The sequence below is a fragment of the Zootoca vivipara genome, chromosome 4 (assembly GCF_965207765.1).
Source record: "Zootoca vivipara chromosome 4, rZooViv2.hap1.1, whole genome shotgun sequence".
NCBI classification, from domain to species: Eukaryota; Metazoa; Chordata; class Lepidosauria; order Squamata; family Lacertidae; genus Zootoca; species Zootoca vivipara.
This window is the reverse complement of record NC_142587.1, coordinates 4761341-5049698: the sequence shown is the minus strand read 5'-3', so window position 1 is coordinate 5049698 and position 288358 is coordinate 4761341. Positions and strand designations below refer to the sequence as shown.

The 288358-nt window shown below is 41.7% G+C and overlaps 2 protein-coding genes across 8 annotated transcripts; one reads left to right on the top strand and one right to left on the bottom strand.

Moving 5' to 3' along the window:
• Window positions 1-35447: 35447 nt before the first annotated feature.
• On the bottom strand, window positions 35448-97318 carry TDRD3 (tudor domain containing 3). Of its 7 annotated transcripts, XM_035114761.3 has the most exons (15): window positions 96934-97271; window positions 95773-95837; window positions 86743-86827; window positions 84066-84131; window positions 82487-82647; window positions 78977-79118; window positions 76316-76387; window positions 74336-74485; window positions 73411-73545; window positions 71051-71207; window positions 68612-68737; window positions 60428-61251; window positions 59359-59484; window positions 39785-39910; window positions 35448-35668 (listed from the first exon to the last, which is right to left on the bottom strand). In XM_035114761.3, the coding sequence occupies exons 5-14, from the start codon at window positions 82558-82560 to the stop codon at window positions 39791-39793; spliced, it is 1926 nt and encodes a 641-aa protein (XP_034970652.2). In that variant the 5' UTR covers window positions 82561-82647; window positions 84066-84131; window positions 86743-86827; window positions 95773-95837; window positions 96934-97271; the 3' UTR covers window positions 35448-35668; window positions 39785-39790. The 7 variants fall into 7 exon arrangements, with proteins under 7 accessions (XP_034970652.2, XP_034970655.2, XP_088523587.1 ...); XM_035114764.3 differs by lacking the exon at window positions 95773-95837 and having other exon boundaries at window positions 97248-97318; XM_088667461.1 differs by lacking the exon at window positions 95773-95837 and having other exon boundaries at window positions 84066-84127; window positions 97248-97276.
• Window positions 97319-122889: 25571 nt separating this feature from the next.
• On the top strand, window positions 122890-239612 carry DIAPH3 (diaphanous related formin 3). Its single transcript, XM_088667458.1, has 28 exons — window positions 122890-123149; window positions 125426-125458; window positions 127423-127599; window positions 128828-128932; window positions 130120-130250; window positions 132571-132645; window positions 134218-134287; window positions 137031-137167; window positions 138307-138412; window positions 141851-141961; window positions 142351-142469; window positions 142811-142927; window positions 145442-145560; window positions 146000-146064; window positions 147319-147423; window positions 148400-148699; window positions 150438-150552; window positions 151685-151774; window positions 154129-154223; window positions 156427-156528; window positions 157666-157905; window positions 159102-159231; window positions 162151-162276; window positions 167722-167885; window positions 169060-169195; window positions 171282-171374; window positions 171586-171651; window positions 238128-239612. The coding sequence occupies exons 1-28, from the start codon at window positions 123018-123020 to the stop codon at window positions 238385-238387; spliced, it is 3519 nt and encodes a 1172-aa protein (XP_088523584.1). The 5' UTR covers window positions 122890-123017; the 3' UTR covers window positions 238388-239612.
• Window positions 239613-288358: the final 48746 nt, after the last annotated feature.

Here is a 288358-nt window from a genome sequence, read left to right as displayed (position 1 = left end):
TGAGAAGAGAAGACTCCCTGGAAAAGACCCTGATGTTGGGAAAGATTGAGGGCACAAGGAAAAAGGGACGAAAGAGGATGAGATGGTTGGACAGTGTTCTCGAAGTTACCAAAATGAGTTTGACAAAACTGTGGGAGGCAGTGTAAGACAGGAGTGCCTTGCGTGCTATGGTCCATGGGGTCATGAAGAGTTGGACACAACTAAACGACTAAACAGCAACAACAAATGTCTCATGATGTCTAAGAATGCTGATAAGGTAGCAACAAGTCTCACAAACAAGAAATGAAAGTACCTAAATGATGTGACAGGTAGATCACATTAACAATCTTATATTTATTTTGCAAGTATCTATTGTGCTGTGTGGAGCCCAGTTTCCTATTATCTGCCATTTTCATATCAGTGATATTAAACTTCACTGACTTGAGTGATCTCAATCTGAGTTGAAGCTATGGAGAGAACTTGTCAGTAACATTGTTTGCTAAGATCTTGAAACCTTGTTTCAAGTAAATAAAATAGTGTTTCTCAACCTGGATTTGTGAAGCTTGGCTTCTGCATTGGTTAACTGGTGAAAGCAACTGCTTCAACCCTTGTGCTCTTCTAGGAAGATTTGTTTTCTTGCTATGGAAACTGAAAATCAAAATATAAAACTTAAAAATAAATACAAGACAGTCACTCAGCTAAAGAAATCTTAGTTTAGCAGATTGATATTGATTATCCATATTTGTTGATTAATCAAGCAATTACATTTGCATATGCCTGAAACCATATGGTGTAAGCCATAAACTGAATAAACTAAATACAAATCTTTACATCACAATCTGAGAAGAAACCTTCACTAAGGATTCAAGCCGAATTTGGAATTATAGTACTTATAAACCAGTTTTTGTTCTCCTGATAAGAGCTGTTAGTTTATCATGGAATCTTGATTAACACAGACTTCAATAATTCAAAAGAAATTATAGATCTCTTTGTTATTTGCCAAGTTTAATTAATGGATTCATGGCTAGCATAATCTACTGGGCCTCCTGTAGTTATCAGAGCCAGTCTGCAGCTACATTGGGGAAATCAGATCACAACAACAATGCATACTAATGAGGCTGTGTGATTTGATATGCGACACCAGTGTGGAGGGTGGGGGATGACAGGAGGAAGGACGAGGCAGGATGGTCAAAGGATGTGTCGTTCCTTTAATTGTATAGGTTATTTGGAAATGTGTAGAATTGTTGCTCCTTGTATTTTCGTGGTCAGCAGCACAAACAAGAGCAAGCTCAGGCTCTAATCTGATGCAACTTTAATCAGTTTGCATTGACAGAAAGCCAAAGACTCCCAAGTTGTTTACACTTTCCTCTGATTTATGTACCTTAGTTATATTTTTCTTTGAGCTTCCTCCTCTGCAAATGCAGCTGGGCGTACTCTAAGCTGCTGCCACAGGGTAAGCATTGGAATAACAATGATAACAATAAAAGAAGAGACCGCTTTGAAGCACAACATACCCACTGAAGCAGCGAAACAAGGTAGATACCAGGACAGACACACAGTGCTTCCTCTAAAACGATCTGAGGATGGATTTAGGAGCTGACAATGAAATGATTCGTTTATACTACCCGATAGCTGCATTTCTTACGGAGCTCCGGGTGCACTTTCTCCGCTGACGTTTTGATATAAATGAAAGGTGGCATTTTGTTTGTGATGTATCAAGTACCCCCAAGAGAAGGGGGTGGGGGAACCTGTTTCTAAACATCTTCACCAAAACGAAACAAGAACCCCAAGCACATCGAGTTTTCAGCTGCAAACAAATCAGTAGGAAGCATCTTGAAACGGCGAGAGATTCAACACGTCCATTTCTTTTCTGCTAGAAGAAAGTTTCTTAGAATGGCAGCTTGCCTTCATTTGTATCTTACTTTGTATTAGTCTCCATTTATTATATAAATGCAGCTTCCATGCCACCTGCATCGACCACATGAGGCACAGCTGGTAGACCACGAACTACAACCAAGAAGAACTCCAGAAGGGAAGATAATTGGCCCTATTTTACAGAGCAACAGACTATGTGGGATCTGATGCCTTATCAGACTAAAAGACAACGGTCATGGTTATCATGTTATAAAGACCTTGCTAAGCTACCCACATCAACCAGGCTAATGATGTCACAGTGGATACTGGGATTTTGGGCAGCTGCTTACTGGCCATTCCTCCTGTCTCCCTCTCCCTAGGCCCCCTAGCTGCTCCTTTCCTCCTGAGGGATGCCTTGTTGCTGACCTGGGCCCTTTGGCTGCCTGTCTCCCCTAGTTGTCTGTTCCCAGTGCATCACAACACCACTGAAAAAGGCCCATGACTGAGCAAGCAGGGAGAGAGGCAGTTCATCCAGGCCATGTGCTCCAGAAGGACATGTGTCCCTCTGCTTACATGATGCACACAGAGGCCACCATCCTGCACTGCCCCTTTTGTTTGCCTAGTCAGTACCAGGCAGGCTGGTGAGTTAGTGGCAGGGAGGTGTCAGAAAGCAGAGCTGTGCAGGGCTGGCCCATCCATGAGGCAAGATGAGGCAGCCACATCAGGTGGCAGGATCCACAGGGGCAGCTGATCCTGAGGTAGATCTTTATTCCCCGCTTGTTCCTGATGTGGATCTTCACTCACCCTTTCTTCCCTGGTGGAGAGGGAGACACCATTTTGTGGTTTTCCTCAGGTGCCGACCCTACAGTTATGTGTGCCACAAGGCCTGCTCTGCACCTTCTTCTTCTTTTAAAATAATTCTTTTTGAATTTTCAAATTATAACAACAAATTTTCCACAAATCTTAATTGAATAATTTATATAATCATATTTCTTCCCTTCCCCCTCTTTGGCTTCCCCCGTATTTCCATATTGGTTTATTAAACAAATTCTATACCCTGCCGATTTTGCAATTTAATCAAAACCTGCCAATGAGTCCAAATCTTTATACTGTCTTTTTATATAGTTTATAAATGGTTCCCACTCTTTTTAGAAATCGATGTTGTCTCTCTCATGTACATAGCTGCCAAGTTCCAGATTGAAAAATCCAGGACCAGCAGCGGCGCGGCACCGGAAGTCACTCCTACGCGACTTCCGGACATGCGTAGAAGCGACTTCTGGCACCGCTGTGCCCATTTCCAAAATGTCTGCAGCACCAGAAGTCGCTTCTACGCAGTTCCAGACATGCGTAGAAGTGACTTCCGATGCCGCCGGCGCCTGATTTCTGGTGCCCATACATGGGCAGAGCGGCACCAGAAACATGGCCGCCGGCAGGAGCTGCTTTCCGGGGGATTTACGGGATATAAATCCATTCGGGAGACCAGCGGGAAACGGTAAGAAAATATGGGGCTTTCCCGGGAAAAACGGGGTACTTGGCAGCTATGCTCATGTATCCTCTCTGTCAGCTTAGTCAGCTAAGCTGCTCTGCACCTTCTAAGCTGCCCTCAGTGGCAGCAGAGAACACTGTCCAATGGCCAGCGCAGCAAGTATAAAATCACAATAAGCATACGCAATACACAATAAAATATAACAGCAGAAAACATCATAAAGAGTTGGCTAATCACATAAAATGTTTTAGGTCAATCAATATTCCTGTCCTCCACTCACATACAAAGTTCAAAAAGCCATGTGTGTATATGTTTAATCTATGGGTTTTGATTTTAACAAGCTTAAATTCTGCATTTTGACAACCTAGATTCTGTGACAGGAAAAAGCTGGATCATTTTCTCTATATTGGGCATGGATTCAGAAATGAAGGGATGAGCCGCAAATTGTTCAATAGTCTAATGGCTACTCTTTCATTAAGCATTTCAATGCTCTGCAATGAGATTCTCCCTATTCTAATTAATTATCTAATTCAAGATCCCAGTGTGGGTCCCTGTCCCTTTTGGGATGATTCAGCCTTCATCCACCTTATCCCACCATCAGAATCTGTCCTGACTCAGAGCCACAAAGCAATTGCAAGTCCCTATTTTGTCTCCTACCGTAATGTACACATATCCCAAACAGCTACTGAGGGAAGCCTGACTGATAAGCCATGGGCTAGGTCAGATAGTGTGTGTGTGTGTGTGTTTTCCAGTCCCCAGTTCTTTTCCGGCCCAGTGGCCCTGAGAAAATGATCTAAAGAAACCCTCTTCACCAGTCAAGATATGTTCCATGCGCTTATCAGCATGGTTGACATATTCTTTCCACCAGCAGTGGCCATGCAGCCATGACCTGTTGAAAGCCCAAGTTAAGAGTTTCTCAATCAACCCAAAGCACAAAGGATATTGTAACACAGAAGAAACAAAAAATATTTGTTTTCATGGCTGGTCAGTTAATACTTTATTTGTTGGGGGGAGGGGCCTCAAAAAACAAATATTTAAAATGGGAAAATAAAACCCAAGCGAGAATGTCTAACACCAATCCAAGATGTTCTAATACACATCAGAATGTAAGTCAAACGCATTGGCATCATTCTTGACATAATGATTCTATACCCAGTGATCAGCTTGACAGGATAGAGCAGTAGATGTAGCATACTTGAATGTTTCTCAACTGCCACCACATACAAAACTGTCTTATAAGTAACACATTTATCAACATCAGCCAGGAAATAAATATTCCTGTCAAAATATGTCTTCCTGTCAGAAAAATGTCTAACCAATTCCTGGAAGTATCTCTTGTAGGATCCTCATAAAGTGACAGTACAGAAGCTGGCACACAAGTTCTTCCCTGATAGTTTTCTAGGCCGTACATTAAGAATAAGAATTAGAATGAGAATAAGAATTTCAATTTATATACTGCCCTTTATTAAAAGATCCCAGGTATGTATATGTAAGGGGAAAAGAATACAGGGATCCTCCTCCCATCATCAAGAGCAGCTCCTCCAATAGCAGCAATGCCAGCGGGGAGGGGGAGGAGTCCAGTGAGGAAGGAGGAAGAGGGATGCAGGCCTCCGGCAACACAGAAGAGCCCCTGCTACACGTGAGGGAGGAAGAGAGAGGGGGGAAAGGGGGGAGAAGGAAAACATGGAGCGTAGACCCTTTTTTCCCCTTACGCAGGAGAAGGAGGGGAAGGAGGTTTGCCGTCCCGAGACTCTTATGCTGGAAGAAGTCGAGGGGCGGTCCATTGCCGGATTCTGCATCAGACTAAGCAGACATGTTCTACACACCAGTTCCACTGTAAATAGACTGCACTAAATAAAACTGTCTAAAGATAAGAATGGGGAGCGTCGTTACTCTAGAGTAGTTGCAACAGCACCTCTGACAGTATACAACATTAAGACATAGCTGCCAAGTTTTCCCTTTTCTCACGAGGAAGCCTATTCAGCATAAGGGAATTTCCCTTTAATAAAAGGGATAACTTGGCAGCTATGCATTAAGAACAGATTTTACGGAGCATGAATAATAAAACTTAATAAAAAACATAGTAGCAGATAGCATAATAATAAAATAAACATAACAACAGTCTTCACCCCAGCTTTAACAGGCCATCCATTATTTAATGGCCAAAGGCCTGGGTAAAGAAGAATGTTTTTGCCTGGTGCCTAAAGACATGTTATGATGGCACTAGGCAGCTGTGGAGCTAGCCACGCAGGTGCTCGGAGCAGCGCACGCACCCTGCAGCCGGGGGCAGAGCAAGCCACCTATGGCAGACATTTGGTGTGCCATCCACCCGCGACTCCCAAGCCTCCACTAATCTGTCAAAACGAAGGGGGAATGGGGGAATGTCACCGGCAAAGCGCCATGATGGCTCTGGGTATGCTTGGGAGTCATGGGCAAGTGGTGTGCCGAATGTCACCCCTCTCCATAATGACACCTGGGGGGACCGCCTCTACGCTGCTGGCACCAGGGAAGCATCTCTGGGGAGAGCATTCCACAAATGGGGAGCCACCACAGAAAAGGCCCGTTCTCATGTTTCCACCTCTGGACCTCATGTGGAGGAGGCACACAAAGATGGGCCTCAGGGGATTAATGGAGAGTCCGGGTTAGTTTATATGGGGTTAGGCAGTCCTTAAAGCAGTGGTTTTCAACCAGTGTGCTGTGGCACCCTGGGATGCCTTGAATGATGGTCAGGTGTGCCGTGGGCAACATTGGCCTCCATCTCTCTTTCCTTCCCTCCCTCATCTGATGCCCTCTTGCATCTCTGCCTCCCAAAGGCTTGCACAGCTGTTTGTTGCAGCGGCCCTGGCTACAAGCTTCCCAGGCAAATGGAGCCTCTGGGGCTGGCTAGGGGGTGCTGGTTGCCAGGTTCATCTAGTGTAATCATCCACCAGTATGAGGTAGAATTTGGCCTTTCCTATACTTAAACTCAGTGTTGGCCATCAGTGTTCTTGAAGCCACCAACATGAGTCTGACCAAACTGTGGAAGGCAGTGGAAGACAGGAGTGCCTGGCGTGCTCTGGTCCATGGGGTCACGAAGAGTCGGACACAACTAAACGACTAAACAACAACAATACTTAAACTAAATGGACCTGCAAGGATGGCTTCTGTAAATCTGGGGCTGTCCCTGGAAAATAGGGACACTTGGAGGATCTACTGAAAATGACTGGGGTACTGGGTAATTCATATTCAAGTTGAAGAAGGTGGAGGATTATGTGGTTTATTACTGTATAAGAGCCACTAGGTTGGGAAGACCCAGGCTGAAATCTCTATTTGGTGGGCAACTTTTGGATAGGCACTACCATACTAACCTCACAGGGTTCTTTGGAGAGGAGAATGAGGGTGTGGGGAAAGAACCATGTGTTCTGCTTTGAGCTCCTGGGAAGAATGGTAATAAACAATGTGAGGGGAAATGAAGCAAATTAAGATCTGTTAAATATATTGCAGAATCTTCTAAATTCATTCAGCTTATGAATAAAGTTAAAGATGTGTAAACATTTGAGAAACAAACAAGTGCAGGAAGTGTTGCCTCAGGATAAATGACAATGAAAGCAAGAACTTTTTCTTTTTCTTTTTCCAAACTTCTCTCTCATTTCCACCTGTACCTGGCCTGATATGATCCCACTGCTATACTGAGTGCCACATAACCCAGAAAAACTGTCTGCGGACAAACGCCGGCTCCCTCGGCCAATAAAGCGAGATGAGTGTCGCAACCCCAGAGTCGTTCACAACTGGACTTAATTGTCAGGAGTCACTTTACCTTTTAAGCATAACTTAACATCAGCTTTAATATTATGTAGCACAAATTTATGTACTATTGCTAGCATTTAAAGAAAAAAATAGTTCAATTAGAGGAAAATATTGAATTAAATATACACTCGCCCCAAGAGGAACAATTAGCATAAAACACAAGATGACAGCCCCAGTCTCCAAGGTTTATTTTGTTTTGTTTTTGCATTGCTGAGAACCGCCTGTGCTGTGTGTCATTAGTACAATCCCTGCCTGTGGCTTTGAGTAAAGAAACATTGAAAAAAATCCTGGCATGTCCTGGTTTTTGGATGTAAAAATGGCATTTTCTCAGCAAAGCATCTGTGAAAACCCAGATGTATAGCAATGCAATGGAAAAAGCAGAGGAAACAGCTCAAAAAGCTTTGAGGTGGTTTTTGAAGGTGGTTTCCCCAAAAAAGCTCAACAGCTTTGCAGGTGTCAGGCAACCCTAATTTAAATATGGCAACCCTAATTGAGTTAAAACCTTGATTCCATCTAATAATGTCTTTAGGAGGATTACAAGATCCATATGGATGGAGGCATCATTAATTGTTTTATTAATTGCTGATGAAATTAATCTATAATTGAAGCTGTCCTCTGTGCAATGGTTCTCAGAGGTGGGACATTGTTAAAGATCTGGGGTTACAGAGTTTGGGAGTGCCAGGGTACCCATAGCTGCTAGCGGTAGTGGGTGGTAGAAATTAATAAAGGGGTGGGATTTAGTTGATATTTGGAGTATTGAAGGGAAGACGCCAGGCCAAGGTCTCACCAGGAAGAGAAGTTTCTAAGAATGACAAAAGATGCTTGAAACAAGTCATTAACAAGTCATGGAAACTGTCATCAGGGCAAGAGATTCTCTGCCAGGAAGGGGGGGGGGGTTCCTGCTTGAGTGCCTGCAAAGCCCTGGAATCTTGCTACTGCTTGGCAGAGATTGGGGGTAGCTGCATCCTTAGAAACAATATCTTTGTAAGCATCCTATGACCTTGATACCTCAAATAGAAGCTGCTCAATTTCATCCTGCTTTTCTAAAGAGAATGTTTGTTTGTTTTTTAAAGTGCAAAAGTAGCATTACAAAGAAATGCAATAATATTTCCATATAGCCTAAAAACCAATTTAGGAAGAAGATTAACTCCTTCTCTGCTGCCCACATCTTTTGCTTGGTGGGTATAGACACACAGGTGCTCAGTCACAGTCGTGTTAACATTTTGGCTTTTGATCTGTTCAGAAAACTGCCTGAATGGGTGTGTAAGTGGATGAGTGTAGATGTTGTGCACTTGTGTGGATGTGCACGAGTGTGCATGTGTGTCTGTGTGTCCGCATGAGAGAGGCTGGTGGCCCCACTGACTTTTGACATTGGTCACAGACCCCACTCATGCAGCAACAGAACCTTGCTTATAAGGAAATGTGGCATTTAAACGGCTGGCTATCCCTACTGTAATTAAAATTACCAAGCAACAACTGAGTATTCTGCCTTTAAAGAGCACTATGTCTTTAAATCCTTCATCAAGAATTCCACCCTTCCTTCTTGGGGCAAACCTTCATTTTTTGACAGAGTACTGGAAATCATGGGACTCTTACTTTTCATGATATGTGGTCCTTAATTACCAACTGGCTCCATATCCTCAAACTTTTTTTTAATTCCTATTAAATCGAAGAACACTTTAGGATATTTCCCAGTGTTGTTTGAAAGTTTAAATACTCTTTTTCTTTATGCATTATTCACAACAGCCAGATGCTTTGGGGAGTTTGGCTGCCTTTGGAAGGGATCTTTGGAAGGGATCTTGCATTTCCAATTTAGTGTTGTAATTTAAACTGAAATATCTAGGTCTGTGCATGCTTGCTTTCCATTCCCTGGCTCAAAGAGTCAAACTTACCCTTCCAGTGCTAGCTTGCTGCTCCCATTTTTTTGAATCTTATGTGCTGTATTTCTTAAAGCATATATATAAAAAGCATTTTCTAGAGTACATTCAAACTTCAAAGGCATAGTAATATTATTTATTTTTAGCTGCTCTATTGCAAAGAAGCCCCCTGAGTTGTTGTTGTTTCATTCCAATGCAGTAAAGGGAGGCATGGCTGGGGGAGCAAAGTGTGCAGGCACCAACGATGCTAAAATTCTCTGAGCTCCTCTTCCTTTTCCAGTGCCCATCCTCCTGCCCTAAATGCAGCGTGTGTTTCAAATCAAATCTTTTATTGCGGCCATAGGCCCATATTTAGAGGTCAACACACAATAATGTACATCATACAGCAGAATAAAATAGAACAAAATTAAAATAAAATGAATTGAATTAATTCCATTCATGTAAATCCTATCCCTATAAATATCATAAATTGCAATTACAAGGTAAGAACAACATATCACTTAGTTCATCTGGTCACCACTATAAATCAAACACTTGGACAAAATATCATTAAGCGTGTGTTTCTGGTTGTCTTCTGGGGCCAAGTAGGATTTTAATGTCCATCAGCATATTGGCCAACCTGACTTGGCCTTCTCCCCAGCCCTAGGCTGAAGTGTGGGTCACATGGTGGGTGGCAGCTGTTTGATAGGTTCATTTGGTCACATTTGGCAGGTAGGCATGGAATGTCATTAAGATTTTGTGAGTACCCTCAGGCATCTTCAAGGTGAGAGGTGTCATTCTGAGACTTTCCTTCTTGAAATATAGCAACCCTGAGACTTTTCTGCAGGGGAGGGGAAGGAGCACCTTTGAGGACAACCTGTAGTACCTGCTTGGGGTTGTGAGGATGGATCAGAATGGCAACTTACAGGGGGTGATATGATCACATAGGTCAGGGAGTGATTTCTCCCAGGGAATCCAGCACAGGGCCAAAAGAACTGAACAAGGGCCCATCAAGTCCCATCAACGCGCTACTTCCAATTGCAGCTAGACCAGGCTTCCTCAAACTTGGCCCTCTAGATGTTTTTGGCTTACAACTCCCATGATCCCTAGCTAGCAGGACCAGTGGTGGTCAGGGATGATGGGAATTGTAGTCTCAAAACATCTGGAGGGCTGAGTTTGAGGAAGCCTGAGCTAAACTGAGTGCTCTGTCAAGCTGAGTTGTTCAGCTGATACAATGGGGGAGGGGGCACCTGAACATGGAGATAGCATTTAAGTATCATGGGTGACAGCTGTTAAGAGAGCCATCTACCATGAATATATTTCATTGATTTTAATATTTCATTGATTTTAAAGATTTTAAAGCCAGGTGGCGCTGTGGTTAAACCACTGAGCCTAGGGCTTGCTGATCAGAAGGTCGGCAGTTCGAATCCCTGTGACGGGGTGAGCTCCCGTTGCTTGGTCCCAGCTCCTGCCAACCTAGCAGTTCGAAAGCACGTCAAAAATGCAAGTAGATAAATAGGAACCGCTACAGCGGGAATATAAACGGTGTTTCCATGTGCTGCTCTGGTTTGCCAGAAGCGGCTTTGTCATGCTGGCCACATGACCTGGAAGCTGTACGCCGGCTCTCTCGGCCAATAATGCGAGATGAGCGCGCAACCCCAGAGTCGGTCACGACTGGACCTAATGGTCAGGGGTCCCTTTACCTTTACCTTTTAACTTTGTGACAAATAATCTCATCTATTGTGTATGGTATACATATATACCGTAATCTCCACACCCCAGACAAAAAACCCACAAAGCATATTTAATTGTATTTTACCTACTAGGCATCAGACAGTTTTAGTGATCAAAGTTGTCTAGTCTTCATAGTTCATAGTTACAGAGAGAAAGAAAATTAAAATGAGCATAATGTATCAGTAAAAATTTGAGAAGTACAACCTTACCTAGATCCATTAAATTTTGATTGCTGTTATAGGAAATTCTGCTGTTCTGAGTAGCTACTGTAAATAACTTTCATTCAGTGACTTCGAGTTTATTATTTACAAGATTTACAAGATAAAGAGATAACATTTTCACTATCTGAACATTCACAATATGACCATATATTTAAAGCACATGGCTTTCCCCAAAGAATCTTGAAAACCATAGTTGATCCTCATAGAGTACAGTTCCCAGCACCTTTTACAAACTACAAGATTTTTTGAGGGAATTGATGTGCTTTAAATGTATGGTGAAGATGTGATTGGGCTTCCTGTTCTGTCATGTCTGATATGTCAGGGTAGTTCTTGCCATAGCTGCCAAGTTATCCCTTATTTTAAGGGATTTTCCCTTATGCTGAATAGGCTTCCTCACGAGAAAAGGGAAAACTTGGCAGCTATGATTCTTGCCTGCTTTTCTGTACACATGGTTTTGCATGGCCATCTGTACAGTGTATCCTTCTCTACCTTTGTCAGGATTGAAGTCCTCCTCTGTGCTTGCATGTTGCAGCAAGTGTTTGAAAAATAACCACATGGGGAAGTTATAGTTAATAGGTACTTCCTTTCCACTGCTAAGAACCAATCAAGATGTGCAATATTGGGAAAAGGAAAACACCAGGGAGCATTGCCTCAAATCCTGTGCATGGGACTGTTTCAAGGGATTGATACTTCTTTCTTTAACAGAACTGTGCTATAATTCTCTTTGTTTGATGAGGAGGATGCTAGGCATTTTGCAGATGTCATAATGATTTTTTCATTGCATCATGAAGAAGTTTAATAACTTAGGAAAGTAGAGCTTATAGTTTTTAAAGGCACAAGCTCCCTTGCTAGGCAATCCTGAATGACGCAGGCAAAATGGCATACTCAATAAGTCATAGCCATTCGCAAAGAACTGTGAAAACATAAGGTGGATTTATAATGTATCTGTCACTCACTTAAGCCATTAAAAAATGCACAACCCCCAGAACTTCCAATGTCACTGGGCAAGAGCAGGGAGCCTGCTTTTTCTTCACTGTCTTTCTGACTCATCCTTTTCTTTCCCTTTCTGTTTCTTACACCTCTCCCTCTGCATCCAGTGTGCTGTCATAGGAAGGTCAGATCACTCAGGCCAGAGGTCACTGGCAGAGGCTTTCTACCACTCCATTTGTGTTGCATGGGCGTAGGCAGGGGGCAGGAGGGGGCAGCTGCCCCCCCAGAAGCAAAAAATTAATGTATTTTACAGACCATAACCAGCACTTTCCCCCTCCAAAAACTGAAGTGGAAAGGGCTTTGCTTTAGAGAGAGCAGCTCGGTCTCCGCTTGCTGGGGGGGGGGCGGGAACACAGCTGTAACAAAAACACATCAAATAAATAAAGCAAAGTGGTTACCAGTAGTTAAGCAGTTAAGACAATGGAGTAGATATCCCCAGGCAAGATTCGATAGCTGACCACTTCACCCTATTGTTCTTCAGTGGGAGTTGTTAATGAGCATTCAGGAATCGCATTAAGAGTTCTATTGGCGATTTAACGAGGGTGCAGAGGATTCAATTTGACTAAGGTGGGTCTGCAAGGCTAAAAGGAAGTGAAAAAGAAAAGGGGGGGCTGTAGCTGTGACAGACACAGTGATGTTTATAAAAAGCAGTGGTGTTCCAGTCTGCCCCTCCTCCTGCATCTGTATACTGTAAATCAGGGGTGGCCACCTCCCAAGAGACTCTGATCTACTCACAGAGTTTAAAACTGGGAGTGATCTACCCCCTTGTGGGGGGTTCAGGTCAAAGCTGTTGAGTTTTTTTAAGGAAGGGAAGCCCTGTTTTGGGGGGGTTAGGTCAAACTTGTTGAGCTTCTTTTAGGAGGGAGGGAGGCCAAATTTTGTTTAGGGCTTCAGGTCATAGTTCAACTTTTTTTAGGGAGCAGGAAAATTTTGGGTGACCTTTTTTTTAGGGGTGCCAGTGACCTACCAGTGATCTACCTGTTGGACGTGCCTGCTGTAAATCAAGCAGAGAGAAAGCTGCTTACAAGGCTCCTGTACAGGCGTACCGGTATCTTCCTCTTGCTGCAGAGTTCCAGCATCACAGTGTCACCCAGAGGCACCCACAAATATGAGTTATCCCTCTCTCTATTTCTTCCTTCCTTCCCTCCCAATTCAAGAAAGCAGAATGATGCATATGCTATGGTAATATATCAATAGAATCATAGAATTGTAGTCGGAAAGGACCACAAGGGTCATCTAGTCCAACCCCCTGCAATGCAGGAATTGTTTCCTAAGGTTTGAATCCACGACATGGTTGAAATATTATGCTGATATGCAGCAACACCTCGGAACCGTCATGGCTGCGGCCGTGCCTTGCCTCGCCCTCGCCCGCCCTGCCCCCCCTCGCCTGCCCGACCCTCCCGTCCTCTCCAGCCAATCAGGGTAGCCGCCAACGCTGTCAGCCCCAGAAGCACAAGGTGGCCGCCGCCACCACCGCCACGATGTTGTCGGGCCCGCTGGCCCTGTAGCCCCACCCACATTCCCACTTTGTGGCCCCTCCCCTCCCATGCCTTGGCCCCGCCCCTGAATGACCATGGCTTGCCCCCCCCCTAGTTTTGATCCTGGCTACGCCCCTGCTACTGGTGTTAAACAGGGATGCATTTTGGCCTCTTTCTTGTTTAATTTTTATATTAATGACATAGTTAAAGAACTGGAGGGCCTACAGTTTGCCCCTGCCACAATTCTTGATCAGAAACTCTCTGTTTTAATGTACACCAACGACCTAGTACTTGTATCTAGAACCCAGTTGGGCCTGAGGCGATTGCTTGCAAAATAAGCTCATATTTCACGAGGAATGCCTTATCCATAAATTATGATAAAACGCCGTTCATTGTATTTGGGAAGCACCCTAAAAAGCATGTTTGGCACCTGGACAAATACATCATAAACCAAGTAAAGACGTTCAAATACCTGGGACTGGTTTATTCAGAAATGGCATCTTGGAATGCACAGCTGCCCAATATTAAATTGCAATCCTTTAAATCGGTAAAAGCTATTTTGAAATTTGCTGCTTGCAATGGGGGAAACCTAGTCAATCCAGCTCTATCGGTGTACAAAGCAAAATCAATGGCTCAGATTTTATATGGTGAAGAGGTTTGGGGCACTTCAAATGTTTCTGGTCTGGAATCCCTACAGAACTATTTTTTATTATTTAATGTTTCAACTGGTATATTAAAGTGTTTCCATAGCTTTGTGCTGATTAGGTCATGTTTTGATAATGTAAATGTCCTATGTTTTTTACCAAATTTGTATATATTTTACTGAATTACATTGTATACATTGCAGCAGCCTTTGGCTATAAGCAATAAACTTGATACCTACAGCAACCATTGGAGGGGCCGGCACAGCCAATCCTGGCCCCTCCACCAACCAATTTATTAACCAATGCCTAACTGCAACCTTACAAGTTGTGACAAATTGTAGGCGCAGTAGGCGAAAACCAAGTGGCACCAGCCAATCAGCCAAATGGAAAAATTCCTACCAGGCCCCTGCCCCAAAAGCAGACGACCCCATGGCAGGCATAGCAAGGTCAAACGCAACAGCTTAAATAAAAACCCAGAGCTGGAGCAAGAAGGCATCTTCAAATATTAAATAAAGGCAAGGAGTGAGTTCCCAGGAATTGGAAGCCCCCTGGTGATGAATCAACCATATATTGAATAAATGCAAGGAGTGAAACACCATTTTCAGAACCAAGGTGTCCGTGATTTAAAATCGCTTTTGAGTCTAGAGGTCTCCAAAACACCCCCCCCCCCAATAAATCACACTTCACACAGAAATGTAAGTTTGAGGTTTTTGGCATAATTTTGGCCACAACTTTATTTAAAATACTTTATTTAAAAAACAAAATGTGAGTGGTTGCTTAGGAAATGTAGATGGCTTTCCGGTATATCCACGATGCAGGATTCATTTTGAATGTCAAGATCTTCTGCCTGGCTTTCCGGTATATCCACGATGCAGGATTTGTTTTGAGTGTCAAGATCTTCTGCCTGTCTTTCCTGGATATCCACGATGCAGGATTGGTTTCGAGTGTCCATCCCAACCAATGCTGCACTCAGCAGCTGGAAAGCTGCAGCGATATAGCCAACATAAATTGCAGGTCCAATATGCTGCTCGCTGGAAATTGGAGGCAATTCAAAAGTTTCTGGGAAGTCAATTTTCCCATTCTGCAACACAGAAGACATGTTCCATATCACAGAAATCAGGACAAGGATCCCTGCAGGTATGTTCAGAAACGCTCCAAGCCTAAAAAAGGTTAAGAGGAAATCCTCGTGTTTTCCGGGTTCGAACACATTGCACAAGGCAAATGATATTAATACTAGGGCGGCTGAACTCATAGTGGAAGCTAAGGCCATTAAGTCCTGAGCAATAAAAATTTCCCTTGGGAGGGTTGGATATCGCTCAGTGAGACCTTCACAATGCCAAAAAGAGTTGCTGTCATCAGAAGGGTTTCTCCAAAAACAGACATTCCAGATTCCAATCCAGATGTTTCCAGAGCCGCTCTCTCCACGCCACACTCTCCAGTTGACACTGGCTGTGGTTGCAATGCACAGAATGCAGGCCAAAATACTCATCAAGAACCCACAGAACTGGAGGCAAGAAACTACGCTCAGCAATCTCCCCACCAGGGAGCCTCCTCTCACCCGCAGGGGGGGTTTGGAGAATAGAGGACCCAGGGAGACTTTGGCAGACATCCTGGAAACAAAAGAGAAGACAACAGACAGTGAGGGAGGGAATAACAAGCATGTCTAGTCATTGAAGGACATCCTCCCTCCTGGCCAGAAAGAAGCAGCAAAAGAAAGAGTTCCCCTGCTCTCTCCCACCCCCTGCTTAGGTATAGACATCTGATCCAGAGAAGCCGACACACATACTGTACTTCCTTCCAGCACACTGCTCCTGATTGAATATACTGTTGCATTGTTCCTGTGAAAATGGCCCTAACCACAGCAACCTGTTGTGGATGGGAATCTGCTCATGATTTCGCTGTTTTGCTATCTGCTACTGCAGCTATCCTTTCCCACAGAGCAGAAACACACCTGATGGCATAGTGAGGAATGTTTAATCCCTACACTTACGTGAAATGCGTTCCTCAGCTAGAGTCTAGCGGGCCAGGAATAGAGCAGGTATTTGCTATGTGCTCCTGAGCCTCAAAAAGACTCAGCTGCTGGCCACTGGGCTGACGTTCAGCTGAGCAGCCGGCCACAGCAGCAACTGCTCTGCAGAATTCTTAGGTCAGTTACAGTCCAGTTAGAATCCTGACAGCAAGACAAATCATAACTCCAGGGTACTGGTCATTTGGAACAGCAGGAAAGTGGGAAATGGGAGGGAACTCAGTTCCCTTCTTTCCGAATGCAGAGTGTCTATTCCAGGACACTGTGCAGTTCAAACACGTTCCTCCTGAAGTCAGATTCAGAGCAGTTCCAGGAGTAAAAATGGTGATTGGTGTATCTCAGTACAGATTTGCTTGATGGTCCTGCATGCATTTCATAAAGGATCTCCATTTACAAGAGAGGCTAATAGCATTAGGCCCTGAACAATCAGAATTTCCTTGGCAAAATTATTGAAGACTCCTATCATTCTTCTTGGCTGTCACAACTTGTTTTGGCCACAACTTTATTTCAAATACAAAATGTGAGTGGTTGCTTAGGCATTGGTTACGACTATCTGACATCCGCCCGCCTGTGGAAGTCAGGGCGAGGAATAGAAATTGAGGAGAGAATGGAGACGGGGGTCAGAGACTCTCCGCTCCTCAACTGCTCCCAGGGGCTCTTCCATGGCCCTAGCCCCTTGGAGGGGGTACGGACGAAAGCATGGCCAGCCCCAGAATTCCTTTAACGGAATTCCCCGCGCAGCAGCAGCATTGTAGGGTCAGGCACGGCCAACCATTTCCCCTACAGCAACCATTGGAGGGGCAGGCACAGCCAATCCTGATCCCTCCACCAACCAATTTATTAACCAATGCTTAACCGCAACCTTACAAGTTGTCACGAATTGCTACTTGGTAGGCGAAAAGCAAATGGCTCCAGCCAATCAGCCAAATGGGAAAATTCCTACCAGGCCCCTCCCCAAAAGCAGACGACCCCATGGCAAGCATAGCAAGGTCAAGTGCAACAGCTTAAATAAAGGGAGGGTGGGAGGGTGATCCGAAGCTCGCAGGGAAAGAGAAAGCCCACTTTGCGAGCCTTGAATATAAAGCCAGTAGGCTGTCAATCAAAAATAGCAAGATAGAAATCTCCCCAACAACCCAAAATCTCCAATTACACTTGTGGCCATCCAAACGATCCCGCCCAACAGCAAGAGGAGGGGGTTTTGCTAGCGCCCACCGCATGAAGGAGAACACGCTTTCTAAGACGCTTCAGTCAAAATATTTGTGTTGCTTTCTTTCTGTTCCTTTCTGTGTTGATGCTCTGAATGTGAGCTGCTCAGCCTCTGAAGTGTGTGTGTGTGTGGTTAACATTTGGCCAAGCAATGGGCCTAAATCCATCTCTTTCACCTGAAATAACTTGGGAGCCAGCTTTTAAAAATCTAAAGTAGATATCAAATTCAGAGGACTTAAAAGCTGTCATCTTTTGGACTATTTGAAACACCTTAGAACATACGCAAATGGAGCATTGGAACCATCCATTCACCTCAGGACTTGTGACCATTGATAAGATGAAGCACTTTCACATCCACATGGCAGGCTGCAGTGCTTTTCAAAGGGTAAAAGTAAAGGACCCCTGACAGTTAAGCCCAGTCGCGAACGACTCTGGGGTTGCGTGCTCATCTTGCTTTACTGGCCGAGGGAGCCGGCGTTTGTCCGCAGACAGTTTTTCCGGGTCATGTGGCCAGCAGGACTAAGCCGCTTCTGGCGAAACCAGAGCAGCGCACGGAAACGCCGTTTACTGTCCTGCACCTTGACGTGATTTCGAACTGCTAGGTTGGCAGGAGCAGGGACCGAGCAATGGGAGCTCACCCCGTCAAATACGCAAGTTGGATAACGTCAGATTTTTGCTGAAATTGTGACCCCGCGGGTTAGGGAGTTTTTCAAAAAAATATTTACTTGCAGGTTAAGGCGTCGAGGGTTTATTCCCACCCCCTATGATGAAACGTGACTTTTGCAGCACCAAACCTTGCAGGGGAGAATATGCAACTGTTTGGCACCATTTTTCAGTGAATTGGATCACATCAGATTTTTGGTGAAATTGTGACCCTACAGGTTAGGGATTTTTTCTAAAAAATGTTTTTTTCGTGGGTTAAGGCGTCAAGGGCTGATTTGGGGGGGGCCTATGATAAAACGTGCCTTTTGCACCACCAAACCATGCATTGGAGAATTTGGCACCATTTTTGAGTGAATTGGATAACATCAGATTTTGGGTGAAATTGTATAGCCATGGGTTAGGGATTTTTTCAAAAAAAAAAATGTTTTCCTGCGCATTAAGACACCAATGGTTTTTTGTTTTTTTGGTTTTTTTTTGCCTCTGATAAAAATCCTTCTGTTTCCAGTGCCAAACCTGCAGGAGAGAATTTGCAACTGTTTGGCACCATTTTTTAGTGAAATGGATAACGTCAGATTTTTGGTGAAACTGTGACCCCATGGGTTAGGGATTTTTTTTATAAAAAAAATCCCCGTGTGTTAAGACACCAAGGGTTAATTTTTGGGGGTCTATGATTTTAAAAACCCCTTTTTTTTCACCAGCAAACCTTGAAGGGGAATATTTGCAATGTTTGGCACAATTTTTGAGTGAATTGGATAACATCAGATTTTGCGTGAAATTGTGACCCCGTGGGTTTGCGATTTTTTCTTGTATAAAGAATAAAAACACAAAAAACCCAGAGCTGGAACAAGAAGGCATCTTCAGAGGCTTCCGGTCCGTCGCGCTGGTGGAAAAAGGACGCAGGGACTTCGCGCTCTGAAGTCCCTGGCTCTGTGGAGGGGGGGGGGAAGTCCGCAGAGCGAGCGGACTCCCCCAAAAAACATCGGGTAGAGAGTCCCGGTGACATAGTGCCCAGCTGTTTGCTCCGGACGCGATTCCTCTGCTGCCCGAGAGCTCCATAGAGCGATCGAGAGCCAGCGGAGTGGAGTCGCGGGAGCCATTTTTGGGTTTCATCTTACTTCCTTGAAGTGAAGCTCCGAGTCCTCAGCCTGCAAGCGGCGGATTCTTCCAAGAAAATAAAAGACTTTTACAAAGTAAGTCAAATCTCTATTTGGACTTTAAAAAATTTCAATTCTGAAGATAGGAAGAGATTTTAAAACAACGGAAGCCGATCTCTTCCAAATGGTCAATCGGGAGGCGCATTAAATATCCTCAAGCCAAAAGGGGAAGTTTTTTTCTAGATTGTGGACCCGAGAGAAAGAAAGACTTTACAAAACCTTCCCAGCCCCCGGTGTCGATACCCCTTGAGGTTCAGCAGTAACAAGGGGGAGGACGTTTTGACAGCTGTCAAAAGCTGTCAAATTGTTAAAAGGATTAAGAAAATCGATTTTATTGTTGTGGATTATAAAAACTGATTGAAGAGGACTCAGAAGTAATTCAAAGGGAATTTAAATTTGAACTGTGATGAAGTTAAAGACAAAGGAGAAGATCAGCCAAGATGGAGCCGGCAACGTGGTAGAGAGGAATTTTCCAGTATCCTTCAGCCCTTATCTCTGGTCTGCCTGTGGTTAAGTTAAGTATGAAAACAAAGTTTTCTCGAGCCTTCCAGGAGGCTGTGCTGAACTATTTTCAAATATGGGAAGATATTTATAAGGAACGGCAATGTTTGAATCCAACAGCAATGAAGAATGAGGTGCAAGATCAAGATTTAGAGGACAATTTTGAGACTGAGACTGTGTGTGAGGAGCAACAATTTGATAACTTGGAGACTGATTTGGACCAAAAAAAAAAATGTGTTGGATGAGGAAAAACAAAGATTTGAACAAGGAGACGAGGCCGACAAGGAGAAGCAAAGTGAAGAGAAGATTGATGGAAATGAAAATCCTGGAGGGACTGAATGTGGAGTGGAGTTAGTGAGGGGGGGGGATAGGCAGGAAGAGGGGGGAGCAAAGGACTGGAAGTGGAAGTGGGAAAGAATTGGTGTGGGGTGAAAACTTTAGTTTAAGGTTACTTTTTTGGTTGAGGAATGACGGTTTCTGAATCTTGGCCTGTTAAAGGATATGCTGATCCAATTGGGGGAAGGGACATTGGGAGGGGGGAAGGAGAGAGTTTTAAAAGTTTAGGGTTAAGAGTTTTCTGGAGGGAGCAGAAGAATGGCTGAGGAAATATGTTAGAGTTTATTTTTAATATTTTTAGTGATCAGACAGGTGTTTGGGTAGAGAACTGCCTGTCTCCCTCTCTTTACTCTTTGCATCCAGTGGCAGGGGGTGTTTGGAGGGGAGGGGGAGGGGTGGAAGGAAACCCAGACAATAAAATGGAACCTTTTGACTGCTGAACCCCTCGGGTCACCCTAGTGGCAGGAGGGGACTCGGAGGGGGGCAGCATGAAGAAGGAGGAGGATTAAGTCAATATGATAAGAATAAGATTTTGAATTAGAAAAGAAAACCCGCCATAATTAATTGAAGAAGTTAGGAATTCCAGGAGGAAGAGAACCGGGGAAGCCACAAACAAACTGTTAAGAGAATAAGACTTAGAATTTATATTTTTTTCTTTTTTCTTTTTCTTTTTCTTTTTTCCTGTTTTTTCCTTTTTTCTTTTTTTTCCCTTGTTGTCAATTAAAGTGTTATATTGGAGAATTAGCTGGGGGACAAACCAAACCCCAGAGATCCTCTGCCCCTGTCCTCTCAGTGGCAGGGGGGGTGAGGGGGGAGGAGGGAGGGGGGAGGTCAAACCCAGCTTAAAATGGACCCCTTTGTTTCCCAATGCCCATAGGTATCACTGGTGGCAGAAGTGGTCTTGTGGGTGGAGGGCAAATGAAGGGACTGAGCTTATTTTGTATGTTTTGTATGTTTTGTTTCTTTAAAAATCAATAAAAATTATTATAAAAAAAACAAGAAGGCATCTTCAAATATTAAACAAAGGCAAGGAGTGAGTTCGCAGGAATTGCAAGCCCCCTGGTGATGAATCAACCATATATTGAATAAATGCAAGGAGTGAAACACCATTTTCAGAACCAAGGTGTCCGTGATTTAAAATCGCTTTTGAGTCTAGAGGGCTCCAAAACACCCCCCCCCCCAATAAATCACACTTCACACAGAAATGTAAGTTTGAGGTTTTTGGCATAATTTTGGCCACAACTTTATTTAAAATACTTTATTTAAAATAGAAAATGTGAGCGGGCTTGGAGATGCACAGCTTTCCTCTATATCCACGACGCAGGATACGTTTCGAATGTCAAGATCTTGTAGATGGCTTTCCGGTATATCCACGATGCAGGATTCGTTTTGAATGTCAAGATCTTCTGCCTGCCTTTCCGGTATCTCTACGATGCAGGATTGGTTTCGAGTGTCCATCCCAACCAATGCTCCACTCAGCAGCTGGAAAACCGCAGCGATATAGCCAAGATAAATAGATGGTCCAATATGCTGCTCGCTGGGAATTGGAGGCAATTCAAAAGTTTCTGGGAAGTCAATTTTCCCATTCTGCAACACAGAAGACATGTTCCATATCACAGAAATGAGGACAAGGATCCCTGCAGGTATGTTCAGAAACGCTCCAAGCCTAAAAAAGGTTAAGAGGAAATCCTCGTGTTTTCCGGGCTCGAACACATTGCACAAGGCAAATGCTATTAATACTAGGGCGGCTGAACTCATAGTGGAAGCTAAGGCCATTAAGTCCTGAGCAATAAAAATTTCCCTTGGGAGGGTTGGATATCGCTCAGTGAGACCTTCACAATGCCAAAAAGAGTTGCCGCCGTCAGAAGGGTTTCTCCAAAAACAGACATTCCAGATTCCAATCCAGATGTTTCCAGAGCCGCTCTCTCCACGCCACACTCTCCAGTTGACACTGGCTGTGGTTGCAATGCACAGAATGCAGGCCAAAATACTCATCAAGAACCCACAGAACTGGAGGCAAGAAACTACGCTCAGCAATCTCCCCACCAGGGAGCCTCCTCTCACCCGCAGGGGGGGTTTGGAGAATAGAGGACCCAGGGAGACTTTGGCAGACATCCTGGAAACAAAAGAGAAGACAACAGACAGTGAGGGAGGGAATAACAAGCATGTCTAGTCATTGAAGGACATCCTCCCTCCTGGCCAGAAAGAAGCAGCAAAAGAAAGAGTTCCCCTGCTCTCTCCCACCCCCTGCTTAGGTATAGACATCTGATCCAGAGAAGCCGACACACATACTGTACTTCCTTCCAGCACACTGCTCCTGATTGAATATACTGTTGCATTGTTCCTGTGAAAATGGCCCTAACCACAGCAACCTGTTGTGGATGGGAATCTGCTCATGATTTCGCTGTTTTGCTATCTGCTACTGCAGCTATCCTTTCCCACAGAGCAGAAACACACCTGATGGCATAGTGAGGAATGTTTAATCCCTACACTTACGTGAAATGCGTTCCTCAGCTAGAGTCTAGCGGGCCAGGAATAGAGCAGGTATTTGCTATGTGCTCCTGAGCCTCAAAAAGACTCAGCTGCTGGCCACTGGGCTGACGTTCAGCTGAGCAGCCGGCCACAGCAGCAACTGCTCTGCAGAATTCTTAGGTCAGTTACAGTCCAGTTAGAATCCTGACAGCAAGACAAATCATAACTCCAGGGTACTGGTCATTTGGAACAGCAGGAAAGTGGGAAATGGGAGGGAACTCAGTTCCCTTCTTTCCGAATGCAGAGTGTCTATTCCAGGACACTGTGCAGTTCAAACACGTTCCTCCTGAAGTCAGATTCAGAGCAGTTCCAGGAGTAAAAATGGTGATTGGTGTATCTCAGTACAGATTTGCTTGATGGTCCTGCATGCATTTCATAAAGGATCTCCATTTACAAGAGAGGCTAATAGCATTAGGCCCTGAACAATCAGAATTTCCTTGGCAAAATTATTGAAGACTCCTTACAAACCAATCATTCTTCTTGGCTGTCACAACTTGTTTGGACATTATAGTAAGGGATAAGATCTTTGCTCTTTTCCTTTGCACTGGGGCCACATGAAATTTGTGCCATGGGACCCCATCAGTCACACCAATCCAGGCAACACCATTTTCAGAACCAAGGTGTCCGTGATTTAAAATCGATTTTGCGTGTAGAGGTCTCCAAAACACCCCCCAATAAATCCCACTTCACACAGAAATTTAAGTTTGAGGGTTTTGGCATAATTTTGGCCACAACTTTATTTCAAATACAAAATGTGAGTGGTTGCTTAGGCATTGGTTACGACTATCTGACATCCGCCCGCCTGCGGAAGTCAGGGCGAGGAATAGAAATTGAGGAGAGAATGGAGATGGGGGTCAGAGACTCTCCTCTCCTCAACTGCTCCCAGGGGCTCTTCCGTGGCCCTAGCCCCTTGTAGGGGGTACAGACGAAAGCATGGCGAGCCCCTGAATTCCTTTAATGGAATTCCCCGCACAGCAGCAGCATTGTAGGGTCAGGCACGGCCAACCATTTCCCCTACAGCAACCATTGGAGGGGCAGGCACAGCCAATCCTGATCCCTCCACCAACCAATTTATTAACCAATGCTTAACCGCAACCTTACAAGTTGTGACGAATTGCTACTTGGCAGGTGAAAAGCAAATGGCTCCAGCCAATCAGCCAAATGGGAACATTCCTACCAGGCCCCTCCCCAAAAGCAGACGACCCCATGGCAGGCGTAGCAAGGTCAATTGCAACAGCTTAAATAAAGGGAGGGTGGGCGGGTGATCCGAAGCTCGCAGAGAAAGAGAAAGCCCACTCTGAGAGCCTTGAATATAAAGCCAGTAGGCTGTCAATCAAAAACAGCAAGATAGAAATCTCCCCAACAACCCAAAATCTCCAATTACACTTGTGGCCATCCAAACGATCCCGCCCAACAGCAAGAGGAGGGGTTTTTGCTAGCGCCCACCGCATGAAGGAGAACACGCTTTCTAAGACACTTTAGTCAAAATATTTGTGTTGCTTTCTTTCTGTTCCTTTCTGTGTTGATGCTCTGAATGTGAGCTGCTCAGCCTCTGAAGTGTGTGTGTGTGTGGTTAACATTTGGCCAAGCAATGGGCCTAAATCCATCTCTTTCACCTGAAATAAGCATGGCCAGCCCCAGAATTCATTTAACGGAATTACCCGCGCAGCAGCAGCATTGTAGAGTCAGGCACGGCCAACCATTTCCCCTATAGCAACCGAGACACCTTTAGGATAAATCCCAGAGCTGAAAGTGGCCACTTCCCACTTGAGTTATCTCTGATATCATTCGTTTCTCCTGCTTTTCCTAAATTATTGGATGAAACGGAATATCTGATACCTGGAAATAAGAGGTAAAAATGGCATGCACAGGTCCAAGAAAAAACGATTCAGATCCTTAATTCCCATGAATTTGTTTCATTAAAGGGGGAATTGTTCTTGGAAACAGAAAACGTAATTGGTCTGTATGAGAACATAATTAACAGAATGCGCCCATTGATGACCACAACTAGTATGACAAAAAATAAAAAGTTTAAAAGACATACCTGGTTTGATAAGGAGTGTCAGAATACTAAAAAAAAAGTTAAAACATGATAAGCACAATCTTGTTATACAAGCTGAGGTAGCCCAATTACGTTATGATTATAAATTACTACTTACAAGCAAGAAACAAATATATTATGAGCAACAGCGGAAAGAATTGGGAGATGCAGCACTTCAAAAGTATTCACGGAAATTTGGGCATCTGGTCGCCCAAGGTACAAATGGGCTGGGCTACTCGCTAGAAGCAGCAGTCCAAGGAAAGGATTGGGTTACATATTTTACAGGAATATATGGCCCCCGAACCGACTCACCCTCACAAGTTGACCACATTCAGTTATCAGAACTGCCAGAATGGCCAGACGTCACGCCCAACCAGATTAAGAGGCTAATCATAAACCAACTAGCCAATAAAGCCCCAGGAGAAGACATGATCCCAGCGGAGATTTATAAGATAAGACTGGATTTCGTGCCACCCATTTTTGCAAAACTGTTCTCCTATATTAACAGCTCAGGTCGCATACCAGAAGGGTGGAAGCTGAGCATAATTGTCCCAATATATAAAAAGGGTGATAAGAAAATTCCCGCTAATTATAGACCTATTAGTTTGCTAGATGTAGCCTCTAAATTATATGCCAGACTCCTCCTTGGGAGACTGGAAGAATGGGCAGATACAAATAAGGTGATATCTGAAGCCCAGGCAGGTTTCCAAAGAGGGAAATCCACATTGGACCAGTGCTTTGTGATGAACTTTCTGCTATGTAAATACATCCATAATTTGAAGCAAAAACTGTATGCTGCTTTTATTGATCTAAAATCAGCTTTTGATACGATTCCGAGACACGCATTGTGGCAGAAATTGGGGAAGACAAATATAGATCGCCGTCTATTATTTCTTATCAGAACATTGTATACTGATACATCGATACAAGTAAAGGTGGATCTTGCCGGCCATCTCACTACAAGAATTAAGACCACTACTAGTCATGGGCGTAGGCAGGAGGGGCAGGAGGGGGCAGCTCCCCCCCCAGAAGCAAAAAATTAATGTATTTTACAGACCATAACCAGCACTTTTCCCCTCCAAAAACTGAAGTGGAAAGGGCTTTGCTTTAGCAAGAGCAGCTAAGTCTCCGCTTGCTGGGGGGGGGGGGACACACAGCTGTAACAAAAAAAAACACATCAAATAAATAAAGCAAAGTGGCTACCAGTAGTTAAGCAGTTAAGACAATGGAGCAGAATATCCCCAGGCAAGATTCGATAGCTGACCACTTCACCCTATTGTTCTTCAGTGGGAGTTGTTAATGAGTTAATTAAGAGTTCTATTGGCGATTTAATGAGGGTGCAGAGGATTCAATTTGACTAAGGTGGCTCTGCAAGGCTAAAAGGAAGTGGATAAGAAAGAGGGGGTTGTAGCTTTGACAGACACAGTGATGTTTATAAAAAGCAGTGGTGTTCCAGTCTGCCCCCCCTCCTGCATCTGTATACTGTAAATCAGGGGTGGCCACCTCCCAAGAGACTCTGATCTACTCACAGAGTTTAAAACTGGGAGTGATCTACCCCCTTGTGGGGGGGGGGGGTCAGGTCAAAGCTGTTGAGTTTTTTTAAGGAAGGGAAGCCCTGTTTTGGGGGGGTTAGGTCAAACCTGTTGAGCTTCTTTTAGGAGGGAGGGAGGCCCATTTTTGTTTAGGGCTTCAGGTCATAGTTCAACTTTTTTTAGGGAGGAGAAAAATTTTGGGTGAGCTTTTTTTAGGGGTGCCAGTGACCTACCAGTGATCTACCACAGACATCCAGTGATCTACTGGTAGATCACAATCTACCTGTTGGACGTGCCTGCTGTAAATCAAGCAGAGAGAAAGCTGGTTACAAGGCTCCTGTACAGGTGTACCGGTATCTTCCTCTTGCTGCAGAGTTCCAGCATCACAGCGTCACCCAGAGGCACCCACAAATATGAGTTATCCCTCTCTCTATTTCTTCATTCCTTCCCTCCCTCTTCCATCTTTAATAAAATACTGGGGGGGGGGGCAGATAAGCCCCACATAGAAAGCCCATCAACATGGGGGGGGTGACTCTTCCAAATATGGTATTTACCAGTAAATGGGGGGGGAGGCACCTAGGCCTCTAGGAGTTGGCTGCTATGCCTAGGAGTAGGACAATTCAAGAAAGCAGAATGATGCATATGCTATGGTAATATTTCAATAGAATCATAGAATTGTAGTCGGAAGGGACCACAAGGGTCATCTAGTCCAACCCCCTGCAATGCAGGAATTTTTTCCTAAGGTGGGGCTTGAACCCACGACATGGTTGAAATATTATGCTGATATGCAGCAACACCTCGGAGCCGTCGTGGCTGCGGCCGTGCCTTGCCTCGCCCTTGCCCGCCCTGCCACCCCCTCTCACTTGCCCGACCCTCCCGTCCTCTCCAGCCAAGCTGGGTATCCACCGACGCTGCCAGCCCCAGAGGCACAAGGTGGCCGCCGCCACCACGATGTCCTCGGGCCCGCTGGCCCTGTAGCCCCGCCCACATCCCCACTTTGTGGCCCCTCCCCTTCCATGCCTTGGCCCCGCCCCTGGATGACCATGGCTTCCCCCCCTCTAGTTTTGATCCTGGCTACGCCCCTGCTGCGTTGGGTTGTTGTCACTCATTTTCTCCTCCCATCCGTCTTCTCTAGAGTTTGAAAACCCCACAAGCAAACATCTGGTTCCAGCAGGACTCTTGATCAGACTCAAGTTTGTCAGGAAAATCGAATGTTACAATACTAGGCAATGCTTACTTAGTGGGATCACATTGACATTCATTCCTTCACATCTGCAGAGCACACCCACCCATTCTTGCTGAGCAAGTGAAAAAGACTGAGGATATATATGCTGTAGTTCTGGTAGGTACATCTTTTTGGTGCCTGCCATTGCTCAGTTGGTGGAGCATGAGGCTCTTAACCTCAAGGTCATGGGTTCAAGCCTCACGTTGGGCAGAAGATCCCTGCATTGCAGGGGGTTGGACTAGATGGCCCTTGTGGTCCCTTCCAACTCTACTACTCTATGCTTCTATGCCCCCTTCCCATCACAGCCTCCTCACCTGTCCAGCCCCTCTACCAATTTTACTCTCTCACAATGATTCTTTTCATTACCTCCTTAGTGTGTCTGAATAACCCCTACAGTTCCCAACTCCTCACCACCTGAGTTCCCTTCCCATGCATCTCTGCTTGCCTGCAAAAATGCTCCCACCCACCCCTAAATAGCTACTGCGATCACATATACTCACCATCCTGTTATCCATTGTCTCCATATCAACATCAACAGTAGCAATTCCATGGTGGAATCTACACACATATAAAAAACACTGAGAAAATGTTTTTTTAAAAAAAAAACCATTTTGAAAAATATATTGAAATTGCCATAGTTCACCATCGCTATCTAGTGTCACTTTTGTATATTGTACTTTACAAGACACTTAAAACATTTTATTTGCAGCTGTATAGTTGAGTCCCATGTCTTCCTGTAAAGCAGGGAGAGGGATTCTGTTGCCCTCCAGATGATCAAGTCCCAGCAACCCCAACCATGGCCAACAGACAGGAATGATGGGAGGTGTAGTCCTACAAAATTTGGATGATCACAGCTTCCCCAATGCTGTTGTAAATGCTAGCAATTTGCAAAATTCCATGCTTTGTTTCAGTGTTCAGTTCCATATATTTGCTATACTCACATACTGCTAATTTGTAAAGAGGAAGAAACAAAATAAATGGCACTGTTGTTGAAGAGTAATCAGGTCCTCCCTCAAATAGGGCAAGTGTTGCAGTGAGACCTGGAGACCGACACCCTGTGTTGTGGGTGGGTAAGATTGGTCAGCCACAACACCCGATTAGAAGGTCCCTCGATGTTGGGTTCAATCTGGTCAATGGGGCGCAGTCCAATCGAATCAAGGGACCTATATATACTCATGCACGTGACCCAGAGCTTCCTCTTTTGGTTCATGCATTCGGAACAGCAACAGCGTGTCCTTTGTGCAACTGAGAGAGAGAGAGCGATTTACCTTCGATGGATCGTCCTGGTGATCTTTTTCCTTTATTCCCCTTTCCCCCCTTGTTTCTCCCAGTAGTTATTCTTCGCTCCTTGGTTAATTCCCTTCCTTTCCTTGCCTTTCCCTTCCCCCTAGAAGGGCTTTGGCCCCACGGTGCTTCGGCCCCTAGAGCACACCTGGGGGACATCTGGGTGGTGGACATAGCCTGTTCCTGGCTTTCCACCTATCCAGGTGTTCATCCTTGGCTGACCTATGCTTGTGCCCTGGGTCAGTGCTACCTGCAACGGTGCAGAAAGCTGGTCGAAGCAGAGCGTATGCAACCACTCACTTTTCTGTAATCAATAAAGTTGTGGCCTAAATTCTGCCAAAAACCAAACCAAAATTTGAGTCAAGTCTGAATTTATTTAGGAGGGAGGTCTCTGGGTCTGATCCTGCCAACCTAGCAGTTTGAAAGCACGTCAAAATGCAAGTAGATAAATAGGAACCGCTACAGGGGGAAGGTAAACGGCATTTCCATGTGCTGCTCTGGTTTGCCAGAAGCGGCTTTGTCATGCTGGCCACATGACCTGGAAGCTATACGCCGGCTCCCTCGGCCAATAATGCAAAATGAGCACGCAACCCCAGAGTCGGTCACAACTGGACCTAATGGTCAGGGGTCCCTTTACCTTTACCTCTGGGTCTGAACACGCAAAACCCCTTTACAACTAAGGTATATATTTTCATTAGCTCTGAAGATTAGCTCAAGCACTTGCTTACAGTGTAGATGATGTGCTATGAACCTTCTTAGGCACAGAAGACAATTTGTGGAAGCAGCAAAATGACTAACCTACCCCTTCCTCCATAGTGAAGGCCCTGCACATCCTGAAAAATCCCCCCAATGTGAAATAAGGAATGAGGGGAGTGTGCACACTTTGGCACTGCTCTTCAAAAGCCATAACCCCATCACAACTTCTGCTATTGAGGAGGGGCACCCTGGGAAGAGGGCTCACCCATCTTTTATGCAATAAACAGCAGAGCCAGGAACTACACCTGGAGAATGGCACCAGGAGAGGTATCCCTCTGGTCAAAGTTCCACCAGGCCCAAGCAGAAAGGTGGGGGGGTAGTGGGGGAGGAGCTTACCCCCCGCCATAGCAGAGGCCACAAGAGGCCTCAGACAGGCAGCCAATTGCCAGAGCAGCACATCAACTTCACTTGCACCTGCAGAGAGTAGAGACTCTGTCTGAGATTCTTGTGGTTCCTGCATCGCAGGGAGTTGGCCTAGATGACCCTTGGGGTTCTTTCCAACTCTATTGTTCTATTATTCTATGATGGCTTCATCTGGAGAGTGAATCTGCAGAAATTGGTTCCAGTCGTGACCGACTCTGAGGTTGCGGCGCTCATCTCGCATTATTGGCCGAGGGAGCCGCCGTACAGCTTCCAGTTCATGTGGCCAGCATGACTAAGCCGCTTCTGGCGAACCAGAGCAGCACATGGAAACGCCATTTACCTTCCCGTCGCAGCGGTACCTATTTATCTACTTGCACTTTGACGTGCTTTTGAACTGCTAGGTTGGCAGGAGCTGGGACCGAGCAACGGGAGCTCACCCCGTCGCAGGGATTCGAACCGCAGGGATTTGAACTGCTCTGACCTTCTGATCGGCAAGCCCTAGGCTCTGTGGTTTAACATTTATGGTAGGATCCCCTTTAAATCAGCCCAGTGAAAGCAGCAGCACTTCACACCATGCACATAGGAGAGTCTTGCTGGATCATGACCTTTATTTTGTTCTTCACACATAATTTACTTTAAGTACATAACATTTTGTAAACGCACACTTCTGGATCTTTTGAAAACATGAACTTAGCAACCTACACAGAAAGCAGGTGGCATTCATCTTACTAATTGGGATGTCAAAGACCATTGGTTTTGATTAAATCTCTGCACTTCACATTATGTAAATGTTTCACAGCTCAGAAAAATAAATGCAGAGTTACCGGTGGCAGCAGCAGGAAAGCAGACAAAACCAGCAAACACATTAGGGGCTGCCTGGTTCTTTAATTTACGTACTTTACTTATACTTGAGTCTTTGCGTAACAGCATTTAGTTCTTGTTGGTTTCACGGGAGTTTGCATTTAGCCAGCTCTTCAAGATGCATCACACAGAGCTGTTGTGTTATTAAGACTTAATTTCCTTCTTCTGAATTTCATCAGTTAAATTTTGTCTAATTACTCTGTGCTTACCTCCCACAAAGTCATACCTCAAAACCACACAAAATGCATCATCTTGAAATAATTAAAGCACGTTGTCCCAAAATCTGCAATAGTGTCAGACTAAGAATACATTAATACATGGATCTCAAATGCTGCTGGCAGCCTGACTGACCTAACAGATCGATGAATGAGAGACTTGAAAACGAACTTGGTACACTGAAAGGTTATAGGAATTGAGTATTTGGAAGTGAACAAGTGGCAAAGTCCATTGTAAGGCAAGCAAAGTTTAATCCGTTGTATCCATCTTATACCATAGACCTTGATACATTGATTGAAAGCTGGAAGAGCAAAGGGGAAAGGAAGAACTATTTGTGGTGATATGGGAGCAGGACCTTCCCCTCCTCGATTCTCATCGGTGCATGTACCTAAACATGTCAGTTATGTCTTCACAGAGCACTACATCACACACACAACCCCTGAAAGCCCCCAAAACCCAGGCCATTTCTGGCACCTATTTTTCTAGAAAAATAGCACTGTGTATGACTCTGTTTACCCAGACTGTCCACTGAATAGATTATGTAGGTTGCACACAATGTCGCCTGTTTGTAACTTGCAGAAACTCATTGGAATGTCAATGCCAGATGTAAATTCTGCCTGGAAAGGTATAAGGCTTGTAAATTCCAAATGCTTTGATTGACATGGGCAATTTTGACCTGCCTCACCTGCTGTAACCCCTCCCAATTTTGTGATGTCTCTTTGGCATTTGCCTACGTTTCACTGACACTTGTGGGGTGGGATTTTTTTTTTTTTTACTGTTTTGCACCAAATGTTTAAAAGGCCAAAACCCCTTTGTCTCAGGGTTCTCCTTTCTTTGCTTTTAGAGAGGTTGAATCTTTGTCACGACAAATAAAAAAAGAAAGGCTGAGCAGCCCGCTGTGCTTTTGGATTTTTGCCTGGTTGTGTTCTCTTTATTTTTTACTCTGACCCAGGAACCTAACTTTTGCGAAGTACCTCAGGTAAGGGGTTCAGCCCTAAAGTGAGCACCAATTTCATGAATCAAAGGGGAAATATCTGCTACCCCCTTGGAGCATTCATGCCCATAGGGACAACTTTATAGTGTTCTATTTGAAGCATACACTAAAAGGATTTTTTCATTCTCTTATCAAAGTTTTCCCAAAAAAATACAGCCATCATGAAATAATAAATCCTTTTTCAGATTAGCACAATAGCACTTTTATCTCGTTCCCTAAATGTACTTATCTTGTATTAAGTGACTGGAACTTTTTTCTTTCTTGTTTGCTTGCCTGTTATCTGACATTATTCCAGACTAAACAGAATTTTCCAAAACAAAAAGAAACAGTTCTCATAATGCAAGTAATAAAGAGTTATGCAGCTTGAGGTTGTGGATTGGAAATGGCGACCCTTGACATTAATGATAACAACGGTGCCTTTCTGATAGCCCCATGTTTAGACTGTCATGATGGAGTCATGGTGCTCATCCACACTTGCACTTTCTCTATTGCTTTCCCCTGGGAAAGCACTGAATCAGAACAAATGGCAATCGGGTTGTTCACGGAGTGCCATTTGTTCAGGTTTAGCACTAAAGAGCAGGTTTTCCAGGGGAAAGTGTCAGAGCTAAGGCAAAGCTGCTTGGACCCATGCTTTCTAAGAATAGGAGAAGCTGTGGATAATCCCATAGTTGCTAGCTTGTTGCTTCTCACTATGCTTCATTTAAGACATGAACAGGTCACCAAGGAGTGCTCAAATCCAGCTTTCATCAGCCCCAGCCCAATGTGCAACAACATGTAGAGGTCCCCCATTCCTGAGCTAAATAGTCTCTTTCAACTAATTTCTTGATGTCTTGTTCCTTCTGCGACAACAGGCAGATACAGTGGTACCTCGGGTTGAGTACTCAATCCATTCCAGGGTGCCGTTCGCACCCCGAAAAGTACTCAACCTGAGCGGCCATAGCATGCGTGTGCTGATAGAGCGCTTCTGCACACACGCAAAGCGCACAGAACGCTTCTGCGCATGCGCACGCGGCAGAACCCAAAAGTAAACACTTCTGGGTCTGCCGAGTACGCAGCTTGAAAGGACGCAACCCACAGCGTATTTAACCCGAGGTATGACTGTAAATGTAAACCATTGTACTGCACCTTAAATTCCAGCAGAAATAGCTCCTCAACAGATGGCAGTACAGTCCTATGCATGTCTACTCAGAAAAGCAACTCACATTTAGTTTAATGTGCTAACGGCTATGTTAGTGTGTATAGAATCAGGGGTGTAGCATCCCCAGTCAATGCCTGGGGCGGGCACACACACCTGCATGGGGGGGGCAGCATGCTGGGGGGGGGGGCCGCCGGGTGGCACACTCAGCCACCAGAGCCTGCCACTTCCACCCCTTGGTCAGACACGATTGTGAGAGGGCATGGAGCTGCCAGGCCAGCATTGGAGAGGGGCCATGCCGCTTCTCAAATGTTCCGTCCCTGGGTCAAGCTGGACCCGGGAGCGGAGCTGCAGCCAGGGGCACACACAGCCCAGCTGAGGAGAGGGGGGGCCATGCTGGTCACTTTCCTGCACTCCCCTCCTGCTCCCCAGCATCTTCCTCACATGCTGGAGCCAGACTCCAATGAGGGAGTCTGTCATGGGGGGCACCTGGTCTCACCCCCTTCCGAAAATGTGCCTGAGGCCACTGCCCCCTCACCCCCCCATGCCACTGTATGGAATACATACAAATTTGCATAAGATTCGAAGCCTAAGAATGACTTGAGTTTATGAAGAAATTTGGTGACAAACATCTTTTCCTGGAAATATATGAAATATAAACTCTTGTATGACAGTTTCCCTTACTAAGATATGTATATAATGCAATTACCTGGCATATGTGTACAGTATCTCAGCCTTTGTTGTATTTTGAAAAGAATGGATAATGTGCTTCATTACAATCTAAAAACCAAAATAGCGTTTTTTTAAGAAAAAAAGTGGCCCAAGGGAATACCCAAAAGCAGGAGAACACTAAAATCCATTGACTTTGGCACATAAGAGCAATAATTCCTGTTTAATCCCCTTAAGGGAGCCGGGGACTGGAGCTGCTTCTTGTCCAGACGCAATGCAGTGCATGTCATGCGGTGAACCTGACCCTGGTCAACCCCTTCTATCCATCAACCATGCCTACACCAAAACCCGTTTACATCTGTAATCAATCCAATATCCTGATTTGGGCAAACTTCCAGAGAACAGGATTGCATGTTGGTGGAACAATACACCTTTGCCATGCGCATCTGGCACAAAGATTGAGCCGCCAACTCATTGTGTCCCCCAAAGCAGCAACCTAGTAGCCCATGAGTCTGTGATCAGAGTGATTCAATGCTTAGACCATTAAGAGAAATTGAATGAGAGCATGGGGAAAGAGTGTTTCAGTGGTTATCATGTCATCTTTGGGTCCCAATGTGTGTTGAAGAAGTGCTTGTGGCACAATTCAGGAAGCAGCGCTGTCAAGCTATTGTTCCATTCACATCAGCATTGCCTGGTAGCACCTCTCCGGGGGTTTAAAGAAGTCTTTCTGAGTCATCCCTGGAGATTGAGCCTGGTGCCATCTGCATATAAAGCATCGGCTGTAAAATTGATATGGAAGACTTAGAATGTGATCTCTAGTGTTTTTAGAAATACAATTACAAAGCATAATACATATTTCATATGTGCTTCAAGTGGTTTGGAACTTCTGTGCTACTTTATGTATTAGAGTTTCACAAATCTAATTTTAGTTCTCTCCATGCCTTGACTGCAGAAATCACAGTGAGACAATCCAGGCTGTGTTGTGGAAATGCAGCATTATGAGTCAGAATGAAAGGCCTACTGAGTCTCTAATCTCATCTGTAGTAGTAAACCTTTGGTTCAGTCCCCTAGCTCCTATGCACTACTGCAAGTAAGCCTGTAACTAAACCTAACCACAAGCAATTGAAACATTTACAATTTTATTTCCCATTTACCCCTGCCTCATCTCCCTCCCCTGTGTCAAATTTTAGACTGTAAGCTCCTTTTGTCCTTTAAAATAGTGTTCTATGCTGGGTTGCCAGTGCAATGAAATTGATTTTTAGCAGAGGAAGGTGTCTCCAATTGGGTGGGTGTTTTTTAAAGTATTTGATTGTCCAGTAGAGGCGGGTGTTGTTAATTGGATTTCTGAGTAGGAGGGTATGACTGGGCTGGCAAGTTGCCAGACCTCCCCCCCCCCCCAGTTATTATAAATATCCTGTTGGATGACACACTTTTTAGACTGCTACTTCCAGGACCTGCTTTGTGATGCACTTCAAATGCTACCTCCTAGACTTGCTGTTTGACTTTCTTTGGAACGCTATCTGTCTGCTAAACACTTCATATGCCATCTCTTTGTGGTACTTTCGTGACAGCCAGGTCATGTCACCAAGCTGAACAGGTGTAAGAACCAGCCTAAGTCTTTCTTCTCTGGTCATTTTACACCATCCGGGGCTCAGCCAGCTGAGCTAGGGAGAGTAAATGACTCTGGGGCACATTCAGCTGAACAGCGTTGGGAATTTAACACCAGCTGGGTCTGCCTAAGCTCAGCCATCCTAAACGGCTCATCTTGCCATAGGATTGCCTAATAAATGTACCCACCACAGAAAATAATGTCCTCTTCAGATGCTAAAATACGGGGAATTAGGATTGCACTCAATGATAATCTGTGCATTAAAAATGGTTGATTCCAGCCAAGTTTATAAAAAAACCACAAAGCAAGGACAGGGTAGATCATGGTGGCTTTTATTGATGGCAATATTAACAATGGTTTTATTTCAAATGTAAAAAGTTTAGCTTCATGGAACTTTAAAAAAAATGTCTCTGATGAATACATCCTATACGTTCTCCCTGCTTGTATCAGCCTTCTTGATCAAGTGCCATCGATGAGGCAAAGTGAGACATCTTGAGCACCAAGGAGAACACTGAGAACGTTTGCCACAACAAATACCTGAAATGCAGAGAAGAGGAAAAAGGTAACATGGAGATCTCATTGCCATTTGCATTCCATCTCCCATTGTTAATCAACAAAATTAGCAGATGTTGTATAAAAACAGGCTTCAACTCGAATAACTGTTTTATTTTTTGAGGTAAAGCTGTTTTGACATTATGAGGTAAGGTGCACTGTTGATGGAATTTAAAGCACTTTTTAGGATAAAAGAAAGAACAAAATACTGTAATAGGTTAGGTATTAACTTAATGAGTGTTCCTCATTAAGTTCAATGGCCAGGTTGCTCACCAGGGCAAGACAATCTGAGCATATTACACTGACTACCAATTAGTTTCCAGGCCCAATTCAAAGTGCTGGCTTTTACCTATAAAGCCTTAAACGGCTCAGGACCACAATACCTCAAGGACCGCCTCTTCCCATATGAAGCTACCCAGACCCTGAGATCATCTTCTGAGGCCCTCCTTTGTGTGCCTCCTCCTCGAGGTCTGGAGGGTGGAAACAAGAGAACGGATCCTTTCTGCAGTGGCTCCCCATCTGTGGAATGCTCTTCCCAGGGAAGTTTGCCCGGCGCCTTCATTATACACCTTTAGGCGCCAGGCAAAAATGTTCCTTTTAAACCAGGCCTTTGGTTCACTAACGTTCAATGCCCTTTTAAAATGTGCTTTTGTGGGGGAGGGGGGTTGTTCTTTTTTGTTTTGATTATGTATTCTGTGTTTTTATATCATGATTTTATCCTGAGACCTGAGACCTGGGGGTATAGGGCAGTATACTAAGCAAACAAACAAACAAAACAAATAAATAAATAAAGCAAAAATCACCACCCACATTCATGCTAGCAATAAACTCCAAAACGGAAAAGTGGATCCACAATTTTGTGATTTGTGTTTTTCCAGCTTGGCCCCATCCCAGGTACTTCTGATATTGACAGGAGCAAACGTTGCCCAGCTCCCATACTTTGCATCCCAGTAAAGCTGGGCATGTAAAGGTGGCAACTGCGGTCTCTAAGCAGCCAAACAGGCTACAGCTCTGAAGAGGAAACATGTCATGAAAGAAAACACATCAAACAGTGTATTTTCAGTACACTAAGTATCCAATATGAAAAAAGAGAAGGGCAGTTTATAACTTTGGAAGATAAATAGATACAAAGGGGACCCATAAGAAAATGTTACCATATGGATTGCTCCTGTTAAGTCCAAGTTCCAAGCCAGCCATGTTCTTTTTGTGGCTATTCCACAATTCCGCTCCCTCTCACCCTGACCCATTTTATCCCATTGAAGAACAATAGGGTGAATAGGGTGAACCTTGCCTGAAGGGATATTCTGCTCCATTGTCTTAACTGCTTAAGTACCGGTAGCCACTTTGCTTTATTTATTTGATGTGTTTTGTTACAGCTGTGTTCCCACCCCACCCCCACCCCCACCCCCAGCAAGTGGAGAGCTGCTCTTGCTAAAGGAAAGCCCTTTCCACTTCAGTTTTTGGAGGGGGAAAGTGCTGGTTATGGTCTGTAAAATACAATGTTTTTTTGCTTCTGGGGGGGGCAGCTGCCCCCTCCTGCCCCCCGTCTACGCCCATGCACCCCTCTCTTCCTCCCTCATCCTCAAAAGCCACTTGGCATTCTGTGCTGTTTGGGTGAGGGCTGTGGCCACGTGTTTCTCCAGTGGTGGGAGCTTCTGGTTGAGGACATGTGACGCCATTGTCCAAACAGCTCCACTGGCTGCCCGTCTGCCACCAAGACAGGCTCAGGGGTCGCCTGATACTCCAGCTCCATCACTGAGACCATTTTGCGTCTTTGGTCTTTGGTCGTTCCCTGAGTTGGTGAGACTCGTTTGACAACAAGAAGAAATCAAGCCTTCAGTCATCGGCCCAATCCTGTGGAACAGCCTGCCTTTTAAAAATGTACTGGGAAATCTTCTATCATCACTGGAGTTAGTGGGAAATTTACTGGTATTAATTTTCCTTTATATTTTGCCCATATCTCAATGATGTTTCTTAATAAGGGATTTTCAATATTCTGCCACCGTTGCCTATTTGGTTTGATGAAAAATGTATTCACTATCTTCTCCCTCATTTCCTGTGTACCACTCTCGAACCATTCTAACTCTCCTTGTTCTGTTATCTCGTCTATTATCTATCTTAACTTATTTGCTATATAATATAACTTTATGTTGGGAAGACCCAGTCCACCTATTTTCTGGGGTTTATACCCCATCTTCCTTTATTAATTCTGGGTTTCTTATCCCCATTACAGATTTATTAATCATACTTTGCTAACCCTTTATCTCCGTCTCCAATATCTTAATTGGTAACATAATAAATAAATAAAATTATTCTAGACAAATTATCACTATTTTAATTATCACTATTTTTCCAAACCATGAAAGCTTAATTTTCTAATATTCCTTCAGCTTTTCCTTAATTTTAGTCTTTAATTTGTTAAAATTCTCTTGTTCTAAATTTTCTAAGTTTCTTGTTTTATTTATTCCCAAATACTTTATTACATTTCTTAATTTTATATCTATTTTATTTTCCTTCCAAAAAATGTTTTTCATCTTCACCATAATTAAATATCATCTCTGATTTGGACCAATTAATTCGCAACTCTGTTATTTCTCCATTTTTTTCCGAATGTGCTTCTATTACCTGCATATTTCCCAACGGATTTTTGATTGTTAGCAAGGTGTCATCTGCAAATAAGCTTATCTTCTCCTTTCCTTTACTGCTTATTCCTTTCATATTTCCATCTTCTCTAATTACATTGGCCAGAGTTTCAATGACCAATACAAATAATATTGGGAAATGTTTGTCTTGTACCTCAGGCTGGAGTTATTTGTTCTGTTATACCATCGTTCACTATGACATATGCCTTGTTCCTCAAGTCTAAGTCTAATCCTTTAAATCGTTCTCCAAATCCTAAACTTTCTATAATCATTTTTAACACTGGCCATTCTACACAGTCCTATTAAACTAGACATCTGTCTTCCTGCTACAAAGCCACATTGGTTTTTATTTGTACATGAAAATATTCATCCCTTTTGCCGTTATTGTTGACAATATTTTAGCATGTCATTAGGGAAATTGGACTATATGATTCTGGGTCTTTCAAATCTTTTCCTGGTTTCGGAATTAAAATAATTATTGATTGTTCTCACAATGGTGAGATCCTGTTGCCCTCTATTATTGAGTTATATAATACTTTTAATTTAGGAAACAGTATTTTTTTTTTTTAAAAAAATACCTTATAATATTCCATTCCCATATTCTTGGGGCTTCCCTCCTTTTAGTTTCCCTATAATTTCTGCTGTGATTTATTTTCAAGAAACAGAGATATATAAATATTTTAAATAAATAATAAATAAATAAACTGCAACCAATTGACACTAGCATAGATTTATACTGTTAATTAATATAAAGTCCTAAACCAATCCATTCCATGGTTGCCACATACTGGCTTTAGTCACATTTTTTTATCCACAGACCCAGTGGTGGGTAATGTTTTTGGCAAGTATTTCTCGAATCTAGTATCTCACCATTGATACTGAGCCGCTCTGTGATTTGGTATGGTTTTTAGCATCTACTGAACAGAGAGGAAGCCAGGCATGATCATGCTTCGCCTGGCGCCTTCACTATACACCTTTAGGCACCAGGCAAAAACCTTCCTTTTCAACCAGGCCTTTGCTGCCTTTATCTAAATCCTATACCCTTTTTTAAAAAAGGATGGCTCTTTTGGGGTTTTTTATTGGGTTGTTGGTTTTGTTTTGATTTTATGTATTTGATATTTTATGTGAACCACCCCAAGACCTTCGAGTACAGGGCGGTATAGTAAATAAATAAATAAATTGCTTTAGCGAGGTCCACCACATTTGCCTCGGATACCCATTCCTTTTCAGAGATTATCTCCATGACTAGTAATTTTTAGCTGACTCAAAACAGTAGCCCCATCAGTGCAAATTTCTAGACAGCCCCGCCCACAGCATCAGCTAAGTTCCAACAGAACGTCAGTGAGTTATTTTCTTATTCCAGGAAGTGATAAATGTTTGCACAACCAAACATTAAAAGGTTTTGTGCACTACTCCTGCCGCTGCCCCCTCGCCCTGCATGACCCTCATCAGTATTTACCCATTATCAGTTCCTAGCTCTTGGAGGTTGATAAAACTGTTGAGTAGGCCGTGTTGACCGCCGGGGCTGTCCATCACCTCCTCTTCGGAATTCTAAAGTTTGTTCATAAGCCAACTCTTCCTCTTCCTGCAGGCAAACAACATGATTTAAAAGTGTACACTGACAGAATTATACAGAAAGAAGTTCCCTTTCTAGGCAAAAAGATCTTTAGCTAAAATGGCCCTTACAAGAATGACTGGACCAGATCACACTAATGTTTTCTTAAGGACAGAAGCCTGAGAAGTGAAATCTGGATACTGGAAACAGCAGGGAGAGGCTGTATGTGTAGCAAGGAATCGTATAGATAGAACATCTTTCCCCCCAAAAGTCTACACAAACTAACCTGCAAAAAAGGGCCAGAAAAGTGACTAGCGGAACTTTTAATGATTAAAAACATGGCACTGGAGTGACAACTATTTAATGTGCAAAATCCAACACAGGAACACCATCAAACATGAAATTAAAATGTGAAGCAGACAAATGTTACTACTCTTTCAGTAGGAATCCTATCTGTGAGATAATGTCTGTAATGAATTCAGTATCATATAAACAGGCTCTGAAAACTATGGTTATATGTATGTCCCACACTAGTTTGAGGCTGGTTCAGAGTGATTAGCTAGCATGGTGCACAAGTTAATGACACATTGGAACTGGGGAGACTCCCTTCTGTGAGCTCAGATCAGCCACACATTCTTACCCTAGCCTACCTCACAGAGTTGTGAAAATAAATGGAGTGGGGACAGGGGGCAACCATATATGTTGCTTTGAGCTCTTCGGAGGAAAGGTGGAATACACATAATCATTGAATCATAGAATTGTAAAGTTGGAAGGGACCTGAGGGTCATCTAGTCCAACACCCTGCAAAGCAGGAATCTCCACTAAATCATACGTGACAGAAGGCCATTCAACAGCAAGCACTTAAAAATCTGATACTATAGCTTTTCGGCTGTAAATTGTTGCTCCTTACTGAATTGGAAGTTCACCATGACAATTCCCATAGTCATGCCCCCAAAAGAATCCCCAAATCCAAGCTGTTCTGTTGATGCATTAATAGACAGATGATACATACAGAGATATGTAGAATGTAGATATAGATAGATAAGGTGCTTTTTTCTGGGGGGACGCAGGGGTCACATACCCCTAAACATTTTGTGAATCTAAGTTTGGCCTCATTGAGGGGCAGTATTTCAATATGAGTAGGAAAATGAGAGTACCCCTAAACATTTTTTAAGGAAAAAAGCACTGGATAGATATAGATAAATGATAGATAGATGATAGATAGATAGATAGATGATAGATAGATAGATAGATGATAGATAGACAGATAGACAGATAGACAGATAGACAGATAGAGATAAGAACACACAAGAGTACATAGCATAATACCTATTTTTGAGGCTCAGAATGACTGCAATCCTATGTAGTTTCTGGAGGAAATTCCATTGAACACTTGGGTGCTTACTGCTCACTGCAAGTGTAAAACACTGGCTTGTATGACACACTAAGCCTTGCCTTAGCAAGGCCATGCAAGCATGTGGGTTCCCAAAGAAGATAAATTCTGCAGGGATTAGCTGCACTACAGACTTCCGAGTTGTCAACTCCCTGCTGCAGCCTTGCTCCCAGCAGGTAGACAAGGATATGGTGCTGACAGCACAGCCTCCTTGTCAAGCCCTGCTGGGAACTCTGTAGAGCATCTGATCCTTGCCCAAAGCAGGGCTTGCTGTAAATGCCAATCAGCCAAAGGTCACAGTGCCTCAAGAGATTGACACAAAATGGGGGTGGGAGTTGGTGGAGCTCAGGATGTGGTCTCCTGGTTGGATCTTGTTTCCCCACCTGTGACATAGACAGTGTATTAGATTGAGGTATCACAAGTCAACTGAAGTCTGGTCCAGAATACTGTTTTTCCAGAATACTGTGTTTCCTTTTCACAATCTGTGCAAATTTCTCACTCCAGCAGCACTAGGTGAAGGTTAAGATTGTAAGGGGGAAAAGGTGCAGTAGGCATTTCTATCAGTGTTTTTTTGTACAAACTCACATGTTTTCCTATAATATTAGAGAGACGTCTTGTTCACATCATTTATAGAAAGAACTAGCAGGGATAAATGGAACAAGGATTGAACAGCATGGGGGAAAATAGGAACACCTGGTCCTATTTTTATTTCAAAGCCAGTTCAGTTCTCCTAGTATAAAGGGGGGGGGAACATATTAAGTAGAAGATTTCTCACCTTTAAACTTCTGATACCTTTTAAAACTGTCAGCAGCTCTTTCAACAGATGTTACATATAACAACTGCATTAGCTATCACCACTGAGCATGAATTTAAATTTAAACTTGAATTTTTGGCCTCCCATCTGCTTCCCCACCTCTTATTTTGAATTATAGTACAACCTCCTGTCAGAAAGATTAAAAACAAAAAAAGAGGAGGAAATTAGTAAGTGACCTAAAAAGCTAGCTCATCGTTGCTAGAATAAGGCTTCCCATTATTCTAAATGCAGATTAAAATGCAGCTCTATCCTTTTCTTGCTGTGCTTAAAGCACATGTGTATGTTTTAGTCTACACGGTTTCCCAAGTGGTTCAAACCTTTTGGGTATGATTGGGTGTGGAACTGCATTTGGCCTGTGGGAGAGCACCCTGACATTCCTCTGCAGCAGAGCAAACTGAGCTACAAAGGAAAAGCCAAGCAAGGCTTGAAGCTCAAGTCCTGGTTTGGCAAGGCATAGCTGTGCTATGAATTCCCTATGGGGGACTCTCTAATGCAGCTGGTGCTGGTGCCTTTGCTCTCACTACAAGGGTGACAGCAAGCCTGCACTGCCCATAAACCCCCAAGTGCACACGATATGGCTCACGACTGTGTACTAACAGCAACGTCCCTACCTGTCCCATATCTGACATCACATATGATGGGAGGTGTTGGGCAGGTATGTGCGGTTTCACGGAACTGGTTAGCAGACCCGATTAGGCCCACAACCCAGACGTTCCCCAGCCCTGGCATAGGTGTTGCCCCGCACCTCGCTTCAGATATTTGAAAGAGAATTTGATGTGCTGCACTCTCAGATAAGGTTAACAAGAGACTTTGGGACCATGCTAAATCAAGTGGGGGTTGGCAGTGGAGCTGGTCTGCTGTCATACCTCATTTCTGACCAAACATAGTACTAGTTACAGGTAGGTAGCCTGTTGGTCTGCTGTAGTCGAAACAAAATTTTAAAAAATCCTTCCAGTAGCACCTTAGAGACCAACTAAGTTTGTCATTGGTATGAGCTTTCGTGTGCATGCACACTTCTTCAGATAGTACTGTTATTCAAGTTGTTTATGACCGGATGTGCTTCAAATAAAGTAGCCCTGAGTGCACTTGTCAAATGCCCTCTCAGCATCCACCAAATACTATCAGCAGCAAAAGTGTATTCCCCACAGTTGCTATTAAACCATGTGAATGCTTTGCCAAGACAATGGTTAAGAATGAGCTTAGGACACAGATTTCAGCCTGCCTTTGTAAATCAGATCAGACATTAGCTTGAGCAGAAAAACTTGGTTTCCTCACATCGGAATGACTGGGGCAGGTCTCTTGTATCTTGCATGGTGCTCTAGGCCCATGGGGAGCATCACTACAATCTCAGGTGTTTAATTCAGGCATCCCCGAACTTTGGCCCTCCAGATGTTTTGGACTACGATTCCCATCTTCCCTGACCACTGGTCCTGTTAGCTAGGGATCATGGGAGTTGTAGACCAAAACATCGGGAGGGCCGCAGTTTGGGGGTGCCTGGTTTAATTCACCACAGAACTATTTAACCAGTGTGGGTTTTTGTCATCTCAGATGTTGCCTATTGTTTTTGTGATGGTCTTGGAATCTGCCTGGTTTGCAAAGTGGCATCACAATTTCTATTGGTCACCTTAACTGCTTGTCCAAGCAGACAAGCATTAGGTATGTGGGGTAAGTACAGCTTTCTTGGCAGATGTTTGTTGATTGATACACCAAAGTAAACTAAGCTGCACAATAGTTCAATGTATTGGCTATTTGGCAAAACACAGTAACACAAACCACAAAGGTTACCATTTTGGTTTTAATATCAAGCCCACGATAATTATCTAAATCCGTACTGGGAAGCCACGATAGGTAAGTGATAAAATGCCATTTGCTGTGGCTTTTTTAAGGGCCGGAAAGCAGGAAGTGCGAAAGCTGCCTAAGACTCTGAAGAGCTGTATGACGAGCCCTTGAAACTCTGTTGATGTGCCCCAAACCTTTTCCCAAATCTACGTTGTCCAGTGAAGCAGATAAGTTTCTGGCACAGTGGCAGCTAGACCATTTTGTGGCACATACCATGTCCATCTAGTGAGTGAAAAGTTTCTTACCACACTGACCACCAAAGTTCTATGCCAGTTCACAGCTACATTCTTGGGGCTCTCATTGCAGATGAAAAGAGGAAGCTCATACTGGACTAGGCCATAATTGCCTGGGTAATTATGGCCATGGCCTCCCACAACTGGCTTGTTCGTGGCAGATTAGCTCAGATTCAAAAAGTGTTGAGTTTAAGGAAGCACAGTCAGTCTTTCTGTAGGAGATCACTTGTTCAGTTGTTTTACCAGCGCGAATTGAATGGAGAATGCAGAGAACTCTGATTAACAACAAACTTGGAGAGTGAATAGGTGGAGCTTGATCCTTTTTCAGTCTGCAACCTTTGCAGCCTACCAGAGAACTGAGAAAGGTTTCTCCTAACTGGGGAAGTTCAGGCTAACAGTGTAAATGCTAACAATTCTTTGTCAGATTGTTTCCATTTCTAATTAAAGACTAAAGGTTGCATTTCAGTAGGCTTTTTAAAGCTCAATATGTTTTGCCAGTTAACCTACATGTTCAGAAGCAGCACAGAGCTCAAAGGAGCTTACCCCCAAGTTAAGTATAGAAACAACTGCAGTTGTGCCATAATTCTTTTTAGTTTAATGGAATAAAAATCCTAAATAGTTGAAAGGGTGGGGGAATGTCAAAAACTGTGGAATTAATACCAGCTGTCAAATAAATCACATGAATGATTCATATGCTCATCAATCTACGTAACTGGCAACACAATCACATTAAGATTCTTGCTGTTTAGTCAGAATTAAGCCCCAGGGAGCCAGCAGCCAATGGGCCAGAACCAGCCTCCTCAATAGGTCCAAACGGGATGTTTTGGACCACTGCTCTCCTAGGGGCTTGAAACTACTTGGGAAAGGCAAAGGACAAGGACAAGGGAAGGTATCCAGAGCACATTCAAGTGGTTGTTCCCAGTGGGGGTTCTGCATCCCTTGCCGTTTCTGTCACAAAAGGTGAGGGGAGCCGGATATGCTGGGATCTACCACCTCAAGGTTCCTGGAACACCATGAAGCTGTGGATCTCAAAGGACCAGCAGCCTCTTTTATTGTGGGGAGGGGAAAACTAGGAGGCCCTGGATATCTCATTCTGTCCCATTGCTGCCCTTGTGATTGGGAACAGCTGAACAGCCACACCTACCTTTGTCTTGGCCAAGACTACCACTTGAGTACGGTCCCTAGCACCAAGACAGAAGAAAGGTTACCCACCCCTAAATCACAAACTGAGTTATGTAACTGCCATCAGGTAATATCTGTGCTGGTAATTGTATAAATATTGTCGCACTTTCATGATGTGGCTATATGTTACAGCTGACTAGTAGAATGTGGTTCTTAAGGCCAGCGCTAATTTGTTGACCCATCACTAGTTATTCAAGAGGAACACCACCAGACGTCTCCTGTACATGCCCTTCTGGCTGCAGAACTATCAGCACTACCTGTTGGTGAAGGTGGCAAAAACCTCTACTTGCAGCATCTCCTAGTAGTGGAATAGGTAGTGGAAAGCACAAGGGTCCACCTGCCAGAGTAATGAAGTGTGGTTCAGGTGGTCTGCTGGGTCAGTTTCTTTCACATCAATATGAATCACCACAGGAATGGCAACATTAGGTACACACCAGTTCCTCAACTCCAGTGTAAGGGCAGGGGAATCCTTAAACCAGTGCCAGTTTGCTTGTTTATGTAGAACACTGTCAGAGGCCACTTGGATGGTATGGCTCCAAAAGGAGAACCTGAAGACTCTGGTGATGGCCAGCAGTTCAGGGGAATGTATGAGAAGCCTTGATTCTACTCAGGAACACATAGCCTTGACCATAAGTCCCACAATGTGCCCCCAACCCACGCAAAAGTGAGTGTTTGCGGCAACGACAGCAATCAAGGACTGAGGGGTGAAAGAGCAGTACAAGGCGATCATCTGCATTCACCACAATGAGCACTGAACTCCCAAAGGTGGAAGAAGACACTTGGCATGGGAGTCCACCCCCTGCTGGAACACATCCAGGAGCCAATGCTAAAGAAGGTGCCTCTTCAAACAGATGAAGAGGTGACACGGTTGAAGTCACTGATCCTAGGCACTTTGGCAGCTGCCTGTGGGAGCAGGTCCAGCAACCACACTGGTAGCCAATACAATAAGGTTTTGAGGTATGCTAGAAGCCAGATGTGCAGGACCATCTAAATAGCATGCGGGAAGAAGTCACACATTCTATGAGTACTCTGGGGGGCATGGCCAGTAGAAATGGGAGGAGTTGGAAGCAATGGTCTTCCTGAGCAAAGTGTAGGGTGTGATGTTTGTGTCAGATCACTATGTGGCTGTACATATATTCAAGTCTATGGGTACAAACAAATTCCCAACATAAACGAATGGAAGGATGCTGGCAATCCTGAATTTCATTGGTCTCATGAAGGAATTATGTCAAGAAGGTCTACAACTGTCTAGAGGCATCTACCTTTCTCAGGATAGTGAAACACTTTGAACAGAAGCCTTGAAGTGTCTGTCTCCTTTCAGAGGAGGGTTCTGATCCATCTCTCTTAAGAGGAGACAAAGGTTTTGAACAGGAAATGTCATCTCCAGGAGGCAAGAAAAACGCAACTACATATTGCATGTGAACCATGGTGACAGTATGCCACACCAAGCAGACGTGCCAGAGTCTGGTCCCAAACACTGGTGGTTATAGCTCCCAACTATGACATGTCACAAGTCAAAACAGATGATTGGGATATCTGCTGCCCTGGGATGGTTAGATAACTGAACTTCACAGATGGGAACAACCTCTTGGATCAAAGTGAAGATGACTAACAGGAGAATTGTGCCTCTGTTGACTGAGATGCAGGACATCTGGAGAAACCTTCATGACAAGGGCAAATGGAACACTGTGGGCCTAGGTACAGAAGCTTCGGTACAGAATGTCATTAGTTTTAGAACTGATGAGTCCCTTCCCACTGAAAGGCAGGCCTTCAGTGTGGGATCAGGCATCCTGGTTATGCCGCACTTAGTTTAGCAAAGTATGCAAGCAGAGGGCAACAGCACCTGCCATGGCCCGCAATCCACCCTATGTTTGGAGGCATAGATTTGTCAGACAACAGATCTCGTATTGAAAGATTTATATTAACTCCCTGTGGCCCAAAGGATATCTGCTCCTGTAATGATATTATGGTGCTAAGTGTCCCCATCCCTGACAAAAAAATGGTTCATGCCTTGGATGTATCTACAAAAATCCACTGATGAGCTGCAGTGTTAATGGTATGGCAGGGAGCAAGAGTACTGATACCAATGGGACTTCTTGATTATGGGATCCCACAGATACTTTCTCAAGTATTATAGTGACTGTAAATAGTCTCTGGATGTTTGATCCCAGAAAGCTACAAGCAAAATGTGGTATACAACTATGCCAAAGAGAGAGCAAACACCAATCTCAAATACAAGAGAGTCAGAATGACAAGAGAGTATCGTTCTGTCTGGGGGTTATATAATCCCTGATCCCCCTTTCGTACATCAACCTGATGACCTAGACTTCAACTGAGTCCTTATAATGCAACATGTATATGACTGGGGACCAAACAAGGCCAGATCAGACTTAGCCTATCTAGGACTGGCTGAGAGGAAAATGAAATTTGGGGTTCTTGCATAGACTTAGATAGAAATATTCCTGAGATGCAAACTTATCCCTTTATCTTCTTTCTTAGGTTCTGAAGCACCAGAACAGTAGCTTTGGATTTCTACTGCTGATGAACCAGGTCAAGACCCCATTTGATGTTGAGGAACCAAATGTGTGGTATTTTCCACACCCACCATCAGTACTGAAGTAGTAACTGCCATGCTCAAATTTGAGAGTGGGTCAAGTCCCTAAGGTGTGGTGTTGTAGCCATATCAGAGGAAACTAGTTGTTCCAGTGACCTCTTAGTCTGAAAAGACAGTCTGCTGTCAACAACAAAATGAATGGAACCAAAGTAGAGAAAAGCCAAAGTTTGTGATGGTTGGAAATCTTGGCGTCAGTATCAAGCACCAAGGAGGCTTGCTCTCACAATGTCACTTGGTAGATGGCATGAGTGGTTTTGGTGTGCCTGGTGGAAATGCTGGCAATGGTTGGATACATGTATGTCCATTCTATGTCCCTCAACAAGACATTCATGCCCATCAGTGGGGGGGTGGAATGCTACCAAAAGCAAACATAACCAGATCATAGGCTCTGCTGGAGGGCAGCGAAGGTGTCAATCAGTGCAGAATGGACCAAAATAAAATAACACAAATTTACAGAGAAAATTAGAAGAGGAAGTAAATGAAGGAAGAGATGCCGTTTCCTGCTGCAATGAGGCATTTTAAATTTTAAAAAATCTGCTCTTCTTGCTCTTCCTTTGTTGTTTTAGTGCTGTAAGATTGGGTTTTCCAAGTTTCCAAGACATTGATGTCAAAGTATGTATGTTACATTAGTAGATTGTTTTTCCTTTTTTAAAACAACATCATTTTCCTGTTTAAAAATTGAAGCCTTTCTTTGGGTAATTAAAAGAGGAGGAACAAAAAAGACTCAAAATCTTGGTGTAAGTCACAGATTGATGGAGGATTAATTTTTAATGAATAAAATTATTTGAGGATGTAACCAATGAGAACCAGATTTAAAACGATTTTTTTTATTTTAGGGGAAGGGCCTTCTTCTCTCTCTTGGCCTTTATCTTACAAATTCTAGTTCACATGGGATTTTCCTCCAGTGACATTTTCCTCTCCAAACCCACCTTCTATGAAGGCAGGAACAGTGGTTTGGTTTTTTTGGAGAAATGAAGAATCAATCTATGCTTTTATTGGGCACACTTGTTTGTTTGCTATGAGGAGACCTGGACTCCTTCCAGGTCAGGTCTCAAAGAGGCTAGTTTTCTTCAGTTTTTTCCCTTTTTTCTGTTTCCTTTTTAATTCTTACTGATCCTCGGGGACTACATTTGCTCAGGAATCTTCTAATGGAAAACAGTAGACCTCACCCAAGAAAGTCTATTAGATAAGGATGTTTTGATTAATATTTTCTCAATTTCCAATAATTTATTTACTCATTGTTCCACAGAGTCTTTACATCTATCTCCTACATGTCATTTTAATCTTAACTTAATCAGTTAATGCAACTAGCTATATATTTTCCCCTATTTAATGTTTGTAGTAGCCCCACTGAAATTGTTTCATCTATTATATTGCATTCATTATCTATTTAATTTAGTGTTTACTTTGCATCATGTTTGCAATGAATATTTCCAAATTTTTGCCACTTGTCAGTTGTTTTTCTTTTTGGTGTGGTTCTGGTCTTTGCTCACTATCCATATGCTCACTAGAGCAAACTAATGTAGACTGATTTGAGAACCGTTTTTTCAAAGATAGGTTTGGAGCCTAATGAATTCTTCTGGCAGGGGTTGGAGGTCATGTCCATTAACATTTCAATTATTCTATTGGCTCTGAAACATGACGTTTTCATATTTAAATCATTCTAGCAGTCAGAATGAGAATATGAAATATCAAGGCTCTCATGAAGAAAGGATAACAATTGTTTGCAAGTGATTGGTTAGAAATCCAACTATTGTTCATCTGGCACAGTTCGTAAGTGCCAAAACAATTTGTTTTTCCAAAACAATTTGTTCACTTTGACAAAACATTTAGGGGTTTAAGTATTGTTTTTGCAAAAGTAATGTACTGCTGCCCACATACCCATAATACCAATAAATTGTCACATTTCAGCAAAAATATGAATGCTGCCTCATACTCCTCTCACACACTTGCAACATGCAACATGGTTTTCACTGGCCATTCCTATGCCCCACGCAGGGAACAATATTTTTCTCCACAACAGTTCTTTTGACCTGAATAATATCAAGTCGCCAAGATACTGGGCTGCATTTGAATGTCATGCTAAACCAGAGTTTAACACACTGTGAAAGGGCTTAGCCTCCTCCTAAATTGACCTGCTCCTCTTGCCTTCCCTTCTCCTTCCTACAAGGCTGAGATTTGTTTGAAAGCTCCTGCTTTCGGTTTTTGTTAGGTGAGGTCTCCCATGTCTTCCATACAGGGAACTTTAATTGAAATTGGCTTATTTTTTGCACAAGAAACTGTGATAGCCTAAAGAAAAAGCAGAAGTTTTGGAATTTCTCCTCTTGAATGTATAGGATGATAGGAGAGAAGAGTGCAAATGCTGTATAAATCTATAAATTCACCACATGCTAAAACACAGTTCAGCCTGACATCCAAATGTGGTTCAGTTATTATGTAGTCAACAAGTCAGAAAAGGCTCCAATTCAAAATTCAATAAACTCTTCTCCCAATGTCTTAGATTAAAACAAGTATGCTTTCAAAAGCATAAAGTTACTGAATTTTTTTAGATCTCTCTGAAAAGAAAACAGAACTGAAAGCTAGAAAGGATGTATAATTTATACCTGAAGGAATTCAATCAAATAAACCATCTTGTTTTGCTTGCTAGACTAATTCTGACTTCAGGGTGTTCACAGCATATGCCTATACCAAGTGTTATTTGACAAGATTGGGAGTCTATGCTCATAACAGACTCCAAAATTAAACAGCTTTCAGAATGGAATACCTTCCACCTGAAAAAAATGAACCCTTTTTGAATCAATGTGTCAGGTCCCAACAGCCAGCCTATATAACATTGGATAATATGCCTTTGTACTGGGGAGTGTTGTGGGATGAAGTGAAGCACAAATACGGAAAATAATGAGATATTTTGTTCAAATTCCTTTATTTATATGCTGCACTGCTACATCTCTCACCCCCTAACTGCTGCCTAGTAGAGAAGGCCCAGAAAAATATATAGAATATGTGTTCATGCACAACAACATGTACTGCACATGTGTTTTGTGCATTAAGAGTGTGTGGTTGGTAAATCTGGGTAAACATTGAAAAAAATATGTGATGAAACGTTTTCTAATTTTTAAAGCAAGCAAAGTTTTTTTTAAAAAAATACTGCTATTAATTGCTGATTATGCCCCCAAAATGTTTTCTAGTCACCATTTAAGACAATCTATAAGGCAATCTATTCCATTTACTCTAGTGGTGTTAAATTCAAATCTTGTCAACCTTCATATTCCTATTGTCACACGAAACAAATAGCTGTTTCAAAATATGCATACACTGTACCATTTTAAAAGAAAAAAACAAGCTAACATGCATAACAAAAAGCTTTTTTCAGCCTCAGTAAATATTCACTTTCCTTAGGTTCATGAAGATAAAAATGCAAGTCCAGAATCAGAAGCTATTGATCTTTCAGAAATACTCTGAGAGAGAAACTTGTGCTTTTAGTTTTTAAATTGACCTGAGTTTCTTGTGGCTAACTGTTTAGTTACTGTGGAATTGTATAATGATGATACATTGCCGAGTACTTCAGTATCATCAAGCTAACTCAAGTGTCTAGATGTACTAATGGTCCTTAATAATGTGATCAGTTGAGGCCAGGGAACAGACTTTTCCAAAGTAATTTCAACCCTCTGTGGGGGAAAAAGTGCTTATGGTGTATGTGGCTAGATCACTGTTGCCTCCAGTTAACAGGTTTCATTTCTTCTGTTTCTGGGTCATGAAGGGAGCCTGTTCCTAAGCCAAGATGACATTAAGGCCTTTTATTTCAACTCTATTTTTACTATATTCTCAACTGGCAAAACTGAAATAGGCCTGACTACCTTCAGTGCAGCTGCCGCTTGCTCCATCTCCAATACTGGAAATCCTTTAAATTACTAATTTTTAATTTTCAAGTATTTTCCTAACAGTATCACTTTATGTGCAAAGCTAAGGAAAACTGTTTCTCTCTTTATCACTCTAAGTTTAGAGATGGCAAGTGAGCACCAACAAAACCTTACAGTGTTGTCCCACCCCCCAATGGTAAAATTCCTGTGCTAAGTCTCTAGACAGCATGGGATTAGGTCTGTGGAGCTGTTTGCAGAACACCTTAAGCTCACCTTCAGACCAGTTCTTGCCCCATCTGTTTTGATTTTAAAAATAGATGTGGCTCAGCTGCAGTCAACTGCAGCGTAATTTCTAGACTTACAGTCTACCAAGCTGGTGCCAAACATACAGTATTGCTCCACTTTCCTCTAGGCCACATCAGTGAGGCTGAAAGGGGCGGGGTCCTGTCTGGGCAGCCCAGAACCTCCTTACACACTGCCCAGGCTTGTGCCCCAGGGATGTCACTTCCGTGCTGCACTTCATTGCCTCTTGAGACAGACAGATGCCAACAACAAAGACCCTTACAATTCCATAGGCTAGGGGAACCACTTCCATTGGATAGGCCAGATCAAAATGCAGCCCTCCACATTTGACAGGTGGGTGGGGCTGTCCAACTATCAGTCAACTTTTATAAGGCAGCTGTGGTTGTATTCAATGCCAAATGTAAACTGCAGCCAGGGCTGCAACAAAACAACCGAGAACCACTCTAAGGCTTCTGATTGTTCCTTTGCAACCATGACTTTAGCTGTTCCATTCCTGATGTATTGTAAGCAGATGAATAGCAGGCAACTGTGGCTATGTGAACATGGCCTGGTGGGTCTAATTTGGGCATTTGGCAGAAGTTCCTCACTGTCAACTGTAGGTCCTGGAAACTCTCTCAAATCGTAGTAGAAGAAACTCACAAGGAAATGATAAAAAAGCATAGTAAATATTCCAGTTTCTCCCAAAAATTATCTTTCATTCTCTCTACCCGCCCACCCAAATGGGAGAGGAAACATTTTGTTCCTCTGTGACACTGAAGTTGATGGAAATTTTACTTTTCTAAGCGTCCGAAATCCTGCATATTCCCATAATTTGCCCAAGCCTGCCTGCTTACAAAATACTGGTTTGGCAGAATTCAATGACTATTCAGTGCAAAAATCCAGATTGTTGGTTCCATAGTTTGCCCTTAATTTTTGATAATCGTCATGTCATGTCTTCATCATGTTTTCTTCCAGCCTTCCCCTAAGCCTCCATTTCAGATGCAGCAATAAAAAAACAAGGGTTGTATCTGACAATGTTGTTCCACTAATGCAATAACTTCTGCCTGCAGAATGGGACTTCCTCTCCTGTCCCAAAATGTCTTCCCTCCCCTCCACATTTTGTTCTGAGGGTTCTGCCAACATTCTACAGCAGATGGGAGAGACACAAGAAGTGAAGTCCCACTGCGCGCAGGCTAACACCCTTGCACTAATGGGATGTCTTAGCTGAATATAAGTGGTGGTTGTTTTACCACCACTGATGTGGTTTCAATGCATCTCTGCCCCAGTTACATTCAGAAGAAACATAGGAGCACACATAGGGATTTTCATCAAGTGCAAATTAAACAAAAAGCCACAGCAAATCACATATTTCTGACAAGTGTAGCTATATATCTTCACTCACAAATGTTGTTGTTGTTGTTTTGGTTCCACACTATACACTTTCAAGCATACACATAAAAAAATGGTGTATCTGAGTCCCAAGGACTCCTTCCACTATGAAAGAAGCACATGATAGACTGGGGTGGAGCATCTCCAGCCTGAGGCTTAACTGGCTCCAAGCCATGACCAAACCATGCCCATAAACTCTGCACCTGGCATCACATATGACATCAGGTGTGGGGCAGATAAAGGCATGGCTACACTGCCAATCAGCTGATCACCAGGGGTTACAAAGCACTGGGTGAAGAGCTCTGCCATCCATGATAATCTGATGATTGCACAAGCAAAAATAGGTCACTGTATGTCATTGTGATAAACTTGGTCCATGGGGTCTATATGGATTCAGCCCACTGGCCAGATCTAGTTCCCCACCTCTGTGACAGACCAACAGGTGGGCTGCAGCCATGCTAATCTCTTTCAGAATGCTGTGTGAGTGCTGCTTCCATTCAGCTATTCACTTCAAAGTTATAAATGCTAAGATGTACAAGCAGCACTTTACAAGACATAACACAAGTACTGGCCCATATAAAACTAATGAACTGATGTCACATAATCCATAAAGTCATCCCTGAATGGCACAGGAGTGCATCTGACTTCATCAAACCAGATGATTTCACCAATAACTGCTGCTTATCATTTGTGATTATTGCTATTAAGACTTCTGAAAAGTCAATCCTATTTTAATTATCTGAAGCCTTTCCACAAATCCCACAAAGTTACAGCACATGGATAGAAAAAGCCAGACCAAATGGCTTAACTGGAAAGAAATATGCTGTTTTCTGGAGTTGTGAGGTAAAGAAGTCTGCTCCTAATATATACAGTGTATGCATGCATGCATGTGTGAGAAAAATTAATCCTGTCTCCAGCAGCATTGAGGAGAAATGGGCCTCCCTCTCCTACCAAGGCTACTGGATGATATCATGATCAAAAAAGAGACTGGATACTGTTTACCCAATAATATTTTTGACTTCATGGAATATTTGACTTCAATCAAATATAGGTGGTGTGTTGACCAGCCAGTAGATCAGCATCCCAAATGAATATATATTTTTATGTCAACCGTTCTTAGTGAGAAGTAGGTTTTTATTATTCAAAAATCATATATACCCTTCTGTCACTTTGTATGGTTTTCACCCATGGCACTAGTTTCATTGCAGTAAAATCAACAGAAAACGGGTTTTTAGAACTGTTTCAAAGTCACTTTTCAGAGCTACTATGGAAACTACTTGTAAATGAAGGCAAGAATCACATTTCACTGCTAATACAGGAAGTACATTTAAATCAAAGAAAGTTTTATTAGTTTATGCTAAAAGCCTTTTCCCCATCCACCTCTAAACTGACGTGTAGCACTTGTTAAGAAACTTCAAGAGCAGCATGTAAACAGCAGTATAGGCCCCTATAACAGCTCACTACTTATTTGATAACAAGGTTTCTAACCCAATTTGAGTTCATGACATGGAGAGTGATTTTCCTGTGTGTGTGAGAGAGAGATTCAAAACACAACACAAAGGTTGGGCACTGTGTTCCTGCTAACCAGCACACAGCAATTGCATATGCACTGTTTTCCAATGTTTCACTTTCTTCCTATTACAAATAGGAGCCTTACAGATGATCATCTTACTACACATAATCTTCACCTTGTGGGTAGCAAAATTCTCCTTACCCCTCCCTCTCTAGTGTAACACAGATGGTCCAGATACCCTGATAAGAAAAGTCACTCTCAGATTGGTCACCTTTGTGGGATGGATACAGAAGCACTTATCCTTATATACATAGAGTACAGCTTTGCTCATGTGGACAAGGCTATGTGCCATTACCTAGAGCATTCATGCCAATTCACTGTCTTATTTTACTGGTGGTTGCCAGCATACTACCAATAAGCTAAAACTAAAGTGTGTGAATTTGGAAAGAGCCTTCAGATATGCAGTAGTATTACTTAATATTCAGATTTCTATGATGACTAAAAGGCTGACAACAGAACAAATGTCTGGAGGAAACATAACTAACTTTCAAATGTTTGGTGTACAGTCATACCTCGGTTTGAGTATTTTCAGTTTAAGTACTCCGCGGACCTGTCTGGAACGGATTAATCCACCTTTACATTACTTTCAATGGGAAAGTTCACTTCAGGTTAAGTACGGACTTCCAGAACCAATTACACTCATACCTCGGGTTAAGTACGCTTCAGATTGAGTACTCCGCAGACCCGTCTGGAACAGATTAATCCACTTTCCATTACTTTCAATGGGAAAGTTTGCTTCAGGTTAAGTACGCTTCAGGTTAAGTACAGACTTCTGGAACCGAGGTACCACTGTATTTGTTCTAAGGCACACTCAGCTCATCAGGCCTAACCAGTGCCTCTTGTGAAGTTCGTGTGCAACCAAAAATTTGCTTGAGAATCCTCTGCAATGCACAAGAGCGCCTTGGCAGACATGTTGAAGTGAAGTGTTCTGTGAAGATGAAAAGTTTCAAAATTGCTGACTGATTCAAGAGGTACTTGTTTGAAAAGATGTGCTCCATTATTGAAGCACTGTCACTCGAAAGTACCTCATTATTTCTGTCGGGCTACTGTAGGGTTAAGAGTACTCTTAGACAGCAACCATGAACACCTATATTATAACCAGATGCTTAAGTTCTACTTCCAGAAATAAAGCCAAATGCTACGGATTACTGAGAAGGTACACAAACGTATGAGAGTAAGAAGAAAAACTAGTACTGATAATGAAATTAGATGCTGACAAGTGCATAATCATTTGTAACCAATATATTCCTGAAATCTGAGAAAAACATAACACTTTAGGTTTAAGTTATCTTGTGTTTATTTTACATTTCTACAGAACAGACTTAATTTAGCCTGAAGTCTCTGAACAATGCATGCTTTTCAAATTTATTTTAAATGTTGCAAAATAAAAAGTTTATTGTTATGATGGCATTTAATTTTGGGCTCTTTTTTTGCAAACATATACCTTTATTTTGTGATCACTGCTACATTTAGCACAACAGTGGATTGCATATATAAGGGTACATATCTATAGCCAAGTTCAACGTTCAAACAATACTTGAGCGATGGAAAGTGCAAGTTTCTTCATCTACATTTTCTATTGAAAGACCTGTATGTCTGCTTGAAAAGAACTCATTCAAAATCTCACATTTATTGCTTTAGGAAATATACAGAATTCATATAGCCCTTTCTTTTACTTTTAATATAACTGAAATGCATTTATTACAGTAACATTGCTTCCCCGTATTCCTTATCAGATACTTTAGTATTAGTCAATCTATGCTATTTTTCTTCGCCAGGACTCAAACAATATTGTGAAGGGCTTAAGAGGTAGAACCATAACAGGATTGAACCTGTAAAAGACTATCCATTTTTGCTTATTTTCAACAAAATGGAAATTACTCAATTCCATGGTAAGGAAGCAAAAATTAAAAAATGCCATTTCTAGGTACACCTCCAGATGCAGGATCCAAACAAAACAAGGGACAGCTCTCCTACTGGCTGCTGTTTGGAGATTAGGCTGGATGCCGTCTGCAACCAGAGCATCATTCACAAGCACTCTCCAAATCGACCAACTCCTAAGGGTGCATTGTTTATGTTGCTTTGTTGTCAGTTTTAAGTGTGTGTATTATGAGTATCTTCATTATATAAAATTTGAGGCAAGACAATTAGAAAAGGCTACCACGAGGTGTGGGTGGGTGTGGCACACACACCTGTCCTTCAACAGACTGCCTCCAACTCACTGAGCCTCTTCTCTCTTTTCTCTGTCCTTGTATTTTCACCTGCTACTTGCAGCAGCAGCAGCTGCTGCTATTTAAGCCCTGCCTACCAGTTTTCCTCCTGATGCTATAGACCAGGCATCCCCAAACTGCGGCCCTCCAGATGTTTTGGCCTACAACTCCCATGATCCCTAGCTAACAGGACCAGTGGTTGGGGAAGATGGGAATTGTAGTTCAAAACATCTGGAGGGTAGAAGTTTGGGGATGCCTGCTATAGACTGTGCATGACCATAGTATCATAATGAAGCACGCTGGCTGGAACTGGTATGTCTGCAGCCACCACAAGCGACAAGAGCACAGTGCAGGTGATGTCCCTCAGATCATGCAACAGGCTGACCAAGCCCATAATTAGACGAACACTGAACTAGCATAACTCATCTTTAGCAAGGCATCAATACAAATGAGAGCTTTGGGTGGATTCTCTTATTTCATCCTGAAATGACCCGAATTCTTTGCTGGATATCCACAGGACATCTGAAAACTAAACAGATTCTGAATGATGAGTGTATTGGGTCTCTAGGCCACGAAAACAGGTATGACAAAAGTTGGGTTTTCCAGTGGCTGCCAATATGGCCTGGAGCTTTCTCTGCCAACCGAGGCTCTGAATGTTGCACAAGGACCAAGGTGCATAATGCTCCTGGGTCCTATCTCGAGATCCTGCAGAGATGTGTGGCAGCACTGATGGCTTCTAAACCTACTTCAATGTCGTCTGGAAATCTGGGAGTCGTGCAAGAAGAACTGCATGGGGACCCACAACAGGGACTGTGACAGTACATGATACATTTCAGATTGGGCTGGATGCCAGAGAATCTGAGAGCTAATTAATCCAATGGGACGGAAAAGAGCAGGAGACTCTAGACATCCGTCGACTGTCCCCATCCTGAATTACAGAACAGACCTCTTTGCTAGAAGAAACTAGTACTAAGAGAATGCAGAAGCTTGTATAGAAAGAAAAACAAGGTCCTCCACTTTACATAAAGTTCGCAGCTATATGAAAGAGAATAAAATGTGAGGAATTATCAGCAGCATGAAAAAATGTAGCACAAGTTCTGGTAATTACTACTTGAACTGCTGTGTTAAGTCATAAAATTTATAAAAAACCATAATGGATTTTTAATTTTTCTACTGGGTTGTCAAAAATCCATGAAAAAACTCAGAAAGAGAACACAGAAAGGATTGAAAATGTAAAAGCCAATTCAAGCACTCACTCTTCTGTGTACCATTAACAGGATTGTTATAAAGTGTCATCATAGCCAATTATGCAGACAGCCCTAGTAAAACCGAGTTCAAAGCAGTGGGTGTTAACCAATGCTGCACTCATGGCAAGGATGCTTCTATAGGATCAGGGGTGGGGAGCAGTGTGAGTGGGAAACTGAGAACTAAATTGGCTGGGATACGACCCAATTGTTCTTGAATAAACGTGCACTAAACAAAAGGGTTTTTAAAACTAGAGTTTTACCTAAATAGAGCTTTCCATGAACATGATGTATAAGACCTTTTAGAATGGCATATTTTATGAAGCACTTTAGGTCTTTATGGTTATTGTACCTATCTAATATACTTAAGTAGCATTTTTCAAAATAATGAGCACAATTAAAACAATGGTGGAAGCAGCTCTAATTTTACCTGTACATACAGATAGATTAAAAAACCCTTTGGAATTTAAGACTTATGAATTTATCATCTCCTAAACTAAAACAGAACCATATGGAAGCTGTCAGTCAGAAACCTTAATTTGACAGAGCAAATTTAAAAAGCATTCTGTTAATTTTTCATATAAATATTATTTTGCTAGTGACTCAAGAGTATATTGCCCGAACAATTTACATTTTATTACATGAGTGTAAGACCACATGCAGATTCTTTAAGGCATTGTTATGGATGGATATGTAATAAAGAAGGTCTTAAACCAGTTCTAGAATTCTCTTCTTCAGGCTTTTACTTCAAACTCTCTGCACGATTACCAGTCATCTGTTTATGGCTTCATTGTTCGTATGAACTATGTACTTTATCTCTTTGTATACAATTTATTATCACGTACCCAGGTGTCAGCTTGAATGGGTCTGATGTTGCTTAGTAACACCTCTTCATAGTTTCCATAATCACAGAACTTAACAACTGCCGTTGTCCCAGAGGAATGAAGAGCTTCAATTTCTGCTCGATAAAACTGGAAAAGACATTTAAAACAGAGGTTCACATATTTTAGCTGCAAAAGCAACAATATATGCACAAACCATGTGATAAAAACCAATCTGTAATAGGATTAGGAAAAAAGTATAAGAAACAGCAGATAGTAACTTTATCCATTTTTCTTTTCAAACATTCCTAGTGCAAGATTTAAATCTGCAATTTAATCAACCAATAGTTTAGCTGATTAAATGATAGGGGGACAATTTAATTAGTGAGGTTTGAGTTGGCAAACTGCATTACATACTAGAGAATAATAATTAAAAATTAAAAGATGACCAATCACCCTAAAAATGAATGGTTGATTTTGTTTATCAGTTGTAAATATTTTTCCATATCCTTGATTCTTAAAAAGGCACCTGCAGTCCAAGTTTAGAGGTTTTACTATATATGCAAATATAATCTACAATTGTTTAAAAATTAAAATATCCTAAAATTGCTTAAGTGCCTTGCATTTTACACACTTTGTACAGAGGAAACAAACAAGGCTGCACATATGTCTCTTTGTGATCACTTATTCAGAGAAAACTCACTCTTAAGAGTCCCACTTTCTGTTTCACACTTATTACCCAGGATTACTTAAAGCCTACTGCTTTTAAGGAAATATCCTCTGAACACCTATTACTACAGATATGACAAAAAAATTCTTAGTTCCACACAACACAACAGAGTGCCACCAAGGACAGGAAGCTATTCTTATTTATTATTGTTTATTAAATTTGTATATAGCCCTATACCCATAGATCTCAGGGTGGTTCACAACACAAAATCACAATATAAAAAACACAAAATACATAATAAACAGGGATATTTTATCAATTGTCCCTTTCCCCAAAACAATAGCCAGAGTTTGATAGTACAAAGACGCCTCTTGCACTTAAAACAGAAGCAATACAATTTGACTTGATTTGAGTAGGGCATACCTTGTTATCTTCCCAGTAAAGGGCAAAACATTCATCCCCTGGTTGCCAGCTTTTCCCATACTCTCTTGAAGTAGATGGTTCCACCATTTTTTCTGGTTTGATGGGCCCAGATCTCTTTTTGGGCCCAGTATCATAGTACATTTTTACATCAAATGTTGTGGCCATGTTGGGTGCAGGCAGTTTAATAGGTCCAACTCTCCTTCCTTTCTGAAAATGTTCCACATCGCCATTTGGTACAGAACTAAAACGATCAGTTCTAACAGGGTTTTGATAATCTACGTTCATACCAAAGTGCTGCTCATTTTTTAAGCCACTTAAAGTTTCATTTGTTAGCATTAGTGTTTTCCTATCATAGAAATTGTCAGGATGGTGTATCTGGTTTTCCCTACTTCCCTGTTTCTGATTATTGTTGTCAGGCGCATCTTGAGCAGCAGAGTTCTCTTTCATTTCCATGGGTGATGAAACTTTTCCTTGTCTGCTTTGCGCTGGGATGTCCCGCTTGAAATGAAAGTCACCAGGGTGAATAGCTGTGGGATAAGCAGTATCCTTTCGAGCATAAAGTCTATCACACCTATTTCTCTCTTCAATCCATTGTTCAGGGCCCGAAGGATTTTGCCTTTCGGAAGCTCTGGTTCTCATTAATACACTCCCGTCCATGACGTGCCTCAAATTTTGACTGTCTCGCTGAAAACGAGGTGGCTTCTCATTCCTTGGCTGCCTAGTGTCATTTCGAGGAACATGCCTTTGCTGACTATAGACTTTTACGCCATTTTGCTCAGTATTCATCACTCTGTGCTGCCCCTGATGCGTCTGTAACTTTGGTTCTACAAAAGAAAAACAACAGTTGTTAGTGACGCAGCTAGTCAGTATCAAACCATTTTAATTCCTAAAGACAGTTTAGATATTTGGCAACCAATATGTAGTTGATCATCTGGTGTATAAATAATACATGGAGTCTAAGGTCACATTGTCACTCTCAACCTATATTTATTTTTAGTTATATGCTGCCTCTCAGCAAAGATTCTAGGGTGCCAAAATTACACATCAAAGTCAAGAATTCACATGAAATTAAAAAGGGAGTTAAAAATAATAATAAAATCACAACCTAATAAAACTTCATAGAACATTCTCATACAACTTTTCTATAAGGTGCAATCAAGAAGCATGTCAATAATATATGTTAGCAAGACACGTGGGAAAGTGTTCATATGTTGTAGCTGGTATTAACCTGAATGACGTTTTCACAAGCTACAGGAGTTAAACAATGGAGGAATGAGCCACCTAAAGATAAGCACTTTGAAGCTCTTGATTTTGAAGCTGTTAATAGAGCAAACTATGGCTACCGCTAATCAACAACTGCTACCAAACCATGCTTTGAAGGGTTCGTGGTTTGGGATGTTTCTTATTTTGCAGGTAACCATAGTCCGCTCAACTCAGATGTCTGGGAAATCGAGTAAGGAAGAATGAAAACAATGCCTCAGAGGAATGTATTTCATGGAATGACCACAACCTCTAAACTATGGAATGGCTGTAACTTCTTAACTCCATCAAGGAGAAAGGAAAGGGCCACAAACCTAAAAGTAGTTTAAATCCAGGGGGCCGAGGGGTGAAATGGCCAGGAAAGAGACTATAAACAATCCACAGGCTTCATCTTGTGCTGGTCTAGCTTAAATAGTAAGGGAAGCAAACCCCAATCTTCATTGTTGAGCAGAGAGTATAAAAGCAGAAGTCATAAACTTTTGCTTCTTTGTTGTGTCATAAACACTTGCTTTAAATGAAAGAAATTAATATATTAGTGCTCCCAGTAAGATAAAAAGGTAAAGGGACCCCTGACCGTTAGGTCCATTCGTGGACAACTCTGGGGTTGCAGCGCTCATCTCGCTTTACTGGCCGAGGGAGCCAGTGTACAGTTTTGGGGTCATGTGGCCAGCATGACTAAGCCGTTTCTGGTGAACCAGAAGCGCACGTAAACACAGCTTATGTTCCTGCCAGAGGGGTACCTATTTATCTACTTGCACTTTGACATGCTTTTGAACTGCTAGGTTGGCAACGGGAACTCACCCAGTCGCGGGGATTCGAACTGCCGACCTTCTGATTGGCAAGCTCTAGGCTCTGTGGTTTAGACACACAAACACTATGTTAAATCCTAATATAAATCTGAAGGTGCATGCTTTGCTTTGGATAATATTAGTTTCCCCCCCTTCTCAAATCAATTGTTTATATTGCTTAATTAATTCTGTCCGAAATGTGTGCTGGATTTCTTGAGTGTACAAGGTATCTAATTTGGTTGATCTCCCTAGCAAATTTTACTAATTCAGGCTGAACATAGACGAAAAACATTCATTACAACTGCTTCAGTCAGAGTCCACCTTGAGTCAGGTAAGTCAGTGGACTGGTGTAATTTTGCTACCCTGTCCCTTCAGACTATTTGTATTTGACAGTAATTTTGGACTTTGAAAGCCACTCTCCATTAAAAAAAGCACTGATTTTATTAACCATCACAGCAGATGTTTCCAACCCAATGAATTTCTGTAGCTTCCTGCAAAGGGAAAGAGGTTAGTCTGGCATGATTTTTTCAAGGTCACAGATTTATGGGAACCTAAGTGAATAAAATGATTGACTGACAACTTAAAAGGGAAATGCTTGTCATCTTAAAACTACCTAGTATAAGACAAAAGCTTTCCTGTCTTGCAATTAAGGCAAAGACTGAACCATTTTCCAAGCTATTTTCCCCAATTTCATTTTACCATAATAGCTGAAGAGCTGTCTAGCTGTGTGACAAAACAGCATGTCCTGCTCTTAAGTGTCAAATTAGGTTTGTTACTACTGTCCAGCGAAAGCATATACGCAATTTGAGAGTTTGGGCTAATGGCTCACTGGAGAAGGAATACCAGAGGAAATGGCGGGGGGGGGGGGGGAGTTCCTGTCAGTTTCCTTTGTGCTACGAAAATGAACTGCTGATAAGCTTCTAGGAGTGTTGGACCTGAGGCGAGCCCCATAATTGTGCAACAATCCTCAAGTTTTTAGCTTAAAGCAGAGATGGGGATCTCATACCCATCTTCCTAGGTCACTGGTCATCTTACCTTCCAAGTCCCGGACTGCAGAATCAGGAACCGGCAGCCGTGTGACACCGGAAGTTGCGTCGATGCAACTTCCGGTGTCGCTTTGCCCTTCTATGGGCACCAAAAATGGCCGCCGCCATCTTCGAAAGTCGCTTGTACGCATGTCAGGAAGTGCGTCGACGCAACTTCCGGTGTCGCTCCGCCCATCTATGGGCACCAAAAATGGCCGCCGCCGACATTCGCGTCTTATGCACTTCCGGACATGCGTTGATGCGACTTTTGAAGCCGGCGGCGGCCATTTTTTGTGCCCATAGAAGGGCAAATCGGAAAGAAAAAAATGGCCACCGGCAGGAGAAAATAACAGAGAAAAACGGGAAACGAAGTGATACGGGGGACCACCGGGAAAAGGTAAGTAAAAACTGGGGGTTTCCCAGGGAAAACGGGGTACTTGGCAGCTATGCTGGTCATGCTGGCTGGGATGAATGGGAGTTGGAGTCCAACATCATCTGGAGGTCCCACCATCCCTGGATTAAAGTTCTCTGCAAAACTGCCTGCAGAAGAAAAGTCTGTTTTTGCACCAGGTCAGTGTTGTTGTTGCTTATTAAATTTTTATACTGTCCTTCATTTATAGATTTATAGATCTTCATTTATAGATTTATAGATCTTCATTTATAGATTTATAGAAGTTTGGGGATGCCTGGTATAGTGCATAACATGCTCGGAATAAAACTTGTGCTTTGTTTTTTAACTTAAAGGAAGAGATAGCTCTTAGCCCCTTGGTCTTCCAACTGCACACTATATACCAAACTTTCTCTGTTTATCCCACTATCTGGAACTATGCAACTATCAGATATTAGAGTATAATTTCTAATGCAAAACATCACACCCCTGTTATACCAGTAACAACCCTCACAGTAGCTTCAGGGTTAATGTCACATGCTTACTGTTTCACTTCATATAAAATAGTTGGGGAGTCAACATAGGAACCATGTGAACTGACGTGGACCCTGCAATCCTCATGAGGCCCTTCATCCTTTGCCTCCTCCACAAGAGGTCCAGTGTCAACACGAAAATGGGCCTTTTCTGCAGTAGCTCCCACTTGTGGAATGCTCTCCACAAGCAGGCTCACCTTCATTACATTATCTTTAGGCACCAGGCAAAACTGTTTCTCTATAACTAGACTTTTGGCTGATTAACATTATTTGGTCTTTTAAACAAAGGGCGGGATACTTGTTTCTTACTATGGGATGTGTTTTTGTGTTTTTATGTTGTAAACCACCCCGTGATTCTCGGATGAAGGGTGGTATAGAAATTTAAGAAATAATAATATACAGACATTTCAGAACAACTTCAAGCTACATATTCTTACACTGGAAAATCTCAATATTATCTGACAGCATTAAATAAAAATTGAAAACACAAAGGAAAGGAACACAAAATTAATATGTTCACTTGTGTAACATAATAGGTACCAGTGGTTTTTCAGTTATGATAAATTGTCCACAGTAGTATTATTCCTGCAATGCGTGTATATATCTGTATCTGTATCTATATCTATTTACATTATAATTTACATTTTGGTAAATATTTACTAATATAAGATTTATTTTATTCCCTCAGTTTCAAAATGACATCCTATTGAAAGACACACCTCAGATATACTTTCAAAAGTGCATTACCATTGTCTTCACAGGGCTAACATACCTGCTATAAGAGCAAGGTATGTAAGAATTTAAGAAGAGCCTGCTGGATCAGGATAGTGGCCCTTCTAGTCCAGCACCCTGTTTTTTCTCAGCACTCTCCCTACTTGGAATTCCCAGCAAACGGAATTCAGATGCACATTGCCTCCGACAGTGCAGACAGAACATAGCCAATGTGGTTTGTAGCCATTTTTAACAAGGGAAAAATATACTCCATCAATTTGTCTTATCCTTTTTTAAAAAACAAAACCATCCTAGTTAGAGGCTGTTAGGGGGCCTCCCTACAGAGAGCCTGCCCCCATCATCCTGACCAGCACTTCACCCAGCGAGAGCAGCAGTAGTGGGTCAGGGGGAGGAAATGAGGATGGGAGCGGAGTGGAGGAGGCACGGCTCAGCGATGTGTCAGAGCCCCTGCACCACTCCAGCCAACAAGGAGGAGAGGGAGCACAGCCGCTTCCGGCGCCCGAATTGAGGCACGCGCCTAAATGCAAGGTTAGGGGGCGGCGTTTCGGGGTGCCCAAGCTATTATGCTGGCCCCGGAGCAGAAGGGCGCCATTGCCGGATTCTACGAGTGACTAGGAGGTCGTTTCCGCTATCTCTGCACTGTAAATACTATGCACAATAAAACCGTTAAAGACAGGATGGACTTGGGCGTGTTTACTCGGGAGTAGCTGCAACAATCCCCTGAGAGAGGCCATTACTACTTCTGTGGGAGGCTGGCTGGAGAGGGTATTAGGCTTTAGACCTCAACCAAAACCATCATAGAGAACCAGACTTTCTGGCACCACGGAATTAAATGAGTCCGAGTGTTCTGGTATATCCTATGAGCCGAGTCCCTTTGGGCTGCCAGTAGAGTGTAAAGTACTCCAGAAGAATATCCCAGAGCCTCCTAGCCCTGAACTTTGAGCCTCTACAGTAAAGCTGGAGCAAGTCCAGTCTAAAATAAAGGAAGGGCTATTGGCTAAGCATGTTTGGGCAGACCGTACAATGCAACAGTCTGAGCTATAACGAACACGGGCAAACTATACACAACCTGGCCAGAAAGAAGTCTCCAAGGTGACCAATATGCGTTTTCTGCTTTGATCTTGGTTAATATTCTGGGCCCATGAGTGGGAAAGACAAGGCAGCATACCAATGGTCCCACTAGGACTGGTCTTGGAGAAAAAAACATTCTGGCCTTTTCACTGGATGAGCCAAGTGTAAGCCAACTCATGGATAACCCATTTGCTGGGATTAAAATGTTATCTGTTCAACCAGTCGCTTTTAAAGTTTCCCTCTTTGCTGCCTTGATGGATTACACCAGAGGCTCCCAAACTTATTTGGCCTACTGCCCCCTTTTCAGAAAAAAAATACTCAGCGCCCGCCTGGAAATCAACCTTCCTTAAGTGAACAAAGAGAAAGATGCAGTGACAAGTTTGCATTCTTTTATGTATCTATATTTCTACCTATGTCCTAAAGAAAAATGTTGTAAATAAGACACCTTGAAACTTGAAATGAAATTATTTATTAAAATCAACCATAGTAACATTTGCATTACACACAGAAAATGAAGATAACGAAGGATAGTATTAAAATAAAAATGACAAATAACATTAAAAATAATCCTAATGAGAAGGATGAACCTAGTGCGCTGCCTTCAATTTATTAATGTTCAGCTCTATGAGGTGAACTAGGCCCCAGGATTAAAAACCCATGGGCCATACCAGAGTGAAGCTGGCCGGCCGGCTCAGTCCAATCCGCCCCAGTGGTGGGGCTGGCGCCATAGCCCACCTGCCATTGGCCAAATAGGCAGGCAAGCTGCAATCTACTTCTTGAGCCTGGGTGAAGCTGAAAATGGCTCACTCAGGTCTGCAGAAACCCCTGACCTCCAGCATGACTGCTGGAGCTAGGGGAGATGTTGTCGCTTCCACGGGCTCCTCAGCTTTATTCAACACCCACCAATTGTACCGGGATCTTTGCAGCGCCTTCCCATTTTGGGAAACACTAGATTAGTTCTACTGTTCTGCCACTCTGAAGAACAGTGAAGTGCAAGTGACCGGGTCCCACACTGCTTGCTGATGTATGAAAAGGGTTGAGCCGTCGTTGGTATGAATCATGCTACTTCCTCTGGAAAAATAACTGGATGTGAATTCATGCCAGGCAGATGGCTCTTAGCTTGAGGAGATAAATCTGGACTTTGGTCTTATGAGAGAATAAAAAAGCCGAGTCATTGCACTTTTGTGCCAAGTTCCTCATCCTGGAGTAGCTGATTCCAGCAGTGGAACTCTGTGGCTTGAAGTATAGGACTATGGCAACCATAAAACAATGCTCTGAGTTCCAGGGAGACCGGGACAGAGCAATCCCCCTACCCCTTTGTGAAGTGGTGTTGGAGAAACTTAAGATGGGGTTGCCATATTCCGAAAAGCTGTCGGGGGGAGGGTTGTGGGAGCACGCGTGCACTGGGCACACCATCAGCATGCCACCTACATCATACAACTAACCTTCTATATTCAACTAAAAAGCCATGAACAAAAACAATAATAAATGAACTCCCCCCCCCCCAACTCTCACCGCCACCCCTCATCCGCCTCACCACTGGAACCGGGGACAGAGGAGGCATGCGAGTCTGGCATCGTCCTCCTCAACATCTGTCCTCAGTGTTGCTGGTGGTGCCAACGCAGGCTGCAGACCTCACTCCAGACCCCACTCCAGACCCAAACCTGGACATTTCGTATAAAATGCAAAAATCCTCCTGGATGGATATATTGCCCCCCCAAAGAGGACATGTCCAGGAAAACTCAGACATATGGCAACCCTAACTTAAGAGGACAGCTATAAATGTTCAAGGTGATGCCTGCTCCACAATACTAGGTCTATACAGTACAAAGGAATGCCCAGAGGTCAGGGTGGGAGGAGGAACCACTCTGCAGGGGCCCTAATCACCTGAATCAACATGGTATAGAGATTCCATTTGCTCCAGCACTTTGTCCTACCCAGTCAATTATTACCCTAGATCAAGCTTAGCCAATGGGGTGACCTGTTTTGAACTACAACGTCCATGAACCCCAGCCAGTGTGGCAATGGTCCATATCCTGCTATCAGGGAGAAGGATGCCAAGAGTCATATTTCACTTACAGGGTGATTCAGAGTGAGACCAAGGAACAGTCCAGTTTGGTCAACAGGAATTCCAGTTAACAGTCTAAGATCATATACTGTACACACAGGCTCACAGCAAAGAGAGCAAATAAGTCAAGGAGATAAGAGTTCCAGCATCTTTCTATAAGGACTGAAGACTTATGCAGGAGGTTTTCTAAGCCCCACCCTAGGCACAGCAGTTGGGAACTTGTGAACTAGCCAAGGAGCTGGATCTACTCATATGGATGGTGGATCTACTCATGGTGTCGTGCAAAAAGCTGCAAACAACTCCCACCCTGTCTACATACCTTCTACTGCAAGAGTACCCATTTTAGACTCCAGGAAGTCAAACAGTGTGCTTGGAGCCGATGGCCTGGCATTTCCTAGTTCTTCCTCATCTTCAGGTCGTATTCGGCCTCTGCCTTTCCCCTTCCCTAGAAATAAACCATATAACCTATTCAGTTATGGTCAAATGAACTTAGCTTGAAAGATAAAGCAATTCAAAGTATTTTAAAGTTAGGTATACAGAGAAACCTTAAAGGAATGTAGTAACTTATCAACTGGATTAGCTTCCACCAATCTTGTGTTCCCCGAAGTTCTTGGGAGAACAACTCCATCACCCCTAGCCAGCATGGCAAATGCTCTTCAACAACATTTGGGACACAAGGTTGGGGAAGGCTGAACTAGATGGCTATGTATCTTTTCCATTTTTTTGTTGACAATATTTTACACCTATCATGTTAAGGTGTATTAAAGTAGGATATATAGTTCAGAGAAAATCTTTGCACCTGGATGCAAGGCAAGTTTTTCATGCTCTGGCAAATTCCAAATACAAATAGGGTTCTAATTCTACAGGGAGCTCCCACAATTCAGCATGGTTCCATTATAAACATTCACCCTCCAAAGCAGAGAGGAGAGCTAGGTTGGGAACCAAGCTAGTTATCAAGCTCCTTTTCTCCCTCTCATCATGTGAGATGATCACCTGACCAGGGAATGCATGAACCCTTTACCTTATGTCCACTCAAACTGATTTATCTGAGACTTTTTTTAAAAAATTATGTATACAACAGTCTGTAACAACACTATTCTTATTTGACCAAAACAACAAGTTTGCCTTGCCTCTTCAATGCATGACAAAAAAGTCACTGAACCTGACCACTATAGAAAGAAGGTCCAGTGGGAATTAACTGCGATTATTACAGGAAGAATCCATGAGCTAAATGAGGTGGGATGGGGAGCCAGAATATAAAAGAAAGTGGAATAGCCAAAAACCTTCTGTGGGATCCACGTTTTGGGGTAGAATAAGACACAGAAGCTGGTAATTGAGCATATGCTACTTTTACCACATAGCAGTGATAGTAAGGAAAGAATTGGTAAAATTAAGTTGTTTACAAGATCCTGCCCAAATTAAAAAGTGTGCTGATCACAGTGATGGAGTGTTCATCTCCACTGTGGATAAAAATTAACTCATCCTTTTCTGACCCCTCATTCCCAGTTAGTGCTACTGTAAATAAGTATAAAGGACCCCTGACCATTAGGTCCAGTAGTGGACAACTCTGGGGTTGCAGTGCACATCTCGCTTTACTGGCCAAGGGAGCCAGCGTACAGCTTCTGGGTCATGTGGCCAGCATGACTAAGCCGCTTCTGGCGAATCAGAGCAGTGCACAGAAACGCTGTTTACCTTCCCACTATTTATGTACTTGCACTTTGACGTGCTTTCGAACTGCTAGGTTGGCAGGAGCAGGGACCGAGCAACGGGAGCTCACTGCATCGCGAGGATTTGAACCGCCGGCCTTCTGATCGGCAAGCCCTAGGCTGTGTGGTTTAACCCACAGTGCCACCCGCGTCCCTTGTAAATAAGCATATGTGAAAAATAAACCAAGTGGAAGAAATTCCAAGAGGTTCTGTTTAAACTGCTTTTTGGCATAATTCTAATATAAACCAATCTGGACTCTTTGATCATCATGAGGCCCTTCTTCGTGTGCCTCTTCCACGAGAGGTCCAAAGGGTGGCAACACAAGAACAGGCCTTTTCTGCAGGGCCTCCCTGTTTGTGGAATGCTCTCTCCAGGGAGGTCTGTTTGGAGACCTCATTATATGCCTTTAGGTGCTGAGTGAAAGTGTTCCTCTTCAACCAGGCCTTGGGCTGATTACAGTAATTTTCTATGGCCCTTTAAAAGTGTTTGTGGCAGAGTGGGGGTACTGCTCTGTTTTTGTTCTAACTATTTATTTTGTGCTTTTATCCTGTATTTTTACCCTGAGATCTTAGGATGAAGTATATAAATTTAATGGAAAAAAAGGAGAAGAAACTTCACCCTTAAGGTTCCTAGACCCGTGCACCTCAGTGCACACTCTTTCCTAGTTTTCCTGCTCCTTTTCACCATTCAACAGTATCACTCCCTTCTTCCAAACAACTTTTTCCCAGTTCCTTGTGCTAAGTCATTTCCTGGGCTCATGTGCCCCCTTTGGCCTTGCTGTCTACCTTGGTGACATTAAGGCAGGTTAGACATTCGTTGAAAGAAGCTTTACAGCACCACAACTACAGAATCCCTTGGGGTGTTGTATTATAAATCCATTATGTACTGTATTACAATAGCCTCACACTCTACACATCACCAGCAATGTTAACTGGGAAGTAATTAGAGGTGGTGGCTTCACAGAAACCACCCAAAACCTTTGGTTGTAGTTCAGAAGTAAATTATTCCTATTCAAATGCTTTTCTGTAAGATGCAGCCTTTAAAGTTGTACCTCTAGGAGGTGGCCCTTGTACAGTCATTTGTTTATTGCTGTTTAGAAGGATGTTCAATGCAGCTTCAAGGTTGTTGCTGTTATCCATAAGCGCTTGCCTTGCTGCTTCCTTACTGAAACCCATTTCTGTTATGTGTTTGAGAGCCTTTTCATCAACCTGCAATAGAAGACATGAATAAATGGATACAATGTACCCCATAAAACTGTTTACTTTTAAAGTGAACATTTATATTAAATTAAAACACAAATTAGTATTTCACGTACACACAAGACAAGACACACAAGATCACAAGACAAGTCTGTTTTGCTAAATTTAGAGTAATTTCTTACAAAGTCATAATTTCATACAAACCATAGACAAAAGGAATATCAAAATATGCCCTATATTTATTGCCTTTGGTTAAACGTCTCCATTTCTATGTTTCCTGGATTATCTCCAAGGAGGGCAGGAGTAGGTAGAGGATGCTTCCACCTAATTGTGAGCCCTATGCCTCCCACTAATTTGGAGCTCTTCCCATACCACTACAGTCCATGTACCACATTTCAGGATTTGCTCACCACTCAAGGGAGTCTTTTAAGGAGGTTCAGAAAACTGCAATGGATTGGAGTAGGCAGGAAAGCCTGGGATGAGTACACTTCTATCCCCACATCATTCAATGCAACCTGGGAATCGTGAACTGTTGCACTACGATGGAAAAAGACCCGTCTTATATGCAGCAATCACACTGCAAGTTTCACAGCCCTCTCACTGTCAGGGCTGCGCACAGATCCAGCAGCTACTACCTGCCTTGAACGAATTCAAAAGAAGGCACTTTTCAGCCTGGCTGAGTGACCCAGTATCCATCTGGGTTCTTGCATTTGAAAGTGCTTTCCAACCAATTTCAAGAGGGATAGTCGTGCACAGGTAACCTCAAACATTTAAATTCCTCTTGAATAGCTAACCTCCACGCCAAACTGCTTTTGAAAGCTCCTTCAGTTTCAGAAGCAGCTCACATTATAGCACAGGGAACTGCTGTTCAATAAAGACACAAGGTTTGCACATGATACTAGGTTTGCATTTCTCTGGATCCTGGCCACAGCTTGCAAGAACAGTTCAACTTGCACACTGCTGCCACAATGACCTTTTAAATAATCACTAGCAAGGTTGATGTCAAACTACAGATTTGGCAAAAGAACAACATTTTAAACCAGTTTTAGTGGGGGACAGGAGGCGGGCAGGTGTGGGGACTCCCTGGTCATGAATGAGGCAACTGTGCCCCTAAAGGACCAGGTGTGCAGCCTGGGAGTCATTTTGGACTCACAGCTGTCCATGGAGGCGCAGGTCAATTCTGTGTCCAGGGCAGCTGTCTATCAGCTCCATCTGGTACGTAGGCTGAGACCCTATCTGCCCATGGACTGTCTCACCAGAGTGGTGCATGCTCTGGTTATCTCCCGCTTGGACTACTGCAATGCACCATACATAGGGCTACCTTTGAAGGTGACCCGGAAACTGCAATTAATCCAGAATGCGGCAGCTAGACTGGTGACTGGGAGCAGCTGCCAAGACCACATAACACCAGTCTTGAAAGACCTACATTGGCTCCTAGTACATTTCCGAACACAATTCAAAGTGTTGGTGCTGACCTTTAAAGCCCTAAACGGCCTCGGTCCTGTATACCAGAAGGAGTGTCTCCACCCCCCATCATTCAACCTGGATGCTGGGGTCCAGCACTGAGGGTCTTCTGGCGGTTCCCTCCCTGTGAGAAACGAGGTTACAGGGAACCAGGCAGAGGGCCTTCTCGGTAGTGGCGCCTACCCTCTGGAACCCCCTCCCATCAGATGTCAAGGAAATAAAGAACTAAATGACATTTGGAAGATATCTGAAGACAGCCATGTTTAGGGAAATTTTAATGATTGATGTTTTAATGTATTTTTAATCTTTTGTTAGAAGCCGCCCAGAGTGGCTGGGGAAACCCAGCCAGATGAGCAGGGAATGAATGAATGGTAATTGATAGCCACTAAAATCCAGCAATATTTTCATAGTTGAAAAGTTCAACATCAATCTGTATATTTTTTTGGGAGGGGGGTAAATCTGGATTATAAACAACATATCTGCAAAGATGTTACCTTTTAGCCATGACAATTGGTTTTCAATTTTCTTGCACTTTAACATTTTACTTTAATCAAATATTGAGTTAGGCTGCAATCCTAACTGAAGTACCCTTCAGTAAGCTCCACTGAATATAACACATAGGAATTGTACTGGTAGTCAAGATGTCTGCATACCTTGCACAAAGACATCCCTCCCCCTCCCCCCGAACATCCTTTACACTTCATATAAAATACTGATGTTTGAAGGCTTGCTGAGATTCCAGCCTTACCAGTTCTCGATAGACACCTTCATTTTTCCCCTCAGGCTTCATCTTCTCTTTTTGGAACACTTCCCTGATTCGATTCCCTCCTGCACTCACACTGAGATTGCTTCTAGTACTGCCACCTCCTCCAAATGTTTTAGTCTTTAGAGAAGAGATCAGGAAAATAATGTTTTAGTAACACCAGCACTAACTTTCTTTATATAACTACTATAGAAAGGCAGTCTGAAGACACTCATTTTTAGCAATCCTGCAAACAAAATTTTGATTTCTACTCTCTAGAAATCACAAAATACAATGTTAAAAGGTTTTAAGAAGCATAATTGGGGGTTATTATTATTACTATCAAATTTATTACCCAACCTATACATAACAAAATGTTTTGACTCCAAAACATTCTATGTACAAAATAAACCAGTCAAAACATCTACCTGAAGTCTGACATATTTATGTGATTCACTATACATATTCATTTTAATCCTTGGCTAGTGTGATATCTGAACCATCAACTCCCCCCCCCCTCCCTGTATTTCTGGCCTTCCCAAAAAAAGCAAACAAACAAACAAACAAACACCTGGGTACTGAGATAAGTTACACTGAAACACATTTTTCAATATCTATATCTATCTATCTATCTTTCATACTCAAGTTTTCTAATTAGCCTAAATGACTATAAGTGAATATAGAACAGTGCATGCTTCCAAACTGATTGGGTGATTTTCTCTTCAGCAGTACTCCATGCCAAATTCCTTTAGAACCCCCTTTCTCCCCATTGGATAATTTCTGTTGTAGGAATACAGCAAATACCTTCATATTCATTTCTCCATACAATACCAATAAGAGAACGCACAGACATTATAGTACCTCTACAAGTTACAAATTGATTGTAATAAATAATAAATAATAGTACTATACTGCAGACATTCTTTCTAACCTCTTTGCTTTTCGCTACTTCTGCAATAGCAGCTGTTCGTTGTTTTTCAAACTCATCATTGTCCCCGACAGGTTTCGCTGTGCTTGTCACTTGCAGAGTTTTTCTCCGGTCAAGCTCCCTGCTGTCCACTTGCAGCTGAGATACACACTTCTGGCAATGTAAAAGGATATTTAAAAAGCAGCTCCATCTCCCATATATTTCATTTTTAATATAATAGAATAGAATCAAATCACAATATAGCCACATGCCAGATTCTAGTTTCTCTACTACACAGGAAACAAAGACAGATAAATTATAAGAGAGCAATTGTGTTACTCTAACAGCCCAGCATGATCCCGTCTCTTCCTCTCTCTTAAAGGTCTTTTGGGACTGTGCAGATGTCAGGGGACTATCAGGGGTCAGCAGAGAGTCCAGACTCCAGGAAGTTGGGACCAGGGCTCTCTGATGGAGACGGAGCCCGGGATGCTAGCGTCTCACAACATCCTTCAGAATGTGGTACTGAGGCTCAGGAAGCGGTGCCTTGGGGACACAGAGAGTGCAAGGTTCCCAGAGGGAAGGTTTGAAGGGCCGGACCAGAGCACACCAGGCCTCAGTCCTGTATACCTGAAGGAGCATCTCCACCCCCATCGTTTAGCCCGGACACTGAGGTCCAGCGCTGAGGGCCTTCTGGTGGTTCCCTCATTGCGAGAAGCAAAGCTATAGGTAACCAGGCAGAGGGCTTTTTCGGTAGTGGCGCCCGCCTTGTGGAACGCCCTCCCACCCAAGGTCAAGGAGATAAACAATTACCTGACATTTAGAAAACACCTAAAGGCAGCCCAGTTTAGGGAAGTTTTTAATCTGTGATATTTTAATGTAGTTTGCTATTTGTTGGAAGCCGCCCAGAGTGGTGGGGGAAACCTAGCCGCCCAGAGTGGTGGGGGGGGGGGTATAAATAATAATAATAATAATAATAATAATAATAATAATAATAATAATAGGAGAGGCTCCAGAGAAGACAGCACCAGCTCCTCAGCTGAGCAGCTCGAGTGGGGAGGGCTCTCCGCTAGCCCCATCACCCCAACAGCGGAGGGGGGGGGGAAAGAGGCAGGAGCAGAGGAGATTCAAGGTGCCAATGGCATTCTGTTGGCGGAAGTCCTGACGGTCGGTGCTTCCGGATTCTGATTCGGAACAGTCATGGATTTTGATGCTCTGTCTTGTACATATGTTTATAATAAAACTCTGTAAAAACCAGCCAGAGTTTGGAGCCGCTTACTCATGAGGAAGCAACCAGCACCATTACAGCAGGTTCCAAGAAGTGGACAAGATGCACCAGGGGAAGCCTCCCAGTGCAGCCCCACGCAGGTCTTGCTTTGATTAAAGAATCCTCTCCACTGGATGAAGAATGCTCCATTTCTAGACAACTGGTTGGTACCAAATAGCGAAAATTTAAACTTTCTACCCCACAGACCAAGCTGCTTTTAGAATATAGTCTCATTGACATAGGTACGTGCACAAGAAACTGCACTCTAAAAACAAACCAGTACTGATGGCCCATGCACACACAGCAAGTACAAAGCAGGGGCAAAACTTAAAATGAAAAAGATATTCAACCAGACATTTAACTGCCAAATAGAAAGTATCATGTAGCTGATGTTCCTTGTGGCACTTGAAAGAACGGACTGGGAAAGCACTTGGCTGCCGCTTGAAAGTTCTCAAACATGTAGAAAAGTGTTATGTTCAAACTACAGTAGTTTCCTACAGTTATATTAATTTGTAAATTAATGCTTAAATATCTTTTTCCTGCACCATATCCTGTTAAACACTAGAATCTAAAGAACACAATGCCAAAGTACTGGGGGGGGAAGTCCTATATGCAGCTTTTTTAAAATAAAGCGTCCGCTTATAGGGCGGTATATAAATTCAATAAAAAGTAAGAAATATTCTAAGATACAACAGTCGCTTCTGTTTCAAAGTTAAATCTATTTTAAAAGCACGTCATACCTGCCCAAAAGGCACAAAGGGAGGAGGTCCACCTTCCGTTCCTATGTTACTTCTGTTGTGTTTCGATAAGCTCTGTGAAATTAAGCAACATTAGCATTAACTGGTATTGCCACAGCAAGAAGTATGGCATTCTACCCGTCATGCCCTGTATCTACCAACTTACTGATCAAGCTTACTAGAAGCACAGGTGTCATGAGAAGAGTGTCAAGGCACAGGAAAGCTTGAAGCAGACAAAGAGGGAATGCAAACTTTCTAAGCAAGCAAATCAACCACTCAATTTGAACTGGGCATTAAGAAATACATATGCAGGTCTTTTTTACTGAGGAACAGGAAGTTCTATGGATTCAAAGAAATGTAGGGCAGAAACATGCTACAGAAAACCACAGAACTTCGTGTTTTACACACTGTGTCTTCAACCAACGCTAGATATCAATTTATTAGGCCAGGGGTTCCCAACAAAATTTTCTCGAGGACCCCTCATCAAGCCGCTATTGTGACAAGGACCCCCATTAATTCCTAATCCTAAAATTAAAAAGTGAGAGCCAAATTAAGAGTCTTTTTATATTTTATATTTATACGTTTTTTACAGTTACAGAGTACTCCATCAGTATACAGTTAGTTTTAATTTTCAGTTCCTAATGAGATGAGTTAAATCTGTCCTTTGAATCCATTATTTCTGAAATATTAGGTTCCAAACTTGAAACTTTCACTCTGAAATCCGACCGCATGTCGAGCTGATTCCTATATTTGTTTTTCATGAAACACATGGAAGAAAATGCTTGCTTTGTTTACAAACACTACTGTTTTGCAAAGGGGCAGCGCGCGCCAGGGAGGAGGGAGGGGAATGGAGAAGGGAGGGTACCTGCGCAGTAGCGCACAAATGAAGCCAACGTGCGCAAAGCATCTTGGGGAGGTGAGCGTTAGTCGAATGCGCGCGCTGCCTCTTTGCAAAACAGTAGTGTTTGTAAAGCGCCACCTAACGGCATACAGCAGAACTACTGCCTCTATCTAATTCTAGTTTTGCGCTAGACTCTGCTCATGCAGGAAGCGGCCAAAACAAAAAATCGGTTATCATACGAAATATATTTAATATATTTTTTATTCTAATAGCATCTTGCGGACCCCTCTGGCATAGCTCGCGGACCCCTGGGGGTCCCCGGACCACCTGTTGGGAACCACTGTATTAGGCAGGAAAAAGACCACCTTAGAGACTGCTCCAGAGGGACTATGCCCTCCCACACCCCAAGATCTTTTACTACAACTGCCTTCTGGGAAGGATCCTGCTTAATGTTTTAATAGCGTGGTTGCAGTTTTATTAACAGTTTTGTTACTCTGTAAGCTGCCTTGGAAAGATTGCCATCATGAAAAGCAGGTTATACATTATTGCAATAAATACATACAATCAGACATAAACCACCATTCAAGAGATATACAAGGAGTTTTTGCTAAGTTCTTTCTGAAGTGCCTCAGGAAGGAGACAGGTTTTCCCATAAAGTGAAGAGGCAAAAAGTAGAAAGCCTCAGCAGAGAAATCAGAGAGCTTTAGGACATTTACAGTACCACACTGACACTGGAGAGAAGGCTGGTATAGAAACTGCCCATCTCCAATGGGAAACTTTTGCCAGCCCATTTTTCTCTGAAACCTCAGAATGCTAACGAAATGCTAAATTTTCTGGGTTTAAATCAGGGATGGAGAATCCCTTCGTGGGCAACTTGACAGCAGTGTTTAGGACCAGAGGCAAACATGGGCAGAGCAATGGATGCTCTACTTTCCTCTGTACTCTCCTACATTCTGCCCCATAGACACCAGACGTTTCTACACCCACCCACCATGCATCTCTCCATCCAGGCAACCAAGAAGCATCAGCACGAAGACACATTCCAGGCAGGAAAATAACTTGAGGAGAGTGTGGAGCAGGAATGGTGAAGGCTGTGGTCTGAGGGCATGGTCTTGGGAGCCCCAGGGGCCAGGTATGGCCCCCAAGCCTAAGATTCCCCATCCCCAGCTTAAATGCTGACCTTTCCATAAAAACATTTTTAATGCACATTACAATGTAAGTTAACTAAATGTGCTTTGTAACACAATCACAATGCCTTCATTTTCATATACCTAAAAAATAATTTGAAGTTTAACTAATATACCTGATGGAGCGTCACCCCCATCGTTCAGCCCCAACACTGAGGTCCTTCTCTGAGGCTCTTCTGCTGGTTCCCTCACTGGAGAAAGCAAAGTTACAGGGAACCAGGCAGAGAGCCTTCAGTAGTGGCATCCTCCCTGGGGAACACCCTCCCTTCAGATGTCAAAGAGATAAAGAATTACACAACTTTTAGAAGACACCTGAAGGCAGCCCTGTATCAGGTGGTTTTTAATGCTTGATATTTTTATTTTGTTTTTAGATATGCTGTAAACCAGGCATGCCCAGACTTCGACCCTCCAGATGTTTTGGACTACAATTCCCATCTCCCCCGGCCACTGGTCCTGTTAGCTAGGGAACATGGGAGTTGTAGGCCAAAACATCTGGAGGGCCACAGTTTGGGGGTGCCTGCTGTAAACTGCCCAGAGTGGCTGGGGAAACCCAGCTAGATGGATGGGGGTATAAATAAAATTATTGTTGTTGTTGTTGTTGTTCAGTTTAAGGTAGGGGAAAGCATGTTACCTCACCCTTTGCAACTCCCACTTTTCTATAAGATGGTCCACTTCACCGCCAAGAATCACTGTGTTGCTGTCATCCAGAAGGAGGATGCCATTTTTCACTTCCACAATTCCCAGCAGTTTAATCTTCGTTCCAGGAGGAGTGTTCAGACTAAACACAAGAACAAGAGGAACTCCACAAGTATTGACGAAAGTATTATTTCAGTATTTTGTTGTGAATCACCATTACACTGAATCAGTTTTAAGTTATTTATTATGTGATACATGTTAAATAATTTGGTAGTGTGAACTACAGTGCATTCTGTTTTAATGCTAAATAGCCATGTGTGACTTATTAAAGTATCACTAGAAAGGACTCACTGCACAAGAAAATATCTGCATTTGAAGATGTAGTCATGAGAAAACACATGACCCAGCACTATCACCTTATGCAGGAAGCAGAGTAAGAATCCCTCTCCATATTGCTTCTGGCAGCACTCACGGAAAACGTGTTTTACTGTACGTTTTTTTCAAGTGCCTCCAATATTCAGTGTCAAAATAGGTAAACAAAAAACACACTTTCAATGCTGCAGCATCTATAGAACATCAATCATTACAATGGAAGTTTTCAACTGTTCATTCATCTGTCAAATTGACAGAATAAATTAAGAAAATCAGCTGTCAATCACTTCAGAAACTGAGCTCTGACTAGGGATACTTAGGTGAGAACGAAAATAGAACAGCGCACAAAGGAGATATGAGATTCAGGTATCTGAATATGGGGAATCTCATGACTGAGACACCTTTACAGTAGCATGTGAGAATTCACAGCCTTGCTACTGGGACCTTGAGGATCCAAAGCATTCAGCCCTCCCAATGAAGCAAAGGGCCTCAGACATTGGCCAAGCAGCAGAGAAAGGAGATAGAGACCCATCACATATCTGTAATCCACCAACAGCATCAAGACACCTCTAGTACGAAGTGTCATGAGAAATTCCAAATCCCTGTCAAGCATTACTGAATGAAAAAAGATGTTCATTCTACTTTCGCCATCTTCATTATACTGCTGGCTACATACAGACCCTTTTGCATTCTGTGCTGGCCACAGAAGGAAGGAGCCAAACTGTGATGTTTGGTCTTCCATATTCCTAGTCTAGCATCCCATCAGATGGGCTGGTGGTCTAGACATTGCTTAGTCCTGCCCTTTGCCAACAGCTCTATTAAGACAGTTGAAGTGATGTGAATTACTTCCAGATCTCCATGAATACTACAATCATAGTTTATTAACAAACATAATATGTGACAACTTCCATCCTTAAGATAAAGAGTGCTGAAACAAAGTCAGCAGGCTCCTTCTGCAGAACTGCCATTTTGTTCTAGTTCAAAAACTACAAATGGTACAAAGGTGGTCAGAGCATGTTGCTGTAATACATTGTTTGTATCCAGGCTCAGTTTAAAGTGTTCTATTAATCCTCAAAATGGGTAAGCAGTCCAGAACCAGGTTACCTCCAGGACTGCCCAAGATCAGCATCTGAGAATCTAAACTCCTGCCAGTCATTAGCAAAATTTTGATCACTGGCACTGCAATCACAGAATTCTCCACTTGAAGAAACTAGAGAACCCCCCCCCCTCTTTTTGGACAGATGCTGAAAATGTTTTAAACTTTAAATTTTGTAGATGATTTTTGCTAAAATCTTTTTTAAAAAATAAAAATGCTAAGCTTTTATTGTCACTCTACTTTGTTTTCTTTCTGGAAGCTGCTTTGAAAAAAATATTTTGACAAGCAAATAAACAAACTTTATTCTTCACTTAGGCTTTATTTAAAGGACAACTTTTTCCAGAAAGGAACCTGTTTCTTTTAAAGAACTAAGATGAGAAAACCAGCATTTGACATTTTCAGAAACAAAAATGTGTCTTTGAAACTATTTAATTAAATAGTATACAATTATCTTCAAATATAAAATTGAAGGTTTGTCCTGTAGGATCTTGCAAAGCTGGACCGATCTTTTGGTACTGGAGTACAGCTTCACACTTATTTTTGGATGCCTAACAGGCTTTCATCTACAGATAATGAGAAAATGGGCACATGAGCTTTGGGAGAAATATGGGCAGTTAAAGTGAAGCCACAGTAGTTCTTGAATACTTTTATACTAAAGTAGTTCTAAAGGATACATACAACTATGAAACCAAATTCCTAATCCTGGCCCCACACTACCTCCAGTGCTGTCTTGTTGCAAGATTTAAAGCAACTGTGTAGATAACATAGGATAAAACAGGAGCATACCCCCTCGACCAACATGGAAAAGGACAGAATATCTAATATGGAAGCTGTGTTCCATTTGTACTGTGGCCTCTAAAGGTGTGGGGAGAAGTTGTGTAAAGACAACAAGTCTTATGATTAATCACAAACTAGCACTGGGGTAAATGTATCTGGGTGAAACCTTGCATATCTTGCATATCCCTATGTGGTGTAGCAATGAATGTGCAGGGGGCGGCAGTTTTCTGTTAGAGAAGCTTCAGGAATGTTGCAGGGCAGTTTTAAATTGGTGCTGGCAGGGGTGCCAACTTGAATAAAATATGGGGGGCAGGTAAGTCCCATCCCCCCCCCCGATGCAGTGCCTGCACACCATTTGAATGGCAACGTCCATCAACTTTGAGGGCCCCAGCACCCTCAAATATTTTATTTGGGGAAGAAGCCCCCTCAGCCCCTAGAAGTTGGCTCCTACCCAGAGGAAGGCTTTTTTATAAAGTTAAGATACAGTGGTACCTCTGGTTGAAATTTGGCACTTCTGCGCATGCGCCGAACCTGGAAGTAACCCGTTCTGGGACTTCCGGGTTCGGTGCGTCCGTAACCTGAAAAGATGTAACCCGCAGCAGACATAACATGAGGTATGACTGTATTCTTGATTTTGCTCACCAAGTAATTTCTTAGTGCACAAAGTGCTCTGCGATCTCTTTATGGCTTACCACACCTGTAAAGCCAATGAGCTTTGCATATGGCTTCTCATCAAGTCACTAATTCATATGTAGTCTAATCCGGTATACCTATTAAGCAATTCATTAGCATTTTTAGTAATGAAATTCAACTCATTTTATGTACACAACTGATCAGCTTGCCAGATGGCCTTTCAGCTGTTATCACCCTATGTCAAACTCCAGCCTATTACTTGAATGGGTATCATATAGGCACACAATTGCCCAAAGAATCCAAAGGACAGCTTTAACTATAGCCGTGCATAATATGCAATTCATTTCTTATACATGTTTTACTTTTACAGTGTACTTCTGTGTTTTCAGCTATTGTAAACCAAGGACCACTGTGAGAGATTAGCAGTGAATTTATTCTTGGAGGAATAAACCACAAACAGAAAAATATATGAAGGATTTCTTCATGTAGGATTATTATTTCACTTCTGGAACAAACTTTTTCTCCTTCAAAAGATATTGTAAACTCAGACATTCTATATACTGAAATGCCTTTGAGAGTTCTAAAATGTAATGTGCTTTCAGTCAGTATGGAGCAAAATAAGTATTGTTTACCTTATTTTGGACATATAATTATATTCTATTGCAGTGCAGCTTGTGTGTCCATCAGTCATCTGCAAACGCAGCATTCTTGGAGCAGCCTGAGATTCTTCATTATCCTTTGGTGCAGCTATATTGCGTACTTTCTGGACTTGTAGAACACATGGACCTTCTAGCTGTGAAGACCAACGACAAAATTATTTTAATTAGCTTTGTTCTATTTTGTGTAACTACTGCACTATAGGAAATGGTTCTGGTAGGTATTAGGTTACCTAAAAAAACATTTTTAATTATGCTTCATTATTATTGTTGCCAGAGCACTGCCATCATTTCTACGGACACTACGGTTGGGCAATATCTGGTTTTCAACATTGTGATATATCACCAGCTAAACATTGCAATATTTCAATATATCACGATATCTGAAATAAGGCTGGAGCTATGTAGAGGTGAACATGGTAATTTCCTGACAACTGCTACTACTTATGAGTCTAATTACTTGAACATTTTGTTACAACTGCTATGTTATAGTGGTACTGTACCAATAATTTTTACACCCATTAAACAAATAAATTTAATTACAGAGCTAAGGCTTCTGAAAGAATTCACTTAAACACCCAGCACTTAAAAGACAAGAGAAGATCTAGTCTCACCATCAGCATAACAATATATTAAAAAGATCCCTACTTTTGATTTATATAACCAAACAGATATTAAAAATATTTGCTGAGAAGACCAAGACTGCTAACCTAAATTGATTTCAGCACTTAAATATAATATTCCAACAATAATTTGGAAAAAATGCTAACTGCGCATAGTTTGGATTAGCTCTAAATTTGTTCAAACCCTTCATACACTGAGAAGTATCAGATTTCCTGTTTAAATACAATAGTCATGATATTAAACACCATTTAACTCTACTCACGATAAGGCACGCTGTTACATTATCTGTCACATATGCTGAAGTTCAACATTTTTTCTCCAAATTTAATCTAACACAGCCATCTTGTGGCTGAAGCTTGCATATCATGATTCTAAGTTCCATGAAACTGTACTGTTACACCCTAGTTATCGTTGTTCCAGCAGGGGTGGGGGTGTGTTTTGGGCTGTTTCCCCCACTTGCCCGCATGTGACATCATATGTGATGTCAGGTGTGGGGGTGGGTAGAGAAGTGGCTGGATTGGACACTCAATCACAGCAGAAATAAAGTTACTACCCGGCTGAAAGGGAGTGAGTTCACCTTGCTGGATTAGCTGTGCCACCAAGTTCCCTGTGGGGAACTAGATCACACAGCTGATCCATGCAGCATGCAGCGCTGTCATCCTGGTGCCCAGGGCTTGCACCATGCTCTCCAAGTGCCTAAAAGCTAGCTCTGTCCCCAAGCACTTGACAATCAGCTTGCTCCCAGGCACCTGAGAAAACCTTGCAAGAGACTTTGACAACCCACACCTTAATCACCTGACACCAGTAGCCCCTGCAGGGATGATGCCCAGTAAATGGAGAAGGGAGAAGAAGAGAGACAAGTACAGCTGGAAAAGCTGAAGGAATACAAGTACTGTATGAACAGAGGTACTGCAAAAGCCAGCAGTTTTACCTTTTCCACCTTTCCGCCATTGATGTCACTTGGGAGGAACTTCTTCCCAATAGCTCTTAAATCTGTCTGAAGTCAAAACAGAAATTAAGTGTGAGTACTGTTTTCCAAAATAGATACCAGAAAGAAAGAAAAAGTAACCATTTATAAGAAATAATTTATAGTAAGAAGTAAAAACAGTATTTCACAGTCATGCATACTGGTAAATATGCATACCCATGAACAAAGTAAATATTATCAAACTCATGATTCTCATACACAGCTCTTAAACAAAGTAATATTTTATGTAACTTAATCCAAGTCTTAAAAAATGAATAATCCCTACTTAAGAAGAGTCAAATAATGTTATAAAAAACTTGTTGCCTTTTTATAGAAATTACAGTTCAGACCTCTAGCAGCTATGTATGCTTGGTTCCCTTCATATTTCCTAATGGTTTCTAAGATCCAGCTGTTTCAGTCTACATTTATTTGAAGCAGGTTTTGTATGTCATATCCTTTAGCTATCGGTTACTGATATTTCGATTTTCATTTGGAATGGGTGTTTTTTTTTTTAGTTAATTGTTTTCTACACAGACATACACACTATTTCACAGTACTGTATATGTTTTTATTGTGTAAAGCACATTGAGATTTTCACTTTTAAACGTATACAGGATTTTTTTAAAATGAATTTTAGTACCCAAAACACTGCAACACTCGGATTACATTTTTTTCCTATAAACAAGCAGATGCACAATAGAATTAAATGATTTATGCTTCAAATTTTTGTTTTAAGTCTGAACTAAACATTTATAGTATTTTTCCAATAGCTGACCCAATGCAAGAGACACCGCTCATGATGGAAATCATTAAATCTTTGTAGTTTAAATGTTGGTTCTTTACGTGCACACCCTTTACAATTAGGATTTACATAAACTTCATTAGTTATTTCATAGAATCATAGAGTTGGAAGAGACCACAAGGGCCATCCAGTCCAACCCCCTGCCAAGCAGGAAACACCATCAAAGCATTCTTGACATATGGCTGTCAAGCCTCTGCTTAAAGACCTCCAGAGGAGGAGACTCCACCACACTCCTTGTCAGCAAATTCCACTGCCAAACAGCTCTTACTGTCAGGAAGTTCTTCCTAATGTTTAGGTGGAATCTTCTTTCTTGAAGTTTGAATTCATTGCTCCGTGTCCGCTTCTCTGAGCAATTTACATAACACTATTTTGTTCATCCACTGTATTAAGCAAGTTTCTATTATGCATGGCTGCAAAAACTCATGTGGGATCATCATGTAGGTGGTACCGCTATTATTGAATGAAATCTAAAGCATCCTGAAAGCAAGTAGAAATGACAAAGAAGTTGTGCACATGGGTGCTAGACAATTTTCCTGCTGGCTGCAGCCCCTTGTGCTATCCCTCTAGAACAGTTTTGCAAGATGTATGAGACGCACCAGCAGAATATGGGTGAGGAAACCCAAAGGGAATATAACGAACACTATAAAAGACTAAAAATATATTTATTTATTTTTTTTAAAAAAAATAGCACCTTAGAGACCAACTAAGTTTGTTCTTAGTATAAGTTTCATGTGCATGCACACTTTTTCAGATACCTTTGTCAGATACTATAAGAGACTAATTCTAATAATTGAATTGAAATACTTTATTGTCACGTGTACAACTTGTACACAAGGACAGAAAGAAAGAAGGCATGACAGGGTCTTTAGTCTTCCATTCTGTTTCCTTAAATGTCTGCTCATAGGTTCTGACTATCTGCTGGTTAATGATAACATATGCTTAGTCTTTTACCTGAATATCCAACATAGACAATACAGTACACTAGCACAATTTTTGTTGGTATAAAAAAATCTGCTGTACTGAAGAGGTAATTTTAAATAAAGGCAAGAACCAGAAAAACTATTGAACAGGCTTGCATAGTGTAGAAGCATGAACAGAAGCCCACAGTTTTCAGAGAAGACAAATTATACTATACTGATCTACTATACAGTACAGAATTATTCTTAAGAAATACTAAGAGAATTGTATGAAGCACTAACAAAACTTAGAAAAAATGCTTATATAACACGGATGCAGTCAACACTGATAGTTCTACCTTGTTCCCTTTGGGGATAAGCTGGAGAAATAGTGATTTCAAAGAATGAACCATATCACTATTGTTTTCTATTTAACAATATTATGGCAGAAGAAATTGCCTCCAGTTAAATCCCCAGGTAATAGACAAAAGAATGCCTATACTTCTATAACAAAATAGTATTTCTAACTTAATTTATCCAACATACTTAAGACCAAAACATAAAAAACAAGGTAGAATATATACATAAAACGGCTTCAATCAACTTCTATTACAGATAGAAACCTGTTCTTTAAACCCAGCAATTAAAAATAAATTGCAAAACTGTATTTCCAGAACTCAGAATGGAAGTTAAATCTAGCAATTGTTATTCCTTTTAAGACAACAACTCAAGTCACCCACCCTAAATAATTACTAGGCAAAACTTTAATTTGTATAATATTATTCTAACCTATTTTGGGGTTTTCTAGTAATTATTTTACAATAATAGGACCTTGAAGAGCTATAGTATTTCATTTTGTATTATATCAACCAACACATAAGCTAATGATCACAACAAGTGACAATTTACAAGACAATTATGAAAGTTCACATATGCTACCTACATTAAGTGCAATCAGAATAATGTCGTTTATGTTGACTTTGTCAGATGAATTTGTGCAGGCTTCAATTCCTTCATCTGACAGGTACCTATTAAAAGAAATGAAAAATGTTGATTTAGTATACGGATATCTCAAATTAAAACATCCCAAATCCTTAATCTATCCATGAAAACATTTTAATGCATTTTAAGTTGTATAGCAAGTTACGATTTCACTGAAGCAATTATGGGATGTTAAACTGTTGTACAGTAAGCCTCCAAAATACTAGATGATGGGGAGAACAAAGGAGAAGAACTTTTGTCCTCATAGTTTGCTTGTGAGCTTCTATGGAATGACTAGTTGGGTCACAAATAGAAGTCTTGGGTGAAAGTCAATGTAGCAATGTGGCCTCTCTCCCTCCCATGAGCCCCCCAAGTGGTCTCCAAAGATCTGCTTTGGAGGCTTATGGGACTCTATGAAACAGATTTTAGTGGCCTGGGGAGGTTCTGAATGAGGGAGAAAAGGAACCAAGTCCTGTTGCAGAAGCACATAGACATCTCTAAATGTTGCTCATTATGCTGGACATTGTCCTGAAATAACAAAACCATTCTTATTTTCTAAGGAATTCAACCAAACATTGTAGCAGCTGAAGCTAATTCCTTTGCTTTCAAAACAGCTTGGTTGTAAGTAACTTTGATCTGATTGTTCCAAGATATTCAAGAGCAACACCCTCAATTAATATGAACTTGATTATGTTTTGTAAGGCAAGCTTGATGCTTTTACCTTTTTTGCCAGGTTATCAAAATATTGAAGGTGTTCCTCAGCAAATTCTGATGCCTCAACAATACCCTTACCGTTCCATATACAATATTCCCAAATACTTATTTTCAACCCCTCCTCCTATTTTCCTGTTTTGAAGAGGAAACAATAGGGTGGATCAAATGGCTTTACGATAATGGTAAAGACCAAACAGCCATGTCAAAAATTCTACTGATGTCGCAGGGGTTTTCAGTTCAAGCTCTTGAAATTCCTGAAAAGATACTCCTTAAAAATCAGGAGACCCTCCATGTCAGGAAGGGCTACAGCTGGACAGCAAACATTGGGTGGTACACAATTAAGTTTTACTCAATGTAGATGTACTGAAATTAACGGTCCTAACTTTTGGATACCACCCATTACTTCTCCATGCAAACATGAACCTATTGGGTTCACAAACACCATTGCTTGTTTTTAAACCATGCCTTTATTGAAAAGGAAAGCATTTTCATCCAACTTTGTCAGAAATAATAATAATATTAATTAAAAAATAAAGCTGAAACCTGATAGGAAACTTGTTTTCTACATTCACACATTACACTAAACGACAGGTGAGGAAATGGATCCAGCCACTATGAGCCGCACGTCAGGTGACTCAGCTCAAGGGAAGAATCGGAAGTGCACTCTGGATTATTTTTAATTTTTACAGTCTCAGCTTACATCAAGTCACAGTTGCAAATATTCCTGCTGAAAACAGAGAAGGGATTCAATCCCAAAAGCATGCTCTGCTTTGGGTGGGGATCAGTTTAACTCAGAAACTCTGGAGCGAAGCCAATCCCAGCAGGGTGTACAACTAGTGCTAAATTTAAAAGGTGCTGAATTCAAGCTCTGCTTGCATAAGATCAATCAAGAGCGCACTCTAAGAGTAACACTACATCCAAACCAGTAGCTGCAAAAAGAATCTCATTCCCCCCCAAAGCTATCTTCACCACTCTACTGAATTCTCCACCACACACACACACACACACACCCTTATATCAATTAAGTAGGTTCAGAAGACAATCAGAACATGGCTTGTTATTTTGAAGTTTGCAAGAACCTCCTTCTATACTTCAAGCTATCAGTTATATAGCCACTAGACCAGGTATCCCCAAACTTTGGCCCTCCAGATGTTTTGGACTACAATTCCCATCTTCCCCGACCACTGGTCCTGCTAGCTAGGGATCATGGGAGTTGTAGGCCAAAACATCTGGAGGGCCGAAGTTTGGGGATGCCTGCACTAGAGATTTAACAGCTACACAAAGGAGTCAAAAACTTGATTTTGCTGCCTGCCACTGCAGAGCAAGGGGTTGCTAAGCAGGCTTTAGCACATGGGAGATGAGCAGTGTTTGGTTTAGTTGGTCACAACTTGAGCAGGCTTATCAGCTTTAGATCAGCGTTAAGTACATCCTCTACCTACAAAAAATATTTATTTACTATATTTATAAAGTTAAACAACTTTAGTGCAAGAAAGTGCACTAAAAACAAAGAATCAAAATAAATATTAAAAATATTATACAAAACAATAAAAGGAGTATGTTTAATCTGAGGTCCTAACTCTTTTAATGTGGAAAAAAAATATTTATCTGATGCTGAAAAAACTATAAAGATGGTGCCAGGTAAGCCTCTTGCCAGAATCGACTCCATAAATTGCTGTCACCAAGATAGGCCTCCTTAGATGTCGCCTACCTCACTTCATCTGGTGGGGCACTTAGAGCAGGACCTTCAATAAAGATTTTAAGGAGATACATATACATACACGCACACACACGGTGAAAAAAAGTATCACAAAGTCTTGGCTTTTCTGAAGCAAAGCTCTCCATCCTGCTTTCTAAAGCAAAATCCAAACCAATGTAATCTTTGTTGTTGTTTTAAAAACACCTCAAAGCAGTGTGCACCAATGAAAGAAAATAAAGTAAAATAATAATAATACTTGCAACAATAATTTATAATGCTACTCAAAAGTATTTTTGTTAATGTTTTGAAGTAGGAACTGAACCAAAACTAAAATATGGAATAATGTAATTGAGGATGTCACTGAAATATTGTAATATACTGTTTAGTAAATAATAATAACATACAATATCCTGTGCTTACATCTTACTTTCAACCTGGAAGCAAATTATACTTAAACAAAGCAAACAGAATTTTCTTGTCTAGAAATGTACAACTATGGAATCACCACTTGGTGGAACTATTGCTGCATTTCAAGTCCTTGTTCCTAAAAAATAAACTAGTGTTTTAAAATTGGGGAAGAATTTCCAAGTATAAATAATTACCAGTTTTAGATTTAACACTAGTTTTATAGAGTTGCATGTTTGAGACTTCCACGTAAGCAGCAACTTTACAGAGCTGTTTAGCTTGGTTTTCTTAAAGCAAAAGAGCGCAGCTAGAATATGTATGAAAAAAAAAGAAAATACACAACAGAATATAAACCTGTGGAAAAAGAATGAGATAATACAGTGTATAATCTATGTAGCTTATGCAACAGGCTCAAAAGGGATGTGTTCATTTGCATTTATGCCCAAAGTCTGTGCATTTATCATTTAAGCCATGTTTTCTTTCCTAATAATTATTTTATTAAAGAGTTCCGTGTGGATGTTAAATAGAATAGGGCAGTGGTTTTCAACCAGTGTGCTGTGGTACCCTGGGGTGCCTTGAATGATAGGTGTAGGGTGGGCAACACTGGCCTCCATCTCTCTTTCCTTCCCTCCCTCCTCTGGTGCCCTCTTGCATCTCTGCCTCCCAAAGGCTTGCATGGCTGTTGGTTGCAGCAGCCCTGGCTACAAGCTGTGCAGGCGAATGGTGCCTCTGGGGCTGGCCAGTGTTGAAGCAATGATTCTTCAACATCAACATCAACTTCGTTGGACTGGTCATGTTGTGCGGATGCCTGATGATCGTCATCCAAAGCAACTACTCTCTTCCGAACTTAAAAATGGAAAGTGTAATGCTGGTGGTCAACAAAAGAGGTTTAAAGACTGTCTCAAGGCAAATCTTAAAAAATGTAGTGTAAACACTGACAACTGGGAAACACTGGCCTGCGAGCGCTCCAGTTGGAGAACAGCCTTTACCAAAGGTGCCGTGGGCTTTGAAGAAACTCGATCTCAGGACACAAGGGTGAAACGTGCTAAGAGGAAGGCACACTTGGCAAATCCACACCGTGATCAACTCCCGCCTGGAAACCAATGTCCCCACTGTGGAAGGACGTGTGGATCCAGAATTGGCCTCCACAGTCATTTACAGACCCATTGTTAAAATCGTGTTTATGGAAGACAATCTTACTCGGCTATGAGTGATCGCCAAAGAAGAAGCTGGTTGCCAGGAGCTGAGGCAGCCTCGGGGGAAGCAAGCGAGTGGGTGAGGGAGTCCAGCCCACCAGCCCTTGCTGTTGGAAATGTACAGACAAGTGGGAGGCTGGGCAAGCAGGTGCCACACTGGCCTTTTTTGTGCTTGTTGTATGCAGTGCCTGTCTGGGAGCTGAGTACCCAGCACTGAAGGGCTGCTTTTCTGCCATGCAGGCCCAGTGATGCCCACTGCTGTCACTCAAGGTGAGTAAGATGATGGCCTCACATTCACTTTCAGCTAAGGCTGGGGACATCCTTTTCTGAGGCCCCTGTAGGGTAGTATGAGGCACCTCTTTTGGGAAGGTGGCTCAGAGACCAGGGGTGGTGGTGGCTGCCTGGAATACACCCAAAAGAGGGGAGAGGAGACTGAAGGAACACTCCACAAGGGAAGGTGTTTGAAAAAGGCTGAGAGGCTACGGGCAAGGGGTGTCATAACTGGGCTCCTGAGCCCCACAGGGGTGCCGCACAAAGATTGCAGTCGGTCAAGGGAGCCATGGGCTCAAAAAGGTTAAAAACCAGTGAATTATGTGTTGCATGAAAAATGACTTTCTTTTATCTGTCCTGAATCTTTCAATGTTCAGCTTCATTGAATGTCCAGGAGTTCTAACATTATGAGAAAAAAAATTTCTCCAGCCACTTTCTCCATGCCAGACATAATTTTTATAAACTTTTATAATGACACCTCTTATTCCCCTTTTCTCTAAACAAAGTTCTGAACACTGCAACCTTTCCTCATAGAGGATTCACTCCACCCCCATGATTATTTTGGTTACCCTTTTCTGAACCAATTATACAATATTCATTTTGAGGGGAGGTGACCCCAACTGTACACAGTATTCCAAATGATGCCAAACCATAGGTGTGTACAATGGGGTTAGGAAACTGGTGGTTTTATTGTCAATTCCTTTCCTAAAAATCCCCAGCATGAGATTTGTGTTTTTCACAGCTACTACACACTGAGTATACACACTGGTATTTACTTAATTTTTGTTGTTGTTTAGTCGTTTAGTCGTGTCCGACTCTTCGTGACCCCATGAATTAATTACTTAATTTTAAGGCATGCTAAAAACAGATTATTGTTATTATGTCTTCATATGTAAAACCACAGAATTCAAAGAGGCTGCACTTTCTTTTCCCCATGACTGTAAACAATCTCAGCAAGCGATAAGCAAATTAATATTAATAATTATTTATTTATATTCCGCCCATCTGGCTGGGTTTCCCCAGACACTCTGGTCGGCTTCCAAAGATTAAAAACACATGTTGGGGGAAACTCAGGTGTATGGCAGCCATATCAGAACTGTTGATTTTTGGCAATTTTCAAAAAAACATGATAAAAGCTTCAGGGGGCAGGGAGGGTTGCAAAAGAACCAACCAACTCAACATCTTTGTCATTTTTCAGGGGACTGAGCCAGTGTGGCGTAGTGGTTAAGAGCGGTAGACTCTTAATCTGGGGAACCAGGTTCGCGTCTCCACTCCTCCACATGCAGCTGCTAGTCACACTTCTCTGAAGTCTCTTAGCCCCACCCACCTCACAGAGTGTCTGTTGTGGGGGAGGAAGGGAAAGGAGATTGTTAGCCGCTTTGAAAATCCTTCAGATAGTGATAAAACAGGATATCAAATCCAAACTTTTCTTCTTCTTCTTCTTATGCAATATATATCTTATCAAATAAGAAGACTGTATAGTCATACCTCTGGTTACGTTTGCTGCGAGTTACGTACATCACGGGATACGAACGCGGCGAACCCGAAAGTACCGGAACGAGTTACAGTACTTCCGGGTTCAGCAATTCACGCATGAGCTGAAGTGCCAAATGACATCACACGCATGCGCAGAATCGCGCGGCAAGCATGTGCCGATTCGGCGCTTCAGGTTGCGCACTGGTCAGGTTGCGAACCGGGCTCCGGAAGGGATCCCATTCGCATCCAGAGGTACCACTGTATACCAAATTTTATTTTAAAAATCAAAGCATTTACAGCAAACACACACATACGCTTGGCAAATCCACACAGTGATCAACTCCTGCGTGGAAACCAATGTCCCCACTGTGGAAGGATGTGCAAATCCAGAATTGGCCTCCACAGTCACTTACGGACTCACTGTTAAAACCATGTTAATGGAAGACAATCTTACTCAGCTACGAGTGATCGTCAAAGAAGAAGAAGAAGATATAAGAATTTGAAATATCACTATACTATAGAAAGTTTTTCTTAGTTATCTACATAAACCTGGCAGCAAAGAAAAGTTTTCAGCAAACACTTAAAGATTAATATAAAAAACGCCTATGACTCAAAAAGCTTGATTCCATGTCAGTATCACATGGGCCTCACCAACTTTGTGGACAACCAGTGACATTTCTACAGAGATGTCGAGCTTGGGTGAAAGGGTTCTGGCCTAAGGTACCCTCAAGTTCAAAACTAGGGTTCTGTCCCTAAGGTGCCCTCAAGTTCAAAACTAGACTTATACTGCCATTGTTTGCTCACTTGCTTTTAATGGAGAATCCAGGCAAATTGTACTGAATTCCAGTGTTCCCATACACCAGCGTAATTCTATGTATCTGAAAACAAGTTGCCATATATGACCATACACTGCTCTAGCACTGTGAAAGCTTTTCAAGCACCCATACATTAACATGAACTAGAGATTTAGAAGCCGTCAGTATGCAACAACCCACGCCCCAGGAAATGGCTTCAACTAGCTGGCTAAACCAGGTGAGGGTAGCCAAAGGGTCTCAAACCCTCAGTGATTTAGGGACTTCCCCTGCCTGTGAAGACAGGCTCCGGCAGATTGAGCCAATGTGACCAATAGTGGGTCCAACGGTCAAGAAGGCGGTTAGTTACTGTTGTAGAGAGAAATGAGAGGCAGATTGGCTCATCTACCTCAGAAGGTAGCCCATCTAGGAGAAAAAGAACTCTTATCTTAAAAGTTCTACTGTCTTGTGGGATATCTTTGGGAGAAGAAAAGGCTAAGGATTAAAAACTACACAAATCCAGAGTGGAATCCCCAAGGCAGTTGGATGGCACTTTGTATGCTTGTTTCCGGCAACTCCTGCAGCTGGTGCCAAACGTATTGCTGTGCTTTCCTTTGGACTGCATCAGTGAAGCTAAGAGGGGGATCTTGTCATCTGGACAGTCCAGGACCTCCACACACACTGCCCAGGCTTGCGTGACAGGGAGGTCACTTTGGTACTAACACAGCAGTCCGAGTTCACCCCTGGAGGAACACTCTATTCTCTCTGAAGATGGGCACCAACCAACACACACAGCATTAAGAGAAGTACTGAATTAGTAACATAATGCATGAATGTATATAATGCAAGTAAATATCAATTGTAATGTAACTGTTCCCAGATAACTATAGCCCTCTTTTAAAGTTTTCATTTTCTATCCATATGTTCTATCCATACATGGTGGGCACCTAGACTTGTTGGCCCCTCATCTCTGTTTGTTTAACAAAAAGTCAGAATAGGCTGTCCTCCTTTTGAGTGTGTGATCATGATCAAGAACCCTGGTCTGCACAGGGACTCCAAATTACCTGAGTATAGCTATATACACAAAACCTATCTTCAGCTACTGCCTAAAACATAGAACATGAGGACAGTACTCTCTTTGCACCTGCTGACCAAAAGTGATGGGGAAAGTAAACAGTATTTATTCATAGATATACAGTATATAACAGGCATCCCCAAACTGTGGCCCTCCAGATGTTTTGGCCTACAACTCCCATGATCCCTAGCTAAGAGGACCAGTGGTCAGGGATGATGGGAATTGTAGTCCAAAACATCTGGAGGGCCGAAGTTTGGGGATGCCTGGTATACAGATTTCCTAATGCCAGTTAGCTCAGTTGGTTAGAGCATGGTGCTGATAATGCCAAAGTTATGGGTTCGATCCCCATATGGGCCACCTGAGATTCATGCACTCCAGGGGGCTGGACCAGAATTTCCTTGGGATGCCTTCCATCTATGATTCTAATGCACAGCTCAATGCTATAGTAGGTGGGAGCCAGATTGTTGTGAATGGAAGGGCTCCTTCCACTCCTGGAAGGCACTGAGATCCAGCAAAGGCTTCCCACTGGTGTAAGAGGGAAAGGGAAGCTTCTTAAAAAGACTCTTCCATCTTGTGTCAGAGGTTCTCTCAAACCTCCAAATCAGATTTTGGGGAAGCACAGTGGGTTGAAGCGGGAAGACCTGGTGAAATCTGCCTCTCAATCCTCTTCAACCAATGTACATGTCTTCTCCAATAAAAAATAAATTTCCAAACAAAACTTTAAATGCTTTAGTCATATTATTTTACACATTTGGCTACCGGGGGGAAATTGGTATACTTATACAGTACTGTACTGTACATAAAATTAGCAGGGAATATGTTTTGTGCATTAATACAAGTTAAACAAACACGTTGCTGGCTACATGCCTGCCAGGTACATCATGCTTTCACTGCAACTTGCAAAATTATTTTAGAGTATATATCTAATGAAGAAGTACTGAAGGTAAACTTAACAGCAATACAAAGAATTTCTAAATTTTCACTCCAGTACGATCACTTTTTCTTTGTCTATTCTACTGGTCCCTGAACTACTGGAGGGCTGGAAGTGAGTGGGTGAATAGTTTGCCTATCATCTCCCTCACTCCAAATAATTAGCAACATTGCTTCACATCAGTGACCAAATATGTTTTCATACTGTTGTGAACTTGTTAACCAAAGCCATCAACCTCGTGGTTAGGCCCAAGTACTCCTTTAAAATATTAGCTTTGCTAGAATACTTCAGCATTCAGCTTTTTACATTCTTCAGCTTTCTCTACCAAAACTGTTAAATATGAAACTAGAAAATGGTTTGTTACAACAGTACATATACTGCAAGCAATGTAATTATTAGTTATCAACATAGCATTGAACAACAACAAATGAAATATACCTTGCAAAGCTCTTCAAGTGTACTTTCACTAATCTCTTAACTGTCAAGCTAACTTCAGCACATACCTGATTAAAAGTAAAGGGGGAGGACAGATTTTCACAGCAAGGACTAAAAAAAATGCAAGCACAAATGCAAAAACCTTTAAATAGTGCCACATTGATTTTCAATTGCACAGCAGCTAGTTACAGCAGCTAGTTTAATCATTTCTGGCCTAATCTTAACAAGCTGACAGCATATCTTTAGGTGAAAGAGTGTACTGAGTGGGGAATAACAGAAGCCTAGGTTCAAAAGCTGGGACAGCAGTTAAAAGACTGACATGATGGAAATGCCTCAAACTTCAACTTCAAACTTGTTTCAACTTCAAACTTTGACTCATTAGGTGAACTTAAGCAAATCTCTTTTCTTAGTCACTATATCTACAGTATAGGAGATTGCATAACTGATTTGCCATACACAGTTGTAAGGTATACTAAAATAAAGTATAGGAAATTCAATATAGTAGGCACCAAATGGCTAATAAGAATATTTTCGGACTGTATGCTAGAACAGTATGTGAGCTAACGACAAGGCAACCCTAACAGTGTGTACTCGAAAGTCACTCCTATTTTAATTCAATGAGATCCACCCCTCCCCACACACCCCAGATAAGTGGGGTTAGGAATGCACCCCAAGTTCTGCAAACTTCCGAAAAGCAGCCCAGGTGCAAACCGGTGCTACCTTTGCAAATACACCACCCCTGCTGTCAAAACCTGAGTGGCAGAAATCCCTAATTTTCTCGCCCTCCCCCCAACCCCGCTTGGCATGAAAGACGCGGCGCCACGGACGTCCCGAGGCTGCCCTGCAAAGCGTGCGAAGCCGGAAGGGCGTCCTAGTCCCACCCAACTTGGGAAAGTTTCCTTCGCGACCAGCCTCTCTCTCAGCCTTTCCCCCGACACACAGGCAGGTTCAAATCCCGTGAGCGGCTCATGAGGATAACTTGATGAACAAACAAGTCAATAAATAAATAAATAGCTAGCGGTGATAAAAAGAAGGACCCGCTCGGGAGGCCTGCAGGGAAAGGCTGCAGCCAAGGAGGCCGGGTCACACAGGTGAGCCGCGAAAAGGGGGCGAGAAACCCGAGAAGTGGCTGCCGTTCTCCTCCTTCCCCGCCGCTTCACTCACCAGCCGGACTCCGGGAGCGCCGAGGCGCCTCGGTCAGCCATGGCTCCTCTTCCTCCCACACCAAGTCCCTCCTCGCGCGGAGGGGAAGGAGCGGGGCCTGGCGCCCTCCGCCCCCCACGGGCGAAAGGGTGGGCAGGCGAAGCGGGGAGGCCTCGGCCCCGCCTCAGGCCTCGCCGCACACGCGCAGAGACGCCCGAGGGAAAACACACCAAACCAAGGGAGGGGCAAGGAATAAATACGGGAAAGAGGCAGAAACCCCTTCCTGCCCCCCCCTCAGCCCGCCCCTCCCGCAGCGCCGCTTCGCCCACTCTCACGCTGCCGGAAGTCGGGGAGTCCCCGGCGCCGCCAGCTCCGCGCTTCCGCTTCCGCAGCTGCTTCCGCTTCCGGGCCGGGAGGCGGGCCTTTCCGGCGAGCGGGCCGGGTCTTCCCTTCGGGGCAAAGGCTCTCGTGTCGGGCGGGGGGCAGAACCAGGCAGCGCAACGCTGTGATTCCTCCGCTTATGCGGAAGGGAAAGTGCTCAGCCTCAGGAAGGGGCCCCCACTGGATACGGAATTAGCCTTGGGCTGAAGCGGGGAGGGTGCTATTGTTTTATTTGTTTCCAGGTACAGTAATGTATTTTTGTGGTTTTATACTGTAAACTGCCCTGTGATCCTCGGGTGAAGGGCAGTATAGAACAATAATAATAATAATATAACTACATAAATAAATTTAGTCCTGCACTGTGTTCCCCACCGTTCTTAAAAAGAGAGGAAAAAGTGGCTTATGGTCCTGCAGTGTTAATGTGCTGTTAATCTAACAAGGTTAAAAGATGGGGCTGAAATTGGGTGCAGAACACCCTTCCTCCAAGTCTGCTTGAACCCTTTCAGACTCCTTAGCGCCGGTCTGTGTGTCAGTTCCGCTTTTTCCACCACTGATTGCTGCACCAAGAAAGTGGATGGACTCAGCCATAAAGACCACAGGTTTGGGAGGCAGTAAGACCACAATCGGTGACTGCTGCAGTGGGGATGGAGGGGATCTTGATCTCTTTTTTGTTTCTGATTTTAATCATTTCGAAAAGTGATGTTTGAGGGATGTCTAAAGAAACAATTTAGAAAAAGTTATAATCAAAGCATGAATTTATACCATCCATCATCCACACAGCAAAGGCCTTGTGTTTCAGGAGCTAAGTTCTTATTAAGTAAATAGTGTCTAAAGGAGCTGAATCCTAGAGTGCTAACTCTGGAGAATCTACTCTAGCAAAGCAGTTTTGAGGGACCACAGTAAATTGCAACCCAAAACCTAGATTATTTAGTGCAATTCCAACCATATCTACTCAAAACTAAGTCCTGTTGAATTCAGTGGAGCATAAGGGAGCATAGTCCTATGCAGAAGAAGCTGGCCCGCGTAAATTAAACCAGCAGATGCAAACTGTTGAGTAGCAGGGCTGTTGCTGCTGCTCTGCCTAACCCTGGCACAGTGAATATTTTATTTAATTACTGGTAATTTTATCCCACCTTTCCCCCAGGGAGCTCATAGTGATATACATGTTTTATCGCTCCCCATTTTATCCTCACAACAACCACCCTGCAAGGTAGGTTAGGCCGAGGGGCAGGGACTGGCCCAAGGTCACCCAGGGAGCTTCATGCCTAAGTGGGGATCAGAACCTTGGTTTCCCAGGTCCTAGTCCAACAATATTAACCATTACACCACACTGGAATACAAGCTGCCATGTCCATTGTGCGCACAGCCCAGGAGGGGAAAACATATACAATTGGTAGAGACGTTCTCAGTAGTGCCCAACAATCAGTGACTGCCAGTGATGATGCCCATATTACCACTCATACATGAAGGGAGACAATGAATTCATAGTGACAGGGATATGTCACCAGCACATACCGTGTTTCCCCCTTTTTAAGGCGTAGTCATAAAATAAGCCATAGCAGCATTTCTAAGCATTTGAGAAATATAAACCGTACCCCGAAAATAAGCCATAGTGATAGGCGCTGTGCGGAAGAGATCACTGAGCTCCCCGAGTCAGCAGCAGCAACGCCGGCCGCAGCAGTGTTTGCTGAGTCCTTTCTTGCTTTTGGGACTTGGTTACTGTGCTGGCTTGGGATGGTGTGTGTGCAATTGCTGTTGCTGCTTCGTGTTTTTCAGCTGGATTCTCTGGGTTCTAAGCACTTTCCCCCGTTTGTTTGTGAAGCAGCACTCGGCTGCAGCCCCTGCCTCTCCCGACGGCTGCATGAATGCGAGGCTGGATTTGATCGCTATCTCCTTTTCCATTTCTTTTGTCTTTGAGCACCCGGCCCCGCCCCCTCTCCCCTTCGTGGAATGAAGAACGGAGTTTTAGCAGCATTTCCTCATTATAAAAAAAAGGTCAGGAACTTTTACTTTAACCTCAAAAATGGGATATTTCCTCTCTCTAAAAACAACTCTGACCTGAACACCAATATAACGGGGGTAGATCACCTCCAGTTTATAAATCCGCAAGTAGATCGCAGTCTCCTAGAAGTTGGGCTCTATACTTTGGCTGATTGCAAGCCTTTGCATCTTTAAAAAACAAAAACCATGCGCTTCTCAGTCTTAATTTTCCTTTAATTCATCCCCCTATACCCTCCTCCAACCATTGCCTCCTTCCATTCCTTACCCCCCTCCCTCTCTCCCCACTTCCCTCACTCCTGTGCGATCTCATTTAGTCATATACTTGCTTTTTCTGTTGTGTTGTCTATTTTATATTTAATATTATTACCCTTTATGATGTTATTTTTCCCCTTGCGATAATTATTTATTTTTTATCTTTAACTAACTTTCCTTTCCATATTTTTCCATATATAACTCAACACTTTCCCATTCCTTCTTAACTCTTTGGATAGAGTGCCCCCCCATTATTGTTGTTAATTTTACAATTCCTGGATTTTTTATGGAACCGAACAGCTCGGGTGCTTCAGAATGTGCCTTCTGTTGCTACAGGGCTATGGGGCTTCACTATTTGACCCCCCCCCCAGGTTGGGATTTTTAAAGTAGTTCTGTGGGTCCCAGGGCACAGAATCACCCCCGATCCTTTCCTTTGTCTAAACAGACCTATTCCCCCCTGACTTTGGAAGGCTGTGCTTCAAGGGTGATACCAGGGGTTTTTTAAGACCTGCGCCTCTTAAGGATTGTTACAGTCCATAACTTCCATTGCTTTCTACAGGGTTGGGGGTTTAAAGCACTGCCACCCCCACCCCACCCTGCAGGCGCTCGGAACTGGCAGCGCCAACAACGCGCCCAGCAATGTGCAGAAGAGAGCACCGAGCATCCTGAGCCAGTGGGTCCCAGTTGTACCAGCACTTTTTTTAAAAAAAAAAGACACCCCCTGAAAATAAGCCACTGTGTGTTTTTTTGAGGGAAAAAAGTTATAAGACGGTGTCTTAAAAAAGGGGAAACACGGTACCTTTGCACACAACATGCAAGACAATACCTCTGTGCTGCCAATCTTATCAGTCTCAGTTGCACAGCTAGCAACAAATGCACTGCTGCAAATCATTTATTTATGTTTAATTATTTTATTATATCCTTTTTTAATTTTTTAAAAAATATTCCATTAAAGTCAGTGGGAGAAAAAAAAATCCATGTACCAGGTTTGGAACAGGAGAAAATTTGCACCATCAATAAGGCCATAGCCGTGGATTGAAGGGATATAGCAGTAGTGGGCAACCTCCAGCCTGTGGGCCTAATCAGGCTTCCCCATTTGACCCATGAGGCCATTACAGTGAAACCACACCCACTGCAACTTATTGGAGTCAATTATATGTGAATTTCACACTCATTTGCCAAATTCTCTACTATTGTGTGTGTCTTTCCCGCCCAATCATGGTTCTGGTATCTCAGTACCCAACAAGCGCCGCCTATGCAAGTTTAGAGTATATGAAGAGGGATTTTGAAATCAGTGGGTTTTTTCCCATGAAAATGCATTTTGAGTTAGAACTCCAGCATAAGAGCATTCATTGTCAGGTATCATTTAACAGTTCATTCATAAATAGCAGTTCATTCATAAATGGAACATTAAGTACCACTGACAGCATTGCTGTAGATCATTTATGCACACCATCTATATCTGCCAATTTGTTTGGGTTGGCTTGCCAAAGAGCCAGTCTGTTAAATCAGGATAAACTGTTAGTAGCCTGAAACTATCACCTGCATGAGATAATTGATTAATGTATTTAATAATAATAAATTAAATTGTATCACATAACTGACAGATTGCCTTTTTAACTGATTAATTTTTAAAAATTTAATCATATACCAAACTTAAATATGTGTCTTTTTGAGACATTGAAAGAAGCGTAAAGCAATGTAATTTCCAAAAGCTACCACTCATTGCAGTAACAAACTAGAAGCAACATAGCTTCAGAAACCAATGTAGTTATGGGCCCCTTGAATGGTGTTAAAAACAACAGATGCTGCAACATTGCTGGAGATAAGCAGGTACAGGTTGCTTCAACATTACAGGCCTTTAGTGCTGAGGCCTTGCTTTTCATAATGAGCTGAACTGGAATTAAAACAGAGCACTTAATATAATGCTACATAACCCGACATAGCCCTTTTCCCATGGCCAAGATCTTTCTATAATGTCACAACAAAGTCCAGTTCAACAAAGGTCCGCTCCAATGTCTTTTTTTTAAGTAATAATTTTTATTAAATTTGCAGTTTTGCATCTTAAAGTCAACGTTTTACATACTGTTAGATATCCCATGACTTCCTTCCTTCTCTTTCCTTGGTTCATTTTATTTATCTTTCATTCCTGCACATTTTTTTGCTGTAACCATTTCAGTCAGTTCACTTTTACATCACTCAAACATAAATTACAGTTTATTTTATCTTAATGCTGCCAGCATTTTCAGCTGTGTACAGTTATTTTCCATATACTCAATAGATATTTTCCACTCTTATTTGAATATATGTTCTCCTTGCTCTCTTATTCTAAATGTTAAACCTGCAAACACTGCTTATTCTACCATCTTAAGTTGGAATCCTCTTTACTTGGGACCTCCATCACTTTCCATTTTAGGTCTAACAAAACTTAGGCCACCATTGTTGCATACATAAATAAATTTTGTTGACACTTAGGGACTTGTGTCTGAATTATTCCAAACAAAAATGACTCTGGTTTTTTGGGAAAGTTATTTTAAACATTTTTTTCCAACTCATTATAAATCATTTCCCAATATTATTTCCCCTTTTTACATGTCCACCACATATGAAAAAATGTTCCCTTCATTTCTTTACATTTCCATCATTTCCATTTTATTTCTTCTTGTTTACCACAGTGATTAATAATAGCCCTTAATTGCCACAGTGATAGTTTCTGTGTTTTTGGCAGGGGAAGGTATTGTCTGTGGTGTACAAAATAGTCCTTTGCATCAATTACACGGGAGCAGGAGGAGATGATACAAAAGAGCAACAAAAAGGAACACAACTTTGTGGAGTATAGTCTTCAGTGATCCTATGATCACTGGTTCCAAATCCCGCCCCCCTAAATAAAACATTCTACAGTAGAGAAAACATTTCAGATCTACAATGGCAGTATATGTACATAATATTTGTGCTTTTCTTGCAATATTTCTTATTAGTCAGATGTGCCAAGATGAACATGCTACCTAAAACCTTGGCTCTAAAACTCGCTTGCTCATCTGGGCTAACATTACTTTTGCGCACCCAAACTTCTATTTTAAGAAGCAAATATTTAGCCTACAGTCAAGCAATGACATTTGTAAAATAATGAGTCTGTAATTGCTAGGTCGTGCTCTATGGCCCTTCTTGTAAAAATATATACATAATCAAAGCAGTAACTCTCCACCACACAAAAGGAAAAAACTGATAGCATCAAAATGTTTAAGAATCAAAGGAACCCACCATTCCATGTTTTTGTGTGATTCTATAAAAAAAATAATGCAAGAAATTCTCAAATAATTCATTTTTGGCCAAATAACCAATTAAGTCTTTTACCTTCATGTCAATTGCAAGATGTCATCTAAATTTCATGCAATCAGTATGAACTACAGAGGTCTGAACTACTTTATTGAATGTGTAATAAAATATTACTCCTAGAACTATTTTGGAGATGTATACTCAACTTGCATAATACAGCTGAATCCAAATAATGAAGCAATTATTTCAACAGGAGTTGTCCATTTTTGCATTTTCCAGGTCTACAGAATTTCCTTTGAAATGCAAGAATGAAATGATAAGAATTGTGCGTGGCATTCAAAGTGCGGCTGCACCATATAATTGTATTAAGACATAATAACGTTGACAACTTTCCTAATGACCCTTCACACAGAGTATGCTTTTTTCACAGCTGCTGTTCACTGGGTCGATATTCCATTGAGCTCCATCATAACTCCTAGATTTGTTTGCTTGGATATTACAGCTTTTCAAATCTGCATCCATAATTTTTAGACAGGTTAAAATATAAAACTAAAGATTATAATAAATGTTCATAGATAACATGTCAAACAAGTACTAAACCATCAAATAAAAATAATGATGTTTCAACTGGCACTGCTTAGAATTTGAGACTTTATGTGTAATCAAAACCCATAACAAACAAATCATAGCAAGCAAATGTGGAGACAGCTTGTGGGCCAAAAGCAGTCTTCCAGTGAAGCATTTGCTGCCTGCTGGTTACTTGGATGTTTGGAAAGAATCCTGGATAATGTAGACCTTGGTCTGATTCAGAAAAACACTTTTTTTTTATTGTATTGATTTATTTTATTAAAGATTTTCTTAGGTTACAAAGATAGTGCAATGTCTCTTTTTTTTCCATGCATCATTTTTACAGTACCTTTACCGCTGAAAGTATGGAGAAAAGTCACACAGTCCTTTTATTAGCCATCATAGGTGTTTCGATTGGGCAGGCTTGACCATGACCTTCTGCACTCCAGTTGTATCACTGCAACTATTTCCCTTGTTTTGAATGACACTGGAGAAGTGTGATGGGCTGGACTTAGGAAACTTGGATTCAACTGGTCACCCAGACATGAAGCTCACTAGGGTTTTTTGGCAGATCAATCACAGCAGCATAAAATCAATCACAGCAGCACAAAATCCAGCCAAGGGTGAAAAACAGTTCAAAGCCTAAACATCAATAGAACCATAATTGCCTTAACCAGGTTTCAAAAAGTTCATAATGTAGGTCCTGGGCGAGCTTCTCTGGGGAGAGTGTTCCATAAAATGGGTGCCAGAGCTGCAAAGACACATAAGAACAGTCTACCGAAACCACAAAGCATTGTTAGCACTCCATCTCTTTTTTTATCAGTTCTATTTATTTTTTAAAAAACTTTCTTACATTTATATTCTCGGTTGGCACTGGCTACCATCCCAAGCTCAGCACTGCCGCTGCTTCTCACTGGCACCAAGAGGAAAGCTGGCCCTGGGCAAGGGGAAGGCATGCAGGGCCAGCCCAGTGCCCTTGAATAGAGGAATTTGAGTCTCATGCATGCACAGCCATCCACCTGCCCAGCCGCTTTTCTTCCTCCAGGCCCCTGTTCTCTCCCGTCCTCATTACTCTCCCTACAAGAGCTGACTCATTGCAGTGTCCCCCCTCTGTGCCTGGCTGAATTGCTCCTCAAAGTGGCAGCAAGCATGCCCTTCTACCGGTAGTCATTCTTTCTGCTTGCAGCTTAAGCGGTGGCTCACGGCAAGGTGGCTGACTCCCGAAGGCCTCTTCTTTTTAGGCCTGCTTGGAAGGAAGCCTTTTGATCTGCAGTCCAGAAGCTTTACACTTTGTCAGTAGAAAATATTAAGCAAGTGGACAGGCAGTACACCAAGCTTAGCTCTTATGGAAGAGGTTAAATTGCATTACTGCTGCTTAGGAGCAGGGAGACACATAAACATTAATTTTGGCCTCTTAAACCACTGGCTTCGTAGGTAGCTGAAGGTATTCTGTTGCTGAATTTGTGCCAGCTTCTGTGGATGACTTTGCTTCTCTAAAGTGAGCAGCTTTACCCTCAAAGCAGAGATTCTTTTGGTTTGGGTTTCTTGCCTTGCTCTTCATTTCCCCTCATAATCTTTTTGCAGGCCTGAAGGTTGGAGGAATAAAGGTTTGCCTGCTCTATTTGAAACAGGCTCTCTTGGTAGGCTGTCCTACCCTACTACCCCGAGAAGATACAGTCTAAGGGTTAATAACTGGGTCTTCTGTAATGTAGAGTCTTTTTGTTCCTTTAAAAAAATCCACCATTTATTGATGCTACTGGATCAAACTTACGTGAGATATAATTACTGGTTATGTGCTGTTTGCCTTTCTTGAACCCCAGCCTGTACTACACCGTGCTTTCTCTTCCCAGCTCCACCATCAAAAGAAAAAAACAAAAAAAAACAGCCTTACTAGAAATTTCACAAGTCCATTTCCCCTATTCATCAATTTTGGCAGTGAGGATTTGGCAGATGCCAATATATATACCCTATGAAACTGCATTTTGCTCAGTCAAGCCACCTAGCCCCACACTGTCTAGTCTCTGAATTACGGCCGCTCCTCAGTTCCGCTTTTAAACTTGTTCACCAATTATCTGGAGTTAGGGGTGAGCAGTGAAGTGGCCAAGCTTGCTGATTATGACACCAGATTGCTCAGGGCAGTTAAAACTAAAGGAGAACGTGAGGAACTCTCAGGGATCTCTCCAAACTTGGTGAATAGGCATTGAAATGGGAAATCTGGTTCAATGTATTCTAGTGTAAAGTAATCACATTGGGACAAAATACGCACATATACGCTAATGGGATCTGAACTGGTGATGAGTGACCAAGAACAAAAATTTGGGGTTGTAGTGGATAGCACAATTAAGATGGCAGCTGTGAAAAGGTATAATTCTATGTTAGCAATAATGAGAAAAGGGGTTGAAAATAAGGCTTACACAAGGCTATGTTTCACCAACACTTGAAATACTGCATACAGTTCTGGTTGCCACAATTCTTCAAGGATATTGTACTGCTGGCAAATATCTAGAAAGGAGCATAAAAACCTAACTCTGTCACTCTTGAATCTCACGTTCCCGGAAGGCCTGGGTGGCAGAGGCCAAGACTTGCCATATGAAGCTGCCTTTTGCCGAGTTAATAATAATACCTTTCTTTAATAATAACCAAGTCCCTGAAAGGGAGCCAGCAGGCTTGGTAGGTTGGAATTGGCTCCACTTGATGTTTGAATTCCTCTGATACCATCCAGAACAAATAGTGGTCTTAAAATTGATTTGCTTTGTTGTGATGCTCATTACTATACAGTTCTTGTTTACTTTTCATATTTGCGCCCATTACAAAAGCATGCATTATCACCAGTTACAGGAAAATTCAGTAGCACGTTGCTGTGATTCACAGCTGCAATATTGTTTTATTTTCAGTTTTATTGCTTATATTGTTTGTGTGTACATATGTACGGTATATTTCATTCTTACAAGGCAGTAATTTAAACATGAAACTGTGTTTTATGTATTTACTCAAAACTCTGTAAAAATTAAAGTTAAAAAGTAAAATAAAGTTAAAAAGGGGCAGGTGAAAGCGCGAGAGAAGTTGTAAATCTTGCTTTATGTTTGGGTTGTATTCAGCTTAATTTGCCAGGAAGCTGCACCCTGCGTTTGTTAAATGTTTGCCTTTACATTTTCTAACAGATGGAACATGGGCATTATCAATGTTTCTACTAAACAGCAAATGGCACTGCAACGTAAACACAACATTGCAAGAGGTTGGTCTTACATTAGCATCTTTACAATCTGGCAGATAGTTTGCACATTTAAAGGCATCTTATTTTTAGACCAACTGCTCCTGCATTTCAACATATTGACAGGGGGCATTACTGACGCTTCTGTACCAGAACTTGCTTTTCAAACCATGCCTAATGTCTGTTCCAAACTGAAACATGAGACCCATTCTTTTCTTTAAAAAAATAAATAAAATTTATTAATAAAATAACTCCGAGATTAAAAGAGCATAAAGAAATATTGCTATAGCAGGTTGAAAGCGGCATAAGGTTAGGCGTTCTCATTGACCTTATTTATTTATTTATTTAGCTCTTTCTTTGACCATTATTCTCCTACTAGTGCCATTCAGCCCGTTTAATAAACGGGCGCTAGAACATTCGGCCTTTTTCGGTGGCAGCGGCGCGTGGGGGGCTTTTATTCCTTGTCCAATTGATTGTTCCTCCCCCCCTCTGATCCTTAATTTATCCCTAATTTTCCCCCCCGTTCCCAAACCCCAAGCCAAAGTCCTCCCTTTTTTTACCTTTACAGCCCAGGCTCGGCTGGGGGGTGCGGGGGGTATTTCTTCCTTTACCCCCTCCGAAGCTTGTGTTTGGAGTGCGGATCCCTCCCCACCCTGTTTTCGCGCGCTTTTTGCACCTGCCGTTTGGTTCCTAATTTTTCCCCGTCAATAGCGCTGCTGCTGCCAGGGCCCAGTGTCCGAATTCTGGCTCCTGGACGGCCCGGGCGGCTGCTCCGGGGTGTACGCCCAGTTTTTCGGGGGGTGGGGGTGGCTCCCGCTACTTTTGTTGGCCTCCACGGCTGTTTTTCAGTCGCCTGCTGCGTCCGGGAGGGAGCTTTGCCGTCTGGGGGGCTTGCGCCCACCCCGGCGCTTTCTGAGGGTCCCACGGATGGCGCTGAGCATTCGGTGGCCTCCCCGCGCCTTTCCTGGCCGTTCCGGCCCAGCGGGGGTCTCCCGGTTGCTTGCGCTGTTTGGGCCTCAATTTTGGGCCTGTTAGTGAGGAGAAGCCGGGGCCTCGATTTTTTGGTCATCCCGGCTTCCTCCTCAGGCCCTTGGGCACGTTGAGAGAGGGCCTGCCCTGCTTAGGGGCCTTGCTGCCTGCTCCTGCCTTCTACTGGTGGCCTGCTTTATCTTGCGCTGCTTGGGCCTCCATTTTGGGCCTGTTGGTGAGGAGAGGCCGGGGCCTCGATTTTTGGTCGTCCCGGCTTCCTCCTCAGGCCCTTGGGCACGTTGAGAGAGGGCCTGCCCTGCTTAGGGGCCTTGCTGCCTGCTCCTGCCTTCCACTGGTGGCCTGCTTTATCTTGCGCTGCTTGGGCCTCCATTTTGGGCCTGTTGGTGAGGAGAGGCCGGGGCCTCGATTTTTGGTCATCCCGGCTTCCTCCTCAGGCCCTTGGGCACGTTGAGAGAGGGCCTGCCCTGCTTAGGGGCCTTGCTGCCTGCTCCTGCCTTCCACCTGGTGGCCTCTGTTTTAACTGCTTATTGAGCCAGTGCAGGGCAGAGGGGTGGGGGGGAGAGTGTGTGTGTGTGCAGTCTCTGCGTCCAATCCCTGTGTCCCTGGGGCACATGCTCAGTAGCGCAGAAAACAGGACACAGGGAATCTGGATGCAGAGACATAGGGACTTTATTATATAGGATGTCTTTTATCTCAAGACATCCACAACTCTGGTATGAAAAAATATATATACTCAGTAGTGACAAATATTAAATATGCTTTTAAATCAACCTTATTTCTACCCCATTTCCAAACCATCTCCATCTCATATAATTTTCTCTAATACATCGTAGCCCATTTTGCACAGGTTTCAAAAGTTTTATATTCCAGTACAGAATATTCCGCCTGGGCGACAACAGCAAGGGACAAGCAATGCCTCTTCTTCCCTTTCAGCTCATAAACTGTAAACTTCAGCTGATCTTTTCTGGTAACCACCCAGTTATACTATTGCAATGTATTTAACCTGTGGCTGCCTTTGAAGATGGTTCACAAACTACAGCTAGTATAGAATGTGGCTGCGTAGATTGTTAAGTGAAATTAGAAGGTGTGACCATAGAACACAGGCTCTGACCCAACTACACTGGCTGCCAATTTCTTTCCCAGCCCAATTCAAAGTACAAACTGAACCACGAAAGTCCATTGAGGGTGGGGTACTAGCTTAATGGAAGAGCAGAAACTTTGTGTGCAAAAGATTCCAGGTGCAATCCTTGGCACCTCTGCATAACCCGTCTGAAATCATGGAGAACCACCTCCAGTCAGTGTGTAAACAGAAATGAGCTAGAAGGAGCAGTGATGTATAACTCATTAACAACAACAACAACAATCCACCTTTCACCCTAACACCCTGGGGTGGCTTACAATAATTTAAAATACAACATTAATAACAATTTAAAATGATGCAGCTTCTTGTGTCCCAGTTCAGGAGATCAGCCAAAAAACAAAACTTTGATGCTGTCCCAAGTTTGGTTCATGGACCATTCTGAATGGCAGCCAATGCTCTGTCACAAAGTATGCGAATCCAGAGTTGGGCAGGCATACCTTTATTGTTGTTGTTGTTGTTGTTTAGTCGTTTAGTCGTGTCCGACTCTTCGTGACCCCATGGACCAGAGCACGCCAGGCACTGCTGTCTTCCACAGCCTCCCGCAGTTTGGTCAAACTCATGTTCGTAGCTTCGAGAACACTGTCCAACCATCTTGTCCTCTGTCGTCCCCTTCTCCTAGTGCCCTCCATCTTTCCCAACATCAGGGTCTTTTCCAAGGATTCTTCTCTTCTCATGAGGTGGCCAAAGTATTGGAGCCTCAGCTTCACGATCTGTCCTTCCAGTGAGCACTCAGGGCTCATTTCCTTCAGAATGGATAGGTTTGATCTTCTTGCAGTCCATGGGACTCTCAAGAGTCTCCTCCAGCACCATAATTCAAAAGCATCAATTCTCCGGCGATCAGCCTTCTTTATGGTACCTTTATTAGCCTAATCAAAATATCTCACAACAGTGGGAAAACTTTCAAGTTTGGGAGAATTCAAATGCTTGCTCCCTATAATAATAAAGACATTTACCAACATGCTTTCAGTATCTTATGAAGTAGCCGACTGTGTACTCTCTGCCTCATGCCTCAAGCCCACTCACTCACCCACATAAAAACACACCCCAAGAGATGGTGCTCTGTGCAATCGCCTGTGGATCTTGAAAGGCAGCGTCTCTTTTTAGAACTTTAAGCCAACTGCCTGAGCCTAGTAGCCTAGTCCTTCTGTTCCAGTTAGGAAAGTCATTGGCACTAACCTATGGAGAGAGTGGGGGAGCCGGGGGAGGGGGTCTCCACGTAACAGAAACAACTGGTTGCTAATTCATGGCAGACACAGGCCTGTCACAAGTGTTTCTCCATGTTGACTACTGTAGTAGTTTTGCAAAGAAACTTATAATTGAAAAGTTCAGGGAGAAAGTTCTGCTCCCAAAGAGTCCAGTTTGGGCAGCCATCCCATAACTACTTAACTTGAGAGTAAGCCCATTAAACTCAGTGGAACTTTATTCTGAGCAGCCATGTATGGAATGGCAGTGTAAAATTGGCTATTATTAAACGGAAGCAATTTATCTCTTTTGTCTTATTATGCAAATACCCTTCCAAAATCGAGCTTAACATGCAATTTTTATCCAAGAATATTTTTTTGTGAAGCTATTCTGAAAAGATTTGTATCTTTATAATTAGGAAGGGCAAATATATTAAGAAGGATAAAAGGATAATTTTCTAATCTCCTGTTATGCAAATTAGTTTATAATTTTTATCATTTACTTCAGAACTGGAAGAACAATAGAGCTTTTGTTCACATGCAAGGGAGTCTCCGTTGTCTGCTTGACATAGTGCAACTGCAAATTATCTCAAGGCAAGTATTATTAATGGCATGAAGAGACTGTAAATACATATCAATTAGCTACATGCACACATATTAAACTAGTAAAAGACAAGTTCATATTTTACACACTAACTTTAGCTCTTACCTTTTAGCCCTTCAGTTTCCAAGAATGCAATTTCTACCCTTCAGTGTTCCATATTACAGAACTCTGTACTTATCTTAGATGAAGCTTATTTCATTAGGGGTTTCCCCGTCAACTTGTATTTCAAAATTTTAAGAATAAACCTCAACAATAATTGATATAACATGTTCTATAAATATTGAGGTAAATTATTATCGAAAGAACAATATTGTTTGTGATCACAAGAAATCCCCAGAGTGGATTATTATTATCATTTTATTGTTTTCTCAAAATTAGCCAATATGAAGGAGGAGTTAAGCAAGACAGGAACATAAAGGAGGCTTTCCCCTGCTGGATATACTATGAGGCATCCTGTCTTTGTTGGTTGAAGGAATGGGTGACAGAAGAGAATTCACATATTCTAGACATAGAAAGTCATGACTATTTTTGGTTGGCATGCTTATTTATGGTATGAAAATGTGAAACTTCATAAAGGATTTACAAATCATATAATTGGGGGGAAATGTACAATGTATGGGATAAATACAAGAATTTATTAGAGGTAAAAACACCACTTTAGCTCTCATCGTTGGAAGCTATAGCGGTAAAGAAAAATAATATAATAGAAGGGTGGACAACTTATAGAAATTTATTAAAACAAGAGGGAGGAGAGTATAAGTTTAAAGAATGTAAGGAATTATCAGGGAAATTAACAACATAGATACAATATCATCATTTGAATGAAGTATTTAAGAAACATAGGATACAAGGGTTTGGGGAACCAATATCGCAACTGGAGAGAGACCTGTTGGAATGTAATGTAAAAGTGGTTCCGGTTTCCGCCGGCAGGAATGGCGGACCTGTTTTCCATCCCTCTGACCTTCGTAAGGAATTTGGCGGTTGCTAGGGGAGTAAATGGCAACCCCCTACCCTCTCCGGGGGTTACGGAGAGGGGCCGCTGGCCCGCGATGCCCCCAGACCCACTCCAACTGTTTATGGAGTGGGGGGAGCTTGGGCTGAAAAGCACTTACGAGGGCCAGGATTCCCGGACGCTAATCTGCATGGCGGGGATTTCCATGGTTAAAGAAGATAATTAGGCTTAAATCTATGGACATACTTCAGAAGGAGGGGAAGAAGCGCTGTTTACTGCTGAGAAATCTACGCTGCTGAGGGAGAGGAGTTAAAGGCTGTATATCATCTGGAAGAAGGATTGATGGGGACGGAGCGATAAGGGAATTGAGTTTTTTTTTTTTATTATTCATATGAGTTACTTCGTACCTTCCCAGACGCGATGTCCTGGCTTGTTTGGAGTGAAAGAGAAGCAAAAGACTGTGTGAGTTGAACTTTATAAACTGTTGTTACTGAGCATAATTTTTAAAGATGTGGAGTTGCCGATGAGAAAAGCCCCCCCCCTAGTCGGACGGAAGGAGTCCTGGACGCGTTCGGAGGATTTATGAGCTGTGACGCACTTTGAATTGGAGCAGCGACCTGAAGCTAAGTTCAGCTATAGGGCAAGGAGATCCATTAATTTACCAAGAGTTTATGGTTTGATGTTTGGGTCTTCTGCCTGGAAAAGCTGTAAATTTTATAAGATCGTTAATCTTCATGGCTATGAGAGAAAACGAAAGTGATTTGAGCTTTTTAAGATGGCGCTGCTTCGACGCAACAGGGAGCTCCAGACTAAGAAGATTTATGGGGAGGCTGGACTGATTAACCCACACAGGAGAAAGAACATTTGTGAAACCTTGTTTGATATTTATCTCAGCAGCTGGGAAACAATCGGTTGAAAGTGGAAAACATCTATGTGACTGTAAGGGGAAGATCTGGATTATTATGAACTTGGAGGACGATTTGAACTTTAGAAAAAAGACGGCAGTGGACGGTTGCGAGGAATCCCCAATTTCTTGAAGCATGGGAACCCAAATAAAAAATTCTTTAGATGATTTGGCATAACATTCGGTTTGATTGATATATATATGTGTATAATTTGAAATAATGAATGTGATATAATTGGTTTTAATTGGAAAATTAATAAAATATATTTTTTTAAAAAAAGGAATGTAATGTAAAAGTGCTGTCTAAAATGTATAAAATATTATTGGAATGGGAGGCAAAGGATGAGCAAGTAAAATCCTCAATGATACATTGGACAATAGATATTGGTCATAATATAGACATGGAAGCATGGGAACATGGAAGAATGGAAACGAAATATATAATTTACAGCATGTTATGGTCTAAGAGAAAATGATGTGAAAATGTTATATTGATGGTATCTAACACTGAGTAAATTGACAAAAATGTATAAATCAAAATCAAATAAATGTTGAAATGTAAAGAGAAAGAAGGTTCTTTTTATCATATGTGGTGTTCTTGTAGTAAGGTTAAAGCTTACTGGTAAATGATATATAATGAATTGAAAAGGATGTTTACAATAACGCTTGTAAAGAAAAACTAGAAGCTTTTGGTTTGGGAATTATAGGGACAGACCTACCTAAACTGTGTAGAATCTTATTCATATATGGTACTACAGTGGCAAGATTGTTACTCGCCCCAAAATGGAAAGAAGCAGAAGTCCCAGCAAAGGAAGAATGGATACAAAAACTTATGGAATATGCAGAAATGGCGAAACTTACTGGAAGAATAAGAAATCAAGATAACAAACTTTTTATAAAAGAATGGAAATGATTTATTGAATATTTACAAATAAATTGTAAACAGGTAAGAACATTGGCAGGATTATTGTAATAACCTGCAGTTTTATAAGAGTATATATTTAAAGTAGATGAATCAATGAGCAAATTAAGTTAATTTGGATATGCTAAAGATATTAAAAATAAATTTAAGGAATTGCAGAAAGCGGGGGAAGGAAGTAAAGTTTTGAAATGTTAAATTGATTGTCAAATCAGTGAAATATATAAACCTGAAAAGCATAATTATTTTTTTTTAAAAGAACATAAGTGCTCACTCTTCTTCAAGAAGGCCTTCTCAGTAACTGATAGTAAATAATGCCATGTTATCAGGGGAGGGTCATCTTCTCTTATTTCCAGGGTGCACCTGTCTGTATAAGTACAGTATGCACATTTCTGTTGGATGAGGGATTTCAGCAGGATACAGCTGACAACAGACATGACTGATAAACATGGCTTGCTTTGGGTTGGGCCCTTTTAAATGAAGAGACTCCTCTCACGGAAGGTGGAGCCAGCTTCTGAGATAGAGCTCAGCTCCTGTTCAAGGCTCAGACTGAGTATGGCTACCATTGAGCCAGCATCTGAACTCTGCTTTTGTGGAGATCTGTATGGAACTGTCCAGGGTGCTGCTGAAGCCTCACTTCGCATCTGCATTGCAGAGTCGGTTGCTTTAAGCAGAACAGGTGCTCACCAGTAACACCCGCTGCCAGTTACCAGGTGATGGGACTTTGGTACTCTCTATGCCACTACTGTCTCTGGGCACTTGGGCTGTGTCTTCTTTGTGTGATTCAGCCAAGAGGAAGGCGTCACGTAGTTGCATATTAGTAACTTCCATTTAAAGTTCTTGTACCACGAGGGTAAAAAAAAAGCTAAAGGACCCATGGATGGTTAAGTCTAGTCAAAGGCAACTATGGGGTGCGGCACTCATCTCACTTCAGGCCAAGGGAGCTGGTATGTGTCCACAGACAGCTTTTCGGGTCATGTGGCCAGCAGGACTAAACTGTTTCTGGCGCAATGGGACACCGTGGCGAGTGCCAGAGCGCATGGAAATGCCGTTTACCTTCCCACCACAGCGGTATGTATTTATCTACTCATGCTGGTATGCTTTTGAACTGCTAGGTTGGCAGGAGCTGGGACAGAGCGATGTACCATGAGTTAGACATTGTAGGTAGTAAAAGTTGAATCCATCGAAAGGTTATTTGTAATATAAAAAAATGTTACATAACATTTGTAATATAACCATTGTTATTTGTAATATAGCATATAGAAAGCTTTTCAAAACATGTCAAGTGGCTATTAAAACATTCCTTCCCCCTCCACCCACAGCCACACAGATTGATATCAATAAAGTACCCGGTAACTTATAACTATATGTGCTATGCATATGCTCTTGTGTTGCTGTAGTGGCATTAACAGTTAACAGCCTGAATAATGTTTCAGACATTAGAGATATTGCAGAATTCCTGGAGTCCCTATCATCCACTCTTGCACTTTATTTTCTCTTCTCTCAATGATAGAAATTAACCCCCACATCTTATTCAATTGAGTGTTTCTGGGTTGTTGTTTTAAATTCCCAAATGCATTATAAATGAGTGCCACACCACAAATGTGTATACTGAGTGATTAACCATAAGCTGTGAGACATTTGAAATAAATTCTTGAACAGGTGAAGCTGTACAATGAGTGTAGAATGGTAGTTCAAGGTCAGAGGATCAAGGCACAATCCTGAAAGAAAAATTGCAGGAGAGAATCGGAGACAAACTGCTGCGGAAACTGTTTATCATTGTTCCTTAAGTTGCTCTTATGTGTGGGAAAAAATCTGAGAAGGAAAGTTTTGTCTCATCTCTCCACAGAATTTGGGAGGAAAATTGTTCTTTCTCAAAAATATTGTTGCCATGTGGGGTCAGATCAGGGCTCCATCTTGCCCAATATCCCAACTGCTCCGATGTTTCTGTGGTGCACACAAGGGCAGCAAGTCTTCCTTATTGCTTACCTTCCAGGAACAAGTGTTTTCTCTTACTTCCCGAAGTGAAATCTGAACTGATATTTTGGTGAAACTTTAATTTAACCACATTAATAAACCAAAGCACAGAACTTTAGGTCCTAAATAACCAACAGAGCTTAATTGAATGGCTAGGGTACTTTTTGGCCCAAAGGCTTTTAAATGTTTAGGAGTATATAGAGAACATATTCCTATAACACTGGGTAAACGACAGGCATCCCCAAACTTCGGCCCTCCAGATGTTTTGGACTACAATTCCCATCTTCCCTGACCACTGGTCCTGTTAGCTAGGGATCATGGGAGTTGTGGGCCAAAACATCTGGAGGGCCGCAGTTTGGGGATGCCTGGTAAACGATATAATTTATATTATAAGCCTTTAGTGAAAGCCACTCAAAAAATATGAAGAGGCAGGAAAAGAATAATGTATCTATGCTGGGCAGAAATAGAATGGCAGAAATGAAACTTATTCCAATATTCCTTTGTTTCCCTATCCCCAATCCCAATATTAATGCTAAAAATATTCAATTTTTTTCAGAGTAAAAGATCTAGAATTACCATGCATTTTGTTTATTTTTTTAAGTGAATGAATGGGGAGTCTAATCTGACTATATATTATGATGCATTCCATCTTCAGCAACTGTGCTACTTGATTTTCAAAGGAGAGTAGCCATGGATAAAAATAGAATAAACAAAAACTATGGCAAATAATCTTTATGTGTATTGTCATTCCACCCATTGTACCTCAGCAGTTTGGAATAAAATAAAATAAAACAGCCCAATTATCAGATGCACTTTTCAGGTCTGGAAAAACTGGCAAAGCATCACCTCTCCAGGAATTTCTCCAATAATGCCACCTGATTATCACCCTAGATTTAAATGTGATATACCCAAAGGTAAATTAGTAAAACGGGAAGAAAATTGATATTTTAGACCTAAATGTATATTCTTTACTACAGAGCTGATACTGGACAATTTGAATTAAACTGGTTGCAGATACACCAGTTAGAATTATGTACTCTTAAGGATGATGGCATTGCTATTTACTGGCTTTGAAAGAATGGTAGAAGCAATCAATGTTTCTGAATGGGGGCTAATATAAAAACTAAATACACAATGAATATTTTCTTTAACAAGCACTATGACTAGTTTAAAGATAGCATGGGAAACCAATGTGGAGCAGTCTATAGACTATTATGATTGGAAAGCTATTTGGTTAACCATGCAATCATGGGATACCTGTATGGTATATGACTCCCATACAATTGTAGATGGGGTTTCCATAACTTGTTTGCACAATTGAATGGGGCATCTGCTACCTTCTATGGTGGACCTATCTGATGAGTGTAACTTTTGGGGGCAAAGTACAACAGGAATTTACTTTGATTTTGAAAGAACCCACTAAGTTTGCATTTCAGTGAAAGTTATTCTCTTAGTTGAAAGGCCAGGTTTAGATATCAAAACATAAGAATTGGTTATGTTTCTTATCATATCAGCTAGCTGCTAAACTATATATAAAAATGTAGGCATTGTGTGTGCGGAGGTCACAGCCTTTCTCTGTAACTACTGAACCGTAATGTAATTCCTGTGATTCCCCCCCACTCTGTCCGGACACATGATTTATCCTGCCCCCTCCTCCCCCACCCCTGGTTCATCCCTGTGACTGCCCCTAACTGTCCCGACCCATGAGCTATTGAGCCCCCTTTCTCCCCACCCCCACGGCACATCCATGTGACTGGCCCACTCTGTCCCGACCCATGAGCTACCAAGTCCCTTCTCCCCCCCACCCCTCCGGCACATCCCTGTGACTGGCCCCACCCTGTCCTGATTCATGAGCTATCGAGCCCCCTCCTCCCCCACCCCGTCTGAGCCCTCTGTTGTCTCTGGGGAGTGTTGGCCCCTCTCCCCTGTTTCTCCATACCTTGACCCTCACCCTTGGAGAAGGAACTGTCAGCTTCTGGGTTCTATTTCCCAGCATGCACTTTTGTCTGAGCCCTCTGTTGTCCCCGGGGAGTGTTGTCCCCTCCCCCCTGTATCTCCATACATTGGCCCCTGCACTCGCATCGTGAACATTTCCCCCCATATACATACATGATTGGTCAATCAATTAATTTATACATTTAATTAGTTAAAGGTAAAGGGACCCCTGACCATTAGGTCCAGTCGTGACCGACTCTGGGGTTGCGGCGCTCATCTCACATTATTGGCTGAGAGAGCCGGCGTACAGTTTCCAGGTCATGTGGCCAGCATGACAAAGCTGCTTCTGGTGAACCAGAGCAGCACACGGAAATGCCGTTTACCTTCCCGCTGGAGTGGTACCTATTTATTTACTTGCACTTTGACATGCTTTCAAACTGCTAGGTTGGCAGGAGCTGGGACCAAGCAACGGGAGCTCACCCCGTCACGGGGATTCGAACCGCTGACCTTCTGATCGGCAAGCCCTAGGCTCTGTGGTTTAACGCACAGCGCCACCTGCGTCCCATTTAATTAGTTAATATTTCTTTAATCAGATGTTGTTGTCATCTGCCTGTCTTGGGAGACTATGGAAGAGTGTGCCTTCGAGGGTAAAGTCAAACCACTGGAGACTTACAGTGTCTGCTGAGGCTGTAGAGACCTATATGGGAGAGACATGTTTTATTGCAAGTGGGACAGATGAAGGCATCCAGTTTTGCTGCTCCAGGGGCACAATGGCATTTCTTCTCTCTGAGTCCCTCCCAGCCATCAGATGACAGCTCACAAGAGTCAAAGTGTTCATTTTATCCCTTTATTCCTCCCACCCCACAAAGAGAATTGCTTTGTAATACTGTACAACCTTCACTGCCTAGACCAGTGATGTCCCAATTTTTTCAAAGAGGGCCAGATTTGATGAAGCGAAGGGCCGTGAGGGCCAACCAAAGTTGTTAACCCCTTTTTTTAGGCTTGAGTTTGTTGTGGTGTTTTTTTTAAAAGGATTTTACCCCAGGAAATAAACTGCCACAGGGGCCGGATTAAACCGACCAGCAGGCCAGATTAGACCCTCCCAAATGGACTTTGAACATGTCTTGCCTAGACCATCTATTCCAATTACAGCTGCTTCTCTATAGATTTAGCAATGATGAGAATCACATAAAAAGCACAGGCAGGCTTGAAAGAGATGTAAACCTCCTGTGAGAATGCTCCATGAATTAGAAACACATTTGGATCAATTGCAGACCAAGGTGCTCAAAGAATAAGCACACACAAGCGAGTTCGATCGCACAGATGTCGACCAAGTCATTTCAAGCCATAGGCATATGACTGGCAGACTTTATAACTGCCATCTTTACACACCTATGGCACACTTGTTTTGGTCAGTACTTTGTGGCACTCATTATTTTGATCTTCCCCTAATTTTATTATATTGGAAGCTTGTGTATTAAAAGCTTTTGTGACCTGATCTCCATATTAGCTATATTGCAACAGCCACACAGCCATTTGTGTTTTTATGCTCTTTCTCTCTCTATTATATTTATTGGCTCATTTTTATTTTATGATTTTTTAATTGATCTTATACTCGTTTGTGTTGTACTGCTGTTATTTTTATTGTATTTCTATGTTTAATGGTGCAATTCTATACACTCTTATATGAGAGAATGCCTATTAAAGTCACTTGGAATTACTTCTGAAGACAGGCATCGGATTGCATTATTAATTTGGAAATCACCTTGGGGATCTATGGCAGTGAAAAGTCAGGACCAAAATATTTAGATACCTTAATTTTTACCTGTGGTACTGTCCTACATCATTGTAGTACTGCATGTAGCACTGAATTGGTTGGGGCATTCTGATTACGTTGCCCTTTCCCATGCCAGAATCTAGATGGGTATGTTTGTGTGCATGCACACCACTGATGAAACCAAACCAAGCAGGCTTGAAACTATGTAGGCCTCAAGAGTGCAAGTATGAATAACTTCAGCATAAAGTAAGCAAAACTAAAAGATAAAAGAATTAGCAATCACTGTTCTCTCCTGTTAGAGTGTCAGTGCCAAACATCAATTTAGTTTCTGCTTATTTAAAAGCAGCTTTGTATAATTTTTTTCCTGACACTACATGAAGCAGAACATGCCTCAGGCTATATCTTTTTAAAGCTTCTGAGATGCTTTTGTATATAAATTCTTAGTTGTCACAAGGTTGACCAATTCTTGGCATGCATTCTGCAAAAGGAGAAATCCGTAGCAATGTTTTACAAATTGAGATACTGTACCAAAGTTTCATTAAAATGCCTGGCTCTGTTGCTGCATCCTTTTTCTGTATATTTGAGATATGTATAGATTTGGTACATGTACAAGATAAATCATTTCAGGGGTGGGTGGGACTCTCTTCCTAATAATTTTAAAAGTCTGTGTGAAGTTTAAATGAAACCAATTTAACTCAGAGTTTTGGTGTAAACTTTTAAATAATGAGATAATCTTTTATAACACTTACGAATTATGTTGTAAAAATTAGAAGTGGTTTAGTGGAGTTTGGGCCATTTTGACAGTACTGTATGAAAATGCATAAATCAGAAAGCTGGCAGTAATTAGGCCTAATTTTGCTACTTCATATTTAACTCTGAGTAAGACAGAACAGTAATGGAACATCATTACTCCTTGGGATCTAGATATCACAAAAACCTCATGATAAAAGCAAAGTAGACTTTCATTACGAAAATTCAACCCTTGGTGCTGAATGGTAGGAGCATTCAGTTTTAAGTCAACCTTTTCTGTACCTATTTTGTAATCATGATTTCTTATTTTACGTAAGTTTTTAGGCGTCATTCAGTAACAGCACCATGATCCCTATCTGCTCTACCAAGTCAGGGGAGATAGCTAGACTTTTGAGGCTAGTGAGTGTTGATGGGACACAGCAGGACAGCCTCCCCAAATGATGTTACAGTGAATGCCTCAGAGGTAAATCTCAAAGGTATTACAGTGAAGGCTCCAGAAATGTGTCTCTACGGTATGCACATCTCCAAACTCTTCTCCACTTTCAGCAAATACGTCCTTCTGCAACACAAATAGCACAGGGGTGGGATCTGACCCAGTGCTAAGGGAACCTTTCTCCACTGCAAGCTTGACTTTATATTGCTGGAGGACAGGCAGCCATCTGTCTAGTGGAGCTGGCCCAGAAACTAGCACAATTATGAAAATACACAGGTTGTGTGTAACTTAGGGATATATGGGAGGTGGAATGCCTCGCAAGGCACCCAGGGGAACAACAAACTCAAGAGTGCTCCCAGAAAAAGAACTTTTACTGACAAAGTAAAACAACATTTTGCTCATTTTAACAGTTGTTGAAGGCTCTCATGTACAAAGTTAAGGGAGACAATGACAAACCCAAGTGGTTAAATGGTTATGCTTTAGTATTTGGAGGGGGGAAAGAGAGTGGTTGCTGACATGGAAACTGGCAGGAGGAAGAGTGTTGCATCTTTCCTTACTTGTATTCTCTCCAAAATATGGGGTGGGTGGGGGTTCTTCACACATGCAGATGAGAAACAGTGCAAAAGGTAAAGGTAAAGGGACCCCTGACCATTAGGTCCAGTCGTGACCGACTCTGGGGTTGCGGCGCTCATCTCGCGCTATTGGCCGAGGGAGCCGGCGTACAGCTTCCAGGTCATGTGGCCAGCATGACTAAGCCGCTTCTGACGAACCAGAGCAGCACACGGAAACGCTGTTTACCTTCCCACTGTAGCTATCTCCCCTGACTTGGTAGAGCAGATAGGGATCATGGTGCTGTTACTGAATGACGCCTAAAAACTTACGTAAAATAAGAAATCATGATTACAAAATAGGTACAGAAAAGGTTGACTTAAAACTGAATGCTCCTACCATTCAGCACCAAGGGTTGAATTTATCTACTTGCACTTTGACATGCTTTCGAACTGCTAGGTTGGCAGTAGCTGGGACAGAGCAATGAGAGCTCACCCTGTCACAGGGATTCAAACTGCTGACCTTCTGATCGGCAAGCTCTAGACTTTGTGGTTTAACCCACAGCGCCACCTGCGTCCCGAGAAACAGTGAACAGGTGGTCTAATATTTGTAGACACTAATGGAGTTATGAAATGCAAGCAGGGCAGCCAATATAATTAGCACCTCGTTTCCGTATGTCTCATCACAAATAGTTGTTAAGGGCATGGGGCAATGCGGGCTTTGGTTTGGAGAATATTACACAAATAGGTAACATGGCCATGATTACACTGTTCTGTCTTTTTCTCTTCCTCAGCAGTAGATTAAGATTTTTCATTTCATAGGCCATCTGCCTCACAAGTATGATACACCTGTTGCTCTGAAATTCTGTTGCAATGGAATGTAAATCTGCTGGGGGTTTTTTCTCAGTATGTGTTCAGATTAAAATTAAAAAAGCAGGAAAACAACATATTGGCCAAAGTAATCTGAACAAGTGGAATTTCTTTCCCCCAACCACCAAAAAAAGATTGATGTTGGTATGTGACACGTTTGAGAGCCTCATGGAACAAAACAATTATTGTATAAGCCTAGACTGTCAAGTAATGATTAGAAAAGGCAGATGCTGTTTTCAGCAGAGCATCTGCCAGAGTGGTTAACTTGTTCTGCTCATTAGAGCAGGCTCTTCGGAGAGGCAGGAGTCATAATGTTGGTTCAAGTCCAGTTTTCAGTTTTTACCCTTGAATATCTCATGTCAGAGAGCGGAATAAAAAAAACAGTGTTGCTTTTCCCAATTTTTTTCCAGTTAAAAGTATGGGAGAGGGTGTTGTCATATATATGAACTCCTAAATTACTTCCTAATTGGCTTATGGGTGGTCCTGATTCCATCCCACCCCTTGGTTCAGAGGTGACACCTCTTAAAGACTCAAGCAGGGCATGGGGCTGGAACATATTCCCCATGACGGAAGACCAAAGCAGCCTCCCCCAAGCCTCTATCCCCCACCATGCAGGCTGGAGGTCAATGGAAATGGTGGTATACAAACTTGATGAAATAAAATAAATAAATAAAAACAACAAACATTTATGTGCACCTTGCCCCCCCCCCCCAAGCGGGGACTTATGGCAGCTTACAGCTAAAAACAGCAATTTTAAAATTTAAACATCGATTTTTAAAATTTAACATCGATAGAATTTAAACTATATTGATAAACATTAGATAGATAGATAGATAGATAGATATGGGGGAATCAATCATTGAAAAAATATTAAAAATTATAGAATTAAAACAATATGTGTTTAAGAACTATGGGAAACAACAGAATTATTGTTTGTGTATAGAGAGAGAGAGATGAGCTCTATCAAACATAGACACGCATATGCAAGAACCCATTCAGTCTTCAGTCCCGCGCACGCGCCGAAGCCAAAGGGCAGCCAATCGGCTCAGCGATTCCCCGGCGCCGCCGACTCCCGTTTTGCGGACGGCGCTCCATCCGGGACTTTCTCCCTCCCTCCGGAGAGCTCCGTTTCCACCTATCAGAGAGTAGAGAGGCTCCATGGCCATGCTCGGTGGCCTGGGATTGGCTGCGCAGAGGCGGGAAAGGGCGGGGAGTTCGTGGCGGGAAGATTCGGATGCCTGGGATTCGAGGGAGGGCGTGGCAGGTGTTTCTGGGCGCCGCTTCCAACGGCCCCGGGCGGGCGAGAGGGGTGGGTGAGGGGGCGTGGCGTGGGCGTGGCCTCTCCAACTGCCGCCACCGCCTCAGCTGAGCGCGCCCTTAGCGTGGGGCTCCTTCCCGCTCGGCGGCGAGCGTCTCGGGAGCGGCCCGCGCCAGCCATGGAGCCGGGGGGGCCTCGAGGGAAGAACGGCCGAGGAGGAAGCAAGATGCTCCGCGGTGACGGAGACGAGCTCGGCTGGGAGGCGGCGGCGGGCGGCGGCGGCGGCGGCAGCACTAAAAAGCCCAAGTTTGTGAGTAGCCTGAGGCAGCTCCGGGCTCCAGGGAGTCATGATAATAAAAACAATCCCCCCTTCATAATTCCTCTCTCTCTCCTTCCCTAATCCCTCCAGAAGCCCCGTCTTTGTAAAATACCTCTTTTTAAAAAATACAACAACAAATCATGCAACTGATTTCCCCCCATTACGCTGGTTTTGGCGTAGGGACTTTCCTTTGGAACTCGCTGCCTCTTGAGGTCCAGTGAGGCGCCTTGACTCTTTACTGCAGCTGCTGAAAAACATTCCTGGTTAGACAAGCCCGCCCATAGGCTTGGAAAGTTATACCAATTCTGATCACTCTGCATTTTTCTTGATTTTCTCTTTTTGTAAACCACTTTAAGGGTGTGGTTTTTTTTAATATAAAAACACAATTAAACGTGTTATACAATTTATGAAATAAATAATGGATGTCTCAAGGAGCACCTCTCCCTGTATGAACCAACTGGGTCTCTGCAGATTGTCCCAGGAGGCCCTTCTCAGTGGGTCATTCTTCCTCTAGGACAGGGACTTCTTTTCAGTGGCCCCCCACTGGTGGGAATGCTCTCCCTGGGGAGGCTCGCCTGCCGCCATTGTTAAGTATCTGTAGGTGCCAGGTGAAAAGGTTCCTCTTCATCCAGGCTTTGGGCTGGTTAAGCAGTCCTATGGCCTTTTAGAAGGCGGTGGGTGTTTTTAATGTATTTCTCCAGCTTGGCTTCAGTGTCTCTGTGGGGTCTGTCTGTCTATCTGTCGGCTTATTTGTAAGTTGCTTTGGGTTGCCCTCGGCAAGATAAAGTGACAACAAATTTAATACCGGTATAAATAAAGTATTGGCAAAGCTATTTTTCCAGTCAGGACCACTGGTGGCAGCACCCTGAAGATGTGCAGGATTCTTTACAAATGGTCCATCTGCCATTGAATTACTGGTACTCATACTGTACTAGTAAAAGGATATCCTATTTCCTCTGGATGGTCACTTGCCAAGATAATTTGAATACTGTAAAAAAAAAAACTGAATTGCAGAATTCTGCATTGCTTCTCTTTGGCGATCACTCGTATCCAAGTAAGGTTGTCTTCCAAAAACATGGTTTTAACAATGGGTCCGTAAGTGACTGTGGAGGCCAATTCTGGATCCACACGTCCTTCCACAGTGGGGACATTGGTTTCCGGGCGGGAGTTGATCACGGTGTGGATTTGCCAAGCGTGCCTTCCTCTTAGCACGTTTCTCCTTTGCGTCCTGAGTTCGAGTGTCTTCAAAGCCCATGACACCTTTGATAAAGGCTGTTCTCCAACTGGAGCGCTCGCAGGCCAGTGTTTCCCAGTTGTCAGTGTTTATACTATTTTTAGATTTGCCTTGAGAGAGTCTTTAAAACTCTTTTGTTGACCACCAGCATTTGCCTCTGGAGCTTATAGCCAGGGCTGCTGCAACCAACAGCCGTGCAAGCCTTTGGGAGGCAGAGATGCAAGAGGGCATCAGAGGAAGGGAGGGAAGGAAAGAGAGATGGAGGCCAATGTTGCCCATGGCACAGCTGACCATCATTCAAGGCACCCCAGGGTGCCATGGCACACTGGTTGATAACTGCCCTAGGGTGTTGTATTCTTGATATTGATAAAGGGGACTCTTAGCCACAAGTTCATATAGAGTTCGCAGGGAAGGCATGTCTCCTTATCTGCTAGCTTTTCTGTGCATAGGTAAAGGGACCCCTGACCGTTAGGTCCAGTCATGAGGTTGCGGCGCTCATCTCGCGTTATTGGCTGAGGGAGCCGGCGTACAGCTTCCAGGTCATGTGGCCAGCATGACAAAGCCGCTTCTGGCGAACCAGAGCAGCACATGGAAACGCTGTAGCGGTACCTATTTATCTACTGTACTTGCACTTTGATGTGCTTTTGAACTGCTAGGTTGGCAGGAGCTGGGACCAAGCAACGGGAGCTCATCCCGTCGTGGGGATTTGAACCGCCAGCCTTCTGATCAGCAAGCCCTAGGCTCTGTGGTTTTAAGCAGGCTAAAAAAGGGGGGCCAGCAGGGGCATTACTTCTTCACTTACTGCTAGTCAAGCCAAGCCAAGGAGGCCAGGGACTTGTGGCTGTTCCATGGGATGGGTTTTTGAGGTTGTCCAGTGTGGTATCATCAGGAATACCTCCAAATTTGCAGAGACCAATGTGATGATGGAAAGTGAAGGAATATTGCTTGCATAGTGAAATTATACCTAGAATTTCTTTGCTAATTGTTGGTAGACTATCTGAACTGCATTAAGAGCTTGTTTCTTTATTTACAGCACTTGCACATCAAGACACTGACAGATGATGTGGTAAGATTATTTTGCTTTTATTCTGCTGTGACTATGTTTTACCTCACAGATAACGGGCACTTGCTTTGTAAAATAATTCTGGTACACTTTTTGTCATTCAAATTTGGCACTTAACTGAAATGCAGTAATTCACTTCAGATGTAATGCCAAATAATGAACTTGCCTAGGGCTAATGTGCTCTCCCCCTGCCCATAATGCCATCTCATATTTTTTTCTTTATTTAATGGGTAAGTGAACCAATAAATGGATAAATGTGAGTAAAAAATAGTAACAATAAAAACTATAACAGTTTGCTGTGGCATCCTAGATTGGCAAGTTTGCTTGTAAACTAGAATTGAGAATTAATGGTTTGGTTGTAAATTATAGTTTGCCCAGATTGGATGTAGTGATAAACTATAGTTTGCGACAAAACAAGTATAGGAGGAATAAGTGGGAATCCTATTGTTCATACAAACAAAGCCAATAAGTTGAGTGTGCCATTGGTCAACTATGCTTTAACTGTGCTTCCACACTTATGAAAGAGATGTCCTGTTTATTGCGTTTTGCCTGGAATTCTCCATTACCCATTCAGCTAACACAACTTTCTATGGCTGGGAGGTCAGTTATATGTGACAGTCCTGGGTCCTACCTTATTGTTAGGTATTTTGCATTGCAAGATTTTGCTGCAGGAATGTATTTAGGGGTCCTATTAACTTCTTTGGGCATGATACTAAATTATAGAATTATGTGTATGAGCCTAAGTGTACTCCAGGCTTGCATGCCAGGTCACCTTTCTAGTGCTGCTGTGAGGAGATTGGAAGCACTTGCGTGTTCAGTCAACTGTTTATTTAATTATTTTTAGAACCCTAAACTGTAGTTTATATTTACTATGGTTTGTTGAGTAAAGCTATTGCTGATTAGGTAGAGAGTTGCATAACCCCAGTATCACCATACTAATGCACAATTTTTTTGTTGAAGACTGCCACGCATGGTTGGATATGCCACAGCAGCAAACTGCAAAGTATGGGCAGAGGTATAAGGAATATGGCAGTTTGACCTTGATAGCATGCTTGGTAGCATGCTGGCATACAACACAGATGTCAGTAGCTAATGCCCAATAACATCTAGACTACAGAATTCTTCACTGGCTGCAGCTTACAAACCAGCTTCAAGGGTGGCTCTCCAAGGGGTGGGTTACAATACTCTATATCAGGCATCCCAAAACTTCGGCTCTCCAGATGTTTTGGACTACAATTCCCATCTTCCCCGACCACTGGTACTGTTAGCTAGGGATCTTGAGAGTTGTAGGCCAAAACATCTGGAGGGCCGCAGTTTGGGGGTGCCTGCTTTATATTCAGGGCTAGTGATGCTTGAACCCATGCAGCCAAACTATTCCCAATAAGGTTGCAGCTGATGTACCAAACGAAGCTGGTAAAATGTGGTTGTAGCCACTGAGGTAACCTGAACCTCAAGTGACAATGGTGGGAGTACCTGTAAACTAGGTACCTGGTACCGTATATCAGACAAAGTACAACCTGGCTTGCCTAGGCTCAGTCCTGTACAGTCATACCTCGGTTTAAGTATGCCTCGGTTTGAGTATTTTCAGTTTAAGTACTCCGCGGACCTGTCTGGAACGGATTAATCCACTTTCTACTGTATTACTTTCAATGAGAAAGTTCGCTGAAGTATGCTTCAGGTTAAGTACAGACCTCTGGAACCAATTGTGTTTGTAAACCGAGGTACCACGGTAATATCAAACCATAGTTTAGTGTTTGTCTAAGCAAAGCCACAATGAGTGGGAGTCACTGGTAGGAATGAAATAGTACTAGGTATATCACGTTTTTTTAAAGAAATGTTTTTGCTTTTTTGTATTTCAATGCTACTGTAAAGAGATACAACTGATCCCACATATAAGAAGTATTTTTGGGATGCACTGTGTATAATATGAACTTGTTGAGACACGTTCATTCTTAGTTCTTGTTCAGTTTGATAGATTTTCAAGTATACGAATTCCTGGGAGCAAAAAAGATAGACCAACTATAATGAATATGAAACAATCGCATTCCACAACCAGCAGCTGGCCTACATTTACAGATGTGGATGACTTCATTCCTAATCCTTTATCAGATGGGGAGATCCTATCACTATTTGAAAAAATGATGGTAAGAGAAATTGTTCAATTGGCTATGAAGCGGTACCTATTTATCTACTTGCACTGCATGCTTTCAAACTGCTAGGTTGGCAGGAGCTGGAACCGAAGAATGGGAGCTCACCCTGTCGCAGGGATTAAAACCGCCGACCTTCCGATTGGCAAGCCCTAGGCTCTGTGGTTTAACCCACAGCGCCACCAGCATCTTACATCAATTACAGTAGCCCTTCACCAACCTCGTCCCCTAAGAATGTTTGGGTCTACAGTAACATCATTGCAGCAGAGTGGCAGAAGCTGAATTGTAGCATATTTGCTGCAAGTAATACTGAGAAGTTTGATGCTTGATGTATTGTATTAAAGATTAGTAAGGATTGAGGAAAGGACAAATTCATGAGCAATGCCCAGTCACGACACTCTAATTCGTCTTTGCAGTTTATCTTTTAACTTTTCTATGCCTTTTTTGGTCCTCTCTCTCTTCCCCTTTGTGGAGATTTATATTGCAAGCTCCTTTAAGGAATATACTTCTTTTTGGCAGCATATAGTTGTAAGTATATCAGCATTGGTTTAAAAATAGACCCTATCCTGTTTTTGACTTCTCTGAAGTGGTGGTTACGCATTAGGCTTGAATGATCTTTCTTCTTTACTCAGAATATCTACTTATATCTGCTAACTACAGCCTGGTGAAAATGAGGTGCACTTTCAAGCAAAGAATTTGTTTTCACTGTAACTGAGCTGAGCTCACAGTTGTTCAACACAAAAATCCACTCCAGGTTAATCTAATATTTCTACAATTCAGTAGTTAATGGGGGGATCATTTTGTTGCTTTTGTTAAATAAAAAAATCCTTGCGATCTACAGCAAATAACTCAAGATTTACCAGCATATTCTAATGAACCTTTTATTCATTCCTGATTTATGGTATGGTGATTTTGTAGGTAAAGGGTAAAGGGACCCCTGACCATTAGGTCCAGTTGTGACCAACTCTGGGGTAGCAGCTCTCATCTCGCATTATTGGCTGAGGGAGCCGGTGTACAGATTCCAGGTCATGTGGCCAGCATGACAAAGCCGCTTCTGGCGAACCAGAGCAGCACACGGAAACGCCGTTTACCTTCCCGCTATAGTGGTTCCTATTTATCTACTTGCACTTTGATATGCTTTCGAACTGCTAGGTAGGCAGGAGATTTTGTTTGAAGAAGGGGGTAAATCATAGTATGTAATGTCTGTTTTGCCTTTTCCCCTTAGGAAGATATGAATTTAAATGAAGATCGGAAGGCACCATTGAGAGAGAAAGATTTCAGTACCAAAAAAGAAATGGTGGTGCAATATATTAGTACTGCTTCTAAAGTGGTAAGCACTCTTGGGTGGAGTGGGTGCTTGGGTGGGAGAAAAACTAACAGATATTAAGAGATTGATGCAAATCAAGGAAAACACTGACTTTTATCAGCAACTGCAATCACAGCTTCCAACAAGTACAGCCCAGTTCATGCCAGACTGCATGTTATTTAGTTAAGATATTTATATACCACTTAATTATTCACATTTCTAAGTGGTATAAATAATAACAATCCACAGAAAATGGGACAATAAAATGATTAGAATTCATCATGAAACCCAAACATCACTTCGAAATACTTGTTGGAAGTCTGAGTCAAGTGTCTGAGCAATGTTTGTATTCTTGTCAAAGGATGTAGGCAGCTACACCTGTGGCAAGTGGAAGTTGGTTGCCCTACTAGAAGACAAGGTCCAGCAACTTCAGGCCCGTGTATCTACGCTCCAGAGAATTAATGAGCTGGAGCTCTTCTTGGATGCAGCAGAGCACACTTTCTGCACCAAAGAGGAGACGGGACATCCCTGAGGAGGAGGTCAGTTCCCCAGGACAGGAGCCAGATGTATGGAAGAATGTGACTCATAGAAGTAGAAGGCCCAGGGATCGCTCTGAGGGTTTAGAACTACACAATCAATTTGAAGTACTCTCCCTTAACATGGAAGATGAAGAACAGACTCCATCTGAAGATCTCTCCCTCATCACAGTTGATCAGGAATATGAAGATGAGCAGCAAAGTCAGTCCTCCAGGAATATGCAGGTGGCTTTGGAAGGGCCAGCACATGGAAGAATAATGACTAAGCCTATTAGGAGGCATGTAGTGGTGATAGGGGATTCCCTACTGAGGGGTACAGAAGCAGTGATCTGTGGGCCTGACAAAACGTCTTGAGAGGTGTGCTGTCTCCCTGGGGCCAAGATCCAAGATGTAATAGAACGGCTGCAAGGAATCATAAAACCCACTGACAAATACCCTTTAATTGCTTAGGTTTTATGATTATAATTTTAAATTATCATTTATTTTATTGCATTTATATTCCAGCTTTCTAAGTTATACATTCTTCATATTTTATTATTTTAAAGTCTAGCTAGAAAATGCTTTAGTTAAACACTGGGTTTCTCTAAAAGTTAGTAGTTTAATGAGATGCTTGTGAATTGTAACTGGTAAAATGTAGTGAACTGAGATATTGAGCAAGTATTACTTTCCTTGCAGGGGGGCCTCAAGAGTAGCAAGCAGATTTCATCACAGGAGTTCATATATGAGCTGAAATCAGGAACAGTAGATGAAAAACTTGTTGGTTGCTTAGAATCCCTCCGCGTGTCATTGACTAGTAATCCTGTCAGGTAATTCAAGTAGTTCAAAAGTTAATCTTTTTTCTTGAAAAGAAAAGGTATGAGTGTGTCGCTGTATTTCTATATGACCATTTTCCTTCAGTAAACAAAGCACATTAGTGAAGTTTTATAAGGTGTTTTACGACTTTGTTTAAGGTAGAGTGTCTTCAGATTCTTGATCTCTGAATGTGTCAGTGGCAGTCACTTTCCTCCAAATGCCTGTCCTAGGTGTCTTGTTGTTTCCCCCCTGTAAATATATACAAGTGGTATTAGAAATATGAAGTTACATGTCTAATATTTTGCTGAAGTTGTAGGGATAGCAGAACTGGACTTTAAAGTAGGAAAAAGTGACTACAGTTTGTGTTGTGATCCAGAGAAAAGATAGTGCTTTTGTTTGATAGCAGCTCAATGATTCTCCTGTGTGTGTATTGCTATGCTGCTCATGTACTTCATCTGTGTTGCTCATTCACTGGATACTAAATTAATCTCCATATCATTATGATGTTGCCAAAAGGTCTCTTGAACTAAAATTAGAATTTGATTAAATCAACAGTTTTAATACTAGCTGTAGTGTTTTATGGCAATGTCTACATATAAATTGTTTAAAGTCATTTATGAACCCTAAATGTTCACACATTTCAGAACTTATTCTTTAGCATTGTCTACACACCTTTTCAAGGCCCTTTCTGTGTCGACTATTTGTCTCCCACAGTAAGGCTACTGAGAAGAGATCTTGAGCAGAGCTGCAATATTAATCTGCATGATCTGCATTCTTACTATAAAGAATGACTCCTCCTTATCTATGTGCAGATAAGTTGATACCTACCGTAACAGCAGTAAACAAGTTGGGAAATGATATATGAAACGCACACCCCTCTCTCAAATACCATACAAGTTGCCTGAAAGTCTTTGCCTATTTTTGAGTGGTGTCACACGGGGAGTTTAGATTTTGGAGTGTGTAAAGATTTTCAGTGCTGTTAAAACTTGTATTTCCTATGTGACAGCTGTTTTTAAGTGGGTGGCACTGTGGTTTAAACCACAGAGCCTAGGGCTTGCCGATCGGAAGGTCGGCAGTTCGAATGGCCGCAACAGGGTGAGCTCCCATTGTTCAGTCCCAGCTCCTGCCAACCTAGCAGATCGAAAGCACGTCAAGTGCAAGTAGAGAAATAGGTACCGCTCTGGCGGGAAGGTAAATGGCGTTTCCGTGCACTGCTCTGGTTCTCCAGAAGCGGCTTAGTCATGCTGGCCACATGACCCGGAAGCTGTCTGCAGACAAACTCCGGCTCCCTCGGCCAGTAAAGCAAGATGAGCGTCTCAACCCCAGAGTCGTCCGTGACTGGACCTAATGGTCAGGGGTACTTTTATCTTACTGTTACATGGTTAAAATAATTGGCACATTAGGCTAAGAAACTTAGCTTCCCATGTTTGTGTATATACAAACCATTGTACAGTCACTAAAAAAAGTTTGGTGTTTGGTTGAAAAACATTTGGTCAAAATGATACATTGGCGGTAATCATACATAAGCATACTTTTGTCTGTTTTTCAAAGTATTTTTCAATTTTCTGTGGTTAGGTTATAAAATTTGATCTATTTAATTGTATGTTATTTGAGGGGTTACTTCTTTTCTCAACTTTTTTGCTGCTGTTTTGGTTTTTGAATTTCAGTTATATACATCTACATTTAACATATGTATTCACTTGCATAGTTGGAAACTATTACTTGCCCAAGACCCACTAATTATTGTGGGTTATATTGGAAATAATTAGCAACTCCTGATAATTGCCTTGCACAAAATCAGGCTGTGGAAGCCCCAGTCCAGATTGTGACTGCAGCATAGGATAGAGAGATAACTTTGTGGTCTGCTTTCCTGCAGCGAAATATCTCTCCTTAGCTGTGACTTGCCATGATTAGGAAAAAAAATGTGTGCTCACATAGAGGAAATAGTATCTGTGGGAGGAAGGGATACATTTCAGTGGAGAAGTGTTGTGGGTTAACCCCCACTTTCCCCCACCACAGTCCTGGACTAGATTACAAGCTCCACAGCCCCTATAAAGAAAGAAAATAAATAAATAAATAAATAGTTGAGCTGGGGGGTGTAAACCTGACATCTTTTTCTCAAAACCAAGACTAACATCCCAATCTATAAATCAAACTGGCCTGCAGTCTCCTGGTTTTTGGGTGTCTTGCTGCCCACCACACGGAAAGGATTCTGAGCTCTTGGTGCTATCTCTTTTTATATAAATAATAGTAATAGTAATTGCTTGAAATAAAAGGTCACCTAATGGATACAATATTCAAAATGTATTTTTCACCACCTCTTAATACTTGCAGTTGGGTCGAGAACTTTGGATATGAAGGACTTGGATTACTACTGGACATCTTGGAAAGACTGGTTGAAGCAAAGCAGTAAGATTTTTTTCTACAAATATACAGTCTAGGTCTGGGCGATGTATCGATTCATCGCCCAAAACCATTGTTGAAACCTGCATTGTGGCAATGATTCACAATTTTAGGTCAGGGAATATACCATGAATGCCCGTAGGCGTTGCCAGCATTTCAGGCATAGCCTCCTCAATCCTCCAGGAGCCCAGCAAGGCCACTCAAGACCCACTCCTGTAGTGTCACCACATGTACAGAGTGCAAAGAAAGAAACACACATACACAGGAGCCTTGCCAGCAAAGCCCCAAGAGAGAGCGAGAGAGAGAGGAGAAGAGAAGAGAAGAGAATAGAATCTCTCACTCTCCCCCAGGGTATTTTATTCACTTTTACAGAGATTTCCCGCCTTAATTCAAACCAGCCAATCACAAATATGACAAACACTTTGTAGCAATAAACAACTCATTTATCTACTTCACTACAGGTAGGAAAACCAGATTTCCCAGTCCTGGCATCCTCTACATTTCAAAGCATCTTCTAAACAGGAAAACAGGAAGAGGGGGAAATGGTAGGGGTATGCAGATATGTAATTCCTGGGATCTACCTCAAAGCCACTGCCAGGAGTCTGCCAGTGGAGTTGGCAAAAGGGGAAGCCAAATTGTTTCTGCATCACTTTACGTGACCCTTCCCTGTCACAAAATGGAGAAACATCTCTACAGACAAAGGTATCCCAAGATCATTCAGTCTGACTCAGCCAACTCTCTAAGCTACAACTGCTAACCAAGTGCACCTTGGCCGAGCTTCACCGATCATCAACAAAACTGATCAGACTAAATCACAGGAATACATTTGTCCATATAATACTACACGCTCCCTCCCTTCACAGCCCAACCAGCCATCCCCAAAGATACTGGAGTGGGGTTGGGGGTGGCAGCGTGCCTGCACCTACCTCTTGTGCGCTGTGCTGTGATCGCTGCTTGCCCACCCATCATTTCTTCGGCTGAGCAAGTGGGCTGTTCCTTCCTCCCTTCTGCCTCACACCTGATTCCTCCTGCAAGCCCCTGTGATGGGGGCATGTGGAGAACAGCAGAAGGAGCAGCACTGGCTCCTTTTCCACACCTCCGGGCCTGCACCGTCATGTTTGATGGGTGGTTCCCTTCAAGCCACTGCTTGCAAGATGGAGGTAGCAGGGCTGGCTGTTGTGCTGGAGCTGTTGAGAATGCTGTGAGGTGGCGATGGCCACGGGGTAGGCTAAGAGGGAGTTGGTGTGTCTGCTTGGGGGCGGTGAGGTGCTTAGGCAAGGCGATGCTGTGCTGTCAGTGTATGCTGTCCCATTGGTGCAGGTGGGAGCTGCATTGTGGTGTAAATGAGGAATGGCTATGGAGGGTTGACTGACTACTGTACTGAAGTAGTTCAAAGCACTTTGAAGCTCTCATTCCTCCTCATTTTGAGACATTGTGATATATCACTATATTGTGATGCTTTGCTGGTGATATATCACAATGCTGAAAAGCAGATATCGCCCAGCCCTAATGCACTCCTCAATGAGAGTAGAATAGCTTGCATTATGATATAAATTTCTTGTCCCGAATTTCTTTCAGACAGGAACAAATTCTGAAGAAGTTACAGCACAAGATCATACAGTGCTTGAAGGCCTTTATGAATAATAAGGTTAGTAACATCATTTGCTTAATTATTTAAGGCTGCTGTTGTATACAGTACTTGGTTACTTGGAAATAAGCCCTATTAAACTCATTGAGGCTTTCATTTCAAGAAGAAATGAAGAATAAACACACATAACTGATACTGTTAACAGTTGTTAAGTGATCGAGGATAGTCTGACTTCCTTAGGGCCCGGGACCTCTATACTGTGGTTATTCATGGATCTTAAGGTCCTCTGCGGGGCATACCAGGAGAGGTGGTCCCGTAAATACGAGGGCCCTAAGCCACAAAGGGCTTTAAAGGTCATAACCAGCATCTTGAACCTGACCCTATACTCCACCGGGAGCCAGTGTAGCTGCTAAAGCACTGGGTGAATATGCTCCCATGGCATATTTTAAGAAAAATCTCAAAGCGGTTTACAGCATATGAAAACAATAAAACAATCCACAATCAAACATTTCTGAAGAAAGTCAAATATGGAGTATACAGTCAAAGCAACATAACTGACAGAAAACTAAAATATTGCCTTAAAGATTTCAAAATAGAACATTACAAAGGAAGTCAACTACAGAATACATATTTATCACAAAGTAAGTTAACAAAAATACCTTAAACATTTTTTTTAAAAATTGCTAAGTGAAGTCAAATATAAAAGGCACATTTAAAACAGCTTAATTAACAAGAGAACAAAATATTATCATAAGCATGACACGGCTCTTTGGCAGGCACAAAAAAATTGGGCAAAATAATCCAATAATTAGGATTTGTTGTCAGGCATAGTGATGTCCCTCTGGTCTTACCAGGAGCCTCTTTAGTAGATCTGGGCGAGTCTGGGCCCTGCCCTCTAGGCCAGATGGAAAGGGCCTTGCAGGGAGTGGCCTTCAAGACTCATTTTATAGAACCGATACTGATTCCGGCATGTGCAGCTAATGCAATGCTTGCTTTGCTCCTCTCCCACTACAACTGTTGTTGTGTCACCAGGAAGCAAGCCAGATTTGGACTTGTTGTGATATCTGAACCAGACTCATGGTTTGTCTTTCTCCAAACAAACAACATATGATAATCCAAGACCAAAGTTGGCTCGCAATTGTGCTTTATTTAGAAAGAAACCATGAGCCCAAGCTTGACACCACAACAACCCATTCTCGGTCATGTTTCCCTACAGCATAGCAATAGAAAGAGTGAGGGTGGAGAAAATTGAGCACTCTCTTAGCTGTTAGTACTAGCATGCCGCACATTTCCATTGAATAATAGTTTAATTTTTTGCATTGCATTATCTGCGAATCAAGCCAGTGAGGTGCCAAAAGATCATAGTTAATCTACACGTTAATCTTGTAGTGTCCAATGGGGCTCCTCCCCCTCCCCCTCGTGTTTAGGATTTCAACCTCATGGTACTAATTTAGTTTCCTCATTAGGGGGCCTTCATGCATATTTATGAGGTGCCAATTGGAAAAAGAAGGTAGCTTAGTCCACTAGTAGAATCAAACTTCAAAATTTACACACTGAAACTAACACATTTATTTTAAATTCAAGTCCAATTTCCTTTCTGCAGGACAGCATTGTTTCCATATAAGACCCCATGCATGTTCCAAAAGCAGCAGAAGATACTATATCTGTTGCACTCCCTGCTAAATATTCACTTAACAAAATTTAAATATGGCAGTTAGGAGTAAATCAGTTGACACATACAGAGTATATTTATGAAAAAGAAACTTTATGTGCTTACACAGATAGCAGATGATGCATATGAAAATGAGACATTTAAAGCCAAAGATTGGATGTGAAACAATGGGATTGTATAAAAATATTGAATGTTGCAAATTAATCTATTGCCTATGACAGTGGTTTTCAACCTTTTTGAGTCCATGGCTCCGTTGACCAACCACATTCTTTCTGTGGCTCCGCTGTGGGATACAGGAATTCCCAAATATATGCGTGTTGCATTCCAGCCCCCCGCTTTGCATCACTTGGATGTGTGTAAGTGGGGGTGTCGCCCTTTCCACTCCACATGTATGATAGCACACATACAATAGCCAAATTCTTTAAAAAACTGAGCACGAAAGGCTTAGCGACAGATGTGGAGGGACACAGTGTGGAGGTATTAGCCAACTATTAGGTATTAGACAACTGTGTGTATGCCTGTAGTATAAGATTACTGTACAGTATGTGAGTAATGTCAAGGGTCTGTATAGTGTGGCTGAGTATTACCGTATTGGCCCGAATATAAGCCACACCTGCAAATAAGCTACACCTTTAAAATTCAAGGGGGGAGGGAGGGGAAAAAACTACCCAAATATAAGCCACTCCCTTTAAATTCTGTAGGCTCTCACACCCGTTCCATTTTACCATATGTCTGTTTCAGCAACGATATTGTAAAAGCCAATTTTTGCAAGGTCGCAAATTTTAGCTGCTCTTTTAACTGTTCATAGTCAGAATTTGGAAAAGAAGAGCAGCTTATATTGAAGCCAGTACGGTAAATATTCTGAGAATTGTAAGAGCCTAAGCAAATTTCCACTTGTGTGTTCTTCCTTGTTACTTTATTCTTATTGCTATAGGGTTTTTGTATGAGTGCTTCAACAAAATGCTACATGTTAATTTTTAAGTCATTTGAGGAGTGTGCAGTCCTGCCTACCTGGAATATTTGTATTTTGAAAGTGGCTAGGAGAATTGATAAACTAATAGAAATTACTCTTTTTATAAATGAATGGCACTTGCCTTCTTTCTGTTAACTATCACTTTTTGTTTTGTTCAGTATGGTTTGGAAAGAATAATGGGTGAAGAGAGAAGCTTTTCATTACTGGCCAAAGCAATTGATCCTAAACAAATCAGCATGATGACGGATATAGTTAAACTTCTTTCTGCAATATGTATTGTTGGAGAGGAAAACATGTAAGTACAGCACTGAATATCTAAGATGGTTGGTGACTTAGAAGTAAATAGGTGAAAGTTGTTAATTGGAAATGGTTGTATTGAGACCTAAAGTTTAATCTTGAAAATACCAATAACTTAGCAGTAAGCATTTTAAAACAATGCATGGAAAGCTTGATCTATTAGCACACATTGTTTTGGTGGTGTTTGCAAACAAGGTTTTGCCAAGATGTACAGAATGGAGGCCTGTTTTACAAACAACTGTACAATCAAAAGGGTTAAAGCTAGGGAACTGATGCTTCGCTCTCAAAGGTGGCAGCAGCCAGAGACTATCAGTGGAGGAGGTGAGCTGTTTAGCAGGCCCTTAATTCCTCCTTCTCTTAAGAAAGTCAGCCTTTTTGCACCTTTGGCTGGCAGAGGGAAGCATTCCCCATCTCACTCCCTGCTGACTGAACGGCTGAGAGCCCATTTGGGCTCAATCTACCAAGGAATTGGGGGCTTTATCAAGACATGTTCCAACGGGGGGGGGGGGTTGTCCCTTTGTGGGAAATGGCTTTAAGAGTAATATCATCTTCTCTACCTTGCCTTATTTGTTTAAAATGGTGTTTTTTAAATTGTTTTAAGTACTTTTAAATTTGTGTGTTTTTTATTTGTGTTTGTTTATATTAAGGGAGGTAAGATGTGTATGTTGTCTGTGCTCTGGTAATCTAGTTTTGATTATTGGAACATGTTATACATGTGGCTGCCTCTGAAGACTGGAAACTTCAGCTGGTGCGGAATTTCCCCAATTCTCCTAAACGATATGGCCTTCTAAACTGTGGGTGGGTGGGTGGGTATTGTTTTTGTTTGTTACTAAGTTGGGTATTTTTGTGGTTTTGTGTAAACTGCCCTATGATCTTCAGATAAAGGGTGGCATACAAATCTTAGTAATAGTAATTAATAATAATAATAAATGATGATGATGATAATAATATAGATTTTAGAGAAGATTCCATTCCAGTTGGTAATCTTTATATAGAATTCTGTATGCATAGTCCTCCTCAAACTTGCTCTAAGGACATTAAATAAAAAAAATTGGTTTAAAAGTAGTTTTATGCTATTATAATCCATTTCTTTTTATTGGTAAATATAAATTATTTATTTGGTTTTTCATGTTATAGCCTTGAAAAAATTTTAGACGCTTTGACTACAGCAGCAGAAGAGAAAAACATTGACAGATTTTGTCCCATTGTGGAAGGTCTTCAGGGGAATTCCATCCATCTGCAAGTAAATGATATGTTTGTGTGCTTTTTATTTTTATAATAGAGGCAGTGTCTAAGGAAGACTAAAAATAAAGCTAAGATGGGATATATGTACCAGTTCTATTTGCAGATGGGCAGGCAGTGACATTTTTGTGCAATCAATTGTATTGTTTTGTGGCTCTATTATGATGATGACTCTTAGGATGTCAGAGCTTAAGTGTGCAACATTAGTAACATGTTGCAATCTACTTGGAAAAGCTACTTTTTCCTGAGACCAACAGTGATGGATTTTTAAAAAAAAGCAAAACCAGAAGTTGTTCATATTTTTCTAAGTGTTGTGGAGTTTGGGGGGTTTGAAGGACTGTGGAACATGTGCACTAAAAGTCTTATATGCCCAGATAACATACTTGGTCTGAAGAAATACATAGCTGAATAGTGGTTGGGCTTTTTATCTTAATCGCTAATCGTCTGTGGGGTGTTGGATTTAGAACTGCAAAAGCTCCTGTTGTAAGAACGTTCTGGTGTGTAGCCTACTGAACACCCACCTTCCCTTCCATTGGCAATTAATTAACAGCCTGTGTTGGTGCCAATGGAAGGCTGTTGTTGATACTTATTGGCTGAGCCAACCCTCTCCTCCACAGCTGCAATATATGAATATCCCCCTCCTCCAGCAGTTAGGTTTGAAATTTAATAAATTTAATAAAAAATAGATGTTTAATATAAAAAAGTAAAAAAACCAAACTGTTTTAATATAAAAAAGTAAAAACACCAAACTGGTTTTTGAAGCCTGAGTGCTTCATGAGAGAGTATGAGAAACTGCATATGGCTTGTGCTGCATTTATTTTGAAGAATTTTATCCTGCCCTTCAGCTGCAAAATGCTCCCAGAGACCAATAATAGCACCCTCAAACTTCTGTAACAGAAAAGGAAATGGTACTTGGGCAGGGGGGGGGGGGCGGGAAAGCAAACTTGGGCAATTGCTCTTAAATGCATTTTGTAATGGGTATTTGCCTATGGGTGGGTGTGCACCAGCTCTGACCTCACCTGTTTTGGCCTCGCCCATTGCAGTCATGTGGATCCTGGAAGGTTGGCTATAAGAAAATGTCCTTAGGTTGGAAAAGGTTCCCCACTCCCGATTTAAAGGAAACTTTGTACTAATGTGTAGGTTTAGTGTGATGTGTGAAATTTATTAAAAATTTACATACATTCTATGTATAGCATACAAGGTAAAAATATATATACCATATTTTTCCATGTAGAAGACATTTTTTTTGGCTAAATTTTTTTAGTCACCACTACTTACGAGTAGCATAGGAAGCCTGGGGGTATTTCAAGGTATTTTTTTTTTGGGGGGGGGGAACACCAAACTCAGCTAAAGCCTGCAAGGGAGGATGAGGAGGGTCATTTTTGCAGCAGGATGTTTGCAAACAAACAATCACTGAAAGGGCAAGAGTGCAACGTGGCTTGGAAAAGGCACTCAAGACAATGCACCAAAAAGGGGGGTGCCCCCTATACACATGCACACACAACTGAAAGGGGGCTGAGCAGGCCCTGCAGCTTCTCCCTCCTCATCCAAGGTCTGGGAACAGCAGCGGCCACTTACATGCCTGGCAGGTTGCAAGCGGAGCAGCTGGCTGGAGCTGAGACCTAGGTGGGCTGCAGCTGCGGTTGCCAGGTTCCGCTGCTGCCTCCTTGCTGCTCTCGGAGGGAATCAGTCCATTAAGCTCCTGCCTGCATTGGCTGTGAATGGAGATGCGACATGGGCCAGAGAGGCAGCCAGCAGCTCCTTGTCTCTTGTGCAGTGTTTCCTTCGCAGCCTCAGTGGAGCAGCACGGCTGCCCAGGCATCGCAGACTTGATGTGTGGCTGTTGCCATTGTCGCTGCTGCTGGTTCCAGTTCATCCAGCCTCACTTACTTTATCCTCTTTGAATCTCTCACACACACTCACAAACAAGATACTTCAACTCTCACCCACAGGGTCCTACCGCCCAACAGGCTCCACTCCCAGTTTCCATTCAAAGGGCATACAACCTACTTGGCCCAAAAAAACCTGGACATTTTGCCAAATTAAAGAAATCCGCTGCAGGTGCCATAAAGAACCACCAGTCATTTCACTTGCCACTTTCGCCAACAGTGCAGACCACTGCGGCAAGGCAGGTTAGGCAGAGCAGGAGCTCTCCCTGGCATTCTAAATTTAAAAAAGTTGTTCTGCTTGATGTTTAAAATATTGATTTCTTAATTTTGGGTTCAAAGAAATATACATGGGGGCGTCTTATACACAGAAAAATAATGGGTATATTTTTTGTAATATAGTAAAGGTAAAGGGACCCCTGACCATTAGGTCCAGTCGTGACCGACTCTGGGGTTGCGCGCTCAACTCGCATTATTGGCCGAGGGAGCCGGCGTATAGCTTCCAGGTCATGTGGCCAGCATGACAAAGCCGCTTCTGGCAAACCAGAGCAGCACATGGAAACACCGTTTACCTTCCCGCTGTAGCGGTTCCTATTTATCTACTTGCATTTTGACGTGCTTTCGAACTGCTAGGTTGGCAGGAGCTGGGACCAAGCAACGGGAGCTCACCCCGTCACAGGGATTCAAACCACCGACCTTCTGATCAGGAAGCCCTAGGCTCAGTGGTTTAACCACAGCGCCACCTGGGTCCCTGGCTCTCTCTCTATATACACATATAATATATGTGTATATATATAGAGAGAGAGGACGTGGGTGAAAAAATTAAATTGTTTATTCATCTTTTGAACTGGTAGGTTATTGGTTTACGTTGGCATACATTTCCAGATGTGTTGGTTGTGTACTATTGAGTCTAACATATATACAGTAGTCATCTAAAATGATTTAGATCAAAGTGGCCTGACTTTTCATGTCAAGTGGGCTGCAAGAGTACTTTGACACGGAACCTGTAGACACACACTGCCTTGTCACACAGGGACCAGGAGCAAGGCCAAAATTTGACATACACACCCCAAGCCTTCACACTGCCTTCCCTAAGCCAGGTGCTGAGCTTTGGGAAGGAACCACAAGACTCTGGCAGGGTCCTAGAGCCCTCCCACCCCCTTCCCAAAGCTGGGAAAGCACTAACCAGGCTTTGGGAAGAAGGTGGTAGGAATCTTAGACCATGCCAGAGTCCTCATGCCTTCTTCCTAAAGCCCAGAATCTCCTTACCTGGCTTTGGGAAGGCAGCATGAGGGCTGAGGGCGTGAGTGTGTCATGTTGTTGAGGGCTGCCAAAAAAGGGCTGCCTGTTGGATCACCCTGATTTAGATACTCTCTAGCAATATTTAATAGGTGGGACACTGGGATGCATGTCATGGCAATTTGATAACTCCTGCACTCTTAGTTATAAAATATCAAGTAATAAAATATCAAGTCATAAATGGTTGTAAGATGAGCACATGCAATTTACCATTGTTTGGTCTGTTTTCTCCTGAAATATAATTTTTCTTGCAGGTAGCCTGTATGCAGCTGATCAATGCACTAGTTACGTTTCCTGATGATTTGGACTTCAGACTCCACATTAGAAATGAATTTATGCGTTGTGGATTGAAAGAGCAAGTGCCAGTAAGTCCCCTATAGTGTGTGTGTGTGTGTGTGTGTGAGAGAGAGAGAGAGAATTAATATTTAAATTAGTTTATTGTTCTTGGCTGAGGAAAAGTTGTGTTAAGCCCCCTTTGGTGTAAATTATTAAGACAGAGAATGAAAGATTACATATAAAAATTGATCCACAGATGTCTAGATGAAAATGAAGTAACAATAATCTTTAGTACCAGCTTTGTTTTATGTAATGCATTCCAAATTTTAAAATATATCATTTGTTTATTTGAATAATTAACGTAAATTCTCCCAAATAAATCCCTTGCTATGTTAAAAATTGGATTTTGTACAGAATAACTTATATTTATACACAGTCATTAATTAATCACTATTGTATCCCCCTCTTCCTGCTTCAGCAACTGAAATGCTTGAAGAATGATGCTTTGGATATTCAACTAAAAGTGTTCTGTGAACATACAGAAGAAGACATGATTGAATTTTCCCATCGTTTAGAAGATATCAGATTGGACTTTGAATATCCTTTGAAAGAGGACAGAAAACCCAAAAATATTAGACAAGGGATTGGTAGCAAGCATCCCAATGGTGACGCCTTTCTTTTTTCCATTTTAAATGGAAGTAAGAGGTGCTGATGTAGAAAATGAGAGTGTACATGTTATTCCAGGACTATGGGTCCAGGGGAGTGGGGAAGGCAGTTTGGGCCAAACACATGAAGTAGCTGTGCTCATTTTAACTTACACATCTCAGCTTAGTTATTTGAATGTTAAAATTATAATAAAAATAAATTTTGCTTTGAAAGAGTAAAGTACTTGTATGACCTAAAATGCAAATTAGCTGTATCATCCTTGACCCGGATACTGAAGCAAATGATGTTTACAATGTGGTGTGGAACACTGTCAAGGACACAAGTGCAGAAGGCTATTTTCTTTCTATACTTCAGCATCTCTTGTTGATCAGAAATGACTCTTTTATAAGGTAAGGAAAACTTGCAGTAGTTCCTACCTAGGTATTTATTATAAAAGATTGTGTAATGTTTACCACCTGGAATTTTTTTCTGGCTGTTTTTCCCCCCCTGTAAAGAGGGAATAACTTGCAAACTGACACATGTTACTTTGTTTGATAAGAGGAAGAATTCCAAGGGAAACTGGGCTTTTCTAGACTAGAGTATCAAGGTTAAAATGGCCATATGCTTGCCAAGGAAAGGTAGTCTTTGCTGCCAGCATATCTAAGAACCAGTTCTTATATTGGAACAAGCTTACTTGTAAACAACTGTTCACATGATTACCCATGGGAGCAATATAATTCTGAAAGTGACATATGAGAAAACTCTGCTCCCTTCCATTTTTTAAGGTAGTGCTTTTTCCATCATGAAAGAGAAGTCTTATTTTGCAGATGTTCCCTTCCCTGCTTACATGAGTAGATCGAGTAGTTATTTGCAAGATTGAGCTGTTTCTTAGATTATGATGATAATGATTGATTCAATATATATACTGCCCTTTATCAAAAGATCATTGGGTGGTGTACAACATTTAAAATATATTCTGTGGACCATAATAATAAAAACATAATACAAAGCATAATAATAGGCAGCATAATAAAAAAAATCATAATATTTAATGGCTGAAGGCTTGGGTAAAGAGAAATGTTTTTGCCTGGCATCTAAAGACATGTAGTGCTGATACCAGGCAAGCCTCTCCTGGGATAATACTCCAGAGATGGTAGGCCACCCCAGAAAAGGGGCGTTCTTCTTTCCTTCCCTCCCCCTGGTGCCCTCTCACTTCTCTGCCTCCCAAAGGCTTGCACAGCTGTTTGTTGCAGCTGCCCTGGCAACAAGTTCCCGAGGCGAATGGTGCCTCTGGGGTGTGCTGGTTGCCAGGAGTTGAGGCGGCCTCGGAGTAAGCAAGCAAGCAGATGAGGAAGCCCAGCCAGCGAGCCAGCCAGTCAGTCCTCCAGCCCTTGCTGTTGGGAATGGACAGACTAGTAGGAGGGCAGGCAGGCACAGTGCTGGCCTTTCTTGTGCTTGCTGTGTGCAAGGCCTGCCTGAGAGCTGAGTGCCCGGTGCTGAAGGACAAGCCTCTGAGGGATAGCAACTATGGCGGTTTCCTTTTAAGTACCTTGGTACCTTGGTTTAAGTACACAATTGGTTCTGGAAGTCTCTACAGTGGTGCCTTGCTTAACGAATGCCCTGCTTAACGAAATTTCCACTTAACGAAAGGATTTTTCGAGTGGAGGTTGCCTCGCTAGACAAATTCGTTTTATGAAAAATTCGTCTAGCGAATCGTAGTTTCCCATAGGAATGCATTGAAATTCAATTAATGCGTTCCTATGGGCAAAAAAAAATATCAAAAAAAAATCAATGCATTCCTATAGGATTCGCTAGATGAATTTTTCGGTATAAGAAAAGACCCGTGGAACGAATTAAATTCGTCTAGCGAGGCACCACTGTACTTAACCTGAAGCGTACTTAACTTGAAGCGAACTTTCCCATTGAAAGTAATGGAAAGTGGATTAATCCATTCCAGACAGGTCCACGGAGTACTTAAACTGAAGCGTACTTAACCCAAAGTATGAGTGTAATTGGTTCTGGAAGTCCATACTTAACCTGAAGCGTACTTAACCTGAAACGAACTTTCCTATTGAAAGTAATGGAAAGTGGATTAATCCATTCCAGACGGGTCCAAGGAGTACTTAAACTGAAAGTACTCAAACCGAGGCGTACTTAAACCGAGGTATGACTGCAGATTCTTATACTTGGTCCATACAACAAAAAACCTTCTCCTTACAGATTAATTTAAAAAGTCTTTATAGACCTTTGCTTTTTCATGCCACAGATATGCATGCCATATCATATCCTTATAGATCCAGCAATCTAGTATTTTTAAAATATCCATTCCTTTATCCATGTCAAACATGCTGCATCGTAATGGATGGCTATGTTATTAAAACACACATTAGAGCCTTGTTTCATATGAACATATTATTGTTTTCTTGGCCTGATTTATGTAGTGGGGCAAGACATATTATGACATTTTGGTTGTAACCAATATAGCACTAAGTAAAAGGCCATTAGCAGTATTCTTTTCATCTCTGCTTTACAAATAGTCAAGTGTTACATCAGTATTGCAAGTAACACTAAACTGTTCAATTTTAAATCAGATTTTGATTGTTAAAATCAAACCACATAGGACTGGCATGTATCACTACATGAGGCAGAATAATGCTTGGGTCATAGGAAGTAATGTTTGGTCAGGCCTCCAGGCTTCATGAGTGCTGTTTTTCTGAAAATGAGGAAGTTTCTTAAAAATAAAATAAAAAACCTTAACATACCACTGTGGGCTCCTTTGGGGGGAAAGCAGGATATAAATTGAATCAGTATTAATAATAAACCCTGTAATATGAAACCTTTGCTTCTCAGAAGCAACATTACTTGTAGAATGAAGAATTTTCAGCTTGTTCTGCAATATGTATTTTTCTCTTTCACCTGTATAGGCCACTATATTTTAAGTTAATTGAAGAGTGCATTTCACAGATAGTCTTACATCGAAGTGGAGTAGACCCAGATTTTAGTTATCGTAAAAGACTGGACGTAGACTTCAGTCATTTAATGGGTAAGTCTTTTTATATTATTATTCTTCCTATAAAAAGCATGTTTAAAAAGATTAGCTGGTATTATTTGACTAACAGTGGTTAAAAGCAAACCTATTCCTCTTTTAAAAAACTGGTTAGAAAGCTTAGCTGTGGGCCACAATAATGGGTCACAATTACCTTCCCATTTAACACTCTGTTTTCTGTGGTCTCTGATAGCTACTGGGCTTTCTATCTGTCTTGATATCACAGCTGGCTATGTGTTGACAAGGGAGAGAAGTAATACTGGGCAACTGAGTCACCATTAAACATTCTTCAATACTCATCTTCTGTTGATTGCTCTGACACTGCTGTGTGTGGAATGTGAGCCAAATAGAGATCAGCCTCGGGCAGTCTGACTAGGAGCTGAGCGCTTGCTTTTCGAATTACTTTTTAAAACACCAAACCTTGACTTCCTATTAGATATTTGTATTGAGCAAAAGAGAATAGAAGAACTTGAAAAGAGAGCTTCAGAATTTTCAAAAAAGGTTAGTAATTTCAGGTTGTTTTATTCAGATCTGCTTAACTTTTAATGTATACATTACAATGTCTTCTGAGACTTTAATAATGCATGATTTTAAAGAGCTAAAATAGGCCTGATGCCCAAGATCTGTAACTCGAATCCAACATTTTAGTTTTCAGATTAAAAGCAATCAAGTGATTCCTGTTTCCTGGATTGGTGCAGTCGTTTGGGAAAGGGCTGTCTAAACCTTCTTTTCCATGTCATTCTCCTGATGAATATCCCCTCCCAACTGCCATTACAAATTACACATGATATTTATTCTGCACGTGTAAGGATTTGGTCTGTCAGTGGGACAGCACCTGCACTTTGGAACTCCCTGCCCATTGATATTATGCAGGTGTATTTGCGTTACTGTTTTCAGTGCCTACTAAAACTCTGTTGTCTAAGCAACCTTATCCTGACATGTAATAATTGTTTTATAGTGTACATTTATAAAACTGCTGATTTTATTTTGAAATGTTTTAGGCTAACTTGTTTTTGACATCTGTTTTTATTGTAAACTGCTAAGAGATTTTTATGATTAACTAGTACATCAACCTGTGAAATAAGTAAACGACCTGCTTCACCCTGCTAGGACCTAGACAGATATTTGTACTGCATTTGTCCTTATTTCCCCAGTGTGGCTAATGGAAGCTGGAAATTATCATGAATGGAAAGACAGTTTTGGCGACACTCAAAAACAAAACAAAAACCAGCATGCTTGAATGTACCTTGCAGTCTGTGTCTGCACAATAGTACCTTGGGAAACTACCAGTTTCCGATCTTCTGAATTACCATAATTTTTTGGAAGTGGTTGAAGATAATCCAAGAACATAACACACTAGAAAATGGGCATCTGTGTAGTCTGATGTCCACCATTTTTACAGCTGCTTTACATTTAACTGGCTATTTCACAGTTACAGAAGTAATGGTCTCATTTTACTGAAAAGAAAGGTTATTTCTGTGGAAATTGTATGTTCTTAGTATTAAAATCTATTCATCTGAGTCATTTTTTCCACTAGTGTCACACTATTATTGCCTAAATTCTATGATTGTAGCTTAATTTTTAACTGTTAAATGGTGCAACCCTGTGCACTCTACACTATGACTTACTCCCAGGTAAAAATGTGCTGAACTTTACTTTAATTGGATATAAGTAACACTTAAGGACCGAGAAGTTATATTAGGCATTGAAAGAATGAATACAATGATATATAGCACTTTAATGCTTGTATTTCAGTTTGAAAATGAATTTGTAGCACATCAAGAGACAAAAGCACAACTTCAAAAAATTGAAGAAAATATTCTTCACACTGAAGCAAATGGAAAAGTTTATAAACATAAGGTAAATGATTTTTTATTCCTGAAATTTGGTTTTTAATCAAAATATTTGAAAACAATTTTTTCAGGTAATGTTACAACTAGTTACTATAATACAATTAAATAAAAGTTATTTCATTTTTTATAAATTTAGTGTCTTTTTATATAATATGTACATAATATTTATAATGTTAAAACTAAAAAAAAATTAAACCATTGGGCAGAATGGTTCCAATGTGGAGATAAGAGAATCTTGAGCAAGAAGCTGCTGTTACTCCATGCTAGATAGAACAGGAAGAACATTTATGCATTTCAGATAGAATTCTAATATTGGTAGTGTCTTGTGCTTTATTCATATTTTTACGTTATACTTTTATTATCTTCATAAAAGTACAGTATTTTTTTAAGATAGACATATTTCATGGATGAAGCCTTTTAGCAAGGATAGCTAAATGTAGTCTCCACACGTGGAGACAATATACCTCTGAGTAGCAATTGTTGGTAGACAAACAAGGTTGGATGGGGACTTTTGCTAATGTGCCCTGCTTGTAAGCTTCTTAGGAACATTTGATTGGCTGCTATTGGAAGTGGGATACTAGACTAGATGGACATTTAGACTGATCCCACAAGGCTTCCAAGTTTCCTAACGTAACACTTGAGCAAGTTATGTGATATTATAGCATTACTAATTTCCACAAATGTTGGGTCTAAGCTGCATAAGGCTTTTGTATACAATGCTAGTTCTTTGCATTGTGGTTGGTAGCAAATGGCTAAGCAACACAGTAGACCTGCATGTTATTGATGAGCTATGCCATCATGTAATTACTGGTTAGAGAATAGAATTGCCCCCTAAATTGTCTCATCACATGTGTAGGCATTGCATTTTACAGTTCTATGGCAAATTTACAACAGAGTAGTTATGCTGGGTTTCATAAGTTTAACTTGATATTATTAAATGATATTTAGGGATTGTATTCATAAATTTGAAACTTGCTTTTTAGGATGGCTCAATAACGAATGACATAGGTGCCTCTCCAGTGAAATCTTTGGAAGGACATGCGACTCCAGTCTCATTAGCTGGAGCTCTGCCACCACCGCCACCACCCCCATTGCCACCTTCAATGACAAGTAGTTCAGGAAAGGCTCCTCCTTTTGGTGTGCCGCCACCACCACCACCACCACCACTACAGACATTGCCAGGAGCACAGTGTTCTCCTCCTCCTCAAGTGCTGCCTTATGGATTGAAGCCTAAAAAAGAATTTAAACCTGAGGTCACTATGAAAAGACTGAACTGGTTAAAGGTAAATAAAAAACGGAAAGCATATTTTGCAAAATTCTAAGTAGAACTGAATTATTATACACTGGCATTAGTTTATTTATTTTAATTCCTTTATTAAGAGACCTGTACCCCACATTTTGGGATGCGGGTGGCGCTGTGGGCTTGCCGATCAGAAGGTCTTTCCTTTCCTGAGTTTATTGCCTCCTTTGATGTATTTCCTGCTCTGAGGTGTAGAAACCTGATCCTAGGTCATGTGAAAAACACATGAGAACTGCATGAGGACTGTGTGGGGAGGTGCCAGCTCAGATCTCAGATGTGATTGGAGGATATGAATTGTGGGAATGCCACCTTTGGATGTTAATAAAAAGAGCCTGCAGGAAAGGAGAAGGGTTATTATACTTTCCTCTTTCCCTTCCTGAGAGCTTTGTTGGTAAAAGTCTCTTGTCTTTGTCTTTCTTTATTCACCCCATTCTTCTCTTACTCATGAGTAAACACTACAATACCCTATAGGTTGTTTAGGCTATGAAGCATTTGATTCTGATGCAATATAAAATACTAAGCATCAAAGGGGCTGCATTTTTGTTGCATGTAACAGGAATGAAATATGCAATTCACATAAGTGACACATTGTTAATATTACAATTTTAACAGAAATTGTTAATACATGTTTAATTTGGCGTTTACAATAAAAATACAGTGGTACCTCATGTTACGTACTGTGGCCCTTACGAATGCTATGGGTTACATGCTCCGCTCACCCAGAAGTAGATGCCCCTTGTTGTGACCTTTGCCCCGGGATGCGAGTGAAAATCAGCTTCCGGCGGTGCGGCAGCAGCGGGAGGTGCCATTAGCGAAAGTTCGCCTCATGTTACGAGTGGTTTCCTATTACAGTACGAACGGACCTTCGGATCGGATTAAGTACATAACACAAGGTACCACTGTATTGGCACCATACTTCAGTATTCAAAACACTCTGCTTTTTATTGTTAACCTCCTTAAACATATTGTCTATCCTTAACGTATACTGTACTTTACTTTGAGGCTTCAAAGCACATACATTTTAGTAATCCTTGAGTGTCAGCCAGGTGCAAAAAATGGCACCTAGGATTTCTGAGGTGCTTGCAAATGGAGAATCTTTAGGTGAAATGCACCTGGCGCCCTGCTAATTTTGAACCCTGCCTCTATCCCAGGGTCCCCAAACTACGGCCTCCGGGCCGGATGCGGCCCAATTGGCCTCCCAATCCGGCCCGCGACGCCCCCCGCCGCCCGCTGCCGCCGCCCGCTCTTACGGCGCACGGCGCGGCGGCGAACTTCAAAATCGGCAAAAAATCGCCGAAAATCCTTTGTGCGCATGCATATGGGCCTCTCCCGACCCAGAAGAGGTCATTTCCGATGCACTTCCGGGTCGGGGGAGGCCCATACGCATGCGCACAAGCGATTTTCGGCGATTTTTTTCTGACCGTGTGCGCATGCGCACGGGCGCGCACTCCCCCGCCCTCCGGCCCGCTGCGCGCGCACTCTCCTACCCTCCGGCCCGCCGCGCGGTCGGCGCGGCGGGCACCGGCCCGAAGCCCGGTAAGTCTGGGGACCCCTGCTCTATCCGGAATGACTTCTAAGCCACTGGAAGAACTAATATTACTTTCTCTTCATCGTTATCAGCTATATTAATGATCAACTTCCATATTTTGTGCGTGATTTCTATTATTATATATCTGTAGCTAATGTGATATCACTCAGCACTTATGTTAATATATTTGCAGATTAGACCACAAGAAATGAATGAGAACTGTTTCTGGATTAAGGCAAATGATGGCAAATATGAGAGTGCTGATCTTTTAGGCAAGCTGGAGCTTACTTTTTGTTGTAAAAAAACCAGTAAGTAACTAATTGTTTTGTTTTAAATTCTTATTAGGTTAGAAAATGAGCCTAGTTGATTTTGATTGAAACATCAAAATTTCTTACAACTACAGTTGAATATCTACAGGTGCTGTCTGAGAACCAAGTTGAATAGTACTCTGGCATATCTAAGTGATACCATGTGAATTGTAATTAAGAACAAGTAGGAAAAGGAACATATAACATGAAAAAAATGGGTCAATGTTTTATAATGGGATATACAATAGTTCAGAGTTTGGAATGCAAGAGACAGATCTGTGATTTTTGAGGGGTGTGTGTGCGTGTATTAAACTGATCGTGACTTGATGGCCTTTATTGGAAAATGGAGAAAGTAGGGAGCAAAGGAAGTGACTCCCTAGAGCTCTGAGAAGTGCAGCTGAAATCAGAATATCACTATCTCCATCTCCACATTAACCTTCATTGGCTTTAAATAGATGAGTGGTGTTCTGGTGGTGGTTCAAGCTGCTATTCATACTTTTGATTTTGAGTATGAAACTTGTTCAAGTTGCAGACACTTGCTTGATAAACAACTCTTGATTGTGTACTGTATTAAATGCACTGTATTTGGTTACAGACTGTCAGTGATTCAAAATATCGCTCAGCCCATAGCAGTTTGATGTGTGGGCGTAGCTTAGTTAACATTTTTAATCTAGTTTAGCAATATTTTTCTTACAACCAATCAAATCAAGGCAATCTACAACTGTGGATTTGGGAGTTTGTTCATATAAGCTAATATGGCTGCCTTTCTCTCTTTTTTAAAAGGAAATTAAACTTGAGTAAATTGGCTTTAATCCCTTGGTTCTCAAACTTAATCCGTTACAGAAGTCCATTCCAAAACCAAAGCACTTTCCCATAGAAAGTAATGCAAAATGGATGAATCCATTCCAGACATTTAAAAACAACCCCTAAAACAGCAATTTAACATGAATTTTACTAACGAGACCATTGATCCATAAAATGAAAGCAATAATCAATGTTCTGTACTATAATATAAATAAGACAGCATTGTAGATGATAAAAATTTAAATTTAAAAACCACAAAAATGTAGTTTTAGGGAAATGTTTGATGCTTAACATTATTGTGTGCTAATAACGTTGTGCTCTTTGACAGTTAAAAATGATGAAAATATTGAAGAGAGAAGTATTAAAAAACGAATCAAAGAACTCAAAATTTTGGATCCAAGGATTGCTCAAAACCTTTGTATGTAAATGCTTTACTTTGTTTAAAACATTTTAGAGTATCAGATTTTTTTGAAAATAACATTGTGTTCTACTTACTGAATTGTTTTTATTATTATTACTATATTTATTTATATCCTGCCCTTTTCCCTGACAAGGACTCAAGGTGGCTTACAGCTAAATAGAAACAGCTTAAAACAGAATTTTTAAACTCAATTTTCACTTTGTATTAAAGCATGGTGCCCTCCATATGTTGTTGAACTCCACCTCCCATCAGTCTCAAGCAGCATGATTCCAACATATGGAGGAGTTATGTTAGCTTACCCCTGTATAACAACAATATCAACAGTAGGTTTAATTTATGTAATGGTGGGCGTAGGATTCATTACTGTACATACCAGAGCTTTCATACATTTGAAACTAAATTGCAAAAGTACATAAATTTCTGGAATATTATCCATCAGAAACAAATATAACTATCAGTAGATGGTTGTTCTTTATATTTAAACTCAGAAATTTTCTTTATTCAGTATTTGCCATCTTCAGTGGGGATTTTTCTAATGAGCTTGTTTCTCTTGGCTTGTCTCATACTTTCTGAGAGGTTTTTAATTTGCTCTGCCGCTTCCCCAGGGAAAACCCTCTGTTTACAGTGAATCATAACAAACGTCAGTTTTCTGTAGATTGACATTTGAAACAATTCAGTGGTAAACAGCACATTTTCCCAGGGCAAACAAAAAACCTCTTGCACTCTTACCTAGAAAGCATGGGACAAGCAGAAGTGTGGATGAGCTCTCAACTTGCTCCCACATCAGAATTAATAAGTTTCCCCAGTGCCTTGGGAGAAGAGATAGTTATTGACTAGACAATGGTGACTTCACCATCCATGCTGTTGTGGTGAGGAAATTCCAGCCATGGCACAATCTCGCGTCCACTATGGTATTCTTCTGGAGCAGCTGTTTTGAGTTGGCAGTCAGGGGCATAGCTATCTTCTCTGGTACCTGGGGTGACCCGCCCACGAGGCCGCCGCTATGAGCCCTGCGCAGGGGCCGCCTCTGTTGCCATCCTCCTTCACCGCTTAGCTGGCAGGCGGTGGCCCCAATGGCACCCGGAGCGCGCCACACCCACCTTGCTCCGCCTCTGTGGGCAGTATTGCTTTGCAGAGGTTTTGTTCCTATTTGGCTGACCATCTTCAGAAAGTGGTGATTGGGGCTCATGGAGCCTTCATTGTGAGGTGATGCAGGTTTCAGAGTTCATGCAGCTTAACATCTACGTGAAAATGCTGAGTGGGGTTATCCAGAGTTTTGGAGTGCATTGCACTCCTCCTTTTGTTTCCTGAAATAGACAGATGACGTCCAGCCCAACCTATCAGCTCCTGGTACACAGCTCTATTCCTTCTTTACATCTGCAAGTGTGGCAGTGAGTGTGCTAGATCTGTGTCTGGCCTCAGTAATGAACTGGATAAGAGCCACTAAACTGAAGTTTAAACCACATAAGATGATAAAGTTTGTGGGTGTTTCTCTAGACTGGATGGGGTTACACTCCCACTGAAGGAGCAGGTGTGTAGCTTTTGGGTACTTCTGGGTGCACTTTAGGCTCACGTAGCTTTTGTGGTGCAGAGTGCCTTCCACCAGCTTTGTCTGGTAGCCCAGCTATTCTCCTTTTAAGAAATGATAGTCTGAAAACATTACCCCAATCTTAGCATGACTGCAGTGGCTGCCAGGCACAATTTGAGTTGTAAAGCCATATGCAGTTTGGGAGTTTTGTACCTCAAGGACCACCACTCTCCACTTCAACCAACCTGAACCCTACATTCATCATTGTGGGCCCTTCTCTGCATGTGATTTCGAAAGGAGGTGGCGACATGACAACAGGCCTTCTCAGTAGTGACTCCCCATTTGTGAAATGCTTTTTCCTTGGGAGGCATGCCTGGCACCATTGCTTTCTGTTTTTAGATGTCAGGCAAAAGCATTTTTATTCACTCAGCCATTTGTATCTTAATTTTATGCTTAGCTTGTAATAGGATGGGTTTCAGTTGGATCTGTTCTCTGATACATATTATTGATTAATGTTTTAGATTGTTTTTAATGCCTGTTTTTGTAAGTAGCTTTGATATAACTGTTATGGGGAAAGGCAACTAATAGGTTTAATAGAGAATTTTATTTACTAATTTATCTTCCATTTCTCTTTCCTTATTTAAGCTCATGTATCTTGCTAAAGTTATTGATGTGCCACAAATTTATAAAGTGAGCAAGTGTTCACTTTAAAACTTTTTGTAGACATCTCAGCAAGCACTGTAGCTGGACAATATTACTTTTACTTAGCCAAAATGTGCTCCCATTTGATAAGCATAGTTTGTGTTTGTGTGCTTTTCCTTAGCTATCTTCTTAGGTTATTTTCGGGTACCTTATGAAGAAATAAAAATGATGATACTGGAAATAGATGAAGCCCAGTTGTCGGAGTCTATGCTTCAGGTATGGTGAACTGATAAGCAGCTTTATAATCAGGTTTTTATGAATACAAAACTGTTGATTTAATGTTTAGCTGACTTGGCTGCTAAAGCAGAAGGGCAGGATGTAAGTTTTAAAATAAAACTAGCCTGATGTAATTCCAGTGATGAAAAGAATACTCTCCTAAAGGTCTGAATATTCCATCATCATTCCTTCATCTTACGGTCCCTGGGCTGGTTACAACCATTTAAAAAGCAACAGTAAAACATGGAAGGAGCAAAAGGTCATGAAGTTCAAGCTAATGCCTCAAAGCACAATTCACTGCAGATGTAATCACTTAGTAGACTACATGATATAGCAAATAGGGATAGTTGGAGATATTAGGGATTGTCTGCAGTTTAGATGGTTCTGGGGCTTAAAGACTTTGGGGTGGAGGGAAGAACTGGTTTTCTTGAAGTGTGGAGAGTGATGGGATGATATTCAACATTGTATAAGCAGAATTCATTTTCCTCTTCACCTGCAGCTCCATGCTCCCCACTTCTGCTTTGGAAGGTCCCATCAACTCTCTGGAGTCGATTTGGGAACTGCACAAGTGGGAGGGGAAGAAGTTGTTCTGTTGTGAAAGTGTAAGCCGCTTTTGCCTGTGGATGGGCTTCACTAAATATCACTGACTATCCATATTTCAGTGATCAAGTTTTCGAAGTGACAAGTGTACTCTATTGTTGTAGTTCAGTGACAAACAGCCCAAATTTTTAATTTCTTTCTTAAAACATTCAGTTTAAATATCCCAAGTGATAGGAGATGAATAAAATGGCATGAAATCTCTGAAGCAATACAGCAGCCAAGAATTGGAGCAAGAAGCGTTGTATAAATTGTGGTATATATTGATCCCCCCCAGCTGTGCTAGTGAAAGTGATGATGGGTGTAATTAGGCCTTAATTAATGTATGGTCTCTCTTGCCAGCCATCTAGTAGCACAGGCCACTAGTGGGAGAAGGAGAAGGTTCTAATGAAGGTTCTACATCAGGCATCCCCAAACTTCGACCCTCCAGATGTTTTGTACTACAATTCCCATCTTCCCTGACCACTGGTCCTGTTAGCTAGGGATCATGGGAGTTGTAAGCTAAAACATTTGGCGGGCCACAGTTTTGGGATGCCTATTCTATATCATTCACTTTCTATTAGGCCATGTGTGGTATGAATATCAAACCCTCCCACCTTTAAGGTACAGGCTTTTGTTGTAAAACCTCAGGCTTTATTCTGTCCAGTGGGCTCAGACAGCATTAGTTTGTTGGTTAAAAACTTTATGCAAAGCTCTACAGAGCTACAGAATTTCCAGCCCCTTTGTTTATATTACCTAGTACAATTTGTAGCTCGAGTTGAGTGCCATCATGCTGTCAATTTGTTATCTGTGCTGATTAATACCATTGATGTAGATTGAAATCCCAATGCTAAATATCTTGTCTAGATCAATTCTTAAGTTAGACTGTAATGTACTTTTAATAGTACTTTTATTTAAAGGTTATATGTTTATTGACACCAATTTTCTACGTGGTATCACTATACAAACAAAAAGCTGTTTGCCCGAATAAACAAGCATAGTAACTGATATAAATAATAACATTTTTTGACAAAATGTTATTAAACAACTTATGCAACAGTGTAATCAGAGTAATAATATATTCAATGTATAAACTCACATAAAATTTAAAGAATATTTATTGTGGCATAGAAATTCAATGTTGGTGTTTTCTGGGATTTAGAATTGCCAGGTTCTGATTAGGAGGCCGGTCCAGTAACCCACTTAAGAATTCAATTCTCCATGAGAAAATAATTTCAAGTTGTCAGAATTCATTAAAAAACTGTCGCCCCCCCCCCCCATATTCTTATATGGCATTTATTTTTAAGGCTGTTTATTGATTGGTACTTTGCTTTTTTCCTGGGGCTATGATTACAACAGTGCAGAAAATGGAAACTTGCACTTTTAAAAATCAGGAATCTCTGCTTTTGCACCCCAAAATTGAATTATGCTATTTTTTCACTGGAGTCAGTTTTAGTTTTCTTTTTTTGTGATAAAATCCTTTTGCTGTCTGAGCAAATTCCTTTGATTCTTTGTGAGACTGATTGAAATTTATTGAACTGATTGTGTAAAATAAAACCTCATGGGAACATTTATTGAGAAAAGACCGTGAAAATTAATATATTTCATATATTTTCATGATACATAGAATCTAATAAAACACCTTCCCGAACAAAAACAACTGAATGAATTGTCCAAAATGAAGAGTGAATATGAAAACTTGTCTGAACCAGAACAGTTTGGTATTGTGGTGAGTAGCACTGTTCCTTCTGCTTCATATGTGATACTAACAATATCGCTATGATTTTTGAATCATTGAAAAGTATTTTAGTATTTTACCTCAAGTTGTATTTTTGGCTCTTCTACATAACAAATGTAGAAAACTGGACACTTGCCTACTAGTTTCTATTGTTTGTTCCATGGCAGTAAGGGCTATGAGTGTTTGAACAGTGTCCTTATTACAGGCATCGGCAACTTCCTGATCATAGGCCGGATACGGCCCACAGAGGCCGTTTTTCCGCCCCACGAGCCGCCTGGTCATTGAGCCGCCTGCTCAGCAAGTCCCCCGCGCGCTGCACTGAACCGGCACCACGCGGGGTCTCACCGAGCGGCGCTGGAAATGGCGCCTGCAAAGACGCTGAAAATCACTTCTGCGCAGGCGCGGTTTCTGGCGTCTGCGCAGCCGCAGAAGCGATTTTCAACGCTGCAGATATGCGCAGAAGCGATTTTCGGTGCCCCGGACATGTGCAGCGTGGCACCGGAAATTGCTTTTGCGCATGTCCGGCTCACGGACGGTAGTCCGTGGGAATGCTTCAGCCCACGGCTGGAAAACATTGCCGACACCAGCCTTATTAGATGCAAAAAATGTCCAAGATAGTACTGGGATTGTGATATACTGCTTGGATTTTGCTTATGCACTTCTGCCACCTTATCCCCTGAATTTAGAATAGTGAAGCAGAAAAAAAATGAAGAAACTTGCAGTCCCAAGAACACATGTACACAAATAATTCTCCTATAACATTTTCTGAATAATTATGCTTAGAACTATTTGTGTCACTCAAACTTTATTATGGCCTAAGCAACTGCTTATGCACCAGTAGTAATGTGTGGTGCTGTACAAACAGCTTGATAAGAAGCACCTGGAAGACCAGAAGAAATGCTGGTGGGCTTTTTGGCTTAGTATATTCACAAGTTAAATATAGCTGAGAAGGATAATTATTCACAAGTTAAATATTGCTCAAACAAGTGTTCTTCGTTCATTCATCTATTTTGGGATAGTATATAGGCATGAGGTTTGGCTTCAGTCCGTCTGTCATACCTGTAAATCATCCAAGATGAAACCAACCTGCTCCATGCTAAAGCATAACTTTCCCCCCTTTTCAATCAGATGAGCGGTGTAAAGAGGCTGAAGCCACGGCTGAGTGCTATTCTTTTTAAGCTTCAGTTTGAGGAACAGGTGAATAACATCAAACCTGACATCATGGCTGTCAGTGCTGCCTGTGAAGAGATAAAGAAGAGCAGGAGCTTCAGTAAGCTTCTGGAACTAGTATTGCTAATGGGAAACTACATGAATGCAGGATCTCGAAATGCACAGACATTTGGATTTAACCTCTGCTCCTTATGTAAAGTGAGTCTTTAACGAGCTGTGAATGCTGAGTTGAGTGCTGCAATCACTTGCTTTTCATATTTACAATGCAGTTTAAATTGCTTTCTGTTTTTTGACACCTAACATCTTCAATAATTGCAGCTTAAATGTCTATTCATTTACCCCCACCCACTTATAAAAGCAGTTAATTTGTTTTGATCTAGACAATAGTAGATATTGTAAATGTGTATGCTCGGTTTAGAGATTGCTGTACGGTTTTAAAAGCTTTGGTGTTTCAAGCTGACAGAAAGAGGTGTGACATGGTGAGTTATTGTTGCTGCTCATTGTCTCAATTATGAATATTTTTAGCAGTACATCAAAAATGAAACTGAAAGCTTGCACTTAGTGAATTCTGTTAAGGGTTCAACGGAGCAAGTAATTGGTCCCAGTTCTGCAAGAACTTCAGATTTGTACAACACAGAGTATACTTGTACAACACAGAGTATATATTTATTTCAGCTTTTTCTTCTGATTTTGAAGGCTGATATTCTCCAAATATGCACTAGATATGTACATATTTGGCTACTATCTGATACTAAAGCATCAATATTAGAATTGAATCTTGCAGTATCTTCCAGTAAATGACTCCTGGTGTGCAGTCTTATTTAGAAATTTTGCAATAGCTTCATCCATTAAACACTTTGGGAAACATTCCCTGAATAAAAAAAATTCAAACTTTGATGTCAAAATCTGAAAAGCTTATTATTTTATTTTTATTTTAGACATTTTATTTTAGACATTTTTAAGGACCCCCCCCCTTTTCCATCAAGGAACTCGGAGCAGATGGTCTCCCACCTACTCAGACTAAACCTGATCCTGCTTAATTTCAATAAGGTTGCTACATTGTGTTCCTTTACAAAGTTGGTATCTTCTAGATACTTTAGACTACATCATGGGAGTTGTAGTCCAAAACATTTGGATAGCACCAAATTGGCAGGGATTGCTTTAGACCATGTCCGTGCTAATTGTAACTCTGTATTAGAAAACAAAATTTGGATGTGAAAATCAAATTTTCAATTAAAATGGCAAATTAAATGCAATTATTTTTTTAAGTGGTTCAAAACTCAGTTTTCAGATATTGTGCAGGAAAATTGATTTCAATTTCTATAGTGTGTAAATCATAAAATATATAATCAAAATGTACTACTGCTTCTGAATATTCACTTACTAATTTCTAGTTAAAGGACACCAAATCAGTTGATCAAAAGATAACACTGCTTCATTTTCTGGTGGAATTGTGTGAAGAGAAGTATCCTGAAGTCCTAAGCTTTGTTGAAGACTTGCAGAGCTTGGATAAAGGAAGCAGAGGTTTGTATTCAAGAATGGGCTAATATATTTTATTCAGCTGTTGTCCAGAATTATTTTTGATTTGAATATTAAAGTTCGTACCCGCACCCAAGAATTTACATTCCAGAATTTACTACTTTTCAAGCTTCCCTGTAAGCGGAAGGTCATTTCAGGAAAGTTCATATTGAAGTAAGAAAATGTCCAGAGCAGAATAGTGGTGTGCAATAAGAAAGCAGCAACACAGAGTTGGAAATATTGTATGTGTCTTTGAAAGGTAAGAAGCTACTACACTGGCACAAGAATTCAAATCTGAAAAAAGATAAGTAGTCCTACAGTACCAGAGGCTCAAACAGATGTATATCCAAACAGATAAGCAGCAAGGCCTGAAGAGTTCTTCACACTTTCAGTCATAGGGATCCTCCCTCCCTCAGAAAGAAGAAGCCGTGCTGCACTTAATGCCAGGTTATCCTGCACATCCTGCATCCTTTTGCTTTGCACCCCAGGGGTAGCAGGCCAGCATGAATATATATATATAAATATATTAATTCATCTTTATTCATTTTACACACATGAAAAAACAATACATTGAAGCGACAAAAAATACAAAATACAAAAAAGGGGGGAAAAGAAAACAAAACACACAGAAAAAGAAAAAAGAGAAAAAAATAAATCTTATAATCTTATAAAATCTTCATAACATTATAGACTTCATAACATTATAGACTGCATCACAACATAATCAATGTGGGAGACCGACTTCCGTTTTTAGAATCTCCCACCGTGACCAATTCTTTAGAATTATATAGCCAATCGAAGATTTTACTCACGGTGCCCAATGTCAATTTTTTTTCTTTGGGAACAATCCACCGCTCTCCGCTGCCGGCGCGGAGCTTCACTTCCAGAGGGTAACAATGGCGCTCGATGGCCTGCGACACCCCACTCGCACCGGAGCTCCTACTAGGGCTTACCGGGGAGTAAAGGGGTCGCTTTTTCAGGCTCTGCCGAGTCTTCGTCTCCAGAACGCTCTATCTGGAGCTCTTTCGGGGGGCGCGTCGCTCTCGTGGCTCTCCCCTCCCCCTCTCGAAGCCCATTCCCTCGGAGCTCGAGGGAAACGTCGCAGGCCAGCATGAATATATGGGCTGAAAAGGTAGCCACTGAAATTTGCCAGGAGTGTAAGGAACAGATTTAAGACCCCGCTGAGATCCAGAAATGAGCGCCATTACTGGCTCACATGCTTAGTCATCAACCATATTCTGGGCGTAGTACCTACTGAGCATTTAGTTTCACAGGCCCAGAGGCACCCTGGAGTTTTTTTAAAATGGTGTGACGGAATGTGGATATGTGGATGATTCTGCTCCAAAGTGGTTCTACATATTCTGAATAAAGGAGTCAAGATGAAAATATTGAGGTCCATTTGGATAGTGCTTGAACTACAGAGTACCCAGGCACACAGAAGTAGACACACACACTCTGATATGGTGCTCACGAAAGTTCAACACTTCCCCCAGTATCTCAGCCACTTCCAGTACAGGTAGTTGCTGTTTGGGCTCATAGTCACATCCAAAGTTTCACTGAGGTACTAGTGGTGCTTGGGGCACATCTTAGGATACAAGTGGTGTTTCTTTATCCCATGGGTGCCTAATCTGTGGTCTTTCAGATATTTTTGGATTCCACTTCCCAACAGCCCAGGCAGCAAGATAATGGTCAGAGATAGTGGGAGTTGTAGTCCAGCTAGAGATGGAAGTTTAAAGGTTAGACACCCTGCTCTACTCTGATCTACAGTGGAACCTCGGTTTATGAACACCTCGGTTTACGAATTTTCGGTTTATGAACGCTGCGGACCCATCTGGAACGGATTAATTCACTTTCCATTACTTTCAATGGGAAAGTTCGCTTCAGTTTATGAATGCTTCAGTTTAAGTACTCCGCGGACCGTCTGGAACAGATGAATCCACTTTCCATTACTTTCAATGGGAAAGTTCGCTTCAGTTTATGAACGCTTCAGTTTATGAACAGACTTCCGGAACCAATTGTGTTCATAAACCAAGGTAGCACTGTAGTTGACATTTTATTATGAACATAACTCAGGTATTCTCTGTAGAGAGGTTTATAAATTCTGGAATGCATAATTATTTGTTCTTGCTCCTTAAATCAAGTGTTTCAGCCCATTCAAATCTATCTCACCCAATACTAGAGACAACAGTTTCACGGTGAACTGAGAGAAAAGTTTTCTGGAGCAAATCTGAAGAAGTGTGGTATCTGAAGAAGTGCGCATGCACACGAAAGTTCATACCAAAATAAAAAAGTTAGTTGGTCTTTAAGGTGCTGCTGGAAGGATTTTTTTTATTTTGTTTCGACTACGTCAGACCAACACGGCTACCTACCTGTAACTGGAGCAAATCCTGAAACACAGGAGAGCAAAACTAGAAGTTTAAAATTTTAACATGTTTCTATCTGGAAAGCAGACTGGCTGGTACATGAAGTTGGTCATGTGCACCTCATGGTTATTAGTCTATTCTTGGTAATTATATGCTTCACCAGGATGCTATAGACAAGTTTTGCACCTACCACTGAACAACTTTCTCTCTTTAAGATGAGAGAGTCTGGCAGAAGCATATGTCCCCATGAAGGGTACTATAGTATGTTTGGTACCAATTGTATATGTATATACTGTCTCAACTGTGATCATTATGCTGTCTCCAAATCACTCTATTTGTGCATTAACTAGTCAGAGCCTGAGTACATTTGCTGCTTCTGGTGATGTGATTGAGTAAGTTTATTAAACTAATCATTCATGAAGATATTGAGTAGATAGTAGAACTCTACACATGACAAAAGTATTTCATAATGTGGACTTAGAGGAATCTTTGCAAGAAAGCATCTACTAACAGTATTCACCTTTTGATATGTGTGAAGTTTTAATTATAAATATATGCTTAGTTTCAGCAGAAAGCTTGGAGAAGAGCCTAAAACAGATGGAAAGGCAGCTTATACAACTTGAGAAGGATTTAGAGACCTTTCCCCTTTCTGAAGATATTCATGACAAATTTGTGACAAAGATGTCCATATCCTTTTGCTGTTAAATAACTTATCTGGCTTTGTCTAAGGTTCTTTAACACTTTTAAAATTTATTTGCATAATCTTTATTCAAGTTATAGCCATCACTTCTGACAACCCTGACCTCATTTCTACCTTGAATTACTAAGAACCTAAAACGGCTTTAATGAAGATTCACCTATAATTCATAATCTGAAGGTAGTACTGTGTCATCTCCAGTGGTTTGGCGTTTTCGTCATACAGGCATGAAAGTGCTCATTGAATGGAAAATATTACTGGAGGAAACAGTTGAGAAGTTGACTAATTAAGCACTACAACTTAAATTGGATGGAAAACAGCTTAATTGAGAAACGAGGGGAGAGTTGCCAGCTTGGGGTATCAGTTCAGATTGCCCATTTTGATTATTTTTTTTAGTCTGAACTACAAACTAATTTCAATTTTTTAAAGCTTTTCTCTCACTGTTTGGAATTGTATGTGTAATTATTCCTTTGAATTTATAGGAGCTGCCATCATTCTTTTCAATGAATCCTGTGCATCTTATCTGCTAATTTTGGTTTTTTCCCCTTTCAGATGCTTTTTGATGTGTGTTTTTTCCTGTGTCTGGTTTGTAATTCACTAAGAAGCAAGTAGCATTAGCACAAAGACAGCACAGAGGGTCCCCCCCCCCACAAAAAGCAGATAGATGTGCTCTTGTAGGTTTCTTGTTTTTGTTGGCCTAATAGGAAGGTTTAATGAAGGTATGAAAGAACTAATTGGCTGAAGCTCTAAACCATTATGCTTCACATTCAGTTCCCATGACACTTCAGGTTACCAACCAGAGTAATTTAGCTTCCTCCAAGACATAATGTTACCTGTTGGCCATTTGAGGCTACAGAACATATTTTCATACTTAATACTTCGTAAGTGTTGTAAGTATTGTACATATATATCTATTTATTTCTTAAAATGTATATACTACCCGGTTGTAAAAAACCTCAAAGAAGATTACAAAAAGAATAAAACAATAAAATTATCAATTGAAATAATTAACAACAGTTTGAATCAGCTATAAAGTAAAAACAGATTAAAACACACACCAACATGCTAGGTATCTGGGTAGGCCTATCTAAACAAAAATATTTTAGCACATGCTGAAAAGTGTACAGTGAGGGCACCTGCTCCATTATCGGCAGGCAACAAGTTCCAAAGTATAGGTGCTGCCACAATAAAATACTGATTTCTTACAAATGTGGCACCTGCAACAGCGCCACTTCTGCAAATTGAAGCAATCAAATGGGCCCATGTGGGGTAAAGTGTCTCTCAGGTGAACTGGTCCCAAGGGCTTTATATACTAATTGTAACACCTTGGCCCGGTAGCAAATCTGCAACTAGTGTTGATCTCTTAAGAGCAAATATTATATGCTGACAATGCCTTATTCCTGTCAGCAATTGTGCTGCAGCAATCTGTACTGACTGCAGCTTTCAGGTCAACACAAGGGAAGCTCGACACAAAGAGCATTGCAGTAATCTAGTCTTGAAGTAACCAGAGTGTGAACTACTCTGACCAGGCTTTTCCTGTCTAGAAATGCTCATAGCTGTCAAATCGATTGTAGTTGATAAAAGACACTTCTAGCCTCTGAGCACCTGAGCCTCCATTGACACAGATCCAGAAGCACCCCCATAATGCAAACCTGCTGAGTGGAACCCCAAACCTGGGAGTGGAACCCCATCCAGGATAGGCAATTGACCAATTTCTCGGACATGGGAACCACTTGTCCATAGTGTCTCTATCATGCCCGGATTCAAGCCCAGATTGTTTTCCATCATCTTTCTCACTACTGCATCCAAGCAGTTGCATGTCCAGGCCTGAACCCAGATTGGAATGAATCTAAATAATTTGTGTCATCCAAGCATACATTCAGCTGCCACACCACAGCCGTCTCCACCACCTCCCCCCAAAGTGGGTATATGCAGCTGGTGAATAGTTGTCCAGAGGGTCCAGAGCTGGGGTGTTTTTAGGAGCGGCCGCACTACTGCCTCTTTCAAGGCAGCAGGGATCACCCCTTCACACCCACTGAATGGATATAAATGCATTCCATTTTAAAACAGTCCTGCCTGAAAGTCTCTTGCACCATACTGAGCGATGCTGTTTCTAAGTCACCAAGGTGTAATGACACTTCTATAGGTATTCATGGCTTCTAGCTTACAAGTGTTTCTAGTGGAGACTATGACTGTCCAGAATTAGCAGTTGATCATCTGAATGATAAGGATTTGAAGCTCTCAAAATGGTTAGAGATTTTCTGTGCTTTCACATGTAAGCATGGCTAATGCATGCACATGGTAATTTTATTTTTGTCTTTGCTATCTTGACCGGCACCTTGAAAGCATTCTAGCATATACATTGCTTGCCTGAAGGACAGCACTGAACATGAAAACTTATTCATAAACCCTACCTACAGGATAAAAAAATTCCTTCAGTAGCACCTTAAAGACCAACTAAGTTTTTATTTTGGTATGGGCTTTCGTGTGCATCCACACTTCTACAGATACACTGAAACAGAAGTAGTCAGACCCTTATGTATATTCAGAGGGTGGGGGGTGGGGGTGATGGGAATGGGTGATGGGCTGATAGGAGTGGTAAACCTGTTGATGACTGTTAACGACTGTTAATGACTGCAATTGGTCTTGAATTGGTCTGGTGGATTCTGTTTCAGTGTATCTGATGAAGTGTGTATGCACACGAAACCTCATACTAAAATAAAAACTTAGTTGGTCTTTAAGGTGCTACTGAAGGAATCTTTTTATTTTGTTTCGACTCAGACCAACAGGGCTACCTACCTGTAACCTACGTACAGGTTTACACACAGGTTACTCTTATTTATAAGAGTGTATTATCTGAAACCACAAAAATACCTCACCATTTCAATCAAATTCCCATGTGACACTTAAACAGATGGTTTGATCTTTAAACACTGTTAAGATGCAATAGTTAGCTCTCTTCTGCTAACACTCCCTATAGGCAGGGAATAATTGAGGAACAGTGGAGTTACATGTGGTTTCTGGTAATGGCTGTGAGCTTGCTAATTAAAGAAACTCACTTCCAGGAAAACTGGAGTTACAATAAATTACAAACCAAAGGAGACTTGATGTAAAGGTTAGATGAACCTGCACAGCATGAAGAAGTTGGGGCCTGTCCGAGCTCTTATTGTTATGACAGGGGAAGTTGAATGATGCTGATGTCTTTTGAAAGGCACACGGCTCGTAAAAAGCAGTCGGTGGGAAAGAGACAGGAAGGATGGGGCTTTGTGAAAACTAATTTTTCACTTGCCATACAATTACGCTCTGTAGGCAACTCGGCTATTACATCCTGTCACTAAATATCTCAACCTGGAGCCGGCTAATGAATTGATTAGCATTCATATTTCTTTTAGAAGTCAGATATGTGCACAGTCAGTGGGTTCTATTATTGATAGAATCTATAATTATATAAAAGACTTCCTTACTGGATTATTTTGTTAGCTGTCCATTGCAGTTGTGTACACTACTTTACATGCAATTAAATTCCCTTTTTTTGTTTGCTGTAGATAGGAATTCCAGAGAAATAAAGCATGGAAAATTAAAACCATTTATGCAAACATTATGATGAAATTTAATTAAAATTACTTGATAGGTATAGATGTGCAAACAAGTTAAATGAAAATTGGGTCCTTGAACAGTTTTGAGAAGCTCACATTTCTCTTTGATTATAATACAGGCACACCATTATCAAAATACACAATAAGCTCTAGAGCTCTTATCTGCAAAAACAAATTGATAAAATACTTTTGTCAGTTTTTTCTTCTACCACTTTGTCACTTTAGAAAGCCATTTAAATATATATTGCAAGAGACTACAAATCTATAAAAGTAATTTTGTGAACAGTTACTAAATGGTATTCTGTACTTCATACTTTTTCAGAATGACAGGAAAATAGTGTCTCAGTTTATCAAGAAAATGACAGTTTTGGAAATAAAGCATTTTAGTACCCAGTTAAATTTTGCTTGATTAATAATAGTAATATGTTTTAATAGTGTGCTGATCCTTAAAGGGATTTGTATAAATTGTTCTCTGTGAGATGATAGTATTGGCTATGTATGAAGATCTGTTGATGTAAAATCAAATTGCCACTGGAACCAACTTGATATAGGCACATAATGAAAATGCCATCTGAATAATGACTTCCTATTATGCTTAGCAAAATAATAAGAACTGAGACTCTAGAAACACGGGCAAGAAGTTTAGGAATATTGGTTCAGTTGTAACAAGCACATGTTAGATTTTCATTGTGCATTTACTAGCATGGTTTGTTTAAGTATTAGGAGGTTTTAAAGATTATCAGAAATTCAGCCAAAAATCACAAAATGACATGTGTAGAGGAATAATATGAAGAAAAAGTAAAGTATCGGCTGAGGGTGTTGCAACGTGATCTGTAACATTGTGGTATACTAGATAAAAGAAAAAGTGATGATTACTAATTGTGAAAAATATAGATATGTTTAAGAAAATGTTGGCAATGTTGTGTATTTTAAACCAAAAAAAGGTGCAGAGGCATGGAAGTGAACAATTATGTGAGTGAACAGAAGTGAAAGTTTAATTAGAATATTAAAGTGCTGAACTATTTCCCAATACTTTTCTTTATTAAAATTACTGCCAAACATTAATTTTTGAGCATTAGTAAAATATTAGTTAGAGAACAGTAATTCTCAGTGCATTGATTTTGAGAAGGATCAGCAAGTTTGCTACCAAAGAAGTTCACTTGTTTCAGAGGACTAGCGCTTTGAGTAACTAACCTATGTATGTATTTTCGCAGTGTTTAATTTATGTTGTATTGGTGCCCAAGTAGAAATCCCTGATCTCTTATTTAGAGTATTTGTTCCCTGTTGGGGTGGGGGTGGGGAGCAGCCTCCCAGAGCAGCTTACATGCAGTTAGTTAAAGCAAGATACTCCCTCAAATTTGTTATCTAAGTGGGACTTGGGTTGTGCAGAGGTAATTAATCTTTGAGGTATGAAAAATGTAGGAAGAATAGGAAGGAAAAATTGAAAAATGCTGACTATGAGAAGAACTACATGCTTTTGGAGAGATGTTGTTACTGCTGATAACTTGCTATTTCCTCTTTCCTGGAAACTTAGTATTCTCCATTTATTTTGATTGATTGATTGATTGAATGAATGAATCCCGCTCCTCTTCCTGAAGAAACCCAGGCTGGCAAACAAAGCAAAAGAATTGTAAAACACCAAAAGTTTCTAAAAGCTTACTGTTAAAAACTTTCTTCCATCCAGTGATCTTGGAGTTGCCAGGAACAATATTCTTCAGCCACCAAACACCTGAGTAAATGGGAATGTTTTAAATTCTTCCTGAAAGTTAGTGAGAATGGAGACAGGTGCACTTCAAAGTCATTCGACAACCAATTTTGTAACCTTAACAAACTTAATACACCTTTGTAATTCAAGCACGGGAACAGTTCCAGAAACTCTTGAGGATGCATAACAGTATGGAAACACTCTATCGGAATGTAATGGAATTTTATGCCATCGATTGGAAGAAAGTTTCAGTAGAAGAATTTCTAACTGACTTGAACAATTTTAGGACAATGTTTATGGTAAACCATATGACTATCAAATTCTAGACTCTGCAGAAGTAGTATAGATGAATATGATTTTGCTTCACAGGTTCAGCTGTTCTTTACATCACTAAGAGCAGCCAGCCACAACTTTGTGTTTCCATATATTGTTGGACTACAATCTCAGCATGGCCAGTGGTCAGACATGTTGGAAGTTACAGTCCAACAACATCTGGTGGACTGAAGTTTGGGGAAGGCTGACTAGAAAGATGAGTACCGTATTTTTTCGTTCCATAGGACGCACCTAGTTTTTAGAGGAGGAAAACAAGAAAAAATCTTTTTGCTTTCTTGAATTGTCCTAGGCGTGGCTTTGGCTCTGTCTCAGGCTTTTGCGTGGGCTCTGGCTCTCGCATTCGCTCCATAGGATGCACTGACTTTTCCCCTTCCTTTTTGGGAGGGAAAAAGTTCATCCTATGAAGCGAAAAATACAGTATGTATTTTGTTGGTCGCAGCAACCTAATACAAGCATGGTGGACCATTTCACCCCAAGTTACATGACGCATTTGAAAGAGCAGATGCATTTGAAAGAGCAGCTACTAGTCTAGGTATATAACTGTGCCACTGCCTCTTACTTCAGGTGTCCAGGGGTGAGTGTTGATCCTGATTCTTACATACCCATAATAGTATGATCTCTCATATCAGTACCAAAGGCAGGTCTCTGCATGCTTGGGGTTTCCCAAGGTATGCACAAATACAAAAAATATTTATCATAAATAAATAGAATGGGGCAACCCTTCCCTGCCACCCCTCCCCCCTAAACAAAACATAACAGTAAAAGCAGGGAGGAATAGCAAGTGGATGCGCAGGTGAGAAGAGTGGTCTACAAAAATTGCCCACTCACTGCATGAACATCCTTTTTTTAAGATTATGGCATTACGGCTCAACAGCTGGACTGACTTGGGTGTGTGCAAGAGGAAGACGCGAATAGGTTGAAGGAGTGAAAAGGGGGTAGGAAAGGCAAGTGATGCCAGCTTTTAAAAACAACCCTAGTACTATAACAGATTATCCTGCTGTGATGGTGTTTTATTGTCGTAAACTCTTTTAGGATTTATTTTCAAATGAAAAGCAGCATAGAAATTATTGTAAACAGGCATGTAGACATTTTTCTAAGTCATAATTGTTAATGCTGGTGAAATTCAATATATTTTGCTAGCAAGCTGCAAAGGAGAATATGAGAAGAAAAGAAGCAGAAGAAAAGCAGAAACTTGCTAGAATTGCTAAAGAAAAAGCAGAAAGGGAAAAAATAGAAAGACAAAGAAAGAAAAAGTGTTTGCTGGAAATGAAAACAGGTAATGTGGACAGGAACCTTGTTATTTTAGACAGTAATACTGTTTTTGTGTTACTATCTTGATGGCTTCTAAAAGCAGAACTGGTTGTTTCACTTCACAAATGTGCTTAAATCATTTCAGGGCAATGTTTTGCTTTGTGGAGAATTACATTCCTATTTAATTCCAGTTAATGCCACACGTTCTTTGCTCCTACTTTTCAGCTTTGCACTGCACACCTCCCACAACATGTAGAAGTAGTGGGTAGGTACCTCCCAAATTTTAAGTGGACCTGAAATTGAAAAATGCTGCAACTGTATCCTAGGCCAGCCTTCCTTGATCTTGGGTCCACATATGGTCTTAACTACAACTCCCATCATCCCTGACCTGGCTGGTTAGGAATGGATTGAGAACAACATCTGGGGACTCAAGGATGAAAAAGGCTGCCCTAAACTAATCTCTCCATGCTGAAAATCCCATTTACTTTCTGAGCTGGAGGAGAGTTTACTGGGGACATGGTGCTCAGTTCATAATGTAGATTGTCATAAAAACTATCATTTTTAAACTTTATTTCTTCATCTTTTGTTCTGCTGATACAATTTCCTTACCATGGGGGGGGGGGACTACTTATGATGTTGTAGACTCAGAGGTATGCAGCAATACAATCAACATATGCCTAAATTGTTAAAAAGGGGTTTGGCATTAGCTCAGTTTGTCAGTTGGCTCAGAAAGCATATCAGTTTCAGTAGGAGGAGAATATTAATTTAAAGTTAGCAGTAAAAATGGTAACTTATTGCTGCCTATAGATTGTGCTTTGATCAAAAAATTTAAGGCAGTTTGCAATTCTGTCATCCCAGCTCAGCTGGGGCTCGTAAAATCATAGAAGAGACCCCAAGGAAGGGAAGGGACCTTCAAAGGGACCCCAAGGACATCTAGTCCACCCCCTGCAATGCAGGAACCTCAGCTAAAGCATCCATGACAGATGGCCATCCAACTTCTGCTTAAAAACCCCCAAGGAAAGAGAGTCCACCACCTCTTGTGGGAGTCTGTTCCTCTGTTGGAACAGCTCTTACTGTCAGAAAGTTCTTCCTGATGTTTTGTCAGAATCTCCTTTCTTGTAACTGGAAGCCATTGGTTCGAGTCTACCCTCCAGAGCAGAAGAAAACAAGCTTGTTACATCTTCCATGTGACAGCCCTTCAGATATTTGAAGATGGCTATTATATTTACTCTCAGCCTCTTATCTAGGCTAAATTTTTTGAAACGAAACAACTGCAAAATTGTTGTTGAATGGGAAGTATGTGTGCATATCTGCTTTATGTAGCTTTTTTGAAACTATGTAGCTTTATAAGACCCTATAGCAGAGAAACTAAACTGTGTTGGCTCAGAGGTAGTACTGGCTTCTGGACAATCCTCCCAAAGGCTGCAAGTCCATGGAAGGTGCAGCCAGTGAAATCAATGCCAGTGAAAGCATTGCTAAAGTTGGTATGACTACTTTGTACCAGCTATCTCTGGTTTGTGTCTCTGCATATGTGTGTGAACACACACACACACTTTCAGATCTAGCTATACTTTGAATGAATTCTGCTTTTTTAAATGAAGCGTTAAATTGTTTAAAAAATACAGAGGATCAAAGTATTTAGTGAATGAGAGTGTTTTCATGAGTGGACATTCAGAAATCCATAAATGATCCATTTAGGGAAGCAGAATCTGAACAACTAATTGTATGCAAATAATCATTTTCATCTTGTCCTACAAAGTAACCTGCTTCTGCAAACCCACATGGCTTTATGATGTGGTTTCATTCAGGGTTCAGAGATATTAGAAGCATATGAATGATGTTGCATTATATTAAAAGTTACTGCTCTATTTCATTTTAGGAGGCAGTGGTGTGAGGTGAATCAAATGAACTTTGGTCTGCATTATTGGACACAATATGAACACTAACAGGGCTGACTTCTTGGGTATCTGATTTATGAGTAAATTAAAGGCTTGTCTGAATTTGGAATTGCCAGCTTTTTATTGCTACGGTTTCTTCTCCAGCTCTGTAAATCCTTTGGCATTGCTATGGTAACCATGAAAGCTGAAGGAATTCCCTCCATCTTTTTACAGAGGGTGATGAGACAGGTGTGATGGATAGCCTACTGGAGGCCTTGCAGTCAGGTGCTGCTTTTCGAGACAGAAGAAAACGCACAAGGGCTAAAGGTGAATACTTCCCCCACTTCTTTTTATAGATTTAGGGCACAGGACTATTTACTGCAGAATGCATCAATTGGTGGAGAACTACTTGCAGTAACAACATTAAATGATAATTTGTAAAGTTTTCAGAGTACATCTTTCCTTCCAGGAAACTACCTTTTGGAAATACACTTTTGTGTAAATATTAAACATATTTGCTTTCTTCTTCTTCTTTTAGATACAGATGTGCCACACAATTTCAGCCCAACCTCTGAAAGACCTGTTCTGAAAGCTTGTAACCATGGTAATTCATAAATCATATGTTTTTTACTGTTGATTCCTATTGATTTCCATAAGGGTCTGTTATATTCCTTGTTTGCTGTCATATCTGGAATAAGCCACTGGGATTGGCTTGCCAAATGGAAGTTGCTTAGTGTCTACATTCTTAGAAGTTTTCTTCTTATCTTTACATATCTGGCCTGCATTTTTACTTTGTCTAAAATCTGAAGAGCTGTAGATGCCAAATAACATAAATCAAAATACTAGCAAAGTATGTCTTTAGCTCTTGAATTATAATATACTGTCTTATTTATAAAATAGTACCATTTCACATGTTGGGCAAAAAATAATAATTTTAAATACGCAAGTTTGTGAATTTCAGCAGAGGATTTTATCAATTTATTTCACCTGCAAAGGAAAAGAATATTTTCTTTACCTTATTTTATTAACTAATTTCTTTTATTAAGTACCCTATTTTTCGCTCCATAAGACACACTTTTCCCTCTTAAAAAGGAAGGGAAAATGTCTGTGCATCTTATGGAGCAAAGGCACTGGACGGCAGCGGGATCCTCAAGCAGAGGGATGCCTCTGCCGCCGGAGCCATGGCTTCCAGAGGCGGCGGAGGGGTGAGCAGCCCGAAAGCGGGCTTCTCTTCCTTCCGCCAGCGGCATTGATTCAGAATTTTTTTTCTTGTTTTCCTCTAAAAACTAAGTGTGTCTTATGGTCAGGTGTGTATTATGGAGCGAAAAATACGTAATGTTTACTTATATGTGCACAAAAATCTTGGGGGGGGGGATATAGCTAGCCATTTTATAGTTTTAGAATATCATGCATTCCCTGTTCTCCGAAGGCATGTGATACAGCAACTTTGCTGAAGTGAAGTAGGTTTAGAACTGGTCAGGACTGGGAGACTGCATAGAAGCCCTGTGTACACTGTATTGAATTCCATGGCGGGGAATACAGTGAAATACATTTCATTATACTTTTATGAGAAAAGTATGTGCAAGCTATTCTATTTGGAGTGATCTTTGTAGAAGCAATACATGGTTTGTTTTTGGTTATAAAAATATCCCTGTTGTGAGGTTAAAGCTGATTATTGCTACTGCTGCTAAAAACCCATTTCAAAGGCAAGCTGATTCATACATCCTCGTTTTTTACGATCTTGAAATACAAAACCCTCCTAGAACACATGAGTTACCTTGCTGGCTCAGTCTAAAACGCATCTAACGCAGCACCTGCTTTCAGCAGCAGTCAGCCAGATTGCTCATAAGCAAGGTGTGATGGCCATCTTCTGTCTGTCTCAGCATCTAGTCTTTAGAGGTATACTGCTTCTATACATATAGAGGTTCCGTTTAGCTACTATGGGCACTGTTTGATAGTTTATGGCCATTGCTGCACCTTGTAGCAGTGAATTCCATAATAGTGTGTTGTGTGATTCAACACTTGTTTTTTATTGGTCCCAATCCTACTGCTGATCAACTTTCTCTTGTTGGAAGATCCTTAATTTACTGTTGCAGTTGGTTGATCCCTGAAACAGGGATGGATAAGTTCTGGCATGCCTTTAAATATGCAACCTTTAGATGTCAATCTAGTTTTAGAAACAGTTTTGAAGGACAGCAGAAGCTGATCAGACTGTAAAATGGGATCAGGTAAATCAACTTTGTGAAAAGAGAGAAAATGTCTAATGCACCTATATCACAACTCAGTATTGTTTAAACTGTCTTTGTAAAAAAAGTATTTTTAATGGCACCCGAAGAATTGAATTTTTCAGATAGTCAGTAAAGAGAAGTTTTATGAAAATTGTTTAAAAAGCCATTCTAGACATTGCATCTGGCACTGTGATCTCATTCCCTACCAACAGTGACCATTTCTGTGTAGACTGGCTAATGATTTTCAGAGCGTCATTAAACCAGTTATAGAAGATTGTTGTCAGGCATTCTCCACTAAATTGCTTACCTAAGCTATGTAGACATGTTGGTCAGGAGTTTCCAAACACTGATTTTAAGTAGCAATATTCTGCAGAATAGGTTGGTGGGGGAAAAGAACATAGCAGAGAGGAAGCATGGCATTGTGGGAATGTAATTTGCAAAGATAACATGATATTCCTCCTATGCAAGTAAGCCACCAATTGTCAGAGATGGATGTGTTGGCACTTCTCAATGTGTCACTTTTCCCTGTATGGGTGACTTGCTTCCATTCTCTTATATGGAGAATATGGCCCCTATTCCTGGTGTCAATTCTTATGTGAAGGGCTAGATCTTGGTATTCTCCCAGTGCAAGTGATTTGTAACTTTAATTCCTATCAAAGATTGTGTATACACAGAAGTATGTACTGTATTTTTGCTCCACAGGACACACCTGGCCATAGGACACACCTAGTTTTTTTAGAGGAGGAAAACAAGAAAAAAATATTTTGCTTTCTTGAATTGTCGGCATAGCAGCCAACTCGAGGCCTAGGTACCTTTGCCGCCCCGCCCCCCCCCATGTTAAATATTTGAGGAAGCTTCTTTTGCAAAGGGGGAAAGCTCCATTTTTGAGGATCAGCTCAAAGCTGTTGAGCTTACCTTGCAAAGGGAAAAAAATCTTTTTTATGGGGTTCAACACACAGTTCTGCAGCTTTTCTAGGAAAGGAAAGGGACACAAGTGCACAATCTGCCTTTGGCCCCTGGGCAATTCGGCTCCAGGGACCATGCATTCGCTCCATAAGATGCACAGATATTTCCTCTTACTTTTAAGGAGGAAAAAAGTGTGTCTAATGGAGCGAAAAATACGGTACATAGAAGTCTGTAGAGGCTACTTCAGTCCAGCTAAGGGGAAGGACCATAAATAACTGGTGGAGACCATGTTTTGCATGCAGAAGGTCCCATGTTCAATCCCTGGCATCTCCAGGTAAGGCTGGGAAAGACAGGTCTGAAGCCCTGGAATGATGCTGTTTGATTCTGAGAATACTGAGTAGTTGAATCAGCTGTCTGATTTGGATTGCCTTGTAGGACAGAAAAGTGGATTGATGGAATCTGGTGTTTCAGTAACCATGGCAGCAACACTTGTTTTAGCTAGTGGGCTGCAATCACCAAACACACCTGCAAAGTTGAGTGGCTCAATAGTAGGGATGCCAGATACCATTACTACAAAGCCATTACTACAGGAAGAGGCATATTGCTAGGCTGATAATGAACATTAGCCTAAGCCAGGCATCCCCAAACTTCGGCCCCCCAGATGTTTTGGACTACAATTCCCATATTCCCCGACTACTGGTCCTGTTAGCTAGGGATCATGGGAGTTGTAGGCCAAAACATCTGGAGGGCCACTGTTTGGGGATGCCTGCCCTAATCCCTCACAATAGTATTTTTTTCTGAGTAGTGGAGCTATGTTTTCAAAACCTTTTGTCATTTACTGTATATAGAACTTCGTAGCAAAGTAATAATCTCTTTGAGTGGTGGCATAAATTCCTCTATATTAATTTTGAGGGCCCATATTTGAAAGCCTTTCCATTAGCAAAATTTCTTCCCAGCATATTTACATTGGTGATATATATATATATATATATGTGTGTGTGTGTGTGTGTGTGTGTGTGTGTGTGTGTGTGTGTGTGTGTGTATTTAAGACCAGGTCTTTGCAAAGGTTTGTTTAAAAACCACCTGTCTCATAAGCAGTCATTTCCAGACTCCTAGTCTTGAGAAACTTGCCAATATATCCAGAAAGCTCTTTTGTTAATACTAACACTAGGGGGTGCCATTCATCCATTGTTTAACTCTAGATTGCTTTGAAAATGTGGACAGCAAAATTCTCTCACGTCAGAATGAAATGAATTCTAGAATGAAATAAGAATGCATAAAAAAGCTATTATGAAATTCATGTATAACGAGCTAGATATATATCTTATAAACTAAAGACCTCTGCTACCTAGCTGTTATTGCCATACTGCCTGGTAAAATAATTATTACTGTCCTGACATTTCATAAATATACATAAATGAAGAGGGTACAAGCATTAATTTTAAAGTTTGCAGAACAATATAATGGTAATATTTACTTTCATGATGCTGTATACTGCATGCACTTCATTCAGTTGAAACTAATTATATAGTTTTAGCTTAATCAGGTTTGTTCTTAGCCTTAGGCACATTAAGTATTTACAGCTAGCATAAACAGCGCTTAAGTGGTATTATAATAATGAACAATTTTTTTATCATTGTTGGATAAAGTGTTAAGATAGTAAGGGAAATGTATACTTTCACAGTTGTACTGTAGGTGGTACTCTTTTACTGCTTCTTCTGAGGGTAGGGGCAGAATAAATATATATTCAATTCAGTGTGATCCATCATCAGGCAACTGTTCAAAAAGTAGCATTCTTAAATGCTCTCAAATGTCCAGTAGCAAAAATAAATGAAGGGCATAGTGCATTAAGGGATTTCCAGTGGAGTCTCTCAGGGCAGAGGAAACTGCTGCGAGAGGGAGCTCATGGGACAGATTGTGCTCTTACTGCCTTTAGCAATAGCTTCCTAACTAATCAGTCTCCAGGCTTACACCCTGCTTTAACTTGAGCTGCTTTCTGTTTGCTAGGCACTGACGGAAAACAGGACACAGCCAATTATTCTCTGCTGAGTTAACCCATTTCCCTTTATCCAGTGGAAAGCATGATTGCCTCCTTATGGCAGCATATTCTTCATGTGTTTTCATTTTTAGTTACACATCTTCTAAATTAGGGTAAATAACAAATTATTTCAAATAAATTTTAATTAAAACATTCACATATTTCTGTTAGGTACTCAGAGGTTTTTCTGTTGAGCCAGTTAGCACATTGAAAAAACCAATCCTGCACATCTGAGTTATGCAAATAATGTGAAATGACACCAGAAATAGCCAACACTTATGCAGAAGGTAATTGCCCAAATAAGAACATAAGAAGGGCCTGCAGGATCAGGCCAAAGGGACATATAGGCCAACATCCTGTTCTCACAGTTGCCAACCAGATGCTTGTTGCCAACCAGATGCCACAAGCAGGATCCGAGCACAAGAGCTCATTTCTCTTGTGGTTTTCAGAAACTGGTATTCAGAAGCATTACTGCCTTTGACTGTGAAGGCAGAGCATAGCCATCCTGGCTGCTTGGCTATGAACCGTTATGTTTTGTGGTTTTTAATTTAATGATTTCACTCCACATTTTTGGTCTCTACTTTATTCAAAGGATACTCTGTGGCTAGTATTTAAAGCAGAATGTAAGTACATTTCCCCCAGAAGTGCTGGTAAATGATAAGTGTATGTTCCCAATTGACAATATCCTTTATTTAGAAGAATTTAAACATAAGAGCAACCTGCTGGCTCACACCAGAGGTCTAGCATCCTGTTCTCACAGTGACCACCCAAATGCCTATGGGGAAGCCCACATACAGTGGTACCTCTACTTATGAATTTAATGTGTTCCGAACACACATTTGTAAGTAAAAAAAAAAATTGTAAGTCGAATCCCATAGGAATGCATTGGGGGGGGGGGAATTTGTAAGTCGAAGCAACCCTATCTAAAAATTCGTAAGTAGAAAAAATCCTATCTAAACCGCATCCAAGATGGCGGACAGAGTTCCATTTGTAAGTAGAAAAATTCGTAAGTAGAGTTATTTGTAAGTAGAGGTACCACTGTATAGGAGATGAGTGTGCAATAGCAGTCTCCCCACTTGTGATGCAAGCAATTGGCATTCAGAGGCAGACTGCCTGCCGCAGGGGAGGTAGAAAGTAGGCACTGTGGCTATTAGCTATCAAAAGCCTTGTCCTTCTTTAAACTAACCGAGTTGATGGCCATCATTACTTCTTGTTGGAACAAATGCCATTGTTTAACTATGCACTGTTTTTTTTGTCTGACCTGAATCTTCCTGACTTCTAGTATTATGAAAGATTGAGAAAAACGTCTATGTAACCACATCATGCACAATTTTGCAAACCTCTGTCATCTCCCCTCTTTACTCTCCTTTTCTGTAAACTAAAAAGTTCCAAATCAACCTTTCCTCAAAGGGAAGTTGCTCCATCCCCTTGATTGTCCTGGTTGGCCTTTTCTGAACCCCTTTCAGCTCTATATTATCCATTTGTTCTCAATCAGTTTGACAGCACTTAACATAAGAGAAGCCTGTTGGATCAGGCTGGTGGCCTATCAAGTTCAGCATTCTGTTCTCCCAGTGGCCAACCAGATGCCTGTGGGTAGCCTAGAAGCAGGAACCAAGTATAACTCTGCTCTTCCCTCCTGTGGTTTCTAGTCACTTGCATCTTGAATCAGGTCCTGGGGCGCAACTTGGTCAAAAGGAGAGAGAGAGAGAGAGAGAGAGAAACAACAGGGGGTCTGCAATACTTAGCTAATTGGGAACCACTGGCATAAAGGACTTAAATGGCTGGACCACATTGCTTGTTTTCAATGTACTACTTTGTTATTTTGTTCATATAATGTTTATCTGTAAATCACTTTTAAGACTGTTCTGCAGTAAAGTTTTGAAATAAAAAAGAGAGAAACAATTGCTGTGTTTGACTAAATTGGCAGTGAGCAACCTCAGTCTCAGGGACAAAATGTAGCCTTTCAAACCCCTTTATCCTTCACTCAGGACCTTCCCTAGGCCACATCTCACCAGCCCTGCTCCATCTCTTCCTTGAGTGCTTTCACATGGCTGGCATATGTGAAATGTGACATTTGATTGCCTTGAGAGAGAGGTTAGAGGAGGGGCAGTAGAAATCTCTGTGTTTTGCATGGTTGGAATATAGCCTACTGTACAAAGGTACTAAATGTCACATCTGTTGCACCACCCAAGCTAGTGCCCCCCCCACCTGACTAGTTAAGATGAACTACAGTTTAGGGTTTGGTTGTAATGCTGAGCTGTAGTTAATCAAAAGTGACCATAAAGGCTTCATATTTCATGGATGTGCTGGGAGTTTCTTCTGCAGCTAAATATAGATAATAGACCTAAACAAAGGTCTATTGTGACATCCAAATGCAGCCAAATGTGAGGGTTTTAACTGACCTTACATTTACTTTTTGTACTAATCAGAGGAATCTAATAAGTGTGGGACACTAACTTCTGTCACCAGGGGTTACTCTAGTAGCTGATACCTGAAGCGTCTTTGTCACAGTCACATGTTGTGGGTGGTATCCAACTAAACTGTTAGTGCAGCTTTTGACTGTGCAACTGAATTCCCTCTCCTCTCCCCACGAGCCCCCTGCACCCTCCCTAAATCTGCTTCAGAGGGTTGGGGGAAACCCACAGCAGGTGGTGGGGAGGGGGTGGGGGGTAGTTCTGTTGCACAGCCAAAAGTATTTGCTGTAGCAGAACTATTTAGTTGGATACTGCCCTTAATTTGGATTATATACTTCTAAAACATAACAACCTGAAAATTAACAATAGCGGAGCAGTATCAGTTAGGTTTGCAAAACGGTCTACCAGCGAATTGGTATATAGTTGCTTGTTCCTATGTATGGTATCAAAAATGTAAATAAGGAATGTGCTTTTTGTGGACAAGTATTGTAGAATTCAACCTTTTCCTTGTTAACGGATATATCTTGGTCTTATCAAAAGTCCTTAGCTAGACAAGATTTATCTTGTGAGCAAACATTGAGAGCTATATTAGGTCTTCTGTAGGAGATTCAGTCATCAGGGCTGGATGTGTAGGGCTAAGTGCCACGGTAGTGTGTCATAAATAGCTGGAGAGCCATCTGGCCTCAATCTGTTAATACATATTTCCTTTTTACAGTCAAATAGTGTGGGTTTTCCCCTGCTGTATGCAGCAAATGTGATAGCAGTGAGGTTCCTTATTAGAAGGCTGATTAGATTCCATTTCAGGAGGTGTGGTAGTGTTTGCTGGTGGCAGCAAAAAACAACAACACAGTAGCTTGGGCTACGTTAAAGTGCAAGTTTTCATAGACTTGAGGGGACTTCATCAGATGTGTTATCCTCAGTTCACAGGTGTGCCTGTATGAAATTACAAAATTCACACAAAAAAGCCTAAGTCTTTGTTCCTACCTAGGTATTTGGTTAAGTTGGAAATACTAATTGTTGTTGCTGTAGTTTTGCATGTTTACAATAGAATTGTTTAGCTGTTTATTGGTATTTAAATTATTTTGTAGTTAGTGTGTATTGTTTTCCTCTGTTTATTTTTATTCTGTGTTTCCCCGTTCTGGGATTGGAAACATTCAGTGAAGAGCAAGAAAGATGATATGGGGTGGGGGGGAGTTTCCTTTGTAATATGACATTTCCTTAGACCAGCAGAATTAAATATCAAATAACCTAGGAGAAAATTCTCAATTAAATACCGTAATATGTGAAATAAAATAAAAACTGCAAAAAGCCTAGTATATTAAAGGAAAACGGACAACTGGCAATAAAATGCAAAAAGTACAGTGTGTGACAATTCTGTGTAAAATTTAAGATAAGCACACACAAAAAATAATTCCAGTAGCAGAAATGGTGGTAGTGCAGTCATCCCAGGTTCGATATGTTAATTAACACTTGTGTTGGGACTGGACACTATTGTCTCAATTCAAGCCTAAACAAATAAATCAAACTTCTTGAATACTGTATACTGTAGGTCTAATTCAACAATTTCACACCAGTCGTCCCTTTAAATTATTTCGTTAGAGAATAACAATGTTCATGTGGGCAGTGGAGTATCCTTGGAGGCTGAAATGTTCTCCCAATGGATTTCTGAACAAAAAGTTGTGTAGAACCATAGATAACAGAGAAAGCTATTATAAGGTTCTGAGGAGTAGACTGTAGTTCACAAAAGCATAATCTTCTGGCGTTTTTGCTGCTACAGATAATGGCGTTAGGCAACTGGGGCTGTTGCATCGTCTGCTTTTGTGTTGTGTCTCTGTTATGTGGCCTGTTGTTGTTCAAACACTTTCAATCTGAATTTGATATCCTGTAGTTTAAAACCACTGTTTTTATGCTGTAGCTATGCTCAGCTATTATAGAATCAATTTGCCTCTCTCGTATTTTAATTCTTGCCTGGTAGTCATTGGCAACAAGGAATTGCATGCAACCAAGTGCATGCAATTCCACACAGATTAGTGAGCAAGTTGTCAGCGGAGGGATGTAGTAATCCTCTGTGCTCAGCATAGGAACCAAGTGGGCTTCCAGAAATGAGCGGCTCCCTCCTCTATATCCAGAATGGGAATAGTTAAGATTTGCACATAACTGAATTATGGAATTCACTTATCACCAATTTGGAAGGGTTTAGAGGGGTATTAGAATTTTTTTTAATGAAGGGTAAGTCTATATCTACCTCTATAACCAGAGCATGCTAGGGAGCAACAGCAGGGCCAGGCTGTTGCGCTCATGTCCTGCTTGGAGACTTGTCACAGGCATCTAGCTGGCCTTGGAGAAAACAGGTTGCTGGTCTAGGTAGGCCTTTGCTCTTGGTATAGTAGTGCTTGGCTCTTAAATGCAGTAGGTTTTTACAGGAGAGATAAAGTTCTCCATCTCTCGACTGCCAGCCCACAGCAGGCTAGTAATGTTTGTGTGCTTATTTACTATGTCTAGAAATGTGTATTCCTCTGTTTTGAAGCGGTTTAGTCATGCTGGCCACATGATCCAGAAAGCTGTCTGTGGACAAATGCCAGCTCCTTCAGCCTGAAGCGAGATAAGCAGACTGGAGGAGGGCAAATGTTGTCCCTATTTTCAAAAAGGGGAAAAGAGAGGACCCAAACAATTACCGCCCAGTCAGCCTGACATCAATACCAGGAAAGATTCTAGAGCAGATCATTAAGCAAACAGTCTGTGAGCACCTAGAAAGAAACTCTGTGATCACTAAAAGTCAGCATGGGTTCCTGAAAAATAAGTCATGTCAGACTAATCTGATCTCATTTTTTGACAGAATTACAAGCCTGGTAGATGAAGGGAACATTGTGGATGTAGCCTATCTTGATTTCAGCAAGGCCTTTGACAAGGTGCCCCATGATATTCTTGTAAAGAAGCTGGTAAAATGTGGGCTAGACAATGCTACCATTCAGTGGATTTGTAACTGGCTTACTGACCGAACCCAAAGGGTGCTCATCAATGGCTCCTCCTCATCCTGGAGAGTAGTGACTAGTGGGGTGCCACAGGGTTCTGTCTTGGGCCCAGTCCTGTTCAACATCTTTATCAATGACTTGGATGATGGGCTTGAGGGCATCCTGAGCAAGTTTGCAGATGACACCAAATTGGGAGGGGTGGCTAACACCCCAGAGGACAGGATCATACTTCAGAATGACCTTAACAGATTAGACAACTGGGCCAAAGCAAACAAGATGAATTTTAACAAAGAGAAATGTAAAGTACTACACTTGGGCAAAAAAAATGAAAGGCACAAATACAGGATGGGAGACACCTGGCTTGAGAGCAGTACATGTGAAAAGGATCTAGGAGTCTTGGTAGACCACAAACTTGACATGAGTCAGCAGTGTGATGCAGCAGCTAAAAAAGCCAATGCAATTCTGGGCTGCATCAATAGGAGTATAGCATCTAGATCAAGGGAAGTAATAGTACCACTGTATTCTGCTCTGGTCAGACCTCACCTGGAGTACTGTGTCCAGTTCTGGGCACCACAGTTCAAGAAGGATACTGATAAGCTGGAACGTGTCCAGAAGAGGGCAACCAAAATGGTCAAAGGCCTGGAAACGATGCCTTATGAGGAACGGCTTAGGGAGCTGGGTATGTTTAGCCTGGAGAAGAGAAGGTTAAGGGGTGATATGATAACCATGTTCAAATATATAAAAGGATGTCATATAGAGGAGGGAGAAAGGTTGTTTTCTGCTGCTCCAGAGAAGCGGACACGGAGCAACGGATTCAAACTACAAGAAAGAAAATTCCACCTAAACATTAGGAAGAACTTCCTGACAGTAAGAGCTGTTCGGCAGTGGAATTTGCTGCCAAGGAGTGTGGTGGAGTCTCCTTCTTTGGAGGTCTTTAAGCAGAGGCTTGACAGCCATCTGTCAGGAATGCTTTGATGGTGTTTCCTGCTTGGCAGGGGGTTGGACTGGATGGCCCTTGTGGTCTCTTCCAACTCTATGATTCTATGATTCTATGATTCTATGATTCTAAGTGCTGCATCTCATAGTCGCCTTTGGCTGGACTTAACCGTCCAGGGTTCCTTTACCTCTTTACCTTCCCCTGGTGTCTTAAGATTGTGACCATTCCTTTAAATACTATGGGAGGAGTTCAACTCTGTGCTTTTTAAAACATTCTGTCACTGAATACATTTCTGCCTGCCTGGTGGAACATCCTCTCTTTACCACCCCGTATGCTATTCCAGGAGTTCTTCAACCACCACCCCATGCCAATTTGGGGGGCACATGGTGGAGGAAAGAGGGGAAAGACCATTTGAACCAGCCCTTGCACAGACTTCACTAGCAGGACCACATAGCTTAATAATTATAATTATAATTCTACCCCACCCACTCTGGACGGCTTTCAACAGAACATTAAAAACAAAACAAAACTTCAAACATTTAAAAACTTCCCTAAACAGGGCTGCCGTCAGATGTCTTATAAAAGTCGGATAGTTCTTTATTTCCTTGACATCTGATGGGAGGGGGTTCCACAGGGCAGGCGCCACTACCGAGAAGGCCCTCTGCCTGGTTCCCTATAACCTTACTTCTCACAGGGAGGGAACCGCCAGAAGACCCTCGGTGCTGGACCCCAGCATCCAGGTTGAATGATGGGGGTGGAGACACTCCTTCAAGTATACTGGGCCGAGGCCGTTTAGGGCTTTAAAGGTCAGCACCAACACTTTGAATTGTGTTCGGAAACATACTGGGAGCCAATGTCTTTCAAAACTGGTGCTATATGGTCTCGACTTTTATGAATATATTCTACCCCATGAATATATCCAAGTATGCTGTGTCCCTGCTCTACTTTATCCGGGCCACTAATCGGGAGTTGCTTCGTGAGCTCTCTCTTATAAAACATGATACATAAATACCTGAAATAAATTTAAATCTGTGGCACTCCAGGTATTGCTAGATTACAGCTCCCATCATCCTGACCAGTGGCCATGCTGGGTGGGGCTGATGGGAATTGAAGTTGCAACACCTGGAGGGCCACAAGTTCCTCATTACTGATCTAGGCTAAGGCCTTTATAGCAGACCTTGTTTTGGATGTGCATCTTAAAAATATAAAGCGGCTGTGTTTTGAAGACCAGTATACAGTGGTACCTCGGGTTACAGACGCTTCAGGTTACAGACTCCGCTAACCCAGAAATAGTACCTCGGGTTAAGAACTTTGCTTCAGGATGAGAACAGAAATCGCGTGGCGGCAGCAGTGGGAGGCCCCATTAGCTAAAGTGGTGTCTCAGGTTAAGAACAGTTTCAGGTTAAGAACGGAGCTCCGGAACGAATTAAGTTCTTAATCCGAGATACCACTGTATTATGTAAGCACACTCAAGAGGTCAGATTAGCTATGGCTCCCTGTTCAGTGAAATGTATGTTATAGCTCTTGCTACTACTCCAGTTTTAGGAAACTTTATGAGTGGTTCAGTGTAAATGCATTAACTGCCGAGATAGGACACTCTGGTATTTCAATTTTCGCTTTTTAAAATGTGTTATTTGTCTTCATTGAGCCTCAGAGGTCAGTAGGAAATAAGTTCAAATACCGTATTTTTTCTTCTATAAGACACCCCCATGTATAAGAACACCCCATATTTTTGCAGCAACAACCAATCGCCAGTCCACCCTCGGCACTATCTGTGTATAAGACGCCCCCTAATTTTTGACATTTTTAAATGGAAAAAACCCTAGTCCTATACACGGAAAAATGCGGTAAATAAAAATGACTAGGCTCACTGATCCTCAGCATTCTCATAGTTTTTGTCTAAATGCTTTCTAGTTTATATTGTGAAATGAGAAACAGGCCTTAAGGTTCTTAGTAGAACATCCTTTACTGGAACAATGTTGTTAATGTAAATCTGTAGCATTGTCTTTATTGATGAAGCATTATAGTGTTGAGCCATCTTCAGTTTTCATAGACTTGGAAGGAACTCAGGGGTTATCTAGTCCAACTACCTGCACTTGTAGGTATCTCAGCTAAAGCATCCATGACACTTGACCATACAACCTCTGCTTAAAAACCAATCTCAGTGCTGTGGTTAGTTGATACTGTTTTGAATGTGGGACCCATCCTCTAAACTGCTTACTTTATTTCCTTTATCTTTTACAAGAAAGCAGTTGTAATATGCTTGAGATTTTAGAAAAAAATCATTAAAGATTTCTGTTAAATGTGTGTATCCTAACAGCCTGTGTATGTGAGAGAGAAAGAGCTCTGGCTTCTTCAATTTCCATGGTTCAACAGAATTACATAGAAAACAAATGACCATTTTTATCATTTCTTCATTTCTGATAAAATCATTTTAGTTAACCTAAATTCATTTTGAATTAATAACTTGCAATGCACTTTGGAATAATTAAATTGCAGTGTGTACTTATCTTGTTTTTCCAAACAGACTTATCCCACCCATATAGAAGTCTGTACACTACTGTTTGGTCAGCTCTGTTGCTTAAGAATAAATCATTTTCTTTTCTTTTTACATCAGTTGCTATAAAATATTAGCCACCTGTGAGAATTTGCATATTTGGAAGAACCTTCTGTTTGATTTTTTTTTTTTTGGCTGTATTCCAAGGTTTGCATGTGTGTTTTTAAATGGTTTAGAAAGGAAAGCAGAAATTGAGCCATTTCAAATCTTTCTAGTTAATTACTCTTAGAGGCACTGTATGTTAGGAAAATAAAGACACAATTTCTTAATTAATCTTGAAAAAATAAAGCAAACATTCCTAAATGCCAGTGGGCAAATGCATGGGACAGAACCATGGCTATTCTGCTTAATAGCGATTATGTTGTACACAAGCTGAAGCCAGAGCCCTGTGTCGTCTGGGCAACTCCAGTTGCCATAGCAATGGAACTCTGTTGCAGGAGCAGGGTGAATGCTAATTGTAGGCATTTGTTGTTCCCTTCTGAGTCTTTAACTTAGCATGGTTGCAAAGCAGTCTGAGGTGCTGGGTGCGCAATATTGAGAACCCAAAAAGTACTGTTACTCAAGGAAACTGAATGCTTGACTTGGAAGTAATTATTTCAGCAGTCAACAGTGCTGACAGTGCCATTTTGTGAGCAGGGATACAATCTGATTTTGTTGATTGGAAAGGGAGAAATTCAGGGATAGAAACTGTTTAAAAGCTGGTTTATTATTATTTATCTATTTCCAGCATTTGTATGCCATTCCATACAGTTTACAGTTAGTAAGTGAGGATAATGCAAATATAAGGATAAAACACAAAACCTGTTTAAAAAAATGAAATGCCCGTTTAGAATAATAGAATCACAGAGTTGGAAGAGACCACAAGGGCCATCCAGTCCAACCCCCTGCCAAGCAGGAAACACCATCAAAGCATTCCTGACAGATGGCTGTCAAGCCTCCGCTTAAAGACCTCCAAAGAAAGAGACTCCACCACACTTCTTGGCAGCAAATTCCACTGTCAAACAGTTTAAAAGACCTGGGTGTCCCAAAGGCTGCAAAGATGGTGCCAGATGAGCTTCCAGTCTGCTCCATTACTAGGTGTCACTAATTAAAAGGCCTTTTATCTGGTAGTTTTCCACCTCACGTAGGGACCCAGGTGGCGCTGTGGTTAAACCACTGAGCCTAGGGCTTGCTGACCACAAGGTCGGCGGTTCGAATCCCTGTGACGGGGTGAGCACCCGTTGCTTGGTCCCAGCTCCTGCCAACCTAGCAGTTCGAAAGCATGTCAAAATGCAAGTAGATGAATAGGAACCGCTACGGCGGGAAGGTAAACGGCGTTTCCATATGCTGCTCTGGTTTGCCAGAAGCAGCTTTGTCATGCTGGCCACATGACCTGGAAGCTATACGCCGGCTCCCTCGGCCAATAATGCGAGATGAGCACGCAACCCCAGAGTCGGTCACGACTGGACCTAATGGTCAGGGGTCCCTTTACCTTTACCTTTCCACCTCACATTAGAATCAATGTGGCACAATGGTTAGAGTGTTGGAGTAGGACTTGGGAGAGCAGGATTCGAATCCCCACTCAGCCATGAAGGTCACTGGGTAACCTTGAGCCAGTCACAGTCTCTTAGCCTAACGTACCTCACAGGATTGTTGTGAGGATGAAATGGGGAAGAGGAGAACCATGTACATCAGGCACCCCCCAAACTGTGGCCCTCCAGATGTTTTGGCCTACAACTCCCATGATCCCTAGCTAAGAGGACCAGTGGTCAGGGATGATGGGAATTATAGTCCAAAACATCTGGAGGGCCGAAGTTTGGGGATGCCTGATGTACACCATCTTGAGATCCTTGGAAGATAAAGGTGATATATAAATGTAAATACTACTATTACTACTACTACTACTACTACTACTAATAATAATGATAATATATGGTGGGTGTATACATGGAGCAGGGTGTCTGAAGACAATTTTCCTGCATTGCAGAGAGTTGGACTAGATGACCCTTGAGGTCCCTTCCAACTCTACAATTATATGATTCAAGATCCTTGGGGATTTACCAGTTAAAAGCAGCAATTTAAATTTGGCCCAGAGACAGATTTAAGAGTCAGTGCAACAGACAGAACACAGAATGAATATGTTCAAATGACACAATCCAGTTAATAATCTTGCAACCCATTCAACTGCAATGTCCAGACCACTTTTAATGTCATGTATAGTGCATTACAGCCTAAATGAGAGTTTACCATGGCACCAAATGAAGCATTTTTCTTTGTAGATTTGGCTTGAGCCTGCAAAGAAATAATGTTCCTTTGGATAAATGACTCTGCATAGGAACACTGGAAGCTGCCTTATTGGTCAACTGGCTCAGTACTGTCTACACCAGGGATAGGCAACCTAAGGCCCAGGGGCCGAATGCAGCCCAATCACCTTATCAATCCGGGCCGTGGACGGGGTAGCGACAAAAACCTTGACATAATGGTGTGAATGCAGTTAATGTGTGTGTGTGTGTGTGTGTGTGTGTGTGAATGCAGATAGCACCCACTGGGAAGGGGGAGCAAGGAGAGAGAGCTTAAGACCTTTCCTCCTGCCAACAGAGGCTTCCCTCCCAATGAAGGCTTCTCCGTGATGTGCTTTGAGCATGTGTGTGTGAAGGACTGGACTGGACTGTTCCTCTGCACCCCACCCTGTGACTGTTAAAAATGTACACATTGTTAGAAATTAAATAATTGCCATCGCATCTAGTTCATCCCTTTGTTTAAACCAGGGCTGGGCAACTGCCTCCTCCCTGTCAAAGGCTGCATTTCTTGGGGGGGGGGGAGGATTTCTGCTGGGGATCAAATCCTGGCAGCAGAGCATTGGCTCACCCTAACTTCTCTCTCTGCCACCACACTCCTTCCCTTCCTTCCGTCTTTCTCTCCACCCAGTCTGCTGCCAGGAGTGGGACAAAGTCAAAGGTCTGAGCCTACTTGCTGGAATAGAGAGGGACCTGTCTGCTCTCAGCTGGGTGAGAGTTCCGCAGAGTCTGGCCCACAATCTATCTCCTGGTAGGAATGAGCCGTGCAACTGAGCCAAGTGGGGAATTCACTGAAGATCTTGGTGACTGGGCAGAGATAGAAGGAATCAGGAGGACTGTAAAGTTTGTTGTTGTTGTTTAGTCGTTTAGTTGTGTCTGACTCTTCGTGACCCCATGGACCAGAGCACGCCAGGCAAACCCGCAATTTGGTTAGACTCATGTTCATAGCTTCGAGAACCCCAAGTATCCTGGACCAAAGTCATTAAAGGCCTTGCAGATTAATTGGCCCAGTAACATATAAAATGCCAAACCTGGAGTCAGTTGTCGGAGGTTAGGGCATGGTTGGGGGAAAATGGGCTTGCAGGTCAGATTAAGATGGAATTGTTGAATAATATGTAAGAGGACTCTGTAGTATTTGAGTTCAAGATGAGTAAAGAGTACTGTAATATTGTTGTAGTATATATTGGTGTGCATGTTCAAGAGCTGATAAGAAGGTGTGGCCAAATACTTTAAAAAATGCATGTCTGGTACTGGTACTTAGTTGCTAAGTTGTAACTTTTCTTGAATACTCTGTTTCTCTTAAAATAAGACATACCCATAAAATAAGCCGTAGCAGGATTTCTAAGCATTTGCGCAATATAAGCCATACCCCGAAAATAAGACATAGTGATAGGCGCAGTTCTGGAGGGCGCCAAGGAAGAGGCTAGGCTGGACCTGTAATTAAAAATAAGACATCCCCTGAAAATAAGCCATTGTGGTTTTTTTTTTGGTTTTTTTGAGGAAAAATAAATATAAGACGGTGTCTTATTTTCGGAGAAACACAGCACATAGCATAGGTAGAGAATTACAGGCTGTGCAATCTACATAAAGGAATCAATTATATGTGTACAGAAAACTACGATATGTGCTCTGGTTGTCCACCCTTTTTCTTTTTCTTACCAGGCCTATTTTATTGTACAACTGGTTGTATATTACTGGAGCAAGAGAAGCTTCTATTACAAAGACATACTGTATTTTTTCATTAAAAAATTCCTTCAGTAGCACCTTAAAGACCAAATAAGTTTTTATTTTGGTATGAGCTTTCCTGTGCATGCACACTTCTTCATGTATTTTTTCATGTATAAGATTTTTGGTTTTTTTAAACCAAAAAATTAGGTTTGAAATGGGGGCTCGTCTTATACATGGGTAGTGCTGAGGGGTGTTTTCTTAATCTGGAGTCCCCAAAAATAGGGGATTTCTTATACATGGGGGCGTCTTATACATGGAAAAATACAGTATGTACCTAAAAGAATAAATGATCAGAGCACATCACCTACAGTAGGCCTGTATTTGAGCTATACATACGGAAACATCCTAAGAGATGGCCCAACAAGTAAAAAACTCATTGCTGGTGGAATGCGTGTACAGTCATACCTCAGGTTGCGTCCACTGCGGGTTGCGTTTTTCTGGGTTGCAAACGCGGCGGACCCGGAAGTGTTTACTGCTGGGTTCTGCTGCTTGCGCAGAAGCGTTTGCGCTTCGCATGCGCAGAAACGCTCTATTGCGCTTTCACGCATGTGCTCTATCGCCGCTTGGGTTGTGGACTTTTCGGGATGCGAACGGCACCCCGGAACGGATTGGGTCTGCAACCCGAGGTACCACTGTATATCACAGAGAAAAGTCGCATCATAACATTTTAGCTTTCTGTAGACATAGGGTGTTTGTGGGCAAGTGTCTAATTCCCTACCTTTTGTTCTGCAGTGGTATAGTCCCAGGAAAAATGCCATGTAATGTTTCTGAATATATGAAGATATTCTGTCTTCAGCATTGAAAAATGATTCCTCAGGTTCCCAAGTTCTTTTATAGCAAGGAAACACACAGAACTCTTGAGTGTGTTTCTAATAGTTAGCAGATGTAACATTTCAAATAGTTGGAATATTAACTCATATGGACTTGCTTTGACTAAAGTTAGTAGCACTATAATGATCATGTGATAACTGATGAAAATGTTCATATACTATATGAAACTTATAGTTTACTGTGGATTTACAGAGTTTGAATAAAAATTAGATGGCTCTCTGATTCTGATAGCAATATGACCTTTATTCTGTGTGTATATGTTGAATTTATTTCAAATACAGCAAATGGCTTCTATCCCTTTATACTTGGGATTTATTATGTACACAGCTGTTTAAAATGAAATTGCATTACTATTTCAAACGATGATCTCAGGCAAAAGACATTTTGATGAGCTCTTCATAATGCTTTCTTCCTCTGCCCAAATCTTCTCCTTGCACTTCCATTTCATAAGTCAAGCTTCCTATGGATTCAAAGAGCCTTGTAAAAGCACCTAAAGCACTTATACATGTTAACACAGGGGTGACCAAACTTTTTAAGCAGGGGGCCAGTCCACTGTCCCTCAGACCTTGTGGGGGGCCGGACTATATTTTGAAAAAAAAAATACGACTGAATTCCTATGCCCCACAAACAACCCAGAGATGCATTTTAAATAAAAGGACACATTCTACTCATGTAAAAACATGCTGATTCGCGGGCCGGATTGAAAAGGCAATTGGGCCGCATCCGGCCCCCGGGCCTTAGTTTGGGAACCCCTGTGTTAACAGATGTTCAATTAATTTTTCTCTCTTTAAGCAACATTCTTCTCACTTTATTCTGTTCTACTCCAAAAGGACCCCACACTCAAGAACAGATGGGGCGTGGGAGCACATCTGAATCTTTCAGGTGTCATTGGTATCCAAAATAACCCCCACTCTATTTTTGTCATCTTCCTCCATCTCTTCCACGTCTCACTTCAAAAGCCACTGCTTTAACAGTACCTTTCTTGAGGTATCCCATCCTTTAACTCAATTTCCACTGCCATCTTGTACTTTTCATTCATTGCCCCTACTCTTTATATGTTTGCATTTTAAAGGTCTCTAGACCGAGACCATGTAGCTTCTGAGTTCTGTGCAGCCCCTAGCACACTCTAGCCACTTTAAATAGTGGTATTAATTTCCTTTTTGTCTGTACTGCACCTGACAGTCCTCAACTTGAGTATGTCACAATTTAGTCATCATGAATAGCTTTTGAATAACATTTGTCCTTTTCTTGATTTATGTCCTAAACGATTCCTTACTTCATTATAAAATGATCAGCATATTATGAAGTGGGAATGTAAAGAGAATTTATCAAGATAAACTGCAGCTAGTTATCCCATTGAAGTTATGTCACAGATATTTCAGCAAGGTCCCTGCCTCTGGCATTTACTATCCAAATGACTTGTGGCAGAAGATTATAGATCTTTCTTAGGAGGTAAAGGTTGGAGTGATTCCAACCCCCAACCCCCACCCCATTGAAGGCAAGTATTGGCTTATTTAATAGTTCTTCCTTCTGTCAAACCTGCATTCATTATGTACCATTTGGCAAATCTTACAGGTAAGGAAATACACAGTTCTGTGACTTCATGGCCTCTTCTCATCTATAGTAAATTTGACTTATCAAGGGCAAGCCATGAGAGCACAGCTTTTCTGCAGGTTTGATGGGGAATGTCAGCTGCTATACCTTTGCAATGATCCTTGGGGATTTTAGTAACAAGTCTGATATAACTGTAAAAAGCATCAGCTATTCTGGCTGATTTAACCTCATACAGCATTTGTAGTAGATGGGAAGAGCACCTGCCTATGGTTGCATAAATAGGTAGAATGCTTCAGGTTGTTTTACATGGTGTTATATTTCTTCCACTAAAAATATAAATGAAAAACACAATGGATTACATAGGCTGCATTATGAAAGGCATCATATAGCAAGTTTTGAGACTATTATCATTATCTCTTGGTTCCCATCTGCAATGGCTCCCCCCCTTTTTACTCTATCCAAAATATAATGAATGCCACAGTCCATAAATATATGAAATCCAGGCTAGGACATTGCTTTTGTGGTAAATTAAAGTGGCAGGTGGCTACCATGGATGAGTAATACGAGGTAGTCTTGGCTTCCTTTCAAAAATGGCATTGCCACCACCCAACACTAAAACACTGCCTAGAGGTCTGATGAGGAGGGTGGTAAGTTGTGCTGCTACTGTTGTCATTGTAGAAGCAGACGCCGATCAGAGGGTGGAATGCAGCCCCATTGGGTGTGTATCTATGTTGGGGGCAGCATTAGAAGCACTTTGCCTAAGCCCCCCAACTCTGGTTGGTGCCAGCCTTGCCTCAAAATATATCTTCACATATTTTCGGCATGGAAAATGCTTTTTCTCAAAATACACTTATTTAAAGTACTTATTTATATTTATATATTTATATTTATAAACGAGCAATGCAAAGAAATAGAGGAAAACAACAGAATGGGAAAAACCAGAGATCTGTTCAAGAACATTGGAGATATGAAAGGAACATTTCGTACAAAGATTACCATAATAAAGTACAAAAGTGGCACAGAAGCAGAAGACATCAAGAAGAGGTGGCAAGAATACACAGAGAAATTATACCAGAAAGATATGGAGGTAGTGTGGTTGCTGACCTTGAGCCAGACATCCTGGAGAGTGAAGTCAAATGGGCCTTAGAAAGCACTGCTAATTACAAGGCCAGTGGAAGTGATGATATTCCAGCTGAACTATTTAAAATTTTAAAAGATGATGCTGTTAAGGTGCTACACTCAATATCCCAGCAAGTTTGGAAAACTCAGCAGTGGCCACAGGATTGGAGAATATCAGTCTACAGCCCAATCCCAAAGAAGGGGAGTGCCAAAGAATGCTCCAACTACCGCACAATTGCGCTCATTTCACATGCTAGCAAGGTTATGTTTAAAATTCTACATTACAGGGTTAAGCAGTATGTGGACCGAGAACTCCCAGAAGTGCAAGCTGGATTTCAAAGAGGCAGGGGAACCAGAGACCAAATTGCAAACATGCGCTGGATTATGGATAAAGATAGAGAGTTCCAGAAAAACATCTACTTCTGCTTCATAGACCACGCAAAAGCATTTGACTGTGTCGACAACAGCAAACTATGGCAAGTTCTTAAAGAAATTGAAGTGCCTGATCACCTCATCTGTCTCCCGAGAAATCTCTATGTGGGACAAGAAACTACAGTTAGAACTGGATATGGAACAACTGATTGGTTGTTCAAAATTGGGAAAGGAGTACGACAAGGCTGTAGTGTATATTGTCTCTTGTTTATTTAACTTATATGCAGAATTCATCATGCGAAAGCCTGGAATGGATGAATCCCAAGCCGGAATTAAGATTGCCAGAAGAAATATCAACAACCTCAGATATGCAGATGACACAACCTTGATGGCAGAAAGTGAGGAGGAATTAAAGAACCTTTTAATGAGGGTGAAAGAGGAGAGCGCAAAATATGGTCTGAAGCTCAACATCAAAAAACTAAGATCATGGCCACTGGTCCCATCACCTGGCAAATAGAAGGGGAAGAAATGGAGGCAATGAGAGATTTTACTTTCTTGGGCTCCTTGATCACTGCAGATGGTGACAGTCACGAAATTAAAAGACACCTGCTTCTTGGGAGAAAAGCAATGACAAACCTAGAAAGCATCTTAAAAAGCAGAGACATCACCTTGCCGACAAAGGTCCATATAGTTAAAGCTATGGTTTTCCCAGTAGTGATGTATGGAAGTGAGAGCTGGACCATAAAGTAGGCTGATCGCTGAATAATTGATACTTTTGAATTATGGTGCTGGAGGAGACTCTTGAGAGTCCCATGGATTGCAAGAAGATCAAACCTATCCATTCTTAAGGAAATCAGCCCTGAGTGCTCACTGGAAGGACAGATCCTGAAGCTGAGGCTCCAATACTTTGGCCACCTCATGAGAAGAGAAGATTCCCTGGAAAAGACCCTGATGTTGGGAAAGATTGAGGGCACAAGGAGAAGGGGACGACAGAGGATGAGATGGTTGGACAGTGTTCTCGAAGCTACCAACATGAGTCTGACCAAACTGCGGGAGGCAGTGGAAGACAGGAGTGCCTGGCGTGCTTTGGTCCATGGGGTCACAAAGAGTCGGACACTCAAAGCAGTTTACATAGTAAAATTGAGCAACAATGTACAGTGCTACCTTGGTTTAAGAACAGCTTAGTTTATGAACAACTTGGATTAAGAATACTGCAAACCCGGAAGTAGGTAAAATAAAAAAATTCCTTCAGTAGCACCTTAAAGACCAACTAAGTTTATATTTTGGTATGAGCTTTCGTGTGCATGCACACTTCTTCAGATACACACGAAAGCTCATACCAAAATATAAACTTAGTTGGTCTTTAAGGTGCTACTGAAGGAATTTTTTTATTTTGCTTCGACTCAGACCAACACGGCTACCTACCTGTAACCGGAAGTAGGTGTTTTGGTTTTTGAACTTTGCCTTGGAAGCAGAACATGTTTTGCTTCCTGCTGAGTGTCCTGCTGCTATGGGAAAGCACGCCTTGGTTTAAAAACACTTTGGTTTAAGAACGGATTGAGTTCGTAAACCAAGGTACCACTGTAAGCATCTGGAAAGTAGCATCTTGATTCTAAAGTTTTCATTATAGTTTGATTAATTCCTTATAGTTTGATTAATTCCTTAATTCCTTAAAAGAGGATTTTAAAGTTTTGCAGCAGGATGTTGCTTGAGTCTGGTAAGCCTCCTTAGAAAGATTACACCAGTGGCTGTTGGGGGAGACTGGGAGTTTCTGGGAGAGCTGTTGCATTAAAATTTCTTCTTCCCAGTCCTCTTGTTGCTGTTGACTCACCACACCCACAATGGTCACATGGGAATATGAACACACTTCCATTCAGAGACGGGTTGCTGAGTACCAGGCCCCCAGGTACCACAAGATTCCCCAAAGGAAAAACGTGTCTCATCCAGACTGAGGCTTTCATTAGTTTCTAGTTCTCAGAACTGTTTTATTCTTGTAGTTATCTAATATTTATGAGAGCCTTTTCAGTGATGAACACTTTACATGCACAGGGACATTCACCTGTACTCCTGCTGCTTTTTCGGCTGGCCTATTATAATCAATATGCTGCAAATCACGATTTTAAAAAAAGATCACTTTAGTTGAAATGTATTCATTTTTATTCCACATTGCTACATTGTAATGCAGAATGTTTAAAGGTGTACAAGTTTAATACAAAATATATTTACCTTCAAACAAATTTGAAGAAAAGCAATGTGTTGTCTATAAAGGAGATTTTTTTAAAAACCCTAGTTATTTATTATTTGCTTTTTTCTGTAAGAAAAGTCAGCATAGAATAATTAAAAATGCTGTGTACTTTTCCATAAGTTTTTGCTTTGTTCAAAAACTGGTTAGCTCAGCAGATACAAATAGTCAAATAAACAACTTTAAAAGTCAACACCAACACTTTGAATTGTGCTCAAAAACGTACTGGGAGCCAATGTAGACCTTATAGGGTCTGCATTGTTATGCAGGTGTTTTATGGTCCTGGTGGCCACTCCCAGTCACCAATCTGGCAGCCACATTCTGTAGTTTCCGGGTCACCTTCAAAGGTAGCTCCACATAGAGCACATTGCAGTGAGTAGTCCAAGCAGGATATAGCCAGAACATGCACCACTCTGGCGAGACAGCCTGCGGACAGCCCGCGTACCAGATGGAGCTGGTAGACAGCTGTCCTGGACACAGAATTGACCTGTGCCTCCATGGACAGCTGTGGATCCAATATGATTCCAAATGCTTGAACTGACATTTGTTGGAAGTGAATCTAAGGAACTGAGACAAACACTGGTGACACTAATAAACAAAACAAAAACTGGCAAATCACCAGATTTTAATGGAAAAGGATCATTTGGGGGGGGGATCCTGGATAAGGCTTTAAATGGCTACTAAGTAACCCATTTGGATATGTTATACAGTGGTACCTCGGTTTATGAACACAATTGGTTCCGGAAGACTGTTCATTAATTGAAGCGTTCATAAACTGAAGCGAACTTTCCCATTGAAAGTAATGGAAAGTAGATTAATCCATTCCAGACGGGTCCGCGGAGTACTCAACCTGAAGCGTACTTAACCCGAAGCATGGGTGTAATTGGTTCCGGAAGTCTGTTCATAAACTGAAGCGTTCATAAACTGAAGTGAACTTTCCCATTGAAAGTAATAGAAAGTGAATTAATACGTTCCAGATGGGTCTGCGGCGTTCGTAAACCGAAAATTCATAATCTGAGGTTCCACTGTACTGCCACAGTTGGAGTCAATATACTTCTGAAGACTTGTGCCACTGGCCTGAACTAGCAAGCTCATGTTCTTAAAATACTACTGGCATTAAACAATGGGGTAGGGCGAAGGAGCAGCACTGATCTGTACAGATACTAACAAAATGCAATGTGCTCCTGAATATTTCTCTCTTCTTTCCTTCATCCAGTCCCTACAGAGTATCATTAATAAGTTTATTTAAGCATGAGCTATATGAGAAAAATAATATGACATCCAAATTAACATTCTTTTAAAAATATATCCTAAGTTCATGTTACGTTAGTCAGTTTTAATAGAATGAGATAAGGTTCTCCATCTGTACAATGATGTAGGCTTCTACTGGATAAACTGATGAAATGTTGCTCTTAATAGTACTCAGAAGAGAATGCCTAACAAATCTGTAACATCTTAACTGCTTTTCTTTCATAAGAAATGTTAAAGTGCAGGTGGTAACTTTTTAACAAAATCTTCTAAGTTTGCTGTGTAGGAAATGTAAACTGCCATGGCATTCATCTTTCATAATATAGGCAGACATGAAAATGTCATAAATTTAAGTGCTTTGCATACTTAAAGCTTTATCTTGGTGTGATTCTACTCTACAGCGGAGTGTATGGATGAAGCAGTCACAGAAATGGACAAGTCTTTGCATTTAAAAGGAGAAGAAAGTACAAAAAGATGTATCAGCTTGATAGGTCATTTCATAGTTATTCACAAACTTTATAAATTACTTACACTCTGCATGCTTCCATATTGGGCAAGCTAGAAATGACCAACTTTATTTTTTAAGGTCTACTGAAATAAAATGGAAAAGCAGAGTACCCAAAACAAATTTCCTTGGTAACATACTACTCTTAATTTAGAGAGCATGCCAAGTTCACAGTGTGAAAATGTCAGTTCTCTTATGCCATTCCATTCATAAAGAGGTGTAGATTATTTATCTCCATTTTCCATTCCAAGACAGTATTCAGGTTGTTCATAAAGGAAGTGCCTCAGCAATCATTGTCATTCTTTTGAAATACTGTGTGTACAATGTATTTTTAAGGGCAATCTAAAAAACAAATAGATTGCAGCAACTAGATACTTGCAAGGTATTATATGATTTATGGATATATGAGAAACCAATTAATCATCTTTTATGGTAAAATTCTGATATAAGTCAACATGACTCATGTTAATGATATGACAGAATAGTTCTCATCATCTTTCATATTCAAATATTAGCTTCAGGATGTATTTACCAGTTTACTTGAAGGCTCACCTTGCCACATACATGCCTACTTGTCTCCTTGGCCTGAGGAACTTATACAAGTGCTATACATTTTTCTTCCACATTTGTGAGGAGACAACCTTAGGGGAGGGTAACACCGGGGTCAGACTGAGTCAGTCCAAAGGCCAAGTGGAACAGCTCTGTCTTGCAGGCCCTACGAAAAGTTGACAACTCCCGCTGGGCCCTAGTCTCTCCTGAGAGAGAGCGTTCCACCAGGTCGGGGCTAGTACTGAGAAGGCCCTGGTCCTGGTCGAGGCCAGCCTAACCACCTTGTGACTCCAGTATATTATTATTTGTAGACCTTAACGTCCTCTGCGGGGCATACCGGGAGAGGTGGTCCCGCAGGTACATAATTTATGTAATTATGTATTTTATGTAGGAAAGAACAATTCACTTTTACTCTGGTTTTACTACAATACCTAAGACCTATTGAATTTGGTAGGACTATTTGGGGATAGATAGCTTATCTTGCTATCTGAATTAAGTGGTTCAGTGCTGTAATGGTGTTGTTGCGGCTACTCTTGAGTAAAGACGCCCAAGTCCACTCTGTCTTTAAGAGTTTTATTGTGCATAGTATTTGCAGTGCAGAGATAGCAGAAAACATGACCTTTCAGTCACTTGCAGAATCCGGGAGTGGACGTTTCCAGCTACGGGACCAGCATAAGAGTTTGGGCACCCCAAAATGCCTCCTCCTGACCTTCCGTTTAGTGGCGCGCCGTAATTCGGGCGCCAGAAGGGGCTGCCTGTTCCCCTCCACCTCTTGGTCATCGCTGAGCCCTGACACCTCCGTCCTGCTAACTTCCTGATTCCCCTCAGCTGACCCAATGCTGCTGCTCTCACTGGGCAAAGTGCTGGTCAACAGGAGAGGTGGAGGCTCCCTGTACAGAGGTCCCCTGACAAGTGCTGTTATGTGTTTCCTGAAATGTTCATTTCTTTCCTTTATTCCTTTTGTTTGCTACACTTTGAGTAATTAAGGGCTTGTCCACACTTCCACTTGTCCTTTGTTTAGAAAGCACAGGTCCGGGTCATTTTCCACTTGTCCAAGCAATTTTGCATTTGCCCTGCCACTTTACCCAGGAAAACTCACTCATTAGTGATAAATTGGAACAAATGGCAAATCATGGAAAACCTGGTTGCTGTTCGCACTTCCAGGACAAATGGAAGTGCAGATGAGCCCTAACTTGGGAAAGCATTGTATCAATTAAAGAAAATACACTGTGGGTTCATCCCTGTTAGGAGGTAAGCTGTGATATACGGCAGGCTCCAGACACTATTCTAAAAGTGTCCATTCCCCACAGATCAGAAATACTGGAGCATGGAAAGGAGCTGTTACTTCAGCAATGAATCGCTCCAGCTGGGAGCTTATAAAGGAGCTGGAGGACCCACCCCTTTCTGACTATGTCAGGCCTTGATTCAGGCAGGTGCTTTCATGCACTTTCTCTTCCTCCCAAGTAGCCTAATGTGCCACTAGCTGAGCACTTAGGTGGAGGCTTTAAACCTGGCTGGCTCACCCACTTCTCCTGGGGGAGATGGGGAACAGGAAATCTGTGAGTTGGCCATGCATTCCAGCACCTGTATTTAATTGTTTACGGTTTGGCAAGCCAATTTTAATTGTTTATGTGGACTTTTATTGATGTTTCTTTTTCTCCGTGATTTTATTGTTGCATATTATGCAGATTAAAACTTAGGTTTGCCCTTGTCCAAGAAAAGAAATGAGGGTGTATTGTTGGAGAGAGATGTGCTGAGCTCTGTAAACGTCAAAGGTGGTTTTAAGCAAATTATCAATCAATGTTAATGGTTTTTTAAATGGATAATTATAATTTCTGCTTTGGAAGTATGTGCTTCAACTTCAGATGTAATGTGGTTTCCTTTGAAATACACTTATTCCAGATTTGTAGCAAGGCTACAAGTTTGTCTATTGTAGCTGTTGCTTAACATTTCTGTTCTGTTCTATTTCTGTTTTGTTTTGTTTTGTACAAAAGCCCTTGTATGGGTATTGCTGGAATGCATCTGCTTGAAGTAAATCTTCTACAAGCCAGTTAATACTGCATAAAATGAAGCTATTTATTTTAATATTATGTGCAATTATTTTTTCAGTAGAAGTCAAATTAGTTCATTGAACTTTTTATAGGGGTGTAATAACACTCCTGCCTATTGGTCATTCTTGAATGGAAGATGCAACTTTTTTTAAAAAAATAAATCTTTATTCAATTTTATAAAATGTACAAATCCAAGAAAAAATAGGACACACAAAAAACAGAATTACAAAATCATAAAGAACAAATCATAAATTTTCAGACATAAAAAGATACAGGACAAAAATAGAAAAGCAAAAGGGCACAAAGAAAAAACAAGAGAGAAAAAAAGAATTAAAAATAAAAATTCACTTCCTGATATTTACCGTACACTTTCCTTTGTAGATTCTCTTTTCCTTGCTATACCTCTTGATCTATTTAATTACCATATTTCTCTTTGCTTTATAATTTAACCTCTCCTTTTATATCTCTATTCTAAGCATTTTGCCAAATTAGATTCTAAATTTTCTTTTTCCAAGTAATCTTGTACATATTTCCATTCCCCCATTATCTTTTGCCTCGGAACATTCCTAATTATTGCAGTTAATTTTGCCATCCTCAGATATTGAACCAATTTTTCTTGCCATTCTTGGACTGTTGGTAGGCTAACTCCTTTCCATTTCGATGCAATTAAAACCCTTGCCGCTGCACAAGCATAAAGCAAGATATTTATTCTGTCCTTCGGGACATTTGAAGGGGTCATACTTAAAAGGAAGGTTTCAGGACTTTTTTGGAAAGTACATTTTAACAGCTTTTTCAATTTTTCATATATCTTATTCCAGAATTCTGGGCATGTCCACCAACAATGATAGAAATTTCCCACTTGTCTTATCTAAACATTTTATGTTGGAAAGGGCATTTCATAGATGGAAAACTTTCATTATCCTGTTTGCATACCCATAAGACAATCCCATGCAAAGTGGAGATGCTGGTATGTAGTGTAGTTATTTTAGAGGCACAGTACTACATCTCAGGTCAGCAATGAACTCTTCCCGCCGAAACCTTACAGGGCTGCTGTAAACTAAGATAATATATGTGTTTTGCTTTAAGCATTTCAAAAAAGTGCTGCATAAATACTAAGCATTGTACTTCATTTCAACTGTAATTGAGCTTCAATTATTTTTTCCCCTATACATGCAGAAAAAAAATGTGTCTTAGTTCTGAATTGTTGTACTTGCATTCTTTATCATACCTTAAGAACTGAAGTCTATGCATTAATGCTGTTGAATAGTTTTAGCTAAAATTGAGACTAAAATGAAATCTGATGGACTGAACACAGTTGACAGCACCTTTTTGAGTGATGAAATTGCTATTGATTTATGACAAATACAAGTAAAAGCAGTCAGGGGCTGTTTTGCTGCTGTCACTTGAGAACTGAAAGTAGGCAGGTTTTGTTATCAATCATCTCTTGTCGGTATAAGACAGCGGCAAGCTGTTATAATTGATTTGATAGCTACATCTGAGTTTTGCTCTAGTGGGCACCTTGGATTGTGGCAGACCAGTGGTGCAGAGAATTGACATGGAAAGGAAATGGCATTACTCCTCAAAGGCAAAGTTATATGATGATTAGAAAACATGTTGATCAAAATGCTTCTCTATGCAAAAAAAATTAGGCTGAGATGTAGTTGGGCCTGAGTTTTGTGTAGAAAATGTGTACAGTACAAGAGTAAAATTTAAGAAGGAACATTCTGGAAAATGCTGTTGATCATCAAACTCTGAAACTACCAGGTCAGAATGTCTTTTTCCTAGCTACTTTGAGGATGACTGTCGAAGGCCACTCACTAATTGAACTTTTCTCTGGAGAGGGAATGTTAGAGACAAATCTAATTGCCGAACTCACTTTTTGTGGGTAGAATATTTGATAGGGGAGGTTTATTAGGTGCAAACATAATACCAAACCATAATGCCTGCATGTTAACTGTTAACTGTCCCTAAGAGTTGTTCTCAGTTTTTCTACCTTCAGTGAACCTATTCCATATTGGATTGTTCACATATCAACCACAAATTCCCACTGCACTGAAGTGGATTCTGAGCCTTTCCTGCAAGTGCCCATTCCAGGAAAAGCCAATAGTCATGGGCAGGCAGCCATTCAGGGGAGTTTGCTTGATACTATGGTACTGATTTCTTCAACTGAAGAGCTTTTTGAACAGTTCTGCCTCTGAGGAGGAAATCCATGATCCTTCCAAGAGACTTAAGTAGAGTGATATCATAGCATCTTAGAGTTGCAAGGGACCCAAGGGTCATCTTGGGTTACAGAGATCAGGCGGGTGGGTGAATGCAGATCAGGCATGGAGATGAGAGAAAGCAGCTGCAGAGATGGGGGGGGGAGGAAGTGGAGTGTGAGGGGAGGTGCATCAAGCCACTGTCAGCGGAATCATAGAGTTGGAAGAGACCACAAGGGCCATCCAGTCCAACCCCCTGCCAAGCAGGAAACACCATCAAAGCATTCCTGACAGATGGCTGTCAAGCCTCCGCTTAAAGACCTCCAAAGAAGGAGACTCTACCACACTCCTTGGCAGCAAGTTCCACTGTCGAACAGCTCTTACTGTCAGGAAGTTCTTCCTAATGTTTAGGTGGAATCTTCTTTCTTGTACAGTGGTACCTCTACTTACGAATGTTTCTACTTACGAACGGAGCTCCGTCTGCCATCTTGGATGCGGTTTAGATAGGATTTTTTCTACTTACAAATTTTTAGATAGGGTTGCTTCGACTTATGATTTTTTTCTCCCAATGCATTCCTATGGGATTCGACTTACAATTTTTTTCGACTTACAAATGTGCGTTCGGAACGCATTAAATTTGTAAGTAGAAGTACCACTGTAGATTGAATCCATTGCTCTGTGTCCGCTTCTCTGGAGCAGCAGAAAACAACCTTTCACCCTCTTCTATATGACATCCTGTTATATATTTGAACATGGCTATCATATCACCCCTTAACCTTCTCTTCTCCAGGCTAAACATGCCCAGCTCCCTAAGCCGTTCCTCATAAGGCATCGTTTCCAGGCCTTTGACCATTTTGGTTGCCCTCCTCTGGACACGTTCCAGCTTGTCAGTATCCTTCTTGAACTGTGGTGCCCAGAACTGGACACAGTATTCCAGGTGAGGTCTGACCAGAGTGGAATACAGTGGTACTATTACTTCCCTTGATCTAGATCAGGCATCCCCAAATTGCGGTCCTCAAAGATGTTTTGGCCTACAACTCCCATCATCCCTAGTTAACAGGACCAGTAGTCGGGGAAGATGGGAATTGTAGTCCAAAAGATCTATACTCCTATTGATGCAGCCCAGGATTGCATTGGCTTTTTTAGCTGCTGCATCACACTGTTGACTCATGTCAAGTTTGTGGTCTACCAAGACTCCTAGATCCTTTTCACATGTACTGCTCTCAAGCCAGGTGTCACCAATCCTGTATTTGTGCCTTTCATTTTCATTTTTATTTTGCCCAAGTGTAGTACTTTACATTTCTCCCTGTCAAAATTCATCTTGTTTGCTTTGGCCCAGTTGTCTAATCTGTTAAGGTCATTTTGAAGTGTGATCCTGTCCTCTGGGGTATTAGCCACCCCTCCCAATTTGGTGTCATCTGCAAACTTGCTCAGGATGCCCTCAAGCCCATCATCCAAGTCATTGATAAAGATGTTGAATAAGACTGGGCCCAAGACAGAACCCTGTGGCACCCCACTAGTCACTACTCTCCAGGATGAGGAGGAGCCATTGATGAGCACCTTTTGGGTTCGGTCAGTCAGCCAGTTACAAATCCACTGAATGGTAGCATTGTCTAGCCACATTTTACCAGCTTCTTTACAAGAATATCATGGGGCACCTTGTCAAAGGCCTTGCTGATAGGCTATATCTACAGCATTCCCTTAATCCACCAGGCTGGTAATTCTGTCAAAAAATGAGCAGCTAGCGGTGGCAGTCAGCAAAGATGCATGTCCACTATGGCTGCTGCTGGTTTCCTGCGGACTGAGAGAAGCTGCCTCCACCTAAATGTCATGGGAAGGTAGTACCACAGTGCCTTGAAGTGAGGGTGATAAGCTGCACTGTTCTCTCTCAGCATGAGGGGAAGGCTGCAGCATTTTCGGCTGCCTTGGTTTCTCTCAGTGTAAGGGAAGGCAGCTCAGATCAGCAATGAGGAGCAATATATTGCTGTGCATTGCCGGGTCAAAATTGTTGTCACGGATTTTAAAACTGATTTTGGCCAATATATTGAAAAAATGCACCTGGCAAAACGTAACATATAAACTACATAAGGACAATTGTGACTTTAAGGAAGAATGGGATTTTTTTTACAATACTTTAGGTAAAGGGACCCCTGACCATTAGGTCCAGTCATGACCGACTCTGGGGTTGCACGCTCATCTCGCATTATTGGCTGAGGGAGCCGGCGTATAGCTTCCAGGTCATGTGGCCAGCATGACAAAGCCGCTTCTGGCGAACCAGAGCAGCACATGGAAACGCCGTTTACCTTCTCGCTGTAGCGGTTCCTATTTATCTACTTGCATTTTGACATGCTTTCGAACTGCTAGGTTGGCAGGAGCTGGGACCAAGCAACAGGAGCTCACCCCGTTGCAGGGATTCAAACCGCCGACCTTCTGATCAGCAAGCCCTAGGCTCAGTGGTTTAACCACAGCGCCACCTGGGTCCCTAATACTTTACAATACTTTAAAAGACAACAAAATGATTTGGACTCCTTGGCAGGTTTTGAATAAACATCCACAGTTTATTAGTATAACATTTGATAGATAATGTAATGATATGTACAATTTATTAGCATGCAGGAAATAATATGTATAAACAAATCAGAGAAGGGAGCTGAGGGAAGTCCTGAGAGGGTGGGGAAGGGTGGGAGAGGGAGGGAGGGGGAAAGGGGGAGAACTACAATTGATTATAGGCAATTTGTATTGTTTAACAAAAAAAAATCTTAATAAATATTTTTTTAAAGAAAAATAGGAAGAAAAATTGCACAACGCTAAAACGGACCATAACTGGGAACCACTGGTTTACGTTCTCTGAATTCTAAAGGCTTGGTATCCAATATTTACAAATTACTAGTAAGTCAGGCAGTGGGCTCCTTTCAGCGTCTTATGATATCTTTGGATGGTGCCCTTAATGTCAGATTGGTGAACATAAATGAGGTCAAATTTCAGTAAATGTTCCATTAAAAACTGTTATCTTCTAGGATTCAATAATCCACTCTAAAAGCAGTACTTAGGTGATATTGGACTCTGTTACACCTTTCCAAAACCAATACAAATATCTCTTCACTATGTTGGCAAGATTGTAACACTATTGGAACTTATGCGCATGTGTGGTGGGAATGTGAAATTTTGAATAGTTTTTGGATAAAGGTTTTTACCATTATCTCTCAAATCATAGATCAATCATTAACACCAGATTGAGTATTGAACTTGCTTTCAACAGAAAGCACTACAAATCCCAGAGTATCTCATAAGATACTGGTCTTTCTATTACTACCGGTAGCAGCGGGAAGAATGTCAGATAGTCAGTCAATGGAAAACTTGCTCACCTCCCTTGCTTGATCATTGATTTGGTAGAGTCTGGAATGTAGCTCTCTCTGAGTATCAAAGAAAAGTAAACAGGGAAGAATCTAAATCTCTGAGAAACAATAGAAATATAGATTAAAGCCGATGACACAGTAATAATATAGAGGCTTCAGAGCTAGTAAGAATTTCCTTTGAATTACAAGACTGTTCTCCTAGGAAGAGCAAGCAGAATTGTCGCCAGGATTTATTCTTGAGGGACTGAAAACTCTCCATAGGGAGATAGCAGAAAACATAAGCTCTTTATATAGTGATACATTTGTGAACAATATGTAAAAATATAGACTTCCTTCAAGTTGTTTGCCTCTATGTTTTTATAAATTTCATGAATGTGCAGTTTTTTTTATTGTGTTTGTTTTATGTGTGTCACAAATCCCCAGTGTGCTGAATAGGATTCTGAGTCTTTCCTGCAGACACCCATTTTAGGAAAAGCCAAAGATTGTGGCCAGGCAGCTATTCAGGGGAGCTTGCTTGACACGACTGATGTCTTCCACTTAGGATAAGCATCTACGGAACCTTGATTCTGTTGAATTGTCCTAATATGCCTGTCTTCATGATGGCTCATGATGCACAATTAGGTTACACCCCAGCATAAGGTGGGTTATGCCACTGGAACTGCTGCTACTGCTCCTCTTGTGGGTGTGGGTGTGTATGAGTGGGTGGGTGGGTGTGAGGGAGAGGAGAAGAATAAGAATGATGGAGTGAGATAAGAAATGAGTTTGGCATAGAATTCTTCTGCTACACGGGATTCTAGAACAGGCATCCCCAAACTGCGGCCCTCCAGATGTTTCGGCCTACAACTCCCATGATCCCTAAGAGTGGTCGGGGAAGATGGGAATTGTAGTCCAAAACATCTGGAGGGCCGAAGTTTGGGGATGCCTGTTCTAGAAGATCAATTGAATCAAATCTCCCCATTTATTTATTTATTTAAAGTGTTTTAGGCGGTCTTTCAGAGTAAAGGCCTCAAAAAGTCTGCTTGCCTTAATTGGTGGGTGGTTTTGCGGCAAGGGGCTGGGCAGGCCTCCCCTGATTTTTAAAAACCCGTCTGACCAATCAGTGCTGGCTGGGCCTGCTCTTGGGCAGGATAAATTGTGACCTGGCTTAGCAGTCACTCCTTCTGCCTCTCTTTGCCAGTCATAGCCCCATCCCAACGGTGGTTTACCTTTAGATGCACTCCCAGCAGAATGGCTAGAACGATATAATCTGGCTTCACCCAATGCCTATGCCAAACCTCATCTGTAACCAATACAGGTTGTGGCCTATTCAAACCCATAATACCATATACTGTTGTTTTGAACTGCGGGATCATGGGGTCTTGGCACACAAATGCCATGCATAATAGAAAAAGATACATAGGTACATTGGACACAAAAAAATTGGCATACATTATTATGAAACAGTACTTTTGCACTTTTGTCATGAACTGCCCTGTGATCTTCGGATGAAGGGTGGTAACAAATTTAATAAATCAGTTGTATTTATTGATTTATTAAATTGGCAAGGCAGCATGAGTGGGGCTGTCTTTGATTTCTAATGGTTATCAGGAGTTGGTAAGTTAGTGGGGAGCTTGGGGCAGTGTGGTCGTAATGTGGGGAGAATAGGATAGGCTCCAATATTATCCCTGCATCATGCCAAGCTCTTCACTGCCTTTCCCCTCTCCTCTCAGTAACTGCTTGTGATAACCGGTGTTGGGAAATCAGGAGAGCAACATAGCCCCACCTCTGCCACCCTGCAAGCCAGCACTAACTTAAGGCCATTCACCATCATAACGGATCTTATTAGTGGATATATGAGCAAGACATCCAAAGTTGCTCATAAGGTACAAGCAAGATTGTACATATTGAGATAGTTTAGATCATCTGGTTCCAAACCATTTGAAGGATAACATCAGCATTGTGTTAGGAGAACTTCTGTACAATTGATTTCATGCTGTGGCTTCCTAATTCCCACCAACATCCTGCAATTTGCAGCAATTGGAAGTTTCCAAATATTTTTCATGCATTGCAGAAGTCCAGCTGGGAAGTAACAAGGGTATAGGTTATAAAGTCAGTTTCTACTGTTTTAGTTAGGATTTCAAGTGGCATGCATTAACTGCTAAGGGGCACCCCTGATCACTGGTGTTATTTGCACCTCAGATAGTGGCGAGACCAGGAGCATTCCCAAGCACTGAACATCATTCAGGGGTAGTGTAACCTCATCCAGGACTTCTCACACCTCCATTCTGATCAGCTGCAGACTAACCTACAGAGCCGTGGTCTTATCTGGATTAATTTTCAGCTTGTTCCTTTTACTGGTTTACTTGTTCCAACCTCTCCTTAAAAACCTCCAAGGAAGGAGAGTCCATCACCTCCCAAGGGGAGACCATTCCACTGTTGAACAGCTCTTATTTGTCAGAACGTTTTCCCATACATTTAGTCAGAATCTCCTTTCTTGTAACTTGAAGCCATTGGTTTGAGTCCTACCCTTCAGAGCAAGAGAAAATATTTCTTTCACTTTTTCCTCTCTCAAATTTCTTTCAAGTTCAGCATCATAGTAAAACATTTCAAACTGCTGGAACCTCCCCATTTCAAACATACAGTGATAAAATAAGCATGAGCTGTTGAATTTCTGTCTGATGTGCATATTCTGCAGCTGCACATGCTCACCAGGAAAAAGATGGCAATCCTAAACCCAGAAAGTTACCTAGAATATGTTACATACCTTTCTGTCGAAATGTAAGGACACCAGAAATGTAATATGGATGATTGGCTTCCCAAATTGACCAGACGAAATCTCAGGCAGTTGTACATATTTATTATTGGTTTGTCGGCAAAACAATATGGAGCAGTAGGGAAAAAACCATTCCTCATTCTGCCCGACCCATGGGCATACACAGAGTGCTTTTATACCTTTTTGACAGAGTGAAGTGAAGATCAGCCTTTCTGCAGTACTTCATCAACCAATCAAGAGAGAGCACCCCAAGATGCAAAGTCACCCGCCCAACTCTACTAGGTGGCGTTATGTACCTGGTACCTTCATACACGTGTCTATGTGGAATTTTACAGGCACAATTGTGGTTGTGTTCTACTTATAATTTGCGGTGGGCTACATCCTCTTGCTCTTGTGGTTTATGCTAGAATTTCTTAGAAGTGCTGTGTGTGGTTAGATCTTTGCATTAGATGTGCAAACATGCTGTGCCTGTGTGCAAAGTGCTGTCTGGTTTACTTTCTATCAGAGGCAGAGAGATTTAGAAAATGGAGTTCCTCTTGCTTTTAGGGCCTGCATGGCCTGACCAGGATTATTCTGGCCCTGGTCATTGCCACCCTATAATAACTGATAAGTTGGCTGTGAAACAAAAATTCAAAATGGGCATTCTGAGAGCTATTTACCTGCCTAGTGATAGTGGTTTTTAAAAAACTAATTTCTGTTTTACAGTTTTTCTTTCTTTTAAATTGACTTGGCATGATCAACAAATTATTCTATTCTATTCGTTATTACGTTTGTATACCACCCTTTCTCCCCAAAGAATATTATGGCCTTTTAAAGTCTTAACACATTTAAGACCACTTTGTCAGACTGCGGTATGCACCTACAAATGTTCCTTTAGTTTATGCCACAGTAATGTAAGTTTGACATCTCCTTGTTTCTCCACACTCTTGAGTGGACATGGCAGCCATCATGTGAGAGAGGGAGGATGGTGCTTACATTAATCTTTTAATGTTTTGAAATACTCTCAAATTCTGGATATTAAAAGAAAGGGGTGCAAAATGCATTAACATTTACATAGGTTGTTTGCCACAGTAAATGCGGCATCCCAGGTATCCAGAACATGAAGCAGGGTTTTGAAGGCTCAGCTGCATAGGCAATCCTGCAAAAAATGTTCATAAGCATGCTGCTGGAGAGGTACTGCTAAAAAATAATGAATTATGTTGCAGTCCCAATCCCATTTGCCTGGGAGTAAGCCCTTTTGAATTCAGTAGGACAGAAGAAGAATGGAAAGATTTTAAGTCATATTTTTAAAAAATATGCAAAAGTAATATATTAAGATCAGAATTAGGCTGAAAATAAACTGTGGAATTTATGAATATGCTAATTGAAAGGATTAAAAGAAGAGTATATAAGGTGATTAAATTGGTTTAGAAATTGCTAAAATAAAAGTTTGTCAAAGAACCACAGGGGAAGGGAATCCGAGGGGGTCCCCATATACAATGTGAAGGGGAAAAGAAATAAGTAACTTGATTTTGTGTTTTTATTTTTTGTGTTTTGTTATCGTTGTAGTGTTTTCTTTTTGTGTCTATTTCTTTGTATTTTGAAAAATTCCAATAAAAAGTATTATAAAAAACCATAAGAAATGAAATGAAACTATTGGGCTACACAAAAAGAAAAAAGAAAAAAAGGCTCTATTTCTGTGTAGAATTAATTGGTTAGCATTGTGCTGTTAGGCCTGCTCTTCCAATAATTTTGATATAATTGACATATTTGACCACAGTACTTGCTGAGGTTGTGACATAACATACTGGCTTAAGAGTGTGTGTATGTACACCCCCTCCAGTATTTTTAAATATTAATTATTCAAATGACAGTACTGCTGAACTTGGGCCTCATTTATTTTTTGTGGTGTCCAGTTAATTAATTAAATAATTAATTAATTGCTATTTAAAAGTGATGCTTCAAATGTGTCACTGATGGGAATTGTGTAAGTTCATGTGTTCCGGAGGGTGGGGAAGAGATTATTGTAATTTGTAAAATGTGTGAATGAATTGTTAATTATATTAATGTTGCCAGTAAAAAAGGTAAGGGACCCCTGACAGTTAAGTCCAGTCACAGACGACTGGGGTTGTGGCGCTCATCTCGCTTTATAGGCCGAGGGAGCCGGCATTTATTTTTTGCTTTGTAACCAGATAAAAGAAAAAGATAAAAAGGTGACTAGACATTCCATTGTTGCGCCCATAACCTAGGTTTCTGGGGCCATTTAGTGAATAGCTTACATATCTGAATTTCTAACCCTGGGTGTAAATCGTTTTGCAATAAAACACGGCACCCAAACATTAAGTTGTGGCGCCCGTAACCTAGATATAAGGTGATTAGCTTATGAGTTTCTTACACTGCTGTTCACAGAGCTTTCCTGGCATACATACCGTAGGTGGAAAAGTTGTGGCAGAGCTGTACATTGTTTGCATATTGGAGACTTCAAAGTCCAAACCTCTGAGTGACTTTTCCCAACTGCAAAGGGTCTTCCCAGTAATGGCAGCCCATTTGTCAAATTTATTCCCCTTTAAGGTTTGGCTGGCATCTAAGTTTAGTTTTAGGAACCAGCTTGAAGTCTTGTTTTTGCTACCAAGTTTTTTAATGCAAAAGAAAATTGACAGAATTTCAGGAAGCTGTCAGGCCGTTTCTATTTTTTATTGTATAGCTAATATTTTATATTTTTAAATGTTGGTTGCTTTTATTTATTTTTGTAACACAACCTGTCATTAGGATGAAGGGTGGGATAAAACTTTTTAAAATAATATGTAAAGCTATATTATACAAATTTATAACATGAGCACCCCATTTTACTGTTAGTTGTTTGATAAAGGTAAAGGTAAAGGGACCCCTGACCATTAGGTCCAGTCGTGACCGACTCTGGGGTTGCGCGCTCATCTCACATTATTGGCCGAGGGAGCCGGCGTATAGCTTCCAGGTCATGTGGCCAGCATGACAAAGCCGCAACAGCATTAATTTTCAAGGAGTAATTACGGAATTGTAACTTATTACTGTTGTCATTATCTGCCCCACTTCACCTTGCCTGACTCCCTTTGTGACAGATCATTTTTGAGAAATAGCTCCCCTCATCTTAGAACAGGCATTGGCAACCTTCGGCCCATGGGCCGTATCCAGCCCACAGAGGCCATTTAACCAGCCCACGAGCTGCCGTCTCGCTGAGCCGCCCACTTGGCAAGTCCCCCGCATGCTGAACTAAACCGGCGCAGTGCGGCGCAGGAACTCGCCGAGTAGTGCCGGAAATGGCATCTGTGCACGTGCAGACGCAGGAAATCGCATCTGTGCATGCCCAGACGCCGGAAATCACCTGCACAGGCGTGATTTTTGGCTTCCGGGCATGTGCAGAAGCGATTTTCGGCATCGCGCTGCGCGTGTCCGGCCCACGGACAATCGTCCATGGGAATGATCCAGCCCACGGCCGGAAAACCTTGCCGACCCCTGTCTTAGAAGCTGAGATGGGGCAGGGTGTGTGTGTGTTGAAACCACATTTCTAACAAATGCAGAACTATATTTTCCAAGTTTCTTTCGGGCAATATTAAGTGCTGAATGATGTCAAATGGCCTCTTCAAGTTCAGAAGCTTCTTGCATGATTATAACATGAAATTCTAATTATTTGCAATAGGAATGTAAATAAGGTGGCACCAAGCCTTATTTGCAATGACTAATGAAAGCTGTTGACTGTAATCAGAGAGATGCAGAGCAACAGGGGCAATTCATTAGGAAAAATGTGGCTGGCAAACAGCAACTGCATGCCAGTTCAGGCCTTTCTGTTTTTACATCAAATTATATACAGTATTTGTTGTTGTAAATGATAATAAATAACTCCCTTTATGGGGAGAGTAAGTAGTGATAAGACATTGCTGCACAGTTAATCCTGCCAACTGCTGCAAAATATCTACAGGGTATATGTCATACTTGGCTTTGCCATGGATAGCTAAAGATGCTTGCCATATTACATTGATTAAACACATTGTAATTGTGGATTGCTTCTGTTGGGTTGAAGTTCAATATATTAAACATGTACTTCAATCTTATTACTTCAAGCAATAAGCAGTTCCTTTAACTTCTGGAATTAATCAGATATTAGTGTATTGCTTGCATATCTTAGATTTGTGGTGGATTTAAGTCACATGTTATTGTGACCTTATTAAATAATAATATGCACATATTCTTTTATGAATGCATGCCTGTAACACTATTTTGGATTTGTAATTCTGAGTCTTCTGTTTCTGCATGAATATAATTGTATTTGTTTCTAGAAAAGATACTAATATTTACTAGTTTTTGTGTCTTTAGTTAGTACAGTTTTATAACAAAGCACTCTCATATTGCAAATGGTGATATAAGGGGCATTTTCCTTAAAAGAGAATGAGGACCCATTTAGCTGAGATTCCTGCACTGCGGGCAGGGGGTTGGACTAGATGACCCTCAGTCCCCTCCAACTCCATGGTTCTGTGACCCAAGGAACAAGTCTATTTTAGACCTCTGTGGCATATGGCAAACCTATTTTTAATCTGATGTTCCTAATTTAGTATTAAAACATGTTGTGATGACCATTGGTCTAGAAAGTTTTAAAGGAGCTAAGCTAACCTTTGGAGGCTAATTCTATGTTATTGTTCTAATATAAGCCAAATGGAGACTTTATGAGTAGAGGTAGTGTATGCTCACTGGCTGATGGGGACAAACAGCAGAGCATGGATATTAGATTATGACCTACCGTACTTATAAATTTAGACTGGAGTATGATAGTTTGAATTATTATTTTTTAAGAATACCAGCAGCAGTTGGCCATGTCCAGGGTTTTGCTATTCAAAGTGCTGCTATTCAAAGAAAATTACCCCCCCCCCCCAAATACACACACACACACACACTTTGCATCCTGACTTATTTTTCTAGTAGTTCAGGTGATGGTGTCTTAACCAAAATACCTTAACAGGCAATAACTTTACCAACTGGAGATGCTGGTGAAGATCAAAAGCCTTGGCTCCAGACAGAAACTCAAGGACTTGTAATGCTCATTTCAGGCATCTGCATTATCCAGTTTGGATTAAAAACAGAGTCATAGAAGAATTCACATTTTACCCATCCAGCTCCCTTAATCAGTTGGACACCATTTACACAACACTTACCCCACAAGGGCCATGGGAAGAGGGAGGATCCGATCTCTTATTTTCTCCCCTCTCCATACACTGGTAGCCTGCCAGGAAGAAAGATCCCCGTGACATATGAGAAACAAAAGGGCTAACTCTAAGGAACTGGTGGAATAACAAAAGTCTTTGTCAAATGACCTAATGACCAATAGCAAAGGGGCCAAATGAGAATTATGGTTTCAGAGTACGCACATCACAACTGCAAGGTCCTGTCCTATGTATCCCTTAACCCTAATGGTGGGGGTGTGATCAATAGTGGCCACTGCCCACACATAGCTGCCAAGTTTTCCCTTTTCTCGCGAGGAAGCCTATTCAGCATAAGGGAAAATCCCTGTAAAAAAGGGATAACTTGGCAGCTATGTGCCCACAAGAGCTACTAGGCCTGCTGAGAGGTCACAGAGGCTGACCAATAATCGGTCACAGGATTTGGCCAAATTGTTCTGGTTTTGTCCCCATCTTACTTCCTTGGAATGAGAGAGATAAACTTTATTTCGGCCATAGGCCCATAATGTACTGCAACCAAGAATAAAACAGTATAAAACCGACATACATAAAAACAATCAGACAAAAACATAAAAGAATCAGAACAATCAGGCAAAATTAGTTCCTCATACAAGGAACTTATGTACAACTTTTTTAAAACGTTTCAAGTAGTTTTGTGGGGCTTTTAGCTATGGTTAAAACGTTAGTGCATTGCAGGCCTTCATTTTCCATTACTCAGCTCAGAAGGTTACTTGAATGATGTATCTTAGTGTCAGTAGTCGTAAAGTAAGTTATGCTGTTTTTTGTAAGAGAGAACTGAAATCAAATATCTTGCTACAAGTAATGTTTTGGTCGTATCATCATCTTGCAGCAGGTATGTTAATTGGGTCTCCAGCGATTTGTCCATGATTTCCAGAATTAGAGGGTACAAGATTTTAGTCCGAGCGGGCGTATGCAGGGGGCAACAGAACAGTATGTGGTAGAGGGATTCTATTGTTCTGTTGTCACACGTGCATAAAACTGAGATTTGGCCTTTGGAAAACCTGTGCCCCAGGACATTGGATGGGAAAACATTAAATCTTGCTTTGGTGAAGGCGAATCTGTGGGCTGCGACAGAAAGAAAAGACAGGTACGATGGAATCTGATGCGTGGGCTGTATGCCTTGATTCAGCGGGGAACATGTTCCACCTCCCGTTATAATATTTTGATGGAAATCATAGTTATCTAGTTTTTGAATTATAGTTCTTTTGGCTGAGGGAAGATCTAATTTCAATAGGTCCGATGGGAACAATCCATAGGACATAATTTTGGAGCTGCCAAGTTTTCCCTTTTCTCGCGAGGAAGCCTATTCAGCATAAGGGAAAATCCCTGTAAAAAAGGGATAACTTGGCAGCTATGTGCCCACAAGAGCTACTAGGCCTGCTGAGAGGTCACAGAGGCTGACCAATGATCGGTCACAGGATTTGGCCAAATTGTTCTGGTTTTGTCCCCATCTTACTTCCTTGGAATGATACTTTAGAAATAAGCATTGTTCTTTATTAGGAAGTAACTAAACTGAGGGACGCGGGTGGCGCTGTGGGTTAAACCACAGAGCCTAGGGCTTGCCGATCAAAAGGTTGGCGGTTCGAATCCCCGCGACAGGTGAGCTCCCGTTGCTCAGTCCCAGCTCCTAGCAGTTCGAAAGCATGTCAAAGTGCAAGTAGATAAATAGGTACCGCTATAGCGGGAAGTTAAACAGCATTTCCGTATGCTGCTCTGCTTCGCCAGAAGCTGCTTTGTCATGCTGGCCACATGACCTGGAAGCTGTACGCCGGCTCCCTCGGCCAATAGAGTGAGATGAGTGCCGCCAACCCTAGAGTCAGACCTAATGGTCAGGGGTCCCTTTACCTTAACCTTTACCTTAACTAAACTAAACTGAAGAAATCTTACTTTGGTTCAGAAGGAGGCCCTGCTGTCACAGATGCTTCTCTGCCAGGAGAAAAGATGTGTGGCCTTCCTCTGTTCTGGTTGTTTCTGTATCCTCCTCTGCAAAGAAACCGGACATTTAAACCTCACAGTTTTGGTAATACTTAAAGTGCCTTATCTTGGTTCAGAAGGGGTCCCTGCTCTCACCATTTCTAGTGTGTATTCATACCACAACAACCATGCATTACTCAGCAGTAAACCCCTTGTCGAATGGTGAGCAGTCGAACGCAACCCAGCAAGTTTCATGGCTGACTGGGTCTGATTAACTACAACTCCACGAGCCCCAGCCAGCAAGGCCAGGGATGGGAGATATGCAGCTCAGCAACCATCTGGAGGCCACAGGTCAGCCACTCCTAATATACTGTATTTATTTGAATGTAATGCACACCATTATTGGCCAAATTACATCACAAAAAAATAGGGTGCTTATTAGATTTGAGGGTGCCAGCAAATACTTTTTTGGGTTCAAGATTTTGAAAATCGAAGTGCACATTTGATTTGATGGCACATTAGATTTGTGTACGGTAATAGAACATTCTTAACAAATACACCTCTCAGTGTGTACAAGTCAAACTAACTTGTTATGTGACACCCACACCCAGTATTTTCTTAATATTTTTAAATGTTTTTAACCATTTATTGATAATTTTGATGTTTTCTTTAATATTTTTGTAAACAGTTCAGAGGCAGTTTGCAAATTTTGTTTTTAAGAAATGTTGTTGTTGTTGTTTAGTCGTTTAGTCGTGTCCGACTCTTTGTGACCCCATGGACCATAGCACGCCAGGCACTCCTGTCTTCCACTGCCTCCCGCAGTTTGGTCAAACTCATGTTCGTAGCTTCGAGAACACTGTCCAACCATCTCGTCCTCTGTCGTCCCCTTCTCCTAGTGCCCTCCATCTTTCCCAACATCAAGGTCTTTTCCAAGGATTCTTCTCTTCTCATGAGGTGGCCAAAGTATTGGAGCCTTAGCTTCACGATCTGTCCTTCCAGTGAGCACTCAGGGCTGATTTCCTTAAGAATGGATAGGTTTGATCTTCTTGCAGTCCATGGGACTCTCAAGAGTCTCCTCCAGCACCATAATTCAAAAGCATCAATTCTTCGGCGATCAGCCTTCTTTATGGTCCAGCTCTCACTTCCATACATCACTACTGGGAAAACCATAGCTTTAACTATACAGACCTTTGTAGGCAAGGTGATGTCTCTGCTTTTTAAGATGCTGTCTAGGTTTGTCATTGCTTTTCTCCCAAGAAGCAGGCGTCTTTTAATTTCGTGACTGCTGTCACCATCTGCAGTGATCAAGGAGCCCAAGAAAGTAAAATCTCTCACTGCCTCCATTTCTTCCCCTTCTATTTGCCAGGAGGTGATGGGACCAGTGGCCATGGTCTTGGTTTTTTTGATGTTGAGCTTCAGACCATATTTTGCGCTCTCCTCTTTCACCCTCATTAAAAGGTTCTTTAATTCCTCCTCGCTTTCTGCCATCAAGGTTGTGTAATCTGCATATCTGAGGTTGTTGATATTTCTTCCGGCAATCTTAATTCCGGCTTGGGATTCATCTAGTCCAGCCTTTCGCATGATGAATTCTGCATATAAGTTAAATAAGCAGGGAGACAATATACAACCTTGTCGTACTCCTTTCCCAATTTTTAACCAATCAGTTGTTCCATATCCAGTTCTAACTGTAGCTTCTTGTCCCACATAGAGATTTCTCAGGAGACAGATGAGGCACTCCCATTTCTTTAAGAACTTGCCATAGTTTGCTGTGGTCGACACAGTCAAAGGCTTTTGCATAGTCAATGAAGCAGAAGTAGACGTTTTTCTGGAACTCTCTAGCTTTCTCCATAATCCAGCGCATGTTTGCTATTTGGTCTCTGGTTCCTCTGCCCCTTTGAAATCCAGTTTGCACTTCTGGGAGTTCTCGGTCCACATACTGCCTAAGCCTGCCTTGTAGAATTTTAAGCATAACCTTGCTAGCGTGTGAAATGAGTGCAATTGTGCGGTAGTTGCAGCATTCTTTGGCACTGCCCTTCTTTGGAATTGGGATGTAGACTGATCTTCTCCAATCCTCTGGCCATTGCTGAGTTTTCCAAACTTGCTGGCATATTGGGTGTAGCATTTTAAGAAATACATAGAATAAAACACTCTTAGCACCTTGGAAATGTAAGTGTGAAGTGTCTTATCCTGGTGTCGGGAAAAGTTAATTCTAATGCACATTTCTTTGGCTGAAGGGAAATGAGCTCACTGCTGCTCATTCCTTGACTGATTGTATTTCTATGCCGTTCATTCAGATGAATCTCAAAGCAGCTTACAAACTAATGACAACAACATAATAATTAGAATAGAACATCACAAATGCAACATAAATCATATACCATAAAATAATTCACAAATGATCATCAGTCAATCTCCTTTATTGGCATAGAAAAAGTGCATTGTATACATGGACTGGAACATAACACAATTAACAAAACATAGTTGGAGATACGTTAGGATTTCTTAGGACCTATGGTGATGTAATTTCATGGCGTCACTCAAAAATCTTGCCACGTTCTCCCACAACGTCATTCCTGTGATTGATGAACAAATAATCAATAAAACAATTGCAGTCTATAAAACACGATCAACAAAACAGAAACATAAGCTTAACACCACAATTACAGCAAATTACTTGCCATTTGAGTGAATGGTCGAAGATGCCTGAAGTATAGTTTTGATTTAACCAGACAGCTAGAAAGAAGGTCAACCTCTTAGGAATCTCAAAAGGAAAATTATACCCTGTTATGTATGTCTACTTGACTCAACCTGGCATTTGACACTGGGTTATATGTTTGGCAAGACCTGAAGCGTTTCAAGCTCAATTTGCTCACAAAGCTTGCTTATAGCTAGCTGCAGTTGCACCCATTATTGCTGCCTCTTCTCACCTATATTGCTTCTTGGTGTAACCCTTTAAGGGAATGTGTCAGAACTCTCAACAAGACTTCTTCACACTGAGCTTTTTCTTGTTCTAGAAAACACTGGAATATCTTTCCCAACACTAAATCTGTCCTATTTACCATCATCACTATTTAGTAGGAGGAAAAGTAGTAGTAGTAGTAATAATAAAATTTATATACCATCCTTTATCTGAGGATCACAGGGCAGTTTACAATATAGAAACACAAAAATACATAACATAGTAATAAAAGCAATTACACCCCCACCTCACCCCCACAGTTTATAAGGCTATAAATTGTTCATCAAAGGCATGGGAGAAGAATGTTTTTGCCTTTCGCCTAAAGATATGTAACAAAGATGCCAGGCAAGCCTCCCTGGGGAGAGCATTCTACACGCAGGGCACCGCTGCAGAAAAGGCAGCTTCTCATATTGCCACCCTCCGAGTCTCTCATGAGAGAGACTCGTATTTTTCATTAAACCAAGATATGAACCACCCTCCTCTCTGTGCATACCTCCCCTTTTTAAAAATATATATATAATTTTTCTCAAGTTTTACAATTTTATATTGATTACAATGACATTATTTCATGGAAAAAGAAAAAAAATACAATTCCCATATCTCCCCCCCTTACTTCCCTCAACTTCCTCTTCTGATTCATTGCATATTAACTTCTCCTGCTTGTTTTATTATACCTTAATGTTACATTTTTTATTTTAAATATTCTTATTTCCCTATTTAAATATTATTATTATTAAATATTCTTATCCTTTTTATACCATAATTGTTTTCAAACTACCTCTTACACTTTTTTATTTTCGAATGTATACATCTTAACTTCTTTTGTTAATTGTGTTTACTCAAACCCTGCTAGTGAGTTCACCTCTTTACAATATTTCTGTAAGTACAACATGAATGGTTCCCAGTCTTTTTTGAAGTCTCGATTGGCTTTGTCTCTAAGTTTCCAGTTTCACCATTTCCGCATAGTCCATTAGTTTTTCTTGACATTCTTCTTTTGTTGGTATCTTGTTATTTCCATTTTTGGGCTAGTAATATCCTAGCCACTGTTGTGGCATACATAATTAGTTTCTTCTGCTCCTTTGGCAAGTCTTGACCTATAATGCCTAGCAAAAAAAGGTTTATCTTTTAACATTCTTTTCATTTCATTATAAATCATTTCCCAATTTTTTAAAAATTATGTTTCAATTCCACCACGTGATAAAATGTGCCATCCTTCTCTTTACATTTCCATTTACATTGCCTCCCCTTTTAAGTTTACTGCATTTTGCTTTGGAAATCTTCACTTTTCATTTTCTGGCCAAAAATCCTCTTTTTCCCTAACAGGTTGGGATTGGTAATTGAAAACTTACGTGGTTAATATTTTAGCTTTTAATAAAAGACTTGTTGGAGAAAAATGATCAGCCATAAAAAGTAGAAAGGTTAAAAAAATGGTCAAATGCCATTAAAGGATTCACTGATTAACAGTAAAAATATTATTTCGTGTCTTCATTAACTTAGATAAAGCATGTAACTTCATTATTAGAATATTGAAACTGATATCTGTTTTGAAAATGCATATAGTGCTTGTAGGGACCATGATGGATTGAACTTCACTAGTGGGTAATAGAAAGTTTTTATCCAGCCTACCTGCTATCGCCAGGAAAATATCTCCTTAGCGAAGTTAAAATGTTACTTTCAAGTCTAATTTTCGGAAGTATGTGTTTAGAATTGGCTACTCTACCACTGCTGTTCTTAGGGCTCCTGTATGGTTGGCCAAGAGGAAGTGTAGCCCTTGGGTCAAAAAAGATGAACCACCCCTTTATTATACTGTCAATATCCACAGCGAGGCTTAACTAGCACTTTTGTTATATATCTTTAGTCACCATGCAAAAACATCCCTCTTTTCCCAGGCCTTTGGCTGCTTAAACAATCTACAGCAGGAACCCCCAAACCGTGGCCCTCCACATGTTTTGGCCTACAACTACCATGATCCCTAGCTAACAGGACCAGTGGCCAGGGATGATGGGGATTGTAGTCCAAAACATCTGGAGGGCCGAAGTTTGGGGTTGCCTAATCTACAGCCTTGTGAGACTCGATGTTGTATACAGTATAAGGTTGAGGGAGAAGAGAGGAGGAGGTCTGTAAAAAAAGTAGAGATGAAAGTAGAGATGATGTATGTATTTCTGTAATCCAAGAAAACCTTTAATAAAATTATTATTATCTTAAATTATGGACATTTAAACAAGGGGTATTGTTTTTGTTTGTTATTATGGTATGTGTTTTTGTGTTTTACAAGAGACAGCTAGCAGACTAGTCTTCTCTCACAGCAGGAAAACTACTCACTGAGGGATGAAGCAACCCAAAATAGTGGTCATCCACTCCAATTGGCTGTCATCTAATCAAATAAAATCATCTGTACAATGTCTATCCAGGCTATGTATTCTAGCTGCTGTGTGCTCTGCTGTTTTCCTGCTATTAAATACCATATTTCTCTGTGTATAAGATGGTGCTTTTTGCTAAAAAAAAAATGGGCACAGTCGAAGGCTTTTGCGTAGTCAGTGAAGCAGAAGTAGATGTTTTTCTGGAACGTTCTCCATAATCCAGCACATGTTTGCAATTTGGTCTCTGGTTCCTCTGCCCCTTTGAAATCCAGCTTGCACTTCTGGGAGTTCTCAATCCACATACTGCTTAAGCCTGCCTCGTATAATTTTAAGCATAACCTATAGAATACCTGTAAAAGCATACTAGCCTGTCTATGTGGTTGATACATGTTGTAGATGATTGCAGTGATAACAAAAAGCTTTTCTGTTAAGTGAAATTCTGGATTAACCCTATCCATTAGCCAGGGGGAGGTGATCCATTGTCAGTGGTGATATGAGGGGTACTATTAAAGATGTTGTCTTTTGAGCTGTATCTACTGCAACTGCAGGAGAATGTGGGTTATCCAGATTTTTAAACATGGGGGAGTCTTAACTTTGGTATGGTACCCTTGGGGTACCTAGCTTTCAGTGAGTGTTTGCTTCTGGTCCTAGGATTGTGTTTTTAAGTAATTTTTCTTTAAAATTATGCTATCTCATTCAACCATTTTCAGCCTTCATTTCAATTAACAGGATATGCTTTCAGTTAAATTTAATATAAATTCAGGAGGCTTACCTGTTTACATTGAAATTGAGAAAACAAAGAACACTGTCAAATTCAATTTAGCATTACAGGGATTACTGCAGCACATCAGCCTTTTATCTATAGTAGTGTATAAAAGCACTTTGAACAGTGCATCAATTTTCACAGCCATTTAGTAGATTAGAAAGCAATTGTAAGCAAAATAAAACCCACATTAACTCCTGTCAACAGCCTCCCTTTTTTCTCTGTTATGGATTGGTTTGAAATAATGGTGAGGTCTGAACTGATTGCATCAACAGTACAGATGTATTGTAAAAATGAATGAAGCCATTGTACGAGAATTCAGAGTCATACAGTAGATATTTGTCCTATCTATGTAGCAGCTTTCATGTTTGCTTTTCTATATTGTACTATGAGCTTTTGGGGGGTGGGGGAGCTAGGTTGTATGTGAGACACTTCTAATCCCTGGATCTCGCAAGTGTTAAAATATAAGCCAGGCTAGCTTCCTGTGTTCAGGTGATAGCCTGGGTGATGGACTATTAAGGGAAACAAAGGAAATGGGCTCTGTGTGAGATGGCAGATGGGTGGGGTTAGAACAGGCATCCCCAAACTTCGGCCCTCCAGATGTTTTGGACTACAATTCCCATCTTCCCCAACCACTGGTCCTGTTAGCTAGGGATCATGGGAGTTGTAGGCCAAAACATCTGGAGGGCCGCAGTTTGGGGATGCCTGTGTTAGAACATTAGAAGGGGGAAAACCTGAGTTTAGAGTGGAGTTGCTGTGATGGGACCTAGAAGCAAAGCAGCAAGCTTGAGACAGAGCAACATTTGAGAGCAATGTCTGATTTCTGTTTCAATCTAAGGCTGCAGGTATGGGAGAAACAGGACCTTTTGGGGGTGTTACTGCTGTGAACCCCCCGCTATTGTATATATGTGTAAATAAACCATATATCATAAATCACTGCCTCTGCCGTGCCTCATTCCCAAAGGAAACAGGAACCCTGGGTACGGGTCTGGAACTCCTGGAATCTTTCTCTGCTCTGAGATTAGGGTGATGTGCAGCAATGCAAAAACAGCTCTGACATTAAGGGAACATGTCCCTGTCACCAAGAAACTATTGCTTATGTTTTGAAACAGTAATTATATCTAGTGACAGCTTTTTAAACTGTGCTCCATTTTCTATTCTAATAGTACTGTATTGCAGTTATAGTTGTCTAGTGTTTAGACTTACATGAATAGAATCAAATAATTTATTTATTTATTTATTCATTCATTCATTTTAAATTGTTCTGATCCATTTGCAACATTATTTCCTGGTGCTTTCTTAAAAGCAATTAGAGTAACTAAAATGACATTTTATCTGAGCTTAAAAGCAATTAAAATAAAGTGTACTTTTAATCATAGATGGGAAACCACCTATAAGCTAGTGTTCAAGGTCCTTTATATAATATAAAATCAGGCTTGCTTTTTAAAAGAAAAAATAATGTGCCCCTCTTCTTGTTCTGTGGGTGAATTTAGAATAAGATTTTTAGAGGGGGGGGGGGACATGAATTACTGAGGAGTGTACCAGTGCATATCTTTTTAATTGCTTGCCTATGTTGGAACAGTAATTTTCTTTCAGATAAGGAATATTTCTATGCTGCTGATTTCTTTCTTGTTTTTTGTTTTGTAAAAAGAAAAAGAAGCTCCCTTGACCTTCACTAAAATTTTACCTAACAAACAGTGTCTGTCTTGCTACAGTATGAATAATCACAGATTTGTATACTGTGGTACTTTGGAAGTCGAATGGAATCCATTCCGGAAGTCCATTCAACTTCCAAAATGTTCGGAAACCAAGGCGTGGCTTCTGATTGGCTGCAGAAAGCTCCTGATGTTCTGGTTCCAAAGAACGTTTGCAAACTGGAACACTCACTTCTGGGTTTGCGGCGTTCAGGAGCCAAAATATTCGACTCACAAGATGTTCGCGAACCAAGGTACGACTGTATTTATTGAACCCCAAACACACCATGGTAATTTTCAGTATTAGCTACCTAAATCTAGTGAGGGTTGTTCAAAGAAGACCAAACAATTATTGGCTTTTGTTTTTCAGTTCATCAGCCTTATTGCATTAGCTGTATGCTGTTGCAAAAAGAAAACAAAAGAAAAAAATCCTGCAAAAATATAAACCGTAAACCAGTGAAAGTAAATTGTCCTAGACACATAATAGTAATCCAAAATTATGCCAGTTATAATTCATTGGATGTGTCATGACAATTTAACTACATTGTGCCCTTGAACCTGTGTCACATTCTTAAGGCTACAAAGGCAATTTTAGCTACTTCCTTTGTTACACTAGCAACAAGTCTTACAAGACTCATTCAGTGAATGGGACCATATACAGTAAATGGTGGTGAATTGAATTTATTCTTACGGTCACAGACCAGCTTACAAAATCAGAAGAATAAATGGTGGTGTGAAAGTCTGTCTTACTCTAGTGCTGCCCACAAAAAAGGCCAGATCATTGCTAGTTTTAATATAATGTCCCTTTGTCATAGATCCAAACCTTAAAGCAGGTAACAAGGAATCAAGAATTAAAGATTAACACAAACACCCCAAATCCTCATGTCTGCAGAGGGAGTTTCAGAACCTCGTGTAAGGTCCTACTGAGGAGCAAAATGGGACAAACTAGGCACATATACTCAAACCTTCCATGCACTGAAGGGGGCTCTTGGCGCGCTTATATTCCATTTTGAATAAAGAGGCTGCATATGTTCAAATGAGGCTGTGGTTAATGGCTCATGTTGAGCAGAACTTTTGTTACTAGAATGTAATAATGTTAATAATTATGAAGCAATGGCTGTGATTTGCTGGAAAATGAGAGGATGATTAAGGTATTTATCTTTTTATTAGCTACTGCTTTTTATGATACTTATGGAAATGCACTAAGTAAATTATTCAAACTGAATAAATTTTGCATGAAATTCTGACAACAGCTAAAAATATTTCTGGATTAAGTCACAAATGTGTTTCTTCTTCTTCTTCTTCTTCTTCTTCTTCTTCTTCTTCTTCTTCTTCTTCTTCTTCTTCTTCTTCTTCTTGTGTTTGGCATTCCTGTCTTGATACCTTATGTGGCATGTTTCCTATCCGAAAATATTTTTAAAAATTCTACTGCACTTAACAGCTTGAGCTATCAGTACCAGCCATTTTGTTTCTATTCTTTTTGCCCTTCTCTTCCCATCTAAAAATCCCTTGCCGGGGGTTTCCAATGCTGTCCCATTCAGGCACTCGTCAGGTCCACTGGGAAGCTTTAACACCTTGCGCTTTCCTAGGCCATGGGTTGTTAACCAGTTGCTGATAATGTTTGGATGTCACATCATCCCTGATTGTTGGCCACAGTGTAGAGCCACAATTTAGCCACCCCTTCATTTTAAAAATAAAAGAAATATTAGCTAGAATCATAGAGTTGGAAGAGACCACAAGGGCCATCCAGTCCAACCCCCTGCCAAGCAGGAAACATCATCATCAAAGCATGTTCAACTTAATTCATATCAGCTAATTATGAATTATCATATCACTTAATTATCATATCACTTAATTCATATCAGCCTTAAAACATTAATATTTTTTCAATTTACGATTTGTAACACCATCAGAGAGGAGTAGAAGGAGTGAAAAAAGCAATGTACCAATAGCTGGGAGCTATCAAAAATGGGACAGGTAGATGGCAAGCAGCCGTACATGACTGCAGTGTGCAGAGCAGGCAGGAAGAATGGCAGCAAGGCAAAGAATTCATCCAGAGCATAGCTACCAAATCTTTCTCTGTTTCTTTTCACTGTTATTATTTCACTGTTGCATTTCAGTGAATAATGAATAGTAAACAAAATATCAGCCACCCAGGACTTACATCAGGATGGAGAGGCTGATGTCTTGGCAAAGTGAAGCATCTATTTACTCCATAGTAAGAAAACAGTATTTAAAGGCAGAATTTAAATATAGCTTGCAAACACAATTTAAGCCTAGGATTCAAGTCATGCTGGTGCAAATCCAACACTAAATAAAATGAGGTAATGTACTGCAGAATGTACACCACTGGGTGGAGGAGAGGAGGAGGACGAGCCTCCAGCTCATGAAGTACTCCCGCCTAATATGTCTGCAGCAGATCTTAAGGTCACTTATGAAAGTGCCTTTACATGCAGTTGTATGTTATGGGTTTACCTTTGCAATCTAAAATAAGTGGCCCAGTTTTTAAATGAAAGGCATTGATGAGGTTTTTGAGGTTTGGAGTTTTTTCTACAGTCAAGTGGTATGTAAATTTTATGAAAGAAAAAATAATAATTCATCAAGGTTTCTTTATAAAGCAGCACCTTCTCAATGCTTCCATTCTCAGTTAATCATAAAAAGCACAAAAAAAGTTCATTGACATCCTATTAAACTGGAGTTGAGGATTGGACAGTGAAGGATGAAGTAAACTGTGTTCCCTGAACTTCCACAACCCCAGGGAAGTAACAGTAATAGTAGATTGGGAAAGAGATACATTTTGAAGCACCGCAACTGGCTGCTAAATCCCTTAAGAGCAATTCTCTGACGGAATATTATATGATACACCAAAGAACCAAGATGATGAAGCAGAGTTGTAGAAGAATCCTTACTACCTTGTTTTTCAGAGTTTGGGTGCTAAGTTTCACCGCATAATTTCACTGTTGCCTATCACATTTGTGTGTGCTATTTTTCAGACACTGTTCTGATGCATTGTATAGTATAGGTCAAATGCTGCTTTCATAACTAGAGATTCTTCAGGAATAAAAGCATCACAGCCATGTTTGTGCAGTACAAGATGTGATATTTCAGTTAAAAATATGTGGATTAGTTTTATATAAGTCTGTTATGGAAGGAAGAAGTTAATATCAGGCAATATGAAAAAGACATTAAATGTTGCTTTTAAGCGCACTAGTCATACTTAAATTCAATTCAATAGGCCTTACTTCTTGAGTAGTAGACACATAAAATTCCAATGTTAACTGCTGTGAGTAGAATCGCTCTGTTGAAAAGATTTAGTCATACATCCCTTTATAAAAGTTTTGTTGACTTTTTTCTCCATAATGCTTTCTATTTAATTCTATGATATGGTTTATATCAAATATTTATTGAAATGTCCTACAGCTTCCCCTGTAATCAGCAGATGCTCTGGTATTATCATAAATATTTGCTTTACACACACAAACATGCATGCATTCTTACATTGGCTGTTTCTGATTGAATTCAACTTGTTGCATAATCAATATCCCATGATGATCTCCATCCTTCTGTTTGTACTATTGCCTCTTGGTCTAGACACCCACTTTCCAGGGCTGCTTAGTTAAACTGAAGCAGGCAGAGAGAAACAAAATATTGTTCTATATACACTCACTGCCACCACCCTCACTGCAGTGTTGTTGTTGTTGTTGTTGATGATGATGATGTTTAGTCGTGTCCGACTCTTCGTGACCCCATGGACCAGAGCACGCCAGGCACTCCTGTCTTCCACTGCCTCCCGCAGATTGGTCAAACTCATGTTGGTAGCTTCATGAACACTGTCCAACCATCTCGTCCTCTGTCGTCACCTTCTCCTTGTGGCCTCAATCTTTCCCAGCATCAGGATCTTTTCCAGGGAGTCTTCTCTTCTCATGAGGTGGCCAAAGTATTGGAGCCTCAGCTTCAGGATCTGTCCTTCCAGTGAGCACTCAGGCTATGACCTGTCCATCTTGGGTGGCCCTGCATGGCATAGCTCATAGCTTCTCTGTTATTCAAGCCCCTTCGCCATGACAAGGCATTGATCCATGAAGGGGCACTGCAGTGTTAAAGACTACCAAAACTCTAATTTCTTTGTTGGGTTAATTTTCTTCTCTGTTTCCAAAACTATATATATATATATAATCTTAAATTTCAGATATTGAGGTGTTCACTACAACCAAAAGGTAATGAATGGCATTCTAAATCAGTCACTGTCAGTTCAAACCTCATAAGCATATGTGTGAAATTTAGATGTGCATCACCTTACACTTGTTTACATTGAACTGCATTTGGTATTTTAGTGCCCATTCGCTCAGTTTGAAGAGATCCTTTTGGAGCTTTTTCTCACCCTCCACTCTAAACTATTTATGAACATGTTAAAAAGCATAGGTCCCAGTACCAGTCCTTGGGGGACTCCACTTTCTATAGCCTTTCATTAGGAAAACTGACCATTTATTCCTACTCAGCTGTTTCATTACCAGTTACTGATGTGCAAGAGTTCTCCTTTTATTGTTAACTTCTAGACCTAGTCAGCAGTATTTGGTGAGCTGCTTTGTAAAACATATCTTTTATTTAATAAACTTTCTTTTTCCTCCCCCCACTGCAGGGTGGGGAGAAGCCAGGAAGAGGGAGAGAAGAGGAAGGAGGCGCCGCTACGGGGAGGGAGGGAGAGGGAAAATAGCAAAAAATGGCACCTGAAACAAAATTGCGGGAAATGGCAATCACGCCAATCCAAGTGGTGATTGCAGAACTGTTCGCAGGCCGGATCCAGAGGGCAATTGGGCCGGATCCGGCCTGCGGACCATAGTTTGCCGACCCCTACCTTACCCTTACAGTAGCCATGCTGGTTCCAGTTCAGCAACACTTGTTCTTCTATACACTTGGTAATTTTATCCTTGATCGTGCTTTCCACTAGTTTTCCTGGGGCAGATGTTGAGCTAACTGGTTATTTTTTTTAAGCATATATTAACCACATTTTTTAATGGGAACTTTCCAGCCCTCGGGTATAGAGGTTGATATTAGGGACAGCTTACATATTTTTTGTTAGATTAACAATTTTGCATTTGAGATCTTTAATGCTTTACATATTTTGTATTAGCAGTTTAGCAATTTTGCATTTGAATTCTTGGGTGGGTGGCATGTGGGTCCAGCGATTTGTCAATTATAATTTTGCCAATAAGGCCTCAAACTCATCAAATCATATTCTTTGTTCCCCAGATAGAGAAGGGAGCAAAGCTAATTTTCATATAAAATGTTTGCTTAGTTTTAAGCATTTAATATGTAAGATGTGCTCCCTTGAGCTGTTTCATACGGAGGCCTTAACATCCATATATTTTTGCAATCATCCATGCAACTATGTGGTCTCAATAGACCACAGGGTGCATATCTATATATATTAAATCCATCTTGCCAGTAATTTCTCTGATCTTGCTTCAACAGATGGCATTTGTAACATGCCCTTTGAGCTTTCTACCTCACCCAGGACTTTTGCAAAATAGCTGTTGTTTCTGTGGTAGGGAACAGGTTATCTGTGTCTCAAGTAAGACAACAGAATATCTGTATCTACCAGTATTTATATTGTCTTTTAAGACTAATAAGCTTTCCTGCTTAGCTGGGGTGTATGCTGCTGCTAGAATGCAATCCAGTAAAGTTGGTGTGTGCTCAATAGAATTTACTGTTGATAAGGATTAGGACAGTGCCTGCACCCTGTCTCACCAGAATGGTGCATGCTCTGGTTATCTCCCGCTTGGACTACTGCAATGCACTCTACATGGGTCTACCTTTGAAGGTGACACAGACACTTCAACTAATCCAGAATGCAGCAGCCAGACTCATGGCTGGGAGCGGCTGCTAGGACCATATAATACCATTCCTAAAGGATCTACACTAGCTCCCAGTACATTTCCAAGCACAACTCAAAGTATTGGTGCTGACCTTTAAAGCCCTAAACAGCCTTGACCCTGTATACCTGAAGGAGTGTCTCCACCCTCATCCACTTCTGCGCATGCACGCATGGCAAAAACCCAGAAATATACTTCCGGGTTTGCAGCTTACATATCCCGAAGTTTATGTAACCGGAGGGATACATAAGCAGAGGTACGACTGTTATTTATTTATTGAATTTATATTCCCCCTGTACCTGGAGGTCTCAGGGCGGCTCACAAAACAAAGCCACAACACAAAACCACAAAATATATAATCAAAATAAAAACAACACAATAACACCCCACCCCCCAAAAACCCACATTTTATAAGGGCATAGGATGTCAATCAAATCAACCAAAGGCCTGGTTAAAAAGGAACATTTTTGCCTGGTGCCTAAAGGTGTATAATAATAAATAATAATAATAATAATAATAATAATAATAATAATTTTTATACCCCGTCCTCCCCAGCCAAAGCCGGGCTCAGAGCGGCTAACACCAAATATAAAACAACTGGTTAAAATACAATTCAACAACAAAACTAAATACATCAAAATTAAATTAAAAAGGCAACCTCATACAAAAGGGAAAATGAAAGGGAAAATGAGGGAGGGAATCAGGTTGGCTCCACGCCAAATGCCAGGCAGAACAACTCTGCCTTACAGGCTCTGCAGAAAGAAATCAAGTCCCGCAGGGCCCTGGTCTCAGGAGACAGAGCGTTCCACCAGGTCGGGGCCAGTGTTGAGAAGGCCCTGGTTCTAGTTGAGGCTAATCTGATTTACTTCGGGCCCGAGACCTCTAAGGTGTTACTGTTTATGGACCTTAAGGTCCTCCGCGGGGCATACCGGGAGAGACAGTCCTGTAATGAAGGTGCCAGGCGAATTTCCCTGGGGAGAGCATTCCACAGACCAGAGTATTGGGAAGTTTTAAATGTTTGACATTTTATGATGTTTGTATAGGTGTTGAAAGACACCCAGAGTGGGGAGTGTGTGTTAATAAATAATAAAATAATTATTATAGGATTAAGTAGGATTGCACTGTTGCTAATATGTCCATTCTCGTGCCATAATCTGCTTTTTATACCTAAATAGGCCTATTCCCAGCTTTTCCTATTTGGTTCTCTCTTCATACTTGGCAGCTGCATTACGTTTCTCAACACATTCCAAGAGCTAGCTTCAATGTCATCTCAAATCAGATGTTTTGCTTTCCATCACATTTAGGAGAAGGTAACATAGCTAGTACCTCACTGATAACCACAACTCTTCATGGGTGCCCCTGAAATACAAATGACAAGTAAAGTAAAGCTAGCCTAGAGCTAGCTTGTTCTACTTTTTAAGCTCTGCACAAGTGTTTAAAGACATCAACATTCTGAATTAAGCTAGGCTGTTGTAAAGTTAATCTTGGGACATCAAGTACGGTACTTCCAAGAACAAAGAAAGACTGCCCTAGTAAGAGAGATTGTGGACACATGCTTTGCTGTATGCCACTAGAGCTGGATTAGACCTAGAATCGGTTCCACTCTCCACATTTTGGGTAGGGGAGAACTACTACTGTACTTCCTTCCTTACTGCTAGACTTTATTCACCTCTTACTAACATGGATGCTGCTCCTTCTGTAGTTGATCCCACACTCATATAAAGCCTTTACACATTTAATTTGGCTTCCTTACGTATTTACATACCATGCCAACAATGGACTTCACAAGGGGCTGCTTGCTGAAAGTGTGGTTTATAAGCCTTCCAAACCATATGGGTGGATGTCTTTGTACATATACTAATAGGCAAAGAGAAACCTGGAAGGCAGAAGCAACAACTTTGGGCAAGGCATTTGTAAATACAGCTTCAATTTGGAATACAGCAAGCAGCTTCTTGCAATTCAGCGTAAATGTAGCACTCTTAAGTTCGCACTGTTAGCTCAGAATCTAAATGCTGATACAGTACATGCAGCATGACTTCCAATATCTAGTGAATTTGCCACATTTTAGCACAGGAAGCCAGCTCCACTGCCTCATTGTAAACAACTGCTAGCAGTTGCTGAACTGCATCAAATGTTCCTCTCAACAAATTCTCAGTAATAGATTTTAATTCTCAAAATTTCTCTGGTTATTTCCGTATTAGCCCACCTTACCTCTCTTGCATGCCTGCTACTCCTGTTATATACAGTACTACTTTCCCTGGAATCAATTTGTGTGAGTTCCAACCCCAACCCCCAACCCTTTCCCACACACTACATCTCATCTCTCCACATTCTTTATCTCCACCACCTCAGATCTCCTGCTTTCTCTGTCAACAGCTCACAAAGCTTCTCCCTTGACGTGGTTTGACAGTTGACCTTACTCTGTCGCTTCTTCTTAGTTTAGGTGAAGGGTGATGCTGAATAATGGAAGGAGAATGTAGTGTTAGAGGAAGGGGTTCAGGCTAACATTTCAAGGTTCCTTGGATTGCATAAGCTGACCTGGCATCATATTACAGCTGCAAGCGTGAAATGGTTGCATGACTTTTATTATTTGTCATCTTCAATTTTCAGACCCAGAATTTTTAACTGTACCCGGGAACCTATTCTTAAGAGTTTTTGTTTTTTGGTAACCATACTTTCCAGCTTTTCTCTCCAGGACAAAGAGTTGTAAGAGAAGATTGAGTTTCTGTATCTTTAACAATTGCATAAGAGATGGAATTTTTGTAGGTGTGGCTTGTCATATAGGGTGAGAAAAGTTAATTATTATTATTAATTTATTTGTATACCCTTTTATATTTTAAAGAAAAAACTCAGAATGGTTTACAACACATTAAAACATCAAATAAAGCAATCCAGAATAAAACATTACTAAGGAAAGTCAAATATAAAGTATAAATTCAAAGCAATGTAATTTACAGGAAAGTCAAATATTAGCTTAATAATAATAATAATAATAATAATATTTATACCCCACCTATGTGGCTTGGTTTCCCCAGACACTCTGGGTGGCTCCCAACATCAAACATTAAAAACTTCCCTAACTTCTTAAAGATTTCAAAACAAAACATTACCAAGGTCAGCTACAGAATGCACATTTAATGTAACAAAGTTAAGAAAAAATATGGTTGTTGTTGTTGTTGTTTCCCAGCCACTCTGGGCAGCTTATCTGCCTTCAGATGTCTTCCCTTCAGATAAAGGGCTGCCTTCAGATGTCTTTTAAAAGACAGATAGTTGCTTATTTCCTTGACATCTGCTGGGAGGGCGTTCCACAGGGTGGGTGCCACTACTGAGAAGGCCCTCTGTCTGGTTCCCTGTAACCTCACTTCTTGTAGCGAGGGAACCGCCAGAAAGCCCTCGGCGCTGGACCTCAGTGTCCAGGCTGAACTATGGTGGTGGAGACACTCCTTCAGGTATACTGGGTTGAGGCCGTCCAGGGTAAGGTTACCAGATTTTTTTCAATATCTGCTGCTGTTGCTGCCAGTGGTGGTTCATGGCCATTGGTGGTTGTGGAGGCTCAGGCCCTATCTGCACCTGCACTAAGAGACAGCCAATATGTTAATCCCCTTTTCTGCCTAACTCTTAAAGGCACAGGCTTCCTGCTTTCTTCCATGGCCTCTGGCCACCACTAAAGAAAAAGGGGAAGGGGAATGGCAGGGCCATTGCTATAACCCAGCTTAGGTCAGGATGTAACCCATTGGTACACTGTGTCTCTCTAGTGACTAGTACTAGCTGAAGTAGTATAGTATAGAGCTAGAGGATATATTTGTATATATTATCATGAAGAACATATTGGAAAGCTTGGAAAGGAGTGATGTATTCATGTAAAGTTAAAGGACCCCTAGATGGTTAAGTCCAGTCAAAGGCGACTATGGGGTGCAGCGTTCATCTTGTTTTGATACAATGCCCTCACAATTCCTACATCAAAATTGAGCATTAGTTAAATTCCCTTTTAGGAATTAAAGCAGTGGCCAGACATTCCTTAAACATTCAAAATCTTTACTTGCAGAACAGATGATAAAAGAATATATTCGCATTTGCAATAGATATGCTTATCCAAGCATGGACTCAGCTTCACTTAAAATATAGCTTCTTGTTTTAAACCATAAACTGTTTCTCCCACTTCCAGCTCTGCACTCAGTCTGGACTTTCCTATAGGCCTTGCATTTCCTTGAAGAGATTCACTTTCAACCTTTCTCTCTGTTCTATTCAGAGACCCAATAGCTGCTGCACTGCTGTCTCTCTATTCATAGAGAGCCCTCTCTGTATTCTTTATTCAGAGAAAAAACATTAACACTTTCCTTCTAGCAGTGTTCAGAGAAGCTTCTTTATACAGCCATCTCTTTATGCTGTGACAGCACAGTGAACTCACACAAAATCGAGTGTGTGACTTGGTACTTCTCATGTGACCAAAGTTAACCAACCACATGAAAACTCAAAAGTGCTTTCTGTAAACACACAGCAATATCTATTTAAGAAATCCCATTTGAACAAATTAAATCAGTATATCTAACAGTATGGGCATTTCATATGCCTAATTGTCATTTGAACCAGCTTTAGACACATTCTGCAATTATCAGATTTAAAACTGTTCAAAACAGCAGATCTGTAAGTGCTAACTCAATTCTCCTTTCTGTTGCTGAGATGGACAGATGGACAGCCACTGTAAGCTTTGAACAAGTTCCTGTGCATAGACCACATACATCTTTGATCCAAGAAAGATGAGTTCCAGTAAGCATAATATTGGGTTTGATACCTTTCCAAAATCTTAGGATTCAAATAAGCACAACTGTAAGCAATTACATAAATACAGCTTCACCTCTCCTTTTTTCAGCATGAAGATTAAATTCATGTAGAAAACAGCAAGTGCAAATCACAAAGTATCTCCCTAGGTATGCTTGCTGGATACCTATTACATTTATCTGCTTCCTGATGCATATACCCAGAGAGAAATGCTGAAAGTTCCTTGCATCTTACATTTAATGCTCTCTTCTTGACATGAGTAATTATATCCAAGTCAGAAAAAAATAATGTGAATCAGCTCTGAGCCATGTAGTGAACCTGGCTTTCAAACACAATTTCCAGCAATCAAAAGTGAAGTGGCAGGAAATAAAAAGAAACCCAAGAAAAGATCTTTGAATAGAATGCGTAGTGCTAGAGGTGCTCTAAGATGCTGCTATCAACTTACCAAAGTAGAAAATGTCAGACTTTGCCACTCGCCACTAAGAATTAGATTATGAAATCGAACAAATACTATTCAAAACCCATAGTAGAAAGTGTATTTTTCAGGATGTAGGGGATGAGGTGTACAACATGTTTGGGCATATAAACATTCACTATGGTTTTGTGCAATTTCACAAGCCCTTTTCAGACATTATGGGGTTGCTAATCTAGGTTTGCCCCAGGGACTTTATTGAACAGAGCTACAACCAATCCCAATTCTGATGGGCAAATCTATATTGCTTTTCTGTTGTTTTTAATGGTTAAGTCAAGGAGTACTACTAACTATTAAATGGTTTCTAATATTATTGCCTTATTTTTCGCTCCATAAGATGCACCTGGCCATAAGACACACTTAGTTTTTTAGAGGGTTAAAACCGGTCCCGTCGCCACCTCTCGCTGGGGCATGCACAGGAGGCGCGGTTGGGAGAGGCGCTGCACTGTGCCTCTCCCAACTACGGCTCTTATGCCAGCTCCTGCGAGCAGCAGAGGTGGCAGAGGGACAAGCGGCCCGAAGGAGCAGCCCGCATTTGGGCTGCTCGTTCCTCCCCGCCCCTTTGCCACTGTCGGTGGCTGCGGAGGATGAATGAGCAGCTCGCTTTTGGGCTGCTCGTTCCTCCACCACCGCCGGGAGCCATGGCTCCAGCGGCAGAGGTATCCCTCCGTTTGCGACTGCAGCAGCAGCCGAGGGATCCCACTGCCGTCCAGTGCCTTCCCTCCATAAGATGCACAGACATTTCCCCTTCCTTTTTAGGAAGGAAAAAGTGTGTCTTATGGAACGAAAAATACGGTATTTATTAATTGTCTTCCACCTATGCACCAAGGCAATGTACAAAATATAATAAAAACAGTTTGAGCGTTTTATATAAAAACAGTTTGAGCATGGCAAGGCAGTTTGAGCATTTTATACCGATCCCGGTCCAACTGCACTGGTTACCAATTAGCCTCTGGGCCCAATTCAAAGTGCTGGTTTTGACCTATAAAGCCTTAAAGGGCTCAGGACCGCAATCCCTCAAGGACCGCCTCTCCCCATATAAACTGTCCTAGACTCTGTGTTTATCATCTGAGGCTCCTCCGCATGAGGTCCAAAGGGCGGCAACATAAGAATGGGCCTTTTCTGCAGTGGCTCCCCGTTTGTGGAATGCTGTCCCCAGGGAAGTTCATTTGGCACCTTCATTATAGAGTCAAACCTCGTTCTGCGTCCGCTTTGGTGAATGTCCGGGGGAAACCCGGAAGTACCGGAACAGGTTACTTCTGGGTTCTCTGCATGCGCAGAAGCACTAAATTGCACTGCATGTGTGCAGACATGGCGCTTCGATATGCGTCATTTTCGGGTTGCGGCAGGGCCTCTGGAACAGATCCCCACCATAACCTGAGGTTCCACTGTACAGTACATCTTTAGGCACCAGGCAAAAATGTTCTCTTCAACCAAGCCTTGGACTGATTAATATTCTATGGCCTACTTTATGGTGCCCATGTGTTTGTGGGAGGGTTTGGGGTTTTTTGTTTTGGGGGTGGGTGGGTTTTTTGTGCTTTTATCCTGTGTTTTTATCTTGTGAACTGCCCTAACATCTTTGGGTGAAGGGTGGTACATAATTTTTAACAATAATAGCAGCAACAACAACAACAGGAACTTGAAGGAGAAACTCTCGTACAGAACATAGTGACCTGATGTGTATACAGGTGAAACTCGGAAAATTAGAATATCGTCGAAAAGTACATTTATTTCAGTAATGCAACTTAAAAGGTGAAACCAATATATGAGATAGAAGCATGGCATGCAAAGCAAGATATGTCAAGCCTTTATTTGTTGTAATTGTAATTATTTGTCATTGAGGATATGAACAGGATGGGGAATGTGTACTGCCCTAGGCTCCTTGAAAGGACTATCACATAAAAGGACTAAGATGTACTTCAATCCAGGCTTTTGTTCATATCCAGAGCTGCTTCACAAGATGCACTTCACATTAACAACAATCAAAACAACCAACAGTAGTTATGCACCCTCATGACAATTGCTACAGCTTAAGATGGCACAAACATGGGATATGAATGTAATACATCCATAGGAATTATTATTTTCTCAGACCCCCTGATGCTTTTTGTTTGAAGCTGAAAACCACATGCAGTTTTGGAGCTACTTGTATATGCAAAAAAAGAGCTAAGTTAACTGTTCCATCAGTGCAAGGATTTCCCCCTGCATGCTGGAACCACTCTATCCCCCCCCCCCTCCGCCCCACACCACCTACATCTGTTCTGAGGTTTTCCCCAAAATGCACTGGGCATCTACGAATCCCCTTGTATTAGGGTAAATAGTTAATTAAATACTGCCCCATGGACATTGAATGGTTAACATTTGCATCAACCAAAAAAAAAAGGTTTCTCACCATGTTGATGCCCTTTTAAGAAACTTTCAAATTAAAACACACAAAAATATATAGACAGAATGGGGAGGGGAGTTTCAGTACCACAGGACAGCCAATTCCTGTACTTTAAGGAAATAGCAAGCAGTCTGAAGTGGAGTAGGCTAGTTTTGCATGTTTTAGGGTGAGTTACGACCCCAAATGTGTAAAAAGGTTAAAATGCCCTCATCATATCAAAGTCTAGCTGCACATGGGAATTTCTACAAATTGCATGATAGGAAGAAAATAGTTTTCTTGTTCAGGAGCCTTTATTAAGTTTGAATTGTCTCTAATATGGCTATTCTTCTTTTTCAGGCTAATATAATCATTCCAGTATTTATCTCTTTTGCAGTTGCATATTTAAATTCATACTATGTAAATTCAAAAAGGCACAGTCATCTTACATGCTTAGTGCCATTCCTTTGAGTCTTGTGTGTATCTAATTCTGGTTATATGTTTGTGCAATTTTCTCATACAGTAAATGAAGCTAAGTGAAAATTGCTTCTCTCTTATTGGATTTTAAGTAACAATTGTCCCCCTGATGCAGGAGATAGAAGAGGTTATTTTATTTTCTCCTAACAGCCAAAAGGTGATCATACTTCTAAAATTCGTTGAGATTGCCCAAGAAACTGTGTAAAAAACTCATCCATCATTGTGAGCCCCTGGTCAGGGAATGACAGTGCAGTAAATATCTTCAGCAGCAGCCTTTTAATGTACAAGCTGTTTTCGGTTGGGATTTTCAGCACTCACATAAAACACACTGTCATGAGTGACTGCCTGTGCTCCAAAGTCATTACTATTGGGATGATGGAACATCTTTCAGCGAATAACCAAAAAACTCTAAATGTCATGTCAAGTTTGTTGAAACCATTTTCAAGCCTTGTTCAAGGTTACATGAATATTGAATGCGCCTTTTTTAAAAGAAAAAGTATAGGGTCCATCAGAAGGTTTGTTTAGACTAGTAAATTGAAGAATATACCTATTGATATTTTATAATTGCCTTATGTATTGTTTAAGGCCCCAAGTGAACCTACACTTTCTTCTGCCTCTTTAATAGATCAAATTATGGGGACAATAATGAACTATGATATTCCCAACTGCATCTGGTTTGGGAGCTTTGACGTCAGAATACTAGAGTAGATGGCCTGATGCAGCCAAGGGGCCTTCTTAATGAGATTTTTTGTGTGTACAGGGAGAGGAGAGGAAGGTGAGATCCCCACAGCATTGGATACAACCCTGTGTATCTGGAAGCTGCTGTGTTCACTTTCATGAATTTGCAAATGTAAAAATACCCTATACTGATTTTATTGACAAGTGTCCTCATCTGAGCTGAACTGTTACTTGGGGGTGGGGGACGAGGATCACCATTCTCTTATTTCCTCTGGGACTAATTCTTTGTTTAGAAGGTTCCAATATGTTATTGGTTTCAGTGTGAGGAATGAGTGTTCAGCATTTGAGAAGCGCTCCTGCTTTATCTTTATGAAATGTCAGGCTAGGGTTCCAAAGACCATCCTTCCACTTCCATGTACCCAAGCATGCCTTGGAAAGTTTAAACATCCCACTGGGCTTGCTTACAGTATGTGGCTCTTAGGATCCTAGCCATACACTTTGTCTGTGGGTAGACTTCTTTATTTTATTAACAGTTCATCTTCAATGTGTTTTCCTTAGATCACAGTTTACTTTGCTTCTCTGTTCTTTCAATTCATTAATCAAACATCCGCTCTTCTCTTTAGCATGTAGAATTGCACAGCTTTGCCAGTTTTCAGCAGTTGGGGTGCTTGAGTCAAAAATAATTGTGATTTGTCTGTTTTCTACCTTACAGAAAACCAAAAGGCACCAACAGAAAAGTTACATTTGCACCACAATATGAACATAACATCAACAAGGAATCCAATGAACAAGGACCTTAATTTCAAGATGGAAACTAATTCATCTGTAGAAAAGAGAACAGCTGCTGGGAAGAAGGGTATTAGTAATGGAGGAAGTAGTAGAGGGAAAGAAATGGAGCTTTCTGGCTTTGTTTCTAAAGGAGAAGCAATTCCTGAAGTAGAAGCTCTGCTAGCAAGATTACGAGCACTGTAATCTTTGACTTCACCGAACAAAGCAAAAACTGAGTCCCTTAAGATGCTCAAGAAAAATGTAGGTCTATAGCAGAATATACAACTTCAGAAATGCAGGTGGAACGATTCTCCAAATCAGAAATACCTGCAAGTAAAAAATTAGCATGTTCCTCTCTTTCAGAAAGACTACTTCATTAGCTTTTCACATGCTGTTAGTATTGGATGTAAATGAGCTTTTGAACAACTGATCTCCATTAACTTTCTGAAACAGTACATGTTATTATCTGATTGGCACCAAAAAGAAGCTTCTCATGGCTGCTACATGTTTTGCATGATGCACATTTGATGTATGGATTTATAATGTTTTGTGCCTGAATATAAAACTCTTCTTTGTATTCCTGTAATATGGCATTGATGTCTTGCATAGTTGGAAGACAATTCAAGGAGGGAAAGGGGGGGGGATTTTGGTTCACAGATCTGTTGACTGTTGATTAACACTCATCCCCTCCCCAATGTGCTCCACTTTAAAACAATTGTAAGCTATTGATTTAAATTTTAAAAAATGCAAATCAAGCTATGTACATCCTGGGTATTTTGCATTGCAGAGTTCGAAATTTTAGTAGAAAAAAGTGCAATACAATATTACATAAGTTATAAATAAGTTTAATAGTATATTCTTCATCAGGTAAGTGCTAAAATGCATTCATTTATTGTTAATCTACAGACAACACTGCGTATCTATGCATAAAGTAATATTAAATGTATGATAAAATGTATATCCAACCTATAGCTGTTACTCAAACTTGAAATAAAACATAATTTTGCCTTAGCACAAATTTATGATTACTAAAGGAACTTAGTTACTCTTTGACTGTAACTGATCTTAATTTTTCTGTTGTGCACAGAAAGACACCTAAGGAAATATTTGCCAGAATTGGCTTTTAATTCGCTTTGTAACGAGGCATGCTCTTGGATTTGGTAGCGATTTCTCACATAATTAATCAATATTGGTGTATTTTAAATTCATTTGTAAATTGCACATCACTGCAGTGTTGACTAATTAATTACTCTTGCAATAGTATGTTGCTTCTGGATCCATTTATGAGAGCCTTATAAGATCATACCTGCAGATTATTTGGACACCAATTAATAATTTTCTTCAAAATGTTGTGTAGGAGCTATTTTTTTAAAAAAAATGCATTGCCTTTATTATTTTTGAACAAATAAAACCAGAATGTTGAAACAGATCAAACTTCAAATTCCTCACCAAAATGGTTTAGGGATTATTGAATTTAATATATTTCTTTGTTACACATTTCTTGTATTTATTTGCTCCTTTAAAAATCAGACAAATAGGCCTTTGGAAGATGTGAATTTCTTTTTAATGTAAAGAACTCAGATCACTTTTTGTGGGCTTGTACCTCTTGAGAAATGCAAAAAAGGTACTAGATTTACTCAAAGCAGGATATAGCTGCTGGCTGGGAACCATTCACTTGCAAAGAGAAATTAACCAAATTATTGGTGTGTTTCCATTAGATATGACACTGAATTCTGTAGCCAAGTAGGGCAGAATGTAACTCTTGCTGCAGGCTGACGAGTACCAGCCAATGCCATAGGCAGTGGTTTTCAACCAGTGTGCTTTGGCGCCCTGGGGGTGCCTTGAATGATGGTCAGGGGTGCCACAGGCAACACTGGCCTCTCTCCCTCTTTCCTTCCCTCCCTCCTCTGATGTCCTCTTGCATCTCTGCCTCCCAAAGGCTTGCACAGCTGTTTGTTGCAGCAGCCATGACTACAAGCTCTCCAGGCAAATGGTGCCTCTAGGGCTAGCCAGGACGTGCTCCCCAGGCCCCTGTGGGGCAGTTTGAGTAGGCACCTCTCTATGGGGCAGGGGGGCAGCTCAAAGACCAGGGGTGGCAGCCGTGGCTGACCATAGGACTCCCAAGGAGAAGGGAGAGGGGAGAGGAGGCTGAAGGAACGCTCCACAAGGGAGGGTGTTCGAAAAAGGGGGAGAGGCTGCCAGCTCTGCAGGGGAGGGGTGACATAACTGGGCTCCTGTCCCAGAAAGAATGGAGTTGGTCAAGGGAGCCATGGACCCAAAAAGGTTGAAAACTTGCCATAGTAGCTTCCTTTGATTACCACAATGGTGCTCAAAGCAAAGCCAAATCACAGTTCAAATTGTACTGAACTAGTCAGTGACCTCTTCCTACAGGACAGTTGGTGATAGACAGCTTTGTGGGGAAAGGGGAGAAGGCCAGTTGTAGGAGTCTCTATTTGCCTGCACTTTCTTCTTAAACTTACATTTGCAAACAATGCTGATAGGGGAAAAAATCCAGTTCTTTGAAATATCACAGCATGTTCTATGGTCTGAAACCTTTTGCATTAACTTAACGATATATTATTGGTAATTGTAGTGTTTAGGTGTGTAAAGGTAGTTTCTTTCCCCACTGTTGCAATCCTCCCCACCCCTCATTTATGAGTTGTGTGGTCTTACATTTGGACAGATTCTAAAGTGATGTGTGGTCTTACGATTCTAGAGCAAGAATACCTTCAATTAGGTCAAAATTGTTTCAACTGCTTCAACATACTATGAGAACTGTAGTGCTTGAACGTAAATCTTCTAAAAGGCTGAAAAAGCATTTCATCATCAAAATTGGTTTTCTTCCCTACATCTAAACAGGCTTATCCTGATGATGATGTAAGAATGAAATGTGTTTTGAAAGGCCAGGATCTTCATGCTTCTTGAATGCATGCTGCACCTGACATATAACGGCACAGAAACAGGGAGGTTAGGAAACAGATCTGATAAATGTGCTACTTGATTTCACTTTGGGGACCTGAAATTGCATCTTGTGCAGAATGAAGCAACTGGAAATGAAATAGTTTCAAATGACATCTTTAAAGGTCATGAAGGAAATGATGGTAGGTGATCCAGACTTTCTCTGGCCACAGGTGTCTTGTCTATTCAAAGAAATATACTAGAACACACCTATTTTATTGCACTATTTTCAGTCTGTTCAAAATGAACAAAGGATAGAGAAAGGGCCCCGTGAAATCTAAGCGAAACCCTAATATTCTTCAAATTTAGTTTTTTAAGTCCAGGGGGTTGTGACCCTGAAGCGATACTCTCATTTTTCCCAATAAAGGGAGCACCAAAATGTCTGAAATGGTTCAATAACTGAAGCCTGGTTTAGAGAACCTGGTGGTTGTGGTTAAAACTGACTCATAACATTTCAGAATGCAAAAGGGGCTTGAGCGTTTTAATGTACTGTATACCTTTCTATACTTACACATGCACACTTTGCAGCATGTGGAAAACTTGGGTAGAAGAGTACTAATCTAGCCTATCTAAAATGCTAGTTTTTGTACATATCGTATTGGCCTGAATATAAGCTGCACTTTTTTTTTCCAAATTCCGACCGTGAAAGTCAAGTGCGTCTTAAATTCACAACCTTACAAAAATTGGCTTCTACGATATGAAACAGCTCCCCAGCCTCCCCTACGCCGGCTGAGAGGAAGAAGGGGGGGAAGGCTACCAGCAAAGCGGAGTGGCTCCCCCCCGAAGCAGCGCGGGGGAAATGGTGCCCATAAGAATTTCTTCTACATTTGCCATTTATAGGTGTAGAGTGGCTTATATTCAGGTACTGTCTTTTCTTTTTCCCCCAGCTTATTTGCAGGTGCAGCTTATATTCGGGCCAATACGGTACAGAGCTCCCCCTCCTTATTGGGGAGTATTCAGCCATCCTATCCCTCAACTCCTGTCTGAAGAGATGTGGTCCAATATACCACAATATCTGTGTTTTATGTAAACTAACTGAATAGTTGTGGTTTATAGATGCTATGTTGTTTGGGGCGTGTCCTTTTGGCATTCTGTTGCATCTTTAAGTTCAGCCAAAAGTAAAAATATATGTGGACAAAAATAACTCCAGTTTTCTTTATTTGAAAATTGGCAACACTCACTAGTATACCCGAGTACTATGTTGAGCATGGAAATGGCCTTAGTGAGTCATCCTTTGCCAAAGCTAGTGAGATTGCATCTATTTGCAACCTTCAGTGCATACATAGAGACACTGAATGTTCTTTATTGGGCCAGCTGGAAGGTTTCCAACCATGCGTAGAGACCCACTACTTTTGTAGGGGGGAAAGCAGGAGATGACACTCTACTGCCCCCGAAATTGGTGCAAGTGATGGTTGCACAGGCACCCTTCCCTCATTCCACCCAGGAACAACTTCATCAGCAGAAGGCAGAGAAGAGCCAGTTGCAATCGGCCTCAAGGGCAAGATATGGTTCATAGGTTTGGCTTGAGCATGGTTACCACTTTAAATTTTGACACTTTGTTGCCAAAGGAGTGTAAGGGAGGGGTGATAACTGGGCGCTGCAAGGGGTGTGTCTACTTGATCCTAAGTTGCTTCCATGCCCCCTTGCTTTGTGTACCTTTTCATGGGGCAAGAGCTATAGCTCCACTGAGAATTGTGAGGGTAAAAGGGATCCTGAGCCATGCATTTAAAGCAGTGGTTCCCAGCTTGGGGCCATATGGCCCCCTGCCCCCCCCCCAATATTCCAAGGGGGCCACAGGTAAAAATCACTTAAAGGGGGGGTACAGCACAAGGCTAGAGAGCTACAGGGGGATTGAGAAGTGAAGAAAAACTATTTGTATTGATTTGGGGGGGGGGGCGGGCACCATCACAGGAAGGAAACAAGGTCAGAAGGGGAGATGGTCGGGAAAAGGTTGGGAAACACTGATTTAAAGGATATTCAGTGAAACTGCTTTTCCCTTTTTTTAAAAAAAAGTTTCAGCATGCGAATTTTCCTGAATATGATGCAAAATGCATTTGACATGGAGTTTGTCCCAGTTGCAACATTGAAAAGTGGTCTATCCACATGATCAATGCAAGCGTCATCTTAAATATCAACTAAAGCAGTTGATTTCCAAATTGTGAGGTTGGGAAAAACATGGGTGGGTGGGTAGATTTGCTTGTGCGTTAACTGACATTTATTGGAGTGACAGCATTTGCAAGCACTTGATCTTCATCATGCTGATGAGCAGATCCATGCCTGGTTTTATTTACACTCCCAACCTGATATTTGCCCCTGAGAAAAAAATGGTATGTTTGTCAGTTTCAATTTCAAGAACTTTCTGACACACTGGTGGTTTGAGAGAAGGTACTGATAGCATGAGCACACTCTTCAGTCAAGAGGTAGGTACTTCTCTATTTAATCTGTTCCTGTTCAGTAACACAACACTAAACATGATGAATATGACAATTCTAAAATAAGAACATAAACATTTGATAAACAGTATTGCAGAATGTGAAGTGTGTTGCGTTCAGCCAGCCTGTTGCTAAATTGCATGGACACAATTTAGTCAGTCATGGGTGCAGGGTCCAAGCATGCAGAATTTCTACTGCCACTCAATTGCACACCTCCAGGCAGCCGTGGAGGCTATTAAGGTGAATGGCAGGCCTGCATGTTTCACCATATCCTCTTCTAGCTTTCCCCTCTGCTTGGTGCAAGTTCATGCCTGCTGTGGAACACAATTAACTTGTCTTGGGGCAGGTGAAGGAACCTTGGAACTCCTATTTACCTTTATGCACCCCACTCACTGCCTCTGGGCCCAGTCTAAAAACCAATGTGGGAAATGGTTTTGTTGAGTCCGTGGGAATCCTCTGCATGTCTAGGGAAGTAATAGTACCACTGTATTCTGCTCTGGCCAGACCTCACCTGGAGTACTGTGTCCAGTTCTGGGCACCACAGTTCAAGAAGGATACTGACAAGCTGCAACGTGTCCAGAAGAGGGCAACCAAAATGGTCAAAGGCCTGGAAACTATGCCTTATGAGGAATGGCTTAAGGAGCTGGGTATGTTTAGCCTAGAGAAGAGAAGGTTAAGGGGTGATATGATAGCCATGTTCAAATATATGAAAGGATGTCATATGGTGGAGGGAGAAAGATTGTTTTCTGCTGCTCCAGAGAAGCGGACATGGAGCAATGGATTCAAACTTCAAGAAAGAAGATTCCACCTAAACATTAGGACGAACTTCCTGACAGTAAGAGCTGTTCGACAGTGGAATTTGCTACCAAGGAGTGTGGTGGAGTCTCCTTCTTTGGAGGTCTTTAAGCAGAGGTTTGACAGGCATATGTCAAGAATACTTTGATGGTGTTTCCTACTTGGCAGGGGGTTGGACTGGATGGCCCTTGTGGTCTCTTCCAATTCTATGATTCTATGTGGGTGCAGCACCCATAGTTGGCTAGGTTATGCCCCATGGTAGTAAATCCTGGATTCCTAGGTCATGTGGCAGACCAGTCTGATCAGTTACAGCAACAGAAGCTCATCTCTTATTGCAATCCCAGGAGCAGTGAGCATGGCGCTTACTGGGGGCGGGGGGCAGGCAGTAGCTCCAGACAAAACTTTTTCCATGGACTCCTTTACCGGGGCACCCTAAAAACTTTGTTCCAGTTTTCACTAAGGATCCAACCCAGTGTCTTTCCTCCACAAAGTTGAGACTGTTGCTATGAGGTAGGCAAAACCTCCAGACAGGCCCAATTTGTCTGCAGGCAAGTTCCTCCCTGGCCCCAGATATGGCGATTGATTAATTCCCAAGCAAGGTCATGCTAGAACAACTTACCTTCTGGTAGGGCTGAATTGCACAGGATGGGTATTTAGGATGTCCGACACCAACTTCGCTGCCCACTCACAGTGCAGCCACAGAGGCGGACCTGAGTGCAAACTGGCTCCCCCAGGTCTATCTCCAAAACCTCACCCACTAGTCTGGCCATGATTGGCAAATTTGAATTTCAGTGCTTTGCAGGACATCCCAGAAGACGCCTTGAGCAGCAGAGGCTGTTAATGCTGCCTGCGGTCACACGAGTGAGGACTTTGCCGCCGCCGCCCCATTCCCCAACAGCTGTGTCACATCACAGCATCCAGCAAAAGGAAAGTGGTCTATATCAGTTTCTAATTGATAGGTCTACAATGCTGTAATATCCTGTTGAAACAACATCAACCACATTGCAGGTTTTCTTTGCCGCTAACAAAACCGCAACAGGAGCATTCGGCTCTATATAATATAGCAGAATGACCTCCCATTAACTTCACCTCTGAAATACAGGAACCTTTTTCCTTTGTGATTGTCAAGTCCCCCAAGAAGGATCAGAGCATTCTACTCTTTTTCTTGTTCTTTTCCCTTGGAAGATCTGCAGTGCAGTAAATCTTTTGACTCTGACAAAATGCAGAAACTAGTAAACAGCTTCAGCAGAACACTGCTTGGATAAAGCATCAAATACCAGGCAGGTTCAAAAATGAAGCTCTCATTGGAAAACATTATGCAGTTGTCATTGCTCACCCTTCTACTATCTAAGGCGGAATCTTGTTCAGATAAACCTCACCCTTGCTTAAGCAGCTAGGTACAGGGAAATGTCAGTATTTCAGCATTCCCAATTTAGCTTGTGTTAGGCTAGTCTGAAATCAGAGCTTAGATTTGGTAGGTAAACACACAAAGCTGATCCTTAAAGGTTCAGTGCCTCAGCTGCATTTAGTACTTCAGCTGCTTCGGGGAACATGAGCACGGAGGCATCTAAAATGAATAACTAAAGATTTTAAATGTAATACACAGAAGGTGGTGAGTGAAATGTGTCCCTTATGGGCTGACAAATTGTGCCTTTTCACAAATTGTGCCTTTTGGAGCAGGCACCCCCAAACTGCGGCCCTCCAGATTTGGGACTACAACTTCCATGATCCCTAGCTAACAAGACCAGTGGTCAGAGATGATGGGAATTGTAGTCTCAAAACATCTGGAGGCTGAGGTTGAGGAAGCCTAGTCTTCATGCTTCCAGACAAAATATTTCCTAGACTTACAAAAAGACAAGCCTATAACATTCTGCTTTTGTATGCAAAAGTATTTTATAAACAAAATTTTAAAAAAATTATTTCCAGTAGCACCTCTTAGGAATTTTTTTAGAATTTTTTTATTTTGATTTGAATTTTTAAAGAATTTTTTTTTACTTTGTTTCGACTACGGCAGACCAACACGGCTTCCTACCTGTAACTAAGAGTATTTTATCATAGCTGCCAAGTTATCCCTTTTTTAAAGGGATTTTCCCTTATGCTGAATAGGCTTCCTCGTGAGAAAAGGGAAAACTTGGCAGCTATGTTTTATGTTTAAGACCACTCAAAAATCCATTCCCCACCTGAAGGCTGAACTGGTAGGGTTTCTGCTATTCTATTTCACTTGGGGAGCTGCAACCTTGAGTGCAGGTGCTAGGTGGGGCTTTGCAGATAAGGACTAGATCAAATCTCACTGGGTGCCTTTAATGACATTTTGCAATTTTGCCTGTGTATGCCCAAATCCTTCCCTTAAAAGACCTAAATATTTAAGCCTGTTTTTAATTGATGCTGATTTTATATTTTACATTTATGATTTTTGATTAAAATTTGAATGTTATTTTAATGCTGTTGGTTTAGTAAATTGTATTTTAAATATTATCTTCCTCACTCGTGCTCGCTTCGGCAGCACATATGCTAAAATATATCTTCCTCTTAGTCACTTAGAGAAGGTTTATACCACTAAAGGCAATTTTTAATTATATATATACACACAGAGACATGAATACTAGTTTTTACATAATATCAGTGCTTTTTTCCCCCTTAAAATGTTTAGGGGTACTCTCATTTTGACTCAGGAAAATCACCATTTTATAGTTAAAATCAGGAAAAATAAATACAGTAAATGGACAAAAGTACAAAGATTCACAAAATGTTTAGGGGTATGCATACCCCCAGGAAAAAACCACTGCATAGTATCAAAATATTTTAGGTCAATACGTCATATTCTGCCATATTGTATCAATTTCAAAATGAGTATGTAAAGATTTTTTAAATATATATATAAAAATAATCAACCTAAAACAATGGACCATGCTCTTATTCATAAATATTTCAGCTCTCCACCTTCCTTCCCAGGCTCTGGGAGGCAGAGATAAAGATTGCTAAAGCCAATCGTAGTAGCACTGGCCTAAAAACAGAAGGGGGGGGAGCAGAGGAAACTATTTTCCCTCATTTGTTTTTTTATAGCTCCAGATATATTTTCTAACATATAAGATTATTAGAATATGTATCCTTGCCTGTTCTTAAAACAGAAACCTGTAGTATTACAATTCTGGATATGCCCTTGCCCATTTTCAGGAGTGGGACGAGGCAGAGTAGTTCCCCAGTGAAAATATATTTAAGAAATACAGGGAGAAAATGTCTCCATGTGCAGTATTATAAACTACATCTGCACAACTTACTTATTGGTGGACTGTAAACCTTGAAGAAGCACATCAAAGAGCTTCTTTTGTTACCAGAATTCTGACATAAAAAGTACGTCTCGACATATTACGTTTTCTCTGTTTGATGTCCTTTAAGGGAAAGAGTTCTTGGTTGGTAGTGAAAGTAGTCATAAATAGTGTTTATGGAGGCCTGAATGGGGCGAGGGAGAACTGAGTCTCGATTTCTTGTAAATATCCTTTAGGCTACATAGTGTGGGCATAGTTTGCTTTCAGTCTTTGGAAAGTTGAGTTCTTCACTTCACTTTAATGAACCATTTTCTGAGGCTTATTCTTTTGTGATTGGCTTAAATTAGGGGACTTCCAAACACTGACCTTGTGTGCTTTCCAAAGGGGGTCCATAGCAAGAAAGGGAAAGGCCTTTGCTGTAAGCCTAGGAGAGCCTTTGCCATTCAGAGTGAAAAATACCAGGTTTGATGGAGCAAAGGTCTAAGCCAGTGCATGGCTGTTCTATATGTTCAAAGTCAGTGGGAGGAGGGGGGTAGCACTTGTTTAGTGACAAAAACCTTGACATAATGGTGTGAATGCAGTTAACGTGTGTGTGTATGTGTGTGTTAATGCAGATAGCACCCACTGGGAAGGGGGAGCAAGGAGAGAGAGTTTAAGACCTTTCCTCCTGCCAACAGAGGCTTCCCTCCCAATGAAGGCTTCTCCGTGATGTGCTTTGAGCATGTGTACTGGACGGGACTGTTCCTCCTCATCCCTGCTCAAACCCCACTCTGTGGCTGTTAAAAATGTACACATTGTTAGAAATTAAATAATTGCCATCGCATCTAGTTCATCCCTTTGTTTAAACCAGGGCTGGGCAACTGCCTCCTCCCTGTCAAAGGCTGCATTTCTTGGAGTGGGGTGGGAATTTCTGCTGCGGATCAAATCCTGGCAGCAGAGCATTGGCTCACCCTAACTTCTCTCTCTGCCACCCCACTCCTTCCCTTCCTTCCGTCTTCCTCTCCACCCAGTCTGCTGCCAGGAGTGGGACAAAGTCAAAGGTCTGAGCCTACTTGAAGAAGAGAAGAGAAGAGTTTGGATTTGATATCCCTCTTTATCACTACCCTGTTGTTGTTGTTTAGTCGTTTAGTCGTGTCCGACTCTTCGTGACCCCATGGACCATAGCACGCCAGGCACTCCTGTCTTGCACTGCCTCCCGCAGTTTGGTCAAACTCATGTTCGTAGCTTCGAGAACACTGTCCAACCATCTTGTCCTCTGTCGTCCCCTTCTCCTAGTGCCCTCAATCTTTCCCAACATCAGGGTCTTTTCCAAGGATTCTTCTCTTCTCATGAGGTGGCCAAAGTATTGGACTCCTCACTACCCTAAGGAGTCTCAAAGCGGCTAACATTCTCCTTACCCTTCCTCCCCCACAACAAACACTCTGTGATGTAAGTGAGGCTGAGAGACTTCAGAGAAGTGTGACTAGCCCAAGGTCACCCAGAAGCTGCATGTGGAGGAGCAGGGAATCGAACCCAGTTCACCAGATTATGAGTCTACCGCTCTTAACCACTACACCACACTGGCTCTCAATACTTGCTGGAATAGAGGGACCTGTCTGCTCTCAGCTGGGTGAGAGTTCCGCAGAGTCTGGCCCACAATCTATCTCCTGGTAGGAATGAGTCGTGCAACTGAGCTAATTGGGGAATTCACTGAAGATCTTGGTGACTGGGCAGAGATAGAAGGAATCAGGAGGACTGTAAAGTTTGTTGTTGAGTAGTCGTTTAGTTGTGTCCGACTCTTCGTGACCCCATGGACCAGAGCACGCCAGGCACTCCTGTCTTGCACTGCCTCCCGCAGTTTGGTTAGACTCATGTTCGTAGCTTCGAGAACACTAAGTATCCTGGACCAAAGTCATTAAAGGCCTTGCAGATTAATTGGCCAGTAACATATAAGCAGAGATGCAGACATGGATATTCCCCATTTGCATTTTTGCTTCAGTGTTCAGGACCAGGAAGGGGCTGTACTGCTTTTCAAGTTTAATTTGAATACTAATTTTTAAAGCTCTACAGGTCTGGGCCCCTGGATATCTGAAGGGCTATCTGCTCCAGTAGGGATCTCCATGTGCTTTTAGATCACCTGCAGAGCTCCTGCTGTGACAGGAGTCAGTAAGATCTAGGGCATTCGCATTAGTGGTGTCCCAGTTATGAAACTGCTCAGGAAGGATCTCCTAACTTTCTTAACATTTGCTGCTTTTAGGTTGATAGCCAGCACAACTTCTTTCTGGAGGGCATTTGGCCTCCAGGAGATCTAAACCGAGAGCAGCAGTTTCAGTATCTGCTTCTTAGTGCTCCATCAAATCGAGATTTTTGTTATACGCTGGATGTTTTAACTCTGATTTTACAGATGATTTTACATGGTTATATTCTGTTCTAAACTTACTGCTTTAAGAATAACTTACTTACTAGTTCCTGCTAAATTATAAATAAATTGATTTTATTGATTTTCTTGCCAGATCGTCATACATTATGATTTCCAGGCTGTGCACACATTATACCTTTAAAGCAGATTAGAAACACACTCTTTCTCTCAAAGAATCCTGGGGCCAGTAGTTTACCCCTCACCGATTTATAATTCCCAGCAACCTTTAATTTGGGTTGCCATACGTCCTCTTTTTCCTGGACATGTCCTCTTTTCCATGGGTAAAACGCCAAACCTGGAGTGGTGGTTGTTGTATTTTTAAAAAGCCAAAATGTCCGGGTTTTTGTTTTTGTTTTTACTTGCTCCCCTTGCTCCCACCTTAGGTATCCCTCTATTGGGCGCGCCTCCCATCATTCAGCAGCTCTGCAGTGCTCCTTGTCTCAAGGTGCTCTCTTACCTACCTATGTCCACCCCCCCACCACCACCATTGGATCTCCCGCCTGCAGACTTGATTCGCTTTAGGGCCTGCTTTTCAAGTGGCTTGGCAAGCTCGGTTGGGTGGCAGCAGTGTCCATCAAGCCTCCCTTCAAATTAATTGGATGAACATGAGGTCTCTCCAGCCGGCATCCCGCCCCACCGCATGGGAGCTCAGGGAGGGCTGTGGTCTCAGGAAGAGGCACAGAGAAGGAATCCGGCTGTTGGATGGGTGGGATTCCCTGTGCTGGAGAGGTCAGTGGTTCCCCATCCCTCGTCCTGGACTCCTTGGGATTTTATACCTAGTGATGTGTAACTTACAGGATGCCCCCCAGTAGTGGTGGCGGGTGGGGGGGTATTTAATTCACATCCTCTTGCTCCAGGAGCCTTTAAAAATATTGTCTAAGGAAACACCATTTCATGGCAAATCAGCTGTATCAGACTTTTGCGGCTGCTTGCCTATATACATTGAAGGTGTCAATTCAATGCTAGAAATTCCAGTATTTAATGCACACACCTTGATGGGGTTCATTTCCTCATTTAAAATGTAGGAAATTGCTTGGAGATTTTCAGTAGATGTGTTAATAGCTTTCTTTTAGTTTTCTCCATTTTTAAAAAAAAATTCCTTTTTTACTGCATTTATTTTTTAAAAAGGGGAATGGTTGCTCTCCTCCAGTTTTCACACAAAGGAAGGGATTGTTAAAGTAATTATAATTATTTGCTTTTTAATAAATTCTCTACAGTAATACCTCGGGTTACGAACACGATCCGTTCCGGATCGCAGTTCGTAACCCGAAAAGTTCGTAACCCGACCGCGACCCGAAGCGCCATTTTGCGCATGCGCAAAGCGCTATTTTCGCTATTTTCTCTCTGAATGGTAAAAGAATCTATTGTTTCTTTTAAAAAGACATCATTCTCTGCTTATCATCTGTTAGTATGCGGTCTTATTTTTACTGATCTGAGCTGAAGGGAGGGTATTTATGGGTATGTAGCATCCCTCGAAAAAGGGAGGAATTCTCATTTTCCGTGCTGTGTCATATTAACAAGCGCCATCTTGTTTATTCTTTTTATCAAGTCTTTCAAGTCTAAGTAAAGCTGCACAATTGAATACTTAATTATAAAGTCCATCTGCTTCAAAGCAATGATACTAGCAGGAAAGGCAACAATAGCTTTAGGTTGGAAAGATAGAGAAAAATGGACAGTAGAGGTCTGGACTAATTACTTGTTTGAATTTATTCAGTCAGACATCGTGGCAGTAACATCACAGGAAATAACATGGAAGGCCAAGTCTACTGTGATAAGGACCAGATGGAACCCCTATCTTCAATGGATAACAACTACTGGACCAGAAGACATTCAGTGGAAATTAAAGACATTGTGCCCGTGGCTGAGGACAACTGTTTGAACCCTTCCAATGGATTATGGGTGTGGGAGGGGGTGGGAAGGGAAAGGAAAAATGGTACGGGAAATTAAAAATTGGAAGGAGAGAATATAATGTATGTAACAATTCTCGTACTTCAATAAAAATCTTTAAAAAAATAAAAATTATAAAGTCCACCTGTACTATCTATCTATCTAGGTTTCTTAATGAGGCTTGGCATTAAAAAAACAATTGTAGGTATTGAGAAGAAGAAAAAAGAACATACCAATCACCTCTGTAATCCAAACACCATGATGAGAATCTCTTTGAAGTCCAAGCTTAAACACCAGGGACTGTGCAATTCTGCAGGTTTTTTCTTAGTCTTCTTCGGTCCAGACTATGTCTGTTATTGTCCAAATCTAATTATTTTATCAAACAGATATTTCCAGCTATGAGAGTGGCTTCGAAGAGTGCCAGCCGTGTCGTGCTCTGGGACCCAGTGTCCTGCCGCTTGCACCTTGATGCAAGCTGGCAATCTCGGACAATCTGCAGGTCTACGAGACAGTCCTCCCCCACCCTGGGGAGTCTGCCAGGGCTAATTACCCCCATATCAACCCTGAATTACCGGCATGGCTGAGGTCCAATAGTGCAGGAGTCAGCCATTTCTCACCACCGGAAACAGGAAGCCACACACAATTTTCCAATTTTGTTCCTGTTTATAATGTTACAATATAGCTGTATATTTGGATTACTTGAAAACAGTTTGTGTGACCTAAGGAAAAGTCGCTACTCAGCTGAAAGATCTATAAAATTCATTCACACGTATCTCACTTCCTGATTCTGTAGCAGCCGCATAGGCAAAAACTGACAAAATGGGACAAGGTTTTTTTCAGAAGGCTTGCAAAGAATAATGTAGAGGTGGCAAAAGAATTGATTCAAAATCACCGTAGAAGATTAATTGTGTGACATGTGGGCAATTGGTTAATGGGATTGGGCCGGTTCCCATTGACTGATGCTTTGACAAAAAGAAGCTTTGCATTGCATTTCAAATGATGGAAGAGATTCGTTTTTCTACGCTTGTTTACCTCAGTGTAGTGAAAAATGTAATGTGTGAAGCAGCCCTCAGAATGCAGTTACTGTTATTTGAAAAGGGACTTTACAAGCCAAGAGATTCTCCGCTCTGTAGCTTCCATGCTCTGAAAAATGAAACAAATCTAAATGGAAATTACAGGCTTAGCTGACAAACTTTGCTTTGGAAATTGACATTTGTACGCTCTATGCGAAAGCGAAAGGAAAGTCCGATGCTGTAAAGAAAAATATTGCATAGGAACCTGGAATGTAAGAACCATGAATAGAGGTAAGCTGGATGTGGTCAAAAATGAGATGACAAGAATAAATATCGACATCCTGGGCATCAGTGAACTAAAATGGAAGGGAATGGGTGAATTCAGTTCGGGTGACTATCATATCTACTACTGTGGGCAAGAATCCTGTAGCAGAAATGGAGTGGCCCTCATAGTCAACAAAAGAGTGGCAAAAGCTGTAATGGGATGCAATCTCAAAAATGACAGAATGATCTCGATACGAATCCAAGGCAGACCTTTTAACATCACAGTAATCCAAGTTTATGCACCAACTACCGGTGCTGAAGAAAGTGAAATTGACCAATTCTATGAAGACCTACAACACCTTCTAGAAATGACACCAAAGAAGGATGTTCTTCTCATTACAGGGGATTGGAATGCTAAAGTAGGGAATCAAGAGATAAAAGGAACAACTGGCAAGTTTGGCCTTGGAGTTCAAAATGAAGCAGGGCAAAGGCTAATAGAGTTCTGTCAAGAGAACAAGCTGGTCATCACAAACACTCTCTTCCAACAACACAAGAGACGACTCTACACATGGATATCACCAAATGGGCAGCATCGAAATCAGATTGATTATATTCTCTGCAGCCAAAGATGGAGAAGCTCTATACAGTCAGCAAAAACAAGACCTGGAGCTGACTGTAACTCAGATCATCAGCTTCTTATAGCAAAATTCCAGCTTAAACTGAAGAAAGTAGGAAAAACCACTGGGCCAGTAAGATACAATCTGAATCAAATCCCTTATGAATACACAGTGGAAGTGAGGAACAGGTTTAAGGATTTAGATTTGGTGGACAGAGTGCCTGAAGAACTATGGATGGAGGCTCGTAACATTATACAGGAGGCAGCAACGAAAACCATCCCAAGGAAAAGGAAATGCAAGAAGGCAAAATGGCTGTCCAACGAGGCCTTACGAATAGCGGAGGAGAGGAGGCAAGCAAAATGCAAGGGAGATAGGGAAAGATACAGGAAACTGAATGCAGATTTCCAAAAAACAGCAAGGAGAGATAAGAGGGTCTTCTTAAATGAGCAATGCAAAGAAATAGAGGAAAACAATAGAATGGGGAAAACCAGAGATCTGTTCAAGAAAATTGGAGATATGAAAGGAACATTTCGTACAAAGATTACCATAATCAAGGACAAAAGTGGTAAGGACCTAACAGAAGCAGAAGACATCAAGAAGAGGTGGCAAGAATACACAGAGGAATTATACCAGAAAGATATGGAGGTCTCGTACACCCCAGGTAGTGTGGTTGCTGACCTTGAGCCAGACATCTTGGAGAGTGAAGTCAAATGGGCCTTAGAAAGCACTGCTAATAACAAAGCCAGTGGAAGTGATGATATTCCAGCTGAACTATTTAAAATTTTAAAAGATGATGCTGTTAAGGTGCTACACCCAATATGCCAGCAAGTTTGGAAAACTCAGCAATGGCCAGAGGATTGGAGAAGATCAGTCTACATCCCAATTCCAAAGAAGGGCAGCGCCAAGGAATGCTCCAACTACCGCACAATTGCGCTCATTTCACACGCTAGCAAGGTTATGCTTAAAATTCTACAAGGCAGGCTTAGGCAGTATGTGGACCGAGAACTCCCAGAAGTGCAAGCTGGATTTCGAAAGGGCAGAGGAACCAGAGACCAAATAGCAAACATGCGCTGGATTATGGAGAAAGCTAGAGAGTTCCAGAAAAACGTCTACTTCTGCTTCATTGACTATGCAAAAGCCTTTGACTGTGTTGACCACAGCAAACTATGGCAAGTTCTTAAAGAAATGGGAGTGCCTGATCACCTCATCTGTCTCCTGAGAAATCTCTATGTGGGACAAGAAGCTACAGTTAGAACTGGATATGGAACAACTGATTGGTTCAAAATTGGGAAAGGAGTACGACAAGGTTGTATATTGTCTCCCTGCTTATTTAACTTATATGCAGAATTCATCATGCGAAAGGCTGGACTAGATGAATCCCAAGCAGGAATTAAGATTGCCGGAAGAAATATCAACAACCTCAGATATGCAGATGACACAACCTTGATGGCAGAAAGTGAGGAGGAATTAAAGAACCTTTTAATGAGGGTGAAAGAGGAGAGCACAAAATATGGTCTGAAGCTCAACATCAAAAAAACCAAGATCATGGCCACTGGTCCCATCACCTCCTGGCAAATAGAAGGGGAAGAAATGGAGGCAGTGAGAGATTTTACTTTCTTGGGCTCCTTGATCACTGCAGATGGTGACAGCAGTCACGAAATTAAAAGACGCCTGCTTCTTGGGAGAAAAGCAATGACAAACCTAGACAGCATCTTAAAAAGCAGAGACATCACCTTGCCGACAAAGGTCCGTATAGTTAAAGCTATGGTTTTCCCAGTAGTGATGTATGGAAGTGAGAGCTGGACCATAAAGAAGGCTGATCGCCGAAGAATTGATGCTTTTGAATTATGGTGCTGGAGGAGGCTCTTGAGAGTCCCATGGACTGCTAGAAGATCAAACCTATCAATTCTTAAGGAAATCAGCCCTGAGTGCTCCCTGGAAGGACAGATCGTGAAGCTGAGGCTCCAATACTTTGGCCACCTCATGAGAAGAGAAGAATCCTTGGAAAAGACTCTGATGCTGGGAAAGATTGAGGGCACTAGGAGAAGGGGACGACAGAGGACGAGATGGTTGGACAGTGTTCTCGAAGCTACGAACATGAGTTTGACCAAACTACGGGAGGCAGTGCAAGACAGGAGTGCCTGGCGTGCTATGGTCCATGGGGTCACGAAGAGTCGGACACGACTAAACGACTAAACAACAACAACAACGCTCTATGCATGAAACAATTGCCACATATGAACTGAATCAAACACACCACGGTTTTTTTTTTTGGGGGGGGGGGCAGAATGGTCAGAGCAAATAAGCCTTGTATATGATTGGTCCCACTTTTGCAGCCTCTGACATATTCCAGCCACTTCTCTATTAGGCTTGCCAAATTACTAGAAAAAAGTAGCCTAGCCTGCTCTTGTGCCTTTAACAGCAGCTTAATATACAAACATCAGCAGGTGAGTTTATCTCTCAGGACAGAGATCAATATGAGCTAATGCCTGCAGTTCAAGCTGCTGCTAAATATGCAGCTACTGTGGTCATCTGAACAGTCAGCAATCCCATTTTTTATTGCAGCCAAAGCCCGTTTACTCAGAGGAGACGTTAATCTTATGCTCCTCTCCCAACAAGTGTGTCAAGAGGACAGACTCCATGATGGCCAGTCGCCCCCATGTAAGAAGCTCTTCTATAAAAGGATGGCTCACTGGATACGAGGAAGAATTGATTGGTTTGGCAACCCTTTTTGAATGTTTTTAATGGACTAGAATTTTGGCAGGACACTCAGGTACTAATAATCAAGTTTCTAGATCCAAATGGATGCAGGAGAGGTTATTGACTGTGGCTTTTCTTAACATGGACAGATGGTCAGTGGAAGATGGCTGGCAGCCACAGTATGCATCTGGAATTTAGAAGATACCACCCTTTCAACAGTTTCCCACTACTGTGGGCGAAGATGTTGTTATCACAATGGGACCGGGGGGGGGGGGACGGGGAGCCAAGTGTAGTCCTAAACACATAGGGTATATACCGTATATGACAAGGGTTCAACTCTAGGCTGCAACTCTTGATTGATAGCAATTGTTATCCAACAACTTCTGAAGGGCCACAGGTCTCTGATACATCAAGCTCTGTTGACAACATCTGGGCTGCCTCTGCCATGAAAAGAGAGCAAGTTATTTTAACTTATCACACTAATAGATTATAGTTAACTGCAGCTGGAGAATACCATGTTTGGAGGGCTTTTCAATTTACTGCCTGCCATTTCCTTCTTACTTTCATTGTGTTGGTGGCAGATGATTCCTTAGCTTCTTCTCTTTTTGCTACAAAGTTGATTAAACAGTTACAGGATCCAAGTCTTTCTGAACAGTGGTGTTTGCCAAGTAGAAGAAAATGGCCTTTGGCAGATGTGGTGCCACAGAGTCCATCTTCTCGTAAATTCTTTTTAAACATCTATTCTGCATGAATTTGCTGAAGGAAGTCATCCAGAGGTTTGGGCTGAAGTGTCAGCAATATGCTGACGAAATGCAGCTCCATCTGTTTTCCATCTACTAATGTCAGGAGGGCTGCAGAAATCTTGAATGGGTGCCTAAAGGAGGATGCAATGTGGATGCAATGGGTAGGGAAATCAGCTGATTTGAGTAAAGGAGTGCAACTGCACTCCCTCTAAAGAACCAAGTTCACAGTTTGGGGGTTCTTCAGGACTTAGCATTGGCTGTGGGTGCACAGGTGATGGCACTGCCCAGGAGTGTCTCCTGCCAGCTTAGGATGGCATGCAAGTTGTGACCCTACCTGCTGCTCCAGAGAAGCGGACACGGAGCAATGGATTCAAACTACAAGAAAGAAGATTCCATTAGGAAGAACTGACAGTAAGAGCTGTTCAGCAGTGGAATTTGCTACCAAGGAGTGTGGTGGAGTCTCCTTCTTTGGAGGTCTTTAAGCAGAGGCTTGACAGGCATATGTCAAGAATGCTTTGATGGTGTTTCCTGCTTGGCAGGGGGTTGGACTGGATGGCCCTTGTGGTCTTTTCCAACTCTATGATTCTATGATTCTAGAGAAAATGAACCTAGTCTTTTTATTTTTATTATTATTTTACAAAACATATATGCTGCTTGATTGCAATAAAACCTCCAAGCAGTTTACAAGAAATATTAAAGTTATCATTAAAACAGTTTAAAGATTAAACATAATTAAAATTAACAATAAAATATTAAAATGCACCAACATCTACAGGTCTGGATAGGCTTGCCAAAACAAAAATGTTTTAAGCAGGCACCAAACAGAGAACAATAAAGGTAACTTCCTGGTGCCAATATTCAGGGAATTCTAAAGCATAAGGGCTGCCACATTAAAATATATATTTTTTACAACTGGGGGTTTTATTCTTAAAATTCAAATGATCAGCTAGGCACATCTGGGGCAAGGCAAATCTGCAAGTAAGCTGTTCCCGAGCTATTAAGGTGCAGATCACTGAGCAGAGGTGTTATATGCTGTCAGGGTCTCGCCCCTCTCAGCAACTGTCCTGCAGCATTCTATACTAGCTGTAGTTTCAAGGGAAGCAGAAGGGAAGCCCCATTGAAGGGTACATTGCAGTAACCCAATATTGAAAGTCACCTAAACCTGACCTGTTGTGGTCAAGGTCTCCTGGTCCAGGCGTGGCCAGAGTTCTACCAAGTGCAGCTGGTAAAAGTCATTCATCCACAATGTACATCTAGAGTAGACTACTGTAATGCACGCCTTGTGGGGCTGGCTTTGACGATGACTCAGAAACGTCAGCTGGTTCAAAATGCGGCTGCTGGCTGGGACCAGGTAGTCATATTATATTGCACTTGGAAGGAAGTATGGGTAAAAGAGTTGTCCTTTTCAAGCCCAGTTTAGCCAGGATAGAATGTGTACGTATCACTGTAAGGGGGATTCAGTGCTATGTGGTAGACAGACCCCCCCATAAAGTGATGTTGTGAGACACCTGCTGCATCTCATGGCCTGTGCTGGGCAAGTGCTGCAAGGATCCAACTCTCATGACATGGCAAACCACAGGACATGAGATGCAGCAGGTGACTCTACTGCAGGAAGTCATCCATAGATTTGGGCTAGGGTGGATGTCCCTAGTGTGCTGATGACACCCAGATCTATTTCTGGTTTCCATCTTCTGATCCTGGGAAAGCATGGAAGTTGAGAACTGATGTCTGAAGGCAACAAGGCATTTGATGGAGAGCCATAGGTGTCATTTTGCCTGCATCTCTTCTTGCCTCTAGGACACATAGAGATTGTGTGTGGAGCCCATGCATATTTTAGAAACTATCTCACATTCGGTATTTGAGCTTACATGAACAATGAAAAAATTATTTGCCATTGCTCAGTGCATTGCCTTGATAATGGCAGGCTGCTGGTGCAGTCTCTGAGTTCCACAGGACAAAGAGAATGTAATATTTCAATTTTGCTTTTTTTAAAAAATGTACCTATTATGATCATGCCTTTTGGCTTTCAAAGCCATTTTTCTTCAGGGAAAGTATTGAAAAGAGAGGAAGATGGCTGAGGAAGCAGCCAGGTGTTGGCATGAGATGAGCAGACATCTCACCTGCAGAACAATTATCCGGAGTTCCACTTTAATTAAAGAGAGAATGCACCAGCCAAAAAGACCAGTTCTTTTCTTTGAAGAGAAGCCTCCTCTATATAGCAGGTTGTTCTTTTGTCCAATGGGCAGCCAGATTGTAACTAAGAATAGGGCCATGAAACAGTGTGAGAATTAAAAAGGGGAACATGACGTGGACAGGAAAGATAGCATGATTCCTTCCCCTGCCTTGTGAAATTCTCTTTTGTAAAGAATTAATAAATAATAATCCTAGGATTCAGGGTGGTCACCCACAAGATGATCTTACCATGCCAACTCAGGTTTAATCATCTGCTTTGCCCCTCTTAGCATAACTTGTGGATATAGATGAACAAATGACTGGGAGTTGGTGAAAGTGCCCATCTTGACATTCAGTTTCTGAACAGGAAAAGCTAAAGACGTACGTTGAATGTGAGATTTTACATCCGAACTAGAATGCTTTAGATTTGTCCGCATCTCTTGATCAGGCATGAAATTTCACAAACTGTCGCCTATCAAATATTATACAATACTAAATTCAATTCAAACACAGTTTAACTATTTCGAAAGCACTGTGTACCAGCCATCTAACATTATTACATGGTGCCATTGCCTGGCATTACAAACTACAGTGGTGCCTCGCTAGACGAATTTAATTTGTTCCACGGGTCTATTCTTATAACGAAAAATTCGTCTAGCAAATCCCATAGGAATGCATTGAATTTTTTTTTAAAAAAAATTGCCCATAGGAACACATTAATTGAATTTCAATGCATTCCTATGGGAAACCACGATTCGCTAGAAGAATTTTTCGTAAAATGAATTCGTCTAGCAAGGCAACCTCTGCTAGAAAAATCCTTTCTTTAAGCGAAAATTTCGTCTTACAGGGCGTTCGTTAAGCGAGGCACCACTGTATCTCATATTAAAATAAAATACTGTAGGATGAAGTTTATGAAGTACATTTGGTGTCAAACTTTCCAGGGAAGAATTTGGGAGACAATTATTTGGAACAAATTATGTTTGGCTCTAGTTTGGATGGTGCTGATGTTAATTGGGATGGTAGTGGTCACTTTAAAAACCACATAGACACATTTTGCACCTCTTTCACTAATGTCAATTACCTGCTGAAGAGCATGGTAGCATCAATCATTCTGGAATGAATTTGAGATTGAAGAAAAGTGATCCAATCTGTCAGTAAATCATGTGGGCATCTGAAACCACCCAACTGTGATTTAATTTTTTAACATTGTGTTTGGGATAGAAACAAAAAATGCAAGTCCTTTCTCATAAGTACATGATCTGGCAATGCCAGACTCTATTAAGTTAAGTAATTCATTAGAAGCACGTAAAAATTGCCAAGCCAAAGCTGGACTAGGAAGTGGTAGTGTTCCAAATTATATTAAATTTTGTCCCCATATGGTTTGACACAATGTTGAATAGTAAGGATGAAGAGAGGAGAGAGACCAGCAGAGCCAAGACTTGAAAAGGCTTCTCGTGGGCTGACTGAAATATTATGCATATAATCCTTTGAAAGTTGGCAGATATTTCCCTCATGAATAATTGGTCATCTGTGCTGCTTTTGCAACTGTTGTGAGTACAGATCACTCTGTAGTATTAGCCATTCCTGACAGGTGTGTCTTTGGGATGGAGAATTGTCAGCCCATAGGCAGGATGTGGCCCAGTGTTCCGCCTTCATCCCATTGCCTTGCACATTATTTAGGTTTTAAAGAAACCACAATAGGCTGTCTTGTTCAAGTAAAATTACAGCATGAGTGCACTGGGAGAGACCCCCCCCCCTCTCTCTCTCACACACACACAATTGGACTTGAAAAATGTGAAGATTTTAAAAAGCCTAATTGCGGAGGATTGGGGGGAGTTTGTGATGTGATCATAGCTGCCAAGTTTTCCCTTTTCTCGCGAGGAAGCCTATTCAGCATAAGGGAAAATCCCTTAAAAAAAGGGATAACTTGGCAGCTATGGATGTGATGTGTATATGTATGTGATTAGTGCATATGCGAAATGGCTTTTTATTTTTTTTTAGCCCTGCTCACCACTGGCATAGTTAGCCAAGAGGAAATGTAGGGGTATGCATTTTAAATACCCACTCGCTGGATCATCACCTTGTCGTAATGAGTGGGCTTGCATGTTCCTATGACCCTTATGAGCAAAGCCGTCGGGAATCTCGTACTCCCAGCAGGGTCACCCAAGGCGGTAAGGTCAAAGGGAAGGAGCTAGACAAAGAATGATCCAAGAAGTCCTCAACGGCAGAACAGGCGGATGATAACAAGCAATATGTTACAACGGCTGTGAAGGCAGATGAAGGCTGCAGCAGATAGGAATTTACTGGTTTGTCATGACTACTTCATGCCATCAGAATACCATTTTAAATTGGTCCTATGCTACTTGTTTTTAGGGTCATGCACTTGATCTGTGAGATGCTTTGCCTAAAGTTCCCACCTAGCTGATACCCTTTCCCCCCCGCAAGCCCATGCAGTTTGGCTGGACTCAGGGCCGCCTTAAGCATATCTGACACCCTGGTGCGAAGATCCCTTCTGCACCCCCCCTTCTGCACATTGCGCCACCCAGCCTTGCCTTAGGGCTGGCCCTGGCTGGACTTTGGAACAAGTTTCTAGTCCCTTTGCTTGAAAAAGCAGGAACAGTGGCTGGTGAGATCCCAGAACTGAACACGTGTTCAGGAAAATGAGTATATCTTTGCTTCTCGGATAATATTTTTTTATAAAAGTTTTTAATTACAATCCAGTAATAGCCTCATTATAACAATACAAATTTATAATATAGTTATTAATACCAATTATTCATTAGATAAAGTTGGCCCACACACACCAGAATTGATGGTTTGATTATTTGCTTTATTTCTGCGTTCCAAAATCTTATTAATTTCCATTACATTCCAGTCATCATAATAATCCCTTATACATCAACTGCAATATGAATAATTTCTATTTGTGTTGACACATTAATGAGGAACTCAAACTATATCCTTGTTGAAATAAATAAAAAATTGTCCAGTAGCACCTTAGAGACCAACTAAGTTTGTTCTGGGTATAAACTTTCGTGTGCATGCACACTTCTTCAGATACACTGAAACAGAAGTCACCAGACCCTTATATATAGTGAGAGGGTGAGGAGGGGTATTACTCAGAAGGGTGGTGGGAATGGGTGATTGGCTGATAGGGGTGGTAAACCTGTTGACGACTGTTAACGACTGCAATTAGTCCTACAGGAAAAAGCAATGGGTAGTATGCAGATGTAATGAGACAAGAATCCAATACAGTATCTTTATTCAGACCAGGTGTCTCCATAGCCTGAATAGAGATATTGGATTCTTGTCTCATTGGATTCCCACCCCACCCAGTCTGGTGACTTCTGTTTCAGTGTATCTGAAGAAGTATGCATGCACACAAAAGCTTATACCCAGAACAAACTTAGTTGGTCTCTAAGGTGCTGTTGGACAATTTTTTATTTATTTCGACTGCGGCAGACCAACACAGCTACCTACCTGAATCTATATCCTTGTTGTTCCTGTGTGTGGCAATTATTCTGTCTATGATGTTTTTTTCCTGTCCTTGTAAGAGGTTATGCCTTTCTTTCCCCCCAATTGTTGCTGTTATCTGTCATGCCTTGGGTGGAGCCGATATCCCATTGTTGTTCCAGAAATTTCTCCATAAGTACTGTATATCTTTGCTTCTCATTGCACCTAGGCTCTCCCCATGCACTGAATAAATTACAAAAAATGGTTTAGGTTGCCTCTTTTGTTGCAAAATTATGCAAATTTACACAATCCAGCATTTCTAAATGCAAAGCTATGACCTAAAATTTTGATTCTTTTGCAAAGCATCATGTTGCCTCTTCAGTGCAGCAGCTGCTAGTGAACCTGCAGGTGTTGCATCTGGGTACTACAAGCCCTGTTGGCTCCTTAAGGTGATGCCTTTTAAGCCAACCTAAAACATACATTAAAAAAGACAAGTGGGAATTCTAATGATAAGCAGGGAAGGTGGATGCAAAGCAGGTTTCTCTGAGTGGTGCACTCACTGAATTGCTAAGTGGAGGAAGAGCAGGGCAGTGTTTGATGCTTCAGATCAAGCAGGTTCAGGATCAAAATGTTTTCTGCCCGGCTGGGGCTTGACAAGACCGCAATTACTAATTATTTCACTGAGCTTATGTAAAATCCTACAGCAGGTTCTCTTTTAACCTGGCAAAATAAATGTGTTCCATGGCCAGTGTTCCCAAGCTGGCAGGGAAATAATTGGCATGCACTCCTGTTTTTGTTCCAGCGCTAGGTGCCTTCAGGTTTTTTACAGGTGGTGTTTGTGATTCCCCTGTGGGTGTGTGCATAAGCAGGCAGAGTGTGCTGGAGGGTTGCAGACAAAGTAGGCTTTGCTAAGCAGCATCTGCAGGAAAATAAAAAATAATACTTTTTGCATGCTGCTGTTGCTGCTTGCTCCAGCTTTCATTCACTGTTGCATGCAAATGAATGTGCCAATTAACAACTACACAACCCTAATCATGCTTATTTGGAAGTAAGTCCTGTTTATTTCACCAGGGTTTGCCTCTAATGTGAAAGTACGGTACTTAATGTTGTAGCCTTTCATTTTAAAAGTTAAGCATTAGAAGAAGTAGGGTGCCCAGCTTGTACTGGAGCAACTGCCTAAATAGTGATCCGCCTTCCCCTTCTTGCTTATGCGGAGAAGATAAATAACAAAAACAAAATGCAAACAAAAACCTAGAACTATTCAATCATGAAATATTTAGAGCTCTTCCAGATATCCTATTTATTGAATATTCATCCTTATTTGCTTTCACAAAGCTTACTGTGGAGGTTAGATGGCTTTACTGAGCATTCGTTCTGATTTGATTGTGGGGAGGCTACAAGACAAAAACAGGCATTTGTTCCAATCTGCTTGCTGAGTGTTAATAAGTTGTCCTATTGATCAGGCGTTCACCCACATTCTTCCATGTATTTCCCTGTCACTTTCCAAGCTGCAAGAAGTCATATTGTTTTCTTTTAAGTGGATGTGTTACACTCAGGCGTCAGAGCACTTTAATCCACTTTAATTGTGCAAACCTAAATTTATGGTATGTGCTTCAAACCCTCTCACAAACTAGTGCCAGCCTGAGGACTAGTCAGACTCACACAGTATTTTTACTCTATCACAGCTCCTTAAAAATAAATAAATCCCAGAATATTAGGGCCATCTCTCTGATTTGAATTACGTTGTATTTTTAGTGAATTAACTCTCCCCCAAGGGTCAAAGTGTTGGTTTTTCATAATTTGGTTAAATAATAAAAGGAGAATTCCCTGGATGCCTAGATCCAGGTTTGGGGCAAGTACTCTTTGTTGAGAGAGACTCAACAGAGATTTAAAATCACAAGACATGCAGCAAAGTAAAACATGGAAATAAAGGCTTTTAGACCCTTAAAATATCCTCTTCTAAGTTTCTTCCAAAGTTGCCCACTTCCCCTTAGCATAGAATGAGACCACATATTTGACAGGTTAAAAAGGTTTACTTACAAACCCTTCAAAGGTCAGATTCATGTGCTGTCCCATGCAGTAGCAAGAAAAGACATGCAGCAGAAATTAATTTCAAAAATTGTAGGAGTTTCTAAATTATTTGTATAGAAACACAAAGATGGCTTGCTAAAGCCACACAGTCTAAGCCTGGAACACCTAGATCAGACATCTTTACTGGAAGGGTTCACATGGTGCAATAATAGTGGAAAGTGGGAGACCAAGGCGTTTGGTAACCCTTCCTCCCCAGTTAAGCCTGGCAGGACAGCTTACTCTATGGTTTCACCCGTTCATGCATTAGTTAAAGTTAAGCATTTTTGTTAAACGAGGCTGGATATACCACCCCCACCCCCACCCCAGCGAAAAGTACATTTCTTCCATCTGGCATTTGGTGTGGCAAGTTCATTTCCTTTGCTGTGGTGTTTTTCTGTCCCCCTCCCCCTTCCCAGTATGATATTATCTTTTAATTATGTAAGCTGCCTTGAGTCTTGGATAAGTAGATAACATGCATTTTATAAAATGCAAAAAAAAAAAAAACCCACCCAAATCTGGTTGGACCCTTTGAGAACAGAAGGTTGGACTAGCTGGTGGCCATTGGCTTGATCCATTTAATGGGTCTCCTTATTTAATGTCATTCTCAGTTCATGTGAAGAAAGAAAAGCAGCTGCCTTGTTTAAGGGCAATTTCACAGTCCTGATATTTACAGCAAAATACCCAAACCAAACGTTTGCCACCCCTGATAAATACTAACAAGCAAATACTGTTTTCTGTATAAATATCACCTCAGTACTGATAAGCAGCCCCTTCATGGATCAATGCCTTGTCGTGGCGAAGGGGCTTGAATAACTCAGAGAAGCTATGAGCTATGCCATGCAGGGCCACCCAAGATGGACAGGTCATAGTGGAGAGTTTTGACTAAACGTGATCCACCTGGAGAAGGAACTGGCAAGCCACTCCAGTATCCCTGCCAAGAAAACTCCATGGACAAAGACAACAGGCATATAAAAGTTATGACGCTGGAAGATGAGCCCCTCAGGTCGGAAGGCGTCCAACATGCTACTGAGGAAGAGCGGAGGACAAGTACAAGTAGATTCAGAGCTGATGAAGCGGCTGGGCCAAAGCCGAAAGGACGCTCAGTTGCGGATATGCCTGGAAGCGAAAGGAAAGTCCGATGCTGTAAAGAAAAATATTGCATAGGAACCTGGAATGTAAGAACCATGAGTGGAGGTAAGCTGGATGTGGTCAAAAATGAGATGACAAGAATAAATATTGACATCCTGGGCATCAGTGAACTAAAATGGAAGGGAATGGGCGAATTCAGTTCGGATGACTATCATATCTACTACTGTGGGCAAGAATCCTGTAGCAGAAATGGAGTGGCCCTCATAGTCAACAAAAGAGTGGCAAAAGCTGTAATGGGATGCAATCTCAAAAATGACAGAATGATCTCGATACGAATCCAAGGCAGACCTTTTAACATCACAGTAATCCAAGTTTATGCACCAACTACCGGTGCTGAAGAAAGTGAAATTGACCAATTCTATGAAGACCTACAACACCTTCTAGAAATGACACCAAAGAAGGATGTTCTTCTCATTACAGGGGACTGGAATGCTAAAGTAGGGAATCAAGAGATAAAAGGAACAACTGGCAAGTTTGGCCTTGGAGTTCAAAATGAAGCAGGGCAAAGGCTAATAGAGTTCTGTCAAGAGAACAAGCTGGTCATCACAAACACTCTATTCCAACAACACAAGAGACGACTCTACACATGGATATCACCGAATGGACAGCATCGAAATCAGATTGATTATATTCTCTGCAGCCAAAGATGGAGAAGCTCTATACAGTCAGCAAAAACAAGACCTGGAGCTGACTGTAACTCAGATCATCAGCTTCTTATAGCAAAATTCCAGCTTAAACTGAAGAAAGTAGGAAAAACCACTGGGCCAGTAAGATACAATCTGAATCAAATCCCTTATGAATACACAGTGGAAGTGAGGAACAGGTTTAAGGATTTAGATTTGGTGGACAGAGTGCCTGAAGAACTATGGATGGAGGCTCGTAACATTATACAGGAGGCAGCAATGAAAACCATCCCAAGGAAAAGGAAATGCAAGAAAGCAAAATGGCTGTCCAACGAGGCCTTACAAATAGCGGAGGAGAGGAGGCAAGCAAAATGCAAGGGAGATAGGGAAAGATACAGGAAACTGAATGCAGATTTCCAAAAAACAGCAAGGAGAGACAAGAGGGTCTTCTTAAATGAGCAATGCAAAGAAATAGAGGAAAACAATAGAATGGGGAAAACCAGAGATCTGTTCAAGAAAATTGGAGATATGAAAGGAACATTTCGTACAAAGATTACCATAATCAAGGACAAAAGTGGTAAGGACCTAACAGAAGCAGAAGACATCAAGAAGAGGTGGCAAGAATACACAGAGGAATTATACCAGAAAGATATGGAGGTCTCGTACACCTCAGGTAGTGTGGTTGCTGACCTTGAGCCAGACATCTTGGAGAGTGAAGTCAAATGGGCCTTAGAAAGCATTGCTAATAACAAGGCCAGTGGAAGTGATGATATTCCAGCTGAACTGTTTAAAATTTTAAAAGATGATGCTGTTAAGGTGCTACACCCAATATGCCAGCAAGTTTGGAAAACTCAGCAATGGCCAGAGGATTGGAGAAGATCAGTCTACATCCCAATTCCAAAGAAGGGCAGTGCCAAAGAATGCTGCAACTACCGCACAATTGCGCTCATTTCACACGCTAGCAAGGTTATGCTTAAAATTCTACAAGGCAGGCTTAGGCAGTATGTGGACCGAGAACTCCCAGAAGTGCAAGCTGGATTTCGAAAGGGCAGAGGAACCAGAGACCAAATAGCAAACATGCGCTGGATTATGGAGAAAGCTAGAGAGTTCCAGAAAAACGTCTACTTCTGCTTCATTGACTATGCAAAAGCCTTTGACTGTGTCGACCACAGCAAACTATGGCAAGTTCTTAAAGAAATGGGAGTGCCTGATCACCTCATCTGTCTCCTGAGAAATCTCTATGTGGGACAAGAAGCTACAGTTAGAACTGGATATGGAACAACTGATTGGTTCAAAATTGGGAAAGGAGTACGACAAGGTTGTATATTGTCTCCCTGCTTATTTAACTTATATGCAGAATTCATCATGCGAAAGGCTGGACTAGATGAATCCCAAGCCGGAATTAAGATTGCTGGAAGAAATATCAACAACCTCAGATATGCAGATGACACAACCTTGATGGCAGAAAGCGAGGAGGAATTAAAGAACCTTTTAATGAGGGTGAAAGAGGAGAGCGCAAAATATGGTCTGAAGCTCAACATCAAAAAAACCAAGATCATGGCCACTGGTCCCATCACCTCCTGGCAAATAGAAGGGGAAGAAATGGAGGCAGTGAGAGATTTTACTTTCTTGGGCTCCTTGATCACTGCAGATGGTGACAGCAGTCACGAAATTAAAAGACGCCTGCTTCTTGGGAGAAAAGCAATGACAAACCTAGACAGAATCTTAAAAAGCAGAGACATCACCTTGCCGACAAAGGTCCGTATAGTTAAAGCTATGGTTTTCCCAGTAGTGATGTATGGAAGTGAGAGTTGGACCATAAAGAAGGCTGATCGCCGAAGAATTGATGCTTTTGAATTATGGTGCTGGAGGAGACTCTTGAGAGTCCCATGGACTGCAAGAAGATCAAACCTATCCATTCTTAAGGAAATCAGCCCTGAGTGCTCCCTGGAAGGACAGATCGTGAAGCTGAGGCTCCAATACTTTGGCCACCTCATGAGAAGAGAAGAATCCTTGGAAAAGACCCTGATGTTGGGAAAGATTGAGGGCACTAGGAGAAGGGGACGACAGAGGACAAGATGGTTGGACAGTGTTCTCGAAGCTACGAACATGAGTTTGACCAAACTGCGGGAGGCAGTGCAAGACAGGAGTGCCTGGCGTGCTATGGTCCATGGGGTCACGAAGAGTCGGACACGACTAAACGACTAAACAACAACAACTGATAAGCAGACCAGTAGTGACTGTGAGGAACAAACAAAATAATGTGGACATGAGGAAAGTGCTTTAATTTACTTACTTACTTACTTACTTACTTACTTACTTACTTACTTACTTACTTAGTATACCACCCTTCACCCAAAGATCTCAGGGTGGTTCACAGCATAAAAATACACTGGGGGGCACTTGATAGTATTTCAGAAGTGGGGAAGTGCTACTGAATAGGCCCCGCCATGAGTCAAGCAACACCCAGCAGCAGAACCATCGACAGGCAGGGCCTCCTAGTGTGCTGATTCTAACGCTCAAGATGGTTGATCCTGGACGAGACAATTTATTGGGGCTTCATATGCCAGTACTAATCCCTTGAATTGGGTCCAGTAGCTCACAGGCAGCAAAGTTCAGTTGGGCTGTTCCACTCACCAAGCGGCAGTTTCTAGGCAGTCTTCAAGGTGCGCACGCTCGCGCGCACACACACAGCACATTCTAGTAGTTCAGAGGTGCTCCAGCTCTTGGGACATCAGTAAAGAAAGGACAACATATAAGAACCTGCCAAAAAGCAAAAAATAAATAAAAAAAGACTTCGAAAGACAGCAGTGGTGGTAGTGTTCAGAGGGGAGGTCATTAGAGTATGTACTGACTCCTGAGACCCAACTATCGTAATCCAGGAACAGCCATAGCTGGTGAACCATTCAAAGCTTGGCACAAGTCCTTCTAGCTACAGAGGCCCATTGGAACTCTAATGACAGATTGAAATACAGGCATAGTCGCAGTTGCTTCAGGGGGAGTGCAAACCCTCCCAGAGCAGGCCGTCTATCAAATTCCCATACATGACAACCACCCTCTCATAGCACCTGTCTACAAGAATTCAGCCTCTTAAGACAGCCCATCACTGGAGATCATCATGTTTCTGTGGCAACTGTCACACACACACCAGAAGCAAAGATGGCGGCCACCAGTTGTGTGGTTGTGTGTGTTGCTGTTGCTAAAGGGTTCCATGTGGGCATCAGTGGTGGGTCCCTTAGCCAAATGTACTATTTAATGTGATCCCCTAACAAGGTAGACTCCAGTTCAAGACTAGCCCTTCTGGAACAGTTTTTTCTTCCTATGCCTTCCTATGACTTTCCCCACTGAAAGCACATAGGATCAGGGCTGGCTGCCAGCCCAGAAACAGATCACTTTATTGCTTTATATAAGTGAGGAGAGCCTTTTGCTTTTAACTTCATGGCATGCACTCTCCCGATCCCAATGCTTTTTTTCCAGGTTGCAGTGTAAGCTATCAGGTACTCATGCAATTGAGAACTGGATTGGGGCTAGGAGGAAAAGTTAAGTAGAATAGCCTTTGCTGTAACCTGAGGGGAATTTTGTACAGATGATTTTTTTGGCTAGAAATCTAAGCCATCTCCACATCTGACTGAAATATTAAGCAGGGAATTTGCTGTTGGGCTGACATAAGTAATTGTCTCTCAGCTGCTGTCCTCAGATAGGTTGTAAAGGAAGAGAGGCTAGCCTGTGACCTTCCAGATGTTGTTGGACTACCACTTCCATTGTCCCTCTTGGTCATGCTGGCTGGGGCTGATGGGAGCTGGAGATCAACAACATCTGGAGGGTTGCAGCTTCCTCATCCAACCTTGATCAAGTGAACTAGGAAGTTCTACCTGCAGGCAAGAGGGATGCTTTTCTGTGATGCTTTAGTTCAACTGTCATTAACATTTGGTGAGTCCCAGAAGATCTCAAGAACTTATTTGGGCTATTTTAAGAGTTTCATTTCTTCCCCTTTTTCTAATTTAGAGATTTTCTTACCTATAGAGTTTCAAGTATGCAGAAACAGCTCCCTTATTTTTAGGGAGCTGTTTCTGTCTTATCTCCCCCTGCTCCCCCGCCCCGCTCTGGGCAACAGCCTGGGGAAGCGAGGGTGTTTATGCAGCTGACAAACATCTCCACCTTGGCATTTCACTGTAGGATGTGTGCAGTGTTGTTGTAGGGATGCTTCATATGATCTTTGGTGTGTGGAAGGGGGTGGGTTCAGACAAAAATTGGAACACTTGAATTAGCTCTCACCCTTGCCTTTGGGAATTTCTATATAGGAGAGAGCACTGATGGGACATAATATTTGGTCCAAAATAAGGAAATTGCTTGTTATAAAGAAAAAATATATTTCCCTATGAATTGCTATCTGTAGATTTCTCTTTTGAAAATAATTTTATCATTCAAGCCTAAATACTTTAATGTACTTGCTTTGTAGCTCAGCAGGTGTTGCTTTTATCGCCCTTCATTGGGATTTGTTTAGGAATGCGAAACTGATAACATACGAAATGGTCCAACAATACTAATGGTGTTTATTCACTTGTAAGTCCCATTGATTTTTGTGGGACTCTTTTCCAAGAAAGAGTGCTTAGAGTTGCAGGCAAAAGCTTGTGTTTCATTTTTGTTTCATTATTAGAAAGCTATTATAATTCCTTAACCCATTGTACCCAGCGGTTAGCACAACTATAACAAGCATTTCTTGTTCAGCCAGAATTTGAAGGACCTGTGTTACCATGGATGATACTATAATGAAGAACTGACACTTTGCAAGGAAAATATGTTTCCTGTATTCTATTTCTTCTCCCATGCCACAGAGTGTGTAGTCAACTTTCCCCATTCCTAACAAGGATTGATTTGGCAATAAAATGCATTTAACATTCCTGCATTAGCAGCTGTAAATTCAACTGTTAGGGCTTCAGAAGGAAAACAGGGTTAACTAGCTGGTTCTTTGAAACATAATTAAGCATGAATTAAATACGACGAGTTAAAGGCTAATGCTAATGAAGCTAAAGATAAGTTATGGAGATTCAGTCTGAAATGTTAATAGTTGACTTTCAGCATATGTCACAAATTGAACATATGTCCCTCTGGACTCTCATGCGCTGTGCAGCTGACATAGGCCAGTCAGAACAGGCTGCGGTGCTTCTCAAGCTCAAAGGAAGCAACAAATAAAAGCATTAGGACTTAATCTTTGGGTTTGGGGGTCACTACATGCCCTTGACAGGGGATGCGGGTAGCGCTGTGGTCTAAACCACAGAGCTTGGGGCTTGCCGAATGGTTCGAATCCCCGCGACGGGGTGAGCTCCCATTGCTTGGTCCCTGCTCCTGCCAACCTAGCAGTTCAAAAGGACGAACTGCAAGTACATAAATAGGTACCGCTCCAGCGGGAAGGTAAACGGTGTTTCTTTGCGCTGCTCTGCTTTGCCAGAAGCAGCTTAGTCATGCTGGCCACATGACCCGGAAGCTGTACGCCGGCTCTCTTGGCCAGTAAAGCAAGATGAGTGCTGCTACCCCAGAGTCGTCTGCAACTGGACCTAACAGTCAGGGGTCCCTTTACCTTTTTTAACTTGCCCTTGACACTGATGAAGAGAAAGAGACCTTTTGCTTTTCAAGAAGGCTGTACTAACTATGGATTTCTAGAGCCACAGCAAAGATGGATACAGTACATAACAGTACACATTTACTCAAACAAAGAAAAGGGAGAACGTTAATGCTCTTTGCTGGAGGCAGGGCTGTGTGCAAAACCTCCATCTCTTCAGACACAGCTAAACAAATGCACCCTTGGTTTGCCCCATTTAAGTCAATGGTGATTACTTGTGCCTTGGAATACCATGTTAGCATTAAGCACAGCCTGGAATCAGATGCAGAGTTCAGCTCCATCGAGTCTTTTTTATGCTTACAAATTGCCAAGGAACACATCAAAAAGGAAAAGGAAAAAGGAAGTATGTTTGCTTCTCATGCTGCTGTACTAGCTTTCAAAATTTCAATTTCTTATTTAAATGTGATCTTAGATGAGAACGTTATGTTATTTTCTTGTATTATTTCATCATAACCTTTTGAGTGTGAGCACCTCTGGTTTTGACAAGCAGCATGCAAGTTGTGATATAATGAACTAATTATAACAATTGCATGTTATAGGTTTCCAGTTCTGCAAGGGCCAGACTAGATGTGACGTTGGCTGTAATGCCTGTGTCTCTGCTGCGCATTCACATATAAAGCGGGGGTAGAGAAAGTCTCTCTCACAGGGGAATGTTGTGCTGGAGAGAGATGCTGAACCTGACATAGGTTCCTGCATTCTCGCACGCCACTCTTCCCTACTGTTCTAATATTGGCTACTAGATACAGACCAAAACTGAAAATGACTCTCTTAGAAGCCCTTTTCAGACATTACAATTAGGCTAAAATAAACATAGGGAGGCAGGGAGTGGAATAAGAGCTGAAGGCTCTAGCTCTACTCTGCGGTTGCCATTTGTATCACCCTCCAACCATTGGAAGGCAAATTTCTGCAAGGGGGAGCCTTTGTATCCATGGAGGCTCCCTGTAGTAGTAGTAGTACTAGTAGTAATAATAATAATAATAATAATAATAATAATAATAATACCCCGCCCATCTCAGCCACTCAGCCACAACACATAGAACCCCAATTACATGCGTTGAGCTGATTGCAAGCTCCAGTGTTGACATGGAAAAAGGCACCTGGAGCAGCAGAACGAGAGGGAGGTAAATATGGGAGACAGATCCAGGGTTCAGTGCATCCATCCTGTGTTCTCCTCTTATAGAGACAGATGTCCACTCTATATATCAATGAGGCTGACACATGAAAAGAAAATGTTTGCCACTGCCATGCCTAGCCAGGCATGTCCAAGACATTTTGGCACTTGAGGGTGAGTGAAGTTCTACATCAAGAACAAGGCAGGGGGCGATAAATATCCTCATCCAGAACGAGGGTGGGAGAAGATGAGCCGTGCCTCCCCTCCCCTGAAGTGGCAGCCGGGGGGGGGGGCTGGTGAGGAGGGGGCAGATCCTGTCTCCACTGAGCGCACTGCCACTGCTGCTATGGTGGCAGCAGTGGGTGATACATTACTTGGAGGCTGGATGTGCTGCCCCTTTGGATCCTGCCACCTGAGGCGGTCAGCTCACCTGGCCTCAGGGGTGGGCTGGTCCTGTGCCTGCCCTTTCTCCAAGTTAAATGTATTGAAAAGAGGTTACATTGCATTACACATCTTGTGACGGTGCTGCATTTGTGGGTGTTCTGTGTATTTGCATTTGCTGCCAACAGTAGCCACACTTGGACTCTGCCTCTGGCCTTCTGCCACTGCGGCACAAAGACAAAAGAACCTTCTGGATCAGGCCAAAGGCCCATCTAGTCCAGCTTCCTGTTTTCACAGTGGCCAACTAGATTACACCCCTCAACTCCCCCAAATTAAGCGGGACATCACGAATTTACAGAAGCCACTCCGGCTTCTCTTTGAAGTCTGTGATGTCCTGTTTCCACTGCCTTTCCTTCTCTACCTCTGGTGGGGCGGCCACAGCCAGAGGCTCCACCACCACCATGACTGACCTCCGCTGTCGCCATATTCCCATACGTGAGTGCAGCGCATCTCCACTTCCAGTGGCTGCAGCAAGGCCAAGTAGGCTGCAAGAAGGCGGAGGCCTAGCTGTGGTGGTGGTGGAGGAGAAAGAGCTGGCAAAAGAGTTTCATGCTCCGGCACCGGGGGCGGAGAGCAGGCGGGGCGGGGCTGGTGGTGCGCGTCCCGGGGGTGAGCACGCCATCCACATAGGCGTGGAACGTGTTCTGGGGCGGGGACAGCCGCGATGACACCCTACTGGGATCACGCTGCTAGGGGCAGCACGCTCCCATCGCCCCCCTCTTCCTACGCCCCTGGTGGGGTGGGAGGGAGAAAGAGCAGATTGGGAGGAAGGGTGGTGTTAAAAAGAGCAAGCGGGTGGGGCAGGAGTGGGTGGCAGTAAGAGCATGCAGATGTCCCAAAAAGGTGGCCAGTATGCTAGATTCCCATGGGAAAATAGGAAGACCTTTATTTTACCCCCTACACACCCTTGTATTTACTCTGTTCTCAGGTGTTTTTTTTTTTAGCAGAAAAACAGGGAGGGCATATATATACTTTAAACAAACAGGCACACACATCTGGGGAAAGTTGGAATGTGTAGAGTAATCCCTGGACTAAGGTACTGAGGTTTTCCTAACCTAATGCATACGGTCGTCCATTTTAATACTATTCACATAACTTCTATATAGTGACAAACCTGTAGAAACAAAGGACTATAAAGAAAGTTGAAGCAACCTCAGTGCCACCCGTGCAAATATTCTCCCTCCCCCAGTTCTAATATTGGCCACTTTATTACATACTAAAGCTGAAAATAGCTTTATTATGGTCAACTGGAGCCTCCATTAGATTAATAGCTCTCTGTGATGATGGCGTGTGACCTGTTAGGTTCAAGGCTATTCCTTTCAGGCTGAGTGGGCTCCCACACGCTCAAGTCTGGACAATAACACAGACTGACAAAATTCAAGCTCAGCGTTTTGCTTCAGCTAGAAAATGAAAAGCAAAGTTGTCTGTGAAAATACAATTTGCCATTCATTTGTATGTATTCGTGTCTTGGGGAGGGCAGAGCAACAGCGTTCGAGGTGAGAGTCATGTGTTACCTGAAGGAAAACCGACCACAGATTGCAGAACATATTTTTAAGCTAATCAGAGAGCGAAAGCAGAAGCCCAAAGACAGGGGGCTCTGCAGGACAGGAAATTTTAAAAAGAGCTTGCTTTTCTACTGCAACCATTTCTTACCATCTCTCTCTCTCTCTCTCTCTCTCTCTCTCTCTCTCTCTCTCTCTCTCTCTCTCTCTCTCTCTCTCTCTCTCTCCTCTTTTTATTCTTTGCTTATGGTATACTTTATCCCTCCCATTTAAATGACAAATTGCTCTCAATAATCACCCCCCACCCCTGTAGCTTTTATGAACACTTTTCCCCTCGAGACTCAGGATTCATTTGTTTTTGATATAGTAAATAATGCATTGTTTTCTCTCTGGTTGAGTTCTTTATATTGTAGCAAAAGCGCTCGTCCAGAATGATTATCCCTCTTTATCACCAGAGTTTACAGCAGGTGAGCTCCTTCACCTAATTATGATTCTATAATTTATCATCAATCTAGCCTGCATTGGTCTCCACTGCCTGGCATATATCATGAGTAATATGTTGTTTGAGGAAACAATGTCCCACTTAGAATTTGAGCAGCCTGCTCCACCGAAAATGCACTATTCAGCATGTATGTCTGCCTCCTTTGTTTCCCCCCGCGTGATTTATTTCAGTAAGAAGCCGGAATAGCTTGCACAGTCCATACCAAGTCCCACGACGTGCTCCAACAAGTGTTTCCTTCCATGGTAATTTACTGCTCAGATTTAGCATTTTAGCTGTACAGCGCCATCAGGGCACATGGTGCTTTTTACAGAGTGTCCTATTCTGCTTACTACTTCTTTCTTCTTCTTTTCTGGCAAACACTCGTAGCCTAGTAAGGTTGTCTTCCATAAACATGGTTTTAACAATGAATCCGTGGGATGGGTTTTTGGAAGATGCCTGTGCGTGAATTTGTTTTATGTGTATAGATCAGTGCACGCTGACCAACACACAGTCTTTGCAGTAGAGCTCTGTTCTGATGGCATGAAGTAGTCATGAATGACCTTAACAGATTAGACAACTGGGCCAAAGCAAACAAGATGAATTTTAACAAGGAGAAATGTAAAGTACTACACCTGGACAAAATTTTTTTGAAAGGCACAAATACAGGATGGGAGACACCTGGCTTGAGAGCAGTACATGTGAAAAGGATCTAGGAGTCTTGGTAGACCACAAACTTGACATGAGTCAACAGTGTGATGTAGCAGCTAAAAATGCAATTCTGGGCTGCATCAATAGGAGTATAGCGTCTAGATCAAGGGAAGTAATAATACTACTGTATTCTGCTCTGGTTAGACCTCACCTGGAGTACTGTGTCCAGTTCTGGGCACCACACTTCAAGAAGGATACAGACAAGCTGGAACGTGTCCAGAGGAGGGCAACGAAAATGGTCAAAGGCCTGGAAACGATGCCTTATGAGGAACGGCTTAGGGAGCTGGGTGTTTAGCCTGGAGAAGAGAAGGTTAAGGGGTGATATGATAGCCATGTTCAAATATACAAAAGGATGTCATATAGAGGAGGGAGAAAGGTTGTTTTCTGCTGCTCCAGAGAAGCGGACACGGAGCAATGGATTCAAACTACAAGAAAGAAGATTCCACCTAAACATTAGGAAGAACTTCCTATCTGATGAAGTAAGCCCATACAAAAATAAAAATTTAGTTGGTCTTTAAGGTGCTACTGAAGGATTTTTTTTATTTAACTTCCTAACAGTAAGAGCTGTTCGACAGTGGAATTTACTGCCAAGAAGTATGGTGGAGTCTCCTTCTTTGGAGGTCTTTAAGCAGAGGCTTGACAGCCATATGACAAGAATGCTTTGATGGTGTTTCCTGCTTGGCAGGGGGTTGGACTGGATGGCCCTTGTGGTCTCTTCCAACAAACCAGTAGATTCCTATCTGCTGCAGCCTTCATCCGCCTTCACAGCCGTTGTAACATACCTCTTGTTATCATCCGCCTGTTCTGCTGTTGAGGACTTCTTGGATCATTCTTTGTCTAGCTCCTTCCCTTCAACCTTACCACCTCGGGTGACCCTGCTGGGAGTACGAGATTCCTGATGGCTTCGCTCACAAGGGTCATAGGAACATGCAAGCCCACTCACCACGACAAGATGATGATCCAGCGAGTGAGTCTGCTTACTACAGTGCACCCTTAAGTGGGGCTGTCCTCTGAAGAACATTTGCATATGTCAGCAAATGCAGAATTCTACGGTATAATCATTCTCCTAATAGTTGCTGAGATTCTGGGAGTGTGTTAACATCTATTTGCCGTGTGGCTTTCTGTGTGATCCACAACCCTAGGCAAAGAGCTGGTTTATGGCATTGTCACTCCTGAAAAACCTAGACCTCGTGCAGAGGCTTTGGGTAGTTCAGGCTTCAGGGAGCATTATGTATGTCAACTGCTCTATTTTTCATCTATCTGTGCTGCTACTTTTTTCAGAATGTTTTAAATGCTTGCTTTATTGATGGTTTATATTTTTATCTATATTTTATTTATTTGTCTGCAAACCACCCAGGGGTTCATTGGAATGAAAGGTATTTTAGAAGTGAAATAAATAAATAAATAAATAAATCCTTTAGACTAATTTAACTTACATTGTTCATTTGAGAAAAGGAAGACAAAACAAACAAATATTTGAGCAGCTTTTATTTCTTCTATGAAAACAATACAAATAATAACACATAGAGAGGATTTTCATTATTGCTACAAGCAAACCTTGACAACTCCAGTCATTAATTATATATTATTGTGTTTTATTTTGCTGTGTATAAATTACCATGGAAAACCTGGAGGACACCATATCAATTTATTATGAAAGGCATATTCTGTATTAATGTCATATATTGTTTTATATTGCCTCTTGATTGAAAACAGGGTATGAATTTGGGTATATTTTGTATGTCTTATATGCTTAGCATTTTATTTTTTAAGAAACCCAATAAACTTTCTAACTAGTTTCATTAGCAAACTGGACTTTAACACCCCCCAAAAATTCTGTTTGTTTTTCTATACTCTAGCATTAATGCTGCCTGTGTTTTTAAAAGACTGAGCCAGGGCCGTCTTAAGCATACCTGGTGCCCTGGCGCCGTGGTGCGATGGATCCCTTCGGCGCCACCGCCCCGTTTCCCAGCGCGGCGGGCGCAGCGTGGCTGCCGCCTGGAGGGCCGGAGTCCTGCGCAACCCAGCCTGGCCGTAGGGCCGGCCCTGGGCCAGGGGGCGCTGCCTGCCCCCTGTTGCGATGCCCCTGCGCACGGCGGAGGCGGACCCAGGCCCACGCACCTCCGGAGAGCGGCCTGAAGCACTGAACAGCTGAGAGGCGCGCCTGGGGCGGCCTCCGCCGCACCTCTCAGCGGGCGCAGCGGCGCCAATGGTGGCCTGGTGCCCTGGCGCCCCGCGCCACCGGACCCGGGCCTAGAGACGGCCCTGCTGAGTACATCACATTGAGTGCTCTTTTTAGGCAGTTAATACAGTACAGTATATTCTGTTGCATAAATCTATGCTGTTCTTCCCTTGAATAGGTGTTCCAGATCCCCCCTCCCACCCAGGAAAGGGAGTCAGACCTTTTTAGAGGCAGAACTCAGATTTATTCAGGTGAATAAAGAAGACGCAGAGCCCTGACTTCTCAGGTCAGAAAAAGGGTCTGTGTAGCATAGAAAGAAATCACAGTTTACATATCAAAAATGCATTCCAGGGAAACAGTGTTAAACAATGGAGTATTTGCCACATTATCTATCCTGCACTGCTCTGCCAGCTCATCTCTGCCTGCCAAATTTGTTGCAAACCCCTGTTCTGTTAGCCAGTCCTTGATGTTCTCTCACAGAGCCTGCATTCCGTTCCCTCTCTGACTGTCCCACGCCATAGAAAAAATATACTTAGAATTAATACATAAGCAAATTAAGCATGATTAATTAATTCTTATAAGCACAAATGATTAATAATTCTGATTTTTGTAACAATTCAAAAATGTTGACAAGCTGTCTTCTGAGTAGCTTAACTTAATAAAAAAATAAATAATTAGGATTCAATAATCAAATGTCTCAAATATTGCAACGGAATAGCACGGTTTTAGCACCTTATGAAAAGGCAAAAAGGGCAGGTCTCTCTCCGACGTTGCCGGCCGTGGTGAGCACATCCAGAACACAGGCTTTTCCCTCCCACTCTCAAGCTGGGAACACTATGCAAGTTGCCGTACCTTAAATGACACTGGCAGCTTTCAAGCAGTCGGGTAAGGTAGGCCATGCAGCTCCTGTCATGTCATCTAAGTATCATATCAGAAACTTAATTCTCCCTCTCATTTTAGAAAATGCATTTATTACTAGTACCAGAGTTTTGTATAGTCCAAAATTTGGGGGAAATGCCGAGGGACGTACAGTTTCCAAAGTGGTAATGCTGATCATAAAGATTGATCTAAACCTGAGGAAAAAAACGGCCATTACTCTCTTTTACCATTATGATGTTTTGACAATGCATAGCGGACTATGTTAGATTATTATAAGCGTTTAGAATGTGTTCCTGCTTTTGAATATGACACTGCAGCTTTACCTGCTTGACATTTCGCTTCGTAGGGCAAAGCGCTAGCTGCCCTAATGGACCAGCCTCCCCTGGCTTTGACTGGGGAGCGAGAGAAATGAAGAGTGGAAGTGATGGACCAAACTAAAATACTAAAATTCACCAAAGGGCATTTCATTGTTTGTAGTCATGTTTCAAAGTTCTCCTCTCTGTTAATGATGCATACTAATGGTTGGGAGCCCCACAGGGCCCTAATTCGGCACATACTCTGCATACCCATAAATCCTACACCTGATACCAGGTGGTAGACAGGTGAGTGTGGTTTGTGGCAGATAATGCCACAGGCCAGGTGTGCAGGCCTGGTGTGTCTGATCACGAGGTTTCCCGCTTCATTTGAGACTCCTATAATTTTAAAATTAAATATCACCATCACAATAGTGACTGTCCTCGTTCCACCACTGGCCTCTGCTCCCAAAGACTGGGTTTTGTTATTGGAACAGGCCCATCTTGTGCAGCATCCTGCCCTCACTGTGGTGAACCAGATGCCAAGTGGGGAGACTGCAAGCAGGACATGAGCACAGCAGCATCCTGCCCACCTGCAATTCCCAGGAACTGGCATTCAGAGGCTGAATGCCTCTGGAGGTAACATACAGCCATTGTGGCTATCGGGGACCTTCAAAGATTCTCTTTTGGTCAACACACTCTCAGGCTTATGATGCATTTCAGCAAAGCACAGATCTCACTCCTACTCACTGGTTAACCATGCAAATATGTCCTTTCCCTGAGCTCATTCAACTCCCAGAGGTGGTCATTACATGCATGAGAGGGAGGAATGAAAAGCTTAGCCGAAAATCAGTTACCCTGAAATTTTGCTCAAAGTGACAAGAGGCTGGAGCATGCAGGAAGCAACATGTTATGCAACTTTTTTTGTACTCACGAGACATCCACTGGTAAAATTTCAAATTCAGCAAGTCTTAGCATGTGTATGGTTCTTAGCCCCATTCTAAGATTGTGTGTGTGTGTGTGTTGTAGAGATTCTGGTAGCAGCTCCTATCTCTGAAGATCTGCATAGACTGCATGTCTGTGGTTCCCTCTGCCTAACTGGGAGCACAGCTTTTGTAGGGTTACTGGTCACATGGACTTGATCATTTGTCATAGCAGCCTTCCATACCCTCCAACATTCTGCTGATGGAAATCAGGATGAGATTCTTTTGGGGTTGGACTAGATGACCCTTGGGACCTATTTCAACTCTACAGTTCTATGAGCTATCAACTCTGTGAGGCAGATTGGGGCTGTGTGGAACTTGCCCAGAATGGTCACTTCAGGGCCTTGCCATCTGCCATGCTGTCCGCTCCTCGATGCTGAGAGAACACTCGGGGTGGATGTATTGATGTGCAACTCCTCCCAGCCACCTTCTTGGCTATTAGGAGGAGGAGATTCCACTTGGGCAGTTCTCTAAAAGTCTGGTAACAGCAAGCACGTTCGTCTTGCCCGGGTCCCAGCAGACATCACTGAGGTGGAACATCCCACCGGCCTCCTCCACCGGCTGGCCCACAAATCACGCTGCTCACTTGGTCCTGCCTTGGCTGCTTCCATTTCCTTCACTGACTGGAAACAAAAGCTGCTCTTCAAGTGAAGCTTGTATGGCTTTGGGAAGGAGGGCTCTGGCAGGGTCCTACCTAGAGTTCAAACACCTTCCCAAAGCCTAGTAAGCCCTAGGTAGGCTTTGGGAAGGAGTCTTCATGCCTCCTTCCCAATGCCGTTGCCATCCCGGGAGCTGCTTCTGCAGGCCACTGGCAGGGAGAAATCAGGGTGCCCTGGGAGCAAGGCAGGAAGTGTAGTGGCACTTGGTGTTGGATTTTTTGAATAGTCAAGTTACTTTAGAGCCGGTCTAATGTAAATACTGTCTGTTTAAGAGAAACAGGTGCCGGTGTTTCTGTTAATTGCTCACAGGCGTGGGCTCTGCTCCTTGTATATAAGGCTCTGCCAGAAAGCCTTCTGTATCTCTTAGTTAGATCTTTCAGTTTGATTCATCTCGTAGTAGATCACTCTCTCAGTTGTTCTCAGTTTAAGAGATTCCTTAGTTGAATCTTAGTATGATTGCTTAGTTATAATGCTAGTTTGCTGTTAATTCTCGGGTAGTTTAATGGGAGTTTTGTGGCAGTTTGTGGGAGGTTTGGAATGTGGGAGAAAGCATTTATCTTTAGTTTAAAGTCTCTTTAGATTCAGTTTGTTTTTCAGTTAAAGAAACCCAACCGTTTTTATTTTCATCTGCATGCTTTTACAAGTGTGCAGCTAGTAAGGGGTTTCATATAAGGGAGATAATTCCCTACGCTCTTGGTGGTGTTTTCTTAGCCAGGTCAACTTCTGACTGTGTATACTCTGCGTGAAGCGTACTTTAAAGGGCCATTGGAAACTGGGATATATGATTTAGGTTAAGCAGGTTTCAATATCCAGTTTTCTCCAATATTATTCTTATCATATACGTATATCATTTTCCAATACTTGGAGGGTATGAACTTCCACAACCTGCTAGCGGCAGATGTTTTAGACTGCAGCTCCCATCATCTCCATCTTGCATGGGAAATGGTTCAGGATGATGGGAGCCCTGGTGCTACTAGGATCAGACCAGCGGTTACAGGTCCTGGGCCCAGTGCAGGGCAGGGGGTCTCATTTTGGTGGAGGCTCCAAGTGCCCCAGCAGCTCCCTGGTCTCTAGCGGGTCTTTATTTCTGTTTCAGTGCTGCATAGTGAACGCGTGCAGCTCTCTCTTCCAGCAGGGCAGCACTTCCTGGTGTGACTGTGTGACATAGCGGGAAGTGCTGTGCAATGGCAGCCAGCACACAGAGACCGTTGTTCTGTGGCAAGTGTATGCAAGACTTTCAAAAGCAGCCTGTATGGAAGTGGTGCTGAGAGCAAGCTCCACGCTGCTGTGAGCGAACCCAGCATGGGGAAGGTTAGTGTACAGAGCTTATGCAGACTAGCAATGAACATGCCTAGGGCAGGGGCAGGGAGCCTGCTATCGTGACCTTACTCCTGCACACGTGTTCATTGTGTGTGAGAGACAGTTGTTTGTGGAGTGTGGAATGCTACTGGGTGCAGAATTCTGCCTCCCAGGGGCCAAACCATACTTAACACAAGAGAGCTGTAATACTCCAGTTGGACCTGTCGTTGTCTTTCTTTAAACATTACAATGTTTAAAAAGTAAAGATTTTACCTCAGCTTGATTGGTGCACCAGAGTTTGACCCTTTCCTGATCTAACAGGCTCCTAGAATGTGCTGTTAGCCCAGGTGTGATGAACATATGCAAACAGACAGGCTCCAAAATGTGCTTACTTAGCATAATTTATACCAGGCAGAGTCCAGTTTTTCTTGCTCAGCCCTTGGATTAGCTGGGCAGGGAAGTTTAAATTCACCAAGTCCCAAGTGTATGCAAGGTTCGTTTCAAAGGCTTGATTTGAAAGAACATCTCTTTGTGTCTCAATTTTGCCTGGTTTATAAGATTTCAGGGCGATTTTGCTTGTGTTGTGCTGAGAATGATTTCTTTACCACATGCAGATTAAGCCATCTAATTTCCCAGTTCCCGTTTCTGGTGCTCCTATAGGGGAGACAGAGCACAATATAGGGAAGAACAGCCCCCTGGACGGTTCCAGGGCTAATGAAGATGGACGGTTTGGATTAAGTGCAAGAGAAACCCACTTTCAAAGTAATATACTTTTGGTCTCTATTGGCAGCAGGTTTTGCCAATGTTCTCTTTATCATTGCTCCAACTACAAACACAGGTCTGGTCAGAAGGGCCTAGTAATTATTTCAGAAAATTGCTGCTTCTCAGGAACAGGACCAGTTGGAGTAATTTCTTCATATAGTAGTGCTTGCAAAACAAACATTATCCATGGCTGCAGGAAATAGAAGGAATGTAACAGTTAGTGATTAACATTTGGGTTCATTGCACTGGTCTTCCGCGCTAAGCATTTAATAACATGAGAGACCCTCTGAACATTTGCAGAGTGCTTTCCTGTCTAGTGCTGCACTGCAAATCTACGTAAAGGCATTTGGGATTAAGGAAAGGGCTTCCACAGCAGTGGCATGGTTTAGGGTAGGGACCCGTGGCCCATGTGTTGTCCTCCAGAGGTTGCTCATCTCCCACCAACCCCAGCCTGGTACCAAGGCCAATGGTCAGGCATGATGGCAGTTTTAGAATCATAGAGTTGGAAGAGACCGCAAGGGCCATCCAGTCCAACCCCCTGCCAAGCAGGAAACACCATCAAAGCATTCTTGACATATGGCTGTCAAGCCTCTGCTTAAAGACCTCCAAAGAAGGAGACTCCAACACACTCCTTGGCAGCAAATTCCACTGTCAAACAGCTCTTACTGTCAGGAAGTTCTTCCTAATGTTTAGGTGGAAGCTTCTTTCTTGTAGTTTGAATCCATTGCTCCGTGTCCGCTTCTCTGGAGCAGCAGAAAACAACCTTTCACCCTCCTCTATATGACATCCTTTTATATATTTGAACATGGCTATCATATCACCCCTTAACCTTCTCTTCTCCAGGCTAAACATACCCAGCTCCTTAAGCCGTTCCTCATAAGGCATCGTTTCCAGGCCTTTGACCATTTTGGTTGCCCTCCTCTGGACACATGGGAGGTGTCTCCCATCCTGTATTCGTGCCTTTCATTTTTTTTTTGCCCAAGTGTAGTACTTTACATTTCTCCTTGTTAAAATTCATCTTGTTTGCTTTGGCCCAGTTGTCTAATCTGTTAAGGTCATTCTGAAGTGTGATTCTGTCCTCTGGGGTATTTAGTCCAACAGCATCTGGAAACACCACATTGGCTACCCCTTATTCATGGAGTTTGGGAATTGATTCAGGGACCTGGCTCTCCACCACCACCTCCCACCCTACACGTGGATATTCCTTAAGAGAATCTGACGTGTTTGTTCAACTTCTTGATTCTATAGACAGACTATTGTTCTGTGCAGGCATCCCCCCACTTATGCATGTTCCATTGCGTGTGGCCGTGTCTATACGTGGCACCTGGAAATAATTAAATAATTCAATTCAAACCCAGAAAAGGCGGGAGAGCCCATGTGGCTCATGAGGAGACCTTCCCCAAAGCCCAAAGAGGACGTCAGTGAGGGTGGAGGAAACCCCAAAGAGATCAAAGGCGCAGCGGGGCTTTGTTAACGCTGCTCAACCTCCCCGCCTAACAGCTGGTGAATGCAGTAGCGCAGCAGCCGCCACCACTTTCCCACACATCCTCCAGCAGCTCCAGAGCTTCAGTTCTGGATGTGGATATGTTTGGATACTGAATTTTTGAAATGGATTGGAGAGCGAGCGACAGAGAATGCATTTAAAGGGTGTTTAGAGGGTGCTCCCCACTTTACGCAATTTGACTTATGTGTGTGGCAGCCTGAGTCTTAGCCCACAAGTACAGTGAGTTGCCTGTGCAATGAATCCTGTTTCCTTCTGGGCTCGATTCGAAATGCTGGTACTTGCCTTTGAGATGCAAATACCCGAAGGAACTACCATTCCTAATAATAATAATAATTTATTATTTATACCCTGCCCATTTATACCCTGCCACTCCAGCTTCCAACAAAACATTAAAATACAGAAATCCATCGAATATTAAAAGCTTCCCTAAATAATACTGTATTAAACTGCCTGACTCTTCCTTTGAGCTTCCTCTATCAGAGGTATGCTCTTCAACCACAAATTTTTATTTTTGCAATGAAACCCTCCCTAAAGGGGCTTGTCTAGCACCAACATTGCAATCTTTCTGACACCAAGCAATATCATTTTTATTTACCTAGGGATTTTACTAATACATTTTCCCCTGCATATTATGATATAAATTTGGTTGTATATCAACCTGAATTTAACAGGATGGAGGGTGTTCATAATGTTTGTTATGAATAATAAAACAAATCACTTGGTTTAAAACTGCTATTGTTTCTCTGCAATTTAATCTCCTCTCTCTCGGCTTTAGAATTGAAAATCACACCCACAATGCATGGAATGGCACCTTGGTGAAAGTTAGGCAGGTTTGAGCCTTGGCACATCTCCCATTATGAATCTAAAAAGCAACCAAAGCTGTTGGCGTAGACACAACAATGGGGTAAAACGTGTGTGTGTGGGGGGGGGAGCATTTATGCCCCCAACACATTTACGTTTACTTATTCTAAGACTGTCTCCATCATGCAGCATCACTAATCTGTTTCAAAGTACAGCTTTTCAGGCCTACCGAAGTCAAGGAATTTCTTGGACACTGCATTAGCAATGTCACCCTTCAGTATTGTGTAAAGAACAATCTTTGCTTTGGCACGGTTTCTTGTTCTATACTAAATCTATCTCTCAAACCAAAGAAGTTCAACTATAAAACCATTCCACATAGAAACCAATCCTCTTAAGTGTGATTTGGAGCTATTAGCTCTTGTTTGAGATATCGGAAATCCTCTGATTCAAAACTGCCTTTTCCAAGGCTTTGAAAACTCTTTACCCATTTATGAAGTTGGCTAAGATTATGCATTTGGTTGCCTAAACAGCAGAATTGCTTAGTATTGCTGTAGCAATAACCTGCAGTTACTCTGTGCTTGCTACCCTGCGCAGAAAGGTGCAAGCAAGGTGCTTATAAGGAAACTGTTGGAACATTGCAATGTTTCTGCCCTTGGCTTCAAACTGGTATTGCAAACTCACACACAGTCTTTTAGTCGAGGGACTGTTTTAATCTCCCAGTATTTGGTGATGTGGGTGCTAGAAGTTGCTAGGAAAGTTGCAATCACTTCTAGATCTATTGCTCTTACCTCTGTTTTCAAGCGACCGAGAATAGCAGTTTTGAAGCACTACAGCAAGTTGAATCATAGAATCATAGAGTTGGAAGAGACCACAAAGGTCATCCAGTCCAACCCCCTGCCAAGCAGGAAACACAATTTGAGGTCAGTGCTGTCATGCATTATATCAAATATACATTCCAGAATCATTACAACCTTTTATAGTACCAGAAAATGCTCAGATAATCTGTTCTTAAAGATCCACACATCTAGCTGGGAATTTTACTTTATATATTCTGGTTAGTTTATGAGGAATGAGATATCACTGGTATAGTCTCTTAAAGAAATGCTCTTTAATGCTGGAAACTTATTAAATGTTTGAGGATATTATTGAACACCCAAGTTTATGCTTAATAGAACTTTTTCTATAGTCCCATTTTAACTGTTTCTATAATCCCATTTTATATTTCATGTGAATTACGTTCAAACGAGTTTAACTTCCAAAAGGGTTATGTAGATGTTAGTAATCAATCTTTTTGGGTTGAGTTTTATTAGAAGAGCTTCAAATGCAGTCGTTTATGCTGCTTTCCATATTTATCTACTATTTGCTCTGCCACATGTCTAAATTGAAAAAGCTGAAATAATGGGAGAATATATTGTCAATGCTTGGTGATGAGAGATCATATTTTCATCTTAAATCCAAGCACATACACACAATATATTTATCCATATTGAAGTATTGATTATCCTATATACAGTAGTTCTTTATCCACCAATTCATCCTGTAGAATTGATGCCAGTGGTGAGAAGACAGAGGCTAAATAAAAAAGGGAGCTTAATCCAAACTGTAATTGTTGCTTTGCTAGAAAGTATAAATTTTTAGTTTGAGGTGTTTTTGTTGTGGCTTATATCAAAGTGTTTTCCACAGAGATTTCCTATAAATAATTCTTCTACGTATATAGGAGACATACTGTATAACATCCAGTTAATTAGAGCTAGTTTAGATGCTTGATGATAGCAAATAATGATAGCAAATAACAAAGATGATAGCAAATAACAAAGGCTGCCTTTGCTATTTTTTTGGTAGAGATTTTCATTAGCTGTTCTTGAAGGTCTGTTTCTGCAGATAAATTTCATTACTGTACTGTACTTTCTGTTGCTGAAGTGCTAGTTTTTTTAAAATAACAATTTGCAGCAAAAACGAACAGAAATACCAATTTGGCTAAGTAACCAGCTTTATGATAGATATCCTTCCCAGCCATGACACTGGATATTTCCCCCAGTTATTTTACACCTTCTGTATTTGTGTATATAATAAATTGCTGTTATATTCCTACATTAGTTCAAAATTTGAGTGAATCCAAATCCCCAGATATAAGAGAGGACTTCCAATTTAGTTTAGTAGTTTCTAGAAGCTTATTTTGTTGTTCACTTGAGATGTTAACTCCAAAAAACCAGATTTTTGAATATTTACTTTATAGCCCAAGGCTTTCCTATATACAGCTGGAGGGCATTCCATCTCCCCCCTCCCCCCCCCCAGCATTCTGGCTGGGATAGATATAATATTATGTCATTAGCATACAAAGATCTTTTTACCTCTTAAATTCTGAATCTAATCATTTAATCTTCTTATTTGCTTGTATGTGAATCGCCAA

Excerpts from the sequence above, each read along its gene's own strand:
- TDRD3 (XM_035114759.3), bottom strand. The coding sequence starts at position 96,974 with ATGGCTGACCGAGGCGCCTCGGCGCTCCCGGAGTCCGGCTG. Across the intron at positions 71,208-73,410 it reads AAGGTGTCTATCGAGAACTG|GTTGATGAAAAGGCTCTCAA; the intron begins GTAAGGCTGGAA and ends CTTCTATTGCAG. Across the intron at positions 59,485-60,427 it reads TTTACTGGGAAGATAACAAG|TTTTATCGAGCAGAAATTGA; the intron begins GTATGCCCTACT and ends TGTCTTTTCCAG.
- DIAPH3 (XM_088667458.1), top strand. The coding sequence starts at position 123,018 with ATGGAGCCGGGGGGGCCTCGAGGGAAGAACGGCCGAGGAGGAAGCAAG. Across the intron at positions 141,962-142,350 it reads GATTGAAAGAGCAAGTGCCA|CAACTGAAATGCTTGAAGAA; the intron begins GTAAGTCCCCTA and ends TTCCTGCTTCAG. Across the intron at positions 154,224-156,426 it reads TGTCGGAGTCTATGCTTCAG|AATCTAATAAAACACCTTCC; the intron begins GTATGGTGAACT and ends CATGATACATAG.